A 242,943-nucleotide genomic window follows, 5' to 3' on the forward strand; every position below is an offset into this window, starting at 1 on the left:
TATCCATGGACATTGTAATGGACCTGAGTATCCCAGCAGGCCTGACAGCCAACCTTAGCAGGACTCCCACCCACTGGCCCAGGAGCTCCATTTTATCTCAGCTTCGAAAAATCATTGACTGCCCCAGTAATGCTGTAGTTAGTCCTCCAGTTCCTGCCTCTTGGGTGGACCTCAGCCCTATGCTATAGTAGTTCATCTCCTGTTTGGATCCCTAGGACAGATGTTGCAGCTCATCACTCTGTCTCTGGCCCTGGATGAACTTTGGTCTCGCATCACCACTTTGTCTCCAGGCTTGTCTCTGACTCTGGTCCTGTCCTCATTAACCTTCTGGAGTCACAGGATGGGTCCTGGTTCATCCCCCTACTGCATTAGGAGTAGTCAATGGACCTCGTTGCCCCTCAGCTCTGTCTGCTAAGCTCAAGGCCCTGCGGGATAGTGCTCCTTGGAGAGGGAATGGCTGATACTAGGATCACTTTGGCCCTTCAGGAGCAGTCAGCTCTTGCTGCACCCTGACAGATTTTCTAGACTTGAATGTGCTAACTCTGAGATGTGCACCTTCCTTGAGTAGTTGAAATTGTCCATTTAGAAACCATGACCAATTACTCTTTTTGTTTCTTTTCCCTGCTTAGGCTTTTATAACATTTTGAAACACATCAGCACCAGGATGTTTTCCTCACTTCCTTTTATGTTGTTCAGGATCTTGATTGTAGTAAGGGGCTGAAGGTTGGGTACAATGTCTGTAGTAACTCATTCCTCCAAGTGTGCAACATGTGTACCCGAGGCTCACACGAAACCTGCAACAATAACAACAAAAATCATAATGGGAAAGAGGAAAAAGATCCTCTAAAATGTCTTTACAAAATAAGACATTTGGAGAGTTCCTTCCCAAACCTCCTGCACTAAAAGCTCTTCATCTTCAGAACTTCCCAGAATAAATTTAACAGCTATGTCTCCTTGTTCTCCAGCCCACTTACTTTTTCAGCCTACCTCATTGTCTCCAGCACATTTATGTGCCCCTCTCCAGAACAGGAAGCTCTGCAGTCCACAAACCAGAGTAAGGAGATCTTGGTCATACAGTAAGTCCAAAGAAGGATGAGTTGCCACAATGCACTGGCAAATGTCAAAAGGAGGCTGTTTTGCTTTGCTTGCTGCCCTGTAGTCCTGCCTTGCAGCCTCTGCTAAGAGCAGCATCTTGAAATGCAAAACAACTTAGGACTTTGTTCTGTTTTCATCACTCACCTGGGTCACATAGAGCCATTGTGACTTTAGACTAAAATGTTTATGTAATAAGCCTATATTTTTACTTTAATGCCACTACTAGCAAAATCTGGCATGGTAATGTCACAATACTATTACGGGCTAAAACCAGAATATTACAACTAAGGCTATTGGCCTACAAACACCATGAAATACTGAAATAATTAGGCTTTCAACAGAGTAAGAGAGTGACTAGACTTTTTAATATACACAGACTATCATCTTCAAAATGACAAATCTAAAATTAGGCTTTTAAGCTTGCATACATGGGATTTTCAAAAATACTGGCGTGATTTAAGAATCTCACTAAATTCAAAACTCATTTCCAAATTAAAAGGTGCAGTTTGCTTAGCTCTCATGACTTGCCAAGGTTATTAATATTAGAAAATGTTACCAGACGGATATGAAATGGACAATGTTTATCAATTTCTTTTTTAAGGATGTTTTATTCACTGGCTTTTCATGGTAAGCATAAAACTAAGCAGCAAAACAATTTATATCAAAGCTGCAATTCTACTAGTTATTACAAATCTAATCGAACAGCTACAATACAAAGAACATTCAAAACTTACAGTTTTAAAGTATGATAAAAAACCTGGCTCTGTGTGTTTTCCAAAAGTATACATAAAGGCATGGAGGTTCTGCTAGAAGAATAGTTTGCTAAAATGTTTTCCATTGTTCTAGGCATGTTTCCTCTGTACTGACCAAGACTAAGTCAGCCTAAATAAAAATATATCCATTATCAAAGCAAGCTCCAATAGAATACATTTTTGTGCATGTAGGTTGCCATAAATACTGTTTCGATTAATTGAAAAAGTTGATATCCAGTGCAACCAGACATCACCAAAGGATGAACTAGATTCAGTGCTAATCACAGTTCTTTCATTAGCTGTTGTGAAGCAGCAATACACTCCCTGTGATTCAGGAAATCTTGTTCTCCAAAAATGGATGCTGACATGGCAGGTATTGAGTCCATGCAGATCCAAATCTCACCTGCTTATGAAGAACTGCATAAATGCTCCATGCTGGGACCACCTAGCTGGGATTTGGCTGTTCCATGACACATCCAATCTGTGCTGACAAAAGAAACCGTTCTAATTTAAGAGCTTATGCAACAAGGGTGGATAGAAAATGGGCTGTAGAGAAGATAACCTTCAGGTAGTTTCTTCATGAGGAAACTCTCCCTTTACTAAAACAGTATAGGAAGTATGCAGCCTTTGCAACCACAAAGACCTTATCAGAACAGACATATTTTCATTCTGGTAGAAAATATAAACAGTGAGTAATTTCTGGAACTGGTGGGCTCAATTCTTCACTGTTGTCAAATTGAATTAGCCTCAAAGGATCTATCTGAATAAATATACCTCAAAGGTAATGATAGGTTTCTCAGTGTATCTGCACAGGGGATAAAGTCCCCACATTATTTTTTCCATTCATGTCATCCTATTTCTTTAGTCTACATAGCTAATGTTTTCTTGCTTGCTAGTATATAATGCAATAATTGCAATACACAGCAATTTTTTTTCTAATCCCACTTTACTGTCTTTAAAGACTGACCAGCTGGGGAAGTCTTCAAGAATATTCTTGTTTGAAAATTTCATATTAAAAACAAAAGGTTGTTACTACAGAACAGCTTCTCAGTATTTTCTCCATTATATGACTTTTCACAGCGGACATTTCCTTGACACTCTCAAACAAGAGTACCCTGATGGGTTCATAGAATCAAAGATGCTAGGGATTGGAAGGGACCTCGAAAGATCATCTAGTCCAATCCCCCTGATGGAGCAGGAACACCTAGATGAGACTCCACAGGAACGTGTCCAGGTAGCTTTTGAATGTCTCCAGAGCGGGAGACTCCACAACCTCCCTGGGCAGCCTGTTCCAGTGCTCTGTTACCCTCACTGAGAAGAAATTTCTCAGAAGAACCTCTTACGTTCCAGCTTAAACCCATTACCCCTTGTCCTACCACTGTTTGTCACCGAGAAGAGCCTGGCTCCATCCTCATGACACTCACCCTTTGTATATTTATAAACATTAATAAGGTCACCCCTCAGTCGCCTCTTCTACAAACTAAAGAGACCCAGCTCCCTCAGTCTTTCCTCATAAGGGAGGTGCTTCACTCCCTTAATCATCTTGGTTGCCCTACACTGGACTCTCTCCAGCAGTTCTCTGTCCTTCTTGAACTGAGGAGCCCAGAACTGGACACAATATTCCAGGTGTGGTCTCACCAGGGCAGAGTAGAGGGGAAGGAGAACCTCTCTCAACCTACTAACCACCCCTCTTCTAATACACTCCAGGATGCCAATAGCCCTCTTGGCCACAAGGGCACAGTGCTGGCTCATGGTCATCCTGCTCTCCACCAGGATCCCCAGGTCCCTTTCCCCTGCACTGCTCTCTAATGGATCATTCCCCAACTTATACTGGAACCTGGGGTTGTTCCTGCCCAGATGCAAGACTCTACATTTGCCCTTGTTAAATTTCATTAAATTCTTCCCCACCCAGCTCTCCATCCTGTCCAGGTCACGCTGGATGGCATCACAGCCTTCTGGCGTGTCAGCCACTGCTCCCAGCTTGGTGTCATCAGCAAACTTGCTGATAGTACACTCTAGTCCCTCATCCAAGTCATTGATGAATGTATTGAGCAGTACTGGCCCCAGCACTGACCCTTGAGGCACTCCACTAGACACAGGTCTCCAACTGGACTCTGCCCCGTTGACCACGACTCTCTGGCTTCTTTCCTTCAGCCAGCTAGTTCATAGTCCAGTTCTGTGGCTAAGTCTGGGTAGCTTCTTCAGGAGGGTATCATTAACTCATTTAATGTCTAGATGTTAGCGTCCTTCCTCACGTTCCCTCCAAAGATAACAGAAAACAAGGCACTGCCATTAGGCAACTCATCCCATCCTCAAACAAACGTATCAGACAGATTGGCTGAATGACCACCTGCAGCTCTCCCCATGGGTAGCCTAGAGAGCCGGACTCCACTAGGCACCTGGAGTGGGAAACACCTGGTTAACCTACATCTGCAGTGCCAGCTGAGATTGCCTGTAATGTGCTGTCTAAATGCCTCTCCAGAAGGCCTCTGCCAGACAGCTGTGGACCCACCCATCCCTAACACATTCCAGTTTAAGGTCAAGCTGTGATAGATTCTTTAAAAAATTAATGAACAAACGAACTTTGCATGTATCCGGAGAAATTCTTTACCCATGGCAGGATTTAATACAGTTGACAAGATAAAATTGATTAATATTAAAAGACAATAATAATGTAATACAGAGGTAAGCATATCTGTCACCTGAGTATTTTTAATTTAGAAGCTTAATTTAATATTTTATAAAACTAATTTAATATTCTTTGCTTCTGTTTTGTGAATCCATCAGCGTGTTTTAATCATTCTGTGTGATTTTCCATTTTCCATTCATTTCTGTCAGAGTAGCACTGCTCTAAGATTTCAATAATCTAATCTGCTTCTTTTTCTTGTTGATTTATAATTTAAATTTAAAATTTGTTTTGGACATTGATAATTTAATCTGGTTCTTAAACAAGTAATATATGGTACTGGAGTCAGATCTTTATGATAGGAGACAATAATCCTCCTCTCTTTTCAGAGATCATCTTTCAATATTGTAAAAGCTTTATGGAAATGAATAGGCTGAGGGTAACTTGTTTATTCTGAAATCAGTTTTCTGAGCATCTACGTAGGAGAGTTCCTCCTGACACATTGCTGTCTCCTACATGGATTACAGAAGTATTTCACAGTGGAACTTCGGGTCACAAATCTTCAGCATCCTCATATACAATTGTTATCTTACTCTATGTTTTACCTGACATAAGTGAACACACTCTCAAAAACATCACTTACAAGCATAACAGAATCCCTATGTCAGATCATGTCAACTAAATAAAAAGGAAACAAATACATTAACTATCTAAAACTGCAGGTTCACAGATAGAGATGTTATTACAAAGCAAGACACAAATGGTGAATAAGAAAGTTTTCATTTGCTACAATTAAAACTGACTAGACCATTGCAAGAAGGTCTAATTTAGTCAGTTTTTTTGTATTTACCTCCATGGGATTCAGTGGCAAGATATAAATTGTTGTAATGACTGACCAGATCGATCTTGCTGAGGCTTAGTATTCAGTGAGTATAATGTTAGAAGACAGCAAGAAAAGGAACACTTTCAAAAAAAGTTTGGTGGGCGCAGAGAGTTAAATTGTAAAAGCCTTATTGTAATTTTCAATTCACCTATGTGCAGAAAACTGAGTGGACCTCTACTTTCAAGTCATGGTGAAATCACTGAATTAAAAACAAAGTTAATATCTTGGTAAGGCTGTGCAAGACATTTTGACATGTGCCATTACAATATGGGAAGACTGAATAACAATGTAGAGGCATCTAGTGACCAAGAAACAATGATTTCAGAGCAGTGTGAAATGATTCAGACAGACAATAAACTTCAGTGGCAGCTGAAATAGTTTAGCCTGCATACAAAGCTCCAGATAGTTCAATGTTCTACATCACAACACTACAATTTGCAGTGTTTTCATTTCTTTTATGTCATAGGAAACTCTATGTCTGGAAGATTTCAGTATTTTTACTGTAATATTAATGGTTTGCATTGCAATCCCATGACTTGTTCCATCAAGGATCCCTAGTAATCTCCCCCGACTACTCATGCCTGCTTCCAGTCCAAGTACACTTGCCTAGGCAACCTCTGTGGCTGCTAAGTCCTCATATCATCCACCAGACTCCTTTTCCAGGCTCTTTGTCCAATTTCTGTTACACTTCCCACTGTATTGAATCTGTTTTCAGTAGTGGAAAACAGGTTCTAGATTCAGTAGCAGAGCTCCTGAGAGTATCTTGCTTCTCTCCCCAAAGAAGCATGGACCCTGAGTAGCTTGAAGGTGTCTGAAGTTGTAGTTACAGGAAAGAAACTGATCAGCTTATCTCTCAGCTGGAACATGCTCATGGACATAAAATTGCAAAAGGATATCTCTTGCTAAAATCCATGTTTAAGGTCCAAGTACATGGGGTGAAGATTTACTTCAATAAAAGGTTATCAAGTAATTCACTGGAGAGAAAAATCACATTTTTTCCTTGAGTCTCTTATGTAAGACAAGTGAATTATTTGAGTTAAGGTCTCCTCTCTCCTTCAAAAATATCCACCTAAGGAATATCACTTGTCTGGAAAAGTTTCATCCAAGTGAAATTCAAGTTCAGTATGCAGATATGAAATAAACACAAGCTCTTACGTGGGACGTACTAAACAACATGAATAACATCAAATTGTTCCACCTCCACTTATAGCACCAATTTACTTTCTTTCAGTTTCATGAGGAACTGTACCATCCACAGCAGTTTGCAAGCAATAATAGGCTTTTATCAAGGCCATATTTTTTTTTTCCCAAACAAAGAAGTAGTTGAGAAAAAAACTGTGAATATTTCATTTGCTTACTAAAAAGAAAGAGGGTCTGTCTCCATAAATCATCTGGCTACTTTACCTTTGTGAATCAATATCATTCTGTATAATTGGATCCAAAAACAAAGCATAGTGCCAGACTTCCTACTGCATCTACATAGGACAGTCATTATGTGCTACTTTATAATCATATAAATAACAAGAGAAATGTGAATTTATACGCGGTGTTAAGATAAACAGTTTGTTAACTCCTGTACTTATAGTACTTTCTGTTGAAGTGCTGAAAAATGCATACATAACACAAATGCTCTCAGAAGTTACAGAACATTTTACAAACTCAGTGAGATTAAATTGCAATACAAATTAACTAATAAAGAACTTAATTAGGAATTCTTTAAACTTAAACACCTAATAGGAAAAAAAAAAAAAAAAAAAAAGAACAAAAGTGACTTCTACCTAGCCCTTCTGTGAAAAAACAATGCTATATAAATAAATACAAAACCAAATCACTGTAGAAAGGCAAGAGATGTTATTCCTTAGAATGCAAAGTTTTTCCACTGCAAAATTCAGATACCTATGCAGTTTAATCAAAGGCAAAAACACCAATGCCATAAACTGCAAGCAAAACATAACTCTGAAGAATACATAATATTCACAGCCCAAGAGATGTATTAGTACCATTTCTCAATACTTCTCAGTCAACATGACCTCAGTAGCTCCACGTGGTCTATTTTTATAAGGCACCATTACACAGATGAATTCCCTTCAAGAATCCTGGCCCCTCTCTTTAGAAGTATAACTCACAAGGCTAGATGGAAAGCAGTACTCAACAAGTACTTATATTCAGTGTTTGGATCTTTTCAGAAATACCTTTGTGAACTGAAGTAAAACACTCAGCACATAAAGAAATGCATTTACATTTCAGAGGAATGAAGGAAAGGGCTGACCCTAGTATCAACCAATGTAGACATATGCAGTGTTTATAGAGCCACTCAGTTCTAAGGGACTATAAACTAATATTTTTATGATTAGGTTGGCTACTGTCCTTCAAGAGTAACTCAAGACAGCTGTGGAGATACTTGCTGTTTTTCACCTGTCCATCACAAAGATGCCCATACAGCTTCTTCTGGCTCTCCAAGCAGAACAAAGTCAATGATTTTGTAGACTGCATCCCTGTTCTCCCCACAGTGAAAAGTCAAGGGCAGAGGGATATCTCTGGCCATAAGCAGTGGTCTTACTCCACCAGCAGCTCAGTTCCTATCCCATTCTCCAGTGAGGTCACTCCTAAGTTTTCACCTTGCTGGCATGCATAAATCTCTGCTATTGAAAAATATTTAATTCTTCAGTTCCCTCTTCAACCACAGAAGTTATATAGAGGAAGGAAAGGCAGGTTGCTTCTTTGCTCCTCAAGATGCATACAAAACCAAACAATTTACAGAGGGTGTTACCATACTTAAACACTACGTGTGAAACAATACAAATGGGGCTGGAGAGTATAAACACAATGTGTTTGCTTTCTTAGATGTCCTCTCCTGAAGACTTTTCAGGTTTAGATGCTACAAATGCCATCTAATGCCACCATTCCCACAGATGCACTTGTTCCTTCCACAGACCCCTCAGTCCAGCGCAGTCCCATGATGTGAGATTCACACATGGGGCCACAGGCTGGGAGATGTCCGGTCACATAATGACAGAGCATACGTACTATATGAGCAAAGAAGGACATAGGGTTCGGCTGCCAGAGGGGATCATAGGGATGTATGGAGCACAGTGTCACAGCTCCTCCTGCCCTTGTGCACCAGGCACAGATGGGGAACAGACTGCAGAGCTGTTGGTCAGGGATGTGTGGAGGGGAGCCCGGAGAGAAGGCAGCAGCAGCAGCACTAATGTGTCAGATGTGGCATGGCAGCAGGCAAGTGTGAGGAGACAGGTGCTAAAAGATCTTGCACTCACCACAGGAGACTTAACAGGGCTGTTTGACATCTGCACAGTATGGAGGAATAGCAGGAGGTGCAACAAAACCATCTGGGAGCCTTAGTGCAATAGGGAGTTATAGATCACACAAGAAGTACCACAGAAAGGTCCAATTCCTTGAATTCAGACTGAGAATCTGCAACTTTCCAAATCAACAGAACAAAACAGGAGTGGAGTGAGATTCTCACCCAGCTCTCTGCTCCATACACCTCCCACCACCAAACACCACATGCAGCTGTTGGCAGGTACAGGAGACTACTGCTACAATAAGAAGCAATAATTGCCACTAATTTACAGTGCATTACAGTTTCTGCACAGCTTTATTTCTGACTGGCTTGAACAGGTAAATAAACACTCTACTTCCATTTTACAGAGACCTTTAAAGAGATCAAAAATTGATTCCTAAAACAATTCTAGGATGTCTTCACTCATTCTGTGTGTCCCTTCAGAGTTTCCCACAAACCTATACACTGTCTGGTGGCTTCTAACCATTGCTAATTATCCCATAAGTATTTAATAGTGTGTTCCCAAACTGTTCAGCAAGAGGTTGACTTGTATCAGAGATCCATGTCCCTTTGCTTGTCTTCCTATTTGGCACAATCTGAAAACTATTAGATTATGGAGATAGCTTATATTTATACATAGAAAAGCTGCCTCTGTTCTGGAATCATCATGTTGTCTTCAAAACAGAGAGTTCATTACAGGCATTTCTACAGACCATGCCTGTTGGTTTTGCACAAGATACATGAGAACCCCCACAAGGATCCGTATGGAATTGTGTGCATCCATAGGTGGGTGTTGATTGCAAGAGCATTTTAATGAAGCTGCTCCCAAGCCTGATGGAAAAATGCCAAGGGACTCTTACATTTAGAGGAAGGCACCTCTGACTTACCTGCTCATGGAACAGTCAGTCTTCTGGTTGCAGAGATTATAAAGTGCAATTGCTTCTAAACTATGGAATAATTATTTTTCTAAAAATGCCCACTATCACTTACCTGGGGACAATCCAGGCCAAGTAAAATGAAATTAAGCTCTACAAGCCCAAGCCATCACCCACTATTAAGTGACTGTGAAAGGCAAAACGTTGCTAGCATATTAAGAATTCCTAAAGCTCTAGTATACCTTATAGCTGAAAAAAGAAGCAAGTTACAGAAAAAGATAACATACTCTCCTAAGTGAGCATGTGGAGTTTCTTTAGAAGACTCATTTCCTTTATACTTGAGAGGACATTTTTTGATTACAAAACTATAAAGTAGAAAGGATCAGTAAGAATCGAGAAACCATTTAAAGACTCATTTACTTTCAGCTGAGCCACAGGAAAGGAAAAAGCATTTCAGCTTGGAGGAGAAAACTTGAGAAAGGAAATAAAACTGGAAAAAAGAAAAACAGCATGTCACTGTAGATAATCTTTTAGTTTCTGGCATCTCATTTATCTTGATAGCTCGATAAAGTAATAGAACAGATATTTATTTCCAAGTTTAATTCATACATATTTGTTGATAAGGATGTGTTCTTTTGACTTTTTCATAACCTACTGGAGATAAACATCCTTAAAACAGACCCTCCAGCACTTTCAGAAGCCAGCCTTCAGTCTATAATTAAGAGTGTTTTCTTCCCAGAGTTTTGACCTATCTTCTATATGGATTTCAATAATACTGTTTATTAACTTCTTTATTATGTCTAATATGTCAGACAGTCTGTCATAAACAGCCTAAAATGCAATAATGGGGAAAAGAAAGTCACTAGCATTATCAAGAAATAGCTTCCCAGTCACAGCCTGATCTGAGCATACATTGTTTCATCACACAATCCAAAACAACATGATTGGCAAGGAGAAACATAAGAACTTGTCAAATATTGCCAGAAACGACTTAACAGATATGATAATACAATACACTAATTAGTGTTTAAAGCTTGCCAGACATAAAGGAGTGAGAACTGGTGAGGTTGTTAACTGCAGGTAAGGTGGATGTGAGAATTACACACCTGAATGCTATTTTTTTTCTCTAGTAGAGTAGAAGGGGAGATAGCTCATTAAAACAATCTGAAACTCAAAACAAACTATGTTTCATAAGAGTAGACTCAAAGACCATTTTTGGAGCTTATGGTGAATCTCACTTTCTAACTTCTTCCATGTGAAGCAGGACTAATCAAACTCATTTCCTAGAGATATCCATCCTTCTCCTGGTTTTTGTCATAGTTATAGAATCATATAATCATAGAATGGTTTGGGATGGAAGGGACCTTAAAGGTCATCTAGTTCCAACACCCCTACTATGGGCAGGGACACCCTCCACTAGACCAGGTTGATTAAAGCCCTGTCCAGCCTGGCCTTGAACACTTACAGGGATGGGGCATTCACAGCTTCTCTGGGCAGCCTGTTCTCAGCACACTCATAATGAATGATTTCTTCTTTATACCTAACTTAAATCTACCCTCCTTCAGTTTAAAGGCATTACACCTTCTCCTATCACTATACATGCTTGTAAAAAGTCCCTCTCCATCTTTCTTGTCAAGCCTCCTTTAGATACTGGAAAGCTGCTATAAGGTCTCCCTGGAGCCTTCTCTTCTCCAGTCTGAATGACCCCAGCTCTCTCAGCCTGTCTTCAGAGTAGAGGTGCTTCAGTCCTCTGATCATCTTTGTGGCCTCTCCAGACCCTTTCCAACAGGTCTATCTCCTTCTTACATTGGGTGCCCCAGAGCTGGACGCAGTACTCCAGGTGGGATCTCATGACAGCAAAGTAGAGGGGAAGAATCACCTCCTTCAACCTGCTGGTCACACTTCTTTTGATGCAGCCCCGGTTCCACTTGGCTTTCTGGGCTTCACGTGCACATTGCCGGGTCATGTTGAGCTTCTCATCAAAAGTCCTTCTCCTCAGGGTTTCTCTCAATCCATTCTCTGCCCAGCCTGTATTTGTGTTTGGGGTTGCCCTGACCCATGTGCAGGACCTTGACCTTGGCCTTGTTGAATTTCATGAGAGGCCCACCTCTAAAGCCTGTCCAGGTCCCTCTGGATGGCATCCCTTCCTTCCAACATGTTAACTGCACCACACAGCTTGGTATCGTCAGCAAACTGAGGGTGAATTCAGTCCCACTGTCCATGTTACCGGCAAAGACATTAAACAGTGTCAGTCCCAGTACCGACCCCCGAGGAATGTCACTCATCACTGGTCTCCGCTTGGACAGTGAGCCCTTCATTCTGGCACACCCTGGCTTTAACATGTATGACACTCCTCTAACAGGGAGATGTGAGAAGAAGTGTGGATGGTACAAGTACAAGCTACAGCTCAAGATGTAGTCAGTTAGTTGTAAATATTTTGCCTATCATTAACATCTGTTAGCAGCTAATCGATTAACAGTGCAGAATTGCTGAGTTGTGCCACACTGGAGGAATAGTTTGGGTGTCTCTCACACACACTGAAATTGATTTTCACCAAAGTTCCAGAACTTTAGTTATTTTAATTAGTAGCAGGTTAATTTGCCCAACAGATTTAAAAGATATGAGAGAGGGGGTTTGACTGACAGATGGGTCATACCACACTCATTTATTTTGGAAACCAGACTAAAAAAAATACATGCAACTTGCTTCTGATGGAATATATTACTGGGATTCTAATATTTGATTTGTGCATCTGACAGAAGTACAAGAAAAAGCAGAGGGAAGAGGGAAAATCAATAAAAATTATCTGTAATCTTTAATACCTTGGCCCAGCACGTTCTCCCTTCAGCTGGCAATACCCTATTGCACAAATTTAGGTAGGATCTTTTGAGTCCATAACCAGCTGCTGAATTTTGTCTACTTAGACATTTGTTGCACACAGTGTGTTGAGACAGGCTTACATTCCAAAGTTTTGCTGGACAAGCTCACAGTTGATGGCACACATCGGTTGCCACAGAGGCCCAATGTAACAGCAGTATCTGGGCTTACAGGGCCCTCACACCTTGAGGCTCACACCATGAGGACAACAGCATGAGCCCCACAGGGCCTATCACCAAGGTTCTGGAAGAAACTGCCAGGGAAGCTTAGCTGAAAGGGTGAGATCTGCAAGCAGAGGGCAGGCTACAAGATGGCAAGTAGAAAGCCTTTAGTGCTACAGGGGTTAATTCACCCAAGGAACTGTGGTACACACTGAACTGTTAGCATTTAATTTGCCATTTGTGAAGGTTGCATGGAGGACTTCAGAGTATGAAAGCCTGTAAACAAAACCAAACTCTAATAGGGCATTCTGCAGCATTGTCTGCTCCCCAGTAGCATAAATCAGTGTCAGGAAACAGACAGTGCACCTGCAGCTATAAGAACTTAAAAGCATAGAACTTTCTCCTTCCTTGAGCACTGATTTCAAGGCACCAAACTCACCAGTTTGAGCATCTTAGAAGCTATGAGTGCTCTGATAGAACTAGTGCCATGGCCAGCTCTATACAATGTCTCTGCACTCTCATTCCCTCTCTCAGTCCCTTCAGTTGTAGCTGTATCCCTGTGATGTGGTCACAGCTCTGGGGCAGCACCTAACTCAGTGTCTGATTGCCAGGTGGGATTGAAGCCCTTTATATATGAGCCATGAAGAAATATATAGTGTAACCCACAAGAGATACAGATTCAGGTAAAAAATTACTGCCCTTTCTCACAGACAAACCATCCCACTGATTCACTGTCCACAAATGTGAACATGAGATGTGGACTACTGAAAGCACTCCTTGACTGAAGATTTAAGAGCATATAAAGCCAGCCATGTATATGATGAACATGGGACAAATTACCAAGTCTGGTGTCAAAGATCTGCATGTCTCACCTCCCTTCTCAGATGTGTAGATCTTGGTGGGTTTAAGCCTAAGATATGCTGTGGCAAAGTTGCAAAAATGCATGTAACATGAAACAAAGTCCCCAGCTCACTTATCGCAGATGGAATTATTCTATTTCAGTGCAGTCAAGGACCTGGTCATGTTTAGGTTGTCAGTCAAAGGTACTCTGCTCACTTTGGTCTCTTGCTAGGATATATGCTGTTTGGTCCTGGCTATATGAGAGCAGGCAGTCCTCTGGGGCAAATGTTTCCTTCATCTATGTGGGTTATGTGACTTCCATGTCAAGAACATGCTCCTACAGCTTCTGCACCTGAAATCTGGGTAGCTGCAGGACAAAGCCACAGTCTCTACCCAGACTGGAAAAATCAAGTGATACCAGTGAAGGGCTAGAATACTAATGTGCCTCCTTATTGCATTCACCTGCATTTATAACCCAGTTAGGGTAGTACTTTCCTCTACCAGGTCAATAGGACACCTGCAATCACTTGTGCCCAGCAGGACAGACATGAAGCAAGAGAAAAATCTAGAGAACCACATGCAGCTGTGGTTCTTGTGCCTCTGCCAGCATTCCTTGCCCAAGGTACCCTTGCCAGCAGATGTCCTCTTGCTGCAGCCTGGTGGAGCAGTTTCTTGCCCATGGTGTGATCCTGCAAGCCTGTATACACACTTCCTTCCCAGGGACTGGGGGAGCAGGAGGTTGTGTGTCTTGCTCAAGCTCTTTAGATCACTGCTCAAGGCAATATTTCTTATTCAACAAAACCCTATGTTGGAAGGCAAAGCAAAGTAATCTTCCTAGCCTACAAACCCTGCAATCCCCTGTAGTCCTCCACATAACCCCAAAAAGGGACCCAGGTCTCAGTCCCATCTTGAACCAGATGTTGGGCTGGGTCTTATTTCTAACAGTATATAGTTGGTTGTGTGCCAACACAGACAAAAGAAATTGCTGTCAGTCTTGCCTCTTGATGTGCAGATTGACCTCACCTCACTCCTAATTCCTCCACACACTGGCAATACAATGTGTCATCCTGTAACACAGTTGCTTGGAAGAAAAAATGCTGTAAAACATGAATTTAATCCGAAATGATTGTTGGAGGGACAGGGGGAATGGAGGCAGAGCAACTCCAGGACTATGTAGGAAAATAGTGGCAGAGGCTGGAATCATCTATTGTGGTCCTGTTGGAAATGGCTTGGTCCAGTGCTGTAGAAAACAGAGCTGGTTCCCAAACTGTCCATCAAAAAGTGGTATGTACCATCTTCATTCCTCTCACTATTGTTTCATCCCACAGCAACAGAGCTGTCTGTGCTTGGCTCAACAGACAACTCCTCCTCTACCTCTTGGTGCTCCCTGCTTTGGTGCAGACCCAAAGTCCTCATCTCATTTTCTCATTTGCAGCAGGCAGTCCTTGCTGGGTTCCTGAACTCAAGCCTCAACTGACAGTCCTGCTCTCTTTTTTCATCTCTCCACTCAGGTGAAAGTGCTTTGGCAGGAAGATATTCCTGAGACACTGGAGAAACTCATGTGCTGCTGTGGTGTGGAGTGGAGCAAGCATGCCATTCCAGCCACCAGAAGTGGTCTGGGGGACTACAGTCCTCTCAGTCCTCCATCTGTTCTGGCAGTTTGTGCTTAAGAAGATAGACTGTCCCACTTCCCAAGGCTTACACACCACACCAATGAAGTACCACTGTAGCTAGGATGCCATGCTGAACAGATAACTAATCCTACAGAATCTAAAATGAAGAAATGGTTACAGTCTACAGAAGATAAAAATAGTGTCCATGCTGTATACAGCAGTGCTGGGAATGGGAACCTAAGCAACTGGTGTCATTGAGCTGCTCCCATAGGGGGCTCATCACAGACCAAAACAGCTTGTTTATCCTTCTTCAGATTCATATCTCTTGTATTTCTCTCTGGCACTATCTCCTGAACTCATTTTTTTTTTTTTTTTCCCCTCAAACACTTCCATTTGCTAGCTCACCTGCATAGATGCTGAGGGAATATGATAATTATGTTCTCCATCCTCGTTTGTGCTATGGGCTGTGGCCACTTGCAATGAACTCTGTGGCCAGGGGGAGACCACCATCACTCCACAGCATGTGCAATTTGTAATGTATTTCAAAAGAAGTCTTTCCGCAGTTGCCTGCCAAGTTACAGGGATAATCAGCAACTCATCATTTGCAACAGTCCACTGTATCTATATCCCATCTAGCAGTTTCCCATCCTGCTCTGTTTTATTAATCCCTAAGAGTGCATCAAGAATGTCTTGGATCCGTTCCCGAAGAAGGATGCTGGCTGCCAAGAGGATCTCCTCACATATGGGCCTCCAGTCCCCTCACACTCACACATGCATGTTCCCACATGTCCAATGAATCAAAAAGCCCAGAAAAGAGTGGGCAGATTCTGTTGAGGTTGCTGTACTCAGCTGCACTTGTTGAAGTTAGAATCACAGATTTATTTAAAAAACACCTACTAGTTGAATTTAAATCTGATTTCCTCTGGCAGCAAAGTTAATAGGATGTATTTGTTCCTCACAGAGCCACAGGTTTATTATTCTCAGTACTTAGCAAACATGAGATTGGTTACCAGGTAAATTGCCTCCTCAGTTATTCAGCTCTCCCTCTGCACCATATTCTCACAATCCTCAGACACTGGGAGGGAAGAGGGTATAATCCTCTAGCAGGTCCCTTTTGAGACACTTTGTACCTCTCAGAAACAGAAATCCTATATTAGTGCCCCAGATCTACTGCACTAATAATTAAAAGGCATTATAGCCTATACTTAGCCTATATTTAGCTCCTGCTAAAATTCTGCATATAAAGCCTATAGCTCCAGCTATGGGCTCTGCCCCTTTCCTCACTGCAAGAAGCAATGTGCAGAAGAGAACCGCGCCATGCAGGGGGAGGACATGTGCAATTCACACCATACGATGCCAACAACATTAATGGGCTTCTGCCTGTAAGGTCGTGAGGCTGGTTCTCATGCTTGAGTGAGCCAGGGCTTCATATCACAGAGTGGAATTTTAAAGAACACTTTTCTCATTTTCCTATTTACTTTCATAACAACACCAGTTTCACCTCCAGCTTTGGTTAGTCTTAATTCCTCACATTGCTCTTATTGGGCAGGAAGATTTTGTGATGATATTTTCACTGTTTTAGTCCTGGACTAATGTTGAATTATTCTACAGTGAATCATTCTACAGTAAATTATTCTACAGTGAATCAAAGACATGCATACGCAAGGCTGGTAATTAATTCTGTTTGCTCTTGGCCATCAAAAATTCCGGTGGGGGCAACTGAAGGCCTGAATACGTTTGAGTGATTCCTTAGGAACATTTTAGAACAAAGAATTTTCTAGTGAAGTCTATCATTCTCAAGCTTGGGACCAGGAGGAAGTGTTTTCCCTGTACCACAAGAATATTTGATATTTAAAAAAAAATCTGTCCTGTGTCAAGGCACAGTGTAGAAATATAAAAAAAAAAAAACTCAAAAAATGAAAAAAAAAAGAGTCAATTAGACTCACATTGTGTAGTTTCCGAGTTATTAGAATGGGGTTTTTCTGATTAATTTTATTGCTTTTTTTTTTTCAGTCAGCGCTTGAAACTTATGGTGTAAAAAAAAAAAAAAAGGAGAATAGTTACTAGGATCCCAAAAATGAAGTTTTCTGGGTCAAAATAGTCAAATACAGTCTTGATAATTTTGAAAGCTTTTTCCAAAACAGTTATAGACAGACTACTAATTACCACTGTATATGCTTTTAAATGGGCTTGGAATTTTTTGGGGGAAAACAAACAAACAAACAAACAAAAAAACCCAAACCAACAACTAAAAATGAAAAAGTAAATAAGGATTGTTCAATGAATTGCAGACAAGCTCTGTTCAAGGTATACAAAACACAACATCTGATTCCATTCTGTATCACACCACATCAATAATCTGTAGTCAAACCCGCCTATATCTACAGAGTGCTGTGAAGACCATATTTCCATGACAGTCCATTGAACTGTGGGCCATATAGGAACTAGACCAAAAATGCAAACAGAAAAAAAAAGGATACAAACAGTCAAGCCAGTAGAATATAACTCTCTGAGCTCATTTTTTAAAAAAAAATACTTCAAGAAAGTATATTTGTGTCAGCAGTCTTTATACTAGCCCAGAAATAATCGGGCCCCCAGATCCAGGCTAAATCTGGCACAAAGCCATATCATACACTCAGTCTAGTTTGACAAAATGCACTTTGGGATTCATACCTCATCCAGCTGAAACTGAGACTGCCAAGTTAGTGCACTGTCCAATATAGAGAGTTCAAATGGCTATTTCAGGCCGAGACAGTCAAAATGCAAGGCAATATCACACATACACTGCCTCATTATAAAGCATATGATTGTAATAAAATGCATCTAGTGTTTCAGTATACTGTCAAATCCCAAGCTGAAAATTTGGAAGTACCTGTCTAATGACTGAACACAGAAATGAATTCACGAATTCTGTGCCTAGCACTGCAGAACAAAAAAAAAAAAAAAAAACCCACCTATTTTGGATGGCTGACAAAAATATTCCCTTAGCCTCTTTGCAACAAACAGGAAGTGAAGGCTGCAAAATTCTTACTTCCTCTGTTCAGTCCTAGAATGTGAAATGACAATGGAAGATTTTTGCAGCCATGCACCAGGCAGATTTAAAAAAGAAAGTCTGTATGTTTCGCATGGGAGAGAATACACAATTTCCAGTCAGATTACATTCAGGCCAAGAGACCCTGGGAGAGGGGACATAAGCTCAAGGTTGGAAAATAAATTCAAATAAAACGCAAAGTGTGAAAAAGACAGAGGGGATAGAGGGAAAGCCTGGATAAGTAGGGATTGTAGTTTCAAAACCGAGCTGTGATTTCTGCTTTGTGGCTGTGTGGCAAAGCAGTAGCTGCTTTCCTTATGCCTGCAGCCAGCTGAAGGTGGTGAAGGAGGAATTCTGAACCCCAGGAGCTGGCAAGTGTCTGCAGGTCTTGCAACACGAAACAAAAGGACCAGGTCATTCTAGCAGAGATGTCCTGTTGAGCAGGTGTGAGCTAAAGGTTTGGCTTCCAAGAGCCTATGCTGGAGGAGAGAGGTGGTGGGATTTGACTCATCTGCCGAAGACAGGGTACAAACCTGCAGTTCCCAGGGTTTTTTTTTTCCTGCCAGCCTGCAATGTGTTAATTTCTTTAAGTATGATATAAAAAATACAGCAAATATGTAGTATCTGCTGAAGCGACGGCAGGACTAAGCAGGAGACCTGCTGGTATTTATAAATCGTCTGTGACAAGTGAACACAGCACCATGTTTCATGGAAACAGTGAATTGGACACTTGCCTGATTCAGCAAAGGAGCTGTCTTTATAATTTGCATTTCACCTAAATTTTATCTGTCCCCTAGTTTTACTTCCAAGAAGTTGGATTTCAATAGACTGGGTTTTTCCACTCTCTCCAAATTTCATTTCCCTTGAAATAATTTTTCAAATTATTATTTTTATTTAGCAGTTGTCAAGTACAAAAACTAACTTGATTCAGCATAAAACATTGTTGTAATACAGAACAAAGATGAAGGACTGAATCAATATCGAAAGCTGAACAGCTAGTCTTCAATTCACATTAAAAAAAAGATGAAACTTTCCAATCTATTAAAAGTAGAGCTGGCATTTGGGAAATGAAAGGCACACAAGTAAGGTCCTATTTTTAAAAGAAATTATCATGAGTTTGAAACTTAAGAAAAAAAAAATCCACAGAAAAATAATCCAAGCCCAAGATGTATTCTGTCTCAGGATGCTGAAAAGGAAGAGGGAGTGGTGGGCAGGGGCAAATAAATGTTTTGAACATACTTCCAACTATTGGACAGACAGTCTATATAGCTGGCCTTGCCTCTGTGTTTCTCCATGACTAGGGCCAAATGTGATTGTATACAATCACTGGGTTGCACGTTCCAGAGGTACTAAACTAAAATGTCTGATAAAGTGTTGCGGATGATTTTCACTGAGGGAATGTTGACAGGGCTGATTTGGAGGAGTGATAGACAGATGATCTTTTCACTCCCAAATTTAGCTGACTCTTTTTTTTGCTTGACAAAGCAAAGATGCATTGTTTATAGTGCACAGACACATCTGAAACCACACAGAGCCCTTATGTGTTCTTATTGAACAAACTTGCTTAGAGGAAGAGATGGGACATCGCGCCTTAGCCTTGTGTAGTACCACTTCTCCGACAGGAATAGAGCAGCTCTAGTAAGAGTTCTTTGGGAGAGAACAGAACCAACTATGTGATATTGCTTCATAGTGTTTAAAAAATCGTTATAAAAATTTGAGTGCATGCTTCTGATTCTTCACTGTACAGCAGGGAATACAGTACTTGGCAACGCAGATGGGGGATACAGTTGGGACTGATTAGAAGTGGTTGAAAGGTTTCCTATTTGTTCCTAGAAAATCACTGTGGATTAGACCAGAAAATGAGAAAAAAAAATGCCTAAGATCAAACTTCCCAAAAACCCAAACTAGCCTCCAGAAAGTGTTAAAATGGCTGTGTTTGGTATGAAGAGGGTCTTTACTTATACAAAAGTGAAAAGTCTTGATGGTTGGACTAATATTTCAAAATTATATTTTAGACTTCATTAAATTGCAACCAAAGAAAAATTACAGCAAGTATTTTTACTGCAGTAAGGGGAAAATGTACAGAGAGTTGACAGACTCAGAAAGCATTTAATACTGCAATTTCTAGAACACACTGAGTCTTAAGGAGAAAATAGGAAAAAAACCCTGAAAATCTAAGATGAAATTCTAAAACTAAATGGTGGACAAGGCTATTACACCATGTCTATATGAATCACTGCACGAAAAATGCATTTGTGACAGATGAAGCTAAAGCTACAAGACTGCTTGATACAAATCGTAAGCACGGAAGATTTAAGAGTAACATGGGGCAGATTTTTTAATCAAATAAATGAAGTGTGCAACAGCCTGTAAAATCCATTCAATGTGAGTCTAATTTAAACCCATTTTTGATCACTGGAAAGATAACAGTGGGCTTTGCATCAGGGCCCAGGATGCCAGCACAGTAATTTGAAACATAGGCTGTGACAGTATTTGATACATATTAATATTTTGTGTAAAATGAAGAATGACTGATACCATCTCAATAGAGAACAGCCTAGGCTACATTTTCATAGTAGTGAAGAGGGAGTGCCTGTTCAGCTGCACCACATCACCAGCCTGCCTGCCCCCAGTGATCAGTGGGAACCCAGGGACAAAAACCAATGATGTCACGGTGAAAGCAAAGTATTCAGCAATGACATCACCACCTGCTGGGCATGGATGAATGTCACTGTTATGCACAAGCCTGAAACACCCTGTGTATATTTTAAATGAAAAATGATGGCAGAGTTTTACCTGACACTGAAGACCTTTAATTGAAGAAGGTTTACACAAGCTTCCTCCATGGGCAAGAAATTAGGACCCCCAGCAGACATGAATTCGCTGAGAGAGCTACTAATATCAAGTTAGGAAGAGTGAGCTTAGCAGCAGTGGTATTAGTCCTGCCTTTACGTGACATTCACTTTTCAGGTCACTTGCTCATACTATAACTCAGACATCCCCTCTTAAAAATACACATTTTGGTACTTGTTATTGTTGAACTCCATTTTTCTCTTTTAACTGGGGAACCATGTTGAGGAATGGTGGAACTGAGGTTAAAATACATCATAGTGAATAATATTATCTGGAGTTCATGGGAAACAAACCTCACAGGGCTGTAACTAGATAAAATGTTTATGTTACAACAAAAGAGAAGGTAATAATTCAGTATGCTGGTCCAGTATGTGTGTGCAGTATGTCCAGTGTATGTACTTACTTTGCAGTGACTGACCATACTGATTTGACAGAAGAGGCTCAAGTTAGGCTGCATGTACATCCAGACCATGGAGTAAACTCTGTGAAGACAAACAGGCTCCTTTCTATCATCACCAAAGGCTCCAGAGCCCTAGGATTCATTTTCAAAGCAAGCTGTCCCATTCTATTTGTAAACACTGAAATGGACCGTATGCACTGAGAGGACTTCTGTTAGAAATGTCCTCCATCAAGACCACATGAATACTCACACATGAGCCAATAACAGACTGAAAACAAATGACAGCTTAATTTGAGTTCTATAGCAGATAATAGACTTGTGCAGAAATGTACAGGCAACGCACAGCTCCACTGATGGTCATCAGTACCATTTCTCCCACAAGCTCACCAATTCTCATGCAAAGATCCAGCAGTATGATTAGATCCCCCAGACACTTCAAACCAATGTACAAAAGGGATACTATAGAAACCTTATAGATGTGTAAGAGGGATAGTATAAACATGCCCCTCTTTAACCATAGACCTTTCCTGGATTGGAGAAGGTGAATTTCCAAGGTTTGTTCAAATGCAAAGTGTCTTGTTCATGGCCACACTCAGGAACTGAAGGGCAAGGTTCATTCAGAAACACAGTTCCCAGACTCTTACTGTATCAGATGATAGTTTTACAAAATATAAATTTCTTTTTCTACAATTTGCAGGAACAGTTGGTGACAAGTATTGGAAATAAATTTGGCCAACATTCATTCATTTTGTTAAAATTATGTAATATCATTTTATGCCACTTTAACAGGAAAATCATAAAGCAACAGCAAGTTTCATAGAACATTAATTTTTCTAGGGTATGAAGTAACTCTGGCTTTGTTGCATAAAGCTTAAATTAGTAGCATGGGAAAAACTTCATCAGTACAAGGCTTAATGAGAGAGCTGATGCTTTCCTAATGCCTCTCCTGTTTTCCAAGTTTGTTGCCTGTCAGCCTTCTGGGTTTATATAGCTACTAGCAATTTTTGTCACTCTCTCATAGAACACTTTATTCCAGGTACTTATGCCTATTTCTTGACCATTTTTTTTTTCTCTGTGTTTACTTTCACACTCAAAGTATGACATCAGTTTCAACCTTTGAGATGGTTAAATCATCCACTAAATCAGTTGTTACAACTCACATACTGCTGCCTGTAGCCCTCCTAGACACATGGGCAGTGAAAAAATAATATGTCCACATTAAAATTCAGTGAAGGAAATACTGAGGTTGCAAAATTAGTCCTTCTGTGCAAGAAAATAACAGAACTGTGTAATTCCAATTAAGCCTTTTCGTGTGCATGCATGATGATAAGTACCTGGTCGTGTACTCCTTTCTTCCCCATGGGAGCCCTATTTCATTTGATATACAAAAAGAATGAAAATTACCCGAAGGGTTGCTCTATGGTTTCTTTTTACTATTGTAATTCAGTCTGTGCCCCAGCCTACATTGCAAAATCAGAACTGAAGAATGAATTCTTATTTTTCTTATTGACTTAAGTATGGAGCTCATGACAAGTGTATGGAAGCCTCTCTCCAGCATGAAAAAAATAGCCTTTAGAGCACTCCAGTGAGATATGGTGAGAATTATTCTTGCTTTACACCTGGGCATCTGGAACAAATAATTGTCTCGAGGGGTTTTTCTATCTCTATTGACTAGACAGGAAGCCTAAATGACAAATATAGCTTTTAAAAGCTTTATATTACATAAGATTTATTGATCTCACCAGCATCATTGTCCTAACCCTGTGATATGGATAGTGATAAGCAGCAGCTCTCTTGTGCAGCATACAACTCTTTACAAAAGAGACAAACTTATCTCTTCAAACTCTCCATCCTCATTCAACATACAGCTCTCAACTTCAGCTGCAAGTGAGACAAGTGTCTCCCTTACAAAAGTCTTCTCTGTCCTTTACAACCCACGAGCATCAATGATCAGGATCACTGGTGGATTAGGAGCCGATTCTCCCACTGCCTCTGCTCATAGTATTCACTGTCAGACCCTCAGAATTCTAAAATTAGTCAACTACGTGTTAAGATGTGAAATTTCAGGTCCTAACAAGCTGCAAAACCAGTAATACCTCAGGATGCCAATCACCAGGACAGCCCTACAGGTCTGCCAAGGCATTTCCTTTCATCATGGTCCCCAGGAAAGGATTTAAGCTACCTGCTTTAGATCCACTTATTTAATTTTGTAGTTTAGAGGACCGTGACGCTTATCTGCTGTCACAAATCCATTTCAAACTCTTGCTGAGGTGGCCTTGAAACAACTAAATGGGGAGGATTAATGGTGGCATTGCCACTAGCAACAGCTGTGGTGGTGCCTACCGCCTGCCTGTGCCCCACACAACCAAAGGCCAGCGGAGGCACAAACAAGGGGAGGAGCTAAATGTGAAATCCTGGAAGACATAGACAATAGCTGTCTCTAAGACGAGGATGACAGATTTCTACCTTTATGTCCACATCTACAACAAATGATAAGGTTATGACTTTTTGTCAGAGGTAATGGCTTTGCAAGAGGGTAGATTCTTTCAAATCCTGTGGCAGCATTTGCAACATTTTGTTGATCAAGAAGACTGGCTTTTGCATTTGTGCAGGAAAAAAAAATCATTATCATGACTTACTTGCTCAGGTAGAGCTTCACAGAAGCAGTATTCAATTAGTATCAGTTACTTATTGGCTGAAATCTACTATTGTGCCACTCTCTGTAAATATCATAGGTACTTCTTAGAGCATGTAAGCCTGGATGGGAACTGGTGAGCAGATATTGTGTTTGTACTCTACACAAGAGCAAATATCATCCCATAAGAATTAGCTGATGTGCCTTGAATGTTCAAAGCAGACGTTAACAGAACTCTCCTTTTCTAACAGTCCTTTCTGTATTTCACTGAAAGAACATAAATATTATAGCCCTTTGGCTGAAAACGCTAATGAACTAACAGCAGAAATCCTCCTTATAATAATTCAGCACTTCTCTCCTTGCCATCATAATCCTGATTTTAAACAAAAGCCTTAGTCAGGTGACACAGTCTTTTGAGATTACACTTTTTAAGGAAAAATGAGTCATTTTTTCCTGTTGCCATTCTTATAGTTGGCACTTTCTGCAGCAGACCCACTGCAAAAGTTTGGAAAACACATGAAATGTTAACCTGCATATCTGAATGAAAGTGCTAGGCTAATAATAAGTGGAGGATGGGCTGTATTTGTTTCGTCTGTTTTAGAATCAAGATAGTCATATAGGCCGTGATAGTATAAATGTGTTTACAGAGCAGGAAAGGCCTCAGCAACAAAGGAAGCAAAATACAACAACTCAGGCTGTAGCTGAGGCCTCATTCAATAACCTACGCAACATCAGAAAAACAATGACTTGGTTGATTTCAATGGGAAGAGGATAGGACACAGCAGACAAAGGTCCAGCACACAGCAGCGAACAAAGAGCCTAAGTTGAATGGAAAATCTGACAAGTCTGGAAAATCTGACCAAGCCTTGATGATCTACATGTGCTTTCCATTGTAATTAGATGCCTGTATGTTGGAGAGCTGACTGATTAGCACTTGTAGGAGTTGCATGACTGCAGCATCCATCTTGTCAGTCACTTAAAATATATCACATAGCAACTCCTTGATATATCTCTCTGCTTGGCATAGATACATAGATATATGTGGCAATCCCTGGCCCAACATCTCTGCCTTGTGGAGTAGTCATTTTGCTCATTTTCAGCCACTACAGACTGCAGCCTGTTAAACTTGGAACAAGAAAACCGAGAAATGCATGTATGTGAAATGCTGTTCTCCCTCTCTGACCTTCATGTAATTCAGCCATTGCATTGTGACCATCAGAGCACACTTATTTTTAAGCACATGAGGAATCATGGTTGTGTCAATGCATCTATACAAATGTCCTACCTTCCCTGTGTTTATATTGTGTTAGCCAGTAGGAGCAACTTTAAGCTGCAGAGAGAGAGAAAGGGGTTTTAAATTTTCCCCATATTCCCACATCCACCCAGGATATGAGAAACATAAATGCCTCTCAAATCCTATGATGCAAACATAAAATCTGTCCTTCTGATGTGCTGGGCCAAGCGTTACCCACTGAGCCCTGCAGCAGGACAGCTTTACCGCAGACAAGATGTATTTAGAGAACAGAGGAGCTCGCCTTTGAAAATCAGAAGAGTACACTGTGTATTCAAAGTGCTTCTTGTACCTGAAGGTGACAGCACACAGGTTTACATGCAAATTCTGGGATTCTCTTTCAAGTAATCATAGAGATGTTTCAGCAGCCAAATGTGAATTCATTCTTTTTCCTTCTGACATTTGGATCTATGACTGCTTACTTAACAGGGAGTGTTTATAAAATGCTACAAAACCCCAAGGAAACATACTAAACCCATGTAATCTGGAGCAAAAGCATTTTGGCAGGAACATTGGTGTGGACAGGTGCAGTGCAATGGATGTAGAGGTGAGTGCTCCTGGTCTGAACACAGCCATGTCAGAGTCTCGTCGCACAGTGCCTCTGCAATTCCACTCTTCCTTGAGTTGTTTTCCCTGCAAAATAAGGACAAGACAAGGCCTGAGTCAATGGAAGCAGAAAAAGTGATCTTTGTTGCACAGTCCAAGAAACAAGGGAAGCATCTCATGTAAATCTGAAGGAGGGAAAAATTTTCTTGTTCTTTGCAGAGGAAGAAAGGAAAGCCGTCCTTTCCCTCTCACTCTCTTCTACGTTCACCTCTGAGGATTATGACATATTTACTCACAGTACATAGGTTCTGCTGGGGTTAGTCAGTTAATACTTGCACAATATCTTGCTCATGGACAACACTCTGTAAGTACTATCAATATATGGAAAAGCTTACTGCAAATGTTACCCACAGCAAGTGGGACGAACCAAAAACTTTGAGATGGGATGTGACTCATGACAATAATGATAGCCCTGGCGATTCTACTGCTTTCAAATACAAGCATCAGATATCAGATCAAAATTAATAATTGTAACCCTGTTCTAAGGAAAACAGAAATGTGGAGTGACTCGTGTGCAAGTACAGAGAAATCAAGAGTCAGCACCGTTATAGATGTCCCTAAAATAATCCAAAATCATACGGACCTTGCAGTCACTTTCCACCAAGCATAAACAATTCACAGAGTTAAAACAAATGTTACATAAACAAACAAATGTTGAGACTTTTTTTTTTTTAAGATATAATGATGGGTTGTTCACAAACACATTCAGAGTTTGCTAGAGGATACTGGCTGAGAATATAAAATGTGTCGCTTATTTACATAAAGAGACATTTTTAGCTTGAATTTTAAACCCATTCAAGTCAATGACAGCTGCCAGTTTTAGAAACAGTCCAGTCAGGCCTTCCAGACAAGCAAACATTGGCTTGCCTAGGATATCAAGTAACAATCAAGAGCTCAAATATGCAAGCATTACCATAGGATAATAATTGACTATACACCTGCTGATCTCCTGCAAATCTCAACTAACATGTGCATTGCAGGCAGAAAAGGAAAAGTCATTTGATTTAACTTAACCAGCTTTCATTGCAGAAGCCGTGCTTGAATGTCACATCCTGTTTTGCAGGGCAAATATAAAGCATACATGAATTGCAATCATGTTGTATGAAGATCTGTTACCCTATGATAACCCATTTTGTTATGTCCTCAGTGAACATATCACATCTGAGTTTAATTTGGTGTAAAACCTCTTTAGCTCTTTCACCTCTGCTCAAAACCAATTATTTTTTATAAACATAAAATGTATTCCTATATAAAATATAAAGGTAATTTTGGAGGAGTTGTGGTTAGGTCTGTAAGCAGTAATCACAACCTAGCAACTTTACAGGATATTGTAGCAAGAGCATCTTTATATTTCACAACAATGAAAGAAAGATGACCTTTGTGGTCCTTTACAGAAAACCTGTGTCTGTCATTCAGTGTCTCCACATCCCCACTGGGAAGTTAACATCGGAAATAAAAAATACATTTGTTTATTTTGATCACTGACATTCTCTACTCCTGCTTCAGGATAAATGGAAAATTGCAAGGAACCCTATAACTTTTCCAGCACGGAGCAATTTGAGTGACTTTTCATACTTCTCTTCAATATATATTTTTTTAGTTTGTGAGTCTGTCTCACAGCATCTAGCCACTCCCTTGAAAAGTATGCAACAAGAAACCTTGTTACTGCAGCTATTCGGTCATGAGTCAGTGCTCTCAGGTCTATCAGGAACACTTTAGATGCCACAACCAGTTGACAAGATGATATATATAAGATTCTACTTTTTATATAGAATCATCTATGAATGAGACTCATGTCACATACTTCAGGCACCTCTTTAGTGTCAGACCATTGTCTGGGCTCCATTGTCAGACAGAAGATCGAGACAAAGGTCACCAAAATTTAATTTAGCTCTATTCTGTGATGATAGACAGGGCCAGGAAAACATCATAGACTAAACATGAACATGAACTGAACGTGCATAGGTAAGCCATCTGTATGTAGTGGAGTTAAATCTTTCCTGACACAAAATTATCCATACAGTTTTCTCTGCATAGAAGTATGAGTTAATATATTGAGGCTATTGTCTTATCCAATTGGGTCAATTTGCCATAAAGTGACACATACCTGCCCCACTCACCCCCCCAAAACAAACAAACAAACAAACAAACTCCTGAAGACAATATATACATTTGATGAAGATGCAGACAGTTCTTCCAATAACCAAGAAATCCAGTACAGCATTTTTCAGAAATGTGCAGAAAAGCCGGTAGAGCTTTATACTACTAAGCAGCAACACACGGCAGCTTTGAGACTCTCTTGTACTGGCAGTGGCCATGTTGTAACTTACCAATTACTGCATAGGACTAGAAGAAGGAAGGATAAACATTCATGCACACATGTGTAACAGACACATTTTCCTCTCCCATCATCCTTTCCTCATTTTAACTGCTCTGAGAATCCCAGAATAGGTTGGATTTATTTCCTCTACAGCATGAAGGGTAAGAAAGTAAATTAGACTCTTTCCACAAACACAGGTGACAGATGTCATTTTTTTAAATCTCTAAATTGCTTCTAGAAAAGTACACTTTCAAAGTGCAGTTCTGTAGTGTTTGTGAATGCATGTGTAATATGCAATGGTGAGGGTGAAGACCACTTTACTGCTGGGCAAAACATCAGTTGAACATTTCAGCACTGAGTTAAGCTCCAGATTTAAGATTTAGCTTGCATTTCAAAACAAACTTGCAAAATGTAGGCCTTTTATAGCTTTATTTTGATAAGGCTTCATTCTCCTAATCAGCCACATTGTTAGAGAGGCACTTAAAAGAAACTGGAGCTATAGCAATCTAACAATAGCAAGATCCACATAGGTCATTGAATCACCAACTTCATCTGAGTCACCAACAGTACAGCACACATTATCTGAAGGTAATGTTTGGTGAATGATTTTATTTTGACAGGGAGACATATGCTTCATTGTTGATTCACTAGGTGGTGTTTTAGTTGTGAGACGTTAGTCTAGTGTTTGCACAGTGCTTTTTTCCAGCTGAGGCTCTGTTGAATAAGCTAAACAAAGTAAGCAGGGCTTCCAGGGATCAGCTCTCAGCTCATGGGCTGGCTATTTTTGAAAGAAATCCTGTCTCCAGTCTTCTAATCCTATCCACAGACATAGGTCCCCTTGTTTTTCTCTATACACCCAAAGGTGGGGAATAAAACCTGCCAAATTTAGTTTAAATGGTGGTTTTGGACAGAACCGGGACAAAAGGTGCCACAGTTTTCAAACTAAGCTTTTTTAATGGCTTAGATAAAAACTTACCTTGCATTTGAGCTATTTTAACTATAAACTGGATTTAAAATGAAAATGTTAAGGGCTGGACTCTGGAGGCAGAGATGACAACTAAGGGACTAAGTGCTACAGAAAATGGGCAGGAGCTGGGTGCTTCATTCCCCTATATGACATTAAACATTTCCCATTAGACCTTGCTATTAAGCACTCAATAAATATTTTCTTTTGTGAACTTCATTTTTCTATCTGAGTCTTCTCTTACAAAATCCGTTGAAAAAGTTGCTCCAAGTGCCAGAGATTTTCCTTTTTTTTTCTTGGAAATGGTAAAAGAGAAAACAATCCACAAGAGTTTAATACACAGCTGGGGGTTATCAGCCCAAGATAAAACTTTTGGAGGGATGTATACCATCTGGATAGATGTCAGGCCTGGTATTTTAGTTCATCTTTGGGTCAGTTACCCAGTACACACTCTGCAAGGCAGCTGATTCCCAGGCTCTTTGTCCTCTCATGAGTGAGCCATGCTGAGACCTCCTTGTGAGCGGGACTTATTGTCACTCCCCCTCAACTGGTGCTGAGTGTCCAAACTACCCTCAAAGGCAAGGGGCATTCAAAGCACCTCGTATTTTATACCTTAAGCCTTGAAAATGTCAGAAAACATACTTTAATCTGTAGCCATCTGTACTTTTTTTGCCGTAAGTATTAGCTCACCTGGTTAGGCTCATGTCCTGGAGCACATTGTAAAGGAGACTGTTTATCCTACACATGGGATATTGATAACACCCTTGGTAATACTGCAATGAGACTTTCTACTACAGTTGAATTGTCTGGGAATAGAAATAGTCTTCTGCTCTGCTTGACAGGTACACTGTACATTTGTTCCAAATGCACTTTTTACCCCTTGGAAATCACTCTTTGCCTCAATAAATCAGTGCGGCTCTGGCTTACTGTTCATGTAGGGGAGAGGGAAGGGAGGGGAGGGAAGCTGGCGACCTTGATTTAATTTCCTCTCTGAAATGGAGCATATTTTGATTAAGGGAGCCACAAGGAGACATTCCCTATAGGGACTCAATATTCAAAATTTAATTTCCTTCTTACTGATCTGTATGTTGTTGTTGTTGGAATCAACAGACAGAACAGCTGACCAAGTGATGAAAAGACCTACCTGAAGGTGCTGTGACTGCAATTTTCATTTGAAAATTCCTGCTAATGTTTCATGGATTTTGTGGCAAACAGTTGCAGAATTTATTGTGCAGTAATTTTTAAATAAAATACAGGAAGCCAATTTTGAAATGCATAGAATCAGCTACCTGTGCAGAGTAAATTGTATAGCAGTGTAGGAATAGGAAAATTCCACATCTCTGTGTTTAACTCTCAATTATTAAGTAAAGTTTTGAAATCACTGTTCATACTGATTGTAAATAGTGATTTTGACTGGTCAGTGTGCAATGGATACGTACAACCCTCTTTCCTTTTGATTTAGCTCACAGAATCACAGAATCACAGAATGTTAGGGATTGGAAGGGACCTCAAAAGATCATCTAGTCCAATCCCCTTGCTGGAGCAGGAACACCTAGATGAGGTTACACAGGAAGGCGTCCAGGCAGGTTTTGAATATCTCCAGAGAAGGAGACTCCACAACCTCCCTGGGTAGCCTGTTCCAGTGTTCTGTCATCCTCATTGAGAAGAAGTTTCTTCTCATATTTCAGTGGAACCTTTTGTGTTCCAGTTTGAACTCATTACCCCTTGTCCTATCATTGGCTGTCACCGAGAAGAGCCTGGCTCCATCCTCGTGACACTCACCCTTTATATATCTGTAAACATTAATGAGGTCACCCCTCAGACTCCTCTTCTCCAGGCTAAAGAGACCCAGCTCCCTTAGCCTTTCCTCATAAGGGAGATGCTCCACTCCCTAGCTCACTAGGCTACATTTTCCTTACCTCTCTTCCTCCATGCTCACTGGGTGTTCAGCAGGTGTTATGTAGTGAAGTGAATTAAAAAAATTAAAAAGAGCTTCCTCCCACTGGGTGGAAGCAAGCCTATCCACATCCAGATAATTTTGTACTCAGAGTACCATGAAACTTCACAGCAAGAAAGACTCCATTGTGCTCCACTGCAGGGGACCAGGCTATACTTTGGAGTACAACAGTTCTCCTGCTGCTGTGAGGCTCTGTGAAGGTATGCTTGGCAATGATATTCATTGGGAGCTGTTGTGCAAGCTTGAATTACCTAAGAGCAACCATAACATTTGCTATTTTACACATACACATGAACACAGGATTACTTATAAACAAGATCATAGAATCAGAGAATGATTCTTGCCAATCTGAGAGCATGTTGCTGTACAACATGATGCCATAAAATGTATATAATTCTCAAGCTCTGGAAGAACCTCATACAGTTAGTGGAATAGATGATTATTTTTTTAAGCCTTAATCAAATAAAGCACATAAGATATGTCCAATGACATTACTTTTACACTTCAGGATAAGCACTAATATCAGTGCTGTGCCAGACTGAAGTTGTAACATTTACTGTTGCATCTCATTAATCCTAGCAGGGTCTAAGGGAAACATAGAAAATACTTTTCAATAATTGAACAAGAAGTTTGATATCTGTGCTATAACAAAGATTCCCCAAGTTTGCCCAAATTTACAGGACTATTGCTAAAGCAGATAAAAAAAAAAAAAATACAAACTATAAAATATACAACTACAAGACAAAGTATATTAAGTCAAGTAATGAATACAAAACTCAGTTGTTTAAATGAGTGACCAGTTAGAGTCAGAGGCTTAGATGGATAGCCATTTTTCCAACATCTGTAAAGAACAGTTAATTGGTTTAAAGAAAGAATAACACAGAACTTTACCAAGTTTTCCCTTTTGGCAATTGGATTGTACAAGAAGAAATTCATTAGTTTCTCCATATCTCCTTTCTTATAGCAGTGAAAAGAAATGTAAAGGCAACTCTCATACAGATTTTCCCTTAAGGCTCATAAAATAAAAACAATACTCAAGACAGATGCTTAAGTACATCCACGACTTTCATGCTTATCCTTTTTTCTAGTGATGTGCATCACTAGAGAGGCACACATCAGGCAATTGACTGTATAATATTCTCTTTCATATTGCAAGCAAGTGCAGTAAACAGATATAATACATGCAGCAGAATATCGCTAATTCACGCTAAAAGCTGACAGATGAATTGTGAATTATCATAGATTTAAAATTGATGAATAATCAAATACATGCAATAAGCAAACATAAAGCTTCTCATAATATACTTTATTCATTAATGCTGATAGCCATCCTTAAGTTCTCTTAGTTAATAATTGAGAGGATAGTTCTGGTAAATGAAGTGTAGTAAATTCTGTGCCAAATCCCAGAGTCCAAATAATAAGAATTCACTGCAACATCTCACTATTATATATTTTACGAAGACATAGCAGAGACTGCCAGAGTCTTGCTAAGCATCATAAAATGCACAGATAACAAGATGGTGTTTCATTTGCATTTTAAAAACTTTTCTCCTTTTTTTCTCTGCCTAAATTATAGGAAAACCAGTTGTTGCAAATCATCTCCCGAATAATGTAGTCCTCTCAAACCTGAATAGGTAATCCCAGAGGATCAACCTGGTAGGAGCCTTTACAATTTATAAGAAAATAAAAGCTATCCCAAAAATGTCAAGTAGGTCTATCATACATGTATTTGCAGCAGTATGCTTTGGAAATGTGCTGTGCTACTCATGTTTGAAGGGTTTGAGTTTGTTTTTTTTTAATCACACTGAAAAATCACCTGGTTCCTCTCTGAGGTTTTCACAGGGCCCCTCTGCACACTCAAGGTCTTTCTCTTACTTTTTTTAGTATTCATTTTTTAATCTTTCCATCTAGCATCTCGTAAACTGCATGTTCTGCCTCTTGCTAGTCTGACCTGCCTTTCAGCATCATCAAAAACAGTTCTTTGAAAGATAGTATTATAAGTTTGAGTTCACACTCATAAAACAGGGCTTCCACCTTTGATCTCAAAGATTAAAGAAAAAAAGGTTGTTCTAGGCTTTGCAATCTTATTCTTAAGGCAAACATACACGAGTTGCCTCTCAGCATATTCCACAGCGACCAAGTTTTCAAAATGTCCATGTGCAAACATGCATATAGTTATTTTGAGAATGATACAATATAAATGGAAAACTCTCTTGTGGGTCTAAGTTCTTATCTTGCAAAGCAAATATTTTATTAAGAGAGTTTTCTAAGTAGCTCTATACCAGAGATTCACCTGGCTTGTTTAGATTATTTGGCTTGCAGTCCTTTTTATTCCCATATTATTCCTTCACCTTAACTGCTACAAGGGGATATTACAAATGCCATGTTTTAGTGTTTGTGAGGCTTAAGGTCTCGGAAGGTCCTTTTATGGCTTTTTTAGTTTTTTTCTTTTTACAGATTTTTAGAACACCCAAGTTACCTTTTTTCATCCAGAGTCTGTCTTGTTGTTTGTTGAGCCAGAGCTGGATCCATAGTTTATCCACAACCATCATTAAAACTGAAACCAGGTGAGAAGGAACTAACCTATACCAAGGGTCCACTGTTTACAAAGGCTGTTTTATGGCAATTACTGCTTTCCAGTCTGTGTCCCAGTGCATCCCATCTCCAGGTATTTTGTAGAAGGAGGGACATCCAGAGCACATTTCTTCGCTCCTGCTGTTTCATAACAACTTCTCTACCAGCACCCTGATACCTTGATACTTACAGCCTCTATGAAAGCAATTAACATAAATGTGTGACATGAATATAGATTATGTACAAAGGATAGACAAAAATGTGCGTCAACTCTTTTTTGTATCTGTGTCCTCAAAAACCAGAAGCAGCTTCACAGGGTATCCTGCACTTCCAATTTGTTTACATACTGGATTAAGGGACACAGCAGTCAACATAATGCCTAAACCTGGAGTACACAATATGAACCCATCTGTTCTGGTTGCCAAACAAAGGAAACCTTGGTTTGAGTGGAAGTTCTTTGGTGGAATAACTTGTCTACTGACAGCACATCTTGCCTTTATCTATCTTTCTGCGTCAGCAGAAGATCCTGCATAATTACAGGTTCAAGTAATTTCTTCCCTGCCTAGAAATAATCTGATATTCCTACCTCTGGAAAAAAAAAAAAAAAAAAAATAAAATAAAATAAAATAAAATAAAATAAAATAAAAGTTTTGCTTGAAGCTTGCACTGTAAAACTATTGTTTGAATTAGCTCTCCAAAGTTTCGAACTGAATAAATTATTGTTATCCACAGCAAACATTTAACATACATTTTTGTTTGCTAGCCTAATTAATTTAAACTCCTTCACTTATGTTCTCCTCCTCAATTAACCTTCCACAAAGTTGAAGGCAGTACAAACTGCTGTAAGAGTACTTCTGCCTGAGAGAATAGTGAAGAAATTCTCAACAACAATTCTTGTGTCTGAGACTACTAATTTAATGCTTTCACTAAAGTAGGCAAAAGAACAAATAACAATTATCAATACGCATGAGATATTTAACAGCACACAATGAACAGTGTAGGTGGGGTTTAGACAGAAAAGGTCTAGGGCATCATCTATCTCATCCTAAGGTAAGACCTGAGGAGTCCCTCCTTAAAAAGACATGTCTTTTTTTTTCTCCATTCTTCCACATGTTGTAGGTCATACTAGAGTTATTTATAACAGCTTCTCCTTACAAAACCCAGAATATATGTTTCAAAATCTCTTGATTTTTTCCATAAATGATGTACACTGTGATTTAATACAAAATGGGTTCTAAAAATTATGCTGTGATGAATTCTTTTTCTTGCCTTGGGTCTTGGTACCTGTGGGTACCAAACATTTAAATACCAAGCTGATTAAATCCCCGGTTAGAGTCTTTTCATGTCAACTCCGCTGTAAATATTAGGCTTTTGCTGATGCTGAACAGTCTAAACCCTGAGTCAGCTATCAAAACTCCACAGCTCATAAGAGATCAGGCTGTGCTTAGTATCTCAACATTCATATCTGAATTGACTTACAGCTCACATTAAGTAAATATATTCTTAGCTCTGCCCATCAAACACTGTTAAGAGGCACAGAAGCAATGATGAAACCTGTGCAGTAACTTTACCTTTGTTCATCATCTGACTTATTTATTGTTGCTAGGTAAAGTAATTTTCTGAAAGACTGTGTGAAAAATCACCCCTCAAAAACTGAAGGCAAAATGCACACATGAAAATGCAGAGGGACAGGATGAGTCAGGGTACCAGTGTGAAAAGCTTTTGCAGCTGTGCACTTTTCCCAGACTAACAGCGACTTTAAGTTAATGCTGCTTCTTTGAGTGATGCTGTAAAGAAAGTTGGCAGATTTGGTTCAACTGTTACAGAAAACGTTTTCCACATCACCGAGGTCACCACTCTAAGATTAACAGCCAGGTTTACTGGCAGTTAGCAAGAGGGAAAAACGTTGAAACTGAAGTAGTAAACGACTTACCCCTGCAAACACAAATGGTCCCTCCAAGTAACAACTGCCAGGGAAGTACAGAAAGGCTGGACTTTTGCTCTTAATGCCTTATGTGCCCTGAAAACCAAAAAGAAAAAAAAAAAAAAAGAGGGACAGGAGAGAAGGGCTAGTTCTGGGACTTAAACACTCAAACAGGCTTACAATTATGACATTCCCAGCTGAAGCTGAAAACAGACAAGAATCTCCATACCAACCTTTCATATACATATTTGCATCAAGCTCGAGGAAAAACACCAAGAAAAAAAGACTTGTCTGTAGCCAAAATAGTGAATCCTGTCATGTGTCTTTCATTTACATTTGGTGATACGAAGTTTAAAAAAATATATCATCTCCAATTATTCTTCAGGCAATATGAACACATAGAAATCCTACTCCCACACAACTCGTTTGTGAGGCCAGCAATATTTATGACTAAAAAGCCTTAGCAGAATTTAAACAAACATACTCTTTTCTGGGTGAAACTTTACATCTATTTTTATTTTCCGATAGTTCGACCTCAACAGTACCAAGAACAGATTCAGTGAGCTGAGTCTTCAGCTACTGAAAATTAAGTTCATGGACATAAGGCAATTTCAATAAACTAAGCATGTGGGTCAGAGAGGTAATCCCTTCAAATCAAGAGCCACTTCATACTAGTGAGATATAGCCCAGTAAAGTCTACTCAAATGAGACTTTTGTTTTTTGAAAAATCAAACTTTTCCTTACTAAGGAGAACATTACTATGAAAAGAGCCTGCTTAGGCTTTTGTCCTACTCAGAAAAGAAAAATAAGTCACAGAGCCAAAGATTTCCTTTATTAATAGAAGAATTACATTTTTATTTCTAAGAAAGCTCACTATATTGTCTGTACACCCAGTCATATGAAGAAATATCACCACACATTCTTGTTTTCCTCGACATATCCAATGATATACTGAGATTTTGTTAACAAGGGCAATTTTAAGTCTCAGGATATATTCAAGTCCACTCTTGCCTGCTCATTGTTCTGTGTCCTCTGAAAGAATTGCAGAGGTTTGGTATTTGCAGCTTTTACTACAGAAGGGTTAAAATCAATGGCCACTTCTTCCGCTCTTGAATTTGTAATGCAGTTGTCATTTATCATGCTTCAAAGCAGCAAAGCAGATGTCCAACATCTGAGGATATGAATTGGATCTGTAGGAAAAGGGCTGACTATGGAAGCAAAAGATTACCTCCCCAACTCCAAATAAGCAACTTCAGAAAGGTTGCCAGCAATTATAACTGACCATCATTTCAGTAAACCCTTACGCCAGTCATTGTCTATCTATCTTGTCTAAAAGGACCTTGTACACAAAAACAGCAAAAGCAAGTCACCTCTCAACAACTCACAAAATACTATTAAAATCAAACCAGGTGATCAGCCTAGTATCCAGACTCATAGTGATCAGCAGACCCAAGGCACGCACCTCACATTTCCCCTCCTCCCCACCACTCCACTAATTCCCTTTACACACAGTTATCTACAAGTGAACCTTAATTTGATTTTAATTAATTAATTAATTAGCCACCAAAAATCCCATCCTAATACACTTTTTCACTGTTTATTTTCCAGTTATATCTAATGGGGTTTTTTTGTTCTCAGTAGCAGGCAGGAGCAAGGAAAACAAACCAGAGTCTGTCAGAATCTTGCTCATAAGCCTCATATATGAAAGTGTAAACTAATGTGCACTGTTACAGTCTCTTTTAGCAAGGAAATCTGTTCACTTGTAAATGAAAACGCTGAAATGGGCATTAACCATGACTCCTTCTACTAAATATTTAGACCGGCATTATTTATCACTGCATAAAATTCCTGCATGAGTAAGGTCTAATTCATATAATCTAACTTTTCTGTACTTCACATTAGCCTAAAAGATACGTACACTTATGGTAAGGATTTTCTATATATATAGCAGAAATACAATTTACATTACAAGTTTGAATAAATATGGAAAGCGGAGTGTAGGACTACTCTATCGTATTTATCTGGAGGGAGGCTTGTGCAAACATACTTACACACATGGAAAAAAATGAGTAAACCCATTAATATGCTGGATGTCTGGCTTCTCTGTTAATCTTATGTTTACAGGATCTTTATGTGTTTACCTCACATCCAGCTCTGCTCAAATTAAATAAATATGTAGAAATACATAAATGTTCCATTTTTACAGTCACTTTGGGGACCCGGTCTGTCACTTTCACTGTTACTAGTAAATATCTGCACACTGGCAGCACAACTGGCAAAATGCTTGGAATGTTTTGTATAATAACGTTGTTGAAGATGCTACTGAGCAACAGTCATTGTGCTTTGTTTGACCTGCAATCAGTATTTGTTGACGATAAACACAGGAAGTATATGACAAAAACTGACACATATGGTTTTTAAGAATAACTGCGGAGGTGCACACCGAAACTGTGGTTCTGACCAGAATATAGAAAAACATCTAAGTGAAAATTAGTCCAAAATTCTGACTAGTTAAAGAAAATCCTCTGGAAATGCAGGTTTCCAGATTCCAATCTGATATACCATGGGAAAACTCTACATAGACTAAAAAAGAAAAATCCCACAAGGCATGTTTTAAAGTGTAAAGAGCAAGATAGCAAGTGTACCCAGCATAAACTCCAGGAGTATCTGTGTACATTAATTATTTGATTACTGAAGGACACAAAGTAGAATACAACGCTGCAAATTACAACACTTACTGTAAGCACTATGAAGCCCAAGATGTTTTGATCAATGCCTTCAAACAATATCTTTCTAACTATGAACTTCAAATTTTGTCACTTCTGTATAAATTAATGCCATCCATGTTTTACCTCGTGTCATGTGTCAGTGTTAATAGTAGATACATCATTAAAATGAATGGATTAAAATTAAAAAACACAAAGAGTGTAGGAGAAGTGGAGGGAAGCTAGGATGGGGTTAAGAAACTATGCTTCAGGAATAATGCTTAAAAGACTTTCTGTTTTGCTCAACCTTTTATATGTTTTCAGTGAATTCTGAATCACATTCCCAACAGATATACATACTTTAAAATCTTTAGAGACACTTTTATAGGCATACTGAAAAGTATTAGGAGTTTACATTCTAATCGTTACTAAGTATTTTAGTAATACAATCTAACAAATAACAGAAATGGCTGTGTTTTCACATCATAATTACATCATGTGTAATTCACGCCTGTTGTCTCCTTATCAGATGGTGCACTGGTAGAATTTGGTGGCTATATAAATAATGGATTTGGACTGAAATAAAATCAACCTTTGCTTATGTAATGCATTTTATATTCAATTACTGATTTCAGGACAAAACTCTGAAATGTAAAAGGTGGAAAATCAGCAGAGGGAAACAGCAAAGGAGTGCTACAGGGCCATACAAATGAATCATTGCAATTCATGCTCTTCACAGACTATAACCTTTCTGCACGCTCAGCTCTCACTGTTGCAGTGAGAGTGGGAGACATAAAATTACTATTTATGAAATTCATGGAGCACTCAATGAATGGTAAGTAATATCGAGGGCTGATCACTTATGCAAACCAACCTGAATTGCTTGTTAAGCTGAACATATTGAAGTATTACAGTTTTAAAGAGTGGAAATAGTAAAGTTATCAGAGCAAAACTTGTAATGTTCAGCTAGTAAAACTTGTGAGACCTCAAGAATAGACACTGGATTCTTGACTGGCAGAGTTTGTGCAATGGTCTTAAAGTCACAGGAGTCACATAGATCAACAAAAAATACACTGACATAATTTTTGTGTTTCCACGGGGAGAAGTACCAAGAAGATATTTCTACAGTAGGAGTGGTAAGAATGATATGGGTTTGTTATGATCTGGTCTATGGCCCACATTACATAAAGAATAAATTAAAAATGGGAGAGAGGTACAGGAAAAATAAATACGCACAATGCCTGGAGAAGCCACTGTACTGTTTGAGAAATTGGGATTTGACCAAATAAGACAGTTACTGAGGAGACTAGCATAGCATAGCATAGCATAGCATAGCATAGCATAGCATAGCATAGCATAGCATAGCATAGCATAGAATAGAATAGAATAGAATAGAATAGAATAGAATAGAATAGAATAGAATAGAATAGAATAGAATAGAATAGAAAGTGAAGCAAAGAGAAAAGAAAATAAAATAAGACAATAATTCAGTTGGAAGGGACCTACAATGACTATGCAGCCCAAATGCCTGACCAACTCAGAGCTGACCAAGTTAAAGTCTGCTATTAAGGGCATTTTCCAAATGCCTCTTAAACGCTGACAGGCATGGAGCATCACTCACCTCTCTATGAAGCCTGTTCCAGCGTTTGCTCACCCTCTCAGTAGAGAAATGCTTCCTAATGTCCAGTCTAAACCTCTGCTGGCACAGCTTTGAACCATTCCCACACGTCCTGTCACTGGATAGCCAAGAGAGGAGACCCAGCACCTCCCTCTCTTTTCTCCTCCTCAGAAAGCTGTAGAGACCAATGAGGTCACCCCTCAGCCTCCTCTTCTCCAAATTAGACAAACCCAGATTCCTTACCTGCTCCTCAAAGGACATGCCTTGTTGCCCTTCCACCAGCTTTGTTGCCCTCCTCTGGAGGCATTCAAGGACCTTCACATCCTTCTTAAACAGTGGGGCCCAGGACTGCACAAAGAACTCAAGTTGAGGTCAGACCAATGCTGCATACAGCAGGATAATTGTGTCTTTTGATCCACTAGTCATGCTGTGTTTAATGCATCAAGATAGCACAGTCACCCAACTACTATTTCTAAATATCTTGAGCATGACAAAATAGCTGTTAATAGAGGAAAATTCAGTCTAGTGCAAATGGGTCTTACAAATGATGGATAAATAAATTCACAGCACATTTAAGACACTTATTTTTAACAGAAATGTGACTAAATATGTGAAAAATACCATGATGCTTTCCATTCACAAGAAGCTGAGGAGGGTTACTTGGAATATATGTTTTAACCAAAAATTAAAACCTGAGCAAAGTTCTTTGATAAAAGTTTTGAAGGATGCAGTATCCTAATAGATTTTTGGGTGATCTTTCGAAACCTTAAAATCTCAGCGTGGTACTCATGGACCAAAGGCAGCTGACATAATGCTCTTATAGAGACAGAAATACCGGCAGAGATGCTACTTTTTAAGTAAATGAACTATGTCAATTTTTACCATCCTAGAGCAACATAGATAGCAAATGTGTGGGTTTTTCCTATTTTACTTTCTGATCTTTAAGATCTATTTTTTTCAGTAAAAAGAAAATACTAGGGACAAGCTTTTTCTCCCTCAGTTATTATTCATACAATCACCTCTGATGAGATCAGTTTAATCTTAACTACAAATGGCATTCGCCACTGAAGCTGAGGTGTTCATGGGAATTAGGATATTTAGTAGGATGCAGACCAATATTTCCCTTAACTCCTCAAGTGCAACAAAGGACTGGAGGATTTGGCTGTTAATCCTGGAGAAATGACAGCCATAAAAACGTTGACTCATCTCGCCAATAGATCTATAAAATCACCATTATGCTGTTATCACTAGGAACAACACTGTGTGGGTTGTGCATGTGCAAATGGGCACAAAATCACAGCTGGTATTTCTAATTCTGTACAACCCAAGAGATATATGGTCTCAGAAGTATCTGAAATAATTACACAAACTAAATCAAACCCAAATACTGAAGCCCCAAGTGAAAAAATCTTTAATATGTGTCATATATAACTATTGAACCATTTATTTTTCATCTGTGTACTCTCTAATTTTTCTTGTCACATATTCTAATTATGACTAATGCTCATAACTAAACATCTGTTTACACCTCTTCCATCCACCACTCCAATCCCTGCTGAGAGAGTACAGAAACTTGTTACTCTAGCTTCCTGTCCAGAGCAATCACATAACTCAACCTGCAACTTCAGCAGGCATTAAAACAGAAGATGATTCTGTATGACAAAGAACATTGCCAAAAGGTGTTTTGTATGAGCAGAGTGGGTACTACACAAGAAATTGCTTTTGGAATAAATGCTCACTCTTTCACTGGTTTACCACCATATGAGGAAAACCATCATTTTTCCTCACATATTGCATTTCAAGACAGACTCCACTCAGCACTCAATGGTTATAATTACAGCTTTACATCCAGACTGGAGCCAGTCATGTTATGGTGAATGTAATTCACAAGAATACGGATAATAGTGACAGTTCATGGAGAAAATCTCTTTTCTAACATAGCAACCCCTATTGCAGCATTTCATCTTTCCACAACACAGAACAAGTGTTTTCAGCACAAGAGGGATTTGCAAATTTCTATAAAGAAGAATTCAAAGCTGGGAAAATGGAGGGAAAGGGTAAAAAGTTGTGAGAGTGTGTATCGATTCAATTGCTAGACCTCTATTTATGTTAAATCCAGCCCTAGAAGCAATTGACTCATGAGTACCTCTCATGTTATATGCAAAAAGTAATTAACAGAAAAAGCAAGATGAACACAAATTCTTCCATAATTCAAGTTGTGAAAATATCAGGCTCAATGCTGAGCAGAATTAATACATTATTTTGTTTACATCCATCATCCAACTTCTTTAAAGATTTTTTTGAAGTATTTTTAAAGTCATATTCCAAGCAGGCTGTTCTATGAACTTATATATATTAGTATGGGGCACAGATTCTGCAAATACCTTTTAAATACTCATAGCAGTTGTGACAGCTGTGATACATACTCTACAAATACCACCACATATTATACACCTATATTTACATATCATTTTGTAAAAACAAATGCATCATTTTGTCTTGTTTTCCCCAAGTCATATCCAGAAAATGTACAATCACAGAGTGAGCTAAAGTCTGGCCTCCAAGTGACTCACCCCAGCTGCTGCTGCTTAACTAGTATTACCCATTGTCAGGGCACAATTTTACACTGCGATATTCATGCCGGTCTTCTTCTAAATGCATTAAGAGTCACTAAGAATCAGTGACTTTACTTGTAATTAAATATGAGAACTGACATTATTCCTTGGGCTAGATTGCTTAAATTTTTCTCTTCATGCATGTTCCACTAGGCAGGGAGAAGTCTTTCATTTAGCACCCCTAAATAAAGTTGCTGAGTAAGTGACAGTTTATTTATGAAACGTTGTATCATTTGGCATGACTACAGCTGGCACCAAAGTCCCTTAAACATATGTGATTGTTTGCAAATGTGTCCAGTGGAGGTGAAAACAATAATACGTTTTTTCTTTAACCTTTTGCACCTGAAAATGTTGGATGTAAATCACAAAGTCTTACAAGTTACGTTTCTTCAAAAACTTTGCTTAAAATATGCATAGAAAATATACATTAAATTATCAGCACATACATAAGCACTTCTCATTGCATTGCCTGTTTTGTAAATGGGAGATGTTCATACAAGGGCTTAGGATGCATTTTCATTAAGAACAGGGCTCCATCTCTGCAGTTACTTGAAAGTGGCTTTAGTGCTAAGCTGAAAGGCAAATTGGTAAACCACAAATAAATAAATGTATTAAGGGACAAGAGAACTGCAAACCAGTTAGGAAGGCTGAGAGGCAAACTCCAATGCTGCCCAGTGCTGGAGCAGGGCACCCAAACACGCTCTTGCCTGCAGAGCAAAAGAGCTCCACCATGCTGTGTATAACCCAGTTACCTGTAGTATATCCCATCTGCTCTCCAAACTTTGTCACTTACAAGCCTGACACCAGACAAATAAGAGGGTTGGTGTCTTTCCCGCATGGCTGCTAGAATCACCTGCTAGCAGAGCAGATGGGATTTGTCAACAGCTCAAACCTATGTAGACTACCTGCCTGACAAAGCTGGGTCTGAAGGAGTTCATTGTCCATCTGAGCATAAAGCTGTGCTTTAGCCTGCAGCACTGTGTACAGAGACTTTCTTCTGACTGAGAAATTCCTTCGCAAAAGATGATATTTTCCCATGGTCAGGTGTCAAATGAGTGACAGAGCTGGAAACAGAATCCTGGAGTCCCAGATCGAAGTATCCTAATTTATAACTAATTTATAACTAATAGAGATGGAAAGCCACAACAGGACAGTGAAGGTGCCTCTTTCAGGGAAAAATTCTCATTGACAAGGAGCACTATTTCACTATTCAGTGTAAGAGTTTGATTTCTAAACTAACAGATGCTCCAAGAAATGATTACTTAAGACTCCCTCAATATTCAGATGTCTTCTGTCTCCATATCCCCAGCAGTTCAGCACATTATCAGAACACTACTGATTTTAGTGACTGGTTGCCAGGAAATGGTACAACTGGGAGAAAATGGGGAGCTGGTTGCACTAAGTAAACTACTGTCATCTACTCACAGGGTGGACATGGAATCATAAGCACATGTCCTGGTTTTGTTAAAAACAAGTTTCTCTTTTAGTGAATTTCCCTGTCAGCTAAAGCCTTCATATTAGCTGCATTTTCCTGGAGAACCAGATATATGTTTTGGTAAACCTAGCAAAGGAATGCAAACTTATTGATAAGCATGGATGGACATCTCGTGAGAGGGACAACGAGAAACCAGTGACCAAGAAACTGACCAACTGTGTATAACATTCCATTCACGTGAATACTTCATATAAAAGTGGGAGTTCACGAGGATCTCATCCCTTTTCCTTATGGCCAACATTAGGAGAGGACCTTGCTAGTCGTCCCTGTGAACTGAGGCCTAGCGAGAGACTGAATCCAGCTCCGGTTGGCTGCAGAGTCCGATCCAGGACTTTGGGTGCCGGCTCTGCAGTTGCTGAGACTTCCAAGATTGGTTTTGTATATTTTGTATTATTTTCTCTATTCTTATTAGTAGCATTAGTAAAACATCTTTAATTTTTTCCAGCTCTCTTCTCTCTGTCTTTCTTTTCCTCCCGATCACCTGTCCTTACTGGGAAGGGGGGAGAGGGAGGGGCAGAAAGGGGGAAGTGTGGGGGAGAGGTTAACAGTACATCTGCTGGGGTTTTATTGTCACCCCGCAAGCTAACCCTCGACAGCACAGAAGGTGCACAAGTTCAGGCTGTCTTCCTCCCTTCATCTTACAAGTCAGTCCTTCATTTTTAGCATAATTCAGACACCTCAAGTCTCAGCAATAAGTCTGAAATGTAAAAGAGTAAGCATTGCCAGGGCGCAAAAGCCAAAATCCCTGCAGGAGACAAAATGTCTTCCACTGAAATAAAAATGATGCTGTGAACTACAGCAGCTCCTCCTTTCTTCACCATGAATGGTGACATAAAGTAGAGATGAACTTCCGAACCCATTTTACTGCGAAGTGCATCACAACTGTTAGGTTAGAGGGAAAAAAAAAACCCTTACAGACAGTCAAGACTCAGTGGCCTGAGAAGTTTCCCCCATCAACAACCAAAGGAGCACTTCAGAGATTATAAAATGCTACATAAATCTTCCAAGAAACAGATAAGAAAATGAGCAAGGTTATAAATACTTAATATTTAACTCAACTCAACCCCACTGAAGAAATACTTTTTCAAAGAGACTTAAATATAGCCAACCAGTAAAATGAATCAATAGAAGCCATAAAAAATATGACCACAAAGGGGATGAGTGGAAATTCTGTCAGTTCATGAAAAAGAACCACAGAAAAGTGAGAACTGCAAAGTTCTGCTGATGTCCCCAGGCAGGTGAGACGGTCTCTTGTAACAGGTGACACAAGTTTTCATCCCCAGATAATTAGGAGAGTTAATATGTTTCTATCAATAAGTGTGTGTTGAAAAATAAATCCTATAAATTAAGAATCAGTCTTTTTTTCCTATTGAGTGCAAATGAAGTTGTCTTATGTGATACAAATGACACCACAGAGCATGTCATGCAATTGTATCCAAATATTACCTAATTAGTATTAACCATTAACCTTCAGTTAGTGGATCACTGAGGTCAGGACTGGGGATTTATAATCTAGTCAATTTACATCTATCTCCAGGACAGGACTGCAGAAGGGTCTCTAATCAGAAGTGTTTCCTATGCAACCACAGAACCTTTTGCAAAGTCATTAGGCCAAATTAAAATTCAGCTCAAACTGCATAGATGTCCACAGACAAAGCTAAGTTTCCCAGTCAGCTGGAGGTAAACTAAGGCCACCTGAACATGTTTCAATCAATATGGGTTTTCAGCAGGAAATCTGGAGTTTGACTAAGCAAAATTTAATTACAATTATCTACTGCAAACAGAAAAGAACCTGCTTTTGTCAAAAGCTGACTACCACAGAAGTTTCATTTTTCCAGTAAAGGAAAACCACTTGAAAATTTTGTCATGAAAATCCAGCCTTTCCAATATTCCTGTGCCTTTACTCTGGACTGTGAGCTGGGCCATCAAAATCTCCCAAGCTGTGCCATGGACCCAGGATGCACAAGGGCTCAGTAAAAAACTGTGGTGCACCAGCGAACGTGTATTGTAGTCTATTAGCCCACCCACAGAATGGTGATAACAGGAGATATCTAAACTGCAACCTTTACTATGTACAAATACATCTCTTTTCAGCCAAAGTTTTTACTCAGAACAAATACCACCTCCTCAAAAGAATCTTATGAATGAGTAAAGCATGATCGTCAAAGACACAAGACAATCTCTTGAGGCAGGAGAGTGCAAAATCACTCAAAACCATCAGTACTCTCAAAGGGCCTGATCCAAACCTATTAATTCAATTAGATTCTTTCTCTAAACACCAACTGGCTTCCTATTTGATCCCATGCAGCAAGGTGGAAATTATATTCCTTTAAGAAAAACTGAATGGATTAAAGAGCATTTCCAGTGAAAGATCCTTCATGTTCTCATATTACAGAAGTTGTACTTCTGCTATTCAACCAGAAATCCTAATAGTCTATCTCAATGCAGTGTATTTCACTCCATACTAAATTTTTTAAATGTTTTGATGGACAGAGGGGAGTGCAGAACCCACACAAGTGGTTATTCCTTTTTTGCCTGAAAATAAGCTATTTGTTTTTCAGTGCTTGAGCTGCAGTAGGCAAAAAGTGCTTTAGACCCTGGCAAATCAGGAAGAATCCACTAAATTACTGACAGCTTAAACTTCAGAGTGCTAGAGAAGCCTTGACTGCTTCAGGCCACTGCCCACCATTTGACAAGGCTACCAAAGGATTGCAAACTTATCACCATCCTATTTCTTTCTTAGAAGACATTTTTATAGCCCTTCCACTGAAGAGTAAGGATTCTAAGAAGTACAGGTTATTTCAAAAAGATGGACCCAATGTGTCCACACAACATGAGGCATTTTGGGTCCATCTTTTCAAAACACCCTGTAGAACAAAGTGAGGAAGACATGTGGATTAGTATCTGAGAGAGAACAGCCCGCAGGGTCAGGGGCACGAGCTAAGTTAGGGAGCAAAAGCAGTGAGAAGAGGATACCAAAGGAATAAAAAACCAGCAATGCAAGCAGCCTCTGGATTCCACTCAGGGAGTCTTGCCCAGATTTTACGTGAGTGCCTGCCTGAGGAACAGGTCCATGGATACCAGAGGCAAAGTGCTTTCTGTGTTGCTTCTTCCTGGGTTGGAGAACAGAAGTCCACACCAGACAAAGGCTGATCAAGCTACGTACAACAGGAGGCTCCTCACACTGGTCATAGCACTGAAAACCGCCCACATGTGACTTCGCAAATCTAATGAGGCATGGCACGGAGGAACAAGAAGATATTTCCATGTCTAAGCTCATTGTAGTGTTTGGCTTGTCTCTGGAGGCTACCAGCAAGGTTACTAGCTACTGCCAAGGGTAGCAATGGTGTCATTACAGAAACACCTGTCCATGGGACCACAGCAATACAGCTCGCCCACAAAGGCCGCCAAACAACAGATGGTAGCAAGTTTTGAACACTACCAACATGGACTGTATGTGAACCAGCGAGTTAAAAGTAGAAACATTTCCAGCTCATTTCTTATTCTGTTCAGTTATTTTTTTCCCTTGCTAACATTATATATTATGTATTACCTTACATTAAGTCCTTGGGAAGGACTTGATTAAAATAAAAACAACACAACCTTCTCCTTGCTGTGCACTACAAAATAGAACTGGCAAACTTGGATGTCTACTGTTTACATTTTACAGTGAGAGGGCAATTTCACACTGCCTACTACTGATGCTGCAATATTTCCATACCCACTTTTTTATTTGTTTGTTTGTTTTAACTCAGTTCATGCCAGAATTAAAATGAGACGAATCATCAAAAATGTAATGTCTTCTCCATTATAAGCAGTGGTGTCAGCCACCTACCAGGATTTTTGTTTTGCTATAACATCAATCCATTTACAAAACCAGGCCACTTCTGTGGCTGGCCTAGATAAAGTAGCAGAGATCCATCCCTTACCCAGTCTCTGATGCCTGTCAGCCAACCTGCGGCTGTGCCCTCGCCCAGGTGACTTCTTATTCCACATGCGGCTGCAGGTCTGGCCCTACTATCTCAACTGTTTCCACCAAAACCGTTCAAGTCATGAGATCCCTTTTCACCTAAAATCATCCAGCCTCCTCTCATCCAGACGCCTCTCGCTGTCCACCAACAAATCAAAGGCGAAGCAGAAAGCTGGAAGTTAAAAGCATCCAAGTGGATTGCTGAAAGCATCCGTCGTACGGCAGGCATGCTGCAGTGATGTGTGGGTGGCCGGCTGCTCGCCTGGCTGCCTGCCCGCCGCTCTCAGCACGCCGGTGGTGCACACCTCCGGGATGCTGCCCTGCTGTCACCAGCCACAGTGACACCGGCTGCATACGCCTCAGGAGACGGGCATGGACCTCTCAGGTTTGGAGAGCCTGTGGATCGGCCATTGTTTAAGCTTGTATTTATGAGGCTGTTGTATAATAAAAAAGTGTGTCAGCAGAGGAGAGTGGCTTTTCTGTTTCTCAGATGTTATTACTTTGACAGAAATGTAATTACGAGTCCTTATCACCATTTAGGAGCAAAAAGCGTTGGAATCTAGAAACCTCCTGGGTGAAACCTTAGCCTTTTAGAAAGCAAGGGCGAAGTTACTGTTGACATTAATAAAACCAGGATCTCCCTCTATATATTTGTATGTGTTTGTCCATGTATGCGGTTTGCATTTTCACAGAGAATTGTGATTACTTATTAAGTGACATGCAGAAGCTGCAGCAAAGACTGTCCACAGGATCATCAAAGCTTATGGAAATGTTCCCAAGATTCTCACTTCCTTTGAGACTGCCTGTACAAGCCAAATAAGAATCTCCTAAACCCAGTATGTGTTTTGGTTTAGATATAATTTATTTGTAAAATATCACGCTTGAGTGATTACATGCTTTTTTAGCTGTGTTGTGAGATTAATATTCACTTGGGAAAATGAAAGTAGGAGTGCATTATTCTGTGTTTTATTAAATCACGTTAGTTACTGAGCTTTGTTACTGGCTGTAGCCTTCTCAGTTGGAAATAAACCTCACAACATTGGCTAGTAAGTTTTGACTGTAGATACCATACAAAGCAAACTGGCTGTGAATGCATTATTTCTAATGCAGCATTTATTATTTTGTATCTGTAATTTCTGACTTTCCCAGAAGTAAAGTGTACCTAGTTTTTTGTTGTTTTTCAAGCAAAAAATAAGAATGTAAATTTTGTGGTATCATCATTCCTAACTCACCCATTTGCTTATTCTGACATGTTCATGGAACTAGATCTGTGAATTTTAGGAAATTCAGCTGCCTGGGTTTTTTGCCTAATCCCATTCTGGCAAAAGCAGATCTTCCAGTCACACTAATTACTATAGATTGTTTGGCATACATAGAAATATAACAAGTAACTCCACGGGAAATCTACTGCAGGTAGTCAAAACACTGTTTTTCTTAATATCTGTTCAGTTTCACATCTAGGTAGGAAACAGTTAAAGAGAACTGATAACTTTTTTTAATACAAACTCTGAATTTAGACCTTTGCATTTCTCTTTGTCATTCATGTCTGAATAGACACAATATTGCTTCAGAACACACATCTCCTGTAAAATTTTTTTCTTGTCCTGACCAGAAACATCTTCTGCTTTTCCCAGTTTTTCTCACATACCGACACTTTTGCTCCCACACAACTTCGTGGTGACCTCCTTCTGACTGAATGGAAATGGACCTTTTCTCCAGGTTTGCCCTCTCAGCCCTTCTCCTGCTTCTAAAGAAGCCGCTCAGTCATCTTTCTATCTTCACAGTTTACTGTAACTCAGGACAGCATTCATTTCAGCTAATTCCAGCTGTTCCAGCATAAGTATCTAATTGACACTGGTCATTGAAGCCCTCAGAGAGCCCCTCAGAGAGGGAAGTATGAGCAGGGGACAATTCATCTCATTGTTACTGCGACCATATCCTGAGCTGCCAAGGTTGCTGAGTTGTGTGCCTGTACCTTCTCCTCATGTCAACTCTACAAAAAGCTTGAGATGTTTTTAATCTTCTGAAGGCAAGAAAGTAGTCGAATATTAACTAGAGTGATGGACTTTCAGACAGAGACTGTTTATGGCAAGGGAAGACAAAACAGAAATAGAAATTATTTAGTCACTGCTTTTACCCCCTGCTCTTCTCCTTGTTTCCATGAAGGGCCTCAACCAACCCAGGGAGCAGTGGCAGACACTGCCTTATCCTGCTGGTCCTGCACCACTTTTCCTGCTATATCTCTTATCCCCATGGAATGTGTCCTTCCTGATCCTCCCAGCAGTTTCTCAAGCTCACCTGGAACAGCAAGCACTGAGCACCATGAAAGGAATTTCTCCACACTTCTTTTGCTTTTCCTGCTCAGTGGAAGGCTCTGCAGTTTCCCTTGAGTAGAGGGTTCCTAGTCACCTGCTCTCTGTAGAGGAACACCACACAACAGGGAAAAAAAAATGTTTAAAAGGCCAAATATCTTCATTAACACTAGGATATGTCTAAGACACAAAAACCAGAATGGCTGTCCTCCGCTGTTCGCAGAGAAAGCCTATTTCATTGTGTCCCTAAATTTTAGATAAATATTAATCCAATGGCCATTGCAAACCAAACACATAAAATATCTTACTTATAACATGACAAGAGGGTTAACAGCTTTTGTTCTATCTACTCTTCATAGATACAAGTGTTGGTACAATGCACAAATCACTGGGAAAAAATAAGGTTTCTAGTTGTAGGAAAGTTTAGAGAATAAAATCTTTTACAATATTTGGGCCTGTGTTCTTTAAAAAGTATTTGAAAACACAGATGACTTAGGAACACCTTCAATTTATCAACACTATTTCCACTTTCCATTCATTGACCATGAAAATCATTGATCATGCAATAGAAATACTAGATTGGCAACAGAAAAACTAGATATTGCACTCTGTCCTTGGTTTATGACATGGCCTGCCACTGAGTGTTTTTTTGATACTCTATATCTTAGCGTTGAGTATTGGAAGTCCAGTGAGGCAGAGAACAAAGATCTAGCACCTTGGCACCAACCCAATCCTGTGCTGTCTCAGAGGTTTTAAAGGCCTCTTCAGCACAGATACTATTTTTGTGGATTTATCAAGTTATGACAGTCACAGCATTGAACTCCATAAGCTCCAGCACTGATCCAAATCTTGCCTAGAAATGACAAGTCAAGCCTGCTCCCAGATGGTCCCCCTACCCCAGACCATGAGGAGATGGGCACAGGAGTGTGTGTCCTTGTGGGACAGATCTAGGGCAAACCTCTCAGGAGATGTGCCAGGCAAGGAATCCCAGGAGTTCATCCAAAACTTTCAATATCACTTTGCACCATATGAAAGAGCTGGAAAAAGGAAAGATCTCACAATCTGGCCTGTTACTATGAGTAACCAGTTCACCCCCATTTTTTCAGCAGCAGTTATTTTAGCTGGATTTCAGAAGGGACAATCAACCAATTGTCCATTCCTATTTTTACATGAAATTATGACAATATATCCCTTCCAATTTACAGGGCCTGTTTTCTACAGTGCCACTAGCTTAGTTAGTTTGTTTCCTATAAACAGATTTGTTTTTATTGCTACATATTTATAACCTTAAACTCAATGTCAGTTTGCCTGTAGTGTTAGGAGAAGATACCTGCAATGAGACAAATGGCAGTTGTCTGGCCAAGAATTAACATATTGGTTAGGTATCTCAAGCCCCTTTAATACCACAAGAGATACAGAACAAATAGAGGCAGTATCGGCTTTCAAATCTTCCCATTTAGGGCAAGGGGGTCCTTATTTACCGCGCTAAGTCAGTCTGAAACGTACTGTGTTTTAAAATATTACAATTTCGTAGGAGTATAAGGCTTTAAAACTAGTTATCATACACTTTGGAGCCTTACCAAAGACACCAAGCCCCAGATATAATTGTAATAAGTAGCGGCAGGGAGAAAAGTAGCTACTGCAAAGCCTAATTAAGTATTTTGATGAGTTTGTACTTGCTGCATTTTGGCTGTTGTTTATAATTAATTTTATTATCTGATGTCTGTCAGTGCTGTTTTTTCAACTACTTCTTTGTTTACTTAATTGGGCAGTTTATAATAAACCCTTTGGGAAAATGAGTTTTCTTCTTTGCTTTTATAACTGATCATATTCACTCAGCCTTTTTGTCCTTTCAGTTCCAATACCCTTCATACCACTGGCAGGATTAATCCCAAGCAACAAACCAGCTTTCAGGTTGCAATGGCAGGATGCTGAGCATCATTTCTTACCTTCAGTCAAACACAGATCTTCCTTTACCTTCAGCCACCTTTTCCTGCAATATGCAACCTATTCCATTCTGACGCCAATTTGCTATTTGAGTCTGTAGTAGTGCACTTCTGATGAGGCCCATGGCAAAGGAGCATCTTGTGGACACAACCAGTCAGCCCTGTCATGAAATGACAGCAGAATCAGAGCCAGTACAACAAAACTACAGTGATTTTTGCAACAAGAAAGAGCAACCATCATTTTCAACACCTTACTTTAGATTTTTAATGACGAGGCTCACATTTTTTAGCTTTTGACTTTTGAAGTCAGTTATTCCCTTCCTCCTATTTGGGTATGGTAGTAATTCAATAAGAAGAGGAGGAGGCACATACCCAAAACTATTTTATATTGCAAAGTAGGAAAGTACCAGTGAAATGTGAATTTGAGGCACTACTGACTGTAAAACAGGAAAACTGGGAATATCACAGTGACTTGCATGACCTTGAAAATGAGAGTAATAGGTGTAGGATGAGATTTAATAGTGTAAAGTGTAAAATCATGAATGAAAAAGAAATGCCTGCCCTCAGTTACAAACACGATTGAACTGACAAGGAAAGAGAAGGAATTGACTGTATCCTCCTCAGTCAGAGAATACCAGAGCCATGAGTGCAATATAACTGTAAAGAAGTAAATGTGACCCTACATCCCATCAGCTAGGATGTTTCCTGTAGGGAGAGGCGAATATTGTTTCTGTTGTACATGACACTGATGAACTCTTTGCAGTAATGCTGTCACAATTCTGGTTCCTCCTACACCAGTAAGATTAATTTAAACTGATATTGTACAGAGGAGAACCAATAGGCTGATAAGGAGAATGGAGAGCTCATGGTACAAAGGAAAAATGGCAAAAATTTGTCTAGTTCAACCTAGGAATATAAAGATTAAGGGAGTATTAAGTTACTTGCTATAAACAGATTAGATCAGAAGAAGGGAAGGACGTAAGTGTGGTTTTAAATTAGTGGAAAATTCTCTACCTGAACAAAAATATTTCAGCTAGATAAGCAAAATTTTTAAGTACAATGTCAAAGTGAATTTCTAACCATCAGAGGAGTGAGTAATACTTCAAGAGTTGTAGCAGGAATTTTTAAAAAAAGGGTTTTAGAGTAAACAGCCATCACTGGTGGAAGGAAAGAACAGTACAGCACAGTGCAGACAGGATCTAATGACCCTGAACATTGTTTCTAGACCTCTAGTCTTAAACCAGAATAACGCAACAGAGCTGAGAAGTATTTATTAACCAAATTTCAGGAAACAGGAGGCTGAAGTAGAAATGCAAGGCACAGAAAACAGACAGGAAAGACTGGAAGCAGTAACAGAAAAGCAATAATGGACTGTTCTATAATATATATAAGGAAGACTACAAATGCAATATTTATCCAGCCCCCCCATAACAAAAAATTCCCTGTTGAAAATTCAAATTAATAATTGATTAAGAAATCCCAGCCAAACAAGAGAGCTGAAGGGAGTCACTTGAGATTGATATTTTAAAAGTTGAAATAATTATTTATAAAAGGACTAGAAGGGGATTAAAATTAAACAAGATTTGATTAATTACATTTGCGGGGGTGGGGGGGGAGGGAAGTTTCATATTATTGCTAGGTATCCCACGGTGTACAAAGAAAGAATACCCCAAAAGGTATTTGTTGTCCATGCATGAAGGTACATTATCAGGGAAGAGAGTCTGCACATCAAATGGGATACTGTGGGAAACATGAGGAGATTTTCTTCTGTATGCAGCAAAATTCCAAGCTTGCCATTGCATCTCTGTAATGGTTGCAAAACAGCTTTACGTATGCAGCTTTTAATGCTCCATGCAGATCAATAGCTTTAGATTGGGTTATTTGTTTTTTGTTCCCCTGTGTGCTGGTTTGGGCTGGGATAGAGTTAATTTTCTTCATAGTAGCTTGTATGGGGCTATGTTTTCATTTTTGTGTTGATAACACAGGGATGTTTTAGTTACTGCTGAGCAGTGCTCACACAGAATCAAGGCCTGTTCTGCTTATCACACCAACACACCAGCAAGCGGGCTGGGGGTGCACAAGAAGCTGGGAGGGGACACAGCTGGGACAGCTGACCCCAACTGACCAAAGGGGTATTCCACACCATATAACATCATGGTCAGTGTAGAAAGCTGAGGGAAGAAGGAAGGGGGGACATTCAGGGAGATACTCTTTGTCTTCCCAAGTCATCATTACGTATGATGCAGCCCAGCTTTCCTGGAGATGGCTGAACACCTGCCTGTCCATGGGAAGTGGTGAATGAATTCCTTGTTTTGCTTTGCTTGTGTGTGCAGGTTTTGCTTTACTTGTTAAGCTGTCTTTATCTTAATTGAGGAGCTTTCTCACTTTTACCTTTCCAATTCTCTCCCCCATCCCACTACAGGGGGAGTAAGCAAGCGCCTGCGTGGTGTTTAGTTGCCAACTGAGGTTAAACCATAACACCCTGTTACAAAAGTACTTAATCACAGACAGGGAAGTTGCTTCGTTGTGTCAGGTGCTGTCCAAAAATATTGGGAAAGGTAGACTTCACCCTGCAGAATATGAAAGACAGATAAAGGGCAAAGGGGAGAAGGTTATTGCAGACCTCTTCATAATAGATCTTGGCAACTGTGACACCTAACTTCATATTTATAGCTGTCCCCTATCTTGACATCCAGAAATGGGAAGGCTAGCAAGTGAAATAGGAGCTTTTGCACAGTATAGCAATCTTAAACATCAGGCAAGTTTTCAAAACAGCTGTGCTAGGTTTACCAGATTGCATTATGGAAATGTTAGACACCAAAAAATCATGCATTGATGTGTAAATAAGGAAAAAATGGGGGTGGCAGGCTGGGAAAGAGAATTCCCTCTGGTATTCTTCCTGCCAGAAAACAAAATCAGACAGCTTACACCCACTAGTCTCTCCTTATCTCCCTCCAGTTTCCAGTGGCTTACTCTGCAAAATTTCGCCAACTCCAACATGCCATAAAACCTACTGAGAATTCAAAACTACTGTTAGATAAGCAAATTTTGACCCTTCGTCAATATTATCAAGTTGTGTGAACCAAAACTGTTCTGTTCTAGCTGATCTGTAAGCAGACATTTCTAACCATAGCTTTTCTTACTGTCATGCAGAAAAGCTCTCACTGTCACCATATGGTCTGAAGCAATATCTAGACTTATACTTTCTAGGCCAGTGAGAAAAAGTGTAATAATGAGAGGAGGAGCAAAAGAAGCTCTAGGCAAGGAGGCTTCTCCAAAGCTGTCAGATTATTTGTTCTTTGTGTACATCAGAAATCCCTCAGGCCTGATCTTCATGTGCTTTTGGTTTGTGATAGTATCCAAGAGCCATGGATCAGGATCAGCTAGCCATACGACTGTTGAGGTGCACATCTTAGACACAAAAACAGACGTTTTTCGATGCATTCAGGAATCTTTTTGATATCTACAGGTAAGTGCCATAATTTTGAGAAGAACTTTGGACAAACTATGTCTTATAACTAAACAGCAATCCTTTAGTGAGACAGATTAAAAATCATTGATTCTTTAAGACAGTTAAAACTCAGAATTTATGTATGAACCACTGTTCTGTGGCCAAAATTCTTCTGCAGGTACATTTTTGATCCTTTTCTTTACCCCTTCCAGAGGAAAGGAGAGGTATACACCAAGAAAAGTAAACACTTCAGGACTTGAAGGGAAGAGCTGGCAGCTGTGGCTCAAGTTCATCAGACTTCAAACATGCATGGAATTGTATTTGCAGAATGCACACAGCGAGGAAAACCCATACATGCAGGACTAGCATAGGTGATTCAGTCTATCTGAAACTACAATGTAGGCAGCAAGCTGGTGGCATTGCATACACATACAGATGTGAATTAAAAAATGCTAACGTGAAGTATTCTCGCAAGTTTGCAGGATAAGGTCATGGGGATAACGGATGCATTCAGAATTTGTACTGGGAGCTGTAGCTTCACTGAAATACAAGTTTCTCCAGTTGGCAAGCATACATAAAAATCACTCCTAGAGAGGTGCTGACAAGTGATTTCTCCACGTGTAAATGCCATGTAACATTGGCAAAATGAAAACTGAAGGGGGATAATCATGTGTCAGATCCCAGATTAGGCAGTTAGTCTCCATATACAAACCCTATACTATTAACAGGAGGGGAGGGAGAAAAAAAGCTCCAAAGGGCAATTCAGAACTGATGTTTATTTTAGGTGCATTGAGTAGCCCTTTGTGGGTTCCTCTCTTTTTTCAGTGGCCTAAGCAGACTCCTGATATAAATTCCTAAGGTTAGGCATCTGAAGTAGGATGTACAAATCTCTTCCACTTCTTATCAACCCATTCCTCTATTTGTCCTACTGTTTAAAAAAAATGCACTTTCCAAAACTAATTTCAAAAACCTTAAGCTGATATAAACTTCGGTTCTTGACATAAACTGTTCCCTCAGGCAAAGCACAATTCTGGTGAAGTCGTTTCTTGGACTATCCATCCAAAGGGAGGTGGGAAGGATCTCTGAGTCAAAGCCCATTAACTGAAATCACCCTGAACAAGCAATACAGATTTAGATACTGCCAGTTCAAGTATTGCTTTGGCTCTCAACTGAAATGCAAAGGGAAAATAAATCTCAGCAATGTACTAGTCAGGCTTTTGCTTGGGACCTTAAGAAAGTAGCAGGGATCTTTTCTGTGTGTGCTAGCGTAAGTATTAGGTAGACTCTGAGAGGTTCTTCAGTGAGATTCAGGGAGCTGGCTTAGAGAAAACTGCAACTGAGTCAAATAGATTGAAGGGGGACAGCAGGCTAAGTATAAAATAATTATTTGTGCACCTGTTCAAGAGCCATTTTAGTTTGTGTGCCCCAAGAGAAAAAGCGCCATTTGGAAAGCACAAGGGTTTGTGCAATTTAATGATATTATTATGGTTCCAAGCTCAATGTAACCATCCATATGCTGCTCCTCCTGAAATATTTAACAATTAATAGAGTTAAAAGGCCCAGAATCGTGAATTCAGGAAGGATAAGCTCATATTTATCTTTGTTCCACATAAACCCTTTCTCCATTTTGAAAATGCCCACTTTTCCTGCTGTGTTGGCAAATGAAAGCATGAAAAACACATAACAAGTTGACTAGGCTCTAGAAAAGCAGCTTCAGAGATACTGTTCCAGTAGAGATGTTCCTAGCACAAGGGAAGGGTTTTAAAGGACAGTAGTTTGCAAGAAGAAATGAAGTCATGCAACTATCCAGGGAACAAGAGGCCTTGTATTGCTCTTTTCAGTGACTTTCCCTTTTACAGAAAAAGATCAAGAAACTAGAACACAGCCATTTTTTAAACTAGCATGATATAATACATCTATATCCCAAATTCATTGACTCGGGTGAGATTAGACAGAGAAAAAAAAATTCCCAGAAAGTATATTAGGAAATGTAGGAAGGTGTGAAGAGGAAGGGTGAGGTGAGAAAGGAAATGCAAATAAGGAAATTCTACACACTAAAGTGGTGCTGGGTTAAAATACTACTTTTGTCTCAGAAAGAGAAAAAATAAGATCACTGGTGATCCATGGTCATAGAGCACAGTGTTACGTGAAATTATTAATTGTGAAAGTGCAGATTGTTATTATTCGTGTTACCCAAAAAGCCACAACCCCATTCTACTTCCCACTTTATAGGTGCATTAGTTTGGAATATGGGTAATTTAACACAATGCGGATATGAAAGGGGAAGGGTAAGGCAGAATTATCTGGAAAGGATGCATCATGCAAGAACATTATCAGGATTATGTCTGGCAAATGCCCTCTTAATTGTACTTTTCAGCTAGGTTTTCTCTGAAAAGGAGGCTTAAGTTGAGTGTCTCTTAGTGTCTGAACATGTGCATCTGTCTGTTTGCCTGGCAGCTGCCCTTTCTGCCCAGCAACATGCTATCTGTTGGCCAACCTCAACCAAACCTGATAGTGGTAAAGTAGCGTCAAAGACACTACTTTCCCACAGACTAAATCAGGAGGAAGGTGGGTAAAGATGCTGTGAAGTGCCCTAAAGAAGGTTCACAGTGCGAGATCAGCCCTTACCACAGACCAGAGAAGTCCCGCGGGACAGAAAGCCAGGCCTCCACCTGTCACCTGGCTACACCTAAGGCTCCTTCGGACGCCCTGACGGGGAGGACGCACGTGGGGAAGGTGGGATGGTCCCGAAGCAGCCGGCGGGCCAGAGGCTACCAGAGCTGGTACTCTGTCTCCCGGGGGTAGACAGCCAGAGCCTCGTCCCGCCCCACGCCCGCCGTGTCAACCAGCCCCACGGGAGGCGGTGGAGCTCTCCCACTCCCTGCCGTCACACCCTGGTCGTCCCCAGCGGCAGCGGGGTCTGGAGGGGCGGTGCAGGCAGCGGGCGGGGCCGCCCCCCGTGGAAGAGGCGCACCGCCCCCGCCGCCCCGCGCTGCCCGCAGGTGGCGCTGCCGGCAGCCGCGCTCGGACCCGCCGCCGCCGCGCCGGCCGGGCTAGCGCAGCCCCCCGGCGCCGGCCGCAGCCAGTGGGCCCGCCCGCAGCTGCTTTCGCGGGCCCGCGCCTCCCCCGCCCGCCCGCCGCGCTGCGCGCCGCGCCGCGCCGCCCCCCCCGTTTCCATACACACACACACGCAGACACGCGCGGCGCCGCCGCGGCCGTCCGGTCGCCCCCCGCTCTCGCTGCGAGCGGCGCGAAGTGGGTCGGAGAGGAGCCCCGCAGGCGGCGGGTGCCGCTGCCACGGAGTGCCCGTCTGCGAGGCGGCGGAGCGTCGCGGGAGGTGGGCGAGCGGCGTGGGGAATGGAGACGCCCGACAGCATCCACGGGGCCGTGTGACAGCGAGCGGCGCGCACACACTCGCACGCACCCACCGGCTCGGAGCCGGAGCCGGTGCAGAGCCGGGCAGCGCAGCCCTGCCCCGTCCTACGGGGAGCCGACATGGAGTGAGAGCAGCGTGCCGCCGCCAGGTAAGGCGGGGAGGGTTACCTGAAGGGAGGCGGAGGAGGTGCTGGATCGGGGCTTGGGTTTTGTTGCCTGTGCCCTTACGGCTTGTTGCCGCCGCGTTTCCCCAGCCCCCCCAAGAAACACCCTTCCTCAAGCCCCCCGGCAGCCACAGCGGTAGTGCCGGGGTGCGTTACTTATGTAACCGGGGGGCGAGCAGCCTCGGCCGCTTTCCGCTGGGCAAGCGGTGAGGTGACAGTGGGGGTGCCGCTGTGGAGGGAGGAGACGGCGAGGGGCTGGACCGGCACCGAGAGGCCCCTTTTTCACCTGCCGTCGCGGGAGCCTCCTGAGTGGGAGCCTCGGCCCCGCGCCGTCGAGCAGAGCTCTGCCGCCGCGCCGAGGCCCTCACTCGCCTCTGGGCTCGACGGTGGGCACCCGCGGGCGGGGGAGACCAGGGACGTCCCGCCTGGCCGCCCCCTCCCAAGCGGCGCTCCAGCTGCAGCGCCGAAGCCGGGAAGAACTTCAAAGCGGCGGCGGGCGGGGGGAGCGGGCTGCTGTTTTGGCTGCTCCAGTCTCATTCCTCCTCTGGGAGGGCAGCAGGGGACGGCCGCGCTGCGGGGAGCTTGGGTTGCGTTGGTCCGAGGCGGGCAGCGCTGAGGTCAGCCGGGACGAGACTGAGGGGAGCCGAGGTAGCGCTGAGGGGAGACGGGGTAGCGTTGAGGGCAGCCGGGGCCGGGGTGAGAGGATCCCTAGCCAGGTTGAGGGGGCGTCGCGGTCCCGACCCCGAGGGGCAGGCAGGGAGGGGAGAGCCTTCGCCGGGAGAGAGAAGCAGCGGGAGCGGAGGGGAAGGGAGATGCTCACGAAGGGGTACCCGTCTCCTCTTGATCGGAGGGAGAGCGAGCTCGGTATCACCATGGCGACCTGAGGGAGGAAAGAGCTAAATAAATAAATAAATAGGAGATTACTCCCCCCATCCCCTCCCCCGGCCCCCGCCGCCGCCCCTTCCCGGCCAGGTCCATAGGTGGGGGGAAAGATACCACAGACCAAACTTTCTTCTCGTGGTGAAAGGGGGCGGCGAAGGGCCAGAGAACCGTAGCGGGGAAGGCGCTGCCTCACAGGGCTCAGAGAGCCGCGGTTGCAGGGAGCCAGGTGCCCCCGAGTCGCCGTGCCCGAAGCCTCTTCTCCGTCCGCGGCGGGAGGGCGAAGCTGCTTCGGTGCAAGCTCCGCATCGCTGCTTATTGCCGTGCCAGCCCTGCCCCGCGCCGCCCTCTCCCCCACTCCGCGCACCGCAGGGCACTTTGCCGCCGGCTGCCGGACCCGCTTCAGCACCGCGGACAGCGGTGGGAGCGGCGGTGGCAGCACCCTGGCAGCGCGGGGCAGAGCGGGCAGGGAGCCGGCCGGGGCTGAGGATCGGGCTCCTGCGCTGGGAGGACGAGGGAACCCCCGCCGGTGTCCCCTCTCCAGAAACCGCAGCCTTTCTCTGCTGGAGCCAGCCCCCGAGCACAGTGCCGCTTCCCCCCGGGTGCCCGGAGACAGAGGAAGCCTCACCTAGGGCCACTAAACTTTGCTGAGCCAAGTGCCTGTCGGAGCTGAGAGCACACACATTAACAAATGGCATCTTTTACACGAATTTGCTCGAGGTTGTTTCTTATGACTCTGCTGCAGTGGTTCTCGGTAACTTGTTATGGCTAACTGGTTCCCCAGCAGGATCATTCACACACACAACATCCATAAAATGAGTCCTGCAGAAATCGTGACAAATGTGTGTTGTTGACTTGTTTTCCTTCAGAAAACTTGTTGAGAAATCGCACTGGGATAAATTGCACTTGAAGAAATTGCACTCTTAGGTTAGGGAGCTATCCCACTGATGAGGTGCACAATTACACAGATGGAGTTTCTGTCAGTCAGACAGACATGATTAACTAATCAGAAAAACACCTCCTGATTAAGAACTGTTCTTCTCGGACTTTTGGCGACCAGTTTAAAGAAGTACACAAAATGAGGGAAAAGAAGTATCCAAGTTACTGATAATTCACCAAAAGCCAAGAGATACTTATTGCACTCATAGCTTGTAAACTATTGGCTCCATTTTCCTAGACGTATCTCATGCTAGTAGTTACATATGCAATTATTTCTTCAGACTATGAGAAAATATTCTAGAAAATAGAACAGCATGTTGAATAATGTGCACTGGGGAAGACAGAGATGTATTAGTTACTTTTGTGCTGTTCACTATGTCAGGATGTTCTTTTTCATTAAGCAAACAAGATTTATTTAATCTTGCCTTGGTCCTGGTAGGCAGTAAACTGTAGATACATGTAGAATCGTTAGTTTTGAATCCAAATCCCCAACCTCTTGAGGTTATGCTCTAACTATAATCAAGCTGTCAAATCACACCAGCTACTTGGTTCCTTCTTTGCCTGCATTCCTTCTTTGTTATGAATTGTCTGTTTCAAGTAAATCCTAGCCTAGAAGAGACAACCACATAGATGAGTCCTATTCGTACATGGGAGTTAGTCAGCCTTTGTACTTATGCAGGCACTTCAAGCAAATTCATCTCTAAGAATAACAAGTTGAAGTAAAGTCTTTTTAACTGTAGATCCACATTTTGCCCTAACTACACTTCTTGACAAGCCAAGTGAACTAATGAGTTAAGCCTTCATGGAAACGGAGGGCTGAATTTCTTAATGATGAGCCTCTACATTTTCAGACCTGTCTCATAGGGAGTATGGAAATAAAGGACAGAACTGGTAAGTGTGGTCTGGGAACTCATTACTTTCCTGTGGGAAAATGAGGAAAAGTAATAGAATACAGATCTTCAGGGCAGTTACCAGATCATTTATAATACTTCAAGCTATTGATTTTTTTTTATGTAAGTCCTTCAGTGTCAGAATAATTTTATCAGATAATTACAAAATTATTTTGCCCTATAAGCAACACAAGAAAAAATTTAATTATAGGAACATAAACAGAAAATCCCACAGCCTTAATCAGTTTAGTAAAAGACAGAATTCTTTGTGGAATTTCTGCCAGTGCATTTACACTACATTCAATATGAGCTTTCCAAGATACATAATTTCACAGCAGAAAATACTTATTTTTCATAAGCATGTATTTGTAGCCTTGTTTTATATTAATTTTATTGAAACATGGTATTTGGGAAGGAAGGCAAATTTCCTCCTTCAAACTATGCAACAGAAATAGAATTTCATTTCTATTTTCCTAAAATATCCATCACAAGGGATTTATTCAAACATTTCACAGGTTAAGCTCTGTGTTATTCTTTCTTTCACTTATAAAATATTAGGAACTCTTGACACTCTTGGTGTAAGCTTACTGGGTTTGTCTTGACCTTCTCATGGTATTTTCAAATATACAAATAGATTTTTTAGTCAGCAGTTGTTTATATGCTTCTATAAAAGTAAGATGTAAAAAAATTCATATTAGCATTCTCCCAAATAAATTAAACTATGTCTTAAGTAATAGTGGTTGAAGCATGCTACAGAACAGATTTCTGGTTTATTATTTCTTTTATTCTCACTGTTATTAAAAGCTTGGAAGCTCTGTTCAGTGTTTTCATCATCTGCTTGCTGCAGAATGTTGCTTTTTAATTGGGACAATTAAACACTGGCAGTTTTTAAAAAGATATATAGTTTAGGTTAATGTGCTTGTTACATTTATGTGGATGTACAATTTTTACTGGTAGAGACAGTTTGATAGTAGACTACATTACTCCAAGTATAATAACTATCAATATTTAAATATTAATCATGCAGAAAGAAATCAATGCTTCTTAAAAAATGAATGCTACATTTACTGAACAGTAAACCAAACAAAATAAGTTTTAATTTCATTCCTGCTTGATAGTGACTTCCTGGAAGATATTTTATTTTCTTTTGTTCTGGTTTTTTTGGTTGGTTGGTTGGTTTGGATTGAGGTTTCTTTCCCCAAAAACTGTGCATTAGATGCTTTACTAGAGTGCTATTGATATTGGAAATGTAGTTTTATTATAGGTTAGTTATGAATAGAAGTATTGAACAATAGGAGGTTACTAAATCCACTTTTTCACACAGCACTGCAATTTTTAACTATACCCAAGGACGCTGGCTGTCATGGAAGCTTGTTGCATTCTGGCAGAGCCTCATGACAGTGTTGTGGAGTCTTTGTCAAAAGACCAACCCACACCAGGCCACTCCACCTCAGCGTACTGCAGGAGGTGGATGTGAGCAGTCCTGGCCATGCAGGAGCTGGAGGAGGAAAGCATCTGTGGTCAAAAGTCATGTGCAGAGACTGGAATTTTTCAGTTGTAGATGTTGGTACAGCAGCTGCAAAGGCACTGTGCTGCAGATATGAATCATGTCCATAAGGAGGTTTAGAGCACCATCGTGATTTAACTCATCACCCATGGTCTGCCTCATAGACTATCATACAGGGCCAAGGGAGTTAGACAACTAAAGAAACGCATCTTGTTTATATTTTATAGGCTTATGAAAATGGATTTTTTGCTAGCTAGTAGCATGCACTCTATTCTTGAGCTTTTACATATGACCAGCGAAACATCCTGTCTTCAGATACAGGACAAAAAAAAAAGAGTAAATTTTAAAATTCTTAAAAGATGTGCAATTTCTATGTATTTTGTAGTTCATGCAAATGGAACCTTCAGAGTTACACAATTCTCAGTAAAATCAATGAAGATTCTGCATGGGTGGTAGGACTGTACACAGTCCCGACTGCAGAAGCGCCAAGTCATTCCAGAGACTGCAGAAGAAACTCTAAAATAACTGAGAAGAACCTGTAACAGAAGTTTGTTCTGGAATATTAGTCAATAGAATTTTGAATTTAAAAAAAAAAACAAAACAAACTAAAATGTGACACCCTATTGATTCCCTGCTTCTATTTGCCAGTTACAGCTTCAGATCAGTTATTAATGGTATCTGAGTGTGAGGTACAGCATGGTATTTCTGGTATAAGTATCCACAAGAATAGGGATCATACTATTATTGTAGATCTAAGTGACAATAAGATCAGAAAAGCCCTCAGAAGACACATTGCTTTATTACAGTATTATATATCACCTTAGTATTAGAAAATAAAAGGCTCATTCTACCAGGTTTCAAAATGAATGCAAGTATATGGCCGGAAGTGCACATTCGTGATATACACCATTCTTCAGTTTGATATTATTAACTTCCCCAAGTAGCATTTATTTTCTTGTCTCACTTCAGCAGGAAAATAACATAGTATATCCAAAGGCAAAACTAACCTTGCAGTCAGAAAACTCTTAACATTTTCATGCATAGCTTGCAATTCACAGGAGCACGTTTTGACTCCACAGATATTTAAGTTTCTTAAAGCATTTGCATTAACAGCACTGTCTATGTTAGTGCAGTCAGTGAAGGCTCATTCAAATATTTAAGCCAGAGAGTCTGTCATTAATCGTTACTGCCAACGACCTACCCTTTTTGTTGCGTGCATAGTGAGTGGTTCATACTGAGGGAGCTCAGCTTCAGCCTTTGACATGTGTGTGGACATCCGAGCCTTCCAAGCAGAAAAGCTTCCCAACCAGAGGAGGTATCTGAATCATCCTAACACAGACATTTCAGGATGCTAGCACAAATGTAAATGTCATCTTTGCTGTTTGGCCTTGAGGCAGTGCCATGGGTCCCACAGCTAAAGGCAGTGTTTGGAGACAGTATGGGTGGGGAGAGGTGCTTTAACACAAGCTTGGATATGGTTCTATATCCCACAACAGGCCTGCAGAAACAGAAAGAGCCTTAACCTTGACTTTGATTTCACTTCATATCCCCTGATGAGACTATGCTGGGTCTTTAAGTTCAACTGTGCCTTTAGAAAGAGAAGTTCTAGGTCCGATTGCTACTATCGCAGCAGTGACGGCATTTCATAGGCAAATAAACACAACAGATCGTAAGTTTATACAGCTGTTCTGTATTATTCCACATTCATTTCATCTACATAGACTGTTGGAGCCTGACCTGAAGAAGCCATTATGTTCAGGGTTTGGTGGAACTTGCTGGAGCTGAGTGCTGGGGCTTGTTTTCTTATGAAAGCCAAGTGATGACATTTGTGCTGAATTCTCAAAAAAACTTCTGGACAAGAAAACAATAATGTTCAGATTGAAAGGGTGAAATAGAAGGCTGAGAGAACGAACAAGATGATGAGAGAAAGAGCACACAAGAGAATAGTTAATTCAGTGCTCTAATCAACTGTGTTCTGCAGTGCTTTATCATAAGCATCCCTGCATTAGGTTCACCAGCTCAGAGTGCTTTGCAGCATTGCAGGAAATCCTCTGCTTTTTGTTTCTTATTTAAAAAAATAATCTCACTGTGTCTTGTCAATACAGACAACTTTGACAGTGAAAGTAAAGAAGAAATTATCATATAATTTAGCATTAATCATCATCAAGAGCAGGGATTCATTAGAAAAATGGGAAATTACCAAATTATTTCTCAAAGTATTGATTTGAAGAATGAGAAAATAATGTCATTTCCTACCTTCCTGCTCCTTCTCCCCCACCTCCTGTTGACACTCACAATCTGCAGTTTCTATCAGCTTGTCAGATCAATTACCCATTCTTGAAAAGAAACATTTATCCTAAATGATTGTAATTAAGAAGTTTTTTCTTCCAGCTCAATACCTGTCTGGACATGGAGAGGTAATGCCCTGTTGATTTTCCTCAGTCCAGATTTTCACAGAAGAAGCGTCAATAGGCAATGCCTGCTTTGGAAGTGGAGCCTCCCTGGTCCCTCTGTAGCATCAGTGGAAGGAGATGGGCAACTCTAAAGAGCAACCTTAATCTACCACAGATCTCAATAGGCCTTTAGAGATGTCACATTTGGTGCCCCAAGTTTCATGGGATGCATCTCAAGCAATTAAATTAGTATGTCAATCTACAGTTGCAGAAGGTGGGATGAATTCCTGTCTTCAGAGCTCCCATACAGAACGATACTCAGTAAACTTCTTCATTTGCATGGTCCTGCATCACTGTCTTGCTAGATGCCTTACAGAAGTCTCAATATTATGTAGAACTCCAACATATTTTGTTCTCCCATTGTTTCTGACACTCTCCAGATGCAGCATGAAGTAGCTCGTTGCTTCCTGGTCTCAGAGGTGGCTTTAGACTGTCAGAGCTGGAACCAACAGCAGGAGCAGGGAGAACATAGCTATGCAAGGAAACAGAAGGAAACTTTTTTTAGGAATTAAAACCAGTGGCTGTTTAAGGATATCAAGGCTGTCATTAACAGCAATGGGCTCTGAATCGTGATCTCTGTGTCAATGCAGAGAGGAAAGGAGGCTGAGTTGGAAGGGAAGTAGGGGAAACTGCCTGCCTTGGTACAGCCCCAGAGCGGTACCCTCCTCCGTATGCTGCTGGCTTTCTCTGATACAAATGCAGGGAAACATATGAGTTAGATGGGAAATAAATAAAATGCCTCATTTAATTCTTTACTGAATGGGGACTAGGAATTATCAAATCTTCACCCAGCATCATTTTTATAGGGGAGGAGGAGAAAGGAGACTATTGGACTGCTGCCCATTAGTGCTACCCAGTGTGGTGTGTACATCAAACTGGGGCTGTCCCACAAATGCATGCAAATGTCTCACAAAAAATGCAGCATCTCTCCAGTAGTCTTGCTATACTTGGCTGTTGTGAATTGCTGTATAAGAATTCTAATACTTCAGGTAGTTAATAATGTTAAATAAGCTAGATATATGTTTATCTCAGCCAAGTATACAGCAGGGATATGAACAATCTTTATGAAGCGGCTGAGTTCTATCTATTAGGCATAATTACATTAAAGCATGAAATGCATCAGAAGTCTTTCAGGATTACAAACAAAGTAAGATTAATCAACTTCCCAGAAACATACCCAAGTTACTATTAAAATCAGAAAGTGAAACAAGCAAACAGATCTTACTTATTAAGAAAATATTCCATCAATATCTGCAGTATTCTGGGGTTGATGACTGTAACTGCATGTAGGATCTTTACAATAGGATTTTGTGGTAGTTGTTGGTAAGCGTTGACTTTGCACTCATGAGAGCTGTGCACTATGTGAGAACACAGCTCTCATGTAACTGTAATCTTCAAACATTTGTTACCATTACTTTTTTCACTATAACCAGACTTAAAGTTTTAAGAAGCAACCACAAACTTCTGCTGCATCCCAGTGCCAGATCCTGGGTCTGAGTTTTTCATTGCTTGTCAGAGATTGAAAAGCTATGTAAAAATTTAGGAGGTCAAAATCTAGGAGAAGTGGGGAGGAGAAAGGCTCAAAAGAGAAGGAATAAAGACATACAAAAAAGGGAAAGGAAAAAAACCCTAGAAGTGGATCACTAACACTCCCATATTCCATCTCACCCATCCATTCCACAGTTCTGTGATGGCTCACTGAAAATGTAGGCCTGTTTGCAACATCTGCGTGTTGCAGATCACTATTTCACTTCTCTCTGCCCCTCACAACTAGCAAATTTATAGTTTTAATTCAAATCCAGTTCTTACCAGATCACAGGGCTCATAAATTCATTTCACAAGAAGCTACAGCAGTTAACACACTCACTTAACACTACCAAAGCTTTTGCCTTCTGGATATATAGAAAGTAATTACAATGGTACTCTAAACTGCTACCCAGAAAAGAAATAGTACCCACTGTGTATAAACAGCAAGTGTCTGTTATTGTCACACTGCATTCCAGCAGTGTTTGCTGCAGGAAATAGATTTACTCTTTTGTGATACAAAAGGTAACAATAGCAGATATGAAGCCAATATATCTTCAACCAGAATTTCACCTGAAATATTGTATAAAGTCAAACAATTAAAAAGAGTACAAGAAAAAAAAAAATAATAATTAGGAAGAAGTTCTCTCTTGGACCAGTTGCAAAGAATAGAACTCATGGTTTGTTTGTTGTTTTGTTTTTAATTACAGCTGCATTCAGAAGCCAGACTGGTGGGTTTGGGGAGTCACACACAACTCACATCTTAGAAGATAATTAAGCTATGGGCTGGTAGGAAACTCAGGTAGGCCTTTAGAGATGCAGAAGAGAAAAGTTGCATGATATTATCATGAGGGAAAATAATGATAACAAAATAAACTGGAGGAAGCCTTGCTGGAAATGTATAGGAATAGTAAATTCTGCAAAGCTCTTACAGAAATAGAATCACAGAAAATACGTGATCTTATATATGCATTTTAGTCAAAGAGCATTAAAGTCTTTCCATTAACTTCAATAGGTTTCATATCAGACCTTAAATGTAAATTTATTTTAAATAGGCTAGTATAAAGGAGAGAGATCTGACACAGATCTCACAATGACTTCATTACTTAAAACTGTCTTTAGAAATCTTTGTATAATCCAGCCTAAACTTTTTTCTTATTTGTGCTATATAACTCTAATGTGCAGCTAGCAGATAGAGGGAAAGCAATCAACTAACATATTCTAGAAATGTCTGCCAGTATTCCTAATCCTTTTCCTTTATGGTGGTTTTAAAATGCAGTTTCTCACATTTTTCCTCCGTACAAGCACATGGTACTCCTATGGGAGTTTTGCAGCTCCCTGGGAGTAAACACAGCACATTTTCAACAGATATGGCAGTGTATTAACCCAAAAAATTACCAGGAGTTGGAGCCTGAGTATTTCTGCATGATCTTTAGTAAAGATGAGAATGCTTTAGGGCCAAAGCATGGGTTTGGGAGTCTATATTTCAGAGTAGATTATTTTTAAAATAATAGCTGTTGCAACTTTCATGGAATGTCAGTCAACATCGGTCAAGGTGAGCACAGCTGAAATGGTCAAATGAGAAGCATAAAAATTGTCATGTTATATTTCCTCACACCAACCAATGAAATATCATAGTTCTTTTTTAAAATTCAGATTTATGCTATTGCTACTTTCCCTTAATTAAGTATTCCATAAACAAGTAGTGCAGTATCAGATCCATATCAGATTATGGCGATAAGTCTAACCATTCTGTCAGCTGAAAAGCAAAACAAAAAGCAGTTTATACAGATCACTATGATCCATGAGAAGCTGAGAGAGGGGAAACTGTATTATTCCTGAAAGAGATATCATGGCTCATAGTTGTGTTGAACTATATCCTTTGTAAAGTGGACCTTTTCAGTAGAAAACAAATGTTAGTTCAAGCCTAATGAATAATTATTTTCTTGAACAGCAGGCCCATTAAAATTCCAAGTGAAATTGGAGCTATTGTATAGGCAGGGCTACTCCATATGATTCTAGACAAAGACAAACTAAGGAACTGGGCTGTGCAATTGGGAAAGGCGAGAGCAAAGACTGGCAATTGGCATGATAGGAAATCTTCATTTTGTTTGTGAAAACAAGGCTTCAGACTCAAAGCATATATTCCACAGTTCAGCATAGTCACAGTCTAAAGACTGGATTTTAAGAGTCGATTTTGTAGTCACTTGAGCTGCATTGGTAAAACTGTGCCAACAGAAAAAAAAAAATACCAAAACAAAAATAACAACAAAAAAGCCAAACCTCAAACCTTACTCTTCAGTTATAACTGTAATCATCAAAGCCATGTTCAATAACCTAGAATTAGCACTTCTACTTAATCCTACACACCAACGTGGGAGGCAAAGAGGAGGAGAACAGTTTAGTTCTGATGCAGCTAGATAAACATGTATTAATGATTAGCACAGAGGTCAAAATTAGAACTATTAGAAATAAAAGTTAAAGAAAAAAAATTAAAAAGCTTCCCACCACCACATAAAAATGTTTATACAACTAACTGGAAAATAAAATGTTTTACCTTTATATTGCCTGTGAATATTTCCTCTCTGACAATAATTAAGGACCTAATCTTATATGTGCTACCAACATTCAGATTTTTGTCCATGTGAGAAGACTCTTGTTCAGTGTATGGATAATTATTACTCTAACTTAACCCCTATCATGGACTTCTAATGAACTCAGAACAAAACCTAATCAACACTACTGAATATAAGAATTATGCAATCATTTAACAGAATTATGGAAAAAATAGGTTAGAAGAGACCTCTGGGGGTCTCTAGTGAAACATCACCAGTGCCAAGCAGAAGGGAATAATCCCTTCCATCAACCTGCTTGCTAATTTGTTACTAATGCATCTCAGCTTTCATTGCTGTAAGGGTACACAGCAAATTCACATGCAACTTGCTGTCTGTAGAACTCATGGATCCTGTCCTGCAGTGTTGCTACCCAGCAAGTTGGTTCCCAGTATATATTGGTCCATGGCTTGCTCTTCCCCAGGCACAGGACTTTGCATTTGTTCTCATTCCACTTCATGAGTTTCTTGATAGTCCATTCCTCTTGCTTGTCTAGATCCTGCTGAGTAACATCCCTATCGTCCCTGTGCATCAACGGATTGTTCCAGTTTGGTGTCATCTGGAGACTGGCTGAGATGCCCTCAGTCCTGTTGTCCAAGTCACTGATGAAGGCATTAGCACTGGCTCCAACTGGTATCAACCCCCAAGGAACATCGTGAACCATTAGACTTGAAACTGTAGACCCTTCAAGTTCAGAGGTCCAGTCAGTTTTCCACCCATCCTTACAGTCTGCCCATCCAGTCCAGTTCTCCTTGTTTGGCTAGCAGAAGTTATGGGATAATGTCGAAAGTCTTGCTGAAGACTTACTACTCTCTCTTATCCACAGACCCAGTCATTTCATTGTAGAAGTGTGTCAGATTGGTCAAGCATGATTTGCCAAGAGAAGAATACAAGATAACTCTTCCTGATCATGTTCTTATCTTTCATGTTTCTGGAAACAGCTTTTTTGAGAATTACCTCCATAGTTTTCTCAGGGACTGAAGAAAGACTAATCAGTTCACTAAATCCACCTTCTAAATCCACCTTTCTTAAAAGGAAGGTATATCATTTTCCTGTTTATAGTCATCATGGAACACCTTATGTATTTTGATTTTTAATATTCTCATGTTCATTATTCTCAATTTTAAATTTTATAATTCCTTTCACTTTGAGTATCCCTGTCTCTTGCTGATAACTTGGCTGATGCTCAGTGTGTAACTTAATTTTCTGTGTGAGTAGTCCGTCATTGAGTGATTACTTGGCAATCATTTCCAAATTTGTGTCATATTTCTAGAAGGTTTATATTTTACTTGTAAAGTTTTCCCCTGCAGAAAGTAGATGTACAGCATCCCAGTCCAGAAGTTCATTTGGAATTTTCTTTTACAAATTGTTAACTTAATGAAATTCCTACCCTCACCAAATATTTTATCTGTATTCTTTCTGTGTGTATGTGTACTGGAATAGGAAGCTACATAATTTGAATAAACTTTTAACCCATTTGCAGTAAAACAAAGGTACAGGTTTAAAATGTTTAATCATTCACTTGGCAAATGTTTGTTGTGCGAGTAGCTCTACACTACCGAAGTGCACAGAGCTATCTAGGGGTAGAGTTACACAAAGGAGTATGGGAGTTTTGGTTTGGTTACTTCTGAGTCTTTAATATGAGCTTGCTTTCTGATATTTTCAACTGTGTATTTTTGATACTAGTCGTACATATAAGGTAGCTGCTGCTTTTGAGGTGAATGAGAGTTTTCCTACTCATTTCAGTGGGAATAAGTTGAAACACTTAATTAAATTTTGTTATCTATATCAATCCTCATGGAAGAACTTTAGCATACTGATATCTTCCTCATAGACATATCCTTGTGGGATAAGAATTGAAAATGTGAATTAACTGCATTAACTATCACATAATCAGTCTTTTTCCAAGACAGTCAAATTTCTGATTGACTTACACTGTTACAGTAATGACTACTGCCATTTCAGTCCACTAATAAAAGCACAACAAAAGCATGACAAGGAATTCTAAAACAAATATGCCTCTGCCCTGCTTTGCTTTTTATCAAACTGTTTCTCCAGCTTTTTTCTTAGCTTCATGAATACAAGTGTCTCTAGACTGTACCCCAGGCCACCACAGTTGTTTCAGGTACTGAAATAAACTACCCACTCATTATTTACTCCCCCTCAAGTAGCTGATCTTTCTCTCACTTATTTTCCCCTTGCTCCTTCTTCTGCTCCTTATATCTGTAGAAAACAGCATTTTTTTCTTCATTCAGTTTGTCAAGGCAGCTGAACAAAGCCTTTTATCCCCACTGGGCTTCTGAAAATGTGCTATGGTTACCCTCCACACTTGGAGGGACTTCCCACATTCCTCCTGAAGGTTTTTCTTTTCCTCAATGTATATTAATGAGAAAGCTCAGGAGTACAACAGTATATTGAAAAGTGGACCAATTATCCTGTTGTGAGGAGCAGGCAGATTCTGATTTGCCCAGATTAGAAGGGAGTAAACTCCATTTTCTAGTACATGCGCTCACTTATACTGAAATGGTTTTCATTTCCCCACTAGAATGTTACATATTTTGTTCCCAAGAGCATGCAGGGGTGAAGTGCTAGGAAGTGCTACGAAACACTTCAGAGCACTAACCACAGGCAGACAGAGTACTCCATTTTCTTAACAAAAAGCAATTATAGCCCTTATTGACCTGTACCCCTTCTACACGAAATGGGACAAGATCAAAGAATGCAGTCCTAAAAAAAAAGGGGGGGCGGGGAGAGTTTCAGTTTAGGAAACAAAGCCAGCAGGACAATGGCTAGGAAAGCAGGATGTTGCATGGCTGTGTTTACTCTCTCTCAGCTCATCAAAGACTCTGAGTGTTCAGATGACACACATTCAGATTTAAGTCAAATAATGGTTTCTTCTAATTACTAGCACTTTGAACTTTTAAGTAGTATCTCCAAGTGATGCTCTCCTGCCTCTAGCAACTCCCACAGAAAGAACATTTCAAGCTTAGCGTCTGTACAGTAGATGCAGCACGCAGCATCTTACAGTTCTACATTATTGACAGTGCCATAAAAAGAGTATATGATGGAAAGAGATGCAGGCCAAAGTAACTGCTGCTTTGCGTGCCATGCAATCTCACTGCTGTGTTATGGCATGGACCATATACCAGAGGAGGAAAAACCCAGAGAATTGCAGAATACAACAATCCTATAGCCACCAGAAATTGTATCTCTACAGAGCTAGTTCCTGAGCATGGGTGGGCACATGTATGGGAGGCTGACCTGCAGATGAAATTGTGTTTTCTCAGTCTCAGTCAGATTCTTTGTTGACACAGACCATATAACTGCTCCGTACTATACAGCCTGGCTCATAGAGCCTTCAGTCTAGTGCCGTGGATGGGGAACAACATATTCCAAAAGCTTCCAGCATGGTCTCCACAGCTACATCCACTTGGGGATTTCTGAATGACAGAATAATGCCATGGTCAACTATTGCAAATGGTCAACTATTCACATCAAACTGGGGCCACAGGAATCTACTACTAAGTGCACAATTATGCATGCTTTTTATCAGAATTAAATCCATGGGCTACAGCACTTTATTACATACATGGAGAGATGGACATTTTGTATGGTGCAATTATCCTCTAATTCATAGTCCCTGTTAAAGAACTTCATTCTCTTAGCTGTCACAAACTGAAGCTGTTCACCTTTATAATAAAATTCAGTGCTCTGTTCCACTGTCACTTTCGTCATCAAGTAATTCTTGTCTTTCCATGCTGCTGCAGTATTATATAACCAGCCATGTGCAAAAGCTGGATGCAAACCCAGCTTAAGAGCCAAGCTCAGCACAGCACAGCCACATTCAGCTATTGATTTGGAGATAGGTACAAACTCTCAGTTGACCAGTTCCCATTACAAAGTAACAATGTTCAAGTGCCATAAGCATCATTCTTCCCTGCCATGAACTCCAGGGAGTCATGTATATGCTTATGAAAATCAGGATGGGAAAATTTCACGTCTACTTTTCAAGAGTGTGAACAGCATGCAGAAACACTAGAGCAGGTCTCCAAAACAGCACATTGGTATTAATGTGAGATAAAGTAAATCCTCCTTCTCAATAGGACTCAAGGTGCAATATCTGTATGTGCAACATTTGCACATATAGGGCATGATGGACTGGAGAATCACATCTGCTGTTAATAAAAGATAGCAAAACTACAATGAACAAGAGAATAGTGGTGGGATGGAGAGAGGAGAGAATGATGTTTTAACCACAGAGTCCAAGAAAACACATTACCTTTTTAAACTTGCTTACATTTCAGAGTTTCAGCAAGGGTGTGAATTTCTCCCACTGTACCTGAACAGAGACTAAAGAAAACATAAAGGTCAAGTATCATGAATAGCAATACTGATTACTTATTAAATTCCCACCATTCAAGATATGTGTAATGCCTTAAGCTCTGTTCTGTGCTTATAAAGCATGCCACAAAATACAGTACAGAGGCAGAACTGTGGTTGAGCTACTTTCAGATTCAAAAGTTCAATGTGGTACCACTCCCTGGAGAATTAGTCCTATCAAGAGTCAGGACTTCTTCAGACAGAAGCACACCCTCATGCTAACACCGCTATACAATTTTCAGAACCCAGGTTAGCAATTCAGTGCAACAACTATCCCACCCTTAATTCATCACAGGATTCAGTGTCTCCCTTACAACAAAGCAGCAGAATTCATCTAGGCCAGCAGGTCAGTAAGCCACTAGCCCAGCAGCCCTCAAAAGCTATCAAATACAAGTTTCAGGAGATAGTTCTAAATATAAGGTCTTAACAAGTATCACAATGTACATAACAGAGGGCACTGAACACAGGCAGCTCCACAAGAAGTATCTGCTCTCAATTATTTGTCAACCTGCATCAATAAGGACAGTGACAGAGGTCAATGCTTCATCCTAAGCCATGGACTACATTTGCAGAGGCTGTATTTCCCTTTTCATTAAGGTCAAGAGGGGGAAGATATTCAGCACTGGATGTGCCACTTAATAGAATTTCATAAGACTTATGAAGGAAAGCTCTGAGATTGGTCCATCAGATGAAACAACAATCATAAACATTTTAACACAGGAAGCCTCCAAAGACAGAGACAGTAGATGACTGTACAGGTTTTGCAACAGTACCAGTAACAGAATAGGAGGAAGAGGAGGGATAAAGTTGGCTACATCTGTCTTCAGAGGCAAACAGTTTCCAGCTCCTGAGTAATCATCTCCTGTGATCAGGAATAGACACATTGTCCTGGTAGGCAGAAAAAAATCTATTCCAAATCTGTTATGAAAATACTCAAGAATTCAGAGGATGTGTTACTGCCAAGCAGCCTGAGTCTGAACTAACTGAAAAGTTATTTGAGCTTACTTGTACCGCTAAATGCACTTCTTACTCCAGACACTGATACTACCTTGAATGAAAAAATAAAATTAATTAGGAAGCTCAAAGATCTGGAGCAAAGGACTCAAGGGAACACAGGGAACGTAACCATCGGGAACATGGTCTTGGCCAGTTCTTACAGCAAATGGTCAAGCTCATGAAGAGATAAGAACTAGGGTTAAGGCCTTCCTGCTCACATGGTATTACTGGGATGGAGTGTGGTGTCTGTGACCACAAAATGGTGTTCCATAAGCTAGTGGTAAGAGGAGTGCCACCTCATGACAAATAGAAAGACCGTCTTTGCTTATAAACTTCCTCCTGGAGGAGGATTTTAACTGCTGTTGAAGGGAAGGATTACAGAATCTTTTAGGAAAAAAAAAAAATCTTCCCTAAAAGGCTGTAAAGCGCTGGAACAGGCTGCCAAGGGAAGGTGTTGAGTCACCATCCCTGGAGGTGTCTCAAAGGTGTGCAGATGGGTTGCTTAGGGACATGGTTTAGTGGTTAGTGTTAGGTTAATGGTTGGGCTAGATGATCTTAAGGATCTTTTCTAACCTAAAGAATTCTATGATTCTAGGTATTTGTAAGCACCAGTGACTTTGACAAAGACTTAAAATCAAAAGTGTGCATAGGGCTATTCATGAAAACGTCATTAAGGATGAAGTGAATGAGTGAGTCAATCCATTTAATAAGTCTGATTATCTCCCTTTTATTTCCTGTTTTTCTTGCATTAGTACAGACCTGTTACTAGATGATCAAGATACAAGTTATCTGGTGCAACAGAGGCTTCAAGAGGTGGCTGGCACAGTAGGTTTGTTCAGTGCCTATCCAAATGGATTATGTGTAGGAAAGGACTAGATGCAAGCATCCAGGCAATGACAGAAGAGGAAAGCAACAAGGTGCTAATACATTGGAGATTTAAAATAGGTCACTGACCTAGAAGAACCAGGAGATGAATTCTTTTGTGGGTAATTAGAAGAATCACCCAGATTGTGAGAGCTGTTGATCATAGGAACTTGAGGGATTTTTGTAGAAAAGTACAGCAGATGAGGAAATCTGTCCTTCAGAGAAAGAGCACACGCCCACACACACACACTAACACACACACAGAGGAATCCAGAAGAAGGGTAAGAAATGTAGTAAGAGATCAGCTGAGCTAACTCGTGAATTTCACATTGACCTTACAAGAAAGACACATACACAAACTATGTCATAGCATTGAAGATGATTGCTGAAGGAAATGGGCTAACTCTGGAAGCCAAGAAACTAAATTCAGCTAGCAAGAGGCGTCAGTGATAGCAAGAAATTAATATGTAAGTATTATAGATTAGTAGGAAGAGGAAGCGCTGGCAGACTCTTGGCCTGCTTCTCAACAGGAAGGAAAGCTACAGATGATACTCAGTAGGACAGAGTACTTTATGTGTTTTTTGCATCAGCTTTCACTAGAAAGACCTGTGGTGATCAAGAGACAATTACTGTTCAAACCAAGAAGGAAGATCTTACCCTATAATTGGGAAGGTACAGGGTACAATGTAAATAAAGCTATACGCTTTCAAATCAATTAAATCTGAAGAATACATTAAAGGACTGTATGAGGTAACATTAAAACTACCTGAGAATTCACAGAGAATGAGGGAAATTCTAGCAGGTTGGAAAGAGCAAGTGTGGTGCCTGTCTCTAACAAGAAGGATGCTTGGCAGAAAAAGGAAGAGAAGCTGGTGAATTATGGACCACTCACCTTAAGTTAAACTCTTTAAAAAATAGAAACTGCTTTAGGCTCCAGAAAATATATGCTGAGAGCTGCCAAAATGGTTTTATCAACAGCACGTTGCATCAAGCCAGTCTAATTTAATTCCACAGTAGATCAACACAGGCAAGGAAAAAGCGGAGAAGGTTATATATTTTGATTTTATTAAGACATTACACCATCTGCCACAGTATTTCAATAAGGATGCAGTGAAACTTGGTCTAGAAGTAGTTACCTAGTCATGGTTACAAAACTAGTTGTAAAAGCGTGCCAGGGAAGAGTTATCAGTGGTTCACTGCCAGTATGGAAGGATGTGTCAAGTTAGGTCTGTAGTGTTCAGTTACAATGAATTGATGCTCTGAATGATGGAATTAACTGCACTTATAAAGTATGCAAGTATTTTAGACGATAAGATTAGCATTCAAAAGTATCTTGGCAAAGTAAAGGTCTGAAAAAACAGATTCTAATTTAATAGCAACATAGGCTATTCCCCTATAACATGAATAATTGGCTACAAATAACAATCTACCTTTCCCAAGAGTGTTAGATCTTGCATATTCCATCTTGAAACATCTTATTGTCTCTTACTCTAGGGAGTAAGGCACAAGAAAAGCAGTCCATCCCGCTCCTGATAGCAGGCATCTAACAGCTGGATTTGATCGTGCCTGATGACTTTTTACATTCTTTCTTATGCTTTGCTATCACAGAGCCTCTGCTTTAAACGACTTCAAAGTTGTTTTACGTTGCTTTTAGCCAAATGTTTCTTCAAGGTGTTCAGCACTTCAGAAATGTAGGACAGCTGTTTTATCATGTTGCCTGTAAATTACAACAGACTGGCTTTGTCTGCCAGACGCATCCTGCCCTGTGAGCGGATGTTGAGAAAGGATTAAGCATGCTTGGCTGCCTCACCAAAACATTTGGCAGAGAAGGAGGTGAGAGGAGGCCTTCATCAAGAAAGGTTCCAGAACACTGACTGAGTCACTCTGGACTTGGGACCCCATAAACAGCTATGACTGGGGAGGAACCTCGACACCAGTCTTAAAATGTCATTGTCTTGAAGTCCATACAACATGTAGGCTGCATAGGACAACAGGCTGGGGAAAGCATCAGAGCACAAAGGCATATTCTGATAAAGAGGATGCTAAATAATCTATGTCCTTTTTGGTCATGCATATTGAAGCAACTAAATGTTCCTTTCTCATTTTTGGGTGGCAATCACAAAAAAACAGATGTTATGCTATGTCAATTTTTGTCACTGGCATCTGGCCCCCTGGCAAGATTAAAACAAGTGTTGGCATCTTTGGAGCAGCTGGGCAATAGATCTGCTTCCTTTGCTTACACAATGCAATTCTGAATAACCTTTGAGCCTAAGACTTTGTTGCTTTATAATCTGTATTTTGGCAGTCTTCTCTTCCACTCCCCTTGTTCTAATACAGTATTCCCCAATCCTTACAGGGTCTAGCAAGTATCTTTATTACATCATAAGCTTTGATGAAAAGTAGATGTAAAATCCACGACATCTATGACACTTGTTTAACTTCCACTGCAGAAGGAAGGACATTTTCAGGGTTATCTTTGCAGTTTAACTTCTTAGTATCTTTTTGAATTCAAACTTCATCAGTAAAGCGAAATAAACAGACATCAGTAGTGTCTCATATGTTTCACCTGGATATCTACTATAAGTACATAATTTTACATAAAACATTGAATACTTCTGACATTAGATATATGATTTAAAAGTGAAAATGGCAATCATCAGCAAAAAATCATTTGAAGAATGAGTACTATTAATTCCAGCCTTGATAAGTGGAATAAGAAAAATTATTTCTTCTAGTTAACAATTCTTTTGTTAGGAGCTATATGTGATGTCTTCTGGGGAAAAAATGAAAAAAAAATCAAACGTAAAAATTATCTACCCATCAGTCAAGAGTAAATTAGGAATGTGTCACTGATATAATAAAAAGAAGTAGAAATATTATACACCTGGTTAGATATCAGACATAACTTTTCCTCTATTTCAGTTAATTGTTATTAGGAAAGAAAAAGAATGAAACCAAAAGTAAAAAATCTGCAGCTTATTCCTTCTGCAGTCTACACTCTAAGTTGTAAGATGACACAATAAAATACTAGACAGTGCTATATAATGTAAGTCCTATGGGTGGGTGTTACAGCAGTAAAATGGGAGATATACTTAGTAACTGGCGAAGAGAATCATGACTCAAGGAAGAAGGGGAAAAGCTAGATGGAACAGTGTTTCAACAAACTTTGAGCATTTTAATGGTTTTTACCATAATGTTTGTAGACAGAAAGACCACGTTTGTTCAAACATTACCTCTTAAAAGTGTTTTTCAGTGAAGCTGAGAAATAAACACCTTTCAACTAAATGATCCCTTATGTAGCCAGCATTGTAGATATTTTATTTTTCCCCATCAAATAAAAAGCTGAGTGAAATAGAAAGTTTAGAAGAATTTTAAATTAACTCAGTTTCCAATTGCATAGGTGTAATAGTGCTAGCTTGCCGGAACCAATAGGGTATCTGTAATACACTAAAAACAGTTTTCTGTGACTTGGAGTCTGAACATCACCTGACCCACTATTGCCTATAGGACATGTAGAGTTGCTGTGACAAAGCCCAACAGAAAGGCTTTACTAAAGCTAAAAGTCTCATAAAGATAAGAAGGGGAACACAGCAAAGTAACCCACTGTGATCATAAACTAACGCCTGGGACTGTCCTTTGACACAAAGGCAGTTGCACCAAACTCTCCCAGTCCCCAAAACATGCCCAAATTGTTTGTCAGGAGTGGGCTCTGGCCCATACTAACTCTCAAATGATACTTGAGAGTGGGAGACTGCCAGTTGGCCTAGGCCAAAACTATGCTCATGGGCACTCTAACAGTTCAGAATTACAGACAAATGAGTCTCAGTGGCCACAACATTCATGCACATTTTTTACTTACTTGTATAGACAGAGCCTTGGAGGACAGAGGAGATCTAAGCAGCGCCTCGATTTGTATTATGCCAACTATTCCTGTTTGACTCCAGAAAGGAGAACACAACTGCTCTGTGCTAATATTCATCAAGAATGCATAATGCGACCCTGAAAAACTGTCATAATTTCCAGTATATTTTAATAACAATCAGCCATTTCAGTCATGCTAACTGTCGAAAACATAAGCATTTAGAGTAAGTTGGACTGCCCCCTCTGCAGTGAATCAACAAAGAGGAAATCAATATTTCTTATCTCAAATCTTGTTTTCATTGGGATAAAATGATCTCTGGAAGTTCCTGCTTGTTGCCTGCTTGTCTTTGCTTTCATTGACTACAGAAGGAGCAGAAATGGCATCATCATTCAAGAAGGAAAGAGTAGGTGAAATTAATTCCACCATTGCCACCTAACATTTCTTTAGCTTCTGCAAACATAGTTGCACAGAAAATTCCACTGCAATTTTAATCTGGTGCATCCTCTTGAAGAGATCTGTTAACAGAGGGACAGACCAAGTTGTTGATAGAATTAAGGAGTTCCTGGTGCTTATCCTTTCTTAAGTACAGTAGGTCTTGCCAGCAGAGATGGCGTCTATGTTTGGAAGGAGTAGATATTTTAAACGGAGAATGGTGTTGTAAAACAGTTCCTAAGAAACAGTTTGGGTAAATACATTCAATGTAGCCTCGTGAATCATTTGTGAATTACCTGCCTATTCTACTCCTGAGGTTTTCAGGCATCATTGTGCTTTATGGAATGAACTTGAAGTAAAATGGTCCTGGTATGAGGATATGCTGTAACTAACTCTTTTTCGGGTTTCACTGGACATGTGTAGGATGGAGAATAACTACTGAACATAGATAACAAAACTTAAGATTATCTTAAGAAATATAGAAAACTATACTGGATTTATCATATATGTGTATATGCTGTTTACGGCACTTTGGGAATCATAGAAAAAACTCTGCAGTATATATTTTTAGATTACTGCATGATTTCACGTGACTTGAATCTAAATTTATCCAAAATTAAAATGAATAACTACATTATTTCAAGCCCCCAGAAGCTGGAGATCATTCCAATAGATAATTCAATACCAAACCAAATAACTTGACATTCAATGGATAGAAATGTAAAAATATGTCTTTACTTAACAAAAGAGGTGATTAACTAGTTGAAAAAAATGACAGTGTGTCACCCAGGGACACAGAAGGGACTGCTATGTAATGAAGAGAGGACTGTCATTGCATTAAGCATTTTAGACACTCTCATTAAAAGCAGGTGATTCAAAGGCAACTTAAGTAATTTATTTGGACTCTCTCTGCCTTCTGGGTTGAATGTGGATCTATAGAAAGATGCTTAACTGTTGGCAGAAAGGATTAAAGTCCCTAGGACATCTGATGACGAAAGTCCCATGTTTCCCATGAATTTGTGCAGTCAAACCCCATTCATTAATAGCAGCCAGTGCTTTATTCCCTGGTCTGTTAAGCCTTTAACTAAAATTCTACTTTTTGTGGACAGAGCCTGTAAACTAAGGGAAGAACATGACTCATAGATAGATTCTTCCGTTGTTTTTAAAAACAGGGGTCACCATTAGTTCATTTGCACTAACTCCTGTAAAAAGTAGACCATACTACATCATCCTAGAGTAGTAGCTTGTCTTTGGCAGAAGCGTATTTTTCCATGCTATGTCTGGGTCTTGTAATGAGAGCTAAAGAAATGGTGAACCCATGTCATACTTGGCAGCTGGACCCACAGGTTATTATGCAAACATTAGTAAACATTTGTGCTTGTATTTGTCTGGCTTTAATTTCCCGCTGTTGTTTCTCATTACACACACCTTCCTGCCCTGCATCAGAGATAGCTATGGTCCTAACTAAACTCTGATTAATTAGAGAACCAGAATCGAATTGTCAAATAATTCCATATAGACAACGTATGGCAGAGACTTCCAGGACACATGAGCTTAATCTCAGTGTAAAACACAGGCTTAAAAGAAAAATGTGTTATCACTTCTTCTAACCTGTACAACCTACTAGTCCATATCCAAGGCATGTGCCCTTTGTACAAAAACAATCTGCCTTCCACTCCGGTGTTTCCTAGCTTGCTGTAGGCACCTTCAGGTAGACTGTGCTGAAGCTTTTTTAAGCCACAATACATTCAGTTATTAGTAAGTACAGAGAAATGCCAGCTTATAATAAGCCAAGATGAAATATTTATATATCTACTAATTTTGTCAGTTCTGAAAATGATGAAAGCTTCCCAGTCCCATTATATATGCAGTTCCATGCCTCTGCTTCAGCATTGCAAATCTACAAGAAACTGTTATTAACTGTTTTTCAATATTAAAGGTTAAGTAGTCGAAAGTCTGTGGAAGGCTTTGTTTTACTGTAAATAGCAAATTTTCCTTACCAGTTATCACTGTGAATCACTCTTACATTATCCACTGTTTCTGTCAGCCTACCATCCCTTGCAAACATACTGGAGGTACCCTACTCAAGAGTAAAATCTTGTCCTAGTTTCAGCATGCACCAGAAATGTACATGGTTGTCTGGAGGGAAGGATTTTCCTCAAATTCTTTCTCCATATATTGTCCTTTCTATTCACTTGCCATGAAGGGAATTCAGGAATATGTAAGGAGAGAAGAAAAGAGTCCATTAGAATCACTGTCAAGCATAACAAGGAAAATAATTGTAGTAAAATTGAAAATGCAAATTAAACTATGTGCAGACAGTACGCATGCTTGTGCCCATATTCTTGTGTGCATGAGCACATGCAGAGCTATGTCTGTATATTCATGGGCTAGTGTATATAAATTCAAAGAGACAGTCAATTCAATAGCTTGACTGTAAATGAATTTGCAACAGTCACCTTCTCTGTGGCAGTCAGTTGTTAGGTATGTGTATGATCTATCTGCCCATGTGAAGAGGTGATAGCACAGCTCAGCACAGAGATATGAAAAGATGCCCAAGCAAGTCCTGGAAATAACAGTTCAGATTCTGGCAGTAGAACAGGTCATCCATGCAGTATTCTTCAAAAGGAAATCAACCCATGTGTGTCTGGTCATGACAATGGTCATGGTACAGTTCTAACATGCATGCTTCATAAAGTTGAATGAGTTCATCACCAGTGTGCATCTAGAAGAGACAGCAATAATATGAGATACAGAGCTAAAAGAGAGAAAAAACAGCCTTAGTAACTTGAAGTCTCACAGGATTCCTCCAGCACAGCAAACTGCAAGATTCAGAATTTCACTGCACTGATTGATTTCTTACTCCTTGGAGCAATTCAAGGGAAGGGAATGTCACCACCATGTTCTTCTAAACAGATCATCCTCCTGCCTCCTCAGTTAAGAAGTAAGCAGTGCACCTCTGAGGCACAAATATTGCAAAATCATTGAGTTTTCAGAAATCTAACTGGGTTAAAGCAAATTTAATAAGTCCAGTTGATGACTAAGATTTTTTTCTGCTTTTAGAAAGGCAGCATGTTTTGTTCTTGTAGGACGTTGAACCCTTGTTGTGTGCTGCTTCCATCAAATGTGCATTATAATGGAAATGCAGATGATGCCAAGCCCCAGCATGTGTTTCCAATTAAGATTCTTCATTTTCTGCTTAGATGTTAGAATATGACCTGATTAGCTCTGCAAATTATCAGAGCTCAGCTTCTGTGACTTCTTATCTCATTCAACAGCTAGTGTCTGACTTTGTATATTTGGAGAGGAAAGAACCATATCCCCAAAAATCATGGAAATTTTTTGAAGTCCATTGACAACATGGAAAATTTGGCATGGGTTGAGGGAAACACTTTCAGCCTGTTTTCTGTCCTTGAGTCTCCCATGCCTGCTCATACATTGTAATAAGCGATTAGCACAGGCAACTTAGAACCTAACAGTGCAGGTAGATGTCTATTTTTCAGGTACAACAATTTCACACAGTAGAATTTACTGCAATAGAATTACTTGCTAATTGTTGAGGCTTAACACAGTAAGAAAAGTTCTTTCTTTCTATCTAGAATTCCTCTGTAATATTTTCAAATAAAGAGAAGCAAGAAAGTCCTTTCTTAAGAACCACTGTCCTTTGTCAGCAATAGAAGAGCCGTGTGTTATTTATGGAAAGCAAACATTATGGAATCAGAGTGAAAGCAACTGACAGGAAGGGTGGTAGATGAAGTGCCAGATTAAGTCTGCGCTTTGAAAATGTATTATATGTCACACATAAAAAATGCTTCAATATGTCTGTTAGGTAAATTGTATACGATTATCAGAAGATAAAATTTTCTGTAAGTTTTTCTTTAGGTTTTAATTTCGAGTAGTGGTCACTCATATTCAGACACTGTCATAAAAATTCTTTTTAAAGCACTTCTACATCCTATAAAAGCAACAGCTGCCTCTCCTCACATTCCCCAAAGACATACACATACATATTATGCAGCCGTTTTCAGTGTCTTATTCTGCACCAGCAACATGAAAGAATAGCTAGAGAGACAGGGAAAACAGGAGCAGGTTCTCCAGCTGAGAAAGGCAGTGTTTTTAGAATAGACCTGCATACGCAAAGGCTTAGCCTGGAGGTGGGTGTTAACGTAACTTTTTTAAAAGTGACAGTAAAAATGCAGTGCCCGTAAATGGCAGGCCAGATGGATTTCTCTCTGCTTTCACAGGTTATGCCTCAAATAACACGATGCATATGTATGTGGTGCGTAAGGTGATTTTCCTTCTGGGTGAAATATACTCCTAGTCGTTGCACCCAAAACTTTCGGTATTGATAATGCCATAGATAGACTGGGAGTTTTCCAGGCATTGAGATGACAAGTTTACACTTTATTGACAAAGATGTCTGCTATCTCTAGTTTTGTCCTTATGTTTACCCCAGACAGCCTGCAATACACTTGCCCATACAGAACCATACCTTCAGTGTGAACATGCTCATGTCAAACAGAACTGAGAAGGCTATATGTAATACTTTGGGTTTGTGGAGAATATTTTCTGCATCCAATGAAAGGGAGGAGGACTTGTCTTACCAAGAAGTTAAAACTGTAGGTTCAGCCCGTGGTCTGGGTACCCTTTCTAACTAACTGAAGGAGATAGATGCCTCCAAAGAATGTTTCCCTATGCCATCTTTAGGAGGGAGCAAAGCTGTGCATTTTCTTCCTGATTGCCTGTAGAGACAGACAGGATGACCCACAGAAGTAGATGTTTGACTTACAGGTGCCTGAAACAGGGTGAGTTGAATGCTGCCCCGAGCATGTTCACACAGTGCATTAGTGCAGGATAGCGAGCCTTCCAAAAATGCTCACCCCAGTGTATGATGCAGTAAATTCCCCATAGAGACCAGTAGAGTCTAAGCAAGCACAGTCTGACCTTTTTGGAGTCCAACAGATGAGAGATAAAAAGCCCATATATTATAATGTTTATATCTGGAATTACTAATGCTTATTTGTTTCAGTGCAGTTTAGGTATCTTCACCTCTGCTTTTCCAAACCTTTTTCAAAAATAATCCTTACTGCTGGAGCTAGCTTTGCAGAGTTGTGTGGGATTGCAGTGATGCAGATTATACTCTACTAGAGCTTTCCAGCCTGAGTTGCATTCCCAGCTCCCACAGATTTGCACTAGAAATTTTAGGTTCATAAGTGTGAATGTAACTTCTCAAAGTGGGATAGCAGACTCTATATCACTTGCATGCTTTTGTGTATTAAACCACTTTTTTCTTAAGTCTAGATCCTGAAATCCCTTTTATTACCAGTCCTTTCCAGTGAGGTTACGATAACTCACAGTAGAAAGGCTGAAGGAGCAGGTAATTAGTCTGCTTACTGTGTGAGGGAACAAGGGAAAGAAAAATAAAAGGAGCTATAGATTTCTGTGTAACCATGAAGGGGGAAGAAAAAACAAAGCCCTTTTTACTGTACCTTAGGGAAGTTTGTCACATCGTGTTTCAACAACAGGAGTGTTCTCAAGAAAAGAGACAGAAATGTGCAAGGTTCTGCCTTTGGACTCCTGCTGAGCAATAATGGAAGTATAACTAATTAAGGGCCTGATAGAGGGCCCATTGAAGCCAAGTGAAAGCCTCCTGCTGATTTCAATGGGTCTTGGATCAGCTCTAAGTGTGTGGAGTGTAAATATGCCTGCATTAAAAACATGATGAGTCAATGTCTGTTGTCAATCAGGGCTTGCTGCATTTAGCTGTGCTGCATCAGAGCGGGCTCAAAGCATCTCAGGAGCATTGCAAGATCAAAGGTTACTACTCTAAAATGGAGAGCTCAGGCAAAGATGCTCTTGATGTGAGAAGGGTAAATGGGCAAAGCTGGTAGAGAGGCCTTGGGGAAAGCTGTGGTGAGCCAAGCTTGCTGCCAGTCTTGCCACTGGGTAGAGAAAAGAGAAGAAACGAGCACATCTGCAAGAATTTACTCACACCAGCAGTATGGTGTCCAGTTCTGTGCTCCTCAGTACAAGAGACACATGGACTTACTGGAGAGAGTTTAATGAAGAGCCACAACAAATATTCAAGAACTGGAGCATCTCCTCTATAAGGAAAGGCTGGGAGAGCTGAGTTTGTTTAGCCTGGAGAAGAGAAGGCTATGGGGGGACATCTTATCAATGTATACCTGAAGAGAGGAGTGCAAAGAGGATAGGGCCAGGCCCTTCTCAGTGGTGCCCAGAGACAAGGCACAACCTGAAACACAGGACACTTTGAACATCAGGAAACACTTTTTTACTGTAAGGTTGCCCATGGAGATTGTGGAGTGTTCCATCCTTGGAGATATTCAAAAGCCCCCTGGACACAGTCCTGGGTAACCAGTTCTGGGTGGTCCTGTTTGAGCAGGGCAGGTTGGACAAGGTGACCTCCAGAGATGCCTTCCAACCTCAGTCATTCTACGATTCTGTGAATTTGTTCCCATCTCCTCAGGCATATCAATGTCAACTCAGCAGCCTGAATTTCCAGAGCTCCGACGAGACCAAGCTGCAAGACAGTAGTGATTTTGAAATTTCCACCATTCTGCTGTCTACTTCTGCGCACAAAACCAGTCCTGCTCACATCAGCGACAGTGATCTCTCTACCAGACTGTACAGGTAGCTCTTACTTGTTGATTTGTAAGAGCTGAACGCTAATATACTAATGCCTCTGTAAGGGAATGGCACTTATTTTATAATTTCTTTTAACTCAGAGTCTTGACTAGTTTGGTGCTAAACTGTTTGTAGAGAATGAAAAATCTGTAAATGCCTTATGTATTAGTCCTTAGATTCCACAAATGCTTCTTTTTGATCCTTTGGCAATTTATAGTAGATTAGCTTAGTTGTTAGCATGGTTTCCTAGTGCAGGCTGACCTACAGCACAGTCTTCAAATGCTTGTTCCTGAGGGCACTCTGTAAAGGCTATGACACAGCTGACTACAAAAGTTCATACATCAATATCATAGGAAAAACAAACAAACAAAAACTAGTTTGAAAGGCTATTCACAGTTCATATAGGAGCATGAAGGACCAAACCTTTGATCTCCAGTGCTTTATGGTGTGTAACACCTCTTCTTATATCATGTTAAAAGTGTAAGTTCAAACTGTCTGGGGGCCCTCCTGCATGCACTGCTACAGAGCAGCCACACCTTTTCCCTACTCCAAAACATACATAAATAAAAGCCTACTCATGTAACATCTGTTTACTCCTTTGTATTCTGAGTCAGTAGATTAGACTCAAAGAAGAAAAGTAATGTAATAAGTTAGCACCCAGGAGAAAAGAAAAAAAAGTTCACTCATGCCTAAGCAAAAAACAGAATACAGTTCATTCTGGTCTTAATTCTGCAATCAGCAAGAAAACTGACACATTAGAAACTAACCAGGCTGAAAAAATGTATCTTCTTTCCATTACTAACGTAATTCTAAGCTGTGAAATACATGTTCTCATCCCACAAAAAAGGGGATTAGTAGGCAGAGAACAATAATTTGTCAAAATTTTAATTTATTAAGTCAGGCCTCTTATTACATGAGTTAGTTTAAAGTCATGTACATTGCCAAATTTTAACACCCTCTTAAGCCAACTGAAAGAAGGAAGTTAGTTATCTGAAATGCTATAACTCCACATGCCAGCAAGTTAGAGGTAATCCTCTGTTCTCTATTAGTTCTAATCAAAACAAAAGCATATCCTCAGTTCCAGCCAGAAAACAAAAACATGGGCAAACACAGAAGAGTACACATTATGCAAGCTGCAAAAAAAAATCAGCCTTCCCAATGACCAATAAAAAAGGAAAAATAGAAACAGGAGTCAATCTGTATCCTTTCTTTTTTTTTTTTTTTCTATTATTTAATCTACCAATTGGTTAATGAATGACATGACTGAATCCAAAACCTGTCTTACAAACATACAGTGTGTGCAGAAGACTAAATTGACCTTGACTGGAAAATAGAAGTGACCAATAATAGCTGATCTTTGTAGGATGAGTTCTAGTTAGAGGAAATAACTTATTTCAGATTATCATTAATTTTGTATCTTCTCCTCCAGGTTAACTCATAACATTGCCTTAAATTTATTCAGAATAACCCCTTATGTACGATTTAATGCACATTTTCTTTTTATTCAATGACCTATTGATAATTAATTCTGATAATCAATCCATTTTTCTTGAAAAATAGGGAAGTAAACGTGAAAAAAAAAAAAGATGCAAAATCAAGAAAAGTCAGAGATAATAAAGAAATCTTAAAAAACAGCAATTCTCTAGAACAAAAAGCAAGAGATTTTCACCTTTGCAGACACAAAGCAACTTGTGTTGTGAGGTGATGCATCATAATGCTGACCAAAAAATATATATATCTCACTTGGCAAAATTACTTACCCTCATAGGCTTAAAAAATCTGCACATAAAGCACTCTGAAACATGATGTCACCACTACCATTACCTTGCTATCACCAACAGAATTCCAACCTTGTCTAGTACTGAATGAATCAATCATACCATTTCTCTGCACAATGTGACAATGCAGTTTGGGTCTTGATATTATAAGTAGGTATTCATATCACACAAATATTAGACCAATAGATATATAGACAGATAGCTAGATAGATCGATGGACAGACAGATAGATAGACAGACACTTTCATATATACACACACACATATGTGCCTTTCATTGTGTAAAGAATGTGACAAGAATCCTTACATTAGACATGTGCTGCAGATGGTGGTTTTAGATATCACAAGCAATGCCCTGCTCTCTGTTTAGGTAGATCCATTCAAGCTCAACCTCTCTCCTGAGCTTATCGTCTGTGGGAAAGTCAGAAGAGAACCATAGCAACAAAGAAAGAGGAGATGCTAGCAAGAAAAGACGCTGCATTTTTGAAGTGTTGGCTTCATGGAAAGACACAGAACAATTTTTCACAATGGCAAGAAAACTCCTCTTTTTAAAGACATGAGAACTTTTCAAAAAATGCTCATAAAGCACCAAGAGTTCTTAAAAAATAGGTTCATTTACAAAAGAGGTTTCCCCAAATCAAAGATAGGATAATTGCAAATAGGCAATTATTCAGATTATTATGCTTGTGCAATCTTCTTGTTTTTTAAAAAAGTCAAACAAACTTGTCTATTTGAGTTTCAGCACTATCTTTCTGACTGCATCCAAAAAATCGAAGAAACAGTCTCTTTCATACCATCGTTTTTTCCTTTTTCTGATTAGAAGACTGATACAAAATTTTTGAGATAGAAGACAGGTACCAGTGTGTTTGTTTTCAACTAAGGTTCATTTAAAAAAAAATGGAAAATGGAAATTCCCAATTTTATACACATGAAATGATTTGTCCATAATTCATAATCAGTCCATTTATTTTTAGACATAATTGAACACCGTAGGGCACTCATGGAAAAGCTGTATAGATTGCTTTCTGTTCTAGCCAGTTCAGATATTTGGCTCAGAGCCTAAAGAAATTACTTATGGGCAAAAATAAAATGGATATTTCAAAGGTCCATTTTACTCTCAAATCTTTGCTTAGTAGGAAGTTTTATTGACATTTGCTACTATACGATTTTTATTTGTCCAACATGAAAAAATAAATGTTTTAACCTAATGATTTTTCAAAGAGCAAGAAAAATACAGAACACACTGTTGGGCAACTGATAAGAAATGATAAACACAGGAATTCAGTTTACAGTTTTGCTAATACACACCAGAGAATAATAGCAAACAACATTTGTCAAGACTGTATCGCAATTTGTGTTGGTTATCTTTACACTGGTTTAAGACATGACAATTTGTTGACATAGCTGTCCTAGCAGGATATCCTGGAACAGACACATCCACTCTAACAAGGACGCAGTTCTATAATATGATATCTCATTTCATTTGGGACACATGATGTTGTCACAGAGGTGATACCTCTTACTACAACTCCAGAATCTATTTTTCACTAAAATGTGAAAGTATTCTCATAGCAGTAAAGAGATTCTCATGTAAATATAGCCTTATTAATGTGACCTCATTAATGTTTATAAATATGTAAAGGATGAGTGTCACGAGGATGGAGCCAGGCTCTTCTTGGTGACAACCAACGGTAGGACAAGGGGTAATGGGTTCAAACTGGAACACAAGAGGTTCCACGTAAATATGAAAAGAAACTTCTTCACAGTGAGGGTAACAGAGCACTGGAACAGGCTGCCGAGGGAGGTTGTGGAGTCTCCTACTCTGGAGACATTCAAAAGCCGCCTGGACACATTCCTGTGTAGCCTCATCTAGGTGTTCCTGCTCCAGCAGGGGGATTGGACTAGATGATCTTTTGAGGTACCTTCCAATCCCTAACATTCTGTGATTCTGTGATTAGAATAACATACATAACACACACAGTGCAACAATATCCTAAAAACCTCTCAAAGTATATTTCAAAACAATTTTTCAACATTGCCAGCACACACTTGGTGTTAGTTGCAGCATAGATCACAGCTCCCACTTTGAAGAATTAGTATTTCTAGTACTAAGAAATGTAGCAATACAACCTTTCCATGGTACTTATATATTATAATTTGGAGTAGTTTATATGTCTTTACTGTTTTCTAGGGAAAAAAAAAAAAAAAAAATAAAAAGGCCATTTTTTTAAGGTGTTTAGATGCCGAAGTAAGTAGACGGGTCTCACAAAGTACCTTCAGAGCTGGGTGGACATCTAGTCCCATTCATTCCTCAGTGTCAGCACCTGCCTAGATGAAATTTCTACCAGTCTCCATACGTGCTCCAGACAGAGCAATAATTTTTATAATTTGACACAGCTCTTCTGAGGCTGGCAGGGTGTGAAAGAGCAGTGAAAAGAGACCACAAACAGTAGGTAGAAGAAGGTGCCTTTTCTGATCACTGCATCCCGCAAGGTTAAACCAAAGTAACACACTTCTGAGCAGCCCCGAAGGAGTTAAATAATTGACAAGGACTGGCAGACAGATGAATGAATTCCCTGCAGAGAGTTCATCAGTTCTATCTGGGGTACTCCTAAAAGGAGATTGGCTATCTTCATAGGTTACAGTCTCTTTGAAGAAAGTGATAAATGGCAATAGAGGCCACAAAATCTCCCCTGTCTCACCTCCCCCTTTCAATTTCCACTCCTGATAGACTGTACACATATTAACAGCTTTCTGTGTCTTTCAAGGGTATGTATTTCTGGCAAGGACATATACTTTTCTGTCAAGGTTTACAGAACATTTTGTTCTGCACCATGTATACACATGCTGCTGGATTCTATTACTATTATATATTCAAACCCCACACGTAAGATTGCCATCATGCAATCTGTCCCAATGAGCAGAAAAAGTCCTAGTCTTATCCAGAATCAATTGGACTGGCCTTTCTGTACTAATAGGCATACTGTGGGAGGAAAACACCAAGGTCCTCACCTCTCCCCAAACATTCTTTCATCCACCTGCACATGCTCTTAATAACTTCATGGGGGCTTATCATTTCAGAAACATCTATCCATAATGGAAGCATTCTATCAATACAAGTCCTCATTCCCTTCTCCATTATGCCACCACAAAACGATTTCAGTAGCATTTAACCATCTGCTTAAATAGGTGTACAATTGTGTTCCTGACTAGAGGGGTTTTGCTGTATTACCTTAATCCATGATGAAGGCTGGCATGCAAATGAATGGGTTTTGTCAAGGATTCTAGACCACTAATAATTTTCAGCTTAGCCAAAAATACTACAGCACTGTGTACTTTGTACAGTCAGCACCAGGTCATTTCAGGAAGTACTGGAACAAAGGAACTTAGACTATTGCAGAAGAAGGGAGAAAACAATGTTAAATTAATTTCTAAAAGGAATTAATTCATGCATATTTTACATTCAACTGCTACTCTAATTCTAGTACTGAATAGCTTCACTTGGGTATGGATAAAATGTCAAATAAACTCATGTTTCGTGAGTGATGCAAAACCTAAGAGAAATCCATTTTAAAAAAGTGACAATCTGTTCTAGTCAGGAGAGTTACACAGTGAGTTATTCTCCAAGTCCTATCACATCCAGAGGAGGACATAACTTCATACTCTTCTCAGTAGATGGAAGGCTGTAACAAAATGAGAAGTACAAAGAGCTGCACCACAACAAAAAGTTGTGCAAGCAAGGCTCCGTGTGATCCATTTAAATATAAATTGTTCCCTGATTGAAATTTTTATCCCACACCTAGAAGCTTGTAACTTAACCAAATACACCAAAGACAACTGTTAGTCTAGAGCTGAAATTGTGCCCCAGGGGTAAATATATTGACTGTCATGGCTTACCAAGACCTTCAGAAAGCTACTTAAGTTTAGTGAATCACAGAACTGTCACCATTTGAGCCCCTTAAGGTGCATATTCTGTGCCATCTGTGGGTAATCTTTGAGCAGCAGAAGGCACAAATTCCTGTGGAACCATCCCCTGTGAATTCTCCACTGCTTAGCAGTAAGTTCAGTTGAAGCAATGTCTCCTTTTCAGATGCTTATTTTCAAAAAGTTTCCAATAAACTAATGTGATTGAAAACTGTAACCACTCTGACAAATGTGTTTGAAACTGATCTCAAAACTGTTGAAATGTTGTTAGAAGAGGGAAAAAAAAAGAGACACTGTAGTCACAGCAGACTTCTTTCTGTAGGAAATCAGAATAAAAAGGAATGATAGCCCTGGGGTCATTTATGAATATATTTTATTTTTAAATGGCTGGGAACAACAAAAACAAAACAAACAAAACCAACAAAAACAAAAAACAGAAGTTATCACAGAAAAAGGTATTAACATAAATGTCTGCAAACAGAAGGAATCAGGCAATTTTTTTGGTCACATCAAATACCAATCTTTGCTGTAGCATGTCCATTAAAGTGCAAAGAAGAAGTCACCCGTTTAAATTTTCCTTCAGCACTGCCAGAAAAGACCAGTGATTCATCCATCTTACTGCCATTGTTTTGTCTGGAAAATAAATAAATAAATAAATAAATATTTGGATGCACATGTCCATGTAATCTATTTGAAACTGAACTTCGCTTCATTTCCAGGGTGATTTTATTCAGCTGTCCTCCGTAGTAAGCTGTTTTCATACTCTTCAGTCAAATAAGTGGAAGCAACTTGGACCTTCAAGTTTTAAACATAAATTCCAAAAGCTCAGTTCTTTTACTTTTTCCTTGAATATTATACACTAACCTATCAAATGGTGTCCACCCTCCTGAGATAGACCTGAATGGGCTGGTACCCCTCACATAGCACATCTTAGACAAACAGCTGTTCAAGACCCGAATGCGTTAGCACAGCACTAAGTCCAAGCTAACAAACTCTGTTTCTCAGCAGGCTGACTGGCTCCTCTAGGAGACTCTGCCATGCTGACACAGGCATTCTATCTCCACTCTCCAAAATGCAACTGGTCTGCTGTGCAATCCTCCCCTCTTTGCATAATTCATGTGTGTTTCTCTGGCCTTTCCATGCCCTTGAGCTCCTTCAAGCATTTCTGCCCCTGCATAGTATTTCCTCTCCCCATTGTTCCCCTCTCCCCTACTCCTGCAGCATGAGCTGGTTCTACTGAAGGCAAGTGATTTTCTTAGGGCTAAATACAGAAAGCCAAATTCTAATGTTTCTTCCCACAGAAAGAAGCCCTGTTAATCTCTTAAAGAGTGAAGTACTATTCAGTGTGGCTAGGCTTGGTTAAACAGGTCCTGAGGAATGAGTTCAAGATGTTTTTGAAAACAAGAAGGATAAGAGTAGCGTATTAAAATCTGTATATTTCAAATACAACACATTCTGTAGATCAGAGTCCTTCAGATTTGGAGAACATCAAGAAAATCAGATTAAAATCATTATGCCTTTCAACAAAATATACAACCAACACACAGAGAGTGCCATATTTGGCTATGCATCAACCAAGAAAAAGGTCATAATGCATCTACCAGAAATAGGGTGGGAAAGAGGTAGATAATTTGTAGTTCTTTTCAATTTCTCTCATCTAGTTCAGATTGCTATCATGACTTTCACTAATGGAGATACTGTGCATAACTTCTGTATTAAAGAATGTACTGTAATGTGCTAGGCAGAATGAAGAAAGGATTTTAAATCATAATAATAAGAGTTGTGCTGAAGAGCACAGTCCAGGAGTCTCAAAGTAGTAAGACAGATTTTATTCACTAAAGAGTTGCAGTGAGATGTTTCTCTTTTCAAATAAGGAAGTATAAGAAAATTATAAAGTGCTGCAGTTAAATACTCCATATCTATTTTCTGGAAGTGGAGTTGTGATAAACCCATTAGTTCTTGACTACTGTTAATTGTGTGTTTGGATATGCCAAATAATATGGCAATAATTTCTTTCTCCTTGAATCTAGAATTCCCCTAAAATCACAAAATAAGTGATTTTGGAAATAATGTGACCTTGTGTCAAATAGAACCCATAAACAACAACACCACACAACCAAAGGAACCCCTCCTAAGCAGAAAACTGAAAATTATCCAAAGGTGCTAGAGGTCTCATACCTGTCTGATAATGTAAGAAAAAATTCTTCAGAGACCTGAGTAGCAGAACACAAAAGGTAATTGCTATCTGACACCTTTCTCTGTACACAGAGAATTGGTAGCTCCTAATGGGCAGGTGTCCACGTTAGAAAAAACATTAATTAGTACTCTTGTTGGCAGGCTCAGCTGAGAAAAACATGACTAAATGAGCATGGAAACTGAAGTGCCTTCTGTGACAATAATTGCATGTACCCACATTTAATATAATTTGGGATGTGATTTTCCATTTGGATCTGAATCACTGTAAGGGTCTAGTTGTTGTGACAACATACAGGGATAATGACTCTATTAAAACACGCAGGGCTTAATTTCCAAAAGTATTCATCACTCACACCTTCAATGGGATCAGAAAACATTTGATAGCTTGGAAAATTTGGACACTCATCATAATTTCAGTTCAAAAACTGCCAAGTAAGAATTATGAGAAAGCCATAAAGTAGCAATGACACAATGAAAAGCAACACCAAACTTTAAAAGAACAGATTTCAAAAAAATGAGGAAGACAGAGAAGTGAGAGAGGGAATATGTTTTGGGTTTTTTCATTTTACATGAAGAAAAAATGAAGTAGTAATAAATGTTGGTTCTGGGAATTACACACATCAGCAACAGTAGCAGAAACACAAATTTAAATAGGATACTAAAAAGGAATTACAAAGTTCCTAGAAAAGTTGAAGGTAAATTGTATTTTCACAAAGATTAATTATAAGCAAGTATGAAATTATATGGAAAAGCCTGGTGTCATTTAACCGAATCCTCAGAGGTACTGGATGAAACCTTTGAAAATATGCTGGTCCCCAAGGCTGTAACACTGAAATGCCATTATGGGCCCCAGTGTACTCTGAGTTCCACTGCATAAAAAGACTGAGAATTGTAACCTGGGATCATCTGGGTCATTCTGGTGATGTTCCATAAACCTGATTTATCGGATCGTTTGCAGAAACAATTACACACCACCTCATAAAGCCCAAAAAAGTCATTTTCTCTTCATGTAAGTGTTTGGAGTGCCTGTTTTAAGTTTTCCAATTGTTATTATGATCACTATAGTAAACATCATGTTCTTTTAACTTGCTTGATACGAAACCCTTTGTAGCCATGATTCACACCAGCCTGCATCAAATTAGTAATTACATAGCAATCAATTTAGCTAAGTGAAAATAATTCTGAGCTGAGGAATTGGATCATCAAGGTTGATTTTGGAGGGTGGACAGAAAAAATAAGATATCTTGTTACTACTGTATACTCAGGAAATGAAAAGAAGAATTGATTTGTCTCTAGTAGAATGCAAACCAAGGTAGTCACTTTAATTTGAGGCTTTTCAAATACCACAGAGGAGAAGGAAGTCAGACCCAGACTCTGCACTGAGACATCTCTGTCTAGATCAAGCCTACCCGTGGTCTGACCACATCCAGCAGAGGTAGGATTGGTTAGAACAATCAAAAATGTTGAAGGAAAAGACAGAGCTTTGTAATGTCAAAGGAGTAGGGACTCCTTTGGAGTGACAGTGAGGGAAGAGTGTATGATACAGGACCTTAGAGGGCTCAAGAAAGAGCAATCATGTGGGAAAGTGAGGGGCAGCCTTCTTAGAGACATCAAGGAGTCTAGAAAATACATCTGCGAGTGGTAGTATCATTTCAGTTTTTTATCTTTGTAAAGGAAAAAAATGCTCTATCAAATCCTATCCTACCTCTATTAGAGCACATATTTTTTCCCTTTAGAAGCTAATAGCTATTAATATTTTATCACTGTTAACACTTAGATTAAAAGCAACAGAAATGGCTAGCTTCATTTTAGGGGTGGTTAAACTTGGAGAGAACTCCAGCTAGTATATTTTGAAATCTATCCATTATATGGCACTGTATATAAAGTACACTGTCAATAAAGTGCAATCAGCTATACTATCTGAAAGAACACATAGATTTGCTATGTCTGACTTGTAAATCTTTAGACTGATTCACACAGAGCTTGTCCAGATATTCCAGTTAAAATATGTTCAAATCCCCAAGACACAACACATATGTCTACCTGGCACAATACAATACATCTAGGTAAAAAGCTAACTCAAATACTAGCAGCTCAGTTTTATTAGTGCAAGATTCTTGCAGACTAATTTACTTGCTGGCAGTTATTGTTCATTTAGAGGTTGCTTGGAGATCTCTAGGCAGCATTGCACTGTGCCAAGACAGCATTCCTTTACAGAAAAGAGCCTTTGATTTTAGTTTGAAACAATAAATGTGAATGCTATCTCTAGCCTCAGCTGACAACGAGCGTGAATCTCCTAGAGCAGTCAGAACTCTTTTTCAGCTTGATCTTAGCACCAGGAAAATGCAAGAACAACAGTACGTTGATTTTCACTGTTTTGCATTTTAATTAATGAGCATTTGACACTTCTCTGTAATTTATGGTCACGTATAATAAAATACCATAATAGAATCATAGACTAGATTGAGTTGGAATGGACCTTCAGAGGTCATCTAGTCCAACTCCCCTGCACTGAACAGGGACGTCTTCAACTAGATCAGGTTGCTCAGAGCCCCGTACAGCATGGCCCTGAATGTCTCCAGGGATGGAGCATCTACCACCTCTCTGGGCAACCTGGGCCAGTGTTTCACCACCTACATTGTAAAAAATTTCTTCCTCATGTCTAGCCTGAATCTCCCCTCTTTCAGCTTAAAACCATTACCCCTTGTTCTATCACAACAGGCCCCAATAAAATTCTGTCCTCATGTTTCTTATAAGCTCCCTTTAAGAACTGAAAGGCCACAATAAGGCCTCCCTGGAGCCTTCTCTTGTCCAAGGCTGAACAACCCCAACTCTCTCAGCCTGTCCTCACAGCAGAGCTGTTCCAGTCCTCTCATCATTTTCATGGCCCTCCTCTGGACCCTCTCCAACAGGTCCATGTCTTTCTTATACTGAGAGAATATCACCACAGCATTTAAAGACTTGGAGGTTATGATATGATTGATCTTGTGCCATTCAAGCAGTAGAGAGTCTGGGCCTCAAACATGTACAGTCTATTTGAATAAGATAGTATGTATAGTTTTGAGGGGTAGAGAGGGAGGCATGTACAGTGTGATAGCAACAGTGTGCTAGTTTCACAACCATTCTTTTCGGAAGTGCAGGAGAAAGTGAAGAGAGAGAAGGAAGGTTAGTTATAAAGTTAGATGGACAGAAAAGGGAAGGGAGAGAGCATTTTAGGAAAGGTGATGGGCTGAATAAGACAAGAGAGAACAAAAGGAAGAAACAGCATGTGAGCATGAGGAGAATGGGAGGTGAAGGGTAGGAGCAAATATTCAGCACAGCAGAAAGAAGACACTCAAAACCACAGCAATTTCATAGAGAGGTGCCCTGTCTTTAGCCATGTAGCAAGTAAATACTGTGCCTTAGTCATGTCAGCTGTAATTTAATGAGTTGAGCACTTCCAGCAGCAATTCTTCTACTTGAGATACCTTTATTAGGACAGGCTAACTTACTTTTGGAGGTACTGGTTTCCCTCTGTCAATGCTACAAAGAGTCTAAATAACTTGCTTAGACAGTATATTCAAAATTTTAGTGGACTGAACTTAGCTGACATAAACCCGAAACCATATGTCCGAAGGTCCCTTTTTGACTGTTTCTTCTGCAGCTCCTGTTATTATCTTCATTAGCTCTAAAAAGCTGGCAGATCAAAGGCCAAGGCTGTGACTTTTGTGTATTTGGGGAAAGGAGTTTCACTCTAAGGTGGAAAGGTCACTAATAATCAAGTAGTCATATGGAAAGTGCCACACTCTCTTTTTCTGATTTTTCTGTGTGGATGACACCAACTTGAGAGTGAAGTATCAGTTCTCAAATTCAGAAAGGCTGGGTTTACCACAGCATTTCTCTTTTTTAATGCTTTTGGAGTTAATCTGAAAAAGATCTGTGTAAGCGAGCCTGAATATCAGCATAAGCCACAAAAAGGTCCATTTTTCTCAGGCAATGGTAAATAGGCTGTATTTTCAGGTGTTTTTCAGTAGGACAGGGAGGTATTTCCATTGTTAGCATTTTTGCATCATCTGACATGTTACTTGTTCTTTTTTTCAACATATCTGCTTTTGAAGATTTTTTAAAAATAGATTTAACAACAAAAGGCTGCTAAAATTGGAAACTGTGTGAGATACTTGTATTATTCAATTGGAGCCAAATCTGACACTGAAGACAGTTCTTGTTTAAGAACTTTCATTGAATGAATATGATCATAGCACAAAACAAAGAAAAATGTCAGTTTCCCTAGTTTTATGTTCATCATTTAGATCTCACAATGTGCTTGAGGAAATAGGTTCAGTTTGGAAATGTTTGATCTGTTCTATTCAGTGATGAGTTATTTTTGCAATGCATCAAGGCAAGTAATAAACAAAACATACTTTATTAGATATTATTCTCTTAAAAAGTTTAAATACTGGTTTCTAGATTCAGTCAGACATGCATCTACCTATAATTTTTCGTGTGAAATACCCAGCCTATAAACATTCTTTGAGTGATACTTATTGAAATCTGGAATTTAATGCTATACAAATACAAACAACCAGTTGAGATTTTCCCTTTGCAAGGCACAGAAGCAATGAGTTCATGAAAAACTAAGCCTATGTATTTTTAACAGCTGAAAAGGTTGGATAAGCATTTTTAAGTCTCTTTTCTATAGTGAATCTCCACTTAAGGGTTTCTACCAACTTTTAAAAATAGGGTAGCTGCTGTTTTCTCAAGGTAACTTACATTTCTTCTGTTACTATTCAGAATATATTCATGAATTTTGCCCTAAAAAAAGGAAAATAGCTATTTTGTAAGAGTTTGATCCAAAGGTATTTGAATTGGTAAGAACATTTCCGCTGATTACAGAGCTTTTCACCAGCCATTAACTGTATACAGCCACCTTACCTGAAGTCTGAAGATTGAGATGCCAAAGCACCTGCAAGATTATCCACTCTTTCTTGAAGACTGTTTACTGAGATGAATTTATGCTGGTTTGTCCAATGTAATTTTAATAGCCCTAAGTAAAAATCTTTTCAGTCTTTTTAGTATAGCATCATTACATCACTTTGTTGCCAGGATATTTTTCTCGATTTTCAGCTTGTACTTACACTTGCTTAGTTTCACAATGTAGGCTAAAAATGTTATACGTAAGACTTAAATACTCCATTGCAATTACCTTCATCCATAATTTGTTAGAACACCCAAGCTGAGTTTCTCAAAAGCAAGGAGTACATGTAGTTCATTGGCTATCGAAGTACAGAACTGGAAGCTCTCCTAGTGTTTAGTCAACTCAACTCATTGGCTTAGAAGAGATGTATTTTTACTGGGAATTAAGGGAATTACATAAATCTTCAAACATTCTGTAGGTTCTTTGTAACGGGAGATGAAAATTAAGCTGGTATACTGCATCCTCTAGAGCAAAGAAACTAAGAAAATATACCTACCTATAATCATGTAATAAGGCCATAACATTACTTAACTCCCAGATACACAAAATATTTCTTCATTTACCTGTCCCTATTCAATGTTCCCATTAGTTCTTTAATGGCCTTTTCATATTAATGCTTAAGTGACTCTTCTGCAGTTGACAGAAGAAGCAACAAGTATTTAAAAGCATAAAAATGTAAAACACAATTGTGAGTAAAATTATCTGCATCTTCTGGCACCATTACCACAACAAATAAAGGATACTTAAATGCCTGTAGTTCTGAGGTTTGCTGCCAAAGCTAGGATTTTTTAATATTATTTTTAGATTCCTATTCTCTGCAATCAAAGTCAATAGTTTAAAAATATGAGGTTCTTGAGGTTATTTAAGAAAAACTGAAAGCCTGAGACTTAGTACAGCTTAGATCTTACTTAAAATGCCAAAACCATAACATTGTTCACTCTGTCCTTTTTGTTGTTTTTGGTTTGGTTTTGGGTTTTTTTGTTTGGTGGGTTTTTTGTTTGTTTCATAGATATCAGTATTCTCTCTCCTGCAAACTCTCAGATTAGTTTTTCTCTTCATTGTGTTCAAACTATTTTTTATTTATTTGGGTTCTGCTAGATGTAAGTTCATTAAAAATATTCATACATACTCAACAGCAGTCAGTAACATTTATTTATGCTGCTAGAAAGATTTTATACACTCAGAACCACAACATGCCATCACCACTCTTTAATTTGCAAATATTTGTTCCTCCTAGTTACAGAATGACAATGTATTTGCAATGGATTTAATACACGTCTCTGTATGCTTTGTATCTTGAGTCTAAGGGGAGCTGACAAGCTTTTCCAGAATTGCTGCTTGATTTTCTGCCTGGAAAAGAAACAAAGATTTGTCCATGCATTTTTCACAGACAAAGTGTGAACTATGAGTAAGTTAACTAAAAACTATGAGAAATGTAAAAACCATCTTCCCGAACCCAGAGAAATAAATTCAGTTCCTCCTGCTCTTCATGCAAATTTCCTCCATGTAAGACATCTTATATCAGAGCTACTGAGAGTGCTGTATAACTTTTAACATATTAATGAGCCATACTCCCCCCTACTGCCTGATAACTCTAGTGAACCCAGCTAAGGTACATGCTCAGTGAACTCTGTTCACACCATCTACTGAAATACTGTATTTTAAGCTCATTCCAATGGATGCAAATGGAAATCACCTCTTCTGCCAAGCACAGGATAGTCCTCTAGAATGTATTCTTAGCCATTCAAATGCTGGGATCACTGCAAGGGAATGCAGATAACTTGCTAGTATTCTCACCTTTAAAACTGAGAAGGAAGCCAATTTGCTTGAGATCACACTGTATTGGGTCTTGCACAAAAATAGTCATTACAGTCAGTCCTTACCCAAGAGTTAATTCTAGAAGACAAGACGAAACAGACAGTTGGGACCAATCACCTTTCTCAGGATGGGCAAAACAGAATAATAAAAGTAAACAAGATAGACCCTAATTTTTAGCTTTGGGACAGGGAGGCATGAAAAGCAACTCCCATAAATCTAGGAAGGTTTTACATACAGCTTGAATTTTAGTAATAGTAAAATAATGCAATAACACAGCACATCTCATTGATATAGGTCCTAAAGATGAGCTCTTAAGCTATCTCTTTCCTTTGTTGGCTATGTGTCCAGACAGAAATAAAGGTTCCTACAGCATTTTTAAAAGGAAGAGCTCCAACTCCTTCCAACAATCCCTCTTCACCTAAAATAGGCTATGCTTTCGAGAGTGTATGCTATTTCAAAAACTAATAACATATAATGAGACCTGCATTTGCCTACACACCATTGCCTAACAACCAGTATCTAATTCATTACTGTAAAGCATTTGAAGATGTCATGAGTATGAAAGACACTATATAAAATGAAATTGTATTATTCTCATTTAATAGCGTTTCAAACATAACACCATTTCCATGTAGTTTGAAAAGTAATTTAAGATAGCCCAAGATAGATTACTCTAAGCTAAAATTTCAGGAAAGGTTCTTCTTTGCTTCTTGCTCATTGAATTTGCATTTAGTGATTGAATAGCTATTGCCTTAAAGGATCTATCAATGAAATTACTAGGGATTTGCTACTGAATTACTTTCAAAAGTAACAAAGCTTCACAAAGTGTGTGTAATGGATATAATGTATTTGACTTCTGATCCATAGCTCAGCCAGTACAGGACTGATGAAATACTGTTAGAAATTTTATCCAAAGTTCTAGATGACTCGAATAGATTCCTGGCATGTTGATGTACTTGTGAACTGGCAAAAGTACAAGAGATGTTTCAGACATGCGGAAAACAACTAAACAACGATCATGATCTTATCAATTTGTGCCAGCTGAAGCTAATAGCTGCTGAAGAGGAAGTTATAGGATGTGCCCATGTCCTTCTATTAGAAAAAGTACAAGAAAATGATAAGATTATGCACTCTCTTGCCCAATAATTTTTCCTTATAAGACAAGTGACCTAGGCGCTCCAGGTTTTGAACCCTGTCTGGAATTTTATACAATCCTCACTCTCCATTCATGCATAACACTGAAAAGGTTAAGTCTGCACTGCCTCGTTAGCACTATTGACGTCATCTTGTTTGCCTTCTGAAAGAACCTGTGGCAGACCATGCAGCATGGGCAGCCAGGCAAGAGCTGTACATAAAGGTGCCTGATATTCCTTGGCCACACTTTCTGTGTAACCACTTTGAGCACCACATTAAACCCATGGATGTTGCAACAGCATGATAATAATTTGAGATTAAATTCAACGCAAGACAGGACACCACAGTCTTTGATATTTAGAATTGGGCAACTGCTTATTTGCCTTAAGGAAGCTTATATAAAGGCAATATCTTTAAATCTATCTGGCTATTCAGTGAGAAAAGGCACCATAAGTTGATAATAATGTTTAAATTTCAGCAGTGTCAAATTCTTCAAAATAAACTAAGGCTAGGCACACAGTTAAAAAATATCTGATTAATAAATAAAAGAAGGGAAAACAGCTCCACTACAAAAGGAGAGTTTGCAGCTTCTTTCTTACACCCTCAGCTGAATGAAAGACCTCACAACAGTGCAAAAAGTATGAAGAAATATTTTGAATAGCCATTTCTACTAGTTGAAGTTAACATGCTTCACATACCAATTTACATTCCACATGCCCCTTCTTGCATCACAACAGTATCATCTATCGCTTACACTTTACGTGCATATCATTTAAAATATGAAGCCTGGGATGGCTTTTTATGCACCCAGGAAGATGGTAGCCATGTCACACAGGTATGCAAGGGTAGCACACTTCTGCACACAATTCAGCCTCTTACAGGAACAGAAGCTGTCTCTGATGCCTCCCTGAGGTTGTGGAATATTTGGCTTCTTGGCCCCAGAACAGGTACACTGTCAGTAACATCTCATGGATCCAAACCCCTGCAGAAATCACTCCGTGCTGACTGACTACATAGCTACAGAAAACAAAATATATGAGCCTCACTATGTTAGGAGAGATGAAAAATAAGGCCCACTTTTCTTGATGTGCTTTCTGAGGAGGCAATTCTTGTTTACCCAGTAATCCCAAGAGGGAATACTACCACGGTCTGTTCTTAAACAAAGTTCCATCCTGAAAGGAAAAACTGTGTTGTTTGGTTTGGGTTTCTTTCTTTGTTGCTTTGTTTTGTTTTTTAAAAAAGACACCAAGTCTTACTCTACTGTCAAAATCACATCAGCTGAAATCAGGACCAAAAGTATATTTTAATTTGTTTTGGGTTTTTTTTCCCCCAAGTTAATGTTAGAACTCATTCTGTCGGAAGGATGGAATTCCTTCTTTATCTGCCATCAAAACCAAAATTTCTTAGAGGAGTTCAATTTTTTTTGAAAATATGCCATTTTGATAAAACAGAGAAGTAGATAAATTTGCTTAGAGTTTCCAAACAACTTCCTAGTGTGCGTGTGTGCACATACTTGTGATCATCAGAGAAAAGTAAAAATGCAAAATGTGAAAGAATAATTTCAAAAATATTCTAAACTTCGATGATAACAGTAAAAAAAAGATTAAATTTTTCAATGAAATTCATGGAAAATGGGATGTCATTTTTTAACCTATTCTATTGAGAAACAACATTCACACAAGTTTACCTTCTAAAGGAAGATCGGAACTTCAGTAGTCCTGGTCGTTTCTGTTAGGAAAAGTGAATCAAACTCTTGCAATATTTTCAAATTCAGCAATTAATTAAATCTTGGCTGCCATTTCATGTTCTCTCTAATAGGGGAGTTCACACAGTTGACAGTATCATAAACCTGAGAACATTAGCTTTCTTCTTTAACCTGCTGTACTCCAACTACTGCAGTTAAGATAAGCAGTGTCCCTGCATGTAAATGTTTCTGTGCTTACCTGTCAGTGGACTACACCTTTACTGGAGGAAAAAGTACATTCTGTTAGTGCTTGCCTTTACAAGTTGCTTCAAAACAAATATTTGATCATTAGCAGAACTCAGAGGCTCAAAAACTTACAACCTTCTCCTTACATATTATATTTAATACTTTCACTTTAAAAGGATATGACATTCTAATCTCCTATGTCCTCATGATAGACCACATAATTAGTAAAAAGTGTTTAATAATATGCAAGAGCAAAGTATTAATATTTAAAATCACAGTTTGTTATTAGTCTACTAAATCCAGCCTTCCATCTTCAGGGCACAACATTGGTCTTCCCTAACCATTCCTCCCTGATAAACTATAAGTTCTCTAGTGGAAGGAAGTGTTTTAAGGTCATATTATAAAGCAGCATGGACACAAATTACTGATGATTTTCACAGTGCTGTGCTTTCCTTTGATGATTAATACCATGCAAGAAATTGCCATACAGGACCTTCTTTTTTTTTTTTTTTTCTGACAGTTTTGTGCTATTCCTTTCTTCTTCCTGTTTTTCTTTCATAGTAATGCATGAATCTGATGCTGAATGCTATATTATCAGCATGACTTAGGGCATTAACCTCACCACAGATTGAGGACATAACCTTAAACCTTTCTCTTAATATCAAATGCTCTGAGGGGTATGCATACAGCTGTGAAGCATTATCTGCTTGTTTCATGCCTTGCAATGTTTCCTATTACTATGAAAGCTTTTTGTAAGCAGAATTTTAGCTTTCTGAAGTGCAAGTGGTAGCATACTTGGTATAGAAAATACTTCTTTTAGATATTTTTGCACCAGGTAGAAGCCAGTACTGGGATAAGATGGAAATGGATAGATCTCACCACCTCTGAAGTCATGAGATAATCCTACTCTTTTGAATAAAGCAGGAGGGGTAGCTCTCGTGACAGCCTGGCATCTCTGCAGTAGGGTCTGCTCATGTCATAGCTAAATAGCATTGGAAGACTACATCTATACTGTCAAATAACACCTGTCAGGGACCATTCTCACACCATTCTCAGCCTTGTGGCTTGTCCCAGTGCTATTTGTTGGTATAGACCCAAAAAGAGATGCCACCATGCTGAATCCTCTTCCCAGCCATTCCAGCAGCTACTTCAGGCCACCTTGCCCAGAAATCCACACTGTGTCCCACAGCTGAGATAGCGGGTGGGGGGAATCTCTTTGGAGGTGCTGAACATTTAAATTGTATTGTGGAGGAAATTCTCTCCTCTGCTGAGATTTTAGAGGGAAGAAAAAAAGGCTGTTTCAATCAAGATCTAGCATATGCACACCCACGGCCCACAAGACCCTCTCTCGCGGCCTCAACAGAGGTGGAGGCAGGCTCCCACACCCTTTATTAATAAGTGTTCACACCCAGCCCTTTTCCCTTTTGACTTTTCCAACTGGATTTTTCAGCTGTGGTTAAAATTAGTGAACATCCAGGCTGTTTGGATTTTGAGGACAGCTGCAGGGTAAGGGACAGGTAACCACTAGCTCTGCTTACCCACAGAGCTGGGACTTAATCTCCAAAGATACTTGTATAGTTTCAGGCATCATTAAGGGTGAGAGCAGCCCCACCGCATCTTCTCAAAACTAGCTAATTAGAGTTTAAAGGACTTTGAAGGGCTGCATATTTAAATTCAGTCCAAACTCTGGCTCTGAAATCAGGAGATTAGACTCAGCCTTCATTGCTTTGGCTGAGGTGTACTTAGGGGCATCCCTGTTAAGAGGAGATCCACCAAATCCAGGGGCTCTTGAGTGATCAAACCTTCTGTCAAAACAGGCTTTGTTACAACAGCTACAACAAGTGTCTGCAACAGGAAAACATAATTAGATTTTTTAAATGATGCCTGTCGAGGGTTTAGATTGAGGGGTGTCAATAAAACCCTGGCAGATGTATTGTTAACACCCTCTCCTCCCAAATTTCCCCCTTCGCCCCTCCCTCTCCCCCCTTCCCACTAAGGACAGGCGATAGGGAGGAAAAGAAGGATAGAGAGGAAAGAGTTGGAAAAATTAAAGATGTTTTATTAATGCTACTAGTAAGAATAGGGAAAATAATACAAAATATACAAAACCAATCTTGAAAGTCTCAGCAGCTGCAGAGCCATCACACAAAGTCCTGGATTGGATTCTGCAGCCACCCGGAGCTGGATTCAGTCTGTCACTAGGCCTCAGTTCACAGGGATGACTAGCAAGGTCCTCTCCTAACGTCAGCCATAAGCAAAAGGGACGAAGAAGGGGAAAAGAGAAGGAAAAAAGAGACGAGATCCTCGTGATCTCCCACTTTTATATGAAGTATTCACGTGAATGGAATGTTATACACAGTTGGTCAGTTTCTTGGTCACCTGTTTCTCGTTGTCCCTCTCGTGAGATGTCCATCCATGCTTATCAATGACCTTGCATTCCATTGCTATGTTTACCAAAACATGTATCTGGTTCTCCAGGAAAATGCAGCTAATATGAAGGCTTTAGCTGACAGAGAAATTCACCGAAAGAGAAACTTGGTTTTTTTTAACAAAACCAAGACATTGCCAAAACATCTGACAAAGAAAAGCAGGTTTGATTTGGAGTCCCTCGTGCACCAAAATAAATGAAGCAATACTTCAGTCAGTTTGTTTTGGTGTCAGACCCACTACAATACTACTCACTCCAGCTTCCATCTGAAATTTATTTATTCCTTAATAAGTGTTTTCTTTCCTTCAGTACTTTTGTTTTGCGATATGGTTATTTTCATATCTTTTGTCAGGATGTCCTAACACACTTGCAAGTTTTAATGCAGAGCACAAAACAGAGGACGATGTCATCCTCCATTATCACTTTGATTGAATCACTTCAATTACTCCAAATAGATGCACATACATACACAGAGAGAAATTAATACGAGTTTCACTCTTCATAGTTGACACAATCCAGAGACTATAAGAAAAAATCTCTGAGGTGCAAGCTATTTAAGAGTAAAGTTAAATCCCTAAATACAATATTGATAAAAGATTCATGTCCTTCCATCACATTGCCACTTGCACTCAAGTATATTTATATATTATATATATATGTTTTTTTTTTATTTTGTCTGTTCCCCCAGGAGAAGTCCAAAAGAGAAACAGAGATGGCCAAATTGACAGAGTCAATGAGTGAGTACAAATAGGAAGTTCAAACACTTTCTTTTTCCATCTGTTCCTCTGTCTTACATAATACCACAAAACCAAAAAATAGTGCTTGCATTCAGGGATCTCATTTAGCCCTGTATTCACTTCTAACTTCATCATAAATCATTCCACTCCTTAAAAAAACAAAATCCCCAAAACAAGGACTGCTATCATCTTCATGCTCTGTTTAAATCACTTTTAAATCACTTGTTTTGGACCTTTGGACATAAATTCAGCAAAGAAGATACTATGTATTTGACTTCATGAGCCTGAGTTTTATTTAAATAGAATGTAACTACTTGTGTTTTTTAATTTACTTGATACAAGTTAGTGCATACATTCGTTTACAAGCTTATGAATGATCACACTAAATACAGTGTAATTATTCAGGATTGTTACCTGTGCTAGATTCATCCAACAAGAATTATGCCCAGAGATATATGTGGAAAGATTTCCATTGATTTTGCTGGTTTCTAAGAAGTGTTGTCTTAAATATGTAACAAACAAGAGAGAGTCTGTACTTCTGCCATAATATGGGTTCTAGATAATGGCCTGTTAACACTGGTAGCTGGGAGACTCAGACTGTATAACCTACTTCTTAACAAAATTTTGAGACAATTTACAACAAAATCCTGGCAAACCATTGTTTCTTTCCCAAAACTTATTTAGCTCCACAGCCTATGCAAGCTTAAATAAATTGACTTGAAAAGAGATAAATCTTTTACACTGCTTAACCACAGACTATAGAAAGACAGAAACACAGACATGCATAAGACTCTTTTACATTAGAAAGTCCTTTCCAATTAATTTTTTCTGTTTGTGTACAGAATGACTGTTCCTAAGGCAGCATTTTCTGCCTTCTTGCTCTCCCAGTTCAGTTCACTTCCTTTTGAAATCGTTCTTTGTATCTCCTTACATATGCCATTGCAGAGCAGAGTCACCTCTATTAGCTATAAAATATCTGAAACAACCAAAACAGTATCCAAAACAACCTATCTCACAAAAACAGTATCCAAAACAACCTATCTCACAAAAAGGTGCTGCAGACCTGCGAGATGCAATAGAGGCAGCAGAACATCCATGTAGTGTCGTGAAGCTTCGTGCACAGATACTGGACACAAAAGTCAACCTAGGAGTTCCTCTCCCCATGGGGAGAGCAATAATATCAGTAAGAGACTACAGGCAATGGCATAAGATACATGGCAATCTACTGAAGGGTAGTTAAACTCTCATTAAAGCACTTGATGCAGTTCTTGCCATAAAGATGTGTGTTGTTATCTGAATGTTGTTCTATCCTTTTTTTCTTTCCCCCACTGTCTGCATCTCATACGATCTGGCAAAATTCAGGTTTCTAAGGAAGATTCATAGATGAGATTTTCAATTCTTTGAGCTAAAAGTAGGATCCACATTGCTATACTTTCTGCTGTATTTGTAAGAAGAAATAAATACTTCTCCATGGTGCAGCAAAGTCTATGTGGCTAACAGTGGAAAGATCAACTTTGGAGTTTAGCAAGGACCAAAAGGACAATGATACCAGAATCTAGAGAAACTCTCCACTGTAATAAGTGCTGATTTTGTTCCATTAGTCTCTGTAGATGTACAATGTCACTCCTTGAAACATCCTGCAATCCCATCACTTCATTGACATTACTAGATGCTGGATAGCTGTATACTTCTGTCTTGATGAATGAGTGGGAGACAGATGGAACAATAGAAGAACCTGTTATCAAAGGTGGAAGCAGATAAATAGTATCTGCCCAAAGTGTGAGGTAGTTGCTGGACTTTGCACAATATTTCTGAAACAATGTGAAGGAATCTCACCAAAAGGTGTTAGGGGAAGGGAAGCAGACTTTCTGAATGGTCTGAATAATCAGAGAAGCGGTCTCTGTAAAACTTTATAACTGATCAGGAACATGAGTTCAGAAATACACTGTGCAATTCCTTTGAGATTCGTGTTTGTCTTCTGAATTACTTTTATTTGGCTTCTTTAAGACAGCATGCTTAAAAGGATTTACTGCTGCTTTGTATGAGGATTTGTTCAGACTTCATGCAAGCCTTTTATGAAATTTTCAGATTATTTAATGACATTTTTATATAGTTTTAATAAATCATAAACTGTGTTGCAAGCTGGAAAGAAAAGTCTTAGTTAATGTACCACAGTGCTCATTTTAAAGCTATTGCAGATTAAAAGGAAGAAATGGAATGGGGAAGCAACAAGCTGGCATAGGGTGAACCTCGAGTTTGCACTGCAGGGCCTTTTTCTTGGAACTAAGGAAATAAAGAAAGGCCTTTGAGGCCTTAAAGGATTTCAAAGGCCTGAAGAAATAGCTTGATTGTGGTATCAATAAAACAAAGTTATTTGTCTTTCAGTTTCACCCAAGAGCTGTACTTCTTGTCTCTCCTCTGCTCATCTCTTTTCATAGTTCCAGAAAAATTCAATCTCCTTCCCTCCACTGCTCTATCTTTTTCTCTCTATCGAAATGCCCTGATGAAGTTACCAAGCAGTGTTCTCTGCCTCTTTTTCTCTATAAAGATTCTCTGAATGTTTCTGCAGTAAGAAAATCCCTGTACCTGAGATTCACGTCACACTGCATGCTAAGAAGAATACTGAGAGATGCAGTGTTGTTCCAAGTCTGTAATCTTCGCCAGCAGGGATAGCAGTCTGTATTTTTGTCACATTTTGTGTTTCCATTCTCAGGGGATGTCACATTGTAGGGAACATTGGTAAGGAAAAAAATGTTTTAATACTTTCTGTCCTATTTCCATAGGACATTTGTGATGATGGAAAGATATGAGGTACCATGACAAAGCCCTGTACTTGTGTGTGTTGAGAGAACAGTCTGCCTTGAAAGTTAAAAAAAAAAAAAAAAAAGGTGTGTGGGGGGAATCATTTTAATACAGCAGTTAAAGTGCAAACCTTAAAGAAATACTGTGCTAAATTTTTTGAATAGTCTCTTAGAGCTGATACGGAAGTAGAAATGCATACTGAATAAGACCACTCTTTGCCTCAAGTTATTATTTTACAGCACTTCCACAGAGTTACTAGAAAGCTACCATAATTACATTGAGCCCCAGGGAGCTGTCCAAGAATTCCTTTAGATTGCCTTAAAATCCATATGCATTTTGAAATTTCTTTATAGACTGAGTTGGGCAATTTACCTCATATAATCTCAGAATACTTAAAAGCTGAGTATGTGAATGAAATCAGTAACCAAATTATTTTCTTTGTGGTTTTTGTTTTCTTCTGTCCCTGTTGTTCTCATGCTTCCCATGCACCAGTGGTCATTTTTAACCTGAATGATGCCATCATTTTGCCTGCGAATAGCTAAAGCACAGCACGAAATATAGGAGAGCAAATATTAAACAGTACAGAAAGGTACCAGATGTTCAGCCTGATGTATTTGGCCAATATGAAAGAATAGGTATTCAGAGAAATATCTTGTACAGATCTACCCAGTCCTCAGGAATGATCACTTTTTTGAATACTTGGAGGAATGAGAATTAATAGAAAACATTTAGTGAGTAGCCAAATATTGTGATGCCTTGATAGTACCTTAGAAAATTCATTTTAAGGTCCAGTGTTATGATACTGAAAGGAATTTCCTCTCTAGTTCCATCAGTTTCTCCCCTGCTATCCAGCTAGTCAGGGTGTGCAACCTGTTCCTGAGTTGCCCTGGGTCAAAGCAAGCTGTCTATATCACAATCCGTAATTGGTATCTGTGGGATGTCTACCTTATGTCAGGGGCTAGCTGGTTGCTTCTTTTGTAACATGATGGCTCACAGGCTTGGATAACACTTGCAAAACTCTCCTCAGGGTCCTGATATTTCTAAAACCCCTGCCAGAGATGTGCTTATTGCTGAAGACCAAGTGAGAATGTGAGTGTGTCCCTTTTCTTCCATCCAGACTGATGTCTCCAGGTCACTGGTGTACAGTCAAGTTTGTAAAAAATCGTCTCCCTAAGATAATGAGGAAGTCCAAGGTCTCAGGTCCAAATTATGCAGAAGCATAGTTCTCATGTGTTATACGATGGCTGCAGCATAATCAATGTGTGACATGAGCAGTGAGAACTTGCTACAGGCTAGAATCAAAAAGGGCATTGCTGACTGCCTTAAAGCATTTAGACAGAAAATGACATCCAATTAAGATGTTCTCCAGCAGCAGGGGCACATCAGTAAACAGTCATGTTTGTGCTGCTACCAGGTTAAGCCACGATACACCTGTGTGAGGAGAGCCAGAGGCAGAAGAGTTGGTTTAAAATAAGGATATTTCTTCTGTTATTACAAGAATGTGTATTCCAAATGTCTGTAAATTTACTTCCAAAGACAGTGAAATAATGAATACTGAGACCTTAGATGACTCCAGATAAAACAACCTGAATTATGGATGCCATGAATTTTACTCAGGGGGTGCTAAAAAAAGAAAATAAATAAATAAATAAAATTTAAAAAGCTAACCTGAAAGAATTTCAGGAGCAGAGAAACCCTAGGAGAGATCTGTTTTGTGAGGAAGTGCTTTTCCCAAAAGCTTTCTTTTTCTTGTCTCCAGTGTCTGAATCTGAAGTGTCCCTATTGCTCTTTCCTGTTGCTCTCTTGTAGAGAGGGTTTATAAAGAGGAAAATATCTCTTCTCTTAAAGTCACAGTATTTTAAGCTTTATATGTGCCAGGATTTCTATGTTCTGGATTTTTTTGAGCAGTTCTAATTATTTTGAATTATTGTTTTATGGCATGTAAGAAAAACATACGGTACATTACAGTAAATACATATCCAAAATTCTCTGTCTTGCTCTAGGATATTGTGACCTTTCTACTTCAACTTTTTTTCCCAGTACTACACCTTTAAACTTTGTCTTTTGTTCAGAAAGCTAAGCTTTTTACTATCACATTACAAGTTGGTGGTGCATGTATAAATGCTGTCCTCTGTGAACACACCACCAGTTATGCATACATAGAATAAGAACTTTGAAGAACCTATCCTAAAGCTTGAGTTTGCACCTCATCAGTCTAGAGTACTGATTCTTCAGTCTCAGAAAGCATTTCTAAGTACAAAGATCCAGTTTAACATTTTCCACCACTATCAAGTACAATCAAATTTTTTAGAAATAGCAGATTCTTACAACACAAAATTCAAGTGCAAAAACTCCAAAGCATTCAGGAAACTAATTTAAGAGAGACATTTGCCCATGTTTGTGGAAGTTAGAATCATTTATTTTCAAGATATCCAGTTATCCTTTGAGGGTCAGCCTTTTCATGAGGGTGTGCAAGAGTAGAATAAGAAGGTCATTTTTCCCATGATATGTATTTTCATCACCTTTAGTTTTCAGTAAGAAAAGAGTTCTGTTGTGATAGGTATTTCTGGAGTAGTAGTGTTGTGGAAAATACTAAGCCATAAAGAGAAATGTTTAATCAAGTGGAATAACTAATTACTGTTCATCTGATATTGTATATATAGGTTGATAACATTAATTTCCAAATTAACTTCTTAAATATTTTGTAAAATTTAAATTACAAGTAACCAGAATGTGTACTACTTTATTATTTTTATAAATATTGTTGTTGTTATTTCAGAAGAAGTTAGCTGATGCATATAACAAAAAGAATAGAAAGAACAATGTTCTTGTCATTAAATGAAAATACAGTCTATTCTCCATCTTAATAGTCAGGTTTTGAGAGGAGAATGAAATTTTAAAACAGGACTTCATTATGCAAGAAAGCAAGTCCTATTGTTTCTGGGAAACACCAGCAGGGGCTTAGAAGAACTGTGAACTTATGCATGCAAAGAAACAAAAGAAACTTGTCTTAACCAGGAAGCTGATTGACAGTATTTCCAGTCCTCAGAACACAAAAAATGTGAAGAATATTGGGTTTGTGTTCTCTGAGCTTTTAAGAGTCTTGTATTTAACTACTCTCTGCAAGTGAGAGGAACAGAAATGTTTTTTCTCAAATGAAAACCAAGACTCTCACCTAATCATATGATTCTAGAAGCTTAGATTTTTCAAAAACATATTACATTTTGATAGCACTTTTAATATTACTTTGCTAAGCTAAAATCTTTGTGAAAATTAAACTGAAAATATTGGGGATGAGATAAACAAGAGCCAAATTACGAATGAAGTAAAAATGTCTGGTTTTCTAGATAGGAACAGTCATTACATATGGGTTACATTGTAGTGCTTTATATTGAAACACAGCATTTCCTGCTACTTCCACCTTAAAAGACTTTATTCTATTGAGATTGTCATTTTCCATGGTAATATGTGTTTCAATACTTCACTTACTTTCATTAGCTCAGAATCACCACCAACAGAGGCTGCAGTCAATCTGACACTATTTAAGAATTCCCATTGCCTTGCCTTTCCATCACTATTGTCCATGGCACAGCAAAGCTGGGTTTTCCAGTCACATGTTTCTCAGAGCAAGCCCCCATCTACACTAAACCTAAGTGGTCTAAACAAAAAGCTATCTGATAAAACCCCTTCACAGCTTCCCACAGCACTGCTTTCTACAGCACCCCATCCATAGCCATGTTGCAATAACATCTTCTGATCAGCAGTAGGGCAACCGTGTGAACCTTTATGAGATCTGGTATGAGATACACTTAGGTATAAGACGGTCTTTAGAGAGGAAATATATGCCCATTGTTTCTGTGCATGACCAGAATTAGTTTAAACAAGTGCAGAAATTTAATATGGAAAGCAGAAGTCACTTCAGATTTTAAGTACCAGTTTTTAAGCACCTTGGTATGGGGCTGAGTTGCCAAAAATGTCAGTTAGGTGGCTAAAGCCTTTTTTGAGATAGCATTTTCTCATCATACCTTGAACAGTATGGGTATGTTCACATCTGGGCCAGCTGCACGCTTAACTGTCTATTTCCAGCTATTTAGGGCTTGGATTCACACTTTCAATACTCTTCTGATGCAGAGCTTTTTCTATATTTAACATGCACTTAAATCTTCCAAAGGTGCTAACCAACAATGGACTTCAGTTGGAGAAGTGAGAAGTGTGCAGTGCTGAAAAAAAAGCCCACACCATAGACATGAAGGGCAGGAAGTTCATATTTACTCCAGATAAAGAAGTAATTAAAAATGTCTAATCAATTGTCTTCACAGAGAGCAGATGAGTTGAATTAAATGGAGAAAAACAGGATTAATGTTTCTGAAAGCTATAGAAAACTGTCTGACCTCGATCAGGCTTATTGAGCTATCAAGCAGATAAAAGACTGTAATGGATTTTAGTTGTAGCACATAAGCATAGCATACTGGTCAACAGTTAAGGGGAAAACAATATAGGGAAAAAAAGGTACAAGAACAGCTGTTAACAGGTAGTACCATAAATATGTTGGATTTTGAAACCCTTATTCTTTGAAAATGAGTTGCAAAGGTGTCCAGAATCCATGAATAGAAAATATCATAAAACATGGTAGGATAAAATATTTGATGTTGAAAAAAAATACACCACTTCATTGGAAAAAGGGTCTAGTTGCATTCTTCAATTTAAATAATGATAGAAAGGTCTGACTGTGGTATTTTTGATAGATGTCTTTTAAAAGCCTAATAATCAGGTATTAAATTAATCCCTAAAGCTGGACTATATTCTCCATGTATTTTTCACCTGCCTCCATTGCTCTTCAAACATTTGACAGGGGATAACAGGGACCATATTATCCATATTACAGGCAAAATAATGCCTACAAGTCAAACTCTCTCTTGTGCACAAAACACATTAATTCCACTGTCTGCACTCATAGCTCAGGCTCTTCTAACTTTATTTACCAGTATTCCTTTTACCATAAAGTATCTTGAACTACATGGAGGAGAGAACCAAAAAGACTCCAGTGAGAGTCATTGCCAACAGTAAGAGAGCTGTTAAAATATAAACCAACAAGAAGGAAGAGACCTGTAAGTTCTGTTCTCCTTTGAGTCAGTGCAGTCCTTTTTCCAGATGCACAGATAGCGAAGACTGTGCAATGAGGCTGTTCTGCACCCCAACATCAGTCTATCCCAGACTCCAGCATTGACGTCTTTGCTGTCTCTATCCAAGCACGTTCTCTCTGCAAGAAAAGGAGGAAACAATTGTGTGCACCTGTCGATCCTCACCATTAGCATTGTGCACTGCATGGAATTCTGCCATATAACTAGAGATGGCTCCTTCTTTCTATTATCATGCCTCCTGTAAATAATTCCACTGTCTTCCCTCTTCAAATATTTGCCAGCTTGCAGAACCCCTCTATAATCACCTCATAGTTGAACTGCAGGGTTAGATATTGTAGTTCACTTCAACATCCAAGGCCTCCAGTTGTGGTTGCTCTTTGCTGAACTTCCTCCAATTTCTCATCACCATACTTCATAAGCGCATTTCTTAATCCACACACCTATAAGCGAAATAATGGACAGACATCAGAAAGCCTTAATGCCAACACATCTGAGGAAATGCTTTCCATAGAGCATGCAACCTATGAAACACTTTATGACAAAGAACTACAGAGTAAAAAGTTTAAAAAAATCCTGGTAGAGATTGGCTGGTGGGCTACAAACATGCAGCTTAGCAACTCGACAATGAGTTAGAGGGAGATAATCCACTAGGAGGAAGGTTAGAAGGAAGTGATCCTGATCCACTAACCAATAAAGACTAGGCAAAAAGTTCTTCTGTGGATGGCTCCACAGAAGAACTTCATATCGGTCTGCTTGAAAGATTGGTTTCTATCTCCCTCTTAATCACCTATTAACATCATCTGTTACCATCACCAACACCAGACTCACATTAGGAGTGAGTCACATTAGGAACAACCCCAGGTTCCAGTATAGGTTGGGAAATTACATATTAGAGAGCAGTGTAGGGGAAAGGGACCTGGGGGTCCTGGTGAACAACAGGATGACCATGAGCCAGCACTGTGCCCCTGTGGCCAGGAAGGCCAATGGCATCCTGGGGTGTATTAGAAGGGGGGTGGTTAGTAGATCAAGAGAGGTCCTCCTTCTCCTCTACTCTGCCCTGGTGAGACCGCATCTGGAATATTGTGTCCAGTTCTGGGCCCCGCAGTTCAAGAAGGACAGGGAACTGCTGGAGAGGGTCCAGCATAGGGCAACAAAGATGATTAAGGGAGTGGAGCACCTCCCTTATGAGGAAAGGCTTAGGGAGCCGGGTCTCTTTAGTTTGGAGAAGAGGAGACTGAGGGGTGACCTCATTAATATTTATAAATATACAAAGGGTGAGTGTCATGAGGATGGAGCCAGGCTCTTCTCGGCGGCAAACAATGATAGGACAAGGGGTAATGGGATCAAGCTGGAACACAAGAGGTTCCACTTAAATTTGAGAAAAAACTTCTTCTCAGTAAGGGTGCCAGAGCACTGGAACAGGCTGCCCAGGGGGGTTGTGGAGTCTCCTTCTCTGGAGACATTCAAAACCCGCCTGGACATGTTCCTGTGCGACCTCACCTAGGCGTTCCTGCTCCAGCAAAGGGATTGGACTAGATGATCTTTTGAGGTCCCTTCCAATCCCAAACATACTGTGATACTGTGATACTGTATCACTTAGCAGTTATAAGATAACTTAACCTGTATTCCTATAGTTTTAAGGTCAGAGATCCTTTTAATGCAGTGTCAGTATGGGTCCACCTGGGCAATCATAAGGACTCTAAGCATGGCTACAAAACTGTTCCAGTTTAGTCACAAGATATTAGAGATCCTATCAAATTCACAAAGGCAAGGTAGCAGCTTACAAAGAGACAGAAAACCCGTAACACTTCTGAAGCTGAGAAGAGTCACTGTCCACTGTTACAAGGGCTCTCCCTGAGCCCTGTTCTCCCTCACCCAGCTAGTGTGAAGACTGAGAGTGGTGTGGCTAAAGAGACTGGAGACGAAACCCAGAATATATTTGACTTGTGTAAACACATACGTTCTGCCTCATCTCCATCAAGTCAGTAGAACTTTAGTGGTAGGTAAGTGATTAGGTTCAGTTGTTTTGTCTAAGAGGTCAGATGCGATGCTTCTGTTTGACTCCAAATCTGTATTCGTATGGCTTCATGCAGCTCACACTTTCTGCATGGAACAATATCAGGTTCAGTTCTCCTACAACTGGTTGTGATGACTGATAGAGAGATGATTATGCTTCCAAATCATGACACTTTAAATTACCATTTTCGTTCATTCACAAGAACTAAATTCACAGAATGATTGTCATCATCTGACATATTTATCATTGTCAAGCTGAGCCTGCTATCTCTACATCGCAGGTTTCCTCTGTTGCTCCTGGGAGCTTACACAATGGAGTCATATCACGTGCTGTGAAGCGTTTGCTAACCTAGCTGCAAATCAAAAGGACAACAAATAGCATGATTACTTGTCCTTAAAAGTGGCACATTTTTGTTGAGCTTAGAAAACCTATACTTTCAGTTGACAGAATTGGGAGGCAGTTTAAGTGTCTATTCTTCTCTGTTTAGTATTGTATGAATCGTTATTTTAATGATAGGCAATGAATAACTTCCCCTGAAACCTACAGAAACATAGGATGATGTATTGGCACATATTTTTTTAGCTTTTTTTTTTTTTAATAAGGCAGAGAAGAACTATCTACAGACCTCCTGCTAAGTCAGTTTGTTTCCTATGGCATATTGCTCTTGCATGTGGTTGAGTGTCTTTTTGGTGATAACATTATTATTTAGGGGAGTATTACTATTTAAGGCGCAAGTAACTCATGCTGTTGTACTAATTTGTGGGTGAATGCTGCATATTTTTAGTATCCATTCAATCATATGTGCTAGGCTGCAATGTTTAAAAATGAATTCATGAAAAGCATGATACAAAACCCATTAAAGTTAACAGAAAAACCTCCTACTATTCTTCTGCCTCTCTAGTTTTATAAGGTGCCCATGATGTTAACATGAAAAGGAAGGAGACTCATGAACTCATTTAAATGATTTCTTTATGTTAGTAACTTTAAATTAGTAGATCCTTGCATTAAAGTATGACCACACTGACTGCTAGTCAGGTAGAACAGTACACGAAATGGAAGACTGCCAGTATCAAGGTCTTAAATATCATTGTGTTGCCATGTCTTGAGCATGTGATAGATTTTTAAAACCTGATATTGTCTTGATTCATTCTGTGCCCCTACTACAAGAGATTCTATTCTGGTGACTGACATTTACGGAATTCCCAAAGGCTTCTGGAAAAAAAAAAAATGCTTTGCAAATGTAAGGGCAACATTTAAAATTATTTCAAAGCAGCTTGAAATGGTCTAATTTTACAGTAAATTTCTTAAAATCAATACAGTTTACCCTTTCTTCTCTTTTGGCATATATCTGAAACAAGCACGAAGAAACCTGTTGGCAAAGAGGTGGACTGGTAGCAAAGCTTGAGTCAGGCTGTTGGCACAACTCTGTTGCTTGCTGTTCAGAAACATCTGTAGAGCTTTGTGAAGAACATGCCTGTGAAGAACATCCAGGTGTCCACAACTGGGAGTCCCTCCCTTGTAGGTGCAGAGCCACGAGGAGAAGGAGGCAGTGCTCTCTGTGGCCTTTTTCACAGCTTGAAGGGATAAATCCAAATGGTAAACCTCCTGGCCCTGAGGAGCCTGATTTGAAGCCCTGGAGAACATTGTTGGTGGGAGGCATTAACCGTGGGATTGAGGCTTCATTCTGTGGAATAGATTTAATGAGAGTTCGTGCACCAAACAATTTACATGTGGGCTATTTCCACTATGTGTCAGCTCCATCCCCAAATACCTCAGTGTTCAGGAGAAGACAGTTGACTCCTTCTGACTCACTAGGAAAGTCCAGTTGTCCAGGAACCATTTAACTCTTGCATGCTCTTATTTTGGACCCCAACTGTAATCAAACCCTTCTCTTCTCCCTCCCTCTCACCTCCACTTCCAAATCCTTAACAAAAGATCTTGCAGATCTACATTTTCCCACTCAACAGCAGAAGGCCTGAAAATGTTTCTTAAAGGCTGTTGGAATTGGTCAGTGGATTCAATTTTTTTAAGTTGTCACATTGAATGTGAAACAAATAGACTCCATAATTGTGTGTGTCTTAGAAAACGAGGGTAAAAATCCAAGGCCTACCATTAAACTTGATAAAAGCCTTTCCAGTAATTCTTGCAAGTGGCGTTGTTTTCAATGCAGTTATCCTTCTTCCACGGCATTATACAGACAGTTGTAGCAAAAGAATTTAATAGTTCAAGCAAAAGAGGAGGCCAAAAAACAACCAAATTATACAAAATTTATAATGTACAAAGAAGACTGTGAGACTGTGAAAGACTGTGCTGAGACTGTATATTTTTAACTTGAGCAGTGCTGTTAGATGGTGGGTCTTAATTTTAAGACACTTTATTTGAACTTCCTTTGGAACAGAAGACAGGTATAACACTGTGGCACAACCATTTAAATTAAAAAAAAAAAAATACGAAGAAGAAAATACACTGACATTGAGAAGGGGAGAAGGGGGCTGGGGAAATCTCATCTTTATCAAGAGATTATAATTTCAAATTAAGTCTGCATTGTGTGTTACTATAGAAACTCCCATTTTGTGGCATGTTTGTGGGGAAAAAGTCAAAAGTTGCATTTTAATGAAGGCAGATCACACATTAGCTTCCTCAGTAAAGCAAAATAAAATAAAAGTTTCTATCAGAAATTGAATAATTACCCAAAATAAGATGAGCTAATTAAGGTCATGGGGAAAGGATATTAAATCCTGAAGTGACAATATGTCATGTTCATTTTTCAACACTAGTCCCCGCCTTACAGATTATGTATTAGATACTGCAGGAGTCTGATGGATTGAGAGGCTTGTTGCCATGGCAATATTTGCTGCTTTGCTGGTATTCCCTACAGAAAGTAAAGGATTTTTCTTTTCTACTCAGTTAGACGAATTGGCTATATATAGTAAGAGATGTTGAAGAACTGAAACAGCAGAATCTGTTGGGGAGAGGCTGGGGGAAGGACTGACATTCATGAGTCTTAGGGAATCACCATGGACCATGTATTGGTGAGGAGTGAGGGGCAGCTGAAAGAGGGAAAGAGAGAAATAGAGAAGGATAGACAGAGAAGGATAGACAGAGAAGGATAGACAGAGAAGGAAGGAAGGAAGGAAGGAAGGAAGGAAGGAAGGAAGGAAGGAAGGAAGGGAGGGAAAGATGATTCTGTCATATATTTCTAGTATATCTTCATTTTAGGAGCAGGGAGGCTAGCAAAAGAGAACAGGTAGTGTTGCCAAAGAAGAAAGGTGTAGCTGCTGTTGGTTTACTATGCTTGAGGTGGTTTATAGCTTCAGGGAGAGCTAAGAGGTAAAAACTTATGAAATGAAGAAAAAAAAAATCAACAATGGAATTGCTTACCAATGAAATTGTCAGTGTAAATCACAATTTGAGCTCCCAATATAAGCTTCCTTCTTCTGTTCATGTTTTTTTTTAATCTTTGTTCACAGCATTTTAAAGCAAGGTGTTGATACCGTTTCCATCCTCCTCTTGGCACAGTGAAAGCAAACATGCTTCAGTCAGATGTTAGGGAGTACTGTCTCTTATGTATAGTTCAGTCTGTTGCTCAGAGGTGTGGGAAGAGTGTGACAATGTACTTTCATTTTAATATTAGCCCATCTCAGCCAAACATCTATGGATTACTGCAGAGGAGAAAAAAAATTACTGTTTTGTTTCTTCCTGTTTTCCACTCCTGTCCCTTTTATATGCAGAAACACACCAAACAATCCATAGTATTTTCCCTGAGGCTTAGAAAGACACTGTTCCAATAAGACTGACCAGGCAGCTCTAACTGTCCTCAGTGCTAATTCACTTGCCATACACCTATCTACTGTCTCTTCCTCCTTTTCCAGTTATTCGTTATGGTTTTTAATTTTTAGATTATTAGACACATACACTGACCTGTACAAAAAGCAATCTGTGGAAAATCATTAATACAGGTCTTGCACCAGATTGTTCACACAAGAAAGAAGAGTGCAACAAGGAATATATACTTCAGTGACCACGACTCACTGGCAATTTCATTACTATGGGATATACTGAGGAAATGCACTGTTAAAGGATGCAGGGTGAATAGACAGAGGAGAGAAGAGCACATCTTCAACAAGGATCTGATTTCTTGTGCTTTCTGAAAGGCAGAAGAATCTTCAAACTAACAATAGAAAAAGTGCTAGCAGAGAAACAGGAAAGGCTGGGAACACAATTGCAGCTTTACAGTATACGTATATTATACAGCATTTTACAGCAGTTTTAGTAATGTGATTAGATACAAAAGACATATAAAATCATTATAAAAACTCTTAACCAAGTAGTGAAGAACTGAGGGAAAAGCTGGGGAATGAAAGATTATACTGAAATGATGAAATACTATGGAGACAGAAATAACAGAGCCCTCTGCTCACACCAATAATAAGAACTGAGAATAAAGATGAGAGGTTTATTGGAAGGGAGGAGGAGAGTAAGAAATCCTTTCTTAGACAAATTAACCTTCAGCTGTCAGATAGACCTTAAGAAAATTAGACTAGAAATCAGAGAATTAATTACACTTCAGTAGAAACGGAGAAAAGTTGGGAGTAGTGAAGAGGTAGGTCAGAATCTTAATATCTTATTTTCACCCATTGTTCTGGTTTTTTTCTGCCTGGTTTATTGCCACCTTGCTTTAAACCTTGACAACCGTATAACCTCATAAAATCCACACCTCTTCGAAAGTACAGGTACTAGAGGACAAGTCATCACCAGTTCAAAATCACCATGCAGAGGGGTGGGGGAAATGAACAGGGGTAAGAAGTAGAGCGACTGTTGGGACAGAGGGATCTGGCCAATGGGAGTGGGGCTAAGCAAGCAATGCTGGCAGGGACAGAGGTGAGCTTTCACTGCTATCACTAGCAGGTCTATACAAATCACACAATTGTTGAATCAGAAATTGCTGGGGAAGGAGGAGTTGCTTTGGGGTTTTTTGGCTGGTTTGGGTTTGTTTGGGGTGTTTTGTTTTGTTTGTTTGAGGGAAAGGTTTCTTTACCAATAACTCACACAAAATAAATGGAAAAAATTCAGCACATCATGGAAGAAGGCATAGCAGAATCATCAGGAATGAGTGAGAGGTGTTTCTGGCTTTTGTAGATTTTTTTGTTTTGTTTTTTTGGTTGGTTGGTTGGTTAGCTGTTGTTTTGTTGTTGTTGTCGTTGTTGGGTTTAAAAAAAAAAAAAAAAAAAAAAGACAATTAAAGGAGCTCAAAAATGACTGAGATCCAAGGAGAAAGAGCAAGGGACTTGAGAGTCAGAAAGAAAAGAGCACAGAAAATTCATTGCAGACCTACAAAAGCATAGAAGGGATTGGTGAATGCTTTTACTAGAACAAACAAATGAAAGAGGCTATAGGTGTGACAGAAGAAGACAGAGAATTAGGGTTGTCTGAAGTGGACTGTGTTCATTTGGAAATCCTTAGCCACAGTGTGTCTCTCCATAAACACTCAGCATTTCAGAAGCGCTAAGTACCACTACCTAATCATCATTATGTTGCTGAAACTTACTACTGGGGACAAAACCATGTGTCCCACAAAACCATACTATCCCGTTCCTGACATCTGGCTATGAAGTCAATGAGAAATTGTGCTTAAATAAATCCAAGCTGTACACCTATATATACAAGAAGTTTGATTTGCTTGGGCACAAACAATGAAGATCTTAAGTTTCCACACAGGGCTGTAGATTACTCTGCCAAGATTTTCAATAGAAAATGTAAAAAAATTGACCAAAACAGAGAGCTAGATGGGTTATGTAGTATCAGGCATTCCCAAGGTGGCAACAGAACAACAGATGTGGTGTTTCAGCTTTTGTCCCCCACCAGCAGTGGGGAAGCTATTAGAGAAACGTCTGTTATTGATTCACACTGCTTAGAATCCATTTATACTGGCTGATTTTGGAGCCATTATAATTTATAGTCTGTCATGTAAATTGTTCTTGGTCTGTGAAATATTGATCAATTAGATAGATGTGCCATGCATGCACACTGAACACATGGACTCAAAATCCTTGGGGATTTTGCTTTTTAAACAACAGATTATTGCCCACATTCACTAACTACTTCTACAAACAGCTCAGTAATTTCAGGCTTTAATATCCTCCTCAACTCTCTTCCCACATAACTAGAAGTAATATTTGATGTACTAGGGATTAAAGACTTGAGGTTTTTATTATTATTCAAAATAGAGTAATTTTCATGTGCACAGAGTTTTTCTTACATATCTTCAATAGAGATATATACACACACATACATGCAGAGATTTGTGTATGTAGAAATGTATATGTATCTTACAGAAGCCTTGATTGGATTGGAGGAGGTGGTCATGGACTGACTGCTTTGGTGAGAATTTGCTTTGGTTTTAAACCTTATACTGCCAATAACGTAAAAGGGCAACTATGTAGAGCTGATCTATACATGACAATAACATATGAGAGCAGCAGGGAAAAAGCAGTTGTGTCTATACATATTTTGTGCCCATCAATCTGCAGTGAAAAGCTTGAAGTAGCTGTGGTTTCAGAGCATCCTCAAGCTTGGAAGGACCAGTACTAATATGCCCAGGTCACACCACTTGCTCACACATTTCCTTCTGTTTCGTCCTGCGAGAACTTGCAGACATTAAAGAAAGTTATTTCTGTCTCTGTCTTGCAGACAGAAACTGAAATGGGAGCTCAGACTTACCTGCCAAAGGTCACTAGAAGAACCAGAGATGAGGGCTACAACTAACAATGTCCCGAGACCCAGTGTGTTTGCATCCTAGTAGGCCTTCTGCCCAAGGTGCTAAGCCTCAGCAATGTCAGGTACAATGACTTGGCAACCAAGATTAAACCCAGAATCTCCAGGTCTCAGCTGAACACACAGGAAATGAAGAGTGTGTGGTTCTAATGACAGACAACCACAACCTTAAGTATTTCTGTAAGCTTTCAAAACGAACAACTAAATGAGAGGGACCGAGAACTAAATGGACATCTAATTACAAGTTCATTATTTGTACACCTGTGATTTTTATGAGTGAATAAGAAATCAGATGTACAACCAGCCACCTTTTTCACTGCATATCCCTGATTCACACACTAAACCTCACTCCTTCTGCAGATGGAGATTTCCCAAAGAAAAGGCAAAACACAATTAGAGACCATATTATAAGTACTCCTGTCCTAATTTTGCTAACATTGTGGCTTTAAAATCTCATTTAATACAGTTATTTTTGCACACCAGCTCTTCTTTTGAAAAGGAAGAGGAACCTACCTGTCATCGTATGGTGATGAAATACAGATGGGATACATGTGTATGTTTTATCAGCAGCAGATGAAAATACAGATCCCAAACTAGTGCAGCAGACTCCCTTCTCCAACCCATGGCACAGAAATAACTGCTTGAGAGGCAGGAGGAAGCTCTCATCCTGCTTGAACCAACCACTACAGAACTAAACTATGCTGAAATAGCAGTAGATTTGTTGTTAGCTGTGCACTAGTAGTTGTGCCACACAATCAGGATACTCAAGAGGAGAGAGGCACAGTTTGCTCTGAAATGCATTGCCAGTGGGGTGGGTAGGCAGAGATGCTGCTGAGCCCTTGATCTGATTCTGCTGCTAGCTCTTCCCCATCCCATGAAAGGCAAGACCTGTCTTTCATTAATGAATAGTCCCTGCTGATAAACAACTTTTAATGCCAGACCCCTGAATAATGCACTTCCTTCCTGGTGTGATGGTTTCTGGCAGGAGAAAGCATGACAGTCATGACCAGACATCCCCACTGTGTCTATTTCTTATTAGACTGTCCAGCCTCTGTGTTTAAAAAAGTGAAGTGCTGAAGCAATGTCTCCAGTGCTATAAACCACTGATGGATTTGCAAGCATGCTGCATTTTTGTATGGTATAAACCATAGGCAGAATGTGGCAACCAGAATTAATTTACTGAGGCAATGTTAGGAACGTTAATATCAGACCAGAGCAAGGCACTCCTGGCCCCAGTCAAACATAAATGTTGTAGATGGTATAACTTTCCAAAGAAAAGGAAGGAAGGAAGGAAGGAAGGAAGGAAGGAAGGAAGGAAGGAAGGAAGGAAGGAAGGAAGGAAGGAAGGGAGGGAGGGAGGGAGGGAGGGAGGGAGGGAGGAAGGAAGGAAGGAAGGAAGGAAGGAAGGAAGGAAGGAAGGAAGGAAGGAAGAGTTGAGCATTAAGCTACCTCAGCATGACAGATACCTGCACTTGCTATAGGGGTGGAGAAGGCTGTCAGAGCCCTCTTCACCTTCTATGGTGTTCAGAGAAGATCCAGGTTCTCCTCTTTCAAGTTTTGGTAAAATTTCTGGGTTACTTCTGCTCATTAATCCTATAAGAACAAAGAAACCAGTCTTCATAAACTGAAATACATCTACATGGCAAGTGGTGGTTGTTAAAATGCCTACTGGAGATTTAACATTAAAGAAAGAACTGCCAGTGTATTTACCTTTGCACATCATATGAAAAGCCACCTGAAAGATTCGCTGGGAATATGTTCTCACAGATACAGTGGAGAAGCACTTAATTTTTCATCATTCAGTGCCTACAATACAAATAACATATCCTCACACCAAGGTGAGCAAGACCAGTTACAACCATGTGTGACAAAAAGCACTAGCACGACATCTGAGATAATGACCTAGAGAAAAGGAATGTGATTTATCAAGCATTTCATGTTCACTTGCAAAAAACCTAACAGCAGTTAACTCATTTAGTATTTCATTGAGAGAAACAGAAGTAAGTTTCCTCAAATCAGCTAAACCAGTTTCAAAAACACCCGAGGATCTGCTTTCTACATGAGTTCTCCCAAGCGTGGTGCAGCAGAAAGCCCCTGCCTTTAGAATTACAAAATCTCCAAATTCCCACAGCATTCATGGTAAAATCCAGCAACTATTCAAAGATTATGACTTTGTACCATGTTTCCATCTAAAAATCCAGCATATTGATATGTGTTATTCTCAGACTTTAACTGATGGAGGAGACTCCCCTACCTATTATGAAGAGAACAGTAAGAATTTAATCTTAAAATGAATTTGTAATATGGTCACATGATGGATTAAGAAAACTATCCGTTTGGAAGCTGGATTTCAATGTAAGGAAAACCTCCAGTAGATCTGAAGTCACTCCAAGCACACATATACATGTTTTAAAATAAAAAGTAATCAATTAGTTCTTCCATAGTACCAATTAATACAAATCAAAACCTTCAGTTTTTCCAGTTCTCCCCCCAAAAATTGCAAGTATTTAAAAGGATTACAGTTCTTTAATATTATCTTGAGAATAAAGTGATGAAGCTAGCATAGTATTATTTTACCGTAGCAGTAATTTCGTCTATATTAGTGTGGAAAACTGATGGAGTAACTCCTTGTTCTTTCTTCCTGTAATCATTGCTTCACATTATTTTATATTCACCTCACTAAATGCAACCCAAGAGCTGAAACATGTGTCAGCAAAGATTATCATTTCCTACTAGCTTTATTATATAAGCAATACAGTTAAGAAAATGATAGAAAGCTCTGCAGCTACATTGGTAATACCCTAATGAATTGTCATTTTAAGATACATTCTAACCAGCTTTGATGGAAGGCAGTACAGGAAATATATCACTCAGGTTTTTAAAAGTGATAAATACTTTGAAGCCTTAAAAAACATGACAAGTAGGAATTCCTACTCTATATAGCATGCAATTATTTATTCCAACTTTATAATATAAATAAAATGCTCCATGAAAAAAATCTCTGAAATATTATTTTAAAGCTTTTTCCTGTGAATAGTTAGTGAAAGCATTTATTGCTCTTCCCGCATTAGGAACAAAAGGTCACCAAACAGGAACTAAACAGTTAAAAGGAAAAATTGATACAAATCTTTTTATCTCCAGTGTGCATCAGACTGAGTAATAAGCAGTGCTTATGGAAACACAGTCACATTCATGTGACACCTGCATAGGTGTGTACACCAGCGGGTATGCACACACACCTATGACAAATTTTCTAAATATTAATGCTCATCGCTCCATATATCTGGCATTGGTAGAGATAAGGCATTACCAAAATTAATAATGTATTAGCTGAAATACATTTCATGCATATTTCAGCAAAGTTTTATAGTCAGTACTTCAAATCGCTGATGTCTGAGAGATTTTAAACTTCAGTCTGATTTAGAGCTTATGCAAATGCAAATGCAATGCATAAAGCCAGGAGCAGCTGAGAAAGATGCCTTGCAAGCCTCCCCTGACAAGTTTGCCAGTACAACTCTTGCTCATGCTCTCCTGTCCCTCCTGGTCCTGCAGGTCCTGATTCTCTCAAACACATGGTAAAGAGTAGGCAGTTATTCCACCTTTGCATCTATGCAGGTTCACTTGCAAGCTCCCCAGCAAGATTCATTTCAACATGTATGAGCTGTCATTATTTCCCAGTAGTTCAACCACACAGAACATAAGCAGCATGGCAGCAGGCAGAATTTCTGATTCTCAGAGACAACAGCTGTAAATATGAGAACCACCAAGGAGCTTCGTCTTGTCTCAGTGTGCATTCATAGGAAGTTGTTTGCACATATTCTTTGCTCGGCCTAAAAAGCCTGTCATGATACTTTATGGAGACAAACACGGTAAACAAGTGCCTTCCTTCCCATCCCGCCTCCCTGCCTCTTTCAGCTCCCAGGGTAGAATTACTCATATCGCAGGGTAGCTAGGAAGCATGACACCAATGCTCTAACTGGGATTCCTAAGGAAAAACAAGTCCATGCCGATAGCTTTCCATCTGTTTGTGTTCCCTTACCAGCTTCTGCACCAAGGAAGCCCACAGAGTTATATGACATACCCACACTATTTTCTAAGGACAAGTGCAGAAATTACAGTTGGCTTATGATGCATTTTGCCCTCAGCTGGGAACCCACAAACTGAATCATCATCTTTTTCCTCTTTCAGTGCTTTCCACACAGCAAATGGTCATATTTCCCACCTCCACTCAGAACCTGGCATAAATGGCTCAGCATCTGTGAAAAGCCACCGTTCTCCTGTGTTTTGTCCTAGGTTAATTTGCTGAGAGCTCCCTACCATACCACAGTCAAGACTGGAGGTAAAAGGAACAGGAGAATATTCTCCCATCACAAGGATATCAGGTTTTCCAAAGGAAGCAGAAGATTGCAGTGACGGCACTGTTGTAGGCAAAAATAAAGAGCTACAAGTCTATCAAAAACCTCTTTGGTTCCACTCTTCCCATAAGGAGTTTGGTTTCAGAACTCACTGCTATGAAGGCCTCTGAAGGTTTCTGTTGCCAGGAGTGGTACCCTCTGATGCTGAATTCAGTGCAATAGCATGTCAGAATCTGGTATACTTTCTATTCCAAGGTCAGAGGTATAATCTATGAATGAATTAACAGACAGAAATAAAATTATCTATAAATTTAAAAAAAAAAAAATCAGGGCACATACTCGTTTGAATGGTTCCTCTGGACCCCGTATGCCTGAATAGAGCTACGTGTTGTATGCCTAGGTCTGGAAAGCCCAAATTTCCCCTGCAGGGCAAAACCACTGTGCCTCCAACACCGTGCTGTCTACAATACTGACAACTATTTGCAGCAGTGATGCTTCCTGGGTGCAACAGAGGTTGATGCACATGAGCATCTTTACCTATTGACCCTGTCCAGAGATAGCTTCCATCTAGCACATAAACCAAGCAAGTTCAAGGCAAGCATTATGATTCAACAGTATTTGTACATACTACATAGAGTGAGTAGGAAGCACCAAGAAAAATAAAAAAGGGAATGTTTCTATAAAATCATTATATAAACAAGAATAAAGGAAATTGAAGTTTATGACGATGTTTGTGCAAACAAACAACATGAACGAACTGAGTACCATAACATTTCACATTACAATTGTAATGGCTCGTGGTAGCCTGACGTTTTGCTTTGAAAATGTATTTGTATTTTCCCCTAGGCTAAAACAGCCAACTGTGGGCTGGATTTGGGCATTCCAGCTTCCATTTCTAAACCCTCAGGAAAAGATCATAGCATGAATTCACCTGTTTATGAGATGTTTTAAGATATTTCATCAGTCATAATTTTGTTGTTGCTTTAAACTGTGTCAGTAGTTGCCTAGTTTAAACTAATTACTACCTTCCTAATAAAACAACCTAATACAGAGGTTTAGAACTAATAGCCCACCTAGCCAAACTGACAAACATCTGTGTTCCTGCTGCAAGGGACTCTTGAGCATCTTCTTGCATTGGATTGTTGAAAACAGAAGCAGAATGGAAAATCTCAACATTATTTCAACATAAGAAAGAAATTTTTACAGTAAGAATCATTCAGTGGAACAACCTCTCCAGAGACGTGGTAGAGCCCCCATTGTTGGCGATTTTCCTTATGCAATTGGACAGGATGCTGGATAATCTTATCAGGCTCCCTTCCCTACAAAAGGTTGGACCAGATGGTCTTTCAAAGTCCCTTCCAACCTGGACTACTCTACAATTCTATGAATAACATTTGAAACCTGACTCTGTCCTTTGAAATAAAATAAATCATCCATTGTTGTAGAAGCAGATGGAGGAAAATATGACAGATGTTGCCCATGTGAGGGAACACACCATACTATTGAGGCTATCATCTATTTGCCCTTGCTTCTTATTACCTGTACCCTTATTTACCCTTTCTCTATTTGCAATTGATCATATCATAACATTACTTTCATCTGAAATGTAGTCTTCATGGATAGAAGAGCCTCCTTCATGAAGAAATGAAAGTCACTTAAGATCTCATGTCTGTTCATCAGAAGTTAGCCCCAAAAGCATCAATACAGTACTTATCTTATTAGCCACTATAGGCATTTACTTTTTCCAGTATTCCAGGACAGACTCTAAGGTTCTAATCATGCAACAAGCCTAAACGGTTTATGTGGACCACTGCACTTTTTTTTCTGAACTAAAGCCTCAGGATATATCTGCAGTGCAGTCCTTGCTGTGGCCATAACTCGTACAAGCATTCCTGCTAGTTTTAAACCAGATGGTTTAGACCTGGCTTGCAGTAAAATAGCAATAGACTGGAAGTTCACATCAGGCACAAAATCTGCCTGATAAAGTGACAGAACTGGCAGAGGGTGGTAAAGGCTTGTCTTGGGAAAACTAAGGATGCTTCCAGACATTTCTATGGAGGTCATCATCAGGGTCTCTGACTAGAGCTCTCAGCTGCCTAGCAGGCAGCTCTCCAGTCACTGCAGTTTGCAGCATGGCACTTCAAGGCAAATAATCAGCAGTTTCCGTGACATTTCAGGCCCAGTCATAGCCTGTCATCAATTAAGAAGCTGAGTAATTACTTGAGTGGTTAGTCTAGGCTAAGCTCCTTTGCTTTCAGTGACAGTAAATGCAGCTCAGCCCGTGGATTTTTGTGGATCCTCCTGTGAAGGTACGTTGCTCTCTTCACTGACACACTGGAGACCTGATCACCTTTTTCAGCTCCTTCAGGTCCCTTTCCTAGGACCATCTGCCTGCCTTAATGCTGTACCAGAGCAGGGTTAGAGATACCCTCACAGCTGCACCAGAAATCTTAGAAATGTCATCTCAAATGTGGCTCAAGGAACATATAAATACATATTCTGAGAACTTCACACTCTCACAGCTTTGACAGAATCACAAGCAGCAATATAACTTGTTTGTAAAGCTGTCTGATAGGGAGCATGATATTCTTTATACTCTATAGAAATTGTGCCCTGGGGCATAGGATCAGGGAAACTAAAACCACTTCTGCAATTCAGAGAAAGAGATAATGTAGCAGGGAAGTATTGGAGCTTTATTTCTCTTACCATTTATTGATTATTAACTCACTTCTTGCAGACATTCCAGATTTTCTGCCTATTTTACTCTGAAGTTACAGATCCAGGGAAACTACTTCATTCCTATTGACTGAAAAATAATAAGCAGGGTTGCAGGAAGAAGACAGTCAGGTAACCTGGGAGAAATTCATATCTGATTCAAGAATGAGTCAAAGGCATCGAACCTGCTTGTTCAATTAGCTGGTCCTCCAGCTGATCACAAGGCAGTTTCACCAATTACTAGCATAAAACTAAAGGATGGGCAGTATGACTATAGACAGCAGGGACTGTCTAAAGCTCTCCCAGCTATTGAACAGCAATAGCAACTTTTTATTTACCAGCTGCTATCGAACTTCAGAGAGGTCAATCAGTTAAGCATTGCAGCAGTCCCAGGCCATACATATTATTTTCACCTGTGCTATCAGTGCTGAAAAAAAACCACAAGATCTCTCAGTGAGTCTGAACTTGATATCTCTTTTGTTCTGCCACTTTTCAGTAAGCTCATTGCCACTGCCTCCCAAACTCTGCCAATTACTCCACTTCCACAGGCATAAGGAGGAGTAACAACACTAATTTGTGCTCAAAGAATTTTGCTACTCACATAATATATTATATGTACATTTTCAGCAATATTTATAAATATTTAAAGAGGAGTTCAATGGCCAAATGACTTCCATGTATCTGAAAATCAATCCAGTATATATCAATGTATTGTGTGCATAGTTTCTAGGTGTCACTACACTTGAAAGTTCCCAAGCCAAGGAATTCAGTGATTAAAGCCAAAAAAAGACATATAGAAGCAAAAAACTAGAGAGCCTACAGCTTCAAACTTCTGACGTCACCTCAAGCTTTACTTAATTGTACAAGAGTAAAAAAAATTAGTTTGTGTATTCCATAAACAATCCGAACTTACATTTCCATTTATCATTTATACAGCAAGGAAATGTCTTGCAATAATCAGGTAATAATAATTACATTTGTAAATGCTCTTTTAAATACCGGTTTGGAGTGCAATGAGAAGCTCAGTGCATGTTGCAGTGAAAATGTGCCTTGGCCCATTTGTTCTGATATCCAAGGAGATTGTAAGCAACCTATTAGACTTTTGGCATGACAACCAACGTTACCACAGGGCACTACAGAGTGGATTAAGGACAGAATTATTTCCAGCTTTAACTCTGTGTCTGAGTCAAGTTCTTTATATTACTTTGCATTTGTATTTGCTTAGGTTTAATAATAAATCTTTAGTTGTTTGAAGGAAAAAAAATAGTCACTTTACTGAGAATGTTTAGCAGTGAAACTATTATCTTTTATTATTTTATTTGGTTTTGTTTTATTGGTATTTAAAGGCACTGAAATACTATTTGAGCTCCTCAGAAACATGAGTTTTACCTTTCCACAGGACTGCAGGGTGAGGCAGTGTTGCTCCCAGAGGCACAAACATAGGCTTATATTTTCAAAAAGTCTGAGCTGTGGTGCACTGCAGCAGAAGTGCATGTATTGGAAAACGGCAACAAAATCTAATGCCCATAGTTTCAATGGAGATGTGCCAGAAAAAAAAACAAAAAAAAAAACAAACCTGCTAATAAGACTTGCTAGAGGTCCCAAAAGATGTCTATGGAAATGTGGTGAACAGTTTTCCTGGCTTCTGTGCCTTGGGCACAAGTGCAGTCTTCTTCTGGGACACATCACAATATAAATGTAACTAAGGTTGTTAACAGAAATACCTTAGGCCACCTCAACTGCTCATTGTGAGCTCTCCAAATAATGTAAATATGCCATTTAGCCTGAGAGGAAATCTAGTCTCATATACACACTCTGCACAGGAAACCAGTACAGCATTAATCACTTGACCCTAATCTTGTTATTCAGCTCACACGTAAGAAAGCCACAGCTATGTTTTACCTTCATCAACAGCTATGTTTTGTCTCATTTGGAAAGATGGAGTAGGAATAGGTAGCTGGTAGAACTGAAATATAAGTATGAAAATGGTACCTTTTTCACATATGTTACCCAGTGGCAATTTTTTTTTTTTCAGGTCAACAAGCAAAACTAATTTTCTTTTACAAAGTCTGGTTCACCAGGTACTATAGTTCACATACCATTTAGAGTCTGAATGTCATCACCTCTCCATTGAATTGCAAGCATCCTGGTGTCCACTTGACCTCTAAGTTGGGAATAAAGAACTCAAATGAACACACAGTTCAGAGGCTTAATTTTAGTTTTCATGACTAGCATATGCACGCATCAACTGTTACCTTGCTTGTGTGCGTGCTCAGTTCAAACAAATATTCCAAGCAGATAGATTTCCATGCATATTTGCAACAGAGGCAGATGTCAAGCAGAAGGGTAAAGGCAAAGAGGAATCACAATCCTGCAGCATAAAATACATTAATCAGCTTCCTGACAGGGAGAAAGTCCAAGGCACTTCACAGGCCTGGCAAATCCCCTGGGGCCAGAGATGCAGAATTCTGTACTTGTGCTAGAAAAGGCCCTCAGGGATGTGCCAAAGTGCCATTAACCAATCAGTGAGAAGCAAATACAGAGAAGCTGCTCTTACTGCCTTGAGTCAGAAATGCCCTGGAGTGATTCTTTCATTGGATTCTCAAAGAGTGCTTAGGTACAGGGGACGTTTTTCAGTATGCTGTGAATTTCTTTGCAGAGCGTAACTATTTTGAAGGCAACTCAGAAATAGCTCTAAGTCTTGGGATGCAGACAGTACAGCTCCATGTCAGCTGGCAGTCACTCTGACACGGAGATGGTATGTTCGGAAAATCCAGAATTTCTCTCTTTCTCCCTCAGGCATGCACACGCAAAAAGCCTAACCACACCTCCTCTATAGTGCTAGAAGAACAACAAAGTCTTTTGGGAGCCTACGATTGTCTGTTACTGCCAGCTCATAGCAAGAACTATTTCAAAAGGAAAGCAGAGGCTTTTTTTCTTCTAGATGGAGCTGTGTGCTTGGCAGCTGAGTGAAATGTGTCATACAAGCAGAGTTATCAGTTTCTTGAAGTACCACGCCAGCACTAAGGCATAGACAAGAAGAGATCCAAATCCAGCCTTGCCCTGAAGCACCTTATGATGTTTGACAGAGGAGTTCCAGCAATGAAATGGGTGGCCATGAAATGCAGATAAAGCTGAACTCTAAACTGCAGTAGCAAATATACCAAAGAACCTGTTGATACCGATAAAGTGGACATAATGTTCTTACTTATCACTAGTAGTAATATTAATATATGCTGTTTAATTTTACTTCAGTATTCCAAACTGTTGAATTAGCTGGTTTTACTAGCAAAAACTAATACGTATATGCACACAAATAGATACAGGTATAGATGTACATGAACAGATATGCATGAAGTGTCCCCGGCTGGTTAGCACAGAACTAGAAACAGAAGACAAATGCCTGAAACTTGCTTCCCCTGAAAGAATAACCAGAAAGAGCCCAGCACTCCCAAATTTCCCTGACAAGAGATATTAAGAGGACCTCAGCTCCCTGAGGATCTTACGTGATGGCTATTACTGAAGCACTAGAAATAATCCATCTACTCAGAAAAAGTCCTGAGAAACAAAATGCAACCATCATGTTTTGTTAGGTCCCTTTTTTGTGTGTCATTTTTCATTTTTGTGACACTTTTTCAGCTCTTTGTCTGCTAGTTAAAAAAACAAAACAAAACAAAACAAAATTATATCATACAATCATCAGATTTCTTTCTTCCTTTGTTCACCTTCCAAAATTCAATTTTTTCTTTTGGGAGGCAGATAATCTTCATCAATTTTAGTGGCATATGATACTCATATGCAGATCAGTTATTTGCAGGGTGTCTTATTTTCATAACTATCACTGAAATCCTTTCCAAGCCTGCCACATCAAAATAGACCATCTTTCATTAAATGTCATTTGGATTGTGTCATCAAGAAGGCAATTTTATTAATTTGCATTTTAGAACTACATTATGCCTGTGCATATATTCCTTCTTTCTTTCACTTATTTTCCTTATGGTCTTGTAGGCTATAGTTTGAACTGAATGCTTCTCTTACTCTCTTACCAATTACTGTACAGGGAACACTGTAGGTCAGATTGGAGATAAGTCATCAGGAATTTCTTCAGGAAATGATCCAACTCTTACCCAACACGTTACAGAGGTCAGCAAATGAGAAGTGAATCTGTAGTCCCTTAGAACCACTATTACTTTACAATAAACAGTTCTCTGGTTTTCCTGCCTCCATAAAATATGGACAAACAGCAAACTTTACCGTAGCACCATCAAACACTGAGTGGTTGGAAAATCCACCCACTTTTCTTACTGAACAATTTATTAAGTTGGTGTAAAAGTAATCATGGTTCTGGACTGTGAATTTTAACTCATTATAACTAGCCTCAAATACATCTTTATTAATCAAAATACGAACCATTATGATCAACATATTTTTGCCAATGAGAAAGACATAAGTTTGTTCATTCCTGTAGCATAAAAATCCATGATTCAGGATTTGACAAACTCTTGGAAAGCATTTTCTGCACCCTGCTGGTTGTGGAAGCATTCTCCCTGCAAAAAGTTGTCGAGATGCTTGAAGAAGTGGTAGTTGGTTGTAGAGAGGCCAGGTGAATATGGCAGATGAGGCAAAACTTCATAACTCAATTTGTTCGACTTTTGAAGCGTTGGTTGTGCAACATGTGATCAGACATTGTTGTGGAGAAGAACTGGGCTATTTCTGTTGACCAAAGCTGGCGGCAGATGTTGCAGTTTTCAGTGTATCTGTCTCATCAGATGTAATGGTTTCACCGGGATTCAGAAATCTGTAGTGAATCAGACCAGCAGCAGAGACCACCAAGCAGTGGACATGATCTTTTTTAGGTGCAAGTTTGGGTTTGGGAAATGCTCTGGAGGTCCTTTATTGTATAAAATCCACTTTTTATCCCACAGCACAAAATGGTTTGTTGTTGTTGCACAGAATAAGAGAAGATGACATTTCAAGACAATGATTTTTTTTATTTTTGGTCAGCTCATGAGACACCCACTTATCCACCTTTTCAATTTGCTTCAAATGCTGAATGGCCATAGATTGGTCAATGTTGAGTTCTTCAGCAACTTCTCATGTAGTTGTGAGAGGATCAACTTCAATGATGGCTCACAATGGTCATTGTCAGTTCCCAATGGCCAGCCACTATGCTCCTCATCTTCAAGGCTCTTGTCTACTTTGCAAAACTTCTTGAACCACTATTGCCCTGTACGTCCCTTAGCGTTTCCTGGGCCAAATGCATTGTTGATGATGTGAGTTGTCTTCACTGCTTTATGACCCATTTTGAATTTGAATAAGAAAATTGCTCAAATTTGCTTTTTGTTTAATATAATTTTCATAGTCTAAAATGAATATAAAATATGCAGCAAGTAATAAGCCATTAGCAAAATAAATAAATAAATAAATAAATAAAGTGAGAAAAGCACACTAAAATGATGCATAACATAACCACATTTATTTAAGAATGTATTCCAATACCAAATGGCAAATTTCAACAATGCAGAAATTGCAATTCCTTTTGCACCAACCTTTGCTCTTTTCTTGGATTTTTCAAGCTGTTTCCCGTTACCTGACATAGTCCAGGGGGCATTTTATGAAACATCAGAATAACCAGTGAAACTACCTAACTTCCAGTGCTGTGTCAGAATGCTTGTCTTCCAACGCTTCTGCATAGGTTAATTTAAGTGCCCATTTTAGATACTCTGAATTAGGAGGCTCCGGAGGACATCCTCTCCCTCCACTGTCTATACAAAGAATCTGGGGAGAGTAGCATCCAAGCTGATGGAGCCTAGGGCTACATGTATTTGTTTCAACTGTAAGTATCCATATTCACATTGAAAACTCAAGCCAATAGCTTTCACCTAAGCATGCATAATTATTACATATGAGCATGCTTCGTATGACTATTTGTGAGGGAAAACATGGATTTACTAATATAAAGAGTGGTCATATCTTTCTTCTAATATCTGGCAGAGATTCCTCCTGCTTGAAAACCTGTAGTAGAAGTGCAAGAGGCAGCAATGTTTCAGACAATGTCCCAAGCAGGTCATCCACTCAAGCCAAGTGGGAATTAGGGGAGTTTCCTTCTGTCCTCATATACTGTAGGGCTTAGCTGCAGGGTTGGTTTTGCCTTTGTCATACTTACAGGTAAAAATAAAAGCTTTTAAATAATCATCTTAGCCTTCCAAATCAAAACCAGCAAATTTAAAAAATTGGACCAATCAAAAAAAGCCCTACAGTTTACACCTTCCTAGGTAGAACTTGCAGAGGCATGTCTGCATGCTATAGTTGTCCAGTTGCTCATTTATCATGACAGAAAAAGAAACTGCATGTAAAATAAAGAAATTAAGTAGTTGCATTGGATATATTGTTGAGGGGCAACTAAGTTTATTTACTAAATTGCCTCCAAAAACTTTAAACATGAGATTTGCTTAGGAAGTATTCAAAATTCAGTTTGTTTTGGTGGAAGAATAGCAACCCTAGTGCTTGCCCTCTTGTCTTAGAAACCCACCATCTAGACTTTCAGCTCTTGATAAATGCACTTAGACATTTCCTCTGGTTTTCTCCCAGCTTGTATTGCTGCACACTATGTCATATGGTATGGGATATCCCTTTGGTCATTTGGGGCAGCTGTCGCAGCTGTGTTCCCTCCCAACCTTTTGTTCACCCCCAGCTCACTAGCTGGTGGGGCAGTGTGAGAAACAGAAAAGTCCTTGATGCTGTGTGAGCACTTCTCAGCAACAGCTAAAACATCCCTGTGTTATCAACACTGTTTTGGTCATAAATCCAACACACAGCACCATACTAGCTGCTATGAAGAAAATTAACTCTATCCCAATCAAAACCAGTACAGAGAGCCATTTGCCTCTACCATTGACGTGGTTGTCTGTAAACCAATCAGAAGAGTGAAAGGAAAGCCTGTGAGGGAAATCCCAGCTCTTGGAGGAAACTTGTAGGAAAAAGAAATGTAGTGGTGGAACAAAGATCCTGTTGAGTGTAGTGCACTCAGCCCACAGAATCTTCACAATATGCAATATAGAATATAATAGAGCAGTCTTTCAAAATTTCTGAAACATAAATCTATTAAAAGCCTTTTGGTAACTTACAATGTCTGCAAATGCAGTGTGCCACATACTATATGCTGGGTCTTCGTACCATAATGAGATAGGAAGAGCTTCTGTTCCAATTAATATGCAATGTCCACTTCCACTTAAAGGAAGAGACTCATGAGAAAATATTTGTGATGAGAGCTTACCTAAATAATACACAGGGAGATATACCAGTTAGTAAGACTCTGATACCATGAGCCAAGGAAGACCCATGTGTGTAGTTTTCCTAGCAGTCTTTTTCTGATGAGCCCTTTAAAATGGCTTTTAAGAGTTTTGCAGCCTACTGGCTGAATCCTTCATCAGTCATTAGGACTGGCTTCTTTCATGTGAAAACACATCAGAACTTCTTTATAACTAACTAGTTCAGGGAGGAGGATACAATGTGACATTCTTTGGGTGACATACATTGAATCAGGACATAGCTGTCTCGACTGATATAGCTAGGGATTCCATTTTAATAATACAGGTTGCATCACAGCTTGATACAGAGTTCTCAGGGTGAAGGAAGAAGACCCAGAACTGAGTGGAAACATTGATTCGCTAAATTATATTCCCCTTTTAACACACAAGAAGATGTGTATTTTGCAGCTATCATTATATTTATGTTACATTGTGATTTCAGATCAAAATCCACTCCTCCATTTTTGTGAGCCAGCCACTTTATGCTAAAGCTGTTGCTTCTATGCAAGAGAAACATTTAATGAGTGAAAGGTTAAATGTCTGATTTCTGTGCACATGAGCATAGCCTGAAGTCCATGTGATAGCTGAGTAAGTAAGCAGAACATTAGTTACAGCAAAGTTTTTCCTTTAGTGTCCAAGCCTGAAGGAAGGTTTGCTCAATGAGGCAAACCAGAGGGCTGGGCAAAATAAAAAGGTGCTGATTCCTGAGACAGTCAGCTTTTGGGGAACTGATGTTCTTGTTCAAGGAAAATTAAACCTCTCCATTAGGAAATGCCATGGCCTTGATCCTGTGCCATCAGCTGTGCCCTCAGGCTGGAGCTACCTGGATCTAGTAGGCTGTCTCTTCCCTTCACTGGTCACTAAAAAAAAGATGGAAGACCATCCCCTACATCCTCACAACTGAATTCTCCAAGTTTAAGATAATCTAGAAGAGGATTCTTAAACCTGGAGAAGATGGCTGACTTATTATTTGCACTAGTCATACCAGTGCCAAATCATGTCAGCTTGCTCAGAGTCCCACAAGTCCTTCAGGGAGCACAAGCAAACACAAGAGTTAAAATCTAGAGTTTATAATTGATTTTGCAAGCTGACTGGAAAGGTAAGCAAGATTGTCCATTGAGTGACACCAGACAAATTTGTTTGGCTTACCAGCACAGTGAAAGATTCTACTGGCTATTTAAATTACTGTTCTCCTGTCCAAGGGGGAGCTGTGGGAACAGGGGCATTTGCAGTCTCTGGAACCAACCAGCGGTTAGACTACCTCTAAGCACTTTCCTATTTTGAATTATATGTTACAGCCTGGGAAAAGTGCAGAGGGAAGACTGACATCTCTTCTTAGGGCATTTTTTTTTTCCCTTTTATGTTCACTCAGTCACATGTATCAATTCACATCCATCATTAAATTTTTATGTCCCAAGCACTGGGACCACTGAAAAGCAGGAAGGCATAGTACAGACCAGGAGTTAAGCCCCATGTTTTGGACTCCAGAGAAGGGACAGATCTCTTATTGTTCCTTCCTTTGCCATTCTTAGTGTCATTGTGGAAGATTAAGTAAATCCTGACCTGAGACCATGAGCATGGATGCAAAATCAGTCCAAAGTTATACATGCTCTGTCACCACCTAGGCACAGATCTCTTATGCAGATTCTGGTCTCTTGCCAAAAGAAACTCCTATTTTCCCAAAAGGGTCCCATGTCTAAAATGTTTAGAGAAATGAAAGGGCTTCCATTTCTTTTCTTTCAAGGTTGCTAGTGAATTAAGGCTGTAAATTATTTTAAAGCATAATCTACAGAAAATGTTTAACTGTGAGAGTGCTACATGCTGACCTGGTTGAAAATCAGTCGTTTTGCAGTTGCATGCTGTTGTCTTGTTGGTTCCAAGCTCTACACTACAAATAGGAAACTTAGTTCTGTTAGCTTTGAAATTAAACATCTATATCAGATTTAGCAGTTTGGAACTGCAAGAAGGCATCAGTCACGTGGCTTTAATTATTCACATGCTCTCCTTGCTCCCTCCTTTCTCCCTCCTCATTTTCCTCCAAGTGATCAAAAACTAAGCTGTTGTTTGTGTCATGGAATACCAAGCAAATTTTCTTATGTTCTCTGGATATCAATCATGATCTCATACATCTGAGCACCACGAAAAAGACTGCTGCAATGGGAGCTAAGCTGCTCCAGAGACCTGAATGATTGATAAATAGATCATGTGGGTGCATTGGGTACAACAGTGCACATTTCTTAAAGAGCTCTGAGATGCCTGTGAAAGTCTTTGTAAGAGCAGAGATGACTTTTTCCCAGAGTGGAGTCACCTAGGACTGACAGATTTCTCCCTTCTGCACCGTCTCTCATGACCATCCTGTAAGTCCATCCAGAGCAGGTCAAGCTTCCCACACATCACATCTTCAGGTCCTTTCACTTGACTATCAGAGGAAGTAAGTTAAATGTGTCCCAGGTTGTCGTGTAAACAATAAACAGCTTCACAGGTAATCATGATACACCAGATCCTGTTGCTTGTGCTACTAGCAGGGATTTTCATTGCACATAGAAGCTTTGTTCTCATTATTATTGTTAACAAAAATGATTAATTTGGTTGTTAACCAAAGGATGTATTTCAACAGTTGTCACTGCAGATGAGAAACTGATAGGTCACATTATCAGAAAAACTTCTCAAACCAACCTGGGAACAAAACTCTTGAGATAATATTTCCGTCCTCAGAAACAAGCAAAACTAATACCCAAACTCCTATATAATTCACCTAGATAATTATGAACTGTCAAAATAAAACAAAACTAAATCTTATTAAAGAAATAGAAACCATAAATGACAACTGCTCATTGATAGTAGAATCATCAAGTGAGCAGAGAGACATTTTTGCCAGGCATGACATGTCAGAAGAGGGATCAGGAAGCGTTCTAAGGAAATCAGATCACACATGACATACAGCAAGAGTGAAATTCACAGCAATGCTTTCTCTCTTCCCCAGCACAGTCTTGCTGAGCATATTCCTTTACATCCAGCTTGGTCCCTACAAAACCCTGTAAGGACAATGCAGCAAAAGCCTTTAAAATACTCCTGAAAGTATGTGAGATTCATCCTCTTCCCTGTAATGGTGCTCACATCCTTGCAATGGCAAGGTGTCTTCTGCTACAACCATGAATGAATTTCAAAAATAGAAAATTCAGATTCATATAGGGTGCCTGACTGGGAACATTCACACATCTATGAAACTTCCAAATGCTGTTTTATCAGTAGTGGAATGCACCAAAATCCCTTTTTCTTAACAATGGAGCATTTTTCAATCTGAATCTTCTGCACACCACCTTCTTCCCAAGGCCTTCCAGTCTTTCTTCCTTCATCCTTCCAAATTCTTTGTATGGTCTTCCATACAGGTACCAGAAGGACCTTCAGGCAATCAAATTGTTCCTCAATTCAGCTTAATTTTCTCTTGCACTACCACAGATTTCCATCAATATGCAGCTGCTAGGAAGGGGGAAAAGGTTTTGCCTTTCCCCATCTCATCCTTTATGCAAGGTGGCTTGAGAAGGGAAGGATCCCTGTGGGACACTATGGGATGTTCTTCACTCTGTGCATTGTAACTGACAAGTGCTATACTCCATTTGAGTAGGGTGAATTTGAAAGGGAAAGCAAGAACCACACCCCCCTCCATATTTGGTAAATAACCAGCCTAAAACAACTTGGTAGCAAAAACTCACATGATGCTCTGAGTTGCAGCTTTCCTGAAAAAAAAAAAAGAGGATCACAGACTCCTTTTCTCCTTTTTGCTTTGTTAAACAGGGAAAAGTTACTTTTTCTAATAAAAGCAAATAGCTCTGCATCTTGACAGTTTAGATTAGCACACTTTGATTTTCAGTTTCTGCCACCTATGTTTCATTTGTCCTGTTGGCTACCCCAAAAGCAAACAAGCACAAGAGGTGATATAATTTGAGCCGCTTCATTATAAAAGGGCAACCATTAAGAGAGCAAAGAGACACTATTGAAACCTTGGGCATTACTATGCGTTGATCAAATACTGTTTAATGTCTCAAAATGACAGGAAAAACAGGGGCTCAGGGGAGCCCAAAGGAGCAAAGGAAGTCAGCAAGGCAAGTCAACCTGTAGTGATTCTCTCATACCAAACAGGGTTATTTTGATAAGAAAATGAAAAGAAGTAATATGCTGCACTATTAGAAATTTTCCAGCGTCTGTCCATTAATCCTGATTAAAAATATTAAATGCATTCAGCATGTGTAACAATAGCTTTATTATCTTCAGTTCCCATTCCTGCAGGAGAAAAGAAAGCTCACTAAATCTTCCATCATATGAGGTTCTTCACTTCATCCTTGTTCCTGCATATTATCTGTATTTACATATCAATCACACCTTGCACATCAAAAAATCACTGTCTTCCTTCAAAATAATTCATATCAGACAAGCAAATAATATACAAATAAATAGAATGAAATGCAAACCTAACAGGAAATTTATGTATTAATCTGCTAGTTTCATTTTCAGTAGACATCTTGAGGATAAATGCAATGTGACTACTCATTTGAATATTCTGTGGGTTACATCTTTGAAGATCTGAACTCTGGCTAGTTCACAATGTCTATATGGAACTCATTATTGTTTAGAACAATAGCTTTTAGAGCATCAATCCTGCTCTGAATAAACTGAATAATAAAAGACACCCGCAAGTGTTGTTAAGAAAGTTAACAGTACTGACAGTGCCTTTCCTTACTGAGGGAGATCTCATCGCATTTCCAGAAGGCCTGGCTATAAGATTCCGCTCTTAGCTGCTACCTGTCAAAGGCAGCTCAATGGATGATGAGGGAAGGTTTTGGGATCAGTTAATCTCAGAATACAGTATAGACATGGTACTTGGATTTTCCACTCTAGTCTGGTGATTTATTCATACTTTGAAATATGTGAGCTTTAAACTCTATGAAGATACTAGAAGAGATTATAGTTATTAGCATTTGGGCTTTAATTAATGCTAGACTATAAGTCACGTGAAATTCCAGTGCAGCAAGAGGACTGACCCCAAAATGCACCACCTCTCTGAAAAGCATGTACTTCAGGATTCTCGACTTTCAGTCACCAGCATCTGCTCTGTTCATCTGCAGTAGCTTCTTGCTTGCTGTTTCCTTTCTGCTGAGAGGCTGCTCCAGACCAGCAGGTTGACACATAGCTCAGGATGCTGTGACAACTAAAATTTTCACACTGGCATTTCCTAACTTGTAACTCTCAGAAAATGTACTGGCCAAAAGGTTCAGCAGTTCTGTTTCCAACCTGATATTTTGCCCTCTGCTATTACACATTTCTTCAGGCTAAAGAGGGAGAAAATGTGACATTGCTGCTTATCTGGGGACAAGCAAATATTGATAGTGCACATCTTAAGCCCTAATCTAGCACCCAGACAAACAGAAAGAGTTATGGACCTCTACTCACCTTCACAGTGGATTTAAATGTGGTCAAATTAACCTAATTGAAGTTCCCAGCTGTATCACCTATTGTTAAAGCTGCCTTATAATTCCCATTACAGCAAAACTTTAAACTTCTTTTAACTTCCAGCAGAAGTTAAATTTCCAGCTTGAGTTTGGGTCGGCTTCATTCAAATCATTTTACTGGGTGTGACAGTGAGAAAATAAGAGAAATTTAAAAATACACTTATTCAAAAGGCCCAGGAAAAATTCACATTCCCACCTGCTAGAGCACACATATTATGGAAGAGCATTTAATTACACTACACCACCATCCCTTTTTTCCATGGATCCTGTCTCATTCAGTACACAAATATGAATAGTGCTCACTTGAATGAAAGATACTCAAAATTTTGTTTTAGTCTTTTTATTCAGTGTGGCTTTACACTTTCTTGCAGACCATCTACCCACAGTTTAGCAGACAGAATTACTAACATCCTCATGGACTTCGTTACAAAGCCACAGTAAAACAAAACTGACAGAAATTTGAACTGTGCTGCAGAGGCTGACCTTAGTAATAGACTATGTGGAATAATAGATAATTGAGCCAGGCTTAAAAGTATGACAGTAAAAAGACAAATGACAGTAGATAATTACTTCATATTAACAAAGAATATCCCTTTCTCAGTTAACACCCAGGTCCAATTAATGGTTCAATTATATTCTAAAATAATTGGTTACATTACTCTAAAACTATGTATTTTTTTGCCTTCTCTTGCCTCCTCCCTCTTAATATCTTTTTCCTCCCTATATCAAGAATAATTCGGGTGGTGACCTGCAATTTATTCTGTTCGTATTGGCCCCTGCATCTGTGTCAACCCTTACTGAATTCAACAAGGGAAGACAGAGTGGAAGGAAGGGAGAACACTCACTTAGATTTAAAACCAGAGCTCTTACACCTGTTTTCATCATGCATAGCTTTAGGTACCCACCAGAGGGGGCTGCATTAGAAGAAGTATGGCCATCTTTCATAGACAAAGGAAAGGAGACAGCACACTGGAAAATTAACCAGACATATGGGCCAAATCGTCCCCCAATGATGTTGAACACTCTCCTTTGACCATATAAACAATGTGTTGACACTGAGCTTGAATCATAGAATCATAGAATCATTTTGATTGGAAAAGATCCTTAAGATCATCACGTTCAAAAGTAAACATAACACTACTAAGTCCATCATGCACCTAAGTGCCACATTTACATGTCTACAAGTCCAGGGATGGTGACTCCACCACTTCCCTGGGCAGCCTGTTCCAGTGCTCAACAAACCTTTCAGTGAATACATTTTTCCTAATATCCAATCTAAACCTCCCTGGTGCAACTTCAGGTCATTTCCTCTCATTCTGTCACTTGCTACTTGGGAGGGGAGACCAACACCCTCCATGCTACAACCTCCTTTCAGGTAGTCGTAGACAGAGATAAGGTCTCCCCTCAGCCTCCTTTTCTACAGGCTGAACAGCCCCAGTTCTCTCAGCCGCTCCTCATCAGACTTGTGCTCCAGACACCTCACCAGCTTCATTGCCCTTCTCTGAACTCTCTCCAGCACCTCAATGTCTTTTCCTGTAGTGAGGGGCCCAAAACTGACCCCAGGATTCGAGATGCAGCCTTACCAGTTCGGGGAGGGACAATCACTTCCGTAATCCTGCTGACCACACTAGTTCTGACACAAATCAGGATGTTGTTGGCCTTTTTGGCCAGCTGGATGTGGGCTGGCTCATGTTAAGCTGACTGTCAGGCAATACCCCCAGGTCCTTTTCCACCAGGCAGTTTTCCAGCCACTCTTCCCTAAGACTGGAGCACTGCCTGGGGTTGTTTTGACTGAAGTGCAGGACCCCACACTTGGCCTCGTTTAACATCATAGAATTGGCCTCAGCCCATTCATCCAGCCTAATTAGACATATTAGCTGTAGTATCCATACTTATGCAAGATTCAGGCAAGCAGTAGTCAAGAAAAGCAAAAAGGCAAACATATACTTACACTGACATTTATTTCTGCACTGTAGACATGGACAATCTGAAATCATGTTCCAAACCCAGTCAGGGTACATTTTGCCTTGACTCTGCTCTGCACATTCTGGTCCTTCAGCCAGTACGCATTATCTTCATATCAAGTACATCACATGAAACATCAGGAGGATGCCAGCATCAGATGGCCAGCAATTCATATGAGAAAAATCACATGATAAAACCACACCGACATGTAGACATGTCCTCAAGCGTATGGTGGTGGATTAAGCCTAAACCAAAGCTTGAACAACTGTAGCTCTTTTGCTGAAAGTGAGAGCCATAACATATGAAGAGCCTGCACAAGTCACCCCATCCCTCTCCTCTTTCCCATTAAGGCAGTTTTCACAGACTGGCTTGTTGTGTGTTATGGACCAATACATGGTCATACGTGCACTATAGCGCTTTATGCAGACAGCTGAGAACTGGTAAAAAGGACAGCAAAGAAAACAACAGAGTTAGAACACTTCATGTGACTCACACCACATAAGTAAAATAAAACCATTTCAGAGACACCCACCTCCTTCCATTAAAGGAAACTCCCCAACAATCCTGGAAAAAGCAAGTCAAACAACAGGCTACAGAAAAGGGAAACAGTCGTGTAACTTTATAGACCTGCATCATTCAGACACTGGTAAGGACTGGGGGCAGCACCAGTGGGGTCAAGGAGAAAGAGAGGGGGATCTTCTTGTGCAACAAGACCAGCTTGAAAACACACGTGCTGAGCAGGTCATGCTACAAGCCCTGCTGTTCTTACCCATCTCAATAAATCCATACCTTCACATCAGCAAGGAATAAATACTCTTCTGTGCTGGAAGGTAGATTTTTTTTTTCTTACTTTCTCTACTGCTTTTAAGGCCAAAAGAGACCAAAAGTTCTTTATAATGCTTGCAAGAATATTTCATCCAGTTACCCCTGCAGAGGGGTCATTACTTTGTTAATGCATTTCTCCTACACTCCATTTCCAAACTAAAAAAAAAGAAGCCTTCTGCCTAAAAGCATGTTTGTTTGTTTGTTTGCAACCCAAATTATATGACTTGATCTATTAGAAGATACAATTACCTTCTACAGGCAATGAGGAGTCACCTTACCTGTCATGTGAGGGCAACTTCAGGAACAATTTCCCACCCTGTAAAAAAAAAAAAGATCACTCCTTTGTTGTTTAGATTTCATTTATGGCTCCCAGCCTTGCCAGTCCCATAATTTCTTCCTGTTTCTGATTCTGATTTCTATGCAAGCCCAGAAGAAAGTTGCCAGTATCATGAACAAATACATCTGAGTACTATCTCAGAATGAAGGAGACACAAAAAAGCAACAAAACCCCAGAATAGAAAAACAGCTCTTTTGCTGAACTGTTTCTTTTTGTATCCACGTGTACCATAGCTTCTAAATTGCCCATCTCATCCTTCCTTGCACCTGTCTCAGCTTTCAAACCCAGTACTTCACGCAAAAGATATGCCTAACAGCATATTTTTAAGTGTTGAGAGATAAGGGGAAAAGCTGCCTCTGATGTCAGACTTGGAGGCAGGGTGTCTGCAGACTGCATTTTCCTCTGTAGGAACCATCCCCTGCTTGGCATGCACTGCAGGCTTTGTCATCATTACCACACGCTCCCTACAACTGTCCTTGTAAAGCAGTTCAGACAGAGGGCAATGAGCCATTTCCATGGGGGATGGCAGAGGAACACGTACAATATCTGTCTAAGGAAACAAATGGGCAGGATGTGGAATAGATCCCAAGAGAATCCTAATCAAGTCAGTATCAAACAAACCTTCCATATGCTGAAGGAACGTAACGCTAAACTCCTTTTGAAGTTAGAACTAGTACAGTCATTTTCTATTAATGCACAAGTAATAAAACTACGTATTAGTGTGTGTTCTGCTGGTTTTTGTTTTATTTTCCCACACACTGCAGTATTTGAAATACTTCTTAAAAATAACAAAAGTGGGGAAATTGCATTCATGGTTTTCTGTTTCAAATATTTATATGTTTTAACAAAAGTGGGGAGAGGAGTGCTGGGTTGTACATATACATGCAAATAAACATCTGGGAACTGATAAAACCATTGAATGCAGGAAAGTTTTGGCAATCAAAGAATGTGCATGCAGATCTGGGCACAAAGGAAGAGAAGAATATATCTTTCATTGGAAAAGACATCAGGGAAGGCAAGCCGGCAGCCAGTAAGCAAAGCATGGAGTTCTGTTATTCAGCAATCTCCATGTCAAAGGGAAGCCTGCTTGTCAGGTCAGACACTTGGCACAAGGAGAAAAATAAGAACAATGAAACCCAGAAAGATAGACTTGTCGCGGTTGAGACGGACAAGCGACATGGACCAAATTATTTCAAGATGAAAGTAATAGATGCCATTTATTGCTACAAGTGCATTTTTATACAATTCTGCCAGTTCATGTGTCTTTTCACTATTGGTTACAAGTTACAGCACTAACATCTCATTGGTTAATTTTTCTATCATTCATGTTATTCTTCTATCCCCTTCTCTCTCATGGGTATATCTCTCCTCTCTCCGGATACTCCTTTACTCCCATCCTTCACAAGGGTAAATCTTAATATCTCAAGGCTGATCTCTACTCTCATATTTTCTGTCAAGGATTCCACAGACCTGCTGCAGTTTCCCACATAGACTGGCACTGGTTACAGAAGGGGATTTCACTCCTCACCACCACACTGTGCAGTAGGGCACACCAGCCCCATGTAATGAAACCTGCTGGGACAGAGAAACCCTCCTTCTGTCACCCACCAAGTGCTGACCTGGTCCTGCAGGGCACAGAACCCAAACCTTGTTTGCAAGAACACACAGCCCTCTTTCCACTTGTGTAAAACAGCTAAAAGCCGTGAGAGGTCTATCTGCAGCAGGCAGAGCCATTGAGCAAATGTCTTCCCCCAGAGGGTGGTGGAGCACTGGAACAGGCTCCATAGGGAGGCCGTCATGGCCCTAAGCCTGGCAGAGTTCAAGAAGGGATTGGACAACATCTTCAGACACATGGTGTGAATTTTGGGGTTGAACATGAGTTGGACTCAATGATCCTTGTGGGTCCCTTCCAACTCAGGAAATTCTGTGATTCTATGAGCCTTGTTTTGCAGCAGCTGACATGCCTACCTGGCTGGGAAAGCATTTTGCTGATAGCAGTCTTCTATTTGCAGGCTTGTACAGCTGGAGCAGGAGGTAGCATTCAGGACCAAACAAGTTAAGTGTAGGCACCTTATATCAAATGTGTGCACAAATGCATGTAGTCTGTGATGGGTGACTTCCATTGTGGAAAGTTTGCAGTACAGCCTAGGCCCAAGGCAAAGAGAGTGATCAGAGGCACATTATAGAAATCAGGATATTAATGTTGAAAAAATAAAGAGAGCAGCAAGAGTCTGAGTCAGCACTCCAGCAAAGAAGACTCAGAACAGCTGGTGAAAGAGTCACTTTTTACCACAATTCAAAACTCTCCTTGTGTGATCAAGCAAGCAACATTCAGACAACACCCCAAAGAGATCCCTAGCAATGGCTGACTTTCACCTCCAGAGACCTGCTCTTTGTTATAATTCTTGCTCAGATTAAAGAAAGTGCATTCCAGATGCGTTTGGTCCATTATTCTCTTGAGTATCATATTGGCCATTGCTAATACCTGGGGGCTATCATCATGGAAGATGTGAATTTTATGCTAATTTTCTTTTCAGTCTTGTCACCACCAAGGGGTAAAAAAATCTGAGCCATCCATGGAAAGATTTCAAGGAACTTTCTTCTGGCATACAGATGTCATATATTTTGCTGAGGTGAGGTACATAAGGATCTGGCCCCTTGTGACAAAAAGCAGGTTCTTCTTGTCCATTTCGAAAACACAGACCAGCTTCCAACAAAATCGAACTACTTCTTCAAACAATGCAACATCCTTCCTCAATTAAACAAAGTGCATATTTCATGATAGCATCTGGCAGGTGCAGAATTATAAATGACTACCACATTTGCTTTTGCTAGGAACCTTGTTAATATCCCTTTGGCAGGGAAATCTTGTTTTATGCTCCTTTATCAAACAGGAAAAAAGATCAATATATATATTTGTTCTAATTCAGGCAATATTTAAAGCTGGTGCTTATAGATTTGGAAAGACAAACAAACAAAGGTACATTCCAGATAGTACCTGAAAGGAGACAATTTTCCTGTTGGATATCTATTTTTTAAACTGTGATAAACAGGCACTTTCAGCTCAGCAACCTACTGCACAACAAAGGCAGCAAATCTGATGGGGCAGGGACTTGCATACAGTTTAGTGGGAAAGAGTGGGGCCTTTCAGCAAGTTTATGGTCCCAACATGCATTGATATTGAAAGGAAACAGCTTTTGATTTTCTGATGTGGGCCTTAATGATTCTGTTATCATTTGACCCTCAGAGTTTCTACTGTGATGATAGTTTCTCCAGCTTTATTATTTGAGGCTATTACACTGATTGGCCACAAGGAATTTCAATTTAGTCAACTTTAAGAATCAGAAAAAAATAGAATTAGTAAAAGCATATGCAGTTGATTATTTAAATTGAAAGCACAAAGCTCTCTCCTCACTTGAAATTTGATTTTCTTCTTCCCACGGAACTTTTAACAACACACCTTGCGTGCAGTCTCTGGCTAACATAAATCAACAGGTTTTTTGTGAAGACAGTATCTACCAGCTGGAGATTCATCCCTTATGGTATTTCATTTTCTTAGTCCTTTTGAGAATGACAGATCTTGACCCATTCTTACCTTACCTTAACACACACTCTCTCATCGAGACAGAGTTACTTACATTTTATTCCATCATTAAGTTAGGCTTGGTGTTTGAAAGGTTGGTGTGTTATTTTCACACTTTCATTATTTTTTGTGGTCAGCAAGTTGAGGGAGGTGATTCTGCCCCTCTACTCTGCTCTGATGAGACCCCACCTGGAGTCCTGCACCAGCTCTGGAGCCCTCAGCAGAGGAAAGACATGGACCTGTTGAAGAGGGTCCAGAGGACCCCACCAAGTTGATCAGAGGGCTGAAACACCTCTCCTATAAGGACAAGCTGAGAGAGTTGGAGTTGTTCAGCCTGGAGAAGAGAAGGCTCCAGAGAGACCTTATTGTGGCCTTTCAGTACTTAAAAGGGGCCTCTAAGAAAGATCGGGACAGACTTTTTAGCAGGGCCTGCTACAGTATGACAAGGGGTAATGGTTTTAAACTAAAGAGGAGAGATTCAGGCCAGACATGAGGAAGAAATTTTTTACAATGAGAGTGGTGAAACACTGGAACAAGTTGCTAAGGGATGTTAGAGATGCCCCATCCCTGAAAACATTCAAGGTCAGGTTGAACGGGGCTCTGAACAACCTGATCTAGTTGCAGATGTCCCTGCTCATGGCAGGTGGGCATTGGACTAGATGAACTTTGCAGGTCCCTTCCAACCCAATCTATTCTGTGAATCTATGACATGAGGTTTTGTGTTCCTTACCCCATGCTCTAGCCATGGTGAAGAGAGGGCCTTTTATGCAGCACATGCAACAGGTCTGCACAAGAGGATGTCATCCCTGGCAGTTGATAATGTTGGTACTGAGCTATAGAGCGCACCCTCAGATCTTACATGGCCATGGCCCTCTTGGTCTCAGCAGCAGGACAGGGCACCTCTAACACTCCCCTGTATGTGGTAGCCCATAGATTCCATCAGCAACAACGACAGCCATGAGTTTGCGCTGAGCAGTGTCTATGTGTGGAAGCAAAGGACTTGCAATTAGACCCTTACCATCATTTCTCCTAGTGGAGCACTACACTGCAAGGAAGGGCTCATTGCCTCCTCTCACATCAATTTTGCTCACTGTCAGCTATCTTTCTGGGGCTCCCTGTCTCCCAGCAGTCTTTAAACCCTTGTGCAGCAGGAGAGCGCTAAGAGCTGCTTTGTGCCAGTGGTTACAGAGACATAGGAAATGCACAACTCCAGCAGAGTCATCATAACCCTCTCATTTGCCAAAGGCACTCCAGCTGTGCAATGAACCACCAGTGTGCACAAGAGAGATTTCCCCTAAAAAGCATGCAATGGCTGGGAAACCTAGAAGTTTAAAATATCTGTCTTGCAATATAGTGTGATAGTTCATTGTCTTTGAAAAGGATTTTTTAAAAGCTGAGGTATCTTTTTGAAACCATAGTAGATTAGGATGCAGACTGATTTTGCTACAAAAGAGGGAGATACATTATATTATTTCCTTTCAGAAGCCCTAAGGTTGGAGCTTCAGGAAGAAAGAAGGCATCTACTTATTTTGTCTACTCTCCTGATTCTGAGAATATTGTCCTTTTATTTTCCTACTTTCTTTTGGGGCTTTTTTGTGTGTGTGTTTTGGTGAGCCTGCGACTAAGAGCCTGAATGACTGCTACACATGATTACAGAATTGTACAGATTTGATCACATCTTAAGTCCACTGGAAATCTGAAATTCTACATTAGCAGCCTTAAACCAAGGAAATTTCTGAGGTTTGGTTAAATGTACAGTGAATTTATGGTATGACTTGATCTTAAAGGTCTTTTCCAATAATTCTGTGATTCTATTCTATTTACCTAAAATTCATTGAATGTTTCAGCCCCTCCACTTTCTCCCACAATCCTCTAGAAAACACCACCACATGTGCTTATCCATATTCCAGAAAATTCTTGTGTTCAAAATTATATCTTCTTCTCACAAGAGAAGACAAAAATTGGAAATCTCTTTCTCCAACTTCAGCATTGTTATGCATGGTCTTGATCAGAAGAGGAATCTGATTTAGCAGTCTTATTTACGCCTGGATTATGAAACTGGAAGTCAAGACTCAGGACTATACTAGTTATATGGTTACTGCTCTCCTGGTTAACATTATGTCTTTTTAATTCCTTCCATAAATTATAGAATACAGTCCCAACTGCTTTGGATCTCAGCAACACATGAATTGCATATACAAATGTAGCAGTGAACTGAAATAATCTTTAGGTCAATCTGTCATGAGGACCTGTGGAGGATCATTATTTAGTTTTGCGAACAGTGTGTTAACAATGGATGACTGGTGAAATTTGGCTAAGTAACATGTTGCCAAGCAGCATCCAAAGGAAATTAAAAGAACTCACAGACATTTTTGAGTTGGAAGGAACCTTCAAAGACCATCTATTCCAATCCCCCTACCAAGGGCAGTGACATCTTTCACTAGATCAGATTGTTCAAAGTCCCATCCAGCCTGACTTTAAACACTTCCAGGGATGGGGCATCCACAGCTTCTCTGGCTGACCTGTTCCAGTGTCTCACCACCCTCATTGTGAAAAATTTCTTTCTTACATCCAACCTAAATCTACTCTCTTTCAGTTTAAAACTATTGTGCCTTGTCCTGTCACTGCAGACCTTGGTAAAACATCTCTCTCCATCTTTCCTATAACCCCCCTTTATATATTGAAAGTCTGCAATAAGGTGTCACTGAAGCCTTCACTTCTCCAGGTGAAATGTGGAAGATAGATCCAGTTTTGGTCTTGGGAAGCTGGAGTCAAAGTTAGAGCTGGTGTTTGACACAAAAGCTAGAAACAGGAGCCCTGGCCTTTACTTACTCTTCTTCAGTTAGGAAATGCCTGCCTAAGGAGCTGGGGGAGAGGGGAGTTCAACACGTTCTCCACGAGCCCTGTGAAGTGCAGACAGCGTCATAGTCATATCACCATATGTTAATGCATTTACCGAGTCCTGCTTTTTAATAATTTTCTGTTGCAGCAAATGAAAATCTCATTTGGCCGTGATTTGCATTGCACCAGCACTAGATATTAGTCTGTGTTAGATCAAAATCAATGCTGTCATTGAAGTATCCATTCCTTTCATTACTCTAAATAGCATTTGGTCCTAATACAGTCATTGCAGTACAAGCAATAAAATCAGTAAATACTTCTGTTTTATTTCAGGGTATAAACAACCTTTAATTCAGCCCCTCTTCATAGAATGGTAGGACCAAACAGAACAAATTTGGACAGGCTTTGTATAGCACAACTTCTGTATTTTTCCTAACAGGGGAAAAAAGATGGAGCTATTTGGGGGAGAGGAAAGGTGAACAGGACCAGGAGAGATGGATGAGGCAGCACAGTGCAGGGGGATCATGCCAGTTTGGGTATCTGCCAAGAAATAATGAGTCACCCCATTCTAATGTTGTCATCAGGGATGAGGTGACAGGTGTCAGCACGTCCTGGACTGAATGGATTGAAAGAGCGGATGTGACAATGGGGGAGCGGTAGTGCCCCAGCTAGAACAGGCAAGAGACTGCTCTGCACTTTGCCTGTCACCCAACAGCATAAATTTTCTGCTTTAGATCATTCCTAATGGGCTGCACACAATATAGTTGACTGGACAGCCTTGAGAGCAAATTAGATTGACAAATACATCTGTTGTAAATAAACTTCTGGGATTTTAGAAAGTCCCCAGTCTTTGCTACGGCAACTATCTTGTGTCCATTTAACAGATTGCAACCAGTCACGAACCCCCAGGGAAAGCAGATCATCAGCCCAGAGTCTGCCCTGTGGATCAAAGAGGAGCAGATGTGCCCTCATTGGGCCAAGAATACTGAATGATGACTGACTCACAGATCAAAGGCTGCTTAGTGCTTAATAGTCACATTAGTGCCTTCTCATATCAGAGGTAACCCAGAAAACCTCAGCTCTCTGACTGATTAGCCTCCTCGTCCCAGAAAAATTTTCCTTCAGTCCATCGCTCCCCAGTGGTTAGTTTAGTCTTGATGTAGGGCACAACAGCTGGCAGTTCCTGGATGGAAGACAATGTTCTAACCAGTGTTCCATCTCATATAGAGCTTGGCTATGTCTCAAAACTTTAGTACGTTATGTTACTTCTCACGTGAAAAGACAAAACAGCTTGATGTTAGTAACAGCTTGATTAAATATGAGATAAAAAAGGCATAGGAACAGTAAAGCCATAGAAAGATTTTACACTTCTCTCAGTCAAGCATGTGTCTTGCTCCTCCTCACTGCCCAGGTTTCTCCTTATGCTACGAGAGTTCAGGCTAGCTCACCAGAGATGTGCAAAATTTCAGCAGTTTCTACACAGTTTGCACAAAATCTTTACTCCACCCTATATTTTCTATAGTGGCTTCATGCTCCAAGTAAATGGACATAAGGAGAACCAGAGAATAGTCTCACAGCCCACAGGTCCTTACATCTTATGTTATTTCCTCACATAGCTTGATCAGGGAGCAGGGGCTGAGTGCCCCAGGAATGTGAACCTGTTGGAATGGCTCTGACAAAAAGATTTCTTGAAAGACGTTTTTCTTTGAAAGTCAAAATCCTTAGCAAGGTAGGTTCCAATTTCAGGAAAACTGGCACTGGGAAGGGGTTTCTAAAGCTCTGAACTGGGCTATCAGGTCAGAGGGACTGCAGGAAGGAAGCGAAGTTGAAAAATCCGATCCCATAAGATAAAAAGGGTTATTTACCACTGGCTCATTCTATAAAAATCATTCTTAAGGGTTTGGTCTTCCTTCAGTACAGAAGAAAAACTTCACAAGCTCAGCAGCTGTCACAAAAACTGCAGAAGCTGTCATGAAACACAAATTGTTCCCTAGCCAGCTTTACCTGCAAATCTTTAAACAGCCATGGGTTGAAGTTCAGATTTGCAAAGGTGCACGAAAGTCAGCAAGTGTCTTGCACATTGAGATTTCATACGATGCATCTAATACATCTAGATCTAGACTACTTGTCTTGGGAAATCTGAAGTGAAACCCCTTTCTGGGAAAGCCAGGTGGTTTTCGGAGACTTTCTGACCCACCGTGGAAGAGTGCTTAACCCGTAACAAACTAGAGCAAGGCATGTAACACCCACTGCAGCTGTAGTAAATTCCATGTGCAGTGTTGAACTGCAGGACTGTGCCCCTGTGACCAGCAAAAGCAATGCATATTGTGATTCGTGTATTGACAGGTAGCAGATTAATAGCTACAAGCCCTACTAATGCTATAGGAATGATCAGGAAATTATTTCCATGTCGAGAGGATGTACCACAGAGTTGAAACAAGAGCTTCAACTGGTTTTAGTGTTAAAACTTTTTTTTTTTTCTAAAATCTCTCTTTCTTGGGGGTTGTTTGGGGTATTTTGCTTTCTTTCTTAAACCTTGTCATTTGAACCTAATTTATGGGCTTCCAAAACTAGCAGGTATAACCTCAGTTGCTCAGGCGATTACTTGCAAGGGACAATCAAAATGAAGAAATGTGCATTTGACTCTGCATCTCTGCTGACTCAGGTACTTTTGGGTTCCATGGAACCTGTGGCTGCTAGCTTTGTTAAGCCTTTTAATTTATAGCTTTGAAAACAATCAGCATATTTTAAATGTGTATGTTGAAGTCTTAGGTGAAGTACACCAGCCTGCCAAGTTCTAATGCATGATAAAACATACAACAAAGAAGGTTTCCTGGATTTTGTAGGCTATCGGGTAACAAAAGCGAAGATGTGATTAAAATAATTTAATCTCACTTTTGTAGAATAGTACTTTAAAAGTCCTGTTACCATGTTTTTATGATGAGCTCATGCTAAAATTTAAAGATAAATTTTGGTGGTGACTAGATATCTATTAAACACTGCTTTTTTCAGATGCAAGTCAACCATGCTTAGAAACAGATCTTTATGAAGCATCTCTACTAATTTTTGCAGTCATCCACCTAATGCATGTTACAGAATGAACGATGACCCAACCACTTCCCTGGGCAGCCTGTTCCAATGCTTGATAAGCTTTTCAGTGAAGAAATTTAGAAATTTTTCCTAATATCCCATCTAAACCTTTCCTGGTGCAACCTGAAGCCATTTCATCTTGTCCTATCCCTTGTTATCTGGGTAAAGTTGCTACAACCTCCTTTTGGATAGTTGTAGAGAGCGATAAGGTCTCCCCTCAGCTTCCTTTTCTCCAGGCTGAACAGCCCCAGTTCTCTCAGCTGCTCCTCATCAGACTTGTGCTCCAGACCCCCCACCAGCTTCATTGCCCTTCTCTGAACTCTCTCCAGCACCTCAAAGTCTTTCTTGTAGAGGGGAGCCCAAAACTGAACACAGGATTTGAGGTGCAGCCTCACCAGTGCTGAGCAGAGCGGGGACAATAATTTCCCTAGTCCTGCTGGCCACACTATTTCTGATACACAGCAGGACATTGTTGGCCTTTTTGGCCCTTCTAATTTTCTGCCTGAATAACCTCATGTCATCCTTGTAGTCCTCCTGAGTTGCCTGCCCCTTCTTCCAAAGGTCATAATCTCTCCTTTTTTCGTTGTTTCTGCCAAAGCTTTCTGTTCAGCCAAGCTGGTCTTCTTCCCTGCTGGCTCATCTTTTGTCACATAGGGATGGCCTGCTCCTGCACCTTTAAGATTTCATTCTTAAAGAATGTCCAACCTTCCCAGACTTCTTTGCCCTTCAGGACTGCCTCCAAGGGACCCTGTCAGCCAGTTTCCCAAACAGGTCAAAGTCTGTCCTTTGAAAGGCAAGATAGCAGTGCTGCTGATCCACCTCCTGACTTCTCCAGGAACCAAAAACTTGATCACTGCATGATTGCTATGTCTAAGGTGACCTCCAGCCATCACATCACCCACAAATTCTTCCTGTTCACTAGCAACAGGTCTAGTGGGGCATCTTCCCTATTTGGCTCACTGACCAGCTGTATCAGGAAGTTACCATCTTCTACACACTCCAGAACCCTTCTAGACAGTTTCTTCTCTTCTGTATTGTGTTCCAGCAGACATCTGGTAAGTTGAAGTCCCTCATGAGGACAAGGGCTAGCGTTTGTAAGACTTGTCCCAGCTGCTTATGGAATATTTCATCTGCCTCTTCATCCTGATTGGGTGGTCTGTAACAATTCCCACTAGGGTATCTGCCTTGGGCTTTCTCCTGATTCTTATCCATAAACACTCAACCCTGTTGTCACCATCATTAAGTTCTAGACAAAACATTCCCTAACAGGGCTACTCCACTGCCTCTCCATCCTTGCCTATCCCTTCTGAGAAGTTTATAGCATCCATTGCAGCACTCCAGTTGTATAAGCCATTCCACCATGTTTCCATGATGGCAACCATGTCAGAGTTTTCCTGCTGCACAATTTGGTCCTGGAGAACTTGCAACAGCTAGACAAAAATCTTTGATGTAAGATTACGAAACACAGAAATACAGCAAAGTGCAACTGAGTGCATTGAATAATCCACTTGCAAGTGAGTTATGCAAGCTTTTCTTAACCAGTGGTTACCACCAGTTAATGGATGTTTTGTTGTTCCTTTAAAAGCCTGTAAACATTAGTTTCTGGTATCATTTTACTAAGACTTTTTTTTTACTTTTTTTTTACTTTTTTTTTTTTTCCCAGACAGCATGCAGAGGCTGAAGTATGTTAAGGGCAATTGAAATAGTATTTTACATAAAAAGACTCAGCAGACACTTCACAGAATCATAGAATGACAGAATGGTTAGGGTTGGAATGGACCTCTGGAGAAGGTTCTTTCTCGTCAGAAAGGGCTTCACTAAGTGTCAAGTGACTTGAATATCCATGCCAGGAAAGCTATATTGGGCTATATTGACTCACCACATCTGTGAGAGAACATTCTCAAAGCTCTTTCAAGAAGATGAGACTTCATTCTTCATAACAAAACAGCAAACAGGACAAGAATAAGGTTAACCCTGCAGTAGCATGAGCATCTTGCAATAACCTGGTCTCTCTCAAAACAATATCAATGCTCAGAAGCAAAGCTTTTTAACAAAAATTCCTTTTTGCCTTTCTCCTTCTGACTGTGCTACATTTCATAGGCATATCCATGCCAGCAGACTATCTTTCAGGCAGCTCCAAGGCCAGAGGCAGATCAGCCCCATTGGAGAGCTGCACTCCTGTGCACCCTCAGGGGATGCCCAGGCACAGAGCGTCTCACAGCTGGAGAGGCACGGGTATAAGGCAAGACTTCCACGAGCAAGAGGTGGCATCCCTGGGTGAGGCGTTCAGGCTCAGCACAGCACCAGTAACACCAACAGCTCCTTCAGGAGCCAGGCTGGTGTTCCCATGCAGTGAGGCACTGCTGTGACACTGCGTGGATGCATGAGCTCAGGGTTCTCAGCTGCACTGATGGCCCCAGTGACAAATTCAGAGCTTCCATGTGTTCTCCAACCCATCCAACCAGGGAACGGCAAAAACGTCATGGGATTTATGTGACTAGTCCCAGCTGGACAATCAAGCCCAGATGTCAAACCCAGCTTACTGAATATTTACAGCAAACTCGTTAGGATAAGTTCATCAAGGGAAAGTCTAAAGGGAAGAAAGTCCCAGAAATATTTATCAAATTGTTTCCAGTGTGATTGCCAATAAATCATTAGAAGTTTGTGAGTAGAAAATGAATGAAAAAAATATCAGATTCTACTCCAGAAATTATCTTCTGCTCTCTCTCTGTTGTAGTCTGGAGGAACTCTAGCTCTCTTGCATATTCATTTTCCATTTGGGGCTTTCCTTACCAGCTGTAAGAAGTCCACAAATAGATAAAGAGCCCAAGCAAAAATCCAATATAAGAAGTTTACTCCAAAAAACAGAAATGTTGAAAACATGGGTCACAGATAGGGTGTTTTTTTTACTGTCCAGCCACTAGAGAGGACAGGAGACACTTGGCCAGAGCAGTAGATGAATAAATGAGCAGAAGGCAGTACACTGTGTAGATAATCCATTCTAATAAAACTGTTTATATGAGAGCCCTTGGAAGGACAGAATGGAAAACACAGAAGCCATATAGAAATGCTCTGCCTGAAAAGTAAGTACCTGCCCACAACCTTAAGACTGTCCTTCTCAGTGACAGAGTTTTTATTTCAAACATGCAGGCCAAGGAAGCATAAAGACTCATGTTTTTTTTTAAAAAAAAGGCCTATTCTGCAGACCGGATGCTCCTGGGAGCAGAGTGTGATAATTAAATTCACACTAAACTCAGTTTTCTAGGTGGAGGGAGCTCTGCATTTTCCTCAGACAAGAGAAACTGTAATTGGGCTGCCTCCTTCTCCCAAGTGCTTCCCTCCAATTCAAGAAATAAAAGAAATTTAATACCAAGTGATAGGATTGTGTTTTTGTTTGACAATGAAATAAAAATTTATTCCCAAGAATAATCTTACCATTGCCATGAAAACTGCAGTTGACATTCTGTCTTCCGCATGGAACATGTTTACGGATATACACAACCAACATGGTCTGCTAGTGCCGGAAGTTGTAACAGAAGAGCACTGAATGTGCTTGAAAACACAAAATTAAGGAAAATTCTGGAAAAAACAGTAGTACGAAATTGAAGTACAAATAGTCACAGTTAATACAACTGCAGCAATGCCAGAACATTTAACTCACTAATTTCACAACAGGAAAGGTTTAGTCTCTTTAGGGTCACCTGAGACAAAGCTTGAAAATGTAAAATGCTATTTGAGGAGGAGAAAAGGAAATGGAAAAGATGTAAAGGAAAAATCAGTAACTCTTGAGTGAACCTCCAGTTTTAGGATGAAATTTTTCAGACCACAAGACTTCCTCTCTTGTCCCCCAAAAATGCTGTCAAATGTCACATTGACCAGACAATGTTCCAGTTGCAGTTACGTGGCCAAGTGCAATTTTGAATATGATCTCTGTCCACAGACAAAGCAGCGGAAGTCTCATCCTCTGTATCCCACAAGCCACTTGTTTCCCTTCTTAGCAGTTGCTTTGGAGGCAGTTACTTGAGTTTCCCTAAATCTCCTCTTTCTCTACAGTGAGTTTCACGACTGCAAAGTATGCCACAGTTCTCCACTGCACTGAACCACTTACTACAGAATGTAGTCTCAACAAAACCAAAAATCCAGGTGTTTCAACTTTCCATTTCTTCAGTGAGGTTGTTAGGTTTTTTTGTTCCTGGCAGTTTTGTGTTCAGACCTCTTATTCTTGCTTGGTATCAGCCCAGTTTGAAATGGACCATTGCACATCCACTTGAGTGCAGTGTCCTGTTTAAGAGTCCAAAGGGTATCCTTACCGTTGAAGCTTTTGGAGGGAAAGGTCAGTCTAAAAAATATTAGTTAGGGTGAAAAAAAAAAAAAAAAAAAGAAGAAGAAGATGAGATGAAGCTTGGATGAGGGAAAGGGTAATTATTTTTAACTGAAAAATAATGACTTAGAAGAGTACTTCTGGAAGGAGGTGACTGGATTTATAGTGTGCGTGCGCATTAGGCTAGTGCTCAACATAAAGCTGCCAACTGCCTCATCTGAAATGCTATAGCAGGCTGACAGATTCCACAATAGAAAGTGGGGGTAATATTGATAGTCTTAACAACTACCTTGGCAGGAATAATTACTTTAATGCTAGGTACTGAATACTGAAAGACATTGTTGAGACAGAGTATGGGTGGTAAACTGTATTTGAAAAGACAGACCAACATCTCTCTGTGACTTCCTTGATTTCTTATTGGCTGTTCCGCATTTTTCCTCTGTGATTAACACCGTCTACAACCCAGAGATTTAAGACTCCCTCAGATCTCTTCTACTCACAAGTATGAAGCTCAGTAGCTGCTGGATTATTTAGTGTATTTGGTGAGGAGAGTTTAACACCTGATAACTTGAAGTGTTCAGTGTGCTTGCACTGACAAGTTACATTAGCCAGACTGGCACCTTCACAACTCCCTTGAAAACATGTGAAAACAGTGCACAATTCAAAAAAGACCATGAGAACACAAGATATTAAGATGGTACTGATTTCCGCTATTTTTGTAACCAAAACCCGTGCTACAAAGCTCTAAAAATCAGAAAGAGTGATAAAAATGCAAAGGAAAATAACAAGAGAAAAGAAAAACAGAATATCCAAATTGGTTTTTCATTCAGAGACATCCCAGTGCAACTTGGAAATGAAGAGTATCCCTCTCTTATTTTAGACAGAAAAGTTATTGAGGATGAAAAGCCTCATGAAAATAAATAAACAAATCCTGACACACAACCTGCTAAATCTTCTTTGCTGCTTTATTCCATTGCAACTAACATATTATCTCTTGCATCTATTAAACTCTGCTTATGGTTTTCTCCTTCAAATTCTTGCATTTATAACAACAGATTCTTTCAATTTTCAGAGCATTTCACTTCTCTGTTCCAAAGAGTTACCATATATTCACCACTTCATACAGAGCAGAAGCTATGAAGTGTAAGCAAATGCTAATAATATCCCTAGTGAACAGAGTGATCAACACACTTTTCTCCTACTGATGTTTACAAGGGTCAGGAGAAAAATGAAATTCTTCCAGTACTTCTAATATTCCTTTCCATAGCAGAAGTTTCTTTGGAATTTGAAACTAGCAGGAAGTCTGACTGTCCTCATCAAAGTGGATCTATTAAAGCTGAATATCAGTATGTCCATTAAAATTAGTGAATCATATGTTACTTTTATATATTTGGGGGAAAAAAAAAAAAAAAAAAAAAAAAGTTAAGGTTTCTAGAAATCCCAAGCAGGAAAATGTGATGAATGGTGTCCCTCAGGGATCCGTTATTGGGACCAGTACTGTTTCATACCTTCAACAATTACATAGACAGTGAGATCAAATGCACCTTCAGCAAGTTTGTGGATGACACCAAGCTGAGTGGTGCATGCCTGAGAGACAGGATGCCATCCAGAGGGACTTCGCCAAGCCCAAGAAAAGAGCTCATGTGAACCTCATGAGATTCAACAAGGCCAAGTACAAGGTCCTGCACCTGGGTTGGGGCAACCCCCAGTATCAATACAGGCTGGGGGATGAAGGGATTGAGAGCAACTCTGCCAAGAAAGACTTGGGGGTACTGGTGGAGGAAAAGCTGGACATGAGTGGGTAATGTATGTTTGCAGCCCAGAAAGCCAACTGTATCCTGGGCTACATCAAAAGAAGTGTGAGCAACAGGTTGAGGGAAATGATTCTGCTCCTCTGCTCTGGCAAGACCCCACATGGAGTTCTGCAGCAGTCCTGAAGCCCTCAGTACAGGAAGGACATGGACCCGTTACAGTAGAATCAGAAGAGGGTCACAGAAATGATCAGAGGGGTGGAACATCTCTCCTATGAAGAAAGGCCGAGAGCCTTGGGATTGTTCAACCTGGAGAAGAGAAGGCTCTGGAGAGACTTTTTTGGAAATGGAAAACTGTGTCCCCTTGAGCCCCCACAGTTTGTGAACTCTCTGTATGCATTACTCCTATGGGCAAGCAGGTGGCAAAGCAGTTTCCTACACCTCCTCCCTGGTAACCCTCTCTGCCTTGTGCATGCACTGCTTGAGGTGAGCAGGCACAGAGAGTCGAGGAGTCCTCACCAGCATCCAGGTACCCCCCACAGCAGGGAGATGGGCAGAGCCTCAGTCATAGGAAATAATCTATCCCAGAATTTACTGCATTACAAAGACTGCTTTTACATTCTTTCTCCTCTGCTGTTGTGTATTGTAAAAGGACAGGAAAAAGAAATCTCCCAAACCATCATTGTTACAGCTCAGAGCTGGCTACCGCTTTTTGACAATTGCTGGCTTCCAGTTTCCAGTGCCAAACCGCACTGCATTATGGCAGTGTATCTTCTCTTGTAGCCCACTGTGAAAGTACCAGACCCACTTCAGCAACAACCACTTGGACAAAAGTGTGTAAGTGCCAGAAGTACAAAGTGTCCAGGGAAGGTTCATCCCATGCTTTCGGATCCTACAAGAATTTGAGCACTTAATCAAGTGAAACAGGATTCAAGGCCAATACTAGATCCAGTCTTAAGTGCCTTGCCAGGTCAGAGATCCCATGCTGCATAATTGCCAGTCTCCTGCTTTATCCACTAGTCCTGGCTTTACATAGGAAAACAGGGTGTAGGTGTTCTCTCCTATGGATACCGGCTTGTTCTACAGCTCTAAGTCACTTGACCAGAGGCCAACAGTTCCAATTTATTTTAAGGAGGAAGAGAATGGAACAGAAGGACTGAAAGCAGAGACAGCTTTATGAGGAGGTGGAGGAGAAAAAATGCTGGGAGTCTTTTTAATCAAAAGGTCAAAAAGGGCCTTTAAAATCGCTAAATCTGATGCCCAGCATAGTACGCCTCCTGAAATTTCACCCTACAATTCCTGACTAAGCTGTGACTTCTCTTACAGGAGATTCCAGGCCACCCTTAGTTGCATTAATGTTCCTAGGATAACACCACAGAAGATTAAATGTGTTCAGCCTGCCAAAGAAAGGGAGCATTTTGTGAACAGCACTGAGCACTGCTTTTCCCCCGCCTATGTGGAGATAAAATAATACATCGCTGCCTCCTACAAACATACTTACTAGTGTGTCCAGCTGCATTTTTTAGTTCCTATTATTAATTTTGCCTGGGCCAAATAACATCAGCATACTTAAGTAATATGATGGGCAGGATGAGTGAAGAAGCACTGTTCCTTACTGATATGACAAGGAGGCTTTACCAGAGACAAGGCATACTAATGCTAAATATAAAAACAAATAAACAAGGTAATTGCAAGAGAGGGAAGGTGAAAGCAAGCAAGTCAGGCAATTTGTTAAAACTGATCGCAGATGAAAAGCAAGAGGCTGACCATTTAGTCACATCATCCCTTCAATAGGAACTTGTACTTAATTTACATGTGAATAGTATTATGGTCTGATTGCCTATGCTCAGGTCAGCCACAAAATGCTGAAATCAATTGTAACTAATGGACATTTGCCACAGTCAGCTGTTACTAATAGCTTGCCTGATGTTGCTAGCAGAGCTTGCTCTGTATAAGACAGTGATAATAAATACATTGATGTGGTAAAGGTGTAGTTCCTGTCATATTGTGCACTAGGGGCAGTCCTGTGGCCATAGAGGACATCAGCTCCTTGTACAGATCAGAGCTCAAAATTAAGATTAACTTAGAAATGCGGTTGCAGCTTCTTTGGTACTTGCACAAGTAACATCCAGTGTGGTCTATATGTTTCCTTCCTCTTTCTGAAGGTCCCTGAGATTCTCTCTATTTTAGAGGTGATGACTGAGTCCCTGGAAGGCTTAGATGATCATGCAGCAGCAAGTGTCTTTGTTCCCAGTCCCCCATTTACCAAGTCTCAAAGAAATTGGCAGGGGACCCTCAGATAAAGCTCTCTTTAGGGTCCCTATACATACACAAAAATGAGAAATGTGATCAGCATCTCCTATCACGTATCAGTCTACAGACAGTACATAGGTCTGTACCTTTTTTATTCCAACATTAACAGAGGTGTCAAGTGAGTTAATGTCTCATTGCATGACTATTACACCCTTATCCAAGCTGTCTTCCCAGTGTTCTGTATGGGAGCAGATAAATCCTGCTGTCTACCTCTGACACCCTTCACCAAGAGAGGCAGTCTGTGACTAGAGAAGCAGTGCTTTTTCCACTTCACTTTAGCACTGCTGATTATTTCAGGTTCCTCCAGGAATGCTGATTTACAAATGCACTGCTCTCTTGGGCTTCAGAGGAAAGCAGAAGGTCTGGGGCTACTCTCCAGCAGCCAGACACATCAGGCAGAGGGAAATGCTTGCTCTGCTACTGCTCCCTGTTGCCTGCTTGAGGAAGCATCAGATAAAACTTTCTCTGATGCAGCTTCATGTACAGGCCTTCCAGAGCAAAATACCAGTCTCACAAGCTGGAGGAGGAGTTAACAGCCCCAAAATAAATGGTTTAGTCACTGTTTCAGATCTCAGTATCCAATGGAGAAAAAAAAAATCTGTTTGTATACAGATAAGAAAGAGGTTCCTGTGTGTCTCCCCCACTCTTCCTGAACACATATTCATTGCTTTGTATTCCATGTATCTCAGGTTCTCATTATTCATTTCACACATGACTCCCACGTATTCTGTGTAGATAGAAATAAATATGCATTTGTTAACACAAATAAGGTCTGTATTGGGATATATAGGAGGTGTGAAAGTTGGAGACAAGCTCAAAATCTTAATCCAGTCTGTATAAAAATTGTAATGATATCAATAAAACTTCCCAAAGTGACAAGGCCAGAGTAAACTGGCAGATTTTCCACTTTCCTCCCCACAGGCTGTGTCTGGGTAACTCTCAGCTACACTGAGCCTTCCCCAACTGATATTGCAAAGAACTTCTCTTTTACAACTTCTCTTTTAGCATCATCCTAGATGTGCCTGAAAGTTACATTGAGACATAGCCTATGAGGCATTTTGGTGGCAAATAACCTATTTACTGAAAAAGTGGTGGTTTAAGTATTCTAGCTTAAAATCTGTACATTTGGGTCAACCTAGGTAAATATTTTTCAACTATTTTTTTTTTTTTTCCTAAGGAGGAAAATATAGCTATTATATACAGAAACAGTATTATATTTATGGGTTAGATTAGTAGAGAAATGCAGGTGGCATTCCCAAGAGAGTCAGAGTTAAGACCCTTCTTACCTCTCCTTCACCCTTCCTCTCTCCCAACATCCATAGTAAGCATCAGGCTTAAATGACAGCCCAAATTCAAATCCTGTCTTTGCTTTACTCAAAGGCAAATCCAAGACTCCTCACTCCGTGTACCAGCTAAGTCTGTGTAGGATAAAAAGAGGAACATGTTATATGAATGGCACTTGCCTTTGCTCCTCCCTACCTTATGACCCTATAATTTTGCTGAACACTGTGTTATAAATCCAAACTATTGTTATTTATAGGCAGGCAGAATAATTTGTTGGATTCTATTTTTAAATGCCAGATATTCTGAAAAAAAATCCCATCCAAATCAATCTGAGGACATTTTTCATTTTTTTGTTTAACCACCAATCTGAAAGCCAGTTGTTTACAAGATCATGCTGTGAAGGCAAATGACGATGCCTGTTCAAAGTATGAAAAGAACTGATCAGATTGCCTCTGCATACTAGCCATTAAAAGAAAGAACTGCTTTGAAATTTTCATTTCTACCAATAAGTTCTTTCTGTCCATCTTGTTCATTGCTGGTTAATTACCACCTATGCAGACAATCTACATGGTTAGATCTCCTTGGCAACTAGCAAGGCTAGGAAAAAAAATAAGTCTAAGAGTCTATATTCGAACTCAGAAATCATAGCAGTGAAGTACGGCCAAACCACCTCTGACGTGAACTAATCACAGTATTTATGTGAACAAGAAAGTTATCCTACCAGAATGGAGGTAAAATATCTTTCTGAGCATCTGTCTGCTTCTTATGAACCCTCCCATTAACCTCAGAGGATGTGTCAATGACTTCAAAAAGAGAAACAGGTATATTATACCCCTGGGAGAATATAAGAAGAAAAGTGCTCTACCATGCCATGGTAGGGAGAGCATGAAAGCCTGGCAGTACATTTCCCACCTATTCCCCTGCAACCCTACCTCCTGCATTAACCCTCTTGGAGGAGCATCCCTGCCCCATCCTTTCACTGTCTATTCAAAGACGTCTCATGTATGGGCTTGCCAAACCACTTTCAAACTTCCTGACATTGTCCAACTCCACAGTCTCCCAGGGGCAGCAAGCCTCTGAAGCCACTACCTGGTGTTAAAGGAATACTTTATTGTAACTGTTTTAAAACCAATCTCCTACTAGTTGTATGGGATCCACGGTACCCTGAGATTCTCTGTTTTCCACCTCCATGCCATCCCTCTCAGCCTTCATCCTCTTTAAACTGAAGAGTTCAGGCTTTTCTTACCATCTCTTTGAGTAGCAAGTGCTGAGACTCCTCCATGCCTTTGGCTGCCCATCTCTATTACCACCTTCAGGTCTTCCATGGCCTCCTGAGGCCCAGAGACCATGCAAACACACAGTATAATACTATGTTACCTGGTTTTTGAAGGTGGCTCCTGGCCCTGAGAACAAATGAAGCTGTGACTCTCATCTGTTTTTTTTCCATTTTGGAAGCAAAGCAGCCCTCGGGTCTCAGGTCTCAAATGGGAAATAAGGAATCTTAAGATTCATCCTGACCATCCATGAGATGCAGGGAATCTGTGCAGGTCCTCATTGGTGGTGCATCCAAGTTCTGAGGTATCCAGCACCAGCTGAGACCCCAGATGAGAGTCAAGGATTTGAGTAAGACTTTGGGCAAGTCACTGAAAGAAATTGATACCTGTTTTTCTTTGTCTCATCATAATTCACCCCAACACCTTTTGTCCCGGACAAAGAGAAGGAAGTTACAGCTCAAGCATAAAGGGGCTGTTTTGCCACCAGAACTGCAAGGAGTGAGACAAAGGTACTCTCTGTAACACAGCAAATGAATCTCATCCTACAGACAAACCTAGACAACTGTGAATACTGCAAGCTCTTCCTTTCCCATCGCCCTCTCAAATACAAAGCCAGTTCCCTATCTCTGTTACTGTAGTGTGACTGTAGTTACTTTCACACCAGCTACCTGCCTGCACTTCCTGTTTCTGCCTGCTTAAACGTCCACATATTTCACTCTGCCTGACTACCATCCCCCTACATCTCTGACATCCCAGGATCCTCATTTCTTTCCCAGACACCCATGCCCTCTGATGTTCCCACATCAACAGGCACACCAGGATAGCACAATCAGACCTCCTGGGAAGGCCCTCTAAAGCTTTTGTCATTTCATTAAAAATGAATCCATGTGCATTCCTGCCATTTTACATGCTCTGATTTGGAAGCCCTCTCTTACAACTACTGTCCCTATTGAGAAAGCCTGGGCATCTAAAAAGCCACTAGTCACATCCTTTAGACCAGCCAGGTGGGCTCCTATGGTGCTTGAGCTGCTGGAGGACTCAGGCACCAGGGTGAGCAGCTGAAATCCTGCATCATTTCTGGCAAAGCATTATCCTTCTGCCACTGGCCTCTGCCTCACAGATGGGCTCTGAGTTAGTTCTAAACAGAATAAAACCATAAACCTACCCAATACACAAGGTGATTTGTTTGCAAATGTTCCACTCTTATTTCATGCATGAAAACCTCTCTGAAGCAGCCAAGCTCTATCAGCTTTCCATTTAATTTTGCTTTGGATGCACAAGAAGTGTGTTCTTGTTACAGTCTATTCATTTATCAAAAGCTCTCCTCTGTGGGCTCAATACTTTTGTTTACTGCACAGGAGCTGTTTTCTCTTTAAAAGGTCAGCTCTTTTATCAACTATTTCTTTAAGTGAGTCCAACTACATGTACCTGACTAAACAAGACATAGAATTCGCATTTTATTCCAGCATCTTTATTGTTTCAGGTAGTAGCTCTAACGAGAGCAATCTGTATTTCTGATGTTTATGAGCAAATCCCTGAAAGATAGCTCATACCTTTCAAAAGCAGATCTTCTCCCTATACGAATCAAGAGATACATGAAAAGCAGAACTACTCTTTTCTCTCAAGACATATAAAGGCTATTAAAACTTTGAATTACTTGTGCTCATGCCAGACTTTGCTAGCTCCAATAAAGATAGATGAAGGCTAATGTAACATCTAAAACATCAATTATTTAAAAAACATAATACTGGTTCAGCCTGTTCTGGTAAGATCCATACATACTGTAGAAAGATAATTTAAATCTACACTAGTACTTTATTTTCATGTTAAACTCTACATTCAGCCACCCAGAATCAAATGCCATCAGGAATCAAATGCCACCAAGATCCTTAACAGATTTTCAGAAACTGGATGTTGCAAACTAGCCAGCTGAGATAACATGAGATCCCAGTATCTCCAAGTCTTTCAGAAAGGTTCCAGTTACCTCTCAAAGTACCTTATTTTTAGAGGGGAAACCGATGAACTATTGACTCATGCATGGGACAATCCTGGTGAATGATGGGTTATGTTCACTTAGACTAGGAAAAAAAAATACAGGAAAAATACTATAGGAAAAACTAAGAGCAAAAAAAAAAAATACTTTTACATCCTTTTTAACAAATTAAAAAAAAAAAAAAAAAAAAACCACACTTCCATTTTGAGGTTATTTCATCCTTTTGAAGACCTTTGTTTCCTAAATTTAAATGTAAGTAAAAATTTACTGTGAACAAAGAGTGAAAATGTGAAGTCTGAAACTGTTGCTAAAAGCTCCTAGACTTCAGTATTTCACAGACAAAATGTCACATTTCTGAAAGTCTGAAATTAAATGTCTTTTCCTTCATAAAATATTTTGGAAGATCCTGTTGGTCAAATTGAAACCAATTTACAAAATGTTTCAGGGCTTACAATTCTTTTTTTGCTACCTATTTCACTCTAGAAAAGGATAATAGCAATTATAGCAATTATAGCAATTTCACAGCAATTCCATTGATTCTTTTTTTCAAACAAGTTTATATACCTATTTAGTTTATTATGTAAGCTGAGTGAAATAACATAGCAAGTGGTTGTTTAGACACCATTGAATTGTTTATTTCAAGACAAAATTTGGTATTTGTTGACATGGAAACATTTTTTTGTGGTTTTGACTTACATTTTAAGTCATTTGGAGTCTGACATTGTACTTGCCTAAATACATCTTTTAACAAATTCATATGTAGATGGATATAAAGCCCTGTATAGCTGATGCTCATTGCAGAGAGGGTAAATGGGTTTTGATTCAAATTAAACAAAGGTAACAGAAAATCTGGATTGAAACAAAAATATCATCTGATCTTTTGTTCTTATTCAACTAAACAATGTATTTTAAGAAAAAAAAAAAAAGGGCGTAAGTTGAGCCAGTTTTATTTTCTTGCATTCAGTAGACAAAGCCACAAACTCTGACCTAAACAAACCTGTTGTTGACTGTTGAAGTCTTTATGTCAAATATGAGCATTAGGCAGATCCAGCCTGTGGCTGTACTCTTACTGCCTGAAAAACAAAAGCAGAAAACTCTCAGGCTCCACACAAAGCAGGAACATCTTTTTTGAGGAAACTTCTCAGGGCCATTAAGTGGAATAGCTATTTGAAAAAAATATTTGACTGTAGCTTTGGGAGTAGCAACCGCACTCATGATAAAGAAACATTTCTTGTAGCTCTCTCTTATACAGATTCTTTGACATCTGATAATGTGGTTAATTCAGTCTGTTTTCATGATACTGGTAGGAATTTAGTATTTCTGAGGCCTTCACATCAATGTCAAATGCTGCTATGTCCCTGTTTCAGAATCTATCTGAAGATCTGAAAGAAAACTAAAAGCCTAAATATCAGCCAAAATTTCAAAAGTGATTGAGGGGAGTCCAGGCAGTGATGGATAAACTCATTTCCTTAGGATACATGACTAAAGTACTATTCTGCACTATTTCTAGGCTATCAAAATACCACAACCTGAAACAAAACATTTACCCAGTTGAAATTATGGAGTTTTTTAAAAATTACTTTTTCTAAATGTCTTTTAAAATGTCACTTCCAGCCTTATTTCTCAGTTATTTTTTTCTCTGCAGTCTATAAACTGAGAAGTCAGTAGCAAGAAACTAAGTCTTTGTATTTCACTGTGACTTCTTTTGGCAGGGAAAGGGGATGAAGCTAATGGTGGCCTAATTACTTCGCTTAAAGAAAGCAGCTGGAATCCCAGTATCAACTGCAGTGAGAAATGGAAGAGGAAGGGGATGTAAGGAACATGGCAGCTGTTCAGATAAACTAAGTAACAAGAGTAACTGCTTGGTCTCAGAGACAATGTTATTTGTGAAGCAACAATTGCATGCAAGAGTTTGGTTTTGTATGTCAGGCCAAATGAAAAACATCAGTCACATCAGCTGACAGAAAACTGAGTACATCCACCAAGTCACCCCCAAGAGAGACAGCAGCAATCACAGAAATGTTGTTTCCCCAGCATCTATGAGAAAAAAAATAACATTTTTTCTTCTGAAGTGTGCAAAAACATTGAATTAAAATTCAGGCTGATTTTTGTAAGGGAGGAGCACCTGTCTCTTCTGAAATACATTGCCGAGAACAAGAGCCACTGAAATTCTCCTTTGCCTGAAAAGAATTTATCAAGAAAAAAATCTCTGTTGACAAAAAAATAAAGTTTTTGGCTGTTTCAATTTTCCCAGTCTTTCTAATTCCCTTTTTAACTTCATGCAACAGTAATAGAAGAAGGAAATCCAGTACACTTAGGGAATGTCTGTGATCCAGGCACAGCCTGTTTGAGGTACAGCTGGATGTAAACTGAGGGGATAAAAAAGATAATTTAAGGAAGGAAGTTTCTGACATTTTTTCATTCTTGTTTTGAGAATTGAAGGTAGGAGGAATCAGGCATCTGTGCTTCAAAGTCACTCTGTTCTCTGTAGTCCATGTTTCTTGAAAAAGATGACATAGCAAGTGACAGTTCTTTCTAGTTCAAATACCTCATCTTTACCAATGGCATTCAAACTGCACTCCAAAAGCCTTGCTTCACTGGTAAGACACTGATGGGCAAAATCAGCCCATCTGCAGAGTAGCACCAGTAGTAGCTACTTTGCATTGTCACGCACACACACACACGCTACCCAGGGTGCCAATGCCAGGTGGTTTCCCCAGTGAACTATCATCTTAACCTAAGGAAAGTTTAATCAGTGTAGGTGATGTTTTGCAGAGAAAAAACAAACACTCTCAAAGTCATCTCAGAGCCCCTAGCCCTGAGCTGGCCAGGTCCAAGATCTGTATCAACATATAGTGTCTTTTGCCCATTTCTGTAGGAAAGTACTAGAAGTTCTCGTGCTTGGTCTGCAGGCTTACTTCATAAGTTATTGGCTTCAGTCAACTGGTACAGCATATTGATTGAATCAAGTCCTTACTTTCTGACAAAAATATTCTTCTCTGTTCTTCCTGTGCCATGTATTTATGATAGTTCATTGATCAAAGCAAGCTGTTAGAGAATGTCTATGCAGCAGTCAAGATGGTTCCAACACCTGTCAAAGGAGCTCTATGAATATTCAGGCACAAAGCTGTCTCAAGTCATTCAGTAATGCAGGCAAAAATTGTACTGGACTATCCCAAGGATGGAGATTCAAGTAAGCCACCTTTATTTCAGGAAGGGGAGGAAAAAAGGACAGGAATATAGTTGAAATAAAAAACAACAAAGAGAGAGAAGGTCTGGGAAAACTGGTGGTATCAGCTCTTTCTGTGACGGTCTATTTCTCTCCTCTCTAATGATCTAACTGGACATGTAGACTTTGACAAGGGTAATGACTGCCTGCCTTGATTTCTAAACTTTTAACTTACCAGAACATGCACTGGGCCCATCAGCAATCTGACTACACCCACAATGCTAAAGAAAATCAGGCCAGGAATTGTTCCTCAACCTTGAGAGGAAGTGGTACAGCTCTGAATCTTTTGTGGACTTCACATCTCTTAGTTTTAAGGCATAATTAGGATATTGGCAGTGATTTTTTTTCCACTTTATAATGAAAAATCTGTGCTGCACACTGAGCTTACATGTTGCTGGACACAGAGGTGGCATGAGGGCCTATGGAGATGTCTGGGTGAGCGAAGCCTGCCTGGACAGTGTTGACAGACAAGAATAAAAGAAGCAAAATCTGATGCAGTCTCATCTGTTCTGTCTAATGGAAATAGCCCCTGTCACATACTGTCTCCCAAACCATTCCCATGTGTTGTCTCAGAGGACTAGAAGGCACGGGCCATAGCCAAGACAGGTAGCTTGCTAACGTTTAGCAGTAGAGATAACCAGCATTAGACAGGCCAGCCAAGCTCCTATTTACACTTCAGCTTCCAGAAACAACCAGGAGCACTCCCCAGATACCAGTGTCATTAAAGGTGAAGAATCAAATGAGTCAGAATTATCCATATGGAAGGTTCAGCTGATCAGCTAATTTTTGTTGGTAGAGTTTTCAGTTGGGAAAATTTTAATGGGAAAAAATCATGAGAAGAAGGAACTGATTCTCCCCAACTCTTCTCACAAAACTTGAGAATACTCTTTTTCTACATAATCAGTAAGGAAAATATATGGAGACACCAGATTTACCCAGCCCTCATGCAAATTCTCCAGAAGGCTGAGCTATAAATCAACAGTTAGATGCAAAAGCAATGCTGCAGAGAAGATGGAGCCATACTGTTCTCAGAGGTACACAGGGAAAAACAAGGAGCAATGGGCACAAGCTACAGTGAGGGACATTCCAATCAGATATAAAGAAAAAAAATCCCTGATGTGAGAGGTGCAGCACTGAGACAGGACCCAGAGAGGCTGTGGAAACTCCCAACCTTGACCCTGAGCAAAGTAATCTAACTTTGAACTTGGTCCTATGTTGAGCAGGAGGTTGTTCAAGAGCCCTTTATATATATTTATATAACCCAAAATATTCGATTATTTTAAGCAGGTTTTTAAATTATTTTTATTTCTAGCAGTTAGAGCGCATAAACACAAACAGTTTGAAACTGATAACAGTCAGATCAGTATGCTTCCTTTGTGCTTTCTCCTTTTTCCTGGTACATCCCACAGAGATGAAATGTTGAGTTCTTAGCAAATCTCTGAAGAAATAGTGCAACTGACAACTAAAAATTTTGGCATTAGTACGTGTGATAGTAACTGGCAGAAATAGCTGTAGTTGGGTAACTGCAAAAAAGAAATCTCTCAGGGGGCACGTCAGACAATGACATATTACAGCAACTTGGGGAGACCTATATCTGATGCAGAGGCATCAGCAAGAAAGCATGTGGAGAGTATTTGCAGCTATTAAGGACTGTCAGCACTGGGAATCATTATGATCCCTATTATCCTTACTACAGCAGTTGCCAGTAGTTTTGCCACATGGAAATGCTAGACATGAGCCAAGGTCTGATGTGGCCAGGTGGCATGACTCAGGGTGGGACACCTGGGCTGTCTCTGCCACTGACCTTGTTCCACTGCTTGCAGCAGCAGTGACAATATTATTCATTTTCCAAGTGCAAAAAAAAAATGCATCCTTTCTATCTTTCTCACCTGCTGAGAAAGACATCAAAAACAATAGGTTAGTTTGAGTGGATTCACAGTTTTTCAGAACTCTTTCCTGCTCTGAACCTCTAGCTGAAGCTTTTCTGGAATCCAAAATTCTGGTAAAAATCATGTATAACTAAACTAATCATAGAGGAGCAGGGATATGTAACAGCAAACTCTCCTTATTCCAGAAAAATATTTTTTATGCCAGACATTTGCACTAGAGATGGCTCTGAATTGACACTGAATCCAAGCACTCAGACTTCAGGTAGTAAACAAGTTTCATAATTCAATTCTTCTGTCTAATGAAAGGTAGAACATGTTGATAATCAACTGTCTCGACACTTTTTCACAGGTTCAGAATGTGTAGCCTTTTTACACTGCCCCATATACACAACAAAGCTGAGGCTGTTTGGCTTCCCTGTACTTCAAATGAAACTATGTTTAGCAGAGCAGATGTAAACAGCATTCTGGAGCCTTTAGTGCTGAGTACTGTAGCAAAATTGGTTAGAATCCAATATGAAAACTACAAGGTCAAATGACTATCAAAACCAGAGACTTCTTTTTAAATTCATGTATCAGCTTCATTTTCCATCCTGCATTATAAAAGGGCCAAGAATCAGAAATGAATGGAAATGTTTGTACCGCATAGAGGCAAAGCATTACTCAGGCTGATTTTTTGCAGCTGCACAGGCTTAAAAGACATGAAAATACAGAACATTATTTTTATCAAGTTGGATTAGAAGGCAACGATGAAACAGGTAGTGTGAAACAACAAGGTATCATCCTTACAGCCTCCTTTCTAATCATAAATGTACTTCAATTTGCATCTCGTTTCTAGTGAAAACTGCTGCTGAAATAAATTTAAATCACACATGTGCTCTCTCTGAAATTATATTTATGATCCTGTGGGTGCAAATAAGTAATTTTGTTCTTGAATTAATTTGCCAAGTCAGTGTTTATTGAACATTTCAACATTTCAAAACAAGGACTAGACAATGGTCCCAGACGAGTGAATAGAAAATGTTGTATTGATTTCAACAGCACAGGACCAGATCCTAACTCCTTTCTTTTTCAGAAGGAAACCTACATTTTGTGATAATGACTGCTTAGAATTGTTAGCTGATCATAAAAAGCTCAATTTTTTTCTGTAAACAAGACTCTTTCTCCTCCTATCTACTGATAATACACAGTGTCTTGCAGTACAGATTACCTGATCTCACTGAGAGCAATACAAGCTGAATTCATCGAACAGGCAAATCCCCCTCTATTCTGAGAATATCTGTTCCTGTGCCCTTGCTGCTCATCAGACACGAGATTTTTACAAAGCTCTGCAACAATGGCTAAAACCAGCCAGCGATCAGGCAAAGCATTTCGAAAGCTTCCCAGCTGCTTCCTCTCTCTGACTTCTCCTTGCATCACAAGCAAGAAAAAAAACAGAAAAGACCCTGACATAGAGCAGAGTGTTGAACATTGCAGAAAATGCCCTGTGCTGAGCAGCGCTATGCCGCCTTCTGACGTCAAAGCCTCACAACCTCGCAGAGGCAGTGGGGAACAAAGAGAGCCTCCAGGACCTCAGATATTCCCCAGAAGAGTTCAGTGTCAGGGAGGCTTGTGGTTACAGCAAGTGAGAGGTGAATGCTGAAAAATGTTCACAAAAAGCAAGCTCAGACCTTACAAATGCAAATGCCCTCTTAACTTACAAGTTGCTCTCATCTTATTAGGACGATGGGGAATGACCTGTGTGCAGACAGAAATGACGGTTGAAATGATGTCTACTCAACATTTGTATACGTGCGATAAAGCCCATGAGAACACTTTGTAGTTTATAAATGATTTTTTTAAAATAGTGGGTTTTCAATAAATTTGCATACAAACTACTCACAACTATATTACAAGAGATATAATTAGTCTACTAAAGTACAGTGAAACATTCACTAAACTATATCAGTTTCTGTTATGAAAAGGTCAGTCACAATTTTTAATATTCTGTGTTAAACCTCCTAATTATTTTGCAGGTCATCCTACTGCTCTAATACAGTATACAATCAAAGCAGGCTACAAGTATTTAAATTAGACAAGTATGCTCTTTACATGCCTACTTTTGCTTTGTGTTTGTACAGTACTAGGAGAAGATCTCTGAAGCACTACCAATGTACAAAAAATCACATTGCTAATGATAAAATTATTGCTAAAGGATTATAGTAACATATAACATTCAGAGCCCTGAAGGTCATGAGAGCATCTCCTGTACAACTCATGGTCAGTTGTTGATACTGGATTCATGTTATTCTTCAGACTCTAAATACAAATATGTGCTTGGAAACACTGGATTGTTCCTCTCCAATGCTTTTCTGCAATAGACAAGACCAGGACACCAACACTGGTTGCATCTTTACTAGAAAATAAAATGTTCCCAAGCACCAGCACCCAATTCCTTTTATGGTAAAATTCCTAGAAAATCCCCTGGCATGCTTTTGACCAGTGCAAAACTGAGTACACACAATTCCTGGCTATATTTCAGGTGTTAGCACGGGATACAGACTATTCCTAATAAGCAGATTGCATGAGACTACCCTGCTTCGAAAACAACGGGAGTTCAATAATACAAGCGTGGGCTGTACCACTCCATTTAGCCTCCATGCTAAAGAATAGGCCTGGGCACATTTAATTTACTAATGTAGCCATAGACAGTACATACTGCTATGATGAAACACAAGTGAACTATTCAGGGAGTTATTTAGGAGAAGTCCTTGTCATTTGCTGGGAAATGAAACAAGTCACTCAAATCTCATACTTGTTGTATGCATTTGCTTAAGGGACTCATTGAAACAAGTACTTTGAATGGAGTAGTCTAAATTGGCCTAAATTGGCATGGTATTACTACCTGGCCATTGTGTTCAAACAAACATAATGTTTACTGGCAGAGGGGGAAGCATTCAGAAGAGGTACAATTTTTTTTTTGCAGCACAGATTAATAATATGTATATATTTTTGTAATGAAGAAAAGCTGAGAGAGTAAAAATAGCTCTCAAATGAGATAGCTGCTATTCACTCCCTTGTTCTTGGAACCATGACAGCCATTATATAACCAGAAGGAAAATTAAATGAAATAAACAGCATAAGCTAATTGGGTTGATATCAAGTAAAAATATAATTAGTCAAACTGTTTTGTGGCAAAGGCACTGACAATATGTGGCTGTTCCTCAGCCTTAGTGGTGAACAGGGATCCTGCCATGTGTTTAAAACTTATTCATCAAGCATTTCCATGGAAACACACAGATGCACAATCTTTGGATCACTTATTTCGGGAATTGCTGCTCCCAAGGTTCACTTTGTAGTGAGAACTCAGGCCAGGAGATAGTGTCATGCTGTGATTCTGATCTAGAAACCTCCCTATGCAGGTATTTGATGGGTCTCACAGTAGGAGAATTTGGGTGAAGGAAGGAGTAAACAGACATCTTGCATAAAGAGAAAAAGACTAAAAACTTGACCTTAATTTTTCCTCTCAAAGACTGCCTGAGAGCTGAGAAAACATAGCTCTGGAAAGAGCCTGAAGAGTTTACAAAATGGCCAGATGCTCCCAGGGAAATTAAAATGTCCATAAGGGTGTTAGAAAGATGCTATAACTGAAAGAGACTTATGTTAAATGCAGCCACTGGCTTTGGTTGTCCAAAGTTGCCCTCTTACATACCCGCATGACTCGGGGCTGGTACAACCTCTCAAGGGTAAGAAAAACTGTCCCACGTTGGAAGGGGCAGGTCTCTGAAGCCCACTTACAGTGATAGGGACAGCCCACCACCATGTTCTGGGGAGCACAGCAGGTACCTCGCTCCCGCTACAAAACCTGTGGCTGCTTGAGAAAGTGTGGCCTTTACCTCTCTTTGTGTGTCAGCTCTTGTACTGCAAAGGATGGGAAAGCCTGGTTATGGTGCACAAGGGCTTAATCAACATGAAGCATTTTGAAAGCATGAGTAAAATTTGTTGTGTGGATAAAAGGTGCTTTGTTGCTAGCAAGTCCTCCTATAGGAAATAAACATCTTATGTAAAGCAGGCTACATGGGTGCAGCACATGCCTAGTAGATATCCCTGTATGGGCCCATGCCTTTGGATTTCCCCTGATGCCACTAATAAAATCAGCACCCGTGTCCCTTCCCAGCCCTCTTATGGTTTTATGTACACTTTGCCATTGCTGGTAAGAGATGCTCAGGCAGGGAGATCTGGGACATGATTGCCCTTAATAGCAAGGTTGAAAGTAAGGTGTGTTCTCAAAGGCAACAGGAGACACCTGCACACTGTCTCTGTGCTCATTCCACACTCTAACTGGGAGAGGAAAGCAAAATATTCGTAATGCCTTAAATACAATGAACGACACTAAACCAGCATTACTAATCTAACATACAGTTCCTTAATGCCTCAAAAGCCAGAGCCTTCATAGGGTGTTCATAAGTATTTAAAGGGTCTGTTACTCCAGTGATGTGATAGCTCCTGTGGACTAAAGTTTCCTTAGGCGCAATAGAGGGTTAAGTATAAAGTGTGAAGCCTTAACTTCAAATTTTCTGGCTTAAGTCTGCCTCACAAAGTTTCTGCAATGCCTTTTCATTGTGTTTATTTCGTCATGCATTATATAGCATTAGTGATAATGCAAGTAGGCACACTGTCACCAACTGGGGTAAGTTCATTCAGAGAACTGACTGCCTTCGAACATGACTTCCAGTGCTGACGCTACCATCAGTCTGAATAATGCTCTCTTTACACACAGCAGCAAACTGAAGAAGTGACACAGGATGGAATGCACAGTCTTTAAACACAGAACTGCTATTGGGTTTCCATGCTACTGTTGGTCTTTGAGTCTTTCTTTTAACACAGAAAAGGCTGTGTGGCTGTCAGAGGCTTGGCTGGCAGTGGAGCTGGTCAGGAGAGGCAACCTGTCTCCAATGGATTTTTTTTTTTCTGTGTAACCTCATCTAGGCGTTCCTGCTCTGGCAGGGGGATTGGGCTAGATGATCTTTCAAGATCCCTTCCAATCCCTAACATTCTGTGATTCTGTGTGATTCTGTGATTTCAGCCACCCCTAAAACTTTACAAGGATCTGTGATGCTCCTCCACAGGAATGAGTCTGCACATCAGGAAAAAGCTACAGGTGCTGTGAGACTCCACAGATGATCTGCTGTGTAGTGCGTATTTCCAAGAGTGAGACACTAGAATGCTCTTCAAGCCACACTGTCCCACCAAAAGCAGCCCCTCATGCAACCTTCTCTCTGGACAAGAGCCCAGGCTTCCCTTGTAGCTTCTCCACATGAAAGGGTTTGGGTCTACTGCCCAGGGCAGTGCGAGGTGGAGACATGGAGCCCAGCAGATACCACAGCACATTAATGTAACTGTGGCCATTACAAGGGACACTGACAACATGCAGGTCAACACCCTGACTGTTCAGGAGGAGCAGCTCTGTAAACCAATGGTGAAACATCACATCAGTGCTACTATATTCAGAGCCAAGTGCCCAGGCAGAGCCAGCAGAAGCCTTTTCTTTCCACAGCCTGGCAGCAGAATGGTAGCAGTTAATCAGAAGAGAGAAAATCAGGAGTTCAAGAGCTGAAATTCCTGCGGGAACAAGCCCCAGAGTGCAGAAGGATTTCCAGTAAAAGGAAAAGAGCTACCCCAGGCCTCACCGGTTCTTCAACTTCATGTAAAACTCTTCTTTCTTGCACAGAAGCATAATGAAGCCATTTATCTCAAAAAGCTGGGAAGCCAGGAAAAAAAAAAAAAAGGCAGTTACTGTCATCTCTGGTTTTACAATTCTCATAAGACACTTATGGGAGAACACTGGGTAGGTCCATACAGTTAGAGAAAAAGGCACACTTGAATTAAAGGCCACAGGCATACTGAATTAAAATGAAATCGTGTTCTGAAGTACTGTATGTTTTATGTTACTGGGAGGATGGATTATTTCCTGACCTGGGAATGGAAATGTGCTTGAGTTGCTCTTGGTATATATTGCATTAAAGCCTGTCTTTCCTTCAACAAGTGCAGGATTGGTTCTTTCTAAAAAATGTTGGGTTTTTTAAAACTCCTTATACTTATTTAGTACTTTCCCCATAGCAATGCAATTGATAGAAAAAATAGCTCAATAAATCCTCATTTTCTGTACTCATCTTTTTGACTGAAGCCCCCAAGCAAATCCATTTCTTCATTTATATCAGCTATCTCCCAGAAGATCTTTCTTGGTGCATAATAAACGTCATTTATTAAACTGTAAAGGGGGCTGGGGGGAAGAAATATCTTTTTGAACATATCTTGCAGAATCTAAATATGGGTGTAGATAGGATGACCTGATACAAGAATGAGTTTTCTTCAAGGTATTTCTATTTAGCAACAAATTGGGAATGCTTGACATCGTTTGACTTTTGTGTTGTGCATCTAATAGGTGAGCAAAGAACAAGGATGATAATTTTATTGATTAAAAGTGATTTCATGCCAGTAATACAGGAAGAAGTTGTGTGTTGACTTAGAGAAATAATAAGAAAAATAATGCCTGCCTTTTTCTTGTTTGTTTGTTTTTAATGGCAGCTAACGTACTGGAAGAAGACTCAATGGAGCAGGACATAGAGAGCCCTGTCACTATTCATCAGCCAAAGTTGCCCAAACAAGCTAGAGAGGATCTTCCAAAAAATATAAACAAAGAATGTGCCAAGAGAAAAATCCAGAGGTATGTTAGGAAAGATGGGAAATGCAACGTCCACCATGGGAATGTCAGAGAGACTTACCGTTACTTGACTGACATCTTCACTACTTTAGTCGATCTCAAGTGGAGGTTCAACCTGTTGATTTTTGTCATGGTTTACACTGTGACCTGGCTCTTCTTTGGAATGATTTGGTGGCTAATTGCCTACATGCGAGGAGATATGGATCATATAGGGGACAGCACGTGGACCCCATGCGTCAGCAACCTCAATGGGTTTGTCTCAGCCTTTTTATTCTCAATCGAGACAGAAACCACCATTGGGTATGGTTACCGGGTCATCACGGACAAGTGTCCCGAGGGAATTATTCTGCTTTTAGTGCAGTCTGTTTTAGGTTCTATCGTCAACGCTTTCATGGTTGGCTGCATGTTTGTGAAAATATCCCAACCCAAGAAGAGAGCAGAAACCTTGGTTTTTTCTACAAACGCAGTTATTTCCATGCGGGATGGAAAGCTGTGTCTGATGTTCCGAGTAGGAGACCTTAGGAATTCACACATTGTAGAGGCATCAATACGAGCCAAGTTGATCAAATCCAAACAGACAAAGGAGGGGGAATTTATACCACTCAACCAGACAGATATCAACGTAGGTTATTACACAGGGGATGATCGTCTCTTTTTGGTTTCACCACTGATCATCAGCCATGAAATTAACCAGCAGAGTCCTTTCTGGGAGATTTCCAAAGCCCAGTTACCCAAAGAGGAGCTAGAAATTGTTGTAATCCTAGAAGGAATGGTGGAGGCAACAGGTAACATTTCTTATACTTTGTATAAGGTAAATGCTTTAATTTTAGAAAGGAAAATCAGTGGTTTTGCTTCACGTTAAAGGAATCACTTCAATAGTTATTATATTTGAAAAAGGCATCAGTTATCTGGTTAGCTGCAAAATTAAGAGCATGCCCAGTTTAATTGTCTGTTCCATCTTGCCTAATGGAATTACTGTTGTTTCTGCTCTGTTTGGAAAACGGGATAGCATTTCTCATTTTCTAAATTTTTCACAGCATGTCACCTGGTTATTTGTTATTCTATTGCAGGAGCAATTCACCCACTAGGACCTTGTGGGATAAAATTGTTTAGAAAAATAATCAATATAAAACTCTCTTTATGATTAACATGGGAGCACCATAATTTCTGCTGCTTCCAGTCACACATGGGTAACTGCAAAATAACTGCCTCACATGTGAAAGTCCTAACTTGTTTGGATCCAGTAGAAAGTGATAATGTGTTCAGTTTTCTCTTTTTGCTTGTTTGCTTGTTTTTGTTTTAACTTGTAACATAGAGGTTGTTGCACTTCAGTTCACAAAAGATCTGTCTGATTTTGTATTTTGCTGAGGCTCCCTACACACTGCAGAAGTGTACAGAATGCTTAAATCTGCTATATATAAATAAGGGATGTTATGTCACCAGAGTCTTGCTGAGAGGCTGTTTGGTCATTACCTACAATTACACAGCAGAACATCAGATATTACTCGACATGGAGAAAATAGTGCTTGGAATTCACAGCAAATGGGCTAATAATGTTTCTCCTTTGTGTTAAAGCCAGAATAGTAGGAGGATGCTTTCTCTAAAACTGCTGTACCTTGCGCAATCAGAATGCTGGTATACTTTTTTTCCTACTAATGACAGCATCAATCTCTGGAGTAAATATGATAAATACAAGGGAATTGAAAGTACAAAATGAAGAAAATACGTGCTTGGGGAAGAGGAAACACTGAGTACAGAAAAAGAAGAACAAGATTTGCCATTTTTCCACACTACTCTAGCAAAAGCTAGGAAAGTTTGAGGATGCTGCTTACACATCTCTGACAGAGGTATAACCTTTCTAACCCTGACTCATGTTTTGCAACTGGAGCCAGGAAATAAAGAGCAGTCTCTTACTAGAACATCTGTGTGTGTTTCACACATCTATTATGTGGTGTCAGAAGAAAACTGCAGTTGTCACCATATAATAAACGTGTGAGACAAAAATGGAGTAAAAAAACAAAAAAAAAAAAAAAAAATGAAAGGAACTTGGCAGAGAATTTGAAGTGGTAAATGCAATGCTTCCAAATTTTCCAGGAAGTAGGTGGTACTGAGAGAAATCAAGATGAAATGTTTAGTGTTTCTGATAGGTTCAGTGGGCGCAGAGGTTTCAAACATCTGCATCACCTTCAGGTGAGATGATGAGGAAATTACTGTTTGATAGATCAAACCATTTTGAAATTTCTGGATTGCAACCAAATGAATTTGACATCCTAAAGAACAGTAGATATTTTCAGGTTTACTGAACATCATGTTTTCCAGAAAAATGATTGGCAAGTAGTAGAAGTATAAAAACCATCTCACCAAAAATACCTACAAGAAGACAGTATACTTCTTCAGTGCATCAAATGTAGCTTTGTGGCCTTCCTCGTTACTCTTCATTGTTTAACCATAACTCCTTCCTTCACCTCATTTGCACCCCTGCATGCCCACACGGCTCTCTGGGCTCTCCTTTGCTGCTCTGATACTGACCACAGCTTCTACTCAGCCTCTATCAGCCTTCATGAGAGGGGACTGCTCAAGCTGGGAAATTCTAAGTTGAAATGGTAGAAGAGTCCATATTAACAAAGGAACTGGATGGAGTGATTTGAAAACCTGCTGAAGCCACCCAGGATGAAGGTGTTACCCTAGCACTGGATAGGTAGCTACATTTGCCATTTGAAGCTGCTCCAGTTTGTTCTGTTTGGGTCAGCTCTCTAGCACACAGCTGCATGAGATCAAATAACACCCCTTAACTATGGCATCAGAAAGATTAATGTTGTAATTACCAGTACCATTTCTAAAACATCCTTGTGCAGAAGTAGCTGCTTGTTCTGTGCTTTACACACATGTATTGGGTTGTTTTGGTTGAAGATACAGTCATGCAAACTTTCTACTAAACCTAGATGTTTTCCCTTTTTAAATTTTCCGGTTACATCCTGACAAATACTGGATGCAAATTTGAGCCATCATATATTCACTTTTCCTTCTTACACCCAATGTAGAATGAAAGCAGCAAAATAAGTTGTTTGTAAGATCTCCAGCTCCAGCAAGCAATATACTACCCATCATAGCTGCCAACATTGGTCAAAGTCATGTGATATAAAAACATTAAAACTGAAGCTAAGAAACTGTGACCTCTGCTATAGCAATATCATCACTCAGTATCATTGCTCATCAGTCAAAATCAGATTGAGATCATTACCTTACGTTATTCATCAGAAAATCCACTCCCAAGTTTGACCAGTGAATCCTTTCTTTCATTTCAGAGTTTCCCCACTCTGACAATATCCTTTTAATGAAATGGAACACTGTGGAAAATGCTAAGTATAAACATTGGCTATTATTTTTATTAATCATTGATATTACTCTGTTTAAGGTTACTGAGCAGGTGATGTCATTTTATAATATATAATACTTCCCATCTTAAGGACTCCAAAGGCATGTCTGCCTCTAGTATGAAGCACGACTGTTTATGCAGTGTCATGTGAACTCTGCATTGCACATTGGGACAGGAGATGAAAAATAATGCATCTTATTATTCATAAATGAAATTGAAATAATTAACCAAACTAAAATTCAGCAGAAATATCACTGCGATGCAAGGATTTATACTAACTCTGCAAAAACTAAAGTAAAACATCCACCTTTAATAGAGAAGCCATTTCTGAGGCACGTATGCTTCTTTTAGCATCAGACTGCAGCTGTGGTTTTGACAGAATAGCCTCATACCAGCAAAGGCTCTGATCCCACCTTTATACAGCCTGATAAAGCAGGATTCTGGCATCCCTTTACTCCTTATGGTAAAGCTGTAACATCAAATGCAAATGTACTAACTGGAAAGAACATGACTAACATACTGATCTCAGTTCAGCAATATTTGATATTTGCCATTCAAAATGGTTGGTTTATATTAAAGAGCCACTACTGCTTTCCTAATTTTTTTCATGAGATTTGTTAGAGACCGGTTAAGACATTTGTTATAGTATGCACATTTATATTAATAGTAATGGAGTATGAGAATGCTTTGATTTTTCCTTGGATCAACAAAAAACCTTAGACTCAAAGACCCTGAACCCTGTCTCTCCTAAACAGCAGGCATAAAAGCTTGGATTTGAAGAATTTATTTATTTATTTGTTTTCATTTCAATTTTTTTTAATTCTACAATTAAGGTTTTGTAATGATAATTTAATAGGCTCTTCCTAGCAATAGGCTTGAAACTTTTAAGCTTTTTTTGCCTAGTGAAATCTATTTTAAAGGAGGTCGTATCATCATAAGCAAACTAGTCATTTAAAAAAAAAAAAAAAAAAGCTACTTCCAAACATATAATTCTCACATGGAGGGGGGGAAAAAAGGAGAATAAAAGGAGAATGAGGAGTATCCTGAAGAGCTCATAGCCTTGCTGGTAATGCGGTTCCTAAGTCATAAGCAGCATAAGCAGCCTGGTTCAAATCTCTTCTCTAAACCTGCATTAATTTACAGAAGACAGCACTTTCTAAGGAAGGAAAGGAATATGAAGTACTTCAACCTAAGCCAGCAAGACCCTTAATCTTGGTGAAGTTGTATCTGGCCAGTAGGGAGCACTAAATGACACTCTGACAATTCCCGATCTGAAAATAAAAACATGAAAATTGGAACACCAAGGAAAGAAAATGATCTACACATTTATAACTGTCAAAGCTAGATGGATAACTTTAGGTTCACATGCGTAATTTTACAAATAATCTTGTAATAGTGTGCATTTGTAATTCTGACACAGGGGCAGCTTGAGAGCGTATATGCAGAATGGTTTCTAGATACGTAAACAAACATACTTGCCAGCTGTGGATATGTGTATAGAAAGCAATAAAGGTTCACATAGATGGTTATTTATATAGTAAATGATGCTATCGACTAGACAAACATTGGAGAAAGCTGTTCCCACTCTTCACTACAATCCCTTTGACTGACTGATTTATTGTCTTCATTATTTCTCCTGGATGATTTGCCATATTTACCCCTTATCCTGGCCCAATCTTAACAAATATCTCCCTTTGATATGTAAGTTAGCAGTTCCAGTCTTTCAAAACATCTCAGCAGACTTTGCCCTCTCTCTAAATGAGCATTGCTTGGGTTACAGTTTTCACTACCATTTTTTACTGCTCTTCAAAGTAGAGATGTTTATGCTCTCAAATTGCTTCTTAAAGGGATATAGATGAAAGGAAGAAAAGAACCAGGATTTCTCTCACCCAAGTGTTTCTGCAAAGTAATTGATGAAAGGAGATTTGATTGTTGCACTCCGGGATCAAACAACATACATTGACTGAAATTCAATTTAAACAGAAGAATTAAGAATAAATGGCTTCTGCTCTAAACTGGATCATCACCAGTTCAGGAACGGTCAGAATACAATGACTCTCCAATCTTTACTTTTCCTTTTGTTTCTGTTTTAAGAGTTTTAACATCTTTGATGCTAGGCACTACTAGGTTCACCTTCGCATATATCCACTTTTCCCTAGTGCTTTTCACCAATCACTTTCACTTATATTCCTTGCTCACATTTTCATTTTGTTAATTCTAAGAAAGTGTTTCATTGTTATTAATTCTAACAGAAAATTAAGGCTGTTAGCATAAGTGATTGCAGTCGTGAGCTGGAGTACTGAATGCCAACAAAGAAAGGCACTCCGGCTTCATTGTGGTGTTTCTTGCAGGAAATTTTCTCTACAGGTGGAAAAGATTAGTCTATTTGGTGAAGGAGACTCTAAGGCTTAAATGAAGCAATTACAATTTCACAATAGTCAAAATAATATGCAAAATAGTAAGTTCGTGAGAAAAGAGATATGCTGATGATGAGTATTTCAACCAAAGTTTTGGTGAGAGCATCTATATTGCTTTCAGGGAAGTCAGGGAAAAGGATTACCCATTTTGTTTTACAGCTTTATTCTCCTAGTAGTGGTATACTATACAAACACGTTACCGAGAGTTTGAAAATAGCTTATTGTCCATCTTTCATACCTACATTCAGATATAATATTCAGATTCAATCAGTAATTCACATGTTAAAAAGTAAGATCCCTAAATAAGATGTTTGGAACCCCTCTGTGTTAAAAAATACTTTTGTATAGCAAATTAGATATTATTAAGTAATTCTGTTCTGAACACAAATCGAACTTGCAGAAGAGCTTCATCATGTCCTTGCAAACCATATTAGGTCATCCTGAGCCCAGAGAAAGGGCAGTTTCTAGTTGTTTGCACACTCCTGCAGACTTCTGCTGTCAGCATTGCTCCTTTCCTAGCACATTGGCAGCAGAGAGGCCCAAAATTTCATCCTTGCTCACCACTCCTTCTCACTCATGACCCTATGCACATTATCCCTTGCAGGGCCCATGATCTCTATGGCCAGGGGAATGATAGGATCACGAAGCTGTGCTTTAACACTGGCCTTGCTGCAGTTTCCCCAGCAGAAGGGCACAGTGGGAAGCTGTGTTGGCAGCCTCCTCCTTGACCAGCCCAGCCCTCACTGGCCACCAGCAGCAGACTCCCCTCAAAACCCTGGGGTGTCAGACACTTAACAAACACCACTGCCTCCAGCATAGCTTCAAGCAGTTGTGTTTTCCATCAGTTTTGGCCCAGAAGCAAGGCATCTGTGAAGGTAATACTGCAGAGTCCTTGGGTCTCCAGACCCAGCTTGTACACCAAGGAATGACTCTGTATTGCTGGAGGGACCAAGAAAGTAGATGCCGAGCTGCACTGAGCAGTGCTTACATTCCCTGTGCCCACACAGTCTCCATCACAAAGTTCTCCACTTTGCAAAACCAAAGGAATTATTCTCTGCAGAGGGCACAGCAGTGTTATCCAGGTCAAAGGATTCCCCAGGAGGAATTAGCTCACTGAACATTTTCCACCTGCTTACAAAGCAGAGACATGATTTCTGAGACCTCCTGAGAAATACTTTGGGACAATGAAGTGCCTTTTACACTTCTGAGCACTTTTCAAGACGACGGCTGTTAACCTGAGCATGCTCCATTTGTCCTCTTGTTTTTGGGATGGTGTAAATGAAGGGCCAGTTCTGAAATGGCTGATTTGGAAAAGGAAAAAATATAGCTAACATTTCTAATTTTAGAATTTTGCTTTTGGTCATCCAAGGCTGCTGAGCACCTGCAGTGAAATCCTAAGCACACACTGATTTGAGTCAGGGCAGTGTCTCAGCCCTGGAACTTTTGCCAAAATGAACTGATTCTTTCATGCTGATTACCTTGTTCACTCATGTTTGATCTCCAGCTATGAAGAATACTTAACTAGCCTGCAATTCAAATCCGTGGGAAATATTTTTGGCAAACTCTGTTCTCGCCCATATTTCCAAAAGATTTTTTCACTTCTGCCCTTGATGCTTATTTATTTCCAGCTGTATTGTACTGTTTCCTCCTCTTCTGTCTCACCGAATTGTAATGAAGGATAAACACGTTACATTACACTCCTTGATAATAGTAAGGCCTCCTTATTTGACATCATTTTCTAATGAATGTAAGCAGACAGATCATTCACCTTCAGCAGGAAGTTTTCACAAAATTTAATAGAGCAGTAACTGTAAAGTCAAAATTGACCTGAAAGACTGAAGAATGTTTAAAAAGAGCAAAGCTACAGACTGCAGCTAACACCACTGGCTACGTAATATACATGACAAAGACAGAGAAGACTTATGAGTACATGCTTTCTATTCTAGGAAGATGTTGCCAGCACTAAAATCTCCCACTATGGCACAGCTTCTGGGTTTTCCAAGGCCACTACAAAAAAAATTCCTCAAGGGGTTCCAGCACAAACCAATTACAAAGATTTGCAATGGTCTCAATGGTCTCAGTCAGACCATTTTAAGGAAGATTAAACACAAGTTCGGACTCGCTGATATGCGCTGCCTGTTTGTTACCACTCTGACTCTACAAAGCAGCTGAGCTCTAGTTTATCCATGTAGCCAAAGGGGAGTCAGAGAGCTGGTGTCACTGAAGAGGAGTCAACTAACACCAGCACTGATGAATCTGAGCCTGAGTCCAAGCAGCAGCATCACAGGCACCGGATGCAGAGTAGGCATGTGGACTGTTCACACGGAGCAGCCAAACGTTTCTCAGCTCTCCCACCTGCAGCTCATAGCAGCATTTGTCTGTGCTACACACCTGGAGGGGGGCTGGCCTGCTCTGTTCAGTGGGTGAGGAGGGCAATCCAGGAGTGTCAGCCCGAGAATATGCTACCAAACAGCCATATTCCAATGCGGCATGCTCAGACAGCAGTCAGATTAGTCTAAAAAGTAATTTAATGTTAGGCACATGTCCCAGTAAGTGATGCTGAACATCTATGGTTTATTATTACAAACTTGATTTTGATATAAAAAGCATGTCCCCATGTGACAGCCTGTATAATTGCCAAACAACCCACATTTCGTTCTTCCGGTTGTACTCCGCTCTGCACTTCTCCAAACCTGCTGTATTTGCAGAAGAGATGGAAAGAGGATCTTCTGGGAGCAATGAGGCAGCTGCTGTGACAACGAATGTGAACAGCTGGAAAAGCTCATGTGATCAGCCTTGTGCTCTCGCTCACTCACTCTCTCATCTTCATTCCCACCATTCTTAAGAAAATTAAACAAAAAATGAGTCATGACACTTTCCAAGATTTCTCTTCTTCCTGATTTTGACAATTTTCACTTATTGGGATTTCTGTGGAATGGAAGAAAACTTTTATTAAAAAAATAGGATTTAAATAAATACAGGATTGTTGAATTCAAGATATTCCATTCTAACAGATTAGCCGATAAAGAAACACTGATTTAAAGAAACAATGAAAACATGAAAACAAAGTAAAAACAAAAGAGATCACCCAAACCAAATTTTGAGAGGTTATGAGAAACCTGTTTGAGATTTCTGAGGAATGAAAATATTACATTTGGAAGACCAATTCAGAGGCAATATTTAGATCAGCTCCACTACATTCCCAGAAATAAATAGTGGGAAGGGTAACACACACCCTAGGGGATTCTCTGCTCTGCAAAGGACATGAGGTTGTAGGTTCCCAGGCTCCTCTCAGCAGTTTAATTTTACAAAGCCATGAACTGTACAAATAATTTCCCCAGATAGACCTGATCAGCACTTGATCTCACACCATGAGCACTTGAGGAGGGCAATGTCGTATGGTTAGGTCAGTGTGAATGAAGGCCACTACCATAGCAAGGGAAGGGGACGGGGCAGCCAACATGCCTGCTTCCGGACAGTTCCCAGCTCTGCCCAAGGCTAATAGGGGATCCAAAGGGATTTATCATTTAATTCATAGCTGTTGCTAAACAGAGTTGGAGGAGGCCAGGATGTCTCTGATGTCACCAAAGTGATAGGGAGACTAGAAGACGAAAAAGACAAGGAGGGAAACTGTCAAGCACCGCTGCCCACCTCTGCCCTTAGGTACAGGCTTTCTGAGAAAATGAATGGTCTCAGACTCACATATACAATGAAAACTGCTGCCCATACTAAATTCATTGGAGTGAAGCGAGTAAAAGTCTCTGCAAACACAGTTCTAAGCAATTCATTCAACTACAACTCTTAGCACAATTTTTTCAGCTTATGAATGATAAACACAAAAAATAAGTCCTTTTGGTGAATAAGGCCCAGTGTATGCTGGACTGTGTCAGTGAAAGGATACCCATCAGCTTGAGGAAAGTGACTGTTCCTCTCTATTTACCACCTGCGAGGCCAACTCCTGTATGCTGTGTCCAGTTCAAGGCTCCCCAGTACAAGATAGACATGAACTGTTCAGCCTGGGGAAGAGACAGTGCAAGGGGGTCTTATCACTGTCTAAACCTACCAATGAGAGATTACAGAGAAGATGGAGGCAGGCACATCTCAGAGGGACAGGATGACAGGACAAGAGGCAACATATACAAGTCACAATGCGGGTAATTCTGATTGGAACTAGGAAAAAAAAACAAAACAAAACAAAACAAAACAAAAACATAAAGCTGGTAAGACCCTGAAATGAGGGTCCAGGGGTATAAGGGAATCACCATCCCTGGAGATATCCATAACTGGACTGCAAAAGCCCTGAGCAAATCATACTATTTGGCTTTGCTTTGTGCACTGGGTAGGACCAGATGACTCCATAGATCTCTTCCAGCCTAAATTAGTCGGTGATTATAAAACTGAAAGCCAGCTCCTCCTAGTATTTTATAGCTGTGAAGAACTGAATGGCTTTGAAAAATGAATAGCCCAGCTAATAGCTTCCATTGTTCTCTCATGTCACCATTTAAGACATTGTGTTTTATATACTTGAAAGCTGTTCTGTGGCCACCATTGAACCACTGGAGACAGCAGTGCCTCAGAAAGGGGAGGCAGAACTGTGTAGGGAGCAAGAGTTCATTGCTGTGGGCAGGCAGGCAGCCTGTGCAACCCAGCTTTGCTCCAGGAGGTCTGATGGAGGAGGAAATCTTAAACTTGTAAGGCTGCGCTCTGTCAGACAACAAGTCTTTGAAGAGTGATCCAAAGATTGCCCTAATTCACAGCATTTCCTACTTGTCCTGGATTTTGTCCCACTCCTCTGGCCACAAGGAACCTCTTTTGCATCTTTTTGCCCCTCTAGAGAGTAAGGGAGATTGAGATGGGCATCCAACATTACTGTGATTGCCTGCTTCTCTCTCCATTGGACAGGCTTTGTGTGATTCAAGCTGTCAACACAAAATCCAACTACAAGCAATTGCTCAGTTATCATTGTTATTATTATCATCATTGTTGTTGTCTTCATCATCACCACAACTGGTAGCCTTGTATCCAGTAACAGAGTCAAGACATTTAAAATTTGTCTTTAGGGGGAGCACTAAGGCACATCAGAGTTGAAAACTTTTATTCCACGTCTCTGACCAATGCAGACTAATGTGAACTGAAGAGACAGGGGCTTACCACTAAAGGAGAAAAATCAATCTGACTTTGGAAAAAAAAATAAATTTAGGACTCAGCCAGTCCAATTAAATTGTGTTGGCACGTTTTTTAACCAGCCATTAGGTTCAATTTTTTTTCACCCTTGCATAAGAAGTATTAATTTATTACACTTAGATACTTATATCTCCAGGATGGGAAAATACCCCTTCCCTTTTCATAATTTTCAGATTCTTTTATCATTAGTATCTTTTTACAGTGAGAAGACAAAAATGAGCTACTTCTTCAGATAATAAGTGCAGCAATGACTTTCTAATTGCCAATAAGGCCACGACAGATGCTGTGAAACAGTGTAGGAGTCCAAAGCCAAAGGTTTTGAATCATTCAGGGATTCTTGTCTGGCCAAAAATCTGCTTCAAAAGCAGTAGCCACATCTACAGAGCTGTGAAGTGAAGGAGGTTCAGCTTTGCAGTCTCAGGAAAATGCCCTTCTCCTGTCACAAGTCACGGGCAGGCTCTCTTGGGAAGACAGAGGCCAGCAGCTGCCTTCACAACACAACTGCCTCACAGTTTGCCAGCACCTGACTAATCAAGTTTGGTGCTTTACGAGTGATTGATCTGGCCTCATGTTGGGTGCCCTTATGACAGCAACTCAAGCCTTCCCAGTGCATTTTTTTGCAGAGTCATCAGCTCAAGGGAGGCACCGCAGCATCTAGTGCAGAATGAGCACCAGCCCACCCTTCACAACTGGCCTCCTCCAACTATTGCCCTGAAAAACAACTGGTCTGTTCTCCTGATTTTACAATTAAACTCACTTTTTTTTTTCTTTCGGTAGCGAAGAATAATGATGCAAAGGTCTAAGTCCTTTTAAAAGACAAATCTTTCGAAATAGATTCAGTATTCATTTTTCAACTTACAAATGAATTAGAAACAGTTGAATGAAAGTTGCTTGTCTGCGCTGCATAACAACTTATTCTGTAACTGTGCTCAAATTCCTTTTCAATACTCTCCCCTCAGGACCTGAACACAACTACAACAGCATTTAAAACCCTGTTAAATTAGTCAAGATCCAGGGTTTAAGACACAAAACATGAATTTTTAGCCTTGCTACATCTTCCTTCCTTTAACCTCCACAGGGATATAAAACACTGTTCTAGTATTCAAAAGCCATCAGTGATAGAAATCCACTCCAGAAACACCCCCTATCAATGTGTATCAAATGTTTAATGCCCAACTTTGAGCCTGATCCAAAGCTCTCCCAAACCTGTGGAGTAGGCCTCAGTCTCTGGTGGCTTTGAACTAGGACCCTAAAGGAATAAATTGAGCCGTACAGTGCCTGTCAGCTTCCTAATGGCCTCAGAGGATAAACAATTAAGACTCCAGTTAAAAAGCAAATGGAAGATTAGAAGCAGATGAATGTTTATAATCTAGATAAAGTACCCATACTGCAAGTTTTAGAAGGGGACTTCATGACATTTGAGGAGACTCCACACCTATGGGAGGAATGGTGGTATCAGTCAAGGTATCTTTCCCTCAGGCACGCCATACTGCAGCAGTCCTGCAGCCGTTCTGTTCTCCACAGCCACTGTTCCTTCTGCGTGTGGATGGAACAAGCCGTTTCACAAAGACAGCCCCAACAAACCTTGAATATTTCATCATACAAACTGTTCACGGCAAATGCAAACACTGCTATGTACGAAAATGCTCAGCCTGTGAAAATATACTTTACTCCATCTTCCTCTCTTATGTACTCAATTCACCACCTCCTACCATGCTTTCCATCTGTCACATGTGGCTTAGTGCATCATCTGTCACAAAGAAAGGAACCGAGAGCCAAAATTTCACCAGGTATAGCAGGTCCATTACAAATATGTGCTAATGATTTCATTTAAAAGATAACAGAACTAGAGCAGAGAGCTAGGGACTCTTGTAAACACACAGATCTCACAGCTGATCTTCTTTATGGCAGCCAAAACAGAGATCAGATCTCTCTCTCAAAACTCTTTTCATTACACTATGTAAATATCACTTCAAGCAGACCAGAAGAATACTGAGACCAAAGAAATTAAAATATCTCCAGGAGTTCCCATGGAAGTTTTTTCCAGACTAGTCTCTTCTCCCTTCAGAGTCAAGCAGGTTTCTTGAGCATGAAAACCTGTTTATAATATGAGGTCTGGGCATCACACATCTGGAATTGCCATGCTCCCCTCCTCCTCAGTTTTGTATGTTCTCACTTATTTTTAGGAGGGCCCAAAAGGCAGACAATTTTAATATTTCAAAGTAGTCTTTTGAAGAGCTCAACAGTCCAACCTGTGATGCTGAAAAGACAGCAGGCAAGTTTTACTGATGTCTACAAAACAAACAAAATAAAATGCACAGAAAGAAATAAATAATCATAGTAATTTCTATCCAGCAGCTCATACAGCATCTTCCACTTGAGGACTGCAAAACAGCATGGGCATGATAGATTAGTGCTGTCAGCCTCCCATTCCCATGTTCTTCAATTAGTTTGATTTCCAGCTTTGTGCAATGTCCCACTGTGACATAGACACCTGTGCGGAGGGAACACAGAACAACCACAGTCATCTTTTGGGGGTCAAAACAGTGATGTAAAACTCCAAGGATGAAATATCAGCAGCTAAGCTAGAGATGAAAAAATATAGGCTGATTTGCACTGAGCTCAAAAGGGATTTGTGTGACTGAGGAAGACTGGTATAAGGAATTTCAACAAAGTAGAGGGACGGCTCATGGCACTCATGGCACTAGTGTAGGAATGATGTCTTTAACTTGCTATGGCAATGCCATATCTTATACATCACTATGGGTAAAGTATGTGTGTGTCTATAAAACAGCTGGATGAAAATTCATACAAAATATTTAAGTCACACCGTCTGTCCCTGAGGATGTGAGAGAGCTGCTCAGCTGAATTCACTTCTGGTATGAGTTGTTTCTTCTGCCATCTCAGCAATTATTTATGCTAAGCCTACCTCAAAGCCCCTGAACTTGAGAAAAAAATGAAGATGGAGCAAAAAGTATCATCTAAAACACAAATAAATAAATATCCAGTGTTCTTTGAGCTGAATATGAACCACTGCTTTGAGTGTGTGATGGAAATGTGAGATTGTTCAGCACATTGGTGCCAAAACATCCAGCTCACAGGACGGCTGTTTCCTTGCTGCACTGTGGTCAAACAAAGGCTGATGGCTTGAGAGCTCAGAGGAGGGAGCCTGGGTAGCTGAGCAAGGCAGAATGCAGCAGCCCCAACAGGGGAACAGAAGCTCAAATTGTCATCCTCTCCAAGGGAAGCTGTCTACATCTAGTTTGCCTCTCAGCAGTCTAATCAACAGATACTGCGTGATGCTGCCCAATTTTTATGGAAACCTCTACATCAGGCAGTCAGGAACTTCCCTCCCTCCTCACAACCCAGACCCTTGGCAGCACACTGCACTTCCCCCCAGGCACCTGGGAGGATGTGAGGACACCAAAAAATGTGCACTGTGCTGCAGGGATGCAGGCGATATCACACCTGTGCAACCCTATGGAGGTCCAGGCAGTGCTGCAGCAGCTGGAGTCTGCCCTTGAGTAGCACTCCTCAGCCTTGTTTCCCAAAAAAAGCCAGCACAGGGCTATCACTGACCCCTGGGAGAGCAGTGCACTTCAACCAGATACCTTCCAGGTAAAAACAGCACAATACAGTACAGAATGCCTTATCTCCACTGTCTCAGCTATGCAGGACTTGAGCAGATAAGGAAAAATCAATTTTAAAGCAATTTAATATTTCATTTGAGGATGGACATAGCTTACTTAAATGGACAAAATACATAACATACCTGCAGGTAGTTTAAGCAAAAAGAGCAGGAACAGGTATACAGCAGCAGATTAGTGTTCAGTGTAGAATTGGTACTGTGAAAGCAAAAAAACACAGGTTGGCTCATAAATCCATACTGGCATTTATAATACATGTTATAATGTCTTTATCTTGAGACCCTGTAGCGTCACACTACAACTGACTGATGAAGCCATGCTGATATAAAGAGGATTTTCCAAGCAGGTAGTGATAATGTACAGCAACTGTATTTTCAATATATGTCATGTAATTATAGTAAGCTCAGTCTAGAATAGCTTGTAAAAGTAATATTTGTACTGGGGTAGTACCCTTTGGTTCTTCAGACTGTAAAATCTTGAACTTTCATTATGATGAGTCTGAAGGCCTGGTGCTAAAGAGACCCTGAAGATAGTTGTAATCTGCCAAGGAAGAAACATAATCTTTTCAATGAATTTTTAACCACAGATTGTTTAAAACACTGAGTTTATAAGATTGCAAGACATACCAGGAAAAGTGTTTGGGCAGAGGCCACTCAAATATACATGATCCCTCAAATCCCAGGCAAGGTGATGAATGAGTAACAGGGTCCTCTAACTCATTTTGTGGATATGGTGGTTACATATGTGGGAAAAAATGCTAGAGAAAAGCAGACTAATTGATACAAATCAAAACATACTTGCTAATGCAGAACATCTTGTGGGCTCAGAGGCTGAGTTACACAGCAGTTGGTTGTCATCCTGATTATAGTTCAGGGTCAATTATCTCCTCCACTGCAAACTCAGAGACCAGTAATTCTGCTAAGAAAGAAAATAGCTGCTTTCTGTAAAGTGGCATAAAGTATTTAGAGCACAGATTATGTTTTACCTTATTTTTTCTACCAATTTGAAAGTTGTACAGGTTTGTCAAAGAGGATAAAAGGAAATTTGCTTGTGCGTAAGTCTTGTTTGCAGCACAAAACCATTTTGATAGTAAAATATAGTATTTTGAATGGTATTGCTGTGGGCTGCTACCCAGAGGGCATTTGTTTATACTAAAATGCTGAGACCCTAAGATAAAGCAGTAGTCTGTGTCTATGAGAGCACCCAGATTTCACTGAAATCAACAGAAAGGTTCCTGTTGCATTGAGTTAGGTCTAACTGCATCATCACTAGGGCTTATTACATTTGCATAATCACTACACTGAGATTTTATTGCATCCAGACCATGAGATATTACACTAAATCTACCTCAGATGCCAAATTTATTAGATTTTCAGTGCAGGTTTTCTACTTCCTCCCCGTTTTCTCAAGTTAGGGTAATTAAAAGCAAGAGCATTTGGTTAGTGGGGAAAAAAAAAAAAAAAAAGAAAAAAAAAAGGTACCATATCAGCAATACTTCAAGCCTAAATATGAGTACATCAAGCTCTAAATTTGAACTCCACAATTGTACGCAGTGCTCCTTGCTTCCACATTGGAATAAGATCTGTAAGAGGAAAAAAGTGCTCATATCTGAGTCTTTTAGCCTCATTTGGATTTGGGTTGGGCCCACAGGGAGAAACCAGGAGCAGGCCCAGTGAAGAAGCCATGCGCGAAAAGCAAGACACCTCCAATGGGCACCAAAGAGAGGAGCAGGGGGTCTGAAGCTTCAGAGGTGAAACCTGCTTCAGAACAAGAAGAGAACTTTCAGCATCAGCCGGTGCCCAGCTGCTGTAGCTCAGGCATAGCGGCACGTTCACCCAGCGGTGCTGCCCCTGCCCTCCAGCTGCTCTCCCTGCACTGGCCTGCCTGCAGAGGCGCCAGCTGTGGGTAGCGATGCCAGATGTGGACACTGCTGCACGTTGAGGTGCTGAGCATATGCCTGAAGCCAAGGTGTAAATTAAGGTGCTGTTTTACACACACCAACACAACAGCCCCTCAGACTGCTGGGCTGCAGCCTCAGAGGTTACTTTGGGAGCCCTATGTGACTCAAGAACCCTGGAAGTGATGAATTATTTGTGCTGGCTGGTATAGCAGTGTCCCTCTGAAAAAAAAGGGAACAACGTTGTGCAGGTCTGACTCAGGCCAGGCCAACAAGAATAAAACAAACCTTATGAAATATCAGAAAACAGATCCCTGGGCTGCTACATTACAGACAGACAGGGAGACGCTGGCGTAACCCAGAGGTGACCCAAATTTCCTCCTACCTCACCCTCTGCCTCCTTGTTTCTACATCTGAAAAAGTGAGCACATAGTTCCCCCACACCTCAACTGTACAACTCAGTAACAAGTTAGATTCATTTTATAGTTAATTTGCATGGATGTGAACAATTACAGAAAAGGCACATCAACAGAGTATCAAGCCCTGCATCTAATGTTGGTAATGCACTTAATAATAACAACCTCACTTTTCTGGAAGAGAACATTACATTAAACCTGTTCAAAACACAGTATTTTTTCCAAATGATAGTATTTCTTCCCTCCTACATCGTATCTACCTTAATCATCTGACTCCCACATAACTGGCTCGATTTCAATGACAGTCTCCTCTACTTGTTTAAAAGTCATGTTATTTCCACTGCCATCAAAAAGGCATGATTTTCAAGTGAAGTTATTAAGTTTCCAATACAAGGAACAGTGCGTGGGTGCTACAGAAGTAGACTCTCAGGAACGAAAGAGATATTCCCTTTCTTCTAACATAGGACTAGGTTGTCTTTCTCTCTGAAGCCAGGAGACACCTTTATTTATTAGGATGTTTTGGTTCTCTCGAAAGAAGTGAAGCCCGTGTCCCACTGGCAGTCTAGTGATCTAACCCTCCGTCAAAAAGAAACTGGAGACCTTTCCTCTGAGTGTCCTTCATGGTGCTGGATGAACAGGAAAATACTCAGTTATTTTAACTTTCTTGCTTATATCCAAAATCTTTTAGCCAAAACATCAAAGTTGGTGGGCAGTTTACGAATCTAGCTTACTCCTGAAGGATGCATAAGGCCATCCCATCTGCCCATCGGCAAACCAGAGTCCAAGTGAATCAGAGCCATTAAAGCTAAGAGCAATTAGGTCTGACCCACATGTCTGATTCCCATCCCTCTGCTAAGGCCCTCATACGGGAGAAAAATTTTTTATGACTTTCAGAGAAAGTGCAAGTGAAAAAAAATGTCTTCAGTTCTGACCCACAGCTTTTCACCTCAAGCTTTTGCTGACGGCATTGTGGATTCTAATCAACTTTACTGAGTTTCAACTAGTTTTATACCAGCCCCCATATGTAAGTATGGACTTTGTCAAGTAACACCAGTTTATTAATTTTGTGACCCTGATCTGAACTGAGAGCTGAGAAGGTAATCTCAAAACAATTCTGTGTTTTGTGAGAGTTTCAGCTTCTTTTCCACACAGATCTCTCAGCAGCTGTCAAATCTCTGCAGGTCTTCATTTGCTGAATCCAGCCTCCCTGAAGTTTCACTTCATTACCTGCCCCTTTCACAAGATCTTTCAGCTCTATTCAGTCCCTCTGAATTCAGCAGAATGAGTAAATGGAGGGATGTTCCAGCTGCTACAAGGTTTATGAAAACTGTATTATGCAGCACCTACACCATGAATGAAATCCTCCAGGTTCAGTCTTAAAACACTGTCATTGTTTCGAAATCTGTCAGAGCCCCTTAATCAAATTACAGCCTTCATTCAGCTCAAGATTATACTTGATGGTGTGTCAGTTTGACATACAGGCATCTGTCATTCTCTGACAAAGACAGAAAGAGGAAAGAATAGGCAAAAGGAAAAAGGAAAGATTTCTTATCTTCCTCACTGCTCTCCCTTGGTGACACAGTTCAAAATTTCTCCATCTCTTGTTATTCACATTCTAGGTTGTGTTCTGGTGCTGACAACCTACAGGTACACCCTGAGAGTTATGCCTCTCCATGTTGCCACAAAACACTGAGATCTAGGACAAACATTTTCTGGGATCCAAACATCTTTTTCAAGTTCTCTGTGACATGTTGTGAAGCTGCACTCACCTACAAGGCAGAAGGGGCACATCTGCTCCTATGCCGGCCTCTTCTCTACAGCTTCAGTTTTCCAGCACACAGCATTTTTGTTCAGCCTGGATGCTACCTGTGCTGCTCCTGCATGGCAATCCTTCAGAAATGCAGCATGGGAGTCAGTTAGCAGCAGTCTTTGGGTTAGCCTAGAGACTTTTGTCCCCTCTAAAGTATCAAAGCCTAATGCAAAACAAAGAATCAGCCCTCAACCCTACCTGTTTATATGCTCATGACCACTGAGGGCTAGTCCCACTGAACCATCCACTCTGCTCACAGGTGGCCCAGCTGATTAACCTTCTGCTTCCTCACACTTGGCACAATAGGAACAAAAAAGGAAAATTCAGACATGCCCTTTTGTCTTGTTCCCAGCAACTCAGGTACCCTGGAGTAAAGAAAAAAAAAAAACAACTCTTGACCCCTCTATTGCTATTCTGTCCTTCAGATTTCTCGGTGCTGTATCCTTTGTCACAGCCCCTTCCTGACTGTCCCAAGAAAAAAGATACCTTTAGAAGTGACGCTTTTCCCCAGGAAGAAGTGTTCCCTGTTGGTCTCATTACTGTCTACCCAGGAAGCTCCTTTTTGTCCCTTTCTCAGACAGATTCCTGCTGCTGTAGTGTCTAAAGACTTCATGCAGCATGACTGAAATGTATCAGAAGTGGTCTACAGCCTCTCTGCATCAGAAGTGTGTGTCAGATGTGATGGCTGGTTCTTTTTTACCTTTGATCCATGCTATTCTGTGCTTATATTAAAAAGACAAGGTCAAAAATGCCTTTCAGATGAAAGCTGCTGAGTTTTAGTTGTTGTTGGAATTTATTCCTCAGTCTCTTGCCTCTGTAAAAACATAAAAGTTTCATTTTGACCATCCTTACCCAAGATGGAAACAGTCCACCATTATTCTGGTCTCAGGTGATGAGCACCTTGAAAATAAGCACAGGTTTTTGTTCTCACTGTAGAGATGAAATGACAGTTAAGATGTGTCTCTGGAAGTGCTTCAGCATTTGGCATAGATTGGACCCATGGTTTTATGCCCTACTGAACTAAATTGCATTGCCCAGGTAGGAGATGAAGAAGGAATATATAGGCCCAAAGTCAGTTCCTTTACCTGAAATGGAGGAGAACCATCATCTGTGCTTAAGACTTGTCCACATCTCTGATTTCAGACTAACTCTGATGAGATCATTCCTTCAACTAAAAAAAACCAAAAAGTTTAAGCTCTTGTGTGGAAAACAACCAGTCTGAATCGGGAAAGCTGGGAGTTTGTTTAGGCTCTTGGATGACAACAGAATTAAGTGGCAGGAAGTTTAAGCTATTGCTATATGATGGCATCAAGTTGCAACAGTGACCTATCTGATTGCCTATTCACTTCTGTTTCCTTTTTTAGATGCCCTGTTCATGTTGGCTTACCGTGATTTGTACTCTCATCAGAGGGGCAAGGCAAACAGAGAGCTGAGTTTGGGGTTCTCTCCATGCAGTCAGTCCCTCTTTCAGTATCTTTCCCTGGCTTGTAGTCAGACTAACTTAAGATAGCAGATTAAAACTGGCCAGCTAAAGTTACTACTGCTTCCTGCCAGTCTCCTCTTTCTTCTGACTAATGTTATCACAATTGATGCTGTTGTAATGGACACCATTGCTGCAGCACCCTGTGTTTTTTCAGGGTCTCTACAAAAACCTTCCAAAAACACCTGCTTCTGATCATGTGAGCATGTAGCGTGTGCATTGCAGGATTGGGGTAGATAGTGCAACCCACAGAACTAGCCTTTCATTTAGACTCCCTTTTGACTGCACAGTGGATGTGTTGATGCCCAGCTGGCTCAGCACCTCTTCTGAGGTCCCAGAGCAGGTGGTGTACCAACCACAGCCACCTGCCAGTAAGCGTAATTCACACACAAAAGGGGAAAAAAAAAAGGGTACTGATTGTCTTGTCAGCATACCTGAGAAAACAAGTTGCAGGGAATCATTTATCCCTCACTGTCTTTCATGCCTTCTTCCAAGTATGCAATCAAAAGTGGCACAGGTCCACATCTGCTGATGGGTAGAGGAATGGTGGTAGTGCAAAACACCACTTGCAGTCTTTCAGTGCTCTTCTAGTCTTGGGTTTGTTTGCTCTATCAGCAGCTTGTAAAATTATTTTGCTATCAGCCTACAGCCCCAAGACAGTCATCACCCAAAATCAAGGTGTAAGGTTATGTCTCTCATCCCACTTCTTCCCCAGAAGGTTTTGCTCCAGACATATCGGGGCTCATGGAAGATCCCTTCTGGCTGACTCATATTGTCCAGCAGTTCCCTGGGACAGGAGAAAATCTCCAGTGATAGAAGGAGACTGCTTTAGTGCTCTTTTATACCATGGAAGCAATACAATGCAGCATTAACACACCAAAAGATTTAGGCCATTAACTTTTAAAATTAGCTTACCAAGGGAGATGGAAGCACTTGTAGGAAAACAAGACACTCAAAGCTTCTTGCAAATCCAAACTATCCTCCTCTAAAGCATCATACTTAATCAGTTATACTTGTAGCTTTCTCTCTTAAATATGACAGCGTAAAAAGGCTGCAAAGTGAATTTTCTTCTGCAGCTGCCATCTTAATCTCTGTCTTTCTCCTGTTAGCAACAGTGAGAGCTACAACATTATTCAGTTTTGCAGTGTCAGGGCTCTGATTGTGCTCCTTCTTTTGAGATATTTGTTCGCAGCAATTTAATTCAAGGTACAACAATAACCTAAACAGCAGCAGGCCAGCCTGATCTGACTTCATTGTGGCACTGTATGTAGTGGAAAGCTGATGTGCTATTGTTGCTAGGTATTACAGAGTTCATGAAGCTGAATTATAATTTAGATATGAACAACCCAATTCATGAGATCCTCACTACCTTGGGCTGACTTCCTTTGGATGAGTTCTTTTGCTGAAACTCCATATGGATTCCCACACTTGGGTTCACAAGCATTAATGTAAATCAGCAGTCAGACAAAAAAACTGGAGAAACTCCACAAAGGTAAGGGATCCTGAAGAGCAACCCCATTCCTATAGAGACTTTTGCAACCCACCCCCATCCAGACTTAAACCACTCTCTTCCAAAAGCCAAGAAATGATAGGACAAGGGTAATGGGTACAAACTGGAACACAAAAGGGTCCACTTAAATTTGAGAAGAAACTTCTTCTCAGTGACGGTGACAGAGCACTGAAACAGGCTGCCCAGGGGGGTTGTGGAGTCTCCTACTCTGGAAGCATTCAAGACCTGCCTGGACACCTTCCTGTGTAACCTCATCTAGGTGTTCCTGCTCTGGCAGGGGGATTGGACTAGATGATCTTTCGAGGTTCCTTCCAATCCCTAATATTCTGTGATTCCGTGTGAAATGCAGCCAGAAGATACTTTTGACTTTTGTGAAGAATGGATTGGGCCATTGTCATTGGCTTTGAACACATCAGCTGGATAGTTGACAGCTACAGAAAGAGGATGACTGGTTAGCCCAAAAGGCACATATCACAGCTAGAGCGGGCAGTTCACAAGTGGACCATATAATATTTCTCTTTCTCATTATCAGTCAGGAAGCTAAAAGAAATATTAATTGGCTTCTCCTTCCCTCAAAGGGATTTGTTAAATGAAAACCTTCACACTTGACCAAACTTTGAGGAATGCTGCCTGAAATACTGGGCCTGAAGCTTGTATTCAATCATGGGAGCAGCATATGATTAGCTGTGCTTTTACCCCTGTGCTGGCATTTGAGAGTATCATAGGGTTTTTTTTTTTTCCATTAGTATGCCTGGTTAAATCAGACCAAACCCTTTGTTGTGTGATTAATAATGTGTTAAGCCAGAGTTACAAATTATTTCAACTTTTCAATGGTTTCAGGAACATTTGCAAGACTGATGGCTGGGCTGTATACTGCCAACAGGCTGAAAGAGCTATCATTTATTACAGGCCTTTCTTGTAGCCAAAATGTGTAATACTACCCTGGTAAACTGTGCAGAAAACTAATTATGAGTTTTGGTACAGCATTTTCTCAAATTAGAAATCAAGTGAAGCTTTCTGTACTACAAATGCCTTCGTGTGTGAGGAGAGGGAGGAAATCCCATTGAACTTTTCCAAAAATATGAACTCCAAATGTTTCTGCACTGTGGTGGTGCAACAGAGCTTCACTCATTGTGTTGGCCAATTTAATCCCATCATACCATAGTATTTTGTGGTGATTTGTAGTTCACTTTCAGCATACGCTTATAATAGCCTGATCTATCCATCATTTCCCAGTTATTTTCTTTTAACAATGTCTTAACTGTCCCAGTGCCTCTCTGAAATCTATTAATTGTCTCACTGCTGACAGTTAAATTCTCTTCTCCTCTCCTTATACTACTGAAGTAATTTTCGTTTGATGGTAATCAACCTATCTCATTAAGCCTTTGAAGGGACTGAGGATTTTTAAGGATCACACATCAAGGATTTGCTATTTTGGGCACAGGAGAACCACAAAAATCACTCACTTCGGCATGTGTGCGTGCGTGTGCACATGCCACAGGCTCATATTATCACAGCACCCACAGGCAAAATCGACATTATTCTGAGAGTAGAAATTTTTCATTTGTTGTTAAAAGAAGAGGAGAGCTCCACTGTGCAGAGAACAGGAAAAGGCTGAGGGAGCATAATTGCGACTCCGGGAAAACGTGTTCATGTTCCATGACATGATCCATCTCATCTGCCTTCTGTTCCCAAAACAAGCTTTCTCTACCCTGTTCTGCTTAAAGCAAATGAGAGAAATGGTCTTAGGAAAGATATTGAGCTCTATTGAGACCCTGGTAACAAGCAAAAGCTTGCCTGTGTTGAAATAACAGCATCTGAAAAAAATGCTCTTCCAAAACATTAGCTCTCCATGAAAACTGCATCAGTGTTTTAGGCCAAGAACTCCTCCTGGCTCGCATCAAAGGACAGCAGATAGCCAACATGCCCCCAAATGGCTATCAAAATGTATGTATCCTCATCACAGTAGCATTTCTTTGCTACACACTTTCTATGAGGCATGAAGGCAAGTCACCACTCTCTGCCTCAATTTCCACATTGGTAAAACAATAATAATATTTCCCTTCTTTCGAGACTTTCAGATAAAAGGTCACAGGAAATAAGAGCCAAACATTACTAGTACTATCCTTTCTGAGGCTCAGCAATTCATTCCCTGTTGGGCTTCTGGATTCTGATGAAAACTTATTGGCATAATACATTCTGCATTTGTATTGTTGTTTTTCATTGACCTCCATTTCCAGCAAAACCAGAATAAAGTCTAATTTTTAAAACCGATAGGAAACACAAGAGGCAAATAATCTGGTTGTATCAAGTGAGAAGCAGCAAATCATCTACACACACAGGAGCCAGCATGTGCCAGTTCTGTAGTTGCTTCTTAAACCAATGTGTAATGTCAGGGTTTGGGATTTTTGGGGTGCAGCTACATTTTTTATTTTGTTTCCAGCACTCACACCTGTGCTGGGAATAAGATATTGCATTTTTTTTTCTCCCTTTTCTCTTCAGAAACATGTGATTAAAAAGAAAATAGTCTTCATTCTTCAAGACTGCTCAGTCTACATTGTTCTCAGATTAGCCAGGCAGGAGTTCAACCTCAGGGGGGTGATGAACACCTACATCAGGGCCCAGATCCTCAGCTCTGCTTCAAGGAGAAACAAGGGGAAGAAGCCAAGGTGGCCCTATCAATCTGTCACCTGTCCCAGGAGCACCTCTCAGGTTTAGTTAGATAGTAAAGTGCCTTGTGCACAGTTTTTGCTTCTTTTATCTTGCTGGTTAGAAAAATCTCTGCCTGGAGTAAGTACAAAGTGAAGACAGTGCCAGTATATTTCATTTGGTAGCCAGGAGAAACGTCATGATGGGAGCAGAGAGAAGGGCTCACTGTATGGCACAGGGCTGGTTGGATTCAGCATTCTTCTGATGCCTTCTTGAACTCTAGCCAAACTCATGTCCCCTTCTTCAGCCTGCCTTGTTTTCAAACCCTTACTCCGCCCAGATATTGTGATGTACGCTGTTTGAAGGAAGCACAGGTAACTTTAAATTTGTCCCTGAGCTCTCCTACTACCCAAGCCTGGTTCCCTGCAAGCATGAAGGAGAGAAGGGATCAGCAAGATTTCATAGGAAGCATGCCAAGTTTTATTTCTCTTTCCCATCCTGGAGGGTAAGCATGCCTCAGGAACACAGCAGGAGCCAGAGGATGCTGCCTCACAAGCAGACATCTGCTAGATTGCTTGAGACTTCGCAAGGAGCCCATGGAGGTGTAAAACTGTGGAAATCTGATTCAGGTCCACAGTCTGGAATAGCTATATCCTGATGGAAGAGGCTCCTGGGTTGAACTGCTGCTGACTGAGACTACAATCTGATGCTGTGCTTCACATTTGCTATGGCATACATTTTTCAAAACCTCATGTTCAATGTTCATATGCAATGTTAGAGATATATTTCTTTGGCCAGCAATGCCTGGGTTTATTATTTTTCCCCATTTACTTCTGAAACTGTGAGCCTGGTCTAGTTTATTTTCTGAAAGGTAGGATATCATCAGAGTGAAGAATGTCCAGTTTCAGCCAAGTGGTCATTGTACAAACCATATATCAACAAAGTGCTCCAAATTAGCAGTGGTCTGGCAGCAGTAATAAAAGCTCCAAGAAAGAGACTGTGTAATTGTGCTTGTCATGAAGAAGAATATAGTCTGCAGCTGGTGTACAGAAATGCCTCAAATCTGTGTGGGGATCAGAAGAAAATCAAGTAAGCTACTAAGCTCTAGCTCAAAGAGAATTCAGCAAGGTATCATCTCCTTCAAATACTACATTTCTGCCACAAACACACAGCATCCTGGTGGTGTCTCATCTGCCTGCCTGCCCAGACATTTTGAAAGTAACTTTTGCAATAATATCTCAACAATATTTTCCTGGTATTGTTTTGGGGTTTTTTTCTTAGTTTACATATATGTATACCTCAAAAGCCATGTAAGCTATCTCTTCTGGTAGAAGAGTGCCACCTCACGACTGAAATAGAGGAATGAAACAACCCACAGTTGCAAAGCTGAAAGCAACTCAAGTGCTCACAGCCAGGGAGGACTGGAGCAACTCGTGGCCCCGTGGACCCAGCCAGCTTTCATCCAGCACCGCAACACCCAGGACAAATAATCCTTTGCCAAACAAGTGCTTTGTGATCGTCATTCCAGGAGAAAAAAGCTTAGCATCCGTGCTGAACACCAAGCCCATGTTCAGTGTTGAACACAAATCACAGACGTTATTCAGGCTTTTATACACGGTGCTTCTTGCTTCAAAAGCCCAGTCACTTTGTTTCAAATTCCTCTGCAGTATCTTAGGTACCTCTCCTCTGGGAACTGCACTACTTCAAGTGTGAGCACCCTCTTTTCCTTGCTTCCTCAGACGGCTTATGACATGCCTAGCCACCTTGTCTCAAGCTCATTATCTTTTCCTTACCAAACAACTAGTTTTTCTCACCAGATGAGAAAAATATAGTCAAACTAAGGAGAATTCAGGTGTGCTAAAAAGTCCCAAGAACTCTTTGTTGTTTCCATAAATGAGGTGCACACATCTAAGAAACTCAGAATTTATGTGCTCCATCACCAGGTGGAAATATTTGAGGCAGAATCAGATAGATTTGTCTATGCTCGTCTCAGAAATAGCCAGTTTAAATACAACACATCAAGAAGGAACAGAGCAAAATAACTTTTGGCTGGGTTTTTTCTTCTTTTTTTTTTTTTTCCCTTTTAAATGAATTCAGACATTGAGGAAAGTGCTACATTGAAAAGCCTAGAGCTTGAAATGTGTTGTTCCTATTTTTTCCCAGAATAGAAATATCAGGAGAGTAGTAATGTAGCTTTCCTAAAATCCCAATTCTACTGCTGCTGTTCTCCTTTATTTGGCTCATTGCTAAAGGTTAGGCAGTAATTAAAGATCAGAATCAGCTTCTTCCTTACCACCTCAAATAAAACCAAAGTCAATTAAAACCAACCTAAATATTATTTTTTTCTAAAATGGTCATTGATCTACTAGCAGATATATTAATAGCACCTATTATCAGGCAGAATGCCAAGCAGCTAAAACATAGATATAAATTTTGACATAATTCAAATATTAAATAGTGTTTCAAAGTGAAAGGTTTTGCATCTCGTTCCCTGAGGCAAACAGTTTTTGCTCAGTCCTTCATTTCAAAAATACACTGCTAAAGTTGACAGATAGCCAATATTATTAACCTGAAAGCATCAGCTTAATAAGTCTCATCCTATGAACTGAAAAAAAAAAAAGGAAAAAAATCAAAATCCACTTGCTATTCAGTGGGAGGATTTTAACAGCGCAGATGATTTTCTTTGCATAACTGCTAGAAAGCCTACAAAAGTTCATCAAAAATCAGAGCTGCATGAAGTATGGGACTAGCTGATTCTTTTGTTATTATAAAGATAGCAATAACTGAATCAATAAACCTAATTTAAATTTTAATTAAAGATTATTGTTATGACAGATGAATTTTTAAGCTTAGCATGTTTAACAGTTTCCCCTAAAAATACCTTTATAAAGGAGTTGATCAAGCACAATAAATACTAGCATGGACAAATATTTGCTTGCTTAAACTCTCTCCTATTAAGAAAATGAAAGAGTATAAGGTCTACTATCCAAAGTCACCATTGAAATACTAGGAAAATTAGACTAAATATTCTTCCTCCTCCTCCCAGAGCAGCTAAGTTAACTCTGGGCCATGTACAGTGTCCTTCAGACAGGACCACAGCACTGAGCCCCTTCAGCTATTACACTGAAGACTCATAAAACCAGATATGTGCTTCAAAACACTTGAGCAAAACTTCTCCATCTTCCAAGGGTTACGGTGCCAACAAGTCATTGGAACTGGACTGAGGTTAGAGGAAGGTCCATGCGTAAGCCACCAGAGAGAAGAGAAGAGCTGCCAGCTCAATTAAACACAGATACAACAACCATCTGCTAAAAGGCTATGCCTTCAAGAAGCTAAGTTTCATCCAAAATGCCCAGAGAAAGGGCTGGTTGCTTGTTTGTTTGGTTAAAGAGCCAGAAAGCAGCTGTGGTATTATTAGCCATTGCTATAGAGCTGGATTGATCCAGCTCTCACACATCTCCATGCCCAGGTGCTTTTTGCAGGCTGATGTGTGATAATAGCCAACCGTCTCAAAAGGCAGCTATGATGATTTCAGCGATGCCATCAGGATTTAGAGCTTTCTTCTGTAAACCACAGAGCACCTCTACACCAGTCCTCTCAGTTCTCTTTTGGGTGAAATATAAAACAAAAATATAACCTCTGAAGCTAAGGTATCTTTAGAAAAAACGATTTCTTCAAGCTGTCTCTTCTAAAAGCAAGTACCACCTACCCACATTCAACTTGTTCTCCAACCCACCTAAAAGGATGCACTGTTATGAAACTGCCCGGGCAATCCCACTGAAATATTTTGTTGCTTACCAAAAATTCAAGTGGTTTTGGATAGAATATGATTTCTCTTTATTTGTGTTGCATTTCCAAACACCACTTCTCACCAGCATCCGCCTGGCAGAAACAAGTCCTTTATCCTGAACTCTCTTTCATCTCCTCCTCCAATTTCACAACAGCTAAACCAGGCTTCAGCAATGCCGTTAGCCACAACCAACCACCAGAATACTTTGTGGGTGATTCACAGATTTTGTTGTCAAAAGCCTATTGATCTTCCTTATTTCCTAAAATTTACAGCATACCAAGCTGCGTGTTCACACTGTTTTGTCTTTAATCCTGGGTTCACAAACGTTTCCCCAGTAAAATGTAACATATTTATAAAAAGCTCTAAGTCAGTGAAGTTCAGGATTGAACAGACCTTGGATGTTGTCTTCTCTTTGTAAGTAGCATTTTAAGAAGAGAAACAAAAGCCATCCAAATATGCAGACTCAAATTATTTGTTCAAGAAGTCTGCACAGCAAGAGGTGAAATAGATCACTAATCTATTTTAATTAAACGTTTATCTCACAGCCATGACAGCATAAGTGTGCAGCAGGTACAAGCTGCTACAGAAAATGCTTCTTTCACAGCAAACATCGTTCCATCTAAAGGGGTTTTTCTCCCAGGCATCCCTTGATACTAATGCTAATGTCGGATTCCAACAATGCCTAAACAGTCTTTGTTCTAATATCAGTCCCAGTTACTACTGTGTGCTTAATATATGCTCCTTAAGAGGGTTGTGTATGCCATGCATTACATAGCATAGAGCCTATATAGCAGTCAGCTGTATTTTTCCACAAAAGATTGGTTCTCTGCATATACGTCTTAAAGGATAGAATCATAGAATCATAGAACTATTTTGGTTGGAGGAAACCCTTAAGATCATTGTGTCCAACCATTAACCTAACACTGGCACTAAACCATATCCTTAAGAACCTCATCCATACCCCTTTTAAACACCTCCAGGGATGGTGACTTCACCACTTCCCTGGGCAGCCTGTTCCAATGCCCGACAACCCTTTACTGTGAAGAAATATTTCCAATATCCAATCTAAACATCCCATGGTGCAACTTGAGGCCATTTCCTCTTGTCCTATTGCTTCTTCCTTGGGAGAAGAGACCAACACCCTCCATGCTAAAACCTCCTTTCAGGTAGTTGTAGAGAGTGATAAGGTCTCCTCTCAGCCTCCTTTTCTTCAGGCTAAACAGCCCCAGTTCCTTCAGCCGCTCCTCATCAGACTTGTGCTCCAGACGCTTCACCAGACTATTAGCCCTTCTTTGAAATCTCTCCAGCACCTCAATGTCTGCCTTGTAGGGAAGGGCCCAAAACTGAACACAGGATTTGAGGCAGGGTTTCACCAGTGCCCAGTACAGGACATCAATCACTTCCCTAGTTCTGCTGGCCACACTATTCCTGATACAAGACAGGATTCTGTTGGCCTTCTTCTTGGCCACCTGGGCACACTGCTGGCTCATGTTCAGCTGCTGTTGACCAACACCACTGGGTCCTTTTCTACCAGGCAGCTTTCCAGCCACTCTTCCCCGAGCCTGTAACACTGACTGGGGTTGTTGTGACCCAAGTGCAGGACCTGGTACTTGGCCTTGTTAAACGTCATACAATTGGCCTCAGCCCATCAATCCAGCCAGTCCAGATCCCTCTGTAGAATTTTTCTACCCTTGAGCAGATCAACAGTCTCACCTGTCATCTGCACACTTACTGAGGGATGCCATCTTGGAAGAGCTCTCACAGAAACAATGCTTCTATCCCTTTGCAGGGGCAAATGCATTGAGGGTCTATATTCTCAGCAGTTGAGCAGGAAACCTGCAGAGCATCCAGCTCTACTAACACCATCCCTGGACATTACCCTGGGAGGTTTGCTGCAGGTGCGTCTGAGCGATGGCATCTTGCGATGTCAGCCTGAACTTATTTGAGAAAGAGCAGTTCCCACCTGAAAAGCACATCAAAGCTGGGGTTTTCAAAAGGGCATAGGGTTTTACCAGTGAAGCTTGTAAGTGTTAGAGGATGCATTTTGTTTTCTTCATTTCCTACATGCCATTTATATCTGTCCCATACCCATCTTCTGCCTCCTCAGCGAGGAGTGGAGAGAAACGAACCTGCTTCTGAGGTGCTAAACACATTTAGACTTTGGGTTTATGCAGGACAGAGAATAACAGGAGCTCTACTACTGCTTTCTTTCCCAAGATGAGCAATGCAACAGCTCAAGCAGTTCCTACTTCACCCTTCTTTTATCCAAAGCTAGATTTTCCCATGGCCCTCCAACCCATCATAAAAGGTGAGGGAAAGGACTTTAGCTTCTCTCAGCCTGAGATCATGCTGCAGGAAGCCAGCTGTAGCACAGTATCACTGCACACCAGAGTGCAGCTGGGTGTCCCCCACCCTCCCCACTCTTGGTGCTTCTCTGAGATGTTTTTCCCCAGCAGCACTGAATCTAGGGACTGGAGAGAGATCATAAAACAAACTGATCCCAAAGTGCTCTCAAATGCAAAGGCAACCAAACTGGGATATTTGCAGGAATTACATATTTCCTGAGGTTCTCTGGAATAAGAATTAAGACGTTGCTTATGACTGTGGAAACAAAATAAGAAGCCAACAAGAAGTCATGCAAAAGCTTGTGATTCTTGCTGACTGGTCATCCTCTCTGTGACAGAAGCAACCTAGCAGCACAGCTGGATAGGTCCAAAACCATAAACAGGACTGCTAGCCTTCATGTACTGCCTGGGGTCTTCTGTACACCCCCTGCCACCTCGGATCCTCCCTGCTCCATGCTGCCCTGATGGGTCAGGTTGTGCTGCTTAGACAAAATTCCTGCCAGGACCCTTCCTCTGTGAGGCGGCAGCAGGCGGCTCAGCTGGAGCCCAGTGCCTTTGTTGCCTGTTCTCGGCTGTTGATCAGGGAGCTGCGGAGCAGGCTGCCCACGCACCACACCGGAGGAGCGCGTCCCACCTGCGAGCCAAGATTCAGGAAGAAGCCTGTGAATTAATAGCAATGCATTTTTAAAAGGTCAGGACAGGTCTTCCTCTTACTCAGCACTTTGCATTTTGAAAGCAGAGCCGCCGTAGATACAACCATGTACTGCAGCTTCTTTAAAACAAAATCCCACTATGTCCTTTTGTGCAGGTATCTGCTAGGAGAAATAAAGTACTTGTGCAGTGCTGATTCGATGTCTGAGAAACCTCTGAATCTATAAATGTATCCCAACAGTCAAACACAGAGTAGGGTGAAAAATCCTCGTACTTCATGTTCCAGCTTCGCCGAATTGAGTCTCTCGTTTCCAAGGACTCCAAGTGCCAATTCTGGAACAAGCTTCTCTCCCTGGTCAGACTCTGTGTTATTTTATATATTAAATTTCACAGATTTAGTCGACAGAAAAATGTAATCATCATCCATTTGAAAAAGCACAGCTGAAAAACTATTAAAATTCATGCACATCAGGCAGCTTGATTTGCTGGGCATGGCCTGAATATAAGGCTAAATGAAGGTTAAATATTGGCTGAATAGTAATTGTACTGTCTTTTTGAGAAGCTATTTATTGAGAATGTATATGGTAGTATTAGCTAAAAGTGGCAGCACATTTGAAATTAAATCAGACAAGCTTTTCTGTCTTATCATGTACCCTTTTGGAGACTAAACTATATGCAGTTAGAAAGCAAGAAATTAGACACAAAATACTCAGTGAAATATATTTAATTCCTGATATATTTCTAATATTTCTAACTCAGCATTTTTCTGCTGGAAAATATTATTTCACTGGCATTGAAATCTACTGGGGGAAAAATATGTGCATTTTTTTAATATTTTGAAAAAGACTAAAACATGGACAACTCTTTCTTATTTAGATGCTGCATTATACAATATATCACATTTGAATAAGTCAGAATTAAAACAAAATGATTTGAACGATCCATGTTATACTCTGTTTAGAATTTAAGTTAATATGAATTCTATTTTTTTATATTTGCTATTTATTTTCAGCTTGTTCAGAAATAAGTAGATTTTTGGAGTGTCAGAAAGTCCCACTGACTAGAAATTATGGCTTCTCATCAGCTCAGTTTCCTATGCATATTCACCTCTTGTGCAAACGTGACCTAATAATATATGCCTTCTCCCACAAGGCTGTGATTTTATTACCATTGGTGATGGTCAGGCCAGCTGCTCCAGCCCACTCCATGGCAACTTGCATTTTCTGATGTGCAGCTTGTCCCTGGGCCCATCATCAGCTGTGTGATGAAGGCAGCAGCTACCACAAAGACCCCTGATCAGAATTCACAGATGGTATTAGATCAAAGCTATAGAATTTCAGAAATAGTGATCCGATCTGATTAAATAAGAAATATGAAAATAGAAATATCAAATCATTTACAGAAATAAGCACCATTTTTAATGTTAAAGAAGGAAAAATAAAACAAACAAAACAAATAAACAAAAAAAAATAATTCCTTATATTCTTATAGGAAAAACACATCTTTCCCTTCCTTTCCCCTCCCACTCACACACACAATCATCTCTCCAGCTCCTGCACCAGAGCCAGGAGTGGCCATGCTGCATAGCTGGGACATGGAGAAGACACACACACCATTCATAAGCCACAGCACAAGGATGTCATACACCAATACCCAGGCACGCTGAAGCAAAGATGCTTTGAAATTCTCACAGACACCTGTCCAGTTTTTACACCTTTCATGAGCTTTGGACATTGCTCAGGATGAGATAAACATCCAATTTCCAGGTGTTTTCTGAATCAAGTTATCAGAACCCCTGGGAATTTCTCATTGCTGTCTTTGAATGAGAGGTTATACATACTTACAGGGGTTTTTTACTCAAATAAAACTGGGAAAAAAAAAACATATTGCCAGATGTACATACATACAAAAAGGAGGGGAAAAATGTCTTACTAGAGCATGGTATTTGCAACATTTTCCAGCAATGACAACTGATGCTTCAGTCTTTGCAAAAAAGTGGTGAATTCAGGGTACAACATGAGTTTTTTCTTGCTTTGGTTTTGGTTTTTAGCTTGATTAAAGAGAACCTATTAACTAATATGGAATGTTTCTGATAAGAACTTGGTGGCACTACTGAAATTTTATTCTAAATCTCTCTACATTTTTGAGGCAATATTTTTCACACCAGGGAGAACTGTTTAGTACAAATTTGACAGCGAAGGTCTAGATGAAGAAGAGAATATACTACAAGCACATCTACTGCCTCTAAATCTCAGCATGTCCCTTGTGGCACACCAACAAGACAGACCCAGCAAAGCTACATAATTTGCCAAAGCCCACACAGTGTCTGCAGCAGAACCAAGATATCAATCAGGAGTTCTTGACTCCTAGCCTTTTGCTTGCTTTTAATAGCACACATTGCTTTCTCATTCTCGTTGACATCTAAAAATAGCAGACTGACGAATATTGCACTCAATATATTTGAGACCAAAAGGTCATCAGGGCAGAGACCATTTCCCTGCCTTGTAGGACACTGCTTGGTCATACTTAGCAAACACAGGAGCAATGCTCAGATACAAACCTAGAATCATAGAATGTCCTGGGTTGGAAGGGACCCACAAGGATCATCGAGTCCAACTCCTGTCCCTGCACAGGACAACCCCACAGTTCACACCATGTGTCTGAGGGCATTGTCCAATTGCTTCCTGAACACTGTCAGGCTTGGGGCCGTGACACCTCCCTGGGGAGCCTGTTCCAGTGCTCCACCACCTTCTGGGGGAAGAACCTTTTCCTCATGTCCAACCTAAACCTCCCCTGGCACATCTTCCTGACATTCCCTCAGGTTCTGTCATTGGTCACCAGAGAGAAGAGATCAGCACCTGCCCCTCCTCCTCCCCTTGTGAGGAAGCTGTAGCCCCATGAGGTCTCCCTTCAGCCTCCTCTTCTCCAGGCTGAACAAACCAAGTGACTTTAGCCGCTCCTCATACGGCTTCCTCTCCAAACCCTTCACCAACTTCGTAGCCCTCCTCTGGACACTCTCCAGCAGCTTTATATCCTTTTTATCCTGTGTTGCCCAGCACTGCACACAGTGCTCCAGGTGAGGCCGCACCAGTGCAGAGCAGAGCGGGACAGTCATCTCCCTGGCCTGGCTGGCAACTCTGTGCTGGATGCACCTCAGGACACGGGTGGCCCTCTTGGCTGCCAGGGACACTGCTGGCTCATGTGAAGCTAGAAAGTCACTGTAGCTTTTTGAGCACCATATTGGAGTTTCAGACACTAGGTCTGCATTCATCTAAGTACTTCAGTAGTAGTGTCATTATCACAGTGTCTAAGTAAAATTCTCCCATCTTTACTGTTGTCCCAGGCAAGGTGCAAAAGTCAGCTCTAACACTATAGGTCAGCACCTTCCCTCCTTCATAATTCCTACAGCCAAACTGTAGAAACACTGACACAGAGGCTGTAGGAATTAATGTCAAGAGGTGAAGAATTTCCTACATGCTTGGGTTTGTTTTTAAAAGGTTCTTGTGATACAAATGAACCTTTTGACAAAGCAGATCAAAACCTCTATAGTGATCCTTCAGCAAAGGATGTTATGAGTCAAAACAGGGTGAAAGCAATATAATAGCAGCATTGCACATGCATGTGGATGTCTCAACTCCCAGCTGGATACCCCAGACCAAATTCTGTAGTGAAACTCTACTCACCCTGGAAATGGGGACACCACTGTTTTCTGTGCACACTTGAGTCCTCTGCTGCTGAGGTCTTACTCCAGACTGAACTGTGAAGCAAACTTCCCATGCAATGATTGAAAATAGGTCATTCTTATGGGACATCTCATTCCATTTGTGCAACGGAAAGTCTCCCCCATTCTGCTAAGGGCCAGCAGGAAACTGCTGAACCTTGAAATCAGCTTGACATTGTGGCTGTCAGACAAAAAGATGCAATCAGTACTTCTTTTTGAGTACTTTTTTTAATCACAGGAGTGCAATTTTAAAATAAAAAATTCTGTTATAATAAAGACCACCTCAAGTGAAAAAAAGACCTGAAGAAGGCTGTCGCTGTGTGTAATCTGCAGTAGGCTGACCTAGAGCTGAGAATCACTGCATTTCAGCCCAAATACGTATTTGATTCCATTATTCCGAAGTACCCTTTTCCCTCTAACTTTTTCATAGCATTTTACATTTGATAGCTCCCATGACAAAGGGAAATAGTATATGGTAAGAGTGCATGACACAACATATTATTGTGTAAGCTACCACAAAATCTTAAATTAAGTGTACTGTGAAGAAATACATCAGACCACTCTGGGTCACTGCTCCAAAGCCTTGTAGCACTGTAAGACAGTGCAAAGCATAAGCCTAAATAGCAGTAGACAGCATGAACAAACTGTAACCTCGAAATAACTGCACAAGGCAACTTTTCAAGAGTAATGAATTTGGAGGCGGCATCAACTTTGTTATCAATTCTAATCAGTCAAAGGTGGGGTTGTAGCCTTACCCGCATATCGGCAACAGCTTAAGGGAATTATTCTGTCATTTTCATAGACTGCATGATACAAATATTAAGTTTGATAAAACCTTTCCATTCTAGCTGCAAGAAAAAATGCTGATGAGGTGCACTGAAATAGTTTCCACGCTCCCAGTCAGGCAGAGGGAGCCACCACAGCCTGTGCTCTGGAGAGGAACAGCCCACGTGTTATCAGAAGCCAGAGCCTGGTCCCAACTTCTTGTTGAAGCAAACAGGATATAATGTCATGGATGTGATCAAGCCCCGCAAAGCCTAACCCATGGGCAGGTGCCCAGCAGCCCCACCCCAGCCCAGGTACCTTGCAGCAGGAGCCCGGCCGTGTGTCAAATTAAACGCAGACAGAAAGTGGCTCAGCTGGCTGGTTCCTGCTCACCAGCCGCCCTTCACTCTGCAGCACTGCTCAAGTCTCTGTGCTGTTCAGCTCCCCACCTGTTGAACAGGAATAATAAGCATTTAGAGGATAAATTAAAGTTTTAATTACGCATTTTAATTTAGTTAGTCCTGTATGATGACAGGACTATCCAAAGTAGGAACTAATTGCTGATTCCAGGTACATGGAGCTAATAGGCACACGGAGCTAGTAGGACCTGTTTTGTTCCCATTTGAAAGCAAAGCAATTAAAATGTTGCCATGTTAGACTGGCTGCCTAAAAAAAAAGTCTCCTTCACCTAATCCCCATAATTTAGTTTGCCTTCTGCAATAAAACAAGAACAAAATTCATCTTGCAACTCTGACTGCGTAGCTCTGAGCCAGGAATGGGAACAGGGGAGTGAAAGAACAGTATCCACCATGGTGTGTGTCTTTCACAGGGAAGTGGCAACTCTTATGACGCTGGTCACAGCACACAAAGCTTTAACTAAACATTAAATATAATAATAATAAAGAAAAACACAATGAAGTAAGATAGCAATTAACTACTGCTTAGGTAACTTGCTCTGCAATCAAGTATTTGCACAACACTCAGTCATGATTGCCTAGCCTGTGCACACGTAAAACAAACAAACCGAAGAGCTGTCATTAAGACCTAACAGAAACCTGCAACATATACAAAGGCTCGTTACAGCTGATTAAAAATGCTTTGAGTTTAAAGGCGTGAGACAGCCATTAAGGGCAACCATCAGAGGTCTCACCAGCTCACAGTGCTTTTAAAATACAGTATGCAGCGAGGAGAACAGGTGCAAGTGTCAGCCCGCTGCCCTGCAACCTAATCACACCACTGCTGTCCCTCATGCCAGGCAGCGGGGACAGATGGACAGATGGCGTGGGGAGCTGCAGACCCAGGACAGGCAGGGGCAGGCAGCTGCTCCTCCACCACCACCCATCACAGCAAGGCCTGAGACATAAGCCTTGTGGTTTTTGTTGGTCTCCAAAGCTCCTTCTCAACTAGACCATTCTTTCCAGTTATAGTTTTAGTTAATTTAGAATGAATTATTTGGGTCTCTTAACTTCCCAGCTTATTTTGAAGAAGTCAAATTAATGCTGGGCTAAGTAGCTCCAAAGGCTCCCCAGCTTTCATTCTCCCTGAAGAGATCCAATTAAAAGCAGACACTAGTCAAAATGTCAGACCAAAATCATTTTTAAAGTCATTGTGCAGCAGAACTATGGCTACATATAAACCATTCAATTACTGAATAAATCACGCAATACTTAGAAACCTAAAGCCTAAAACTTCCTCACACAAAATGCAGCTTCCTCTGTCAATCAAAGGCATGCTCAGAACTTACAACAAATAAGTCACATTTCCTTTTACAGGGCAAATTAAAACATGGAGTATAATAAAATGTGTGTAAATTACACCATAATATATGATAAGGGTGTAAATGCAGAGAAAACATTCCAGAAACTCTGCTGACTGCAGAGCTGAAGGACCTCTGAGCCAGCACAGGCAGAGGCTGCTGAAGCTGTACCGTGCAGAGCTGCAGAAATCTCTCTGTTCTGCTTCCAGAGCCATTCAGGTCACACTGGCAATCACTTCAAGGTTCTCCGCAACTGTGGCATGTTTTAATCTGGAATCTTTGTGATCCACTTACGTTTTTTTTTTCTGTATTACCTTTCCCAAACCCTTAGAGACATTATAAGGTCTCTCTCATACACACATCCCTCACTAGATAAGTCTTTTACTTGATTTCAACTTACTTGCTTGAAAAATCAGACCTCTTTCCTTCTAGTTCTGAAAGTATTTCATCTATCATCTGTAGAAAAGAAACAGGTATTAAATCATTGCTGAATGAGAGACTAAAATAAAAACTGAGACAGGTCAAAATTTCAGATGCTCCTTTGTTTTTAATGAGCTCTAACTCTAACATAATTCACTTCATCTTCTCACCTCCTGCAGAAATTTGACCCCCTCTTTCCCACCAGACAAATGAGTGTTTCCTAACCAAATCCTCAGGATCACTGAGTACTCGATCTGAGCACAGGAAGGTTTCAGAGGAACTTCAGGGTTGATATGGGTTTTTTGATTTAACCTCATCACCATTATAATGAAAACTCCAGATTTCCTGATCGCTTCGAAATTAAATTTCTGCAGCAGAGAGAGGGATCAGAAACACTACAGTTTTAGGAAGGGCACACTCCTTTGGGGAAACCCATCCAAAGGGTCACTGATCTCATTGCGCCACCAAGGAGCAGCAAAGGAACTGGTAGGAGACCAGCCCAGAGGGGTGCCCAAGATAGCAGCAGAGACCCTGCAGCCAGCCCTCTCTGCCCCCAGCCTGCTGATGCCCTCCTCCTGGGGCAGGGCATTCTACCCAGCACTGCACCCGTGATTCTGGGTCTGCTAGAGCGCTGCAAAACTAATGACCCTGTGGGGAGGCTGCTGCGCAGCTTGTTTCTCAGATGTATAGTGCTCCATGAGCTGCAAAGTTCCTCTCCCTCTGTCATTTTGTGGGAAAGAAGATCTCCTTTGGACTAAAAATTGCATAGGAAATCTAACAAGAGATGATTTTGTGTCCTTTCCCCGCTTCACAATTGTGAAATGAACAGAAAAATGGTAAGATCTTTATATTTCCATTGATGCGTTACTTGAGACTTGAAATAGGAACATGCCTTGTTCTGCAAAACCGAGAAAAATGAAGGCTTGAGTATTTTTGTCAGGCATAAGGAAAAAGAAATTAGGTGAGTAAGCAGGGTTGAAGTACAGTCGCATTTCTGCCTGGCTGTAGCAGGTAGGTATGGTGCAGCAGTTTTCATGCTGAAGCTTTCCCTGACAGTCACCCACTGCTCTGCAGGGTCTGAGGCACTGCAGCAAGTGCAGAGAAGTGCTGGAGAAGGGCTGAAGTACCACAGGGTGGTAACAGTGGGTAAATGCCTTTCCAAATGTGATGTTGTAAGTGAAAAAGACAAGAAACGGCAGCTTTCACCTATCAGAAGAAAGCTGTCTGAGCTTGGAGAGGAGGCTGAAGAGAATGAAGGCAGAATTATGTGAAGCAGTTTGCACAGCACTGTAAAAGAGCAGAGATATTAAACTACCAAAGTTTCCTCTTCCTGAGACTTTCTGTATGACTTTATATGATGCCAGCAGTGCAGAGAAAAAATGTGCCTTTCTACGGACTACCATTTCTGCCCAAAAAATTAAACTTATTTTTTAAAATTGCTTATGATTACCTTCTAAATAACTGATGTGTGGCAGGCTTGTCCAGGGGTTATGTAACTGTATTTACTAAGTATTTGACACATACTGCTCAGCTGGATTTTGCTTAGTAATACTTAGCTAATAATGTGCAACTAATTAAAGGAAAACGATCACATTCTCTCCACATACTCCTTTTTAGTTGGCAGCATGTTTTTGCTTCTTTTTCCTGGTCCACTGGGTTCCCCCTTCACTCTTGAGCATTAATATTTTATTGTAGTGCTTCCCTGAGTGGTTTACCTAAGATGGGGCAAGTTCTCCAAATCACAGGCCCCTGCCACAGCCGGTGTTTCTTCACCCAGAGGATGCCCTAGACTACACTTTGAGCTTGAAACAGCTGCCTGTTTGCATGCCTCTCAACAAAATACAGTATCTTACAGATTTTTTTTTTCCCTATAGCAGCTCCCAGAGCTGTAAGTGGAAGGTAACAAAGAAGTTAGTCCCTGTTATCTGAAGTCAAAATCACACACTATCACAACGTCCTTCAGGAGTTTTGCTGACATTTGTGGATTGTCCACCAGTTCAAACCTCAAAGCAGCATAACTAAAGGGCTGCTCCTACCTTTAGAGGAGCCAAGTGAACCCACGGATCTCAGGTTCAGGGCTTGGTTCTGGCAGAGAAAAGCTTTTGTATAAATTCCTCAGTTACCCTGGGTAAGTGCTGAACATAGTAGCATGGGTTTGTTACATGTCGGGGAACCAAAGGATGGCATGGTGCAAGACACATATGCTCTCAAGAAACCATCTGAGACTCATCAGTGGGTGAGTTACCCATTGATGAAACACGGGAAGAACTGCATTTAATAAAGCAACGTTAATCTTTGCTCACAGACTTAGCACTTGTTGTTATGTACATGCACAGAAGGAAAGGACATGAAATACGTTACACACTGTAAAATTGCTTTCTAAGTTCAACCTCATATGATGTTAAATCTAATTCTTTTCTGGCATGTGCCTTTTTACATACACTTCTCTATAAGAAAAAATGATTAAGGATTTGGGAAAGCTGTGGGTCCTTGTTACAGCACTTCTTCCATTTCTGTTACAGGAATGACCTGCCAAGCTCGAAGTTCGTACATCACGAGTGAGATCCTGTGGGGTTACCGTTTCACCCCTGTCCTCACTCTGGAGGATGGATTTTATGAAGTTGACTACAACAGTTTTCATGAAACATATGAGACCAACACACCAGTTTACAGTGCCAAAGAGCTGGCAGAGATGGCCAGCCGAGCCCAGCTGCCCCTGACGTGGTCTGTTTCCAGCAAGTTGGACCAGCATGCTGAGCTGGAAACTGAAGAGGAAGAAAAGAATCAAGATGACCAAAATGAGAGAAATGGTGATGTGGCCAACTTGGAGAATGAATCCAAAGTGTAGAACCACCAGAGGCACAAGGGCCACACCATCTCCTTTATCTTCTCCTTCTTTGCTCCCCTTTTCTTTCTCCAACATGCCTTTTTTTTTTTCTTCCTTGTTATTGTTAATTCCAGGAAAATAAATACTTAAGATACGAAATATGTACCTGCCCAATTTAAACTGAAGAGATTCACAAACTAAGCAAAGGCATGGGTTAAAGCTGCAATACCCATTATCGATGGTGGAATATGAATTCCCACCCTAGTAATGACTGCTGGTTTCCTCAGCACCTCTCTGAGTTCAGACCTCCAGGTTTATCCACATCAACAACAACAACAAAATAAAACAAAAGCAATGGAAATATATACAAGGGATTTAAAAGGAAAGACTAATTAATGCTCATCAAAGTAATGGGCCTTGAATCCAGTTCTTATGTATTTTAGGATGGTTTCACAAACCAGGTGACAAGCCTCTACGAAATGGGCCTTGCAGCTTTAAGATAAAGGTGAGCGGAAGGATCTGCAATCCAACACGATACTGTACATATGCCTTATGTAATTAATTTCTCTTTACATTTAGTAATAAACACTGCATGTACAAAAGTACTGTAGTAAAGAACTTCTAAATAATGTACATACATGTGTAATTAATGTAGGTTTAGAAACAAGAGTTCTAGAAATATTGGGATGCAAAAGCTAACTACTCACCAAGTAGACATTTCTCTTCAAATATTTGGAGTGTAACTGGTTTTTTTCCCCTATATCTATGGCTCTTCTAGTGCATGACATTTTCTTCAGTGTACCAGACTGGCAGCTATTTAGAGTACCTCACTGTTTGCCAAACAGATCATTTCACTGACTCTAAAAAGCCATAAGTCTGGGAGAGAGCAGGGTAGAGAAATTGTAACATAATTACTAATATGCTGTGAAAATGTTTACAAATAAGGCAAACCATTCCTGATTATTTTTTTGGCAGTGCAACCTAAACTTTAGACTGTGGCAAACTCATAGCAAATCAGAATTTGCTATATACTTTTAATATAGCAAGCATGTTTCATGTGGAGCTATTATCCTTTACGTGCAATATCTAGGTAAACTTTTCCCTTCTCCCCACCTAAAACCATGGGATGTCAGCAATTTGCTACACAAACAGCACAAGCCATTGACAACCAAATGTTGCATCTTAGCGAGTAGATTTTAGCTACTCAGCTGAGAAAGAAACAGCTGAATTTCATCTGAAGCCGTGATCAATGAAATGCATTTGTTGACAGCACCGGTGCTCAGCCAGTCCAGTAGAGTCATGGATGGTGTGACATCCCTGTGGGATGTGCTTTAGGGGGGTTTATCACATGGTTCCTGCCACCCATGCTCATGACAGTTGTTCCCTAATGACTTCCTTCACCTTAGGTTAGCTCCTTGGCTGTTGTAAATCAATGTAAATCCTGTATATTCTGACTTGACAACTTTAAAATTACCGGGGCAGTGATAATTTGCGTAGCTTACACGGCAACACTCATGTGAGCAGAGGAGCTGACTTGTACGGTCATGTTTTCACAGACGTGCTCCGTAAGGGGCTGCTCACACAGTGTGGCATTGCCCAGTACTAAGGACCGCTCAGTCAGGCCCGGCGTGCATTAAATACTACTTGTTGAAAAAAGCATTGCTTTCAGTGGGCTCCCACTCAGGCCCATCAAGAGCAGCCTTTCCATCACTGAAGGAGAAGCAGCTGCAGCCTTAATTTGGTTTTGTTTGTTGTTTGGTTTTTTTTAATACCTGTTTATTCCAGAAAGAAAGAATACACTGAAGAGAATCTGAAGCATATATGTACAGAAACATTTACGTTAAATTAGAAGAGAGGAAAAAAAAAATCACCTCAGCAGAAACTTAGTGGGCGGGTGGAAATTTTGCACTGTGATATAGCTTTCACATTAAATTTACACCTGTTTTCCTTTTTCTTTGCTGAAACAACTGTCCCTCGCTAATTTTCACAGAGAGTGGGTAATAGGTGGGGGTTTCTGTAGGTCCTCTAGCTGTGCTTTATGCTGAGGTGGGCAGAGTCAGGTGCAGGGAAAGAGCTGCACACCAGGGACTGGCAGGTCAGGCTGGATGGAAGGTGTTTTTTGTTTCAGCTCTGAACACTTTGCCTAAAAGGCTTTCACAAAGCAGTGTGATGTAAGGAATGGTGCAGGATATGGATTCTTGTTCCCTTCACCCAGGATGGCTGGTTATGAATCTTGGTAAAGGTTACTTATGCTTAACTCCTCTGAGATAACACTCACGTGGCCACAGACTTTTTAAAGCTCATTCTTCTGCCCCATCACCGCCAGCTGCCAAGTGCTCCGGTTCATCCATCACAACCCACCTATAAGGCCACCCATGAGGGGTACTGAGTGTTCTTAAGGAAGGGTGGCTCCAGAGCTCCACTGGAAGACAGAAACCTTCCAGCAGAGGAGTCAGGGGTACCACGGCGTCGGTAGCGATGAGCCGCACGCACGCATCAGTCCTAGTGCAAGGTGCATGAGCTGAAAGCAAAGCATTCCTTTGAGGATAAACCTGCTTTTTGCTCTTGTAATTTACTGGGCCACTCTATAATTCGTTGCTGCAGTTTAACAAAAGTTTGCGTTACTTAGAACAGCAGCTCAGGACCCTAATTAAACCTTTTTTGTGTCCTTTAGCACAAAAAAATAGACTTTCCGCCTCTGGGGCATGCGCATGTGTAAGCTATATTTTTGTGAATAGGGCACTTAAAGCTTAAGGTGTGTGTGTGTTTGTCTCTTTCTCTCTCTCTCCCTGTATTTTATTGTCTTTGGTATTAATGTAGTATGGACTGTAAAGTTTATGAAATTTCAATTTTGTAACATAAGCTTAAAAAAATAATAGAAGCCTCCAAAGCTTTCAACTGGGAAGCTTCATGTAACTTTGTACTAGAATGTCCCTATCAAACACCTCTATTTTTCTACAATGATTGATTAAGCAGTTTAACAATGTATTTTGTGTCAATGATTTCAACTGAACTGGTAAAAAAGACAATTAAGAATTGAATGCTGTTAATTAACAATGGATTTTCAAGCCGTATATACTGAGTGGTGTTTTCATTAAGAGTAAACAATTTAACCTGGGAAATTTATCTCCTAATCCTAAACAATATACTATGAAATATCCATGCCCTATAGGAATTTTTTTTGGCAAGTCACATCTAAGGAACATGAATATAGCAACATTTTAATATAATTGCCTACATAATTAACCAAGACCCATTCCATTTCTATATAATTCACTAATATATTTTGATGTCTTTTTCTCAGAGTATCTTGTGATTTCCAGGAGCAAAAGAATTTCCAGAGATAACTGTGAGCTCTCCATAATCTAGTGAAGCTCTCAGTTCCTTCTTCAATGAACAGTGGAGTGGAGGATCTTCCTTATGAGGAAAGGCTGAGGGAGCTGGGGCTCTTTAGTTTGGAGAAGAGGAGACTGAGGGGTGACCTCATTAATGTTTATAAATATGTAAAGGGTGAGTGTCAGGAGGATGGAGCCAGGCTCTTCTTGGTGACAACCAATGATAGGACAAGCGGCAATGGGTATAAACTGGAACATGGGAGGTTCCACTTAAATACAAGAAGAAATTTCTTCACAGTGAGGGTGACAGAGCACTGGAACAGGCTGCTCAGGGAGGTTGTGGAGTCTCCTTCTCTGAAGACATTCAAAACCCACCTTGGCACATTCCTGTGTAACCTCATCTTGGTGTTCCTGCTCTGGCAGGGGAATTGGACAAGATGATGAGGTCTCTTCCAATCTCTAACATTCTGTGATTCTGTGAACAGAAGTGCTTTATACAGACTTCATGCCTAGTGTTGCACAGTCCTCTCTGGCTCCTTCTCCTTCTCATTTTTTTTTTCTTTTTTCCTTCTTCTATTTTTTTTTTTTTAATAACATACTCATTGTTTCTTCCTCGCCCAGATCTTTCAGATATTGATGACAGACAGTTATACTGCTTTTAATGGAGCAACAAAAATTTATACCAGGCAAGAATTCTACCTTCAGCAAGTACTTCAAGCTCAAGCTTACTGTTTAGCAATAAATACCATCTTACCAACATTAAAATAAATTTCAGAAATTATTTCAAAATAAACACTAAAAAAGGCAAACATTCTCTTAGATGTGTATAGCTGTTATGATCTAGACCTTTGCCCTACAAAACCATAATCATTGGCATTGATGTAAGCCATCCCAACAAATGCAGCCTTGGTGATCAAAGTTGAATGACTGCTTCTATGAAGGGCCTTGCTGCAATCATGCAGGTACCTGCAGCGTATGTGGAGAGGATTGTGTAGCCCTGAGTGATAGCCCTACGCATCCCTTGCAAGGCAGATGAAGGAGGTGGCATGCCAGAGAAAAGTCACCAGCTGCCCAGCCAGGTGGAACAAGTTGCTGGCAAATGCAAGAGGAAAATGCTTGATGGGTGGTTTGAAGTTAACTTCAGGGCAAGCTCTGGCTTTAACTCTGGTACATGGAAGTGCTCACATCTGGGGTTGCCCATGTTCCTCTGCTGGAGTTAAAGCAGAAACCCAGGGCTCTCAAAACCAGGCAGAAGTTCCTTATTTAACTCAGCTGCATGATATTGGGCTGCCTAGGAGAGAGAAGATCTGGATTCAGTGCCCTCTTCAGCCCAGAGAGATTCAAAGCCACAACCCTCTTCTCCCAAGGAACTAACTCTGCCATAACAGTGGTGGCAGAGCCCCAGCCCTCATGCCAAGGGCTGACTGGCTCTTGAATTCTCCTGCTAGCCCAAAGAAGCTTTAAATCCTTGTGTTTTTAAGGGAAGAATGGAAAACTTCTCATTCCCTGGGTCCATAACATCCTCCATCCTATGGATCAGGGTGCTCACTGGCTAAATGGCAGGGAAAGACATGGTGCTCAGGTGTCTCACCTCCTAAGCCAGCACAGCCATCAGACAGCTGCTGTCTTCAGAGGTGCAGCACCACAACCTTTGCCTGTGTTTCTGAACACAACCAGCTACCACATCTCCTAAAGGGACAAATCTAGCAAGTTCTGCATTTAATGTGCTGTGAACACCACTCACCAGACCAGCCTTGCTGTGAGGTGGAGGTGGAGTGAAGGAAGCCAAGTAATTTTATCTCACTCCATTTTTGCTGTCAGACAGGTACAGTGGCACACAGCCCTGAGAGGATGCATGAAACCCTGGCCAGAAGGACGAAGGGGTATTTGGGGGCTCCTGGTTTTTTGCAGATTTGAATGTGAGCAAGTGTTGAATTTTTACCATTTGTACCAGTCATTTAATGTGGTTGTGGCTCAATGCTGAAAACGGAATTTGTCTAAATGGCAATGGAAGTGTGGATACCTTGGGTAGGACATTTCTTAGCTGCTACTACCAGAGCTTCTGACTGTGAAACATAAACTTTTTACTATTCTGGTTCTCTCCGTCCATCAAAATAACTTTCTTTTCAGAATGTCAGCCTCCTTAACAGCTACATTACCTCACTCAGACACTTTTTAGGCTATAAATCTTAATAAAACAAGAACAAAAGTTGGCTTCTCTTCCGCTCTTTTTCCTTCAGCTCATAAACACGTTGTGTGGGAATGCACTTGGAAAGCAGGCATAAATTTGGCCTTTGCACTGTAAATAATACTTAAAGACAAGATCTGAAAGCTGTGATTTATTATTCATGTTAAATGACGCTCTTTTATGCTTCCTGAGTGATTTTTAAACTTCTAGGATTTGGCTTTTTGGAGGGGAGAGGTGGTGTTAAACATTCCAGGGCACACTTAATTTTGTGCATTTAGTTTGAGCATACTTCTAGCAATTTCCATTTTTTCAGATCCTCTGTATTTCAATAAGTTATAATTTAGTGGCAACTTCAGTGTAATGGCAGAAGTATTTTATCCCTTGCCATTCTCCCATTTATTGTCTGTGTACTGATGCTCTAACACAGTTTCACACAGATAGCATACAGACATCACATCCAAAGATAGCATTCTGAAGAGACCCGCATATCTTGCTGTTTCATCTCAAGTGTGAAATCTGTTTTCTATTCTAAGCAAATTCACAAGTGTAAACCACAGTTCTTCCCTCATCCTCCCTAACTTGGGTGTCATCCATACAGAATAAAAACTTCAGAGTTTCAAATAATACCAGATGCTTTGAGGTCTTTTTCTCACAGGGCAGGACTGGGGAGAGCCCTCCCAACCTTTTATTCTTTTTTTTTTATTTTAGACCAAAAACGGCAGCTGCAAACTCATAGCTGCACCTCATGGTCAGTCCTCTGGAAGCTACAGGTACCACCCCACTAGCAGCTTGCTTTGAAGTCTGTATCAGCCACTCTTCCAAGCCATAGAGCTCTTTTTCCTCAAATGATTATAGGCAGCCACTTGCACTACCTTTTCTGGAAGGTTTGAGCTGGAAGAACTGGTGGAGAGCTGTTACCTCGCCACACTTTCCTCCACATGCTTTTCACAACCTGTTGGACTGAAGCTTCCAGCCGAGGAAAGGATAGTGCCTGGCACAAAAGCACAAATCCTCACAGCCACCTTCCCTGGCTGCTTCCCTATCGTTGTGACCAGGAGGACCTTAATTGCTCACTGAAATATCCATACTAAAGGATGTGCAATGTGGTGCTTGAGATGGCACCGTTCTACTTCAGAAAGGATGGCAATGAGATACACAATTTTCGGTCCACGTCACATGCGCAGCACATCATACGCAGCCTTTTGCTGAGCTGAGCCAACAGGACTGGAGCATCACACCACTTGAAGTGCTCTTTAAATGCCTAAGAAATCTTCCCATTAATGTAACTTTAATCAAAATTAACTCAAAGTAAAAAGGACCTTTTCTAAAAAAAAAAAAGATTGTGATATCTTAATGAGAAATCTCTAATCTGAAAATATCAGTAAGATCAGGAATGGGGAACCCAAACTGAGTATTGTTCAGACAGTGACAGAACTTATTTCCTTTTCACAGCAACATTTTTGGTTTAGATGGATGGGATGCTACAGCTAACCTCCTGAATCTCCACTTGTGATTTTCAGAAATGCTGAACATTTACCAGCTCTTACCAAGATCAGCAGGAATTAGAAGGCATTTCTGTGAAGAGAGACCATCTGCTCAGATGACTGTGTAAGAACTTTGTGCTGCCTTTTGCTCCTGCTTTTAGGCTCCCTGGGAGATGATGAAGTCAGGGAAGGTCTCCACCTCACTGAAATACCATCCACGTCAAATACATGCCAGACTCCTAAAGAACCCACGCATGTTGTGGTAGGTTTTAGGCACAAATTTTTAGGCACCCTGGGGACCACTACAGGCACTTTCAAATGTGTTAAAGATGCTACCAAACAAGATTGAAGAATGACTTGACTCTCCTAATGGCATTTTATTGAAATTGGTTTAAGGAACAATAGTGGGACAAAGGGAGGGGGCTGCACAGATTGCATTTTGCTGTAGGTTCTGCAGGAAAAAATGGAAGCTGTCAGCAGAGAAAACAGCAATCCTCATTTCTAATAATCTCAATACTTAAAACACAGGAAAACAAGATAACACATTTTCTAATCAAAAGGTAAAATGGTTCATAGCAAATACGAAAGATCCCTGGTAAGGGAAAGGAAGGAATACAGAGAAGCAAAGAGTCGACAGATGAAACCTAACAAAAGTCTCGGCCAAAGGGCAGGGCCATGGAATCAAGAGTTCAGAGCTAAGGCATGCTACTGGCCATTTTTTACTTTTTATACAAAAGTATAATTTCTTTGACATGTGCAAAATTACTATTAATAAATACAGTAAAGCATGACCAAAACTATTATTTTAAAAAGTTGACTTTCATCAAAATGAAATCTGCATAACAAGAAGAGACATGGGAGAGAATTCATCACTTAAATCCCATTCAGCACTTCTCCTCCACTGTGAAATGTATTAAAGTAATACCAACGAGGAACGGCGTTAGTTTTAAACTTACTGAATTCAGAAGAAAGGAGAAATTGTTCAATGCACAAAAATGATTGTGGCTCAACAAGACCCTGTCTTTAGGCTCTTTTGCCACCATCTACATGACAAGGAAGAAATACTGATCCTAGAGAAGCTTTTATCCCTTGAGGGGCACAAATTCAAAATAAACTCGAAGAAAAATCACAGCAAGACCACCTAATAAGATAACTAATACATGTAAAAGGAGTCAAGTTTCTACTTAGCTTCATTTCTCAGAGAAAAAACAGCAGAACAGAAATAAATAAAGAAAACTACATAGAAGTTTTCCTGAAAAAATGGCAGAGAAAAATGTGGCTTTATGTCATAAATTTAAATAACTATTTCCTTTTTCTTTTTTAATGACAGGGTTTGTTCTCTCTTTGTTTCTGGTTGATTTGCTAAAAATCTACGTGGCCATAAAAATACGACCTCTCAAAAGTAATTCTAGTTTTGTAAAAAAATTATTTATTTGGGGTTTTTAATTATTAATTATTGAGTAAACTGTGGCTTAATACTGGTAATTAGAAGAAGATCAATACAGTGAACTGCTTCAGAGAAAAAAAATCACAGAAAGTGAAATACATCTCTTTACAAATCAGAAGGGAATATTCTATTCACAGTTTTTTCCCCTCGCATTTCCAAAATAAAGTAAGGGAGCGTTTTTTATTAGAACAAAATGTTTTGTTCAGCTGGAGACTTCCTTTGAATAAGATGAAAAATCCATTTTTGCTCATCTTTGCAGATAATGAACAAATTCACACCATCAAATTAATGTCAGTTTACCTACTGCAAAGATGAATAGGTATTAATATATTTTTTAATAAAATACACTGCTGGAGATATCTAGCAGTGAAGAAATCTGCCACCAAGCCCACCCTTACAATATGAGTCAGTCATTGCCATGATTCTGATTACAGCTAAAATTACATTATTCCAAATATGACATTCTGTACATTTTCACAAAAATGGACTTGTGAAGGGTTTGGACCAAAGTGTCAAGGACCCACCTGGGATTTGGGACATGTAGGCTCAATTTGCTGCTGTAACTGACTTAGACAGAAATTTTTAATGTTAGATCATCTTAAATACGGAGTTGCAGAAGCTCAAGCCAGATTGCCTTCCTACCATAAAATTCGCACAGAGATACAAAGACTTTCTCTAGTCACTGGCTGAAACTGGAGCTGTGCCTCTAAAGGCTGAAAGGCAATACTCTCTCCTGATCTACCTGGAATGAGTGCATAGCCATCTAAGAAATGAATGATTAAAAAATGATCATAGCTGACACCCTGTGAGCAGCAGGAGAAAGGAGAAGAGTTACATGGGCACACTGGCAGAAATGCCAATGTCCTCCCACAACAGCCCCTCCGAGTAGAACCCAAAACACTGAGGAAACACTGATTGCCTTCTTCTGCATTGTGTCTGTCCCACAATGGAAAAATTTCATTGTCAGATAAAAAAGGGAAAGAAAAAAATAAAATAAAATAAAATAAAATAAAATAAAATAAAATAAAATAAAATAAAATAAAATAAAATAAAATAAAATAAAATAAAATAAAAATAAAATAAAATAAAATAAAATAAAATAAAATAAAATAAAATAAAATAAAATAAAATGGAGAGGGGTAGGGAAAAACAAAAAAAAAAGAACAAGATGAAAAAGGAAAAAAGGGTCTTCCTCCCATTTCTCCAATGATGCTCTGAATATCTCAATAGCTTGTACACTTTAGGTTTTATCTGTTGGATTTTGGTTGTTTGGGGTTTTTTGCTTCATTTTGGGGTTTTGTACCACTTCAACATGGTAACTGTGTTCTTGATGTTGCTCTTGACAAATACGGTGAGAAGCCCACGTTTCCTAAGGAATGAGCGCCTGTCTGATGGTGAACGCTGTGACCTTAGAGTACCTTTAGCAATAATAAAATCTAAAACTTACTATCAAGGATTTTCTTGACAATTCAAGTAAATAGTAGCAAATAATCGAAGCTTTTCTTGGAAGGCCTAGATAGAGCCCTCAAAACAAGGAATATTTTCCTATCAGCTTGCTGGCCCTTCGGTAATCTGTGCAGCAAGCAACCCACTGGTAACAAGCCCTCAAAGTTGTATTCCTCTCAACGTTTTCCATGTGCCGCAGAATGAACCTCACACAGCTACAGTAAGGACAAAGGCCAACATCTTCAAAATGATGTGCCCAAAAATCCTCAGGGTATGGATCAACAATGCCCACTTGACACAATAAATACCTAAAATCACTTTTCTGTTCTTTAGTATGGTCATTTTACAAAAATTAAGTATGGAAGTTAATGCTGAATATCAAAATGGTAAGTAGCTTAACTGCTAAACAAACCAGACAATGACAGTATTTTAGAGGTGTGAGACAGTATTCTAGTTTCCTGTAAATAACATCACATTTTAATATCACTAATGGATGGAGTCTGGATCTGAGAGGCAATTACTGCCATCTTCCATTTAATCCAGCAAGAGGACAAACAGAAATTAGAACAACTATGATGGGTGTTGCAGCAGCGTGGGTGAGCAAGGACCTCTCTGCAGCCTCAGGTCTAGAAGTGGGCCACGACTTTCATCAACTCAAATTCTACCCACCTCAGCCAAAGGCAAGTGACGTTCCTCATCAGTACATCGTATTTTACTCTTGGTGGGTTTGGCAATTGTTTTATTGGAAAATTAACAAAATGTTATCTGAGTTAATGTGGCCAGTTTGCCTGCAAACTCACTTTCCTGCAAATGCTCCAGAGGTGTCTGAGGGTCTGTTCCTGTGGATGCCTCGCTGAGGCTGGAATCAGCCAGTTCAAAGCTGGTTCAACACACATACACAAACCTCAGTCACTACTTTTATGGTGCTACAGGAATACGCACCAACAGTAGCATGAGAACAGAGGATACTCTGTCACAGAAATTAACTGTCAGGAATCTACGGGTGGTCGAAAGTGATGAGGTTTTTGTGTTATGCTCCTGGATCGTATTTCTTCTATAAACAAAGTTCTTCATCATTAGCCACTGGGAAGTTGTACTGTTTCACATAAACACTGATAATTTGCTGGTAGAAAAGAAGCAAGGGAGAAAGAAAATGAGAAAAAAACCTGTCACACTCTCTCTAACATATAACTTTTGAGAGGATGAAATACAACCACTTCTAGTTGGTGCTTTTTCAATTACCCAATCTTACAAACTCTTATATTTAAAAAGGTAAAAAGTTACAAAATTATCTTAACAGAGCGGCACAATATTTAAAATGGTAAGATACTTTCCAATAGGTCTTGTGCTCCTAACTTGGTAAAATGGCTATGAAGATCTGTCTCGAAGAACCATCCTAGTAACCCCTTACAGCCCCCCCTTTAAGCTTCATTGGGTTACAGGACAATAGGATGAATGATATTTTCTACAGAACATATGTCTGTGGAGTTCTGCTTTGATTGATAGGGGGAAGGAGCTAATAAACTGTAAATGTAACATTTTAAATAAGGAGTTTTGGTAGGTAAAGATCTCAGTCTCTGAGACACTTTAAAAACTGCTTTTTAATATCTTCAGGTAGTACTTTCTCACATCATAACAAAGTATATTTTGCTTTATACTTTCTTTAAATGTTAAAACACTAGATTATCACACAATATACTATAATCTGATTTCAAATGAACAGATATTTCTTTAAATGCACTTTATACTTAAGCAAATTTTGATTTGCCAGAACTCAGTTTCCTCAGTGAGAACTCAGTTTTCTATTCTGTACTCTGTCCCTTGCCTCATCAATTAATTTGCTAGAATAAATCCTGGCCACCTATTGAGCTACATTCCAAGGCAAATGTCTGCTCCTCATTGCTCAAGTCCTTTAGAATTTGCTTCTTCTGAAAAGCCCATAATGGTTAACTCTCAGCCTTGTTTGATCATTATTTGGAAAGTGGTATAAACTGAATCAAATTAAAGCCATTTAAATTTTGAGTAAGTGCCATGAGCTGATTCTGTGTAACTAAAATAATCTACTTCAAATTACACCTTTAGATTATTTAGATAAACTTCCTAAGTAGACAAGTCTCAGCTGTCAAGATAGAGACAACAGATAAATATGAAAAGAAAGTGATGCAGCATTACTGTTAAGTTGGGCAAGGCTTCAACATGTGGACTAACCAGTATTAAGGTTTTGTATTTGCCACCAAAAAAATAGAAGCTACAAGGAGGAAAAACCAAAGCTACACATAAAACTTTTGTGTTACTGTTTACAGAGAGTTATTCTCAAATGCAATGGAGAAACACTAAGAAGATAAGAAGACTTACGATAATCTACACCCAAGTTTGTGATCAATGCCCTCAGACACATGATGTGAACTGTGGAGTTATATGCAGGGACAGGAGCTGTACTCAATGGTCCTTGTGTGTTGCTTCCAACTCAAGACATTCTATGATACGGAAATTTGCATTTAGATGTAAATTTGATTTGAGTTTTTGGGCCATAAAGCTGAGTTTTAGTGATGTTGACCCTAGGGACAGACAAGGCAGGACTGGCGCAGGGAGGTAGGTTACAGAGTCTTCCACACAGATTTTTTTGTCAAAGGACAGAGTGGGGATGGGAAGGCGAAGGGGAAGAGAAGAGATCCAAGAGGTTTGATAAGCTCCCACAATAAGTTCTGGAGGGACTGAGGCACACCTTTGCAGAAATGCTGAAGAACAACCTTTAGAGAGCTGATCTCTAGGAGACCCCACACAAGAAAGCCAGCAGGAGGAAGAATTCAAGACATCAGTAGTCTTTCTTGGAGGACAACCTCCTCATCCCTGTGAGGGTGCCTCTGCCCAAGGGAGAGGGTGGGATGAGGGACAGCACAGAAAGATGACAGTGGCTACAAATAGTACATCAAGAGATGGACAAGGGAGTAAGATGGGCAAGAGCGCCTGTGCTGTGATAAAATACAAAAAAAAAAAACAACAACACCCCAGAGTTAGGAAGAAGAAGGTGAAGATAGAATAAAAATTTGTCTGAGAGATCAGAGAGAGGAGTCCTTTAGGGTACAAGGGAAGAAAAAGAACAAAAGCAAACGTCCTTCTACCTTTCCATAAGCCATTTCTTCTGTTTTCCAAAGTTCTAATTAGTTTTCACCTTTTTGCAAATATTTGGTTCGTGTTTGCTTTTTGTACAACAGGAGAGTGGACTTCAGAATACTTGAAAGTATCATATCCCCTCTAAAATGAATATCCAGATTGAATGATTGGATTCCAAGTGTTTTTCATAAAAATCATGAAAAGGAAGTAGGAATGTAAGCAAATTCAATGTACTAAAATGAACAGAGAAGGAACTTGGGATTATGAGCCATTAAAATACACAGCAACTCCCACACCTGACTTCTAATACACATTTTTTCTTAAGTTGGTAAATAACTGAAAATAAGTTTCTCAGCTTTGATTTTGTTATGAAAACAAAGAAGAGGAGAAACAGCATTAGCCATGATTCAGTCCCCTGCTGGTATTAAAGAACTGAGTATACATATATATAGTTTTATATTATGTCAATAGATTATTACTCCCTTCATGCTAAATTTTACATCACATTTGATGACTTCTATAAAAGGACCAGGGACAGGAAAAATATTAGCTAACTCTTCTGAGAAAAGTATCATCTTGCAAAAAAAAATAAGAAAGCAGTTGCTGTTATATAAATGAAACGCCAGCCTATACCCTCCAAACAACATGCATGTTTTGTTAGCGTAACATGCAGCAATAATGCTTTTTGAGTTTTGCTAAAGTAAGCTGGAAGCAGAGCAAGTCAGTAACATTTTCATCAAGATTTTCATCTTAATTCTATAATTTTTCCTATGAGAACTGAAGGTATTGCGACACCAATTTAGGAAATTTTGTCTTTGAGGATAAGACTGGAGCTGTGTGCTTAAGGTCATGGGTGTGCACAAATACCTTTCCCGAATTAGATTGTGAATGTTATAAGAGCTACTCAGCACGTTGCAGGATCATCTTAAAACCATTTGGTTTTGTAAGTGACACATCATTGAATTCCATTTAACATGGTGGACTACAAAGATGTTATATTTACTCCTCACTGAACAATCATTACCAGGGTGTGCAAGTTCCCAGCCTAATTTCAGAGACACGCACAACCTGCTGTCTGTATGTAGCTGTTTCTGCCCAAGAGATCAGCAAGGGGAGCCACATCTCCCTCCAAGTGAGATGTGAGATTGCTCTTATGCAATGACCACGAGCCATTAGCAGAGCTTGATGAAGTCTTGCTAGGCAAATTTGCTTCAATTGGAACCAAAAAAACCCCAAACTTGTTGGTTTGGTAAGGCTCCCCTGGTTCTCACTCAACAGGAGTGAATAGAAGGACTGTTTATGTGAAATAATCCATTTCATAGAGGGATTTTTTATTTTGCCATGGTCTTGTCATGATCCATGTAAAATGATGCTTTTCTTTAGATTTCTTAAGACTCGGGTAACTTGGAAGCTGAAGGTCTAAGGGACATGCAGGAAGGCCTCTGTGCTATTTTGTACTCTATGCAAAATGTTCATGCTATTGCTGGTTGACAATTTACCATGATGACATGCTGTATTATTATATTAATACTGAAAAGGAAATATTTTTTTTGTTGTTGCTTTTGGAAAATGTTTCTCCTATAAATAACATATCAGGCCAGAGATGTTCAAATGCATGCAAACAGATCTCTTTAACTTTCACTGTGAAGAAAAGAGGGAACTATCAGCCAGAGAGCTCTTCTTTCAGTTGTACTTCATCAAAAAAACTCTGTTATCAGTCAAGCCAGCTGGCACATCACCTTTTCCACTGAGCCTGCACAATTTTTTTTCCTTCATATTCTTGTCTAGACTCAATGACTGGGAAAAGAAAAATGGTTCCTGCCCATTAAAAATCATAATTTCATGGGAAGACTAGGTGGTTTTCATAGGATTTTTCTTTCTTTTCTTGCGGGGGAGGGGAAGGGGGTGCAGGGAGGAGCTAGCTTAAATTCCTCACTTTCTTTGAGCTTTATCCACTGCTTTCTTCCCATCACATTCCACTCCTGACTGATGTGTACAAGCGTTTCTGCTTTCCATGCTATACCAAATGTAGTCTCACTGTGGTCATCTGATACAGCAGTTCAGCTGCTTCTGTAAGGTTTTTCCTCTGCTGTGGATTTTGGTTAGCTCCAGAGATCTAACTTGCTTATGGGCCTCCAATGTGCCACCTGTAGAAACTTGCATTTTATATTCCATTACTCCATCGACATGACTGAGAAACATCCCCTGCAAACATATCTTACTATTTTTATAAATCCTTTTAATAGCATTACAGTCTCCAGTTTCTTCCATCAACGGCTGTGGGGTTTTTTCAATGTCTCATTATTATTAATAGCTGCTCATCCTTCATATCTCTTACCTCAAATTCACTTTCAGTTATTTCTGTGCTGACAGTTGCAGCCCCTGCACTTTATCTGATCTACCGCAGACGTCTCCGCTCTCTTGAATTATGTTCTCCTCAAACATCATAGACTGAGTTAGCAATTTTGTTTTCTGCCCCCAGAAACACAGCACAAATTCCACCTTCAGTAGTTTGTAGCAAATGGCTTTTAAAATTCCTTAATGAATGCCAAAATATCCTTTTAGGTTTCCCAAGATGAGGAATTCAGCCTTGTGAGGATTTTTTTGTCCAGAACTTCTCAGCTCAAATATACTTTCACTGGTTTTCTTGTTTCTTCAGCAGACGGAGTATTGTAAGCTTTTGCTTTGTCTCTTTACTTGAGACTAGTCACGAACTACACAGTTCTTTCCCTCCATTTACAGACTGAATGAACAGAGATATTCAGTCAAGAGCAGCACAATATTTTGCCGTATTTGCTATGGTGTCAGTTTGTGCCCATAAGAGAAATTATTCAAGCTTCTTGAAGAAATCATAAACAAAGAGACGCCAGACTGAAAGAGACCTTTAAAAAAAAGCTTCATTATTATAGATTTTTGCAAGGTGAGTAACTCTGAGACAGAAGAAGTTAAGTGGTTTGTCTAAAGCTACGCTGCAAATTTGGCAGAGAGGTGAGTATAGAGCTTAAATTTCAAGAATCAGCTTGGTGCGTTTATCCTCACCCCACATACACACGAATAATAACCAGGGGTCGACATCTCTTCAGCACAAACAGAAAAGGGGCTGCACACACGTAAATTTACTTCCCCTCACATGCCTAAAGGCAGGTACCGCTCCAGCCTGTGTCATTAGGAGAATGAAGAAGTTACGTGTCTGTAGACATTTCCTTCTCTCCTCTTCAATCCCAAATTTAAGCAATATTGTCTCCTTCTTCTAGATTAATACTTGAGAGGAAATTGCATTGACTGCATGAGAAGTTTACTGAATTTTAAAAGGTAGGCCGGTTTAATAAATGCATCTTCAGTGTACCACATCAAAATAGATTTCACTAAAAATTTCCCTTAAAATTTCCCTTAAGAGAACATGTTAAAATGAATTTAAAAAAAAAAAAAAAATCAAATGCTGAGGCACTTGCTTTAATTGGCTTTAACTTCTGCAGTCTAAATGCAAAGTATGAGGCCCATTATAATTTGGATGGCTGGTGCTTCTAAACATAGTGTCAGAATTCAGTGAATGAAGAGCAGGGTGGCAGCCCAACACACACGCTGCCAAGCGAAACAGCTACTCCAGCCACCCTGCAAAAATCAAACACACACACAGAGCAGTAGCTATAATTAGACATGAGCAAATCATGTCAGATGTGTCAAGAACCCACTTCAATTCAACTATTTCATAAGGTTTTCCAAATGTGCCCTTCCACTGAGTTGGACTGAAACGCATTTCAGACAATGATGAAGAGTTACCTTGTCAGAGTTTTCTTGCTAAACTAGGGAAAAACAAGTCAGTAGAAATGTGCATGCTTGGATCTACTTTTTACTGGTTCTCCAATTACCCCTCCTAAATCCTTCTCTGTCTCGTTCGGATTTTAAAACACGCCTTCTTGAACTCACAGCTGTGTGAGTTTGGCCAACATTCAAACACAAGGGACAAGAAGCTTTTTATGTAATACAGCTGAAGCTGAATGTGGATTCAGTGATGAAGAAGAAGGTTGCAGGACAGGCAGGCTTTCATAAAGCCCTTATATAGTCATAGAAAAAATCTTAGTTATCTTGTCCCCAACTACAGCAAGTACCCACGTTTCAAAGAGAGCAGCTACAGTAGAAAAAAGCACAGGCAGCTTTTTGTATCAAGAAGTAGCAAGGAAGTTTTCTCCTAACTTTCAATAATTGGAACTCATTAATGCCTCCAAGGTTGGGGGTCCTTTTCCTCTTCAGTACCTGTCATTAATTTTAATTAATCATTATCCATATGCTGCCCAATGCTTTTTTCAGTCCTTGGTTCCAATGAGAGTTACAGCAATGTGTTATATTGCCTTAGCAGAGTAAAGCACAGAAAAGCTTTGACTTCATCACTTTCAACTTTAGTTCTATTTCAATTTTCCACGCAAAACAATTTCACAATATTTCGCTATTAAAAGGTGAGTGGAAGGTTCTGCTACACCATACCAGGTTATATTTTTAATTCCTCTATATGTTTTTTGTCCCTCCTCATTTAACAAAAAGCCTGAGTCTTTTCAGTCTCCCTCCATGAGTGTTTTTCCATTCCCTTCATCCTTTCTTCTCGCTCCTTTCCAAGTCCTTCCCCCTAGACATTTTCTATGAGCTCCAGCTATCCAACTGCAGGCCACACGCCATTCAGTGAATTCCCCAGTTTGGTAAGGTGCCTCTCAAGTTTCTCACAGCTTTCATGCACTTTGCCCACATTTACTTTGCCCACATTTACCATCCCTAGTCACTTCTGGGATTTGCCATTGTGTTCATCACCCTCTTTCCAAATGTCTTGTAAGGACGGAGGTCCTAATCCAGGACGTTTTGCTTGTCCCTTCAAATATTGTTATTGCTTTCCTTTGCATTCCAGTAATTTCTATACTCTAAAATAGGGTCCTGTTATCTCTCTCTGCCCCCAGCCTCCCATGGAGCACCTCTTCAAGCGTAGAAACTATTTATGTGTGTGGGTATGAATCTTCTGTATGCAGCCAGAGCTACACAGATGGTGGAGGAATCATCCTGTTCCCTTTCTCCAGGTACCCAGCCCTTGAGCTGGAAGACAGGGATGGGGAGCAGAATGGCAAAAGCAGAATGGCAAAAAATACTCCAAGGGGAAATGGTTAGTGAACTGCTATACCACTTAGACATGTACAAGTCTATGGGGCCAGAAGGGATCCATCCAAGGGTACTGAGGGAGGTGGCAGAGATGCTCATCGAGCCACTTTCAGTCATTTATCAGCAGATTTGGCTAACCAGGAAGGTCCCAGTTGACTAGAGGGTGGCAAATGTGGCACCTATCTACAAGAAGGGCCAAAAGGAAGATCTTGGGAATTACAGGCCTGTCAGTTTGACCTCCATGCCAGGGAAGGCTATGGAGCAGGTCATCCTCAGTGCCATCGTGTGGTGTGTACAGGACAAGCAGATGATCAGGCCCAGTCAGCATGGGTTTATGAAAGGCTGGTACTGCTTGACTAACCTGATCTCTTTCTATGACAAGGTGACCCACTTAATGGATGACGGAAAGGCTGTTGGATGTTGTCTACCTAGACTTCCGTAAAGCCTTTGACACTGATTCCCACAGCAACCTCCTGGAGAAACTGGCAGCTCATGGTTTGCACAGGGGTACTCTTCACTGGGTAAAGAACTGGCTGGAGGGCTGAGTCCAAAAAGTCATGGTGAATTGGGTTGAATCCAGTCAGTGGCCAGTCATGAGTGTTGTTCCCCAGGGCTCAGTATTGGGGCCAGTTCTGTTTAATCTCTTTATCAATGATCTGGACAAGGGGATTGAGTGCACCCTCAGTAAGTTTGGAGATGACACCAAGTTGGGTGGGAGTGTTGATCTGCTGGAGGGCAGATACAGAGAGATCTGAACAGGCTGGATCATTGGGTTGAGGCCCATTGTATGAGGTTCAACAAGGCCAAGTGCTGAGTCCTGCACTTGGGTCACAACAACCCCAGGCAGTGCTAGAGGCCCGGGGAAGAGTGGCTGGAAAGCTGCTTGGTGGAAAAGGACCCAGTGGTGTTGGCCAACAGCAGCTGAACATGAGCCAGCAGTGTGCCCAGGTGGCCAAGCAAACCAACAGCATCCTGGCTTGTATCAGCAATAGTGTGGCCAGGAAGAAATAGCGAAGAGGCAGATTCATTTTTAGAAAGATCAAGACCAGATATGCTCACCTAAGGTCACAAAAAGATGAAAGAAAGATAAACCAAAATGGATTTACCATAGATGCCAAAAGACCTTAACAAGTGATATAGCATACATAAAATCATCAGAATAATCAGAACTGTGTAAATACCAAAAAGCCTTTTCAATAATGACTTGTTACCTTAGAGCAGAAAATTTGTTTTAGATTAGTTGAGGCCACTTAATGTATCTGCTCTTCCTGAATACAGAAGCCACTAAACTTCATTCCAAAGGTGCTTCCAGAAATGAAGTTTTATGGACATTTGTTGAACTATTTGCACAACTTGTGTGAATATTCACCTTATAATGGAAAATATCTCATCCTCCTCAGGGATGAGATATTGTCACAGAGGCAAAACTGAAGAGGCAAAGAATGAAATCCTGTGATGTGTCACATTTGTAGAAAAGAAAGGCACAGGCAGGGGGAAGGCTGACTCCACTTTAAATCTCCTTAATTCATAGGCTGCCTCAGATCTTCCAAGTTAGTATAAGATATTGTGATTTCTCTACATGCGTTATGGACCATAAAATTCTAGATGATCTCTTTATCTCCCTCATAAGTGCTATATGTTCTACCAGAATTTGCACTTTTCTTTGAAAGACTGGTACTAAAGGAGGATGCCGGAAGACAGAAAGTACTAATCAGACACAACCATAAACCCCAATTTGAACAAATACTCTCTTGCACTGTCAAATCATAACATATACATGAAAACTATCTTTAAAATAATCTTTAAAATGTACCTAAATAACTGATTTTGTCAGGGTCTTGATGCTTCACTGGTAGACATAGTATAAGAAAAAAATGCAATATAGCATTATAGTATAGATAAATGTTGACTGGAAATACGACAGGCTCCTCCAGTATAATTTACTGGTAATTCAGATTATAAATCTGAACTTCAAGGGAAAAAAGCTAGTGTAATAGTTCAAC

At 40.1% G+C, this 242,943-nt stretch overlaps 1 protein-coding gene across 1 annotated transcript; it reads left to right on the top strand.

Moving 5' to 3' along the window:
- Positions 1–108,085: 108,085 nt before the first annotated feature.
- KCNJ6 (potassium inwardly rectifying channel subfamily J member 6) lies at positions 108,086–222,808 on the top strand (the record flags this gene model as incomplete). The annotated part of the gene is made up of 3 exons (XM_080363200.1): positions 108,086–108,110; positions 181,991–182,911; positions 222,483–222,808. 3 exons carry the CDS (start codon positions 108,086–108,088, stop codon positions 222,806–222,808), a joined length of 1,272 nt encoding a protein of 423 aa, XP_080219326.1.
- Between the last annotated feature and the right edge of the window lie 20,135 nt (positions 222,809–242,943).

Source organism: Nesoenas mayeri, assembly GCF_963082525.1.
Source record: "Nesoenas mayeri genome assembly, chromosome: 1".
NCBI classification, from domain to species: domain Eukaryota; kingdom Metazoa; phylum Chordata; class Aves; order Columbiformes; family Columbidae; genus Nesoenas; species Nesoenas mayeri.